At 46.7% G+C, this 288,358-nt stretch overlaps 1 protein-coding gene and 1 long non-coding RNA gene across 2 annotated transcripts; one reads left to right on the top strand and one right to left on the bottom strand.

Annotated features, from left to right (window-relative positions):
* Positions 1 to 119,160: 119,160 nt before the first annotated feature.
* LOC138522046 (uncharacterized) lies at positions 119,161 to 131,406 on the top strand. The gene is made up of 3 exons (XR_011283315.1): positions 119,161 to 119,227; positions 119,446 to 119,559; positions 130,992 to 131,406. It is a non-coding gene; the product is annotated as an uncharacterized lncRNA (long non-coding RNA).
* Positions 131,407 to 137,634: 6,228 nt separating this feature from the next.
* LOC138573587 (TIR domain-containing adapter molecule 1-like) lies at positions 137,635 to 240,985 on the bottom strand. Its single transcript, XM_069649350.1, has 2 exons — positions 240,906 to 240,985; positions 137,635 to 141,062 (listed from the first exon to the last, which is right to left on the bottom strand). The coding sequence occupies exon 2, from the start codon at positions 140,938 to 140,940 to the stop codon at positions 138,904 to 138,906; it is 2,037 nt and encodes a 678-aa protein (XP_069505451.1). The 5' UTR covers positions 140,941 to 141,062; positions 240,906 to 240,985; the 3' UTR covers positions 137,635 to 138,903.
* Between the last annotated feature and the right edge of the window lie 47,373 nt (positions 240,986 to 288,358).

The raw sequence follows: 288,358 nt of genomic DNA, 5'->3' as shown, positions 1-288,358 counted from the left end.
TGTGGAAAAGGGGGGATACCATGTCTCACTATGTTGAATCTGGGTGTTTGCATTGCTGCTGCGTTTAAAAACTAGACTCACCCTCCCACCCCCTTTAGGAAAGTTGAATCTGGGTGTTTGCATTGCTGCTGTGTTTAAAAACAAGGCCTTTTGCCCCCTTTTAGGGAAGTTGAGTCTGGGTGTTTGCATTGCTGCTGTATTTAAAAACTAGGACTTTTTGCCCCTTTTAGGAAAGTTTAATCTGGGTGTTTTGCATTGTGGTAACTGTGGTACAGTTATCTGTGTCCTTTTAGGCTCTCTCCAGGTGTGTTACGCTCACCTGGTATCCACGGGGACGCCACCCAGCCCTGGTTGGATGATTTGCACTCTCGAACCCTCTCCCGGTCCCTTGGTAAGGCCTCTGGTTAAAGATGGGTCTGCAATATAGGAGAGCTGGATTCAATACCAGATTGTCTTTATGTTTTCCCACCTCCCTTGGCCTCAACCCCTTCCTCCCCTTTGGGCTTTCTCCTCAACTTAATATTGTAAAAGGTGGATTCTCCGTCCTGCTCCTCGTGGCAGGGGCGCGTAGATGTGGGGGGCGAGCAGCAACCAAGTTACTTCACTGGTGCAAGCCCCCCTGTGGGAATCCAGGCCTGCTGCGACTCCATAGGTTTGCTGCTTTACAGTCTTTATATGCAGTTCTTATGTTCCTCTTAGTTCGAATAATAATGTATTGCTTCTTTCCTTTTAGGTATGGAAAGGTATTTTGGTGTTGTCATGCAGTTTGAAGATGAGCATGGGCCGGTAGGTGAAAGCGCGGTGTGCGCGATGCTGTCCAGTGAGTAATGCGCGATGCGTGGCGCTGTTTCGCCTTTTATATTGCTAACCTGTGTCTTTTCTCTCCTTGCAGGTTGCGATGTTCCGCGCCGAGCGCCGTAATGTTCCAGCAATGATACTGACCAGGAGATGACTAGCCAGGTAAGAATTGTGTGGCTTTCTTCATTCGGGAGGAAACGTGAGTAAACACTTACTAATGCTGTCTTTCTTTCTCCTCTTTCCAGGTTATGGTATTCCAGGATGCATGCGTTGCCGGATGATGGAGTTCGTACCTTCAGGTGAGTGGAACTGAAGTCAGCGATGGATTGAAGATAGGATACTGTTCCAGGTAAGTTTTGTAGTGTTCTTTCTCTCTCTGCAGGTCCTTGGTTTCAGGTAAACTGGCATCAAGAACTGGACACGGTGAGCGTTACGCTGCCCACAGCAAATAAAATTTGCGGTTTAAATAGTCTCAGCTAAAGTAGTCCAGGTAAAATCGTACCAGGCCTGACACACCCAAAGCAGTCCAGGTAAAGTAGTCCCAAGCCTGCCACACCCAAAAGACTAGACCGCATAGCTCAGTTCCTTGTAACTGAGCTATGTGTGTGCCTCCATGTTGGCTGAACCCCCCCAAGTTAAATAGTCCCAAGTAAATAGTCCCATTCTAATGTTGGTCTTCATGATGGTTATGAGCCTGGCGCCAAAGGCGCCAGTACTGACTCCAAGAGAGTCTTGGATGAGGTTTTAAGGCCTTTGACCTGGCCCTAACTGGAAGGCTGTCTTGCCAGTGAGGGCCAGGGGCAAGGGTCATGACAGGTGCCTCTATGTCCTGCTGAGTGTACCTGTCTGTTCCTTCTGTGCACCCCCTACTGTGTGAGACCCCCCTGTGCATCCCATTAGGCTCTTTCACACTCTCTAGTCCTCCCACCCCACAAGGAGGCTGTTGTACTGTTGTAAGTCACTTGTTTGCCCCTCCTGTGTTTCCCTATTGTGTCTTCCCTATTGTTGTGTCCTCCCCGTGCATCCTGCAATGGTTGCGCTGGGCTCTGCATCTCTCTTTCTTCTCTCGCGCCCTTCTCTTCCCACTTTCCTCCTTCACACCCTCTATAGTGCTCTCTGTTTCACCCATCTTCTCTAACTGCTACTCTATCTCCTATCCTATCCCTCTCACTAAGTCTGGAAGGAAGATGTTCAAGAGGGACACCCTGATTGTCAACTCCAGCCTCCCTATTGCTGATACCTACATCAGTGCTTCCCCCAGACAGACTCTCACTGACATCCTCTTTGTCATTCTCTCACTGGGCCTATGGACCCCTCATATGGTCTTGGATCTCTCTCCTATCTCCTCCTCTCCCATTAATGGAGGAACTCGGTGGGGGCGGGGGACCTCTTGGCCTTCCTCCATTCCTCGAAGACCATCATTTATGTCTACTTGAATGGCACTGTCTTGGTCCAGGGCCCTCTGCCCAATCTCCAACCTTTTGAAAGGTGTCTCCCGAGTCTTATCAACTTCCTTACTTCTCCCGCTACTCCTACGAGCACCTCTCTAGCCCCTCCACCACCTCCTTCCTCTGCCTCCTCTCTGGCACTTTACTTCTTCTCTCTGGCTGGCTTGCTACTACCTGCTATCAACTCTGCCCATTCCTGGGCACTGCTACCACTTCTGCCGGGTGGACCTCAAGTCTGTAACCCCTCCCCGGAAATCTTGCAAATGTGGCAACCTGCTCCATGTTGCCACTTTCAACTCTCGCTCTACTGTCAAATACTCCTCTGACATCTGCCACCTCCTCGAAGAGCATGACCTGGATGTCCTCGATCTCACTGAGACAAGGGTCATGGCCACCTCTGTCACAGAGGTCCTCCCTGACAAGACCCTCTCCGTGCCCAGAACCAACCGACCCAGAGAATAGTAGCTCTCCTCTTTCTGGAGTGGGTCCCTGCCTTTGTTATTCCTACACAGGCCTACTCCTCCTTTGAATGCCTGGTCTGCAGGCTCTTTATCTCGCCTGGCCGCTCTTCGACTGTGGTCACCATCTATAGGCTACCTTGCCAGGCTGCCCTCTTCCTTTTAGAGTGGGCTGACCTCTCCACATCTCTCCTTGCCTCTACCTCTCCACTTCTCCTCCTCGGAGACCTTCATGCTTCTCATCCCTCCACGGGGCTCTTTCACAACCTCTGCGACTCTCTCTCACTCTCCATTCTACCCTCTGGTCTGACTAAAATTGCTGGACATACCTTGGATGTTCTCATCTCCTCAGACATCCCTCTCGCTAACCCTCTCACTACCCCTGTGTCTTGGAGTGACAACTTTCTTCTTTCCTCTCACCTGACACTCTCTGTCTCCCAGGCAAAGCCCACCCCAGCACTACCACCTACCTTCTCGGTCATCCGGCCCATGAAGCATGTGTAAATTGATGCTTTTGCATCCACCTTCTCTGCTCATCCTACTGCTGTGGGCAACTCATACCCTAACACAGTCCTCTCTAATCTGCATCTTGCCATCTCTAACATTTGACGTCCTTGCCCCTACCATGAGAATCTGTCTGATGCCTACCTCCAAGTGCAACTCTTGGTATGACTCTGACCTCACCGCCCTGAAACGCAAGTGCAGGGTGGCTGAGAGGAAGTGGATGGCCTCGGGTGCAGCCTCTGACAAACAGGCTTGCTGCCTGCTCCAAAGGCAATACAGACTCTGTGTCCTGTCCACGAAGAGAGTCCACATCCAAGCCTGCGTTTCTGCGGCCTCTAACAGCACATCCGAACTTGTTAAAATCTGCAAGGAGTTGGCCAATCCTTCTGCAGTCTCCACCTCTCCTGATCCCTCCCAGGCCCTCTGTACGGCTCTGGCTTCTCAATTCCCTACTAAAACTCAGGACATCCTGTCCGCTCACTCCTCCTCCTCTCCCTCTACCACTCACGGGCCACCACCAGCCGCCTCTCCCTCTCCTCCTCTGTTCTCCTCTTTCTCTCTGATAACACGTGACGATGTCTCTAGGCAAGTCACATCTATGAAAGTGTCATCTAAACAGGTGATCCTCTGCTCCTCCAGAACCATCAAGGACCACATTGACACCCTGCCCCAGCCTTGGCCAATTTCTGCAATCACTCTTTCGCAACTGGTGCTTTCCCTTTCTCTCCTTTGTGCACCCCCTCCTTAAAAAGCCTTCTGCCGATTCTACCTGTCTGGCTAACTATCGCCTGATCTCTATAACTCTTTTCGTGGGCAACCTCCTGGAAAAGCTGGCCATCTCCCATCTTACTCTCCACACTGAAACTGTTGGCTGTCTCCATGACCACCACTGAGCAGACAGAGGTATGGAAACTGCTCTCCTGAACACCTATGAGGATCTGCTCTCCAATCTCGACACCAGCACCCCTTCTGTCCTCATCTTCTCTCCTCTTTGACCTTTCCTCTGCTTTCGACATAGTCAATCACCCCATCCAGATGAACCGACTCTGTGAGAACCTGGCATCACAGATCAGACCCTGGAGTGTCTGACCTCTTTCCTCTTGGACCGACCCTCCGAGGTCCGATCTGGATCCTTTCTCTCCCCCACCTCTCTCTCCACATGTGGTGTTCCCTAGGCCTCTAACCTCTCACCCTGGTTCTTCAATCTCTACGTGGCCCCTCTGGCCCACCTTATCTCCACCTTCTGCTCTAACTTTCAGTGTTATGCAGATGACACGCAGCTCACTTTCTAGCTCCCTACAGCCTCCTCTCCTCTCTCGCACATTCCAGATGGTCTATCTGCAATTCAGGATTGGTGCGCCTCCAACAATCTCTGCCTTAATGCCAGTAAAATGGAGATCCTTCTCATCGGGACCCCTGTTCTCGCTTTCCCTCTCTCACTCTTGCCACCTTCCATGGGCCCTCATCCTTCGCCTTCCCGTAAGGCAAAAAACCTTGGTGTCATCTTCGACTCCACTCTCCTCACATCACAGACCTTTCCAGAAAGGCCCACTACTAGCTGCACCTCCTCAGAGGTACTCTTCCTTTTCTTACTTTCCCCCAGACGCTCATTGTCTCCAGAGCCCTGGTTCTCTCCAGGTTGGACTACTGTAACAGCCTCTTTCTCAATTTACCTTCCTCTACACTCCACCCCCTGCAACTAATCCAGAACAGGACTGCAAGACTTATCCTTGTCCTCAAGCCCAAGGAACGTTTCTCTCCAGCCCTGAAATCTCTCCGCTGGCTCCCGGCGGCCTCAAGGATCAAGTTCAAGACCCTCTGCATCGTCACAAGGCTTTCTGAGGCCGGGTATCGCACTGCATTCAATACTCTCTTCCTAAATACCTTCCTACTCGAGGCCTTTGCTCTGATCCCTCCAACTCTCTGAGGGTCAGACGATTCTCCAGGCAGAGAGTAGGGGGTAGATCACTTTCCTCTGAAGGTGCCTCCCTCTGAAACGGCCTCCCCGCCCCTTTCAAACTTGAGTCAGACCACCTGAAGTTCCGGAAACAGGTCAAAACCTTCCGTTCACCTCTGCTTTCTCTTCCTCCCTCCCTTACTGGCCTACCTGTCCGTTGTGCCGACTGGTTGCTTGGTTACCCTCAGAGTCTCACTGGGTACCTGGCTCCTCTTGGCCTGTCTCCCCAGCACTACCTCTGGGCCTGTCATGCACTAGGGGCTCTAACTGTAATCCTCTACAGTCCCCCGCCTCCTTGCACTTACTCAGATGCATGCTGTCTGGCTGCACTTACTCAGACCAATGTTGCCCTGATTGCACTTTCCCTCCCCCCTTGCATTTCCACATCCCCTTCCCCTGCACTTTGCATTGCAGCACTTGACACAAGGCCTAGTAAGATTGTTTGTCTTGTCCTCCCTCCGTACCCTCCCTCTCTTGTCGCACCTAGAAACACATGTGTACAGGTGCGCTATAAAGGACTTATCGTATCATATCATCAGGTGCTTCTCTCACACTCCCCGAGGACCCCCTACCCAGGTGATCCTCCCTCACTTGTCCACTCCCAGGGTCAGGATCCAAAAGCGTTGGCCTTTCCCTGGCCACCTGAATACGGGATACCCGGGGACAAGGTTGTGAAACACCCTCTGGTTTTTCCAGTATGGAGAAAGAGAGTTTTTGCCCTAACCTTGAACCCCTGTGTAAAACAAAAAGGGATAAATCCCAGACTACCATGTTATACTGTCTTTAGAAAGACACTAATTGCCTGGAACTTGAACCTCTTCAGCAAGAGCAAGACAGTGATACTTGGAGCGTGGAAGAAGAGCAAAACCCTGATCCTTTCGAGGAGACTATCAGATTTAGTGATAGAAGATGAAATGGCTGTACGTCTTCCTCTCTAACTAAACATGGTTCCATTCATGAGGAGAAATATAGATCTTTACCTCCAGCTTGTAGAGATCTACTTCTAGAAGTTCATAGGAAAGTTCTTCTCATTTTAAAGATCTAGGTTTTTCTGAGAAAGAAGTATCTCATGAGTCAAGGTGTTTGCCATGTGTGTGGAAGTTGTGTGCCACATGTGTATGGATAAAGAACTTGTCATCCATATAGTGTCTTGAAAAATGAGTGGGGAAGAGGATCAACAAGCAATTTCTAAAGATAGTATGTCATCTGTAAACTTGTCTAAATACAGGAGGGGAGATCAATCAGATACCATGTTTTGTCCTGGAGAGAAAACCAATTACAGAATACCTGTAGTGCTTCAGGGTTAAACAATCTGTGCACAGTTAGACACTGGAAATAAAACCCCTGCTATACAGGCTAGTCTTCTTCCATCTAGTTGGAAAACTATGGGCTATAAAGAAATAAATTGTGTACATGTTCAAATAGAGAAACCGCATTGGGCATCAGCACCTGCCATCAGCTCACTGAAACCTTTGTTTTCAACAAATGTGCATGGCAGAAGGTCTACTGTCAGCATTATCGCCAAGGTATCATTGAACAGTTGTACTCGTGGATGGTTACAATTATATTTCTGACTTCTCTCAAATGACTCTCTGAGGCTAGGCTGGCACATACACATTGTACCTCTACATCTACTTTTTTGGGTGCTGCTGGTGGACCTGTCAGACACACTACTTTGCTGTGGGACTGCCACAACTCCCAGTTCTGTTTTCAACATGCAGGGCAGTGCCAGCATGCTGCTGAGTGTTCATTGGTACCTGGTGCTATGGCTGTATGCTTTTCCCACTCTTGTGCATGATGTTGCTTTATATGCCCTGGCAATGATGATGTGCCCAAAATTGTTCCTGCCTTCCCATGGGGTACAACCTTTCTGCACCAAATGCAGGTGGTAAAATGCTGCTCTTGACCCTGAGTAAACCGTAAGTATCTGGGCTCATGTATGTGTCTTGGCTGTTGAGCAGAGGCCGTAGAAGAAGGGACATGGTGCTCTGCAAGGCGCACAGGTTCAAAAGGTGGTACTGGTTGCTATGATGGTCTGGTAGGTGCTGTTCTTGATTGTTTTTCACAATTACCAACTCATGATTTCTAAGGTGTGTCAACAAGAGTGTAGACAGGATGATTGCTTCCTCCTGGTGGTATGTCTACAATCATAACCTGTGAGGGGTAGTGGTAGAATGGTAGAAGTGGGTGCCCTTTCTGGCTGTGTTTGTTCCTCCAACACTCCCTCTGGGCCACTGCTGGGGTTGGACTCAGTATTAGTGCTTATAGCCATGAAAAACTCTCACAGGCTTCTCTTATGAGAAGAGGCAGGGTAGTCAATATCCTGATCATCATCATCATCTTCATCATCATCCTCACCATCATTAAAAGCATGGGCCAAAGAGGTGGAAGGGGTGGAAGATGCATTCGGAGTGGTAGGCTGAGAAACGTCCTACTCATATTACATGGGCAATCGGGCATTGCTCTGCTACCCCTCGCCTCCTGCTGAGAGCTGCAAATCCAAACCTCCCTCAAAAAACATCTGCACCTTCTATCACAGATTTAGCAGCCGTCTGTTTAGCTGGCACCTGAACAGACCCCTGCTTGGACATATATGCGGGTCTGTTGCAACAAGGGAACATGGGATACATCCCCACTTGTAATAGACTCTAATCTTAGGGAACTGAGGATTCGGGTTGGAGGCACTAATGTAGCAGAAACAGCTAAACCAGAGATGACTTTGGAAAGACCAGTTGCCACTTTCACAGCTGGAGTTTGAATGCTTTCAGTATTTATTGTAGCAGTGGTGGATGTATAACTTGTGGGTATTGACTGTTGCTGTGCGACTCTACTACCTGTGAAGGCATCATGAAGCAAGACACAGACAACAGACTTAGAGCTCAAAATAAAATACCATATTAAATCAAATGTTAGGATGGTAGAAGGCCTAACTTGTCCTATGCTAAGGTGGAATTTCCCTACCTGAATGAAACTACGGAAAGTCTGAGTCAAAGAGTTCAGCTTTAAAGTCTGTTTGTGTCCAAAACCCATACTTGCCCTCGCAACTAAATGTAAACAATGTCTAGGGATGTCAATAATAAAACAAATCGTGTTTAACTCAAAATTCTGAGCTTCTTTCAGCTTCCAGCTCTCTTTCAGCTCCCCTTCCCCCAGTGTAAGATAGTTGCACAAAAGTCTCAAGATTACCTTTCTGAAGTTCAAGGCAATACAGTTCAAAACAATCCTCTGGGTTCCCTTCCCCAAGTTCCAAGCAACACAGTTGAAAAACAAAAGGTCTTGAGACTCCATTGTCAAGACCACATATGTAGCTCCTCATGTCTCAGGGTTCCCTTCCCCAAGGCTTTAACTTCACCAACACAATGTTCTTGGTTTTCAGCATTCAGGGCTCACTGGTCTAGGCGCAGTTGTCAGACCACACGGTCCACCCATCACAGGTTGCGCAACCGGGATCCCTGGACCGTTCAGCCCACACAGGTTCTTTGGTACTTGCTACTGTGCTGCAAGTCACGTTCACTTAGTTCCTCTTTATTGGCCTCTTCTTGGCTTTTATGTGCTGATTTACACTCCTCTGGCTTTTCTTTGTCAGCCTTGTGGCTCTCCCATCACGTGTCACACACCTCTTACCAGTCTTTGGACGTGCCGTACTGCATTCACTCTTAAAAGGTTCACTTTGTTTTTTTTGTTCATTCCCCACCTTGGTATGACGCTCTGTCACTCTTATGCCCTTTTCTATAATTCACTTTCACATGGCCACTTGGGCAATCCTCTGTTACTTACTTTGCCTATAAAGTTTTATTCCATTTTAATCCATTCAGTGTTTAATATGCTTAATTTCAAGGTATCAGTCAATTCGTTATTCAGTATGCAATCATGTTGCTTAATTTTAAGTTCCCATTGAATATGGTATTCAATAGGCATTTGTTCTGCTTACTTTTAGGTTTCCATTCAGTTCAGTATTCAATATGCATTTGTTTTGCTTGATTTTCAAGGACCGTTACTTATTTGTGGTCCACTAGGAGCTGTTTGTATTCGAGTGCCCTCCTCGGCACTCACCGGCTTCCTGGGTCTCCTCTTGGCGGCTCACGCTGCTTCCTCTCTGCTTCTGAAGCCAGGAAGTCCACCAATGCGAGCACCGCTCGCTTGCCGTGTGTTTCCCTTTGTATGCCGGCAACTTCACGGGCGCGGGTGGTGTCCTTTCTTCTTCGGGCTTTGTCGCAGCTCCTGCTGCCTGCTCTCTGTCACAGAGGCTCCCAGACCTGTAACAAGGAAATTGCCCACTTGATTTGGGTCCTGCAAGTCCTCTGGGATATCTGCCAGTGTCCTGGCTCCTTCTCCAGTCCCACCATGGCTGCCTCCTCTTAACAATTGTACAAGAGGGCGGAGCGACCTCTGACAGGATCAGAGCTCACCCTCGAGTACCTTAAGACGAGATAGCTGCACCCTGAGGAGAATGGGGTGCGGGATTCTCTTACTCCAACACCAATCAATAAGGACAACTCAATGGTTTGGCTAGGGGAAGTCTGTTTAATGACAAGTACAAAAATGGGGAAGCAATAGGAAATCAGCAGCGATGCGGTCGCCCGTCTCGCTTCAACTTCCGAATTCTTCATTCAGACAGCAGTAGTTATAGTAAATCGTTGTCATCATTGATGTGTAACACTCAACAGTTTGTCATGCAATTCTATTGGTTATAAAGAAAACTTAAGTATAGGTGCTATATCTCTCTATGGTAACATAGTGTGAGGATTGGATAACTCTTATCGGGTTGGCATCTACGCCCATCCCTCTACATCAATTATTTTTTTTATTTGATTTTTTTATTTTTTTATTGGCATTTGTTTAAAAGCATACATTTAAATTGAGAAATATAATGTGCTTGGTCATAGCATAATGTCTTTTATCTCTTGGCGATTAACATTCAAACAATAAAACAACAATTAACAGTCTGTCTCCGGACTGAGCTGCGTAATGTCTTTTTCACTCTTCATGGGCGGGGGGTTGACAGGGCTTGTAAGTTCCGACCCGGAGGGGTCCTATGGAGGGTGTGTTCAGTGTTTTGGTTGTGTAGTTGCGCGCTCTCATTGGGTGGAGTGAGTGGGTTCAGGGAGGTTTGTGGTCTGCTGAGAAGTGCATGTCCGTTATGAGTGCTTTCCATGATTTGAGCGTGTCGTTTATGTCTCCCTCTCCACTCATGGATCCTTCTTGCCAGGCTCTGGTTTCCGCTTCTGTCCATCTCTCCATCTCCCTTATCCAGATTTCGTATCTCGGGCCCCCAGGTGATTTCCATGCCATTGCAATGGTTCTCTTTGCAAGGATGCACGACATGTCCATTAGTTTTATAATGTGCTTAAACTTGCTTACTCTAGGGTGCGTCCAAAGTAGGTACTCTTTCGGTATCCATTCGTACCTGAGTATCCCGGCTTCCCTGCAGGTTTGCTTTATTTTGGCCCAGAAGCCCATCGTCTTGCGACAGGTCCAGAACATATGGATCATATCAGCGTTGTCGTCTCCACACCAGGGGCATATTGAGGTGGCTTGCTTGTTGAAGTTGGATACTCTCTGCGGGGTCATGTAGGTTCTATATAGGACATTTAGTTGTATTTGTTTGAACCAGACGTTCCTGGACACCTCTTTGGGGTAGAGTAGTGCCCTTCCCCACTCTTCTTCTGTCAATGTCACTTCAAGATATCTCCCCCACTTTTCTTTCAGTGTTGTACTGCGTGGGTTGGGCCTGTCTGCCAACAGGCTGTACAGTCAGGGTACCGGTTTCCAGCCATCGGCGAGATTGTGGATTTCCTGCAGCAGGGGGTCTGGTGTTGGTTCCTCGGGCCATGAGTTCCATTTCCTTATCGCAATGTGTTTGTTTCGTTGGTACCAGAGGAACTGGCCTTTCGGAAGCCCTTCCACTGTATGTAGTGATTCAAAGTCTCTGACGGTGCCCTCATTAAACATATCCCCCCAGGTGTAGATCCCTGCCCTTTCCCAGCTCCTCATTGTGGGTAGGTCGTTGAGGGTTTGGCATGCGTCAGTCAGTATAGGGTTATTGGGTGAGTATGGGTGATTTAGCTGTAGCATCGAGCTGGTTCTGGACCAAATTAGCCTGCCTAATTTTACAATCATGGGGATGCCCTGGGGATTGATCCATGGGTTCCATAGCACTTCCTGGGGAACAACGGGGACAGTAGCTGTCGCAGTAATTCAGTTTCGGTTGTTGGTTCGTCCGGCAGCCATCTCGTCACATGGCTGAGTTGTGCAGCAAGATAGTACTTCTGGAGGTCGGGGAGTTGTATCCCTCCTTCTTTATATGGCAACATGAGAATTGGTAGGGGTAGTTTGTGCCTGGTCGGGCCCATAAGAAGTCTTTGAGCAGTGACTCAAGTCTCTTGAAGAAGGGTGGTCGGATGTAGTGACAGATGTTTGTAAAGTAGTACAAGAATCTCGGGAGGATTATCATTTTTGTGATGGCTGCTCTGCCCATCATCGAGAGTGGGAGCTTGGACCAGAATTACATGGATTTTCGTAGCCCTCTCATTACAACCTCGGTATTGCATTCGTGGGTAAGCTCAGGTGTGTTTCATGTTGACGCCCAGGTAGCGGAACATTTCAGGTTGCCACTTGATTCTGACCTCGGGTAGGTCTGCTTCTCTGGACTCTCTGGCCAGTGGGAATGCGCAGGACTTCTGCTTGCTGAATCGTATCCCTGAATAGCGTGCATAGTTGTCTAGTACGTCTAGTGCAGCCTTAGCATTTGTTTGTGGGTCTTTTAAGTATAAAAGGACATCATCAGCGTACAGTGAAATGATGCTGTATTCGTTGCCCACCTTTATTCCTGCGTCAAAGAACTGTTTTCTGAAGGAGACAGCTATCGGTTCAAGCTCTAGGATGCATAACATCGGTGATAGTGGGCAACCCTGCGTGATGCCCCTCTGTATCGCCCAGGGTTTTGACACTATGGCCCCAGTCTTCACCCTAGCCACAGGTGCGCTGTATAGTACCTTGACCCATCTCACAAAGCTCTCGCCAAAGCCGAATTCCCTCAGGACTTCAATTAGCCATTCCCAAAATATGGAGTCGAAGGCCTTGATGGCGTGGAGCCAAAGTACTGCTAGGTCTTCGTCCCTTTCCAGAGTCTGCGCCATGACGTGCTGGAGCCTCCTTAGGTTGGCTGTGGTGTTGCGTCCCGGGACTAAACCATTTTGATCTCCGTGGATTAGGGTTCCCACCACCTTTGCGAGTCTCTTGGCCAGTATGGTGGTTAAGATCTTGATGTCATAATTTAACATCGCCAGTGGTCAGTAGGAATTGCATTCGTTTGCTGGCTTGTTTGGTTTGAGCATGGGGATTATGATCGTTTCCTTCATGCTGCAAGGTAAGGTTACTGTCTCGTATGCTTCTAGGAATACCTCATGTAGTATCGGGGTCAGGGTTGTTTCGTAAGTCTTATAGAACTCCGGCGGGAGTCCGTCGCTACCAGGGGATTTGCATGTGGCGAGTGATCTGATTGCTTCCGTCACGTCTTCTGTGGTGATTTCTTCCTCGAGTGCATCCCTTTGTTCGGTATTCAGTTTCGGGAATCCTATTTCTTCCAGTGTGGCCTTAATTTCCTCTCTGGGCACCTGTGTATAAAGGGCATTTAGTTTGCAGTAGAATTCCGCGAAAGTGTTATTGATCTCGTATTGCGTCTTGTTTGTTACTCCGTTTTCATCTACGATCTCGGTTGGTAGGTGTCTCGGATGTTCTTGCTTACACAGCCAGGCCAGTAGTCTTCCTGGTTTGTCTGCTTCCTTGTGTGCCCTGGCGGTATGTGTTGTGAAGTCAAATTTGGATAATCTTTCCCAGGCTGATTGGCAGCTGGTCCTGATTTCCTTCAGTTTCGCTTCATCCTCTGCAGTAATGCTGGTGTTGGCTTCCAGGTGTTTTATTTCCTCTTCCTTTTCCTCTAGCTCTCATCTCAGTTGTTTTCGGATCCCTCCAGCTCCTGCTATCATTTCTCCTCATGTCATCACTTTCATGGCTTCCCATAGTGTGCTCCAACTGCTCACTGTGACTTTGTTGATGTTTATGTATTCCTCCAGCTTGTTACCAAGATCTTCTATGAACGGTTGGTCCGTGAGTGCTGTGGTGGGCATTCGCCACATCGGGATCGGTGGTCTGGGTCCCCTGGGTTTCCATTGCATGAGCAGGGGGGAATGGTCAGATATCGATCTACCGAGGTAGAGTGCCGATTCTGTCAGGGGTAATTATTCCCTGTCTATGAACAGATAGTCTATTCTCGTATGTAATTTGTGGGGTGATGAGTAGTAAGAGTAGCATCGCTCCTCAGGGTGCAGCTCTCTCCAGACATCTACCAAGTTCAGGTGTTTAGTCGTGGTATTTAGGGATAGTGAGGCGGCATTGCTAGGTTGTTGCGGCGGGTCGGACCTGTCGGAAGCTCCGTCCCTGACACAATTGAAGTCCGCCCCCCAAATGAAGGTTCCTTCCCTGTGGTGTGCTATTTTGGCACACAATAGTTTGGGTGCGTGGGTATGCCATGGTGAGGAAAATAGGAGTTCACCAAGCATACTGTGATGTGCACGATTGTGCCCCACATTATTAAGTACCTGCCCTCTTTGTCAGCTTCCGAGCCCAGTAATTGGAATGGTGTGTTTGGGTTCACCCATGTGTATACTCCACGTGCATATTTGGAGTATGGCGCTCCTCTTCCTCCCCCAGTTTTCCGACATTTTGGCCATGGCTTCTTTGTTGAGGTGTGTTTCCTGAAGCATTGCAATCGAGACTTTCTTCCTTCGCAGGTAGGAGTGGTAGGAGTGGATCCGGTTCCTCTGTAGATATGACCCCATCCCCCTCACATTCCACGTCATCACCCTAAGTTGTGTTGCCAAATCGGGGTTTGGTGGTTTTGCTGTTCAGGCCCCTGTTGTAGCCTCGGGGCAGCCGACGCTTCCAAAGCATGGGCCCCTCCCTAGGTTCCCCGTTCTTGTTGGTTTTAGGTCTCAGGGTTATCATGCCCTCCGTCCCTCCTGTTATCTGTGGTTCGAAGACAGTGTAACTAACAGAACAAAGAACTTAACTAAAACTGGTGCACCCAGCAACTGCATTTCTTCTGCGGTGCTCAGGCGCTCTCGCGCTGCCTAGACCCATCCCGGGTTTCGGGCGCAAGTGGGGTCATACTGGCAACGGGCCTGTGCTTATCTGTTCGTGGGTTTGTGCTCTGTGCTCAGTTGGGAGGCCGAGCGAGGGCCATATCCGTCTTGCTGTCTTGATTGTTTATGGTGTTCTTGGCTTGTCATTGTGTTTCGTTAGTTGCAGATGTGCGGAGATAGTCATGGTCACGTATCTTCTGAGTTTCTCAATGCCCACCTTGGGATACTTGAGCGAGTGCGTCTCTTCCATCTGCCAGGTTATTGTGCTCCATCCACATGGTGGCAGCAGCTGGTGTTTCCAGGAATATCGCACGACCTTTAAAGATCACTTTCAGTCGCGATGGGTAAAGTAGCATATATTTTAGATTCAGTTGTCTGAGCCTAGCCTTGATTGGTACAAATGAATTTCTAGCTCTCTGTACTGTGGGAGTGTAATCGGGGTAAATGGTGATCTTGGAGTTATCACGTTCTATGATTTCTCCCTCTCTGGAGTGTTTCAGTATGGTTTTCCGGTCTTGGAAATTGAGGATTTTAGCGATTATAGGGCTGTGGGATGTGGGATGTGAGCCTGGCGGTGGTTTCTTTTGAAGGGATCTATGTGCCCTTTACACCGCAAATCCCTGTGTTAGTTTTTCTGCTCCAATTTCCTGTCCTGCTGTATCAGAGATTCTATGTAGGCCATTGGGTTCGAGCCTTCAGTTCCTTCTGGTACTCCAAGTATCATGACGTTACTGCATCTGGCACGCCCTTCTGCCTCTTCTGATCTTGCTTCCAGCGTGACCACCTTCCTTTCTAGTTCAACCATCCTGGCTTTTAGATCTGTGGTGTCATCCGTTGTTTCTTGGAGGGTTGTTTCTATATTAGTCACCCTCTCGGTAAGATTTCGGGCATCCTGGCGCATAAGCTGCATGTCAGCCTTCACTTCGTCAATTTTAGAGTCTATAAATGTGCCAAGTGCAGCAATGGCATCCAGTACTTGGGTGTCCTTGCCTTCCCCTTCCTTTGCTTGTGGGGTTTCTGCTGCAGAGTTTGGGGGTTGGGCTAGAGCCTGTGTTTTGCTTGTAATAAATGTGTCCATTGTTGTTGTCTTCCCCTTGCTCCTGGAGGAGGACATGGTGAAGTTTTCTCGGATCACTATGGGGTGCGGCTCAGTGGCCTTGGAATCTGAAGTATAGCCCGGATTTGGAACCAGGGCCTTAGTTCATATGGTGGATCAGCCTGTGTTGCACTTCCTGATTATTTGGTGGGGGTTTTGTGCGTGGTGGGGCAATAGGCCCGTGTCCTTCTAGCCCTGGTGGTGGGCCAGCCTCGTGTGCTGTGGTTTTTGCCCACCCGTGTCATTGTGCCCCACGCTGGTCGCTTCGAGTATGTGGGCTCAGTGTTTGGCGGTGGGGGGTTTGAGCCCAGCTTCTATTTCCTTTTGGTCGGCCAGCAGATGGTGTCTGCTCTCCTAGTTTTGTGGGCCTGTGTGTTATGCGGTCAGGTAGGCCCGGCTAGCGTGCTGCGTGGGTGGCCCCCTGTGGCCGTGGCTCACCTTGGGCTTGCACAAGGCGATTTACGCGGTTCCGGTGCAGAGTTGTTTGGGCCTTCGCTCTTCTCACCTCAGCGTTGGGGTAGCTCGCGTCTTGGCTCACCTCAAATGTATAGAGGGCCTCGGCTGTACTCGCCTATGGCTCCGGTGCAGTCCCGCGGGATATTTTCCACCTCTCCGCCTCGGCGTCGGAGTGACTCGTGCCCTCACTGGAGGGGCCCAGTGCTTGTCCTCTTCCCTCGGCTGGGCTTGGAGAGTGAGGGCTTGGTGTTTGGCGATAGCAGCTTGGGCTGGCTTCTATTTCCTTCGTTCAGATCTCGGGGGGTATCTGTTACCAGGGTTGTTGTGGGCTTGTACGTTATGGGGTCGAATTGCCCCGATTCGTCTGCTGTGTGGGTGGCACTTGCTGTCGTCGCTCGCCTTGAGCTTGCTGGGGCTCGCAGCTGCGATTTCCGCTGCTACGGTGCAGTGTCGCCGGGACTCTCTGTCATGATCTCTGCTTCCAAAAGGTCAGGGTTTTCCCAACTCCCTTGGAAGCAGATCCATAACCCAGGTTCCGAGTGCCAACCAGTCCCAATTGGGACCTTTTGGACCCAGTCCTGGCGCCAGTGGCACCAGGCTCATAAATATGCCCAGTCCCAGCGCTGGAAGCGCCGGGCTCATAATGCTTGGGTGGACTTACCTGCAGCAGACCATGCTGCTTACTTGCCTGCCAGTTGAGCCTCTGATCCTCTTCTGTTTGGAACTACTTTTCCTGTTGGGTGGGGCAGGAGCCACTCCCTAGGTTCAGAACACTGGAACTCTTCTGGAAAGCAGGAACTCTTTTCTTACCTAGGCGTGGCTGTGGAAGGAGACACCTAAGCACTACAGGAGGCTATTTAAACCACACCCGATGGATGAATCTTGCTTTGCGTTATTCTGCATCCTCTGCAGCAGAACGCTCATCGTGTCTTCTGCATCTGATCCTGGGCCTAAGGAAAAAGGCTTACCATCCTGAATCCAGTCTTCAGCAACACCTATAAAGACAAGAAAGAACAGGTTAGCATTACGGTCTTCAGTGACAGCTCTTCACTTACCTGGTCCATCGGCTGTCACCAACGCCTCGCGCTGCATTCCGACATCTGAAAGACAAAGGCTTACCTACTCTTCGTGCGCTCCAGAGGTCTTCACACTGCATTCCGGCATCTGAAAGACAAAAGCTTACCAACTCTTTGCACGCTCCGGAGGCCTTCGGCGCTGCATCCCGCATCTGAAAGACAAAACAAGGTGCGTTTAAAGACATTGGGGAACTTTAATACTCACGTGCCATTACTCCTTTCCACATCTAACCCAGTGGGTATTCCGGCACCCTGCAGCCGCTCCGAACTTGTACCTGCAAAATAAAAAGACAGTTAGAGCGCATCGTGAAGCAGGCAACAAGCGCTTACTTACGTGCTTCCAGGCGCTTCTATTCATCACACGGGCTCCATCTTCAACTCACTTCAGCCCGTCATCCACCATCGCCGGAACCCTGCAAAACAAGAGACATCATTACTAAAGACTTTAAAGACATTAGAATTACTCGAAACTTACCGTTCGTGCAGTAAACGACGGACAGCAGTCCTCTGAAGTCAAGAGGCCTCCTCCCCTTATCCAGTGAAGAAACTGGTTACAGCACCCTGCCCCGAGGCAGATGGAGAGCACGGCGTTCACTTACCTAAGGTGAGAGCGTTAACCTTCGGGGTTCTACAGGAGAAGAGAAAGGGAAGAAGAGAGAGACATTTAATAACCCAGTTCATTAATCCCATATTTTCTATCTGCAGACATCTTACCCTTCGAGTCAGACATACAGTGCACAGAGGTCCAGCCCAAAGAGCCAGCCGTGTGTTACACATCACCTTTGAAGATACGGTATACGCCCAGTCAAGACCGGCGCCTCTACGGGAATCAGGTGAGCGTTACAGAACGCAAAGCCTACCGCAAAACTCCCGTCCAGGCGCTATGGAAACCTCGGATACCGACCAGCTAGCCCAGTTACTTGGGGAACTAAGGGCAGAAGTGCATGCAGCCCGTCAGGAAACGAACGCTCTAAGAAGGGAACTGATTATTTCCAAGGAGCGAACAGATGATCTCGCTAGACAATTGCTACAGTCACAAGCCGGACAGACCCCGTTACCCGCATCTGGGGGAAATCTTCCTTCTACATCCTCTATGAATCCAGTGCAGATCAACCTACCTGGGAATGTACCTCTGGCTCCGCCCGAACGATTTTCTGGTGACCCAAAGAGGTTTGCAGTATTTATCCATCAGTGCCGGTTGCATTTCTTATGCCGGCCAGCAGCCTTTCCAACTGATCAAGCTAAAGTAGCTTTCGTGCTTTCGTACCTTAGTGGCAATGCGGCAGACTGGTCGATCCCTTTAGTAAATCAAGATGATCCGGTCCTCCATGATTTTCAAGCTTTTCAGCTCAGTTTGGAAAAACTGTTCGCAAGACATTCACAGGGGCAGGCCTTGGACAATGAGCTTCTTTCGTTGCGACAAGGTAATCAAGACCTTTTGGCTTATATTGCGTCTTTCAACAGACTGATAGTGGAAACTCAATGGCCTGAGGACAAAAGGATTACGCTGTTTTATAGAGGTCTACGTGGAGAGCTCAAAGATGTGTTAGCCCAAGTAGTGAATCCCCCACAAGATTGTTCGGACTATATAGACTTAGTCGTTCAAATAGATCACAGACTGCAGAACAGGAAGGCCGATCGTTCCAAGTTTGATGCTCGAGTATTTTCCAAACCGCCAACTCCTTCCAAAGGAGTAGACTCCGGGAAGCCCATGCAAATAGGGGGTCTGAAAGGTCCTCTAACACAAAAGGAGCGGGAAAGGAGAAAACAGTTGCAATTATGCCTCTATTGCGGAAACTCAGGGCACTTTCTTCGAGACTGTCCGGTGAAACCTGCCAAGAAGGCAGTAGAAGCTGCAGTTACCAAAGTTACAAACTCTGAGCAGGGAAACGACCTCGCCCGACAAGAATAGAGGTCCTCTTGCCGAGCTTGAAAACCAGTTCCGTGACCTCGCATTTCGTGATACCTATGGTCCTCATTAGCCCTGATAATCCGGATCGATTACATGCAATTGAAGCTTACGTCGACAGCGGTGCCATCGGCAATTATGTGGATCATGAAATGGTTTTGAGGATGAATCTAACTCTTTGTCCCAAGGCTGTAAAGGACGTCATTACTACGGTGGATGGTACGGAGATAGCCTCCGGGCCAGTAACGCATACCACTCAAGAAGTGACGCTAGTAAGTCAAGATGGACACCATGAGAAGATCGTGTTCGATGTGATCAAGGCCCCTCAGTTTCAGATTATTCTAGGAATACCTTGGTTAGAGAAACACAATCCTCTGATCGATTGGCGAGCAAGAACGGTCCAGTTTCCAGAATGTGTCTCTACTTGTCACCCTCCACCTGGTGTTGCACTGGCAGCAATTTCTTCAGAGACTCCCCAGTTACCTCCCGAATACCTAGAATACCAAGATGTTTTCCGGAAGGATCAGGCTAACTCTCTACCTCCTCATAGGTCTTATGACTGCCAGATAGACTTGATACCTGGATCTACTCCTCCTTGTAGTAGAATTTATGCCCTCACCGAGCCTGAGAACCTTCACCTTCGACAATACCTGGATCAATACCTGGCAAATGGGTTTATTCGTCCTTCCAAGTCCCCTGCTTCTTCAGCTTTGTTCTTCGTTCCAAAAAAGGAAGGAGACCTTAGAACTTGTATAGATTATCGCTCCCTGAACCAGATCACCGTTAAGAATAGATATCCATTACCTTTGATCCCTGAACTCCTGGACCAAGTCAGAAAAGCATGCATATATACAAAGCTGGATCTTAGAGGAGCTTACCACTTGGTACGAGTAAAAGAGGGCGATGAATGGAAGACGGCCTTCCGCACCAAGTATGGGCTATTTGAATATCAGGTCATGCCCTTCGGACTTTGCAATGCCCCGGCCGCCTTTCAATATTTTATGAACGATGTCCTCAGAGAGCTCATAGATGTGTGTGTTGTTGTTTACATTGACGACATCCTCGTTTATTCTTCATCGGAATCTGAACATCGGAAACACGTGAAAATGGTCCTCGAAAGATTGCGTCAACACAAACTTTTCGCTAAATTGGAAAAATGTGTTTTCAACGTGACTGAAGTTGAATTCTTGGGATTCATATTATCACCTGGCGGAGTGCGTATGGATTCAAAGAAGGTCGATGCAGTTCTCAAATGGCCATCACCATCCTCCGTAAAAGGTGTGCAAAGCATGTTAGGCTTCGCTAACTTTTACCGCAGGTTTATCCCCGAATTCTCTCGAATAGTCCAGCCCATCACTGCCTTGTTAAAGAAAAACAAACGTTTTGAATGGTCTACCGAGGCGGAACAAGCTTTCCAGGATTTGAAGATTAAATTTATCTCTGCACCAATCTTAAAACACCCTCGCCCCGAACTCCCCTACATCGTGGAAACTGATGCTTCAAGCCTTGCCATGGGGGCAGTTCTATCACAAAAGGACCCGATAACCAATCAGTTGCATCCCGTGGCATTTTGGTCCCGCAAATTCTCGCCTCCTGAAATCAATTACACGATTACTGACAAGGAACTTCTGGCTATCAAGTCTGCCTTTAAGGCTTGGCGGCATTATCTGCTGGGGGCCCGACACACCGTGACTGTGATTACGGATCACCGAAACCTGCAATATTTGAAAACCGCAAAAGCCGAATCCTCTAGACAACTCCGTTGGGCACTATTCTTTGCCGAGTTTGACTTCATAATTACCTATCGACCTGGTACAAAAAACGGTAAAGCTGATGCCCTTTCTCGGATGGGAGTGGAAGAACACTTGATCAACCCTAAACCTATACCAATCATTCCCGAACAAAGAATTCTGGGTGTAATCGCCACACAATCCATAGAGGAAGTTAAGGATAAAGCCAGGCAACTTGTAACTCCAGCAGACATACAGAATTGGCATCTGCAGGGAAAGGACTTTGCAGTAAAGGACAACTTATTGTATTTCCAAGAACGATTATACCTACCCAGCACAGATTTACAGAAAAAAGTAATCTCTTGTTATCACGATTCTTTAATGGAAGGACATCCCGGTATAGCCAAGACCTCAGAAAAGATCAAGCGCTACTTCTGGTGGCCGTCTTGGAAAAAAGATATCAGAGACTTTATAATGTCCTGTGGAGTATGCGCCAAAAACAAGAGTCAAAAGGAAAGACCAGCAGGCCTCTTACGCCCTATTGACATCCCACCTCGCCCTTGGCATACGCTTTCTATGGACTTCATCACCGATCTACCTCCATGCTCCGGCTACAATACGATTCTAGTAATCGTGGACTTATTCTCCAAGATGGCGCATTTCATTCCGCTCAAAGGCTTGCCAACAGCAGCAACTCTGGCCCGAGAGTTTCTCGAAAACATCGTCCGACTGCACGGTTTTCCTTCGGTTCTAATTTCGGATCGAGGCAGTCAATTTATTTCTCATTTTTGGCGAAGTTGCTGTCGGTCGGCTCAAATTGATGTGAGACTATCGACCAGTCACCACCCTCAGACCGACGGACAAACCGAGAGGACCAATCAAACTCAGGAACAGTATTTACGCTGCATGCTGCAACAAACTGAAAAAACTTGGAAAGACATCCTTTGGATAGCCGAATATGCCTACAATAACTCTGTCCATTCGGGAACTGGGAAAACCCTGTTTTTTCTTTTGTACGGCAGTCACCCTCGAACCTCGGAGTTGGATCCTCTCCAAGATCTTGAAACACCAGCAGTAGACTACCTGCATTCTACAATCACCCAAGACTTTAAGGAAGCTGTTTCTCACCTTCAAAGGGCTAAAGAACAATACAAGAAAGGAGCAGATCAACATCGGAAGGAAGCCCCTCAATATCAAGTAGGGGATCAAGTCTGGTTATCCACCAAATATCTACCTCTAAAAGGGCCACGCACATTCAACCCAAGATACCTTGGTCCCTATTCCATCACTACCATAGTAAACCCAGTAGCGGTCAAGTTGGACTTGCCCCCGCACATGAAGATACATCCGGTCTTCCACATCTCTCTATTAAAACCCGTGCAACCTCAAACCCGACTAACTAAATCTCCAAAACCTATCCTAGTTGATGGAGAACTCGAGTTTGAAGTCAAAAGCATTCTGGACTCCAAGATCTCCAAATCTAAACTATTTTACCTAATTGACTGGAAAGGCTACGGCCCCCAAGAGAGATCCTGGGAACCTGCTGAATATGTCCACGCTCCTCGCCTAATCAAAAGATTTCACCGAACATTTCCTGACAAGCCAACACCCCCGGAGAAGCCCGGTTTGGGAGGAGCCTTGAGGGGGGGTACTGTCATGATCTCTGCTTCCAAAAGGTCAGGGTTTTCCCAACTCCCTTGGAAGCAGATCCATAACCCAGGTTCCGAGTGCCAACCAGTCCCAATTGGGACCTTTTGGACCCCGTCCTGGCGCCAGTGGCACCAGGCTCATAAATATGCCCAGTCCCAGCGCTGGAAGCGCCGGGCTCATAATGCTTGGGTGGACTTACCTGCAACAGACCATGCTGCTTACTTGCCTGCCAGTTGAGCCTCTGATCCTCTTCTGTTTGGAACTACTTTTCCTGTTGGGTGGGGCAGGAGCCACTCCCTAGGTTCAGAACACTGGAACTCTTCTGGAAAGCAGGAACTATTTTCTTACCTAGGCGTGGCTGTGGAAGGAGACACCTAAGCACTACAGGAGGCTATTTAAACCACACCCGATGGATGAATCTTGCTTTGCGTTATTCTGCATCCTCTGCAGCAGAACGCTCATCGTGTCTTCTGCATCTGATCCTGGGCCTAAGGAAAAAGGCTTACCATCCTGAACCCAGTCTTCAGCAACACCTATAAAGACAAGAAAGAACAGGTTAGCATAACGGTCTTCAGTGACAGCGCTTCACTTACCTGGTCCATCGGCTGTCACCAACGCCTCGCGCTGCATTCCGGCATCTGAAAGACAAAGGCTTACCTACTCTTCGTGCGCTCCGGAGGTCTTCGCACTTCATTCCGGCATCTGAAAGACAAAAGCTTACCAACTCTTCGCATGCTCCGGAGGCCTTCGGCGCTGCATCCCGCATCTGAAAGACAAAACAAGGTGCGTTTAAAGACATTGGGGAACTTTAATACTCACGTGCCATTACTCCTTTCCACATCTAACCCAGTGGGTATTCCGGCACCCTGCAGCCGCTCCGAACTTGTACCTGCAAAATAAAAAGACAGTTAGAGCGCATCGTGAAGCAGGCAACAAGCGCTTACTTACGTGCTTCCAGGCGCTTCTATTCATCACACGGGCTCCATCTTCAACTCACTTCAGCCCGTCATCCGCCATCGCCGGAACCCTGAAAAACAAGAGACATCATTACTAAAGACTTTTAAAGACATTAGAATTACTCGAAACTTACCGTTCGTGCAGTAAACAACGGACAGCAGTCCTCTGAAGTCAAGAGGCCTGCTCCCCTTATCCAGTGAAGAAACTGGTTACAGCACCCTGCCCCGAGGCAGATGGAGAGCACGGCGTTCACTTACCTAAGGTGAGAGCGTTAACCTTCGGGGTTCTACAGGAGAAGAGAAAGGGAAGAAGAGAGAGACATTTAATAACCCAGTTCATTAATCCCATATTTTCTATCTGCAGACATCTTACCCTTCGAGTCAGACATACAGTGCACAGAGGTCCAGCCCAAAGAGCCAGCCGTGTGTTACACATCACCTTTGAAGATACGGTATACGCCCAGTCAAGACCGGCGCCTCTACGGGAATCAGGTGAGCGTTACACTCTCTCCCTTCTCAGCGCTGGGGTCGCTTGTGTCTTGGCTCACCTCGAGTCCGTTGGAGTTCTCGGTGGCGATGTCTTGTGGCTTCGGTGCGGTGTCGCGGGGTCCTCTTCCCGTCCCGCTTCGATGCTGGAGCCACACGTGCCTTCCCAGGGGTAGGTTCCCTGTGCTTCCTTTTCTTTCAGCTGGGCTTTCTGCTTATGGCTATCCAAGGCGGCTCACTCATGGTCCGCACTGTGGTGTAGCTCCGGCTGATGTTGTTATCATCCAGCGGTGTTTCTTCTCGCAGTCCTGTCTCCGATGCCCATTGCTTGGAGTACGGTCGGCGGCCAGTTCCTTGCTCGGAGATACGGGCTCTAGGACTCGGCTGCCATCTTGTGTATGTCCCCAGAGGAGGGGGGGACTGAATCGGACGGTGCTGCTCGCCTTCCCCAAGTCCGATTTTGTTGCAAATTATTACACCGTGTAGGACGGCGCTTCCTCTGCCCCTACAGTTGTTTTGTTGGATTCGTGGTGCCTTTTTGAACACCTTTACAGGATCTGGATATGGCGCCTCATCTGGAGCTCAGCGTCTCTGCCTCCTCACAGCATGAGCTCCAAGCCACGCCCCCGTTTCTACTAACTATAGGACCCTAGATTATTTAGTCCATTGTGATTGGGTCAGTTACACCCAAAAGCATAAATCTCCACTTTAATTAGCTGCAAGCACAATGTTCAAACAGATGCAGTGTGCCCCACGATTCACCCTGCCTCCCTTCCATCAATCAGTACTTTAGGGTTATGTGTCAATTAGTTGGCTGAGGTTGGCCTTGAAACTGTAGCTTCTTATCAGGAAAATTTATGGCATCCTCTGGTTTGAGTGACATCAGACGTTGGTACCTCTTCGCGCTTGGCTGGTCACGTGTTAGTACACTGTGAATCTGCTTCATTTTACCTCTATTTGCGTATTTGATTCTCTCTTTGGCCTTGCCACCTGCCTGGGCCTCTTTATCTCGACCTTCACGGGGCAGGCTGCTATGCTCTTAAGAAATCAGTAAGGATCTACGCACAGTGCCGGCAACAGGAGTCCGGACGCCACCTGCGGGCACCGTCGTTCGAGAAACCATTCACCTCTTGCGAGGCAGGATTTATCCCATGAACAAGCAACCAACAGACTCTAAACGTGACTATTATCAACTCCTACTAGCCCTGATTGAAAAAGGCGAGTCTGTCGCCGAAACACGTGTCTCAGAAAGGGCATTTCGAATACACTCTTATTCTTTGACAATCATTGAGCGTGGATCCTTACTGATTTCTGGCGCTGCTTTTTATGTGGAGAAGGTTTCTTTTTGAGCCTTGCGTATGTTTTACTTTCTACCGGAGCAGGGGGAATCACTCTGTTACTCCACTAGACAGCTGCCACTCACCGTCTAGCGCGGGACACTGAATGTTGATATTTCAATAGCCCTTTTCTTTCACATTGCTATGCTCTTAAGTTTAGTTTCTTTCGAAGTTGCCGCTCTCTTCCCTTCCTGGGGTTGACCTCGAATTCCCAGCATGAGCTGCTTCTTGCTAAGTTTCGATTCCGCTGTTTCTTCTAGCTTAGCTGGAGTATGAATCTTGGCCTGTTTGACCCCTACTATCCTGGGCTTCATTTCTGCTTTTTTGTAAAATGGAGCCGCACTTGTATAATGTACTTCATTGCGGTAGATATATATAGTTGGCGCTTGCCGCTCTATTCTTCTACTAAGCATAGCAAGCCGTACTTTTTTGTTAGCTTCTTGCGTTCCAAGCCTATTTACAGGCGTTAGCTAGTTGCATATTGTCATCCTGCTTTATGGTTACGTTTCTTTATATTTCAACATTGTTTCTTCTTCCAAGTCCATTACACCATTATTCTATACATTTCGTCCTTGCGTGTCGTCTTTTGATTGTCGTTTCGTTCATCTGTATGTCTGTCCGGGCCCTTGTGTCATCACCATTTGCCTTCAATGAAGGCCCTTTGGGTTTCTCCGGGGACAGTTTGTAAGTAGTCTTCATTTCGTGTCAGCTGCTGGTACGGTTGTCTCAGTGGGTACCGTGCTGCCCATGGTTGTTTGGTTATTGGCACTTCAACAGGTACGGCTCTTCTGATGGGCACTGGGCAGAGCCCTAGTGTTGCTCTCTGTTGGTTTATATGCTCCTCATATGTCACATATCTCGGTGAGTATGTCCCTGGTATTTCAAAATGGGTGGCTGGAGCGCAGGCCATATCTGGGACCTCCTCTACACTCCCCCCTCTGGTTGGTTCATCGACCACTTCTGCTTCCTCCTTTGGATTCGTCTTACTTGGTTCTTCTACATCCATTTCTTCGTCTTCAGGGTTAGTACATGATGGTGTGAAGGAGTGTCTCTTTGGGGTCCAAATTTGTATCACTCCTTTCAAACTTCCTGCTGTTTTTACATGTTCGTCTTTGTTCCAGGTCATCAGCTGGCATTGTCCATTTGGGCTGCAATAGACCCATTTTCCTTCATACTTCTTCGTTTTCTGGGATACACAAACTTTGTTCCTTCTGGCGCATATTCGCTGGCCTTCACAAAGTCTCTTATTTCTTCATCAGTCAGGTCTCTGGGCTTCCATCCTGGTTTGACATCGATCATGATCTTCATCCCTATGGCTTTCTTCGCAGTTTTCTGGCACTGTGAGATGATTATCTTGATAACACAAAATCATAATAGTATCTTCAGTAGCAGGGCTCCCAGGAACTTGAATATGTTGCCATCCATTGTGGAAGCCATGAGAATAGTGTTCCAAACCAGCTGTCATCATCAACTTTGTCAGTTTCATCGATCATCTGGTTCTGTAGGTTTGTCAGCATACTTATGGCTTCTGTTAAAGTTCCATTTTCTTCGTCATACGAAGGTATAAATGTGAAACATGATTCTCCGATTTTTTGCAAACACCTCCATCCATCGCTGTGATCATATCAAGTACATATCTGTTCTGTAGAGTCATCAATCGGATTGCTCTTAGTTCTTCTTTAATCGCGTTGAATCCTTTTATGGTGGTGTTGATGGTCTGTAATAATTCCCATCTGGTTATCTGCAACCATTTGGTATTTAGATCGTTGTGAACACTGATGAGGTGAGGCTGAAAAGCCTCTGCTCATACGGGATTGCATGGAATGCTTCTTCTGATTTGGCAGAAATGTAATTTTCTCTCTTAATTCGGGATAGCAGCTCTACAGATCTCCTTTTCCTCAGGTGGGCATCTGCTTTCGGGAAACTGTCAATATTTAGGTCACTTTTCGGGATCACTAGTGCAGGAACGTGGACGTTCACTATTGTGCATATGCCTCCCCAGTTTTTCAGCAGTCTTATGTATGCTTTGGATCCACACGCCCAGTAATGATCAATAATTACTGCGGTTCCGTGAGTCATTCCTGGAGCTTCAAAGATTCGTCCGCAGTTCTGATTTTCTCCCATCTTCCTCGTGCCATTGTTCCTGAAGCACAATTTTGGGCCTTCCAACGGCACTATCTGCAAGGGTCCTCCTCTGTCTTCGACCCATGTTTGTAATTTTGTGAGTTTTGGCCATAAAGGTTTGCACAGTTTTTGTGAGTTTTCTATTGCTTCCTTGCAGGCTCCAAGGACCATCCAAGCTCGGCAGATCACCACTCTTTCCCATCCGTTTGGTGAAACCACTGTCCCCCAAATCTGCATTTGGCCTCTGTTTTTCCAAATTTGAGCTTCTTCTGGAGGTTTTCCCTGGACGTTCAGTCTCGGGTTTATTTCCCATCTTATTCCTGTTCCTTTAACTTCAGGATTTTCATACCTGATCACGTGATTCCTAGTATGAGCTCTATTTCTCATCTTAATGTCCTGGACGTGGCCATCTTCATCGGGGTAATCCGTTTCAGTTGCCCATATCAATGAGGCATCCCGCCCCATAAACTGTCCTCTGGTGTTGCACATCGCTACGTGTGAAAGACAGTGTGCTGTCGGGACATCAATTTCTACTGCCACAAAGATCTTGGATTTCCCCATGCTGTACGGTAGGAGTGCACAAACGAAACATTCTCCTTCTGACTTTCGTCTTCCAACTTCTTTCATGTGCTGGTACCAAATGTTGTTTCCTAGATGTGCTGTACTATCCAGGTAGTCGTTCAGTTCATTGTTAACTTCATGTGGGCGTCTCTTGATTTTTAGTGTCTTTCTGTAGTTAGCTACAACTACATCTCTAAACGCGTCTGTGTGACTTTTCCTTGCTGGGGGTCTCTCGAGCATGCTGGTCGGTGGAGCAGGTTTCTTTATCTGCATCGATGTGGTAGGTGGGGGTTTTGCAATTCTCTTCTTCTCCTCTTGCATTTTTTTCCTGCCCTCTATAAGTGCCTTTATCAACTACCCGCCTGTCATCGGCCCAGTGTATGGCTGCATCGTGGGCCTGGTGCTTGTTCCCTGTGTTGGAACTTGTGTGCTTGTCAATACAGTCTCTGCGGTTTTATTTTTCAGTTCCTCCTGCCGTTTCTTGGCTCTATCTATAAACAGGAATAAATGATCTATCAACATTTGTGTCCTTGCAGTGAATTCTCCCTTAGCCGCTTCTGTCTTCTTGAGGGATTTTGCTATGTCTGCTTTAGTTGGCCTTTCACTTTATTCTTTTCAGTCTCTCTCATTATTTACTGGGACTGGTTGTTCGGTAGGCAGTCTTGTGCTCTCTGTTGCCTTCGCTTGAGGTTCTGTGGCCATTGACACTTGCCCTGGTTCGTGTGCATTCAGTGTGTGGGTGCGTGTAGTTGTCAAGGCTCTATTTTCATCCATTCCGTGCTAACCCTGTCTCCAGCTTTTCTCTTCATTCGTTACCACAAGTGTGTATGTATCACTGCTAATTACATTAATTTTGAGTTCGTTTGCCTTACCATCAGATTTCCTCGGGACTGGAATAACTATATAGGGTCTGGGTGCTTTTGTGGGACTCATGCGTACACCATCGGGTGGGTGCACTGAAATTGGAACGCTTCGTTCACCAATGAAAAATGCAGTTCTGATCATTAAAGATAGCAAAATAATGATAAACACAATGCATAGGTACATGATAGTGCAGTAGGTTAAACAGCAGCATTTCCTTCCAGAGAAGCGAGGGCACCCCTCTGCTTGTGGGAGGACCAGGTTACTGTTCTGGGCCCCCATCTCAATCATCTACTCATTGTCAATGTTAGTTTTTTTCCCCCAATTCTATATTGTTCTCGACCAGTTTGTGTCATAAAGTGCCTGGTGCTTCACAAGTGTCCCCCCTCTTGCGGGTGATGATTGTCTCTCGATACAGGATACAGTTCTCTTGCTATACTATGGAAAAATAGATTAGACTAATGCTTTGGTGAGTCACCTTTACTGTGCATGGTCGAAGTACGTAAGTTCCCAGTCCACCCCCCGAATCTGCTTCAGTTCTGAGGACATGCTGGACACTGTTAATGTGAAGAAATGGAAAAAATGTCAATCAAAACAAATAAAGGCGACGTTCTTGTCTCTGCTCCCTCGATCTGTCCCTCGGCGGAAATATGAAGTGCTTGCCTCGGCTTCCTCGATCTGTCCCTCGGCGGAAGGTTTCACTGGAATATCCTCATATAATCTCTCTGAAAGTTGGACAGCTCCACTTGTAGCATGATGACATGGAGGAGCGTTCCCATCTGTGCGACGTTAGCTGGGTCTCTGATGAATGTGAGGATGTCAACCTCGATAGGTCTCCCCACCATTTCTGGAAAGTCAGTGACTAGGCGAAAGAGGACGTAGTGCACCAGTCGGCTGTCCTCGGGTGACAGGGACATTTGTCATGCCCTGCTGGGTTCTGGATCACAGTCCTTGCACTTTCCTGATGCATGGGTTGCGACTAAGTAACTGAGTTTAGTCCACAGCTGGCTCAAATGTTCAGAGTTTACTGGATCTCGAATAAACGTGAGAGTGTCTGTGGTTCTCCCGACAATAGCTGGGCACTTCTCTATGATGCGAAAGAAAAACATATTGATGAGTTCATCTATAATCGCCTGCAGTGGAAGCATTTGCGTCCTTTTTCGCTGTACTCAGGCAGTACACTTAAGGCTTCTGTGATGACGGTAAGTAGCTGCCAGATTATCTTCTTGTTGGCAGGATCTTGGATAAAGTCTGAGACACTGGTGATCCTCCCTGCTAGTGATGGATATGATTCCAATACTAACTGGAAATAGGTGAGTACGTCCCTTGTGATGTCTCTACTGGGGGCACCATAAGTGCTGCCAAACAAAGTCTTGATATTTGATGATTCAGGATACGGTGTTTCACTCTTAAAGTCCTTGATCACAGTCTATTAGAGTCTTGTTTCTCAACAACGCTTAAGTGTGGTTTGATTTACAATTTCTTGTCAACAAAAGTGTTGTGGCTTAAATGCGCAGTTTTCTTCTTCACCCTGCAACTAGGATGCACAGAGTGTCCGTTTATGTCCTTATCCCCCTTTTGCTTAGAGGAAATGTCCAGTTTAAGCCACAACTTGCACAAGGGTTTTTTCTGTCTTGGCTTGCTGCTCATGCGCCCTTCTTCCTCGTCATGGACCTCGTCTGCACATGCTGTGGTTCTTCCCCGTTGTCTGTGGTTTCTTCACAGTGGGGTGCAGCTAGAGGGCTTTCTCCGATGTAGGGCTTAATGTCATTGAGAAACATCCATGCTCTCCTGCCCTGCAGTTTCACAGCTGAAGGTGTGCAATCCTCCACGATGAAAGGACCATTGAATCTCGGTTCGTCTCACTTTTTCCTCGTTTAGTTTGTTATGAGTACAGCATTTCCTGGGAAAATGAGTGGAACACGTAGACCTTGAACTGCGTCTGTTTCAGTGTCTCCTGCTGTGTTTTGTGCTGAGCTGCACCCTTTACGTCGTCGCTGCAGTTGGTCTGAAATTACAGTAAGGCTGGATGTCATGCAGTTCAAATATTTGTTCATTTTGGTTCCCAGGACCTCTTGGGTTGACTGGGCATCACATCTAGTTCTGTCTCCAGGGGTTGGGGGCGTATTCATTCTCCTTCCTGTGACTATCTTGTGCGGCGTAAGATGATGGTCGGAGCCTGGTTGGTTCCGAAGAGCATACAATGCCAGTGGAAGGCAGTGAGACCATCCCCTCTTTAGAGTAAGCTTCAACTTGGCTATCCTTTCCTTTAACAAGCCGTTTAGCCTCTCACAAACACCATTACCTTCCGGATGATACGCCGACGAGAACTTGTGCCTTATACCAAGCAACAAGCTAATCTGCTCAAAGACTGTATTTACAAAATTAGCCCCATTGTCTTATCTCATCACTTCACACCCCCCCCATCTAGGGAACACTTCCCTCACCAGGAATTTGGCCGCACAGGTAGAGTCTGGGTGTGTACATGGGTCTGCTTCTATACATCGAGAGAATGGACACACCACTACAATTAAGTATCTGTACCCGTTACACACTTGGATCATGTCGACATAGTCGATATGTAAGTGCTGAAAAGGCCCATTTGGCCGGGGGATGTCTCCTCTCACTACTTTTAATGTGTGCCCAGAGGTGAATTGCTGGCAGATTTGGCAGTTCACCATAAAGAATGCAACATGCTCTGCTAAATTCGGTATAAACCAGTCTTCCACGAGGGTTGCTGCTAGATTTTCTTTCGACATGTGTAATGGATAATGCAATTGCTCCAATGCTATTTTTAGTAGGGCTACAAGCATTACCGCCTTACTGGTGCTGATCTGCCTCCACAATCCATCAGAGGGGTTTAAAGAACATCCTTGACATTTCCATAGGTTCTTCTCGTCCTGTGGTGCCTCCCCTTGAAGTTCCATTAGTTGTGTCTACCCCAGATTACTGTAGGCTTCGGGTGTGGTTCGTGCCACCATCATTCTCTCATGGGTACATGCCACTTCCACTTCCATGATCGTCTCACTTTTAGAGGCCATACGCTTGGCTTCCGTGTCTGCTGTGGGGTTTCCGCGCGACATGAAATCTGTCCCTTTGGTGTGGGTGGCGAATTTCATGACTGCTGTGCCCACTGGGAGCTGTAGTGCCTTAATCAGCCTGTGCAATAAGGCTGCGTGCTGCACTGGCGTGCCGTCTGCTCGGAGGTAGCGCCTCCTTTTCCAGCGTGCTGTACTGTGTGCACCGTGGACGTCACATAGGCGGAGTCACTGTACACCGTAACTTCCTGGTCTGCGTGATTCTCAATGGCGAGTATCAATGCCAATAATTCTGTAGCCTGTGCTGAATAATGAGATGGTATTCGTGCACTGACGAGTACTCGAAATTCTCGGTTTGCTATATGTTTCATTACGCCAACGCCTGTGTATCTTTTTCCGTCTTCTTGGTTGATTCTCGAAGATCCGTCAATAAAAATGATCTCTCCTCCCGCCAGGGCATTTTCTTTTACCGTGGGGATTTCATCATAGAATTCTTCATAGTTTGCACAGTCATATATCGGCTCTCCTTCAGTGACTGGCTCAGCTATGAATGTAGCTGGGTTCACTGTTTTACATCGAACTATTTTGATCGATGGATTAGATATAATCACTTTATAGGCAGAAGCTCTTTGAGATGTTAACGTACCCTTTGGTTTCTCTAAAATGGAAAATAATGAGTGCTCGACGTATAACGTCATAGAACATCCCATCACAATGGTTGTCGCTTTATCTATGGCGAATGCTGTGGCAGCTAAGCTTTGTTCGCATGGGAAGTGGCCTCTCATTACTGGGTCCAGGTTCCCACTGTAATATGCCAGGGCCTTGTACCCTAACGAGGTTCTTTGAGCGAATACTGCCGTCATAACGCTGCCATCTGTGTGCAAGAACAGGTAGAATTCCTCTGCGTAATTAGTAATCCCGAGAACTGGAGCCATACAAATCGCTCTCTTGAGTTCTGCAAACCCCTTTTCCATTGGCTCAGTCCATTCAATCTTTTCTTTTGTTACCTGGGCCTTCTTTAAAGCCTGGAGCAAGGGTTAGGTACATGAGCTGTAATCGAAAACCCATGCCCTAACATAATTGCACAGGCCTAAAAAGCTCTGCATTTGCTTTATCGTGAGTGGCTTAGCCGTGTTCATGATGGCTTCAGTTCTTTCTGGGGTCACCTTCTTGCCTTTGTGTGAAATTAGCTGGCCTATTTACAGCACCTCCTGTTGACAGTATTGCATTTTTTCCTTGTCAACCTTATATCCTTTCTCAGCCAGTATAGCCAGTAGTTGAACAGAATCACACCTGCATTCTTCTTCTGTGGTGCTGCAGATCAAGATGTCGTCCACGTACTGCAAGACAACACTTTCTCATGCAATATTGCTTAGGTCCATCTGTAGGACTCTGTTGAAAATGGACGGGGACCCACAGTACCCTTGTGGCCAGCACGTGCTTTTTAGACGCATTTGTCTGAATGTAAATGACGTCAGATCTTGAGAATCACGGCGCAATAGGATTGAGAAAAAGGCATTTTTCAAGTCAATCACCGTGAAATATTTTGCCTCGATGGGTATGTTACATAGGATTGTAGACGGATTAGGGACTAGAGGGAAGTCGGCTTCAACAATATCATTTAATGCTCTTAAATCTTGGATTAAACGCCAATACCCTCCCTTTGATTTCTTGACAGGATAAATCACTGTATTACATGGTGACTCTGACGTCATTGAGATGCCCTGGTCCATCATGGCGGAAATTGTCTTTGCGATTCCTTCATCTGCCTCTCTGGACATGGGATGTTGTCAGGCTCTCGGTAAAATTGCTCCTGGTTTCAGTTTAATTTTCACTTCTCCCACCCCCTTCAGGTGGCCTACGTCATAGGGTCCTGTAGTCCATACTGAGACAGGCACCTGGGCCATGTCATCGTCAAAGTATTCCGGACGTATCAGCGCCAACATCATTCGCTGAGGCACTTCTCTTTTGATCATTTTTACCCAAAATATGAGACTCACTTCCACCTGTGTCTCTTCTGAGTCTGGTTGTTCTTCAAACAGATCGTCATCGGTGACGTCAGTCACTCAATACCCTTCTTCAATGGTGACAATCGCACACCATTGTCTGCCTTCATCATCGTAGCCTTCGACCAATGCTACTTTCCCTCGCACGGCTGCAGCATGTATCATTAAGGGAAATAGTTGTCCTTCCTATTCATGCATAGGTATTCTTGATCTAAATAGAAACTCATCAGGGGTTCTCATAGTTCTATCTGCGAGGCCTGGTAATCCTGCCATAAGCACACGCATGCCATATGCGAAAACTTCTGGCTCTAATGGTATAGCTCTCATGGCTATGTGTCCAAAGTATTCCCTATCATTTCGCACACGTTTGCATAATGTGCATTCCTGGAGTGGAGCATACTATGCCCTCCTCCGTGAACGAGATCGTCATGTTCAATTTTGTCATTAAGTCTCGACCCAAAATGTTTACTGGGGTCTGACGTGAATATAATAACGGTACATTCATTTCGCACTCTCCTACGGAGACTGGGAGTGCGTCCGTAAAGGGAACTCGACTGTGAGCTCCTGCAAAACTTGAAGTATCTATGGCCTCGCCAGACAAGGAAAACTTGCCTTCTCGTATGCATGAGCGTGTTGCACCCATGTCAACTAAAAAGGAATATTCTTTACCCCCTATGACGACATTCACCCTTGTTTCCCTATTAGGGTCTGGTGTCACTGATAGGATAGATCACATCAGGGTTCCCAGTGAGCTGTCCCAGTTCATATATAAGTTCTGTCCACTGTACACTTGTGGATTCTCTCCATTCCCGGGGTTGCCTCCCCTTCCGGAGTTTGTGCCCTGAGACATTTGCCCTTGTGGCAAATTCCCCAAGTTCGGGGGTTGAACCCCTTGTTGCGCACCCTGCTGCACGCCTGGCACTTGCTGCTGCACCGTGTGATTCTGTGAACCACCCTGTTGTGAGGTTGCAGGTGGATTCGCCGTGCCTGCTCCCATTCCTTGGCCATTTTGCCATGCGCCTTGACCTCTGCACATGCGCGCTAAATGTCCCGTCATTCCGCACAGCCAACATACTGGCGGTGGTCGGATTATTTGTCCATTTGAGATTGCTGGGCTGCCCGTTTGCACATTTTGAAAGCCTCCTTGATTGCCTTGGAACCCTCCTTGATTACTCTGCCATCCTCTTCCTCTAAATTCTCTTCCCCTTGGGTACTGTCCTACGTTACCTTGGTTATTCTGCTGTGGGTTAGCCACCTGTAGTAAGTTTTGTTCAGCTGGGCTAGTTAGCATGGCTCCTTCAAGAGCATAGTTTTATAATTTCTTTTGCACCAGCTTCGCTTCCTCACCCTTTCGTGTTGCCTCCTTTTTCCGATTCTTTTCTTGCAACAATCTACAGTAATGTGCGATAGTTAACTGTATTTCTGCCCAAGGTTTAGCCTCTACCCCTACTTTACCCCTACCAATTTCTTGAGCTGTTTCTGCACTGGTTCTAGCAACCCTTGGCACAATATGTGGTAAAACACTGGTATAGATTTCGTCCAAGATTCATGCGTTTCGAGCACACACGCGTCTTGGAAATTCTTGATATAAATCAACGGATCTTCTTCATTTTTCGAGTCATTATAGCTCCCATATCGGAAGTGTCCGGGTACAGCACTCATAGCGCTTTCCATACTGCTACTCTGCAATTATTAAATGGCGCTCCGTTGTGTGCAGTGTTAATCATGGTTACACCAGGGTACACATCGTCTGCTCTTTCACCAAGTATGGTGATCAGGAGACCTTTAATGTCCCCTATAGCTAACGTGACACCCCCTGTCATTTATTCTAACTCGTGTATCCACTTCCCGGCTCCAGCTTTGGAAGCTTGTTTTTCAGGTTCTCTCGATCCATGTGTGGCCATGGAATATATTGTGGTCTTGCTCCGCATTTTCTAATAGCAGAAATTGGAATGTGCAGCCTTCTTTCTCTTCCTCCATAGCACTCCTGTCTATCGCTGGGGTAACATTCTCACATTGCCATCTGCCTGGCAACGTCCACAACCTGTCTACATAGGCGGGTGCTGACACCCCCTCTGACCATGGGGTGTTCCTTCATGCTGGTCAGACTGCGTGGCAGACTCTGATGTCCTTGGTGCTGACTCGCTAGCGTCTGACCATCGTACCCCTTTGTCCCTTGGGAGCCGCTTTTCGTGCCGTCTCCCATCTTTATTTGTCTCGCACTCCGTTTCCTCTCCAGAGTCGGACGCTGATAGCTCCCAATTCACGCAACTCCTAGTGTCATCAGCGTTTTTACTGATTTCTAGTCTGTCCAGGGACAGTCTCCTGCTCCAAATACTTCGGTTGACATCCTCAGTGTCATACAGCTGAGTGCTCTCCAAGCGTTCGTCTTCCCTTTCCCTTTGGGACATTTGTTCTCGCCCCATTTCATCATATATTTTATCGATCATTTCCCTGATGCTTCTGGTGTCGAAGTCATCTTCAATATTTGCCCCAATCGTGCCTGGTACTGAGTCGTATGCAGGAAAGAATTATTCAATGTCTTCCCATTCTACAACAGGATTGGGTTTTTTAACTTCCCGCTCCAGATATTCGAGATCGCGTGCGCGCTGTCTACACTTATGTTTAATATCATCATCAAATTCTTTGTGCTTCCTCGCCTCTTCTCTGACCTTATCTTCTTCCCTTCTCCTTTAATTTCTACATTCATCTGCCCTTCGAACTTCCTCATCTTTTTGTCTCTTTATCCTTTTTTCCCGTACCCTTTGCTTTTCTTCCAACTTTAGCTGTCTCTGTCTGTACTGGTCATAGGCTGCTTTCTGTTTGCGATCGAGCTGCTTTTCTTGCTCCTCACGATATAGTTGTTCTCGCCTTAGCCTATCTTTCCTTCTTATCCTTTTGTCCCTTAACTCCTTTCCTTCTCCTTCTCCCTTCTCTGTGCTTCATCTGACCTTTCCTTAGGTCTCACATCATCACTTCTTTTTCCATCGAGTTTCAACAATATCTGTCCTCCCATCCATTTGTCTTTAGCGACTGCTATCTCATCAGTTCTTTTACCTCCTTTCCATTTCTTTCCCTCTCTCTCTTTATCGAGAGATGTACTTGTCTGTGCCTGGTCCTTCCTCTCATCATCGCGTCTCTCCTTGTCCCTCGGGACTGGGAGGTAAGATTCTTATCCTGATCCTTCCCCTGATTGTTATTACTACTGTACATAGGTGGCTCAGATGCAGGGTTGCTATACCCCGTGGCTGCCTTAAGCTCTCTTAATGGATAGAGTCCCTCAGGCTTACTTCCCTCGGTTTCTGTTTCAGGCGGGGTAGGTGGCGCGGTAGGCATCTCACCCCCCTCCGTGCATACGTTTAATATCCAGTCAGCAGGTGGCTCTTCTTCCTTCGACTGTTCGAACATTTTCCAAAGTTCTAGAACAGCAAGGCGTTTCTCTAGTTTTTTTCCTGTATATGTGGCATGCAAATAAGTCGTCATATTCTGTAAGACGGCTTTAGATAAAGACCCATTTTGTGGCCACGGCATAAACATCTTGTGGGCAGTACCCTTAACCCACTCAGTGCCGTATTTCTTAAGCTTGGGTGCATGTTTCGGGCAGTGGTTTACATAGGTGTGCTAATGGAGTAATGTCTTCCATGTTTAAATCTGTTTCTAACAATACTTTCATGCAAATTCAACACTCCCAACAATATGAGCGGGCACCAAATACTGCAAGCTCCAATCCAATCTTTTGTATCAACAATTTCCTCAAGAACATCAATTTATGTGCAATTCCCTCTTAACTATAGCATCGCGTAAAAAAAAACTCTACTTAATTTCAAACAACAAGGAGACAAATTTCCTTACATGTGACATACGACAGGACACGTACAACAGATATTTGACAGACTAGACAGACACCAGCTGGACACAAATATCTCTGCCTCTAATTTGACATGGAGTTCAAACGAACCCCTTTTACGACGTATTTAAAGGTGGTAGTAGTCTAGTCGTCCCCTATTATGTGGCTCTGAGTTCACGTTTCTTCTGACCGCTATATTAAAGCGCAGGAAATAAGGCGTATTCTCTCTTTATCTCAGGTGTCCGCCCTGGTATCCTCTCTCTTCTCAGGTGTCTGCCCTGGTAATCTCTGTTTTCTCGGGAGTCTGCCCCAGTAACCTCTGTTTTCTCAATTATTCTGGAGTTATCATCCCCTTATATATATATATATATATATATATAGTCTTCTCTACTTCTGATTGTTTTGTTTTCTCCACCTCCCTCCGTTATCTTTTCCCTTACTTGTTGTAATGCCTATGACATTTGCCAAAGCATTCAATTTTTTGTTTCACTCACCGCTCGCATCATTCCTCTCTGGATCCTCGGGATCACCGCCTCCGTTACTGCCTCCTTCAGTCTTTCGTCTGATCCAATGCCCGTAGGAATGGAAGGGTTTATGTTTTTAAAACGGTCCCTTCAGACCCACTGCAGTTTTAGATATATTTAAACTACCATTGTCCACGGGAAGCTTCACAGTCAACTCGGCCAAATGGCGAAGGACTTGTGATATTGCCGAAGACCTAGAGTTACTTAGTGTTGACGGTTAATAGGTGTCTTATTTTAATCAATAATCAATAATTGATGGTCAAAACCATCCTCTGCTACCAAGTGTATAAGAGGGCAGAGCGACCTCTGATGGGCCCATGGGATCAGGGCTCACCCTCGAGTACCTTAAGACGAGATAGCTGCACCCTGAGGTGGATGGGGTGCGGGATTCTCTTACTCCAACACCAATCCATAAGGACAACTCACTGGTTTGGCAAAGGGAAGTCCGTTTAATGACAAGTACAAAAACGGGGAAGCAATAGGAAATCAGCAGTGATGCGGTCGCCCGTCTTGCTTAAACTTTAGGCTTCTTCATTCAGACAGCAGTAGTTATAGTAAATTCTCGTCATCATTGACGTGTAACACTCAACAGTTTGTCATGCAATTCTATTGGTTAAAAAGAAAACTTAGGTATAGGTGCTATATCTGTATAAGGTAACAGAGTGTGAGGATTTGATAACTCTTATCGGGTGGGCATCTACGCCCATTTACAACCCCAGGCATAAATCTCCACTTTAATTAGCAGCATGCAGAATGTTCACCCAGTTGCAGTGTGCCCCACGATTCAACCTGCCTCCCTTCCATCAATCAGTACTTTAGGGCTATGTGTCAATTAGTTGGCTGAGGTTGGCCTCGAAAACTGTAGCTTCTTATCAGGAAAAGTTATGGCATCCTCTGGTTTTGGTGACATCAGAAGTTGGTACCTCTTCGCGCTTGGCTGGTCACGTGTTAGTACACCCTGAATCTGCTTCATTTTCCCTCTATTTGCGTATTTGATTCTCTCTTTGGCCTCGCCACCTGCCTGAGCCTCTTTATCTCAAACTTTACGGGGCAGGCTGCTATGCTCTTAAGTTTCGTTTCTTCAAAGTTGCCGCTCTCCTCCCTTCCTGGGGTTGACCTCGAATTCCCAGGCATGAGCTGCTTCTTGTTAAGTTTCGATTCCGCTACTTCTTCTAGCTTAGCAGGAGTATGAATCTTGGCCTGTTTGACCCCTACTATCCTGGGCTTAATTTCTGCTTTTTGTAAAATGGTGTCGCACTTGTATAATGTGCTTCATTGAGGTAGATATATATAGTTGGCTTTTGCCGCTCTATTCTTCTACTAAGCATAGCAAGCCATACTGTTTTCTTAGCTTCTTGCGTTCCAAGCCTATTTACAGGCGTTAGCTAGTTGCATATTTTCATCCTGTTTTATGGTTACGTTTCTTTATATTTCAAGATCGTTTCTTCTTCCAAGTCCATTACACCATTATTCTATAAATTTCGTCCTTGCGTGTCATCTTTTGATTGTCGTTTCGTTCATCTGTACGTCTGTCCGGGCCCTTGTGTCGTTACCATTCGCCTTCAATGAAGGCCCTTTGGGTTTCTTCGGGGACAGTTTGTAAGTAGTCTTCATTTCGTGTCAGCTGCTGGTACAGTTGTCTCAATGGGTACCGTGCTGCCCATGGTTGTCTGGTTATTGGCACTTCAACAGGTATGGCTCATCTGATGGGCACTGGGCAGAGCCCTAGTGCTGCTCTCTGTTGGTTTATTTGCTCCTCATACGTCACATATCTCGGTGAGTATGTCCCTGGTATTTCAAAATGGGTGGCTGGAGTGCTGGCCATATCTGGGACCGCCTCTACACAAAGGTGCCCTGCTGGTTGCTCCCATACAGGCCTCCCTGTTGCTCTCTGCTTTGCTCCACTTGCCTCCTTTTATACACCTGCAGCCCCTTGACAGGCTCCAGGTCTGGGTCCCTAATGAGACTTGCCTGACCATATTTAGAGGGACAGGACTGACCCCCAGAGCACTTTACAAGCATCTTATTTGTCCCAGTACTAGAGCGGTGAAATTATGTAGTGTTCACTACTCTTAGGCGCCTCTTCTTCATCCCAGTACTGTCAAGTGTCACATGTGGGGAAATGAGGGGGGCAGCTTTATAGTAACCCATAAACGTTGGGGGAGGGTTAGGTTGGTCCTCAACAAGAAAAGGTGGATACCATGTCTCTACTGTGGGTACCCCACTCCCAATCCCCAAGGACCCTCCACCCTGGTGATTTTCCCTCATTTCTCCACCCCCAAGGTCAGGATCCAAGAGCGATTGCCTTTCCCTGGCTACCTGAGCAGAGGATCCAAGGGGAGTAGGATTGAGAATACCCTCAGATTTCTACCATACCAAAGATGTGTGCATCCTCAGCAATTTCAGCAGGTACGGTTTCGGCAGTGAACAATGCAACATGTCCAGGGTGCCCTCCACTCCCCTTCACACGTTTGGCATTTAGCTCTTAATTGGTGGTGCTTTTTGCCTCAAACCCCACAGACACTGGCAAGCTCCTTTTACAAAAGGTGGTAGTGCTGTATGCCCACCCCCTGTTATCATCACCATCACCACCACTACTGCCCCAACAGATTTTCAGACACCCCCAAAATGTTTTCTTCCCCCAAAACAATTAAACTACTTGTTTTGTGTGTGAGTTTGCCCAACCTACTGCTCACAGTGCGCTTAAGCAGGTAGTGTGTTGCAACACGCAGCCAATCAACCTGCCACTAATTGCCCACTGCATCTAACAAATGTTCTGGTACAACTACATTTTATGTTATTTCCCCAGAGTTGTGCAAATAAATTCAATGCAACTGCATGTGTGTGAGTTGTGAGGAGTCAGACATTAGAGTCAGACACAAGTTTGCTCTTTTTCTGATTAAATACTTTTATTGAAAATAAAAAGGGCTTGAGAAAAGGCCTCTCTGACCCTGCTCTAGAGGAATTTCCCTACTTAAACAGAAAATAAGGCTCTGTCTGTGTCAGTGTGTCAAAAACAAAACTGTCCTGTGTCCAATGATCTATTCTGACCCTCACACTACCAACAACTCTAAGGTGAAAAAGGTAAGCGTGTTTAACCTTGAGTGGATTGGAAAAAGGGTTCATAAAGGAAGGATACATGACAACCAACATTTTCTTCAAGGATAAAATTCTTGGTTCCAGAGGGTAGCTCCCTTTCCAATGATTCTTTCTTCTTTACTGCTTGAGGTTTACATACTCTGGTGTTCTATGGGCCTCTTAGGGGCAACGGTCTTTGTTCCAGAGGGTTGTTCCCTTCCTCTGAATTCCTCTTTACTTCTTGGGTGTTTATTTGCCACAGTTCTTTGGACCTCTCTTGCCCAAGTACAACACTTGCACCACAGCTGCTTTACTTTACAATCTCTGGGCCTCTATTGCCCAAGTACAACAGTCGTACAACAGCTGTTTAACTTCACAATTTTGGTTTCTTTCAAGATGAGTTCTTTGGGCATCTCTTGGTGGTCAAGTGCAAAATGTGCATTCAAAACATAGTTAACACAATCCTTTTCAATTGCCTGGTGTATTCTCCCACCAGGACTTCTGTTTCACATATTTGAGGTTGCCTGGTGTACTCCCCTGCAGGACATCTGATTCACACACTTGAGGTTGCCTGTTGTACTCTCCTGCCAGGACATCTGTTTCACACAGTTGAAGTTGACTGGTACACTCTCCTGCCTGGACTTCTGATTCACTCCACACACTTGTGACTGCCTGGTATACCCCCCTGCCAGGACTTCTGTTTATTTGGGTGTATCGCCCCTCTCAAAGTTGTCTGTATATAGTATTTGATAATGCATCTTCCTGATGTATTATCTTCTTTCGGCTTTCTTCGTATTGACACTGTGTACATTTAAACATAAGAAAGGCATTTATTTGAGGCTCAAATACCCTACTCTTAATATGTCCATCTGTTTTCTCTTGTTGGAGTGGTCAGGAAGGGTCTGCATCATTACAAAGGGTTCATGTTGCATGCACCATATTGATGACTGTCGGTGCAGTGAACTGAGTGTGATGTAGCAATTTCATGTATCGAGTGGAGTTAATTGTGGATGAAATATGTTGCTTTTAGTGTTACTTTTTGTTCAGAACTGATATGTATTAGCGTGCATGCGCATACAAAGATAAAGTATTAAATCCACCAAATGTAAAAACATACATGCACATTAATATAAATACACAGGGAATTCATTAATCTCAATAGAAGTTGCCTTTTCACAATGAATCAAAACACGGTGGTTAGGGCCCTCTTGCAAAATGTACTTTGACTTCTAAATATCTTTTCAGACAGCAGTAAGCAGGTGAATGTGTAACGTCAACCTTCGCGGTCAGCAGCTGCAGAAATAGTCTTGAGTTTGTATGGTCTGATAAGTCTCATAGCTAGTAGATATAATCTCCTGCTGCTCGAGAGCATGACCAAAGGAGTTTCGTTAATTTATTTTGGTCAGTAGTAAAACGTGAGGTAAACTGGGGCCTAACGCTATTTAGGAGTTTCAATTGTGCGATAAAGTGGCTGTTTTGGAGATTGGAAAGTTTCAATGGAACAGTGACCTGGTAAATGAGATAGCCTTACGAACAAAGAGAAATCATTCACACAGCCTCCTCATATTGCAGGAAATATCCATGCGAGCCATGTGCAAATCAAGAGTTAGGGTTTAAACGGCTTAGGCCAGTTATTACTAGTGATGAATTATGTTTTCAATACCAATGTTTAACTATGTGTCGTCGTCATGACCTACTAAGGACGAATTATAAGAAGAGGTGTGTAATGAATATAATCTGAAGATAATTGTTGATATAAACCTGGCCAATGAAAACGTAGGAATTGGGAAAAGATATGATTTCTTTGAAGAAAGTTGTGTCCAATCATGTTTTGGGGACGGATTGCAATATGGTATTTGGGGAGTGTTTTAACTGTTGCAAAACTGTATAAAAGATGTGAACTGATGTGGTTTGTAGAGACTTGAGTAAGTTTGGTCCTGTAACACTGTCTAACTGCTCCCCAGAACATTGTACAATCAACTTGCTTCATATACAACCGTGTATTAATTTCTTAAGTGGCTAGCCTGTTTGGGTTCAGGTGATTGAAGGCCCATCTGCACATTTGGTGAGGCAGGGTTAGAGCCCAGGCATTCAGACACTTTGGGGATCTTCTGTCCACACATCTCAGCTGCGGCACCTCGTGACAGGGAACACTCTACTGTGCAAGGTGAAAAAGAGGTCTGCGGATGCCATTGGGTTAAAGGTCCGTCTGATCCCCAGAGACGTGGTCCCGTGACCTAGCTGTGCAGGACGACTTGATGAAGCACCACATTGGAGCACCCTGGGTTCATGCGAGTACACATTTGGGTGTATAAACAAAGGGGGAAATAGGGGGGAAAGGGGATGTTTCTTTGATTTAAGCAGTGTTTGGTAAGCGTAGATTTGGAGTGTGGGTGTGAAATGAGTTGAAGTTGCAGGGATTGGAAAAGTGGATGTTTTTGATAGAGTGGTTGAACTGGAGTGTGTTTAAGTCCCCTGTATATATTTTTTTACCTAGTTTGTTATTTTAGAGGTGTGAGGGGGTACCTTACCCCCACATGACCAGTGGGAGTCTTGTCTTGATACCTTTAGTTTGCTTGTCTGGTTGGCTGGAGACCCCACATGAAGGTGGGGTGGTATATTAGGGTAGGTCCAACCGTAGATACCTTTCTGAAGTTGGCCTTAACAATCTTTTTTATTTGACATGTGGGTGGAGCCCTTCACCTCGATTTTCTTGGGTAATTCAAAATAGTGAAGGGAAACTTCTTGTAGTCAGGGAAAGACGGTTTTGTAGTAGAGAAAATCATACTAGTAATAAAGAGAACAAGAGCAGCAGTGTTGTAGTGAAAAGCATTGCGCCCCTCCTACGCTTGAGTGGTGGGGATATCTCAGAGATATTGGCCGGTGGAGTGCTTTTTTTTATAAGATGCTAATTTCTGTGTATGAGGGATTGGAGTAAATAGTGAAGTGAGGTAATTGCGGTATAGACGAGCACGGTAAATGGGTATGAAGTACGACTAAGGAATTGGGTACGGGTAAAAAAGGAGTTCTTGGGTGAACATTTTTGTGCCACAGGTTTGGCTCGGTATCAGATTTGTTGTGCAACTATTTTTTGATAACTTGGATTGGAGTATGGAGACTCTGTTGAATCATTTGTACCATGTGATGCCCAGCTATAAGGCAAACATTTAAAAATATCATTGAGAATGGTTGCGGGAGAGTAAGGGGAAAATGATAAATTCTTGTTATTTTGAGCGGTCCTTTGATACAGGGATATTGGAGAACCTGCTGTCACGACTCGCTCCCTTCGCTCCCGTTCCCACCACTTGGGGGCATGATTTGGGGTTTATTCCCTACTGGACTTTTCCTTCGAACATTATGCTACAGTGCAGTGATGAAGTGGGAGCGCTAAATCCCTATTTTCCAGGCTACTTCCCTTCCGGATCCATTCCAGGTTTTTGGCAGCCAGCATGCTTCTTTAATCAAATGACTATGCTTCCCAGAATGCCTGGCCCACTGCTCCACCTCCACCCTTGCAGGACAAGGTTGGGTGGAGGATAGGTAACAGCTGTGGCTGCAGGTGCAGCAATCAGCACACCCGAGGCGTGTGCTCGTTTAGCAGCTTTAAAAGCCTCAGTCTTACTTCAGTCCAGTGCTGGTCATCGTTTGCAGTGTTCCTGTTTTTGACTAGTCCCTGGTTCCTGGTTCCTTGCCTTTGTACCTACTTCCTTGTTCCTGTTTTCTTGTTTCCTCCGCCCTGAATTTCGGATTCATGCGCTAATTGATTTCTGCTCCCTTGATTTCCCTTTTTGTCTTCCCCTGTTTGCAGGCAGCAATTCTCAGTGCTTTCCCCTTTTAGATGCAGCCCAGTTTGTCTGTGTTCTATATTTCTTTGACTCTGTCCTTTGCTGCTGTTACCCATTTGCCTTAGCCTTCCTCTTAGTTTAGTTTCCTGTCTTTTCCTTGGAGGGGTAGGGAGATGTTTGCATAGGTTATTTCGTTTTTTCCCTGCTCCTGATCCTTACTTTCTAGAGGATCCATTCCATGTTTTCCATTGCACTTCTGCATCCATTTCCCATTTGATCATTAGGTGTGGCGTGCGGTGGTAGCTAGCTCCTGTGTGAATGCTTATGTTTTCCCCACTAATTTGTAATCCCTATTCCAACTTAGGTATTTAGTTTTCTGCAGCGGATCACGCTCCGCTGCCTTCCAGTCTCCGCCCTTGCCCTGCGGGCTCTCCACATAGCAGTGGATCACGCTCCGCTGCCTTCCAGTCTCCGCCCTTGCCCTGCGGGCTCTCCACATAGCAGCGGATCACGCTCTGCTGCCTTCCAGTCTCCGCCCTTGCCCTGCCGGGCTCTCTACATTGCAGCGGATCTCGCTCTGCTGATTCCCAGCCTCAGCCCTTGTCCTCTGGGCTCCCTGCCCGGCAGCCTGCCTCATTCCGGCTGCCTTCAGCCCTTGTCCTCTGGACCTCCCTACTTCTCCCATTGCTGTTATAGCCTTTTCTGGGTCCCAGATTCATCAACAGGATTCGTGGGCTAGCTGACATTCAAGAGGTGTATCTCGTCCTCGTGAGTACAGTTCTTAAGTTCCCTTATGTAATACCATCAAGAGTGTTAGTACACAGATCCTGTCATTGCTGGCCCTCCACGTGGGTTTAGCGCTGTCAGTACCTGTAACAGCAATTGGGGGTAAGGTGCTTGCCGACTTTCCTCGCGGTCAGGTGCTTACCCCACATCCCTTTTCATATATTGGTTTTGATGTCACACTCTATTTGCACTCCTGGGTTCTAGCATACCTGAGTCGTTGTTCCTGGGTGCACATTTCCCTTGCCATATTCGCTGCCTTTGTACTCGCCTGACTAATCCTGACAGTATGACCAGCCTAAAATTCCCATTGAATATGGCAAGTTTAAGAAAGAAAGGCAGCAAGGCCTCTAACAAGTTTGTACAGAAAGCTTCCCCTACATTTACCTGTGACAATCAAATCACTAGTCCTGACTCCAATGAACTCCTTGTCACGAATGGGCATTTACGTGCAAAGTATTTTTCCCATAGGATGGCACATCCTACATGGCCTGCTCCTAGTTCTATCTTTGGTTTTGATCCCGATTCTATGTCAGCACAAGCCTTAGCCGCAGAAAACAACACACTGTTAGACTTGTTATACGAGAGTACCTCTGTTGTTGAACCCCATGATTCCAGTTGTGCTTCACCTCAGATAGAACAGTTTCATGATACCAACATAAAGAATGGAGGGGTTTCTTGCATAACTTCTGTTTTCTACCCTCAGTCTAACGCATACTCTGTTGCACAGGTACAGACTGTAGTCCCTAATGCCAAGAGGTCTAAAGTCAATAGTTTGTTTAAGGGAAACACAGACCAAGTTGGAAAGATAAACTATAAATCACAGAACCTGCAAGCAGTAGAGGACAATGTACAATCGATGCATATTCAGATTGCTAGTGCAGGATCCAGTCCTGATGCCACTATGCTTCCCCCTGTGCCTACTGATAGTGATGTACAGTTAATGCAGGGCATGCTAAGAGCTAAACTTGAGGAGTTAAGACAAAAACTCATTTCTGCACAAGAGGAAAATAAAACCTTACACTCTTTACTGAATACACCTCAGACTTTATCTGTTGATGTGGAGGAAGTGAACACTGTTCAGCCCCTGAGTGTAGAGACTTTGGTAAACCATGATATTTGTCGATATGTTAGATCTATTGGGAGTGAAGGTCTTTCGTCTAGCACAGCGCTTAATCTAGGCACAGGTTCTAACAATTGTTCTGCTGTTTATCAGGGATTGCAGTTAGCCGAAGAGTTACAAGCCACTCCTTTACCAAAAATACCCTGTGTAGCAGTTTTTCATAATTCTGAGCTAGCACACATACAAGCTTCTGATTTTCAAACACAATCCACAATGGTGGCCTACACAGATTCAGTCACTACAGTAGGCTTAGGCCCTGCTCTCGATACAGCTGCTGAGACTGAAGTAGATGTTCAAGCTGATGTGGAAAACGATGTTACCTCTGGCTTCACTCTTCCTTCTGCCAATTCTGATCAATACGAACAGTCAGAAACAGTACAGATTTCATCTTCTGATGGTCTCATTCCACAGTATACAGAACCAAAAGACCGGCAGGCGATTCCTGAACTGTTGATTGTAAATCTGCCTCTTTCAGAAGCTAAGACAGAGGAATGGACAATTGACGAAATCCTGATTAACAGAGACTTTACTATGGTAATTCCACTGGTTGATTTTGACTTCTACAAAGAAAAAGACTCTGTGTCACCCACTAAAGAAAAGGACTGCAAGGGTACAGCTCAGTCTTTGGTTACTGGTGCCAAGGAGTCTACTGCCCTAAAGGTGCCCTCCATTCCTGAACCACCAATGTGTCTGTCGACTTCTGAGACTTCTGTCTGTCCTCCTACAACCATTGACTCTTCTATGATCCAACCCACAGCCCTGCAGTCATCTTTGGCACACGTGTCTTCACCCAATGAACCGCTGCCATGTCTGCCATTTATTCAAGAGCCAGTCCCAAAGACCTGGACATGTTTGTATCCAGCAACCGAGATTGCTCCAGCTTGCATGCCTTCAGCCCCAAGGTTTCCTCTGGCCTGCCTGTCTTCAGCTACAGTGACTCATCCTGCAGATCATCCTTCGGCTATAGAGCCTCCGGTAGTCCATCATAAGTGCATGTCTTCAGTCCCGGAGTATATTGAGTATTTGCCTTCAGTTCATGAGACGCCTGTATCCTGCTTAGCCTCGCTGCCAATATCAGAGGTATACCTGTCTACGCCATCAGATCCTGTTGTATTTTCTTCTGCTCCAGCGATTCCTCCTGAATCCCAACCATTTACTGTCGATGAACGTCTAGCCTGCCTTTCTTTTGCTTCAGGAGGAGCACCAGAATGCCTGCCTTTTCCACAAGACGATTCTCCCAACTGCTTCACTTTAGCATCTGTGCCTCCTAAAGATGCAGCATCAGAGTTTGAGACTTTTGCCAGCTCCCGCTTCAGAGTCATCAAGCTGGACCAAGTGGTGAGTCAGAACCACTCACTTGGGTGTGCACAAGGGGTGGTGCAGACCGGCGTATTACCTACAGGACTTGTGCAACAGAATTCCGCCAAGAAGCACCAGTCGGGTGCTAGTAGCCAAAGGAAGGGAATGACTGCTGCAGTTCAAGATGTGTCTGTTATTGCTCCTTCTGCGAGTCTGCCTGAAATACCAAGTACTGCGTCTATCACTCCTATCAGGATGCCAAACATCCCTACTGTGGTATCCCACGTGAAACAAGGTGGCTACACGACTGTCACCAGGAGTACTAGCCTTGTACAACCCATTGGACTTTCAGGTCTCCAAGGCGTAGAACATGTGCAGTCAAACCTAAGTCACTTTCAACCAAAAGCCTTTTCCCAGATGGATGACAGAAGGAATTCTGAACCTCTACCTCAGCCACCACCTTCTTTAATGGCTGAGCATAAACCTTTCCTGAAGCCAGCATTTTCCTCACCTCCCGCATGTCCACTCTCAGCAGAAAGGCTAACAGAACTTCTACCATTGCCTAAGGCATGTTGCACCAGCCTGCCTCTCTCCTCAAAGACTTATAAGGGTCCACTCCCAGTGACTGAGCTTCCTGGACCTTCCAACTCTGCTTCGGGTCCTGCAAGTCCTTCATGCCTTTCTTCGAACCATGTGTCTCTTCCTCATCAGAAACCACCGTTTCCAGCAGTACCACCTCCAAAGACAAAGCACTCCTATCATGGAAGTCCATCTGCCTTTGTCCACAGACCACCATTTCCATCAGTGCCACCTCCAAAGAAAAAGCGCTTCCATCATGGAAAGAAGACGGCCGTAGGAGGGGGCATACTGTCACGACTCGCTCCCTTCGCTCCCGTTCCCACCACTTGGGGGCATGATTTGGGGTTTATTCCCTACTGGACTTTTCCTTCGAACATTATGCTACAGTGCAGTGATGAAGTGGGAGCGCTAAATCCCTATTTTCCAGGCTACTTCCCTTCCGGATCCATTCCAGGCTTTTGGCAGCCAGCATGCTTCTTTAACCAAATGACTATGCTTCCCAGAATGCCTGGCCCACTGCTCCACCTCCACCCTTGCAGGACAAGGTTGGGTGGAGGATAGGTAACAGCTGTGGCTGCAGGTGCAGCAATCAGCACACCCGAGGCGTGTGCTCGTTTAGCAGCTTTAAAAGCCTCAGTCTTACTTCAGTCCAGCGCTGGTCATCGTTTGCAGTGTTCCTGTTTTTGACTAGTCCCTGGTTCCTTGCCTTTGTACCTACTTCCTTGTTCCTGTTTTCTTGTTTCCTCCGCCCTGAATTTCGGATTCATGCGCTAATTGATTTCTGCTCCCTTGATTTCCCTTTTTGTCTTCCCCTGTTTGCAGGCAGCAATTCTCAGTGCTTTCCCCTTTTAGATGCAGCCCAGTTTGTCTGTGTTCTATATTTCTTTGACTCTGTCCTTTGCTGCTGTTACCCATTTTCCTTAGCCTTCCTCTTAGTTTAGTTTCCTGTCTTTTCCTTGGAGGGGTAGGGAGAAGTTTGCATAGGTTATTTCGTTTTTTCCCTGCTCCTGATCCTTACTTTCTAGAGGATCCATTCCATGTTTTCCATTGCACTTCTGCATCCATTTCCCATTTGATCATTAGGTGTGGTGTGCGGTGGTAGCTAGCTCCTGTGTGAATGCTTATGTTTTCCCCACTAATTTGTAATCCCTATTCCAACTTAGGTATTTAGTTTTCTGCAGCGGATCACGCTCCGCTGCCTTCCAGTCTCCGCCCTTGCCCTGCGGGCTCTCCACATAGCAGCGGATCACGCTCCGCTGCCTTCCAGTCTCCGCCCTTGCCCTGCGGGCTCTCCACATAGCAGCGGATCACGCTCTGCTGCCTTCCAGTCTCCGCCCTTGCCCTGCCGGGCTCTCTACATTGCAGCGGATCTCGCTCTGCTGATTCCCAGCCTCAGCCCTTGTCCTCTGGGCTCCCTGCCCGGCAGCCTGCCTCATTCCGGCTGCCTTCAGCCCTTGTCCTCTGGACCTCCCTACTTCTCCCATTGCTGTTATAGCCTTTTCTGGGTCCCAGATTCATCAACAGGATTCGTGGGCTAGCTGACATTCAAGAGGTGTATCTCGTCCTCGTGAGTACAGTTCTTAAGTTCCCTTATGTAATACCATCAAGAGTGTTAGTACACAGATCCTGTCATTGCTGGCCCTCCACGTGGGTTTAGCGCTGTCAGTACCTGTAACAGCAATTGGGGGTAAGGTGCTTGCCGACTTTCCTCGCGGTCAGGTGCTTACCCCACATCCCTTTTCATATATTGGTTTTGATGTCACACTCTATTTGCACTCCTGGGTTCTAGCATACCTGAGTCGTTGTTCCTGGGTGCACATTTCCCTTGCCATATTCGCTGCCTTTGTACTCGCCTGACTAATCCTGACACCTGCATACCTTTTTAACTACAAAGCACAAGGTCTTGAATCAGTTAAACATCTTGGAATTATGGAGGATATATGAAAAAGGCCGGAAGAGCCATAATGTTGAAATTGTTGGGGGAGGGCAGAAAAAGGAGGGTGCATGAATTTCTTCTGCACTGTCCCCATATGGGTGCTATCCTTTATCGTCTACAGAGGGGTACAAAGACCCTGATTTCGTACAACCATTTTCCCCAGAAGCTACTCCAGTGGTTGGAGGGAGACAGGTAACACCTTCATCAGTTACGATTCTAAGAATTGGGATTTAGAGGAAAGTGGAAGGATAACTCCTTCAATGGTTAGGGCTACAGAGAGGTTGATAGCTCTCCGACTGCAAGGTTAGCAGATAGATTAAGGCTGGAGGAGTGAGAAAGAGAGAGGTTGGTAGTCAGATGAGCAGAGGAAGGATTGAAAATAAGAGAGAAAGAAGATGTTAGGCCTCTTCCTGCTAGGATAGAGGATAGGCTGCAAGGGTATGGTGGAGGCGCAAGAACAGGAAAAAATGAAGGAAGCGCTAAGGCTAGCAGAGGAAGAGGTAGTGCTGCTACGGCGGCAAAGAGCTGAAGAGTGGGAGAAATTGAGAAGACAGGTAAGGAATGTAGAAGAATGACGGTGGAGACATGGGCAGGTTCTTGTTAGATTGGACAACTCGGTTATCAGTACGGTTGAGGTGGACATGGACAACAGGGATGCTGCCACAGGTACAGGAGCTGAGCAGGGACTACGGGAGACGGCACCCTATGGTAGTGCTGATTATGCTTCTGTGTATTTAGATGGGTCAGGGGATGTAGTAGCCAGAGTAGATAATGAAGAAGTAGAGGAATGGGATGTCGAACAAGGAGAGCAGGGTGTAGTCACCCTACTTCCCGCTCCAGTAGCAGCGATACAAAACACACCATGGAGCCATAGGAGATGCCAGGGTACTTGCATGGCTGTAGTAAGTAGTAGGGGAGAGACGGGAAAGCCTGAGGAAAAATGGGGGTATCTCAGTTTCCGTTGCTCCAGAAGGGTCTCGGAAGGGCGTATTATGTCCTGTGGTCATACATGGACCGGGGTAACTTGATGAAGACACTCCCTTCGCTCAGTGCAAGATTGGGGAAGTGGATTTATGCATTGCCGAAGCACACTGCCGGTGTCATTTTAGCCATAGAGGACATGAAGAGATTATTCACGGCCCTAATGGGGGAGCGATCAGACGAGCTTTGGAAGAGATTGGGGTATCCAGGAGTCCAGTTGGATACAAATACACATGATTAAGCAGCTTTTAATAATCTTAGGGCAGAGGTATGGCAGGCCTTTTGAATTATGTATCCTGATACGCTTGATATCAATTCAATTTTAGCTAAAACAATGAAATTGGATGATGATCCTGCCGCACACATCCAGTTAATTCAGGAGATGTGGATGGCAGAAATGGGAGAGGCATGGGAAAAGCATGTGGCCATTTTTTAACACATTCTGAAGAAGGGACGCCCTAAAGAAGTCCAGCATGATTTAGATAAAGTGGTAGGGATAGATGCCAAGAGTTGGCTGGAAATTCAGGCACACATTGTGCATTTATGCAAGAGAAGATAGGAAAAAGAGAGGGAGAATGTTGAGTAGGCTCAGAAAGCAGAGGCTAAGCTTGATCAAAAGAAATTGGCGAAGATTTGTTTAGAAAGGGCAGTAATCACGAATCCTATGGTGGGAGAGCAGGGGCAATCGGGAAAACAGGGACACAGTGAACCGGGTATGACACAGGGTTGGATGGACGGATATATCCCTGGTCCAAGGCCGATCAGAGGGTTTACGAGGGGAAGGGGAGGATTTCCACAGGGAAGTGGGTCATTTGGTGGGTTCGGTGGAATGGGTCCCTTGTTTAATGGGCCAACAGGAAATAATTATGTAGGATTTTATGGGATTCAATGTTGGTCGTGTGGAAGGTTGGGACACGTGTCAAGGGATTGTCGTGAATAGCCACAGTACTTTAACATGGGAGCTCAACCGATGCAACAATCGCAGCAGGTACGGGTTGAACAGAACCCAGTGACTGGAGCTGCACAGACCTTTGGGATCCCAACAATCATGCCAGCACTAGCATTGGTGCATACATGGGTCAAGAATCCAGTCACAGTGAAACAAATGAAGGAGTTTATGGGGCTCTGTAACTGTTGTAGATCATGGATCTTTTGATTACTCTAGTCATGTGAGGCCCTTACTGCACGGACTAAAGGAAGCACAGAAGGTGAAAGGTCTGATAGAGTGGTCTGAGGAAATGGGGACTTGCTTTTGGGAACCAAAGGCTGCGATCAGCAATGCTCCGGTCCTGGTGACCCCAAATTACAAGAAGCCATTCTTTCTATGTTCCCATTCAAATGGGCAGGTGATGACAGCGGTCCTGACCCAGCGAACATCGCTAGGCCACTGTTAGGCGGAAACCTGTGCAGTTCCCTCTGGGACCACTGCAAAAGATTTAGGACTACAGGTGTTTGGCAGTAAACCCACTTGGTAGCAGTCTGTACCACACAGATTCACTTGGTAGCTGTGGCTGAGTAGTCAGACTTCCCTCAAGACGAGTTAGGCAGTATGTGGAGTATACAGAATAGGGCAATTTACACAGCAGAACAAGCAAACACGGAACAAGGCTTCGGTGTAAAAATATATAGTTATTTATTTATAAAAACACATCTATGAAAACACACTGGCACTAATACGGTAAACACTTCAAGCACAATTACTATAAGAAAAATCAATCCCCCTAACAATAGTTCGACAAGTCTAGGTTCAACGGAACCACTTATTTGCAGACAGAGGTGAATGCTTTAACCTAGATGGCACTCTAGTATTCGTTAGGACGGGAGAGAAAAGGCAGGGTATGAAATCAACTCGGTACCAACACTTTTACGAACAAATGCAAGGCAAGTAAGGCAGGGTCTACTGTAGATCGCAAAGTTCAGAGGCCAGTCCCACTTGGAGAGAGGCAAGGCGATGTGTCCAAAAAAGTATCACAGTGGAAATGCACTTCGAGTCTTTGTCGCAAATTGTTATAGAAAGATTGGACCATTTCAGAACAGAGAGGTGAGAAAGTTTGGAGGCGAGGATTCAGACACCTCACACTAACCGACACAAGGGAAGCCAGGCGGACACGGTACCTTGTTTGTGGAGAGACAGCTCCGGAGGGGGCAGTTGTTCCTGGTGGTGGATGCACGTCGGGTCTTTGCCAAGAGAAGAGATGATCTCGTCGTCGAAGGAAAGTTGAAGATCGTTGCACCACCAGGGAAGAGACCAGCCGCGGAGTGCTCCGTCACAAGGCACCACCTTTTGGTCGCGGTACAGGGGTAGTGGCTATCCGGTTGCCGGGGTGCTCTGCACGGGCAATTCGACCACTACGTCCTGGAACGAAGAAAAAGCAAAGGGGACTGGTTGTTCCCACCAGTCAGGGGAAGAGACTCTCCGGCAGGGAGATCTCCTCTATCGTCGGGAAGTGGTGAGTCGGTTCAGCAGGGCTCCACCGGAGGTGTCGTCGTTGCAGGTCGGCTCAGCTTTACCCTCGTCGGATTCTTAGGTCCTGTGGCGACTTCTGAGGATCCAGTCCCAAAAGCCCTGCTTTTATGCAGAAAACCCCCATTCATTCAGCCTAGCTGTCACTCAAAACACGCTAAGTGGTGAGCGGGGTGGCTCACCACTTGGGCCAATCACACCAGAGTGCGACTTGAGTTGGCAAGGCAACTCAGTCCAGGGTGCCTAAACCCCCTCCCACACCCCCTGTGGTACCCAGACAGAATGGCACCACTTTGGAGGGCCTCTGTGTAGAGGCCCGCCAAAAGTGGAACAAAGGGCTCAACCTTTGGTTTAGGAGTCACAGAGACGAACACAGACACCATTTTAAAAACCGAGTTCTGGCAGAATATACCAACCGATAGATTTATTTAAGATAAATAAACCGGTGGTATGTTAGAGATTAACAAGAAAAAGTATTAACCTCCAACAATGGCAGGAATCCCATAGGGTTATATTCGGGGTCGAATATAACAAGTAGTTTCCACTGCCACCAGCCAAAACTCGACGAGGGGGGACAGTGCCCCCTCGAATAACAGACCCAGGAGTAATCGAATTACCCCTACTAGTACGTCCACAATAGGATGGTTTGTACTAGTTCTGTTAGTAAATTTAGGTCTAGTAAAGCCAATGGTGAATTTACATGCCCGGGGAGACAGTAGTCAGTCCCCGGGTATGGAGTCTATGGTGGGGGTCCGCTAGGATGCCCCAGGGCTACGGCACGGAGGGTGCGGTGTAACACACATAGAAAAACATATGAGACCCTATGGGGTAAAAGACCCCATAGCCCATAGAACACATTGACATTCAAAGGAATTACACACATTCATGTCCAAGAGTGGGAGAAAAAGTCTCACTCTTGGCAGGATGGAAAAAAACAAACTCCAGAAATCCAGCAAAGCTGCTGGGGGACTCACTAGGTTAGGAAATTCAGCCTAAACAGAGAATTCTCCCTAACACTCGCCCCCCCAGACTAAGGGACAGGAGGATTTAATCCACTCCTGGATGAATCTCATACCTTTAGTCGATGACATACATCCTAGAGAGACCATCAGCATTTTGTTGGTGACACCCTGCCCTGTGCTCAATGGTGAAATCAAACCCTTGCAGGCAGATCGACCATCTCAGTAGTTTTGGGTTTTCCCCTTTCATTTGCATTAACCATCTCAAGGGTTGGTGGTCAGTCTGAATGACAAAAGTAGAACCATACAAGTATGGCCTAAACTTCTTCAGAGCCCACACAATAGCAAAACACTCTCTTTCGATTGTTGCCCACCTTGTTTCAGGGTCCTTCAGCTTGCGGCTGATGAAGCAAACGGGGTGCTCCCTACCTTTCCCATCCAGTTGACTGAGTACGGCACTTATTCCTACATTTGAAGCATCTGTCTGTACAATGAAAGTTTGGCGGTAATCAGGAGCTCTGAGTACTGGGGCTTGGCAAAGAGCCTTTTTCAGGTTTTCAAAAGCCTGATTGCACTCCTCGTTCCATCTAACCTTTTTAGAAAATTTGGGCGAGGAGATGACATTCAGTGGAGAAGCTATGGTCCCATAGTTCTCGATGAAATTCCTGTAATACCCAGTGAGGCCTAGGAAGGCTCTCACCTGGGTCTGAGTAGTAGGTGTTGTCCAATTTTGCACAGCTTCAATCTTACTGAGCAAAGGCCTTATTTCTCCACCTCCTACCTCATGTCCAAGATAGACTACCTTACTCTGTCCAATTTGGCATTTACTCGCCTTTATGGTCAGATTGACTCGTCCAAGAGCCTGCAAAACATCTCTCAGGTGGGTTACATGCTCTTCCCAGGAATTGCTGAACACTGCTATGTCATCCAAGTATGCCATGCAGAAGTCCTCCATCCCATTCAGAACCTGGTTTACCATCCGTTGAAATGTAGCAGGTGCATTCTTCAATCCGAAAGGCATTACCTTAAACTGGTATAAGCCAACGGGGGTAGAAAATGCAGTTTTCTCCTTGGCATGGTCTGTCAAGGCTATTTGCCAATAGCCTGACGTCAAGTCAAATGTGCTGAGGAACTTGGCTGCGCCAAGTTTGTCCACCAACTCATCTGTTCTTGGCAAAGTCTGGGCATCAGTCTTGGTGACTGCATTAAGAGCTCTATAATCCACGCAGAATCTAAGTTCTTTAGATCCGGCCTTTGGTACTAACACAACTGGGCTAGACCATGCACTAGTAGAGGGCTCTATTACCCCGAGATCGAGCATCTTGCTGACCTCACCTTTGATGTGGGTTTGTACGTTTTCTGACATTCGGTATCCTCTGCTTTTGACTGACAGACAGTCACCAGTGAGTATGTCATGCTGGCCCCAAGGGGTCAAGCCTGGTGAAAGCGAGAACAGGGAGGCAAACTGATTCAACATAGTTTTGCACTCGTCTCGTTGCTCAGGTGTCAGATTTGAAGAGAGATTTACTCCTTCAATGTTTTCGTCTAAAGGTAAGCCTCTGAGGAGATCCGGAAGAGCTTCCGTCTCTTCTTCTTCCTCGGATGATACTAGAAGCAACGCTCCCACATCAGGTCGTGAGACATACGCTTTGAGTCAGTTGGTGTGGAAGACTGTCGGAGCCTCCTTGGGATTGCCCAAGTCCACCAGATAGTTGACCTCTCCGAGTTTACCCACAACTCTGAAGGGTCCCATCCATTTGTCTTGCAAGGCCCTCTGCCTTGTTGGGATCATAACAAGAACGAGCTGGTCTTGAGCGAACTCAACCATGTTAGCCTTTTGATCGTGCCAGTGCTTGACCAATGCTTGTCCAGCTTTCAAGTTATCGCTTGCTTCTGTCATCATGTGCGACATTCTCCTCCGGAGACCTATCACGTAGTCAGTCACTCTGACTGGCTTGGGGGAAGGAGCACTCTCCAACCCCTCCTTAATCAGGGCCAATGGACCTCTGACGGGATGACCATAGAGAAGCTCGAAGGGAGAATAACCTACTCCCTCCTGAGGGACTTCTCTATAAGCAAATAGAAGGCATGGCAGTAGAAGGTCCCACTTACGCTTAAGGGGTTTCTCTAAAGCACCTATCATGCTCTTCATGGTTCGGTTGAACCGTTCTACCAAACCATTTGTTTGTGGGTGGTAAGTTGTTGAGAACTTGTAAGTAACTCCACAGGTTTTCCACATGGCTTTCATGTAGTGGGACATAAAGTTTGACCCCCTGTCAGAGATTACTTCCTTAGGAAACCCGACCCTAGCAAAAATACCAAGCAGGGCCTTAGCCACAGCCGCAGTTGTAACAGTCCTCATAGGAATTGCCTCAGGATACCTAGTAGCATGGTCTACTACAACAAGTATATACCTGTTGCCTGAGGAGGTTGGAGGATCAAGGGGACCAACAATGTCAATCCCTACTCTCTCAAATGGGACTCCCACGACGGGGAGAGGCACTAAAGGTACCACATTCTTTTTTTTTTTTAATCAAAGATTTTATTGATTTTCAAATTTAAGCAACATTACATTCATCTCTCTACGCTCCAGGTAGGGGACATGGGAGGGAAAAAGTGGGGGGGGGGAGAGGAGGGGAGGAGGGATGGCAGGGGAGGAGCGCGGCAGACAAGAAAACAATAACATTAAAAATTCAGCTTCAGGGACCATGGTACAACATTACGTCGGAGTTGACATCGGATGTCCTCGTGACCTAGAGTGCACTTAGCAGGTTCAATATTTCCCCTTTAGTGGCCTCCCACAGTCTCATCGACTAAAGTACTTGCCCATGACTCTCAGTCATCTTCCTCCCACCTTTTCCATATTTTCTCTGCTTTTTTCGGGCAACCTCTTGCTTTGTACACACGGTGCTCCATTACGGCACATATGTCCACATCCGTAACCCATTGCTCGTAACTGGGTGTGCGTTCCGAGCCCCACAATTGTGCAATGTTCCGCCTCAGGATCGCCATCGCAGTGGACCATAGCAGCTTTTCATAGCGGGAGAGGTCAGATTCACCGGAGATCCCTAAAAGCAATTGCTTCGGGCACTTCTGTATCTGTTTAGCCAAGACTCTGGATAGTTTGTCACAGCATTTCTGCCAGAGCTGCTGGATATTACCACACTCCCATAGTATATGAAAAAAGGTACCTTCCTCTCGCTTGCAGCGCAGGCATCTTGCGTCCGAGGCCATGCCCCAGCGGAAGAGGGCCGCTCTCGGGTAGTAGGTGCGGTGCAGGATCTTCAGCTGGACCAATCGGAGCTTTGAGGAGATAGTTGTTTCTCGCGGGTACATCAGGGCCTCCACCCAATCCTCTGGCAGAAGCTGGCCTACATCGCGTTCCCACTTTGCTTTTAGACTGGAAAGTTCCGATGTCGCGAATGAGGTTATTACATTGTACATTGTGGAGGTAACCTTCCGCTCCACCCTGTCTAGGACTATGTTGCGTTCTAGAGGGGAGCTTTCCGGCAGGTCTTGTATGGTCTGTCGATGGGCCGTCCAAGCATGGCTCAGTTGCATATGGTGGAACCTTTCTGTGTCTGGCAGGGAGAATTTCTCTTGCAATGTCTCGAACGTCGCTAGATTGTCCTCATGCACGACATCTCCGACATTGGAGACACCGCGTTGGGCCACTCGAGCCATCTTGGCAGCTTTCGTACTTCAGGGAGGTTGCAGTTGTTCCACAACGGTTGGGCCATAGTTATTTTCCCTACCCAGCCCAAGTATCGAAGCGCTTCCTTCCAAACTCTCATTATGTGGGACGCCATGTCTGGTTTCGGTGGTCGGTCCAGGTCCCTGTCGAGGAGCTCTATTGGTTTCATCGTGGTGTTACAATGGAGGCCCCTGATGTGTGGTAGGCCCCTGTCGCCATGAAGCATATCATTCACCACTTCCATTTGGCCGGCCCAATAGTATGATTGCAGTCTGGGCAGCCCCCCCTTCCCAGATGGACCTCTGAAGAGTGGCAAGCGCGATTCTCGGGTGTCCTCCCTTCCAGAGCAATTTTCGGAGGATGCATTCAATTTTGTGGAAGTCCTGGTGGTGAATGTACAAAGGTGCGTTTTGCAGGATGTATAGGAACTTGGGAAGGGCAATCATTTTGAACAGCACCGCCCTTCCCAGCAGCATCAGCGGCAAGGAGATCCAGTGGCGAGTGTCATACGCAAATCTTGTTATCAAGGGAGAGAGGTTCAATGTTGTGTACTCCGTGAGTTGCATCGTGACACGTACACCCAAGTATTTGAACTGCTCCTTCTCGATCCGGTAGGGGCCTGGTGCTAGATCCTCCACCGGGGTGCCCCTTATAGGGAAAAGAATGGATTTGGACCAGTTCACGCGTAATCCGCAAAATACCTCATGTTGCCTCAGTAACTGCACAACCTTGGGACACGAGGCATTCGGGTCCTTCAAGTAGATGAGTAGGTCATCCGCGTAAAGAGATATTCTGTCTTCCCAGCTCTCGGCCCATCGGAAGCCCTCCCAGGTTTGAGTGTTTCGCAGCAGGATCGCCAGGGGTTCGATGGCAATGGCGAAGATCATGGCGAAGATCATGGCCGATAGAGGGCAGCCCTGCCTTGTACCTCTTCCGAGCCTGAAGGGTTCTGATCGCCAGCCGTTGACCCTGGTCCTAGCAACCGGTGCTTCATACAGCAGTCGCACCCAACTCATGAAGGTTTCACCAAAGCCCATGCGGCGCATTATGGTCCAGACGGCTTCCCATCTCACCGTGTCGAAGGCCTTTTCAAAGTCAATTGCTAACAGGGCTAGTGGCCCCTGTATGCTGTTGGCTCTTTCCAGCGCTGAAAATAGCCTGCGGAGGTTCATGCGAGTTGATCTTTGTGGCATGAAGCCGCATTGGTCCGGGTGTATCAGGGTGGGAATTACCTTTTGTAATCGGTCTGCTAATAGTTTTTCAAGTATTTTGGTCTCAGAGTTAATGTGTGAAATGGGCCTGTACGAACTGTATCTCTCTGGGGGCTTGTCTTGCTTGGGTATCACTACTATTGTTGCTTCTCGCAGATCTGGAGGGAGGATGCCCTTTTCTCGTGCATGGAGGTACATTTGCAGCAGTCGGGGCGCTACCACATTAGTGCCTACCTTACGCCATATCTCCACCGGGAAGCCATTTGGGCCAGGGGTCTTGCCGGACTGGAGACCGGAGATGGCACCTAAAATCTCCTCCTCTGTGATATCCCGCTCCAGCTGCTGCCATTGCGCCTCATTTAAGGCAGGGGTTTCGATGTGATCCATGACCGTAGCGTCCATCGGAGTTGTGGGTTCACTATATAACTCAACATAGTATTCCGCGAAGCCTTGGGTTATTTCCTGATCTGTTGCTCCTGTATTCAATCCTTTTGCTTCGAGTCTCTGGACATGGCTGCTTCCCCGCTCCTTCCTTTCCAGCCACGCCAGCATCTTGCCTGCCTTATCGCCTGTGTCATAGATCCTTGCTCTCATCGCAGTGTGTGCCTGTCTAGCATTATCCATCGGGATGCTTTGCAATCTTTTTTGTGCTAGTAGCAGTGCCCGGTTAGTGGCTGGCGTATTTTCATTTATGTGGCCTTCTTCTGCCTGTTTGACTTGAGTCTCTGCTTCAAGGGTCTTGCTCAAATGCTGCCTCTTTTGGGACGCTGTCCACGATATTAACTCGCCTCTTAGGACCGTTTTATAGGCTTCCCACAGCGTTTCAGGGTTTGTTCCTGCCTGTGTGTTCAGCTCGAAATAATTGTTAGTAGTTTCCTGCAGTTTATCAACCAGCTCAGGGTCTCCCAGATGATAGCTGTTCAGGCGCCAGCACGGCGGTGGGATCTTCCGGGATGTCGTGAGTAACATTTCAATCGGAGAGTGATCGGAGATGCCTCTAGGCAGTATGTTTATTTCCCGTGCTCTGTATAGGTCAGTTGCGGGGGTGAAGAAGTAATCCAATCTGGAGAGCGAAGCATGTGCCCCCATATGGAAGGAGTAAGCTCTAGTGTCTGGGTGGAGTTCTCTGCACACGTCGCAAAGGCCGAGTGCGTTGGCGAACGTGGCCAGCCTGGTGGGGATGTTGGGATTCCTGTTACGTATGTGTGATCTATCCAGGGTAACATTCATGACTTCATTAAAATCGCCACCTAGTATCATGCAGTTGGAGGTATCATTAGCGATTAGTGGGGTAATGTCGGTGAGTAGTGGCTCTAGGAGGGTTGGTGGTGCATAAATTGCTATTAGTGCCACGGATTGTCCCCACAACTCACCCGTCACATATATGTACCTGCCGCCTGTATCATGGGTCACCGTGTAAAGATGGAGGGGGAGATTTTTGTGCGCCAGGATCATGACGCCTCTTGAGCCCATCGTGAAGCCCGAGTGGAATGCTAGCTTGTAATTCGTACGTCTGAACAGGGTACATTCTGTGCCTGCAAGGTGTGTCTCAGATAGGAACACTATATCTGCCCCCCGTCTATTCAGGAATTGGCGCACCAGGCGACGCTTGATGGCATTGCCCAGGCCATTTACGTTCCAAGACATGAGCTTTAGTGTTCTGAGGGCGTCCGCCTTACTATTGTCGTCTGCCATGTGAGCATGTATTGGTATTGGCCCTCGTTGCCTCCGGTGGCGATATACGCCTGTTGGAGCCATGCCCATGGGGTCCTAACATCCATTCCAGCCACATGCCCCCATGAGTTCGATTGGTCCCTGTTGAAGCTGTCCTTAACAAACCCTTAACCCCCCACCCCATACTCCTCCCAACTAGAAGCATCGGTCGCCCAAACAACGAAACTATGGTGTCAACCGGACACTTAACATGCACTAAACTGAATATCAGGTGAAAGTGATCGTCCCCTGGATGGGTGGGGCCTAAAGGGAGGGCGTTACTTCTCTAAAGGTGGTCCCCACGGGGAGTTACCAGTGTGCACTCTCCTTCTACTGAAGGGCTCGGGGCTCCCCGCGGCCGCTACAGGTGGGTGTATGCAGCCTATTGTTACATATATGTGTGTGCTGTAGGTAGGATCTATTGTCTGCTTTGGGTATCATAGTGTGGCCATGGAGTATTGGCAGGCATTGTACGGGGGGGGGCCTTCCGGTAGGGGGAGGTTCATCCCCCCAGATCTTCCGGCAGATCCTGCGCTGGTCGTCGTCGGGGTTCTCGCTGTTGGTCTGGCAGAGGTCTGCGGTTTCTCCCCCTGTTTTCGCGGGGGGTCGACCAGTCTCCATCTATGTTCTGCTCAGCCCAGCGCCACGCTTCCCCGGGGTCACTGAAATGGACTGTTGTCCCTTTGTGGTAAATCTTGAGTTGTGTGGGGAAGAGCAGTCCGTACTTAACTCCCATCGTATGCAGTTGTCTTTTTAGGGGATCGAAGAGTTGTCTTGCTCTTTGGACTTCCCGTGTATAATCTGGGAAGAAGACGATTTTGGAGCCATTGAACGTGACAGTTCCTTTGGCACGTGCATGTTGCAGTAGGGCGTCGCGGTCTCTGTAGTTTAAGAATCTCGCTATTACAGTTCGTGGGGGGGCCCCAGGTGGTGGTCTGTTCGTGGGTACTCTGTGCGCCCTCTCTATGGAGAAAAACTTGGAGAAGGCGTCGGGCTCGTACAGGTCAGAGAGCCATTGTTCTAGAAATAGTTCCATGCAGGAGCCCTCTGCCTTTTCGGGTATACCGAGGATGCGCACATTGTTGCGTCTGGATCTACCCTCTCCCTCTTCCATTCTGTCCTCCAACACCTTCAGCTTGGCTGTCACATTATGGAGCTGTTGTTGCATGCTGTTCACCCTGTCCTCCGTGGTGGATATGCGCTGCTCCGCCTCTCCCGTGCGTGCCGTTATTTTTTGCAGGTCATGCCGGAGGATGGAAACTTCCATACTTATACCGTCCATTTTTTGCTCCATGGACGTGCGAGAGTCCGCTACGGCGGCCATGATGTCTTTCAGCGAGATACCCTGGTCCGCTTCCATCTCTTCCGATGATAGCAGGTGGTGTTCAGTGGGCTGGGGTGGGGGAATGGTGTACTGGTCCATTCTGCTCTGTGTAGGAAGCTTCCTCGGTTTATCCTTCCCCATAGTGCCACGTTGGGTATTTAGCGTTTCGTTGCGTTGGCCCCCCTGTAATGGATGTTGCACTACAAATTCACACGCGCGGGAGTTGCAGTTTAGACTTTGACATAACAGGCACCAGGTTCAGTCTGTCCCTCAAAGGCAGGCCAGTGTGTCCGGATGTGGGGGGAGGGCCTGCTGATAAGTGCGGTGTCCTGTCCCACTGAGGCCGCCACTAATTCTGCCCCATTTTGGGGCAGCTGGTGTTGGGCGCTATCTCATACAAAATGTCATTTGCGCTGCGTGGGCTGTTGTGTTTGGCTTGGTGCCACCCCTCTACGAGTGGCTCCCGTCCCCTTAACCTCCTCGGCGTGCCAGGTACTTTTTTTCCCCCCTCTGCTCTTGGGCCCAGGTCTCCAGGCGGCCTTCTTCCGTGCCCTGCAGCCACTCGCTGCCGGGCCGCGGTTCGCTCCTGTACCAGGGTGTCTCTTCCGCAGCAGGGATACAGGCTCCTGCTCCAGCCCGCGGGTCCGCGTGTGTGTCGCTGAGTAAGTGGCACCGGCGGGACCGGACAGGGGAGAGCCGCGTTGTCTGGAGCAGCTCCTCCTCGGCCCCCGCTTTTCTCTGGGCCGCCTCGCCAGCCGCCGTTGTTGTCAGGGGCAGCTCCTCCTCGGCCCGACCTCTCTCTGGGCCGCCTCGCCAGCCGCCGTTGTTGTCAGGGGTCAGGGCCCACGCGGGGGGGGGCTCAGCCTACCTCGACTTGGTCAGCCCTCCTGGCTTCCCAGCCGGCACCGTTCCGGACCTTTGCTCCCTCCGGGGTTCCCAGGAGGTAGGTGCAGGCGTAGGGAGATCCGGACTCTGCTCCCCCGTGGACTCCTTCGCAACGCCTCCGTCCGTGCCGGTACGCGAGATGCACCCACGCCAATCGGGACTCCGGGAGCCCAGCCGGGTTCGCACTCTCCCCCGGCCACGAATAGCAGGTCTGCCGCGGGCTGGATTCCTGGATTTCTCCTCAGCACAGCCTCATTTCATACGCTCAGCGCGTACAGTCAAGCCCGCCCGCGGCCATTTTAAAGACAGGCCGGGCTTCGCTCGCCAGTAAGTTTCACTCGGACGTCTGCAACAGATCGCACTGCGGTTTCCCCCGATCTTCGGTCCGAGAGTGCCCAAAGGTGTTCACTTGGGCATGGAGATGTTTCCAGCGTACATAGTGTGCAAAAAATAAGGCTTTTGACAGGATATTGTAGTGCGGCCGCGGGAGCCGAGCAGACACACGTCTACCTCATCCCGCGGTTAGCCACGCCCCCCGGTACCACATTCTTGGAGCCCACCTTACCAGAGGTCTGGCAGGTGTGGCAGCTCCTGTAGTGTTTTTCTACTTCGGCCCCCATCTTCGGCCAATAAAAGTAGAGTGAGAGCCTTTCCTTAGTCTTCTTGAAACTCAAGTGACCAGCCAAAGGAATCTCGTGGGCTAACTGCAAGAACTGTGGTCTGTTCTCTTGGGGTACTACAAGTCGTTTGTAGTCTCCAGGTGCAGACTCAGTCGGTTCACTGTAGAAGAGGCCATCTTCCCAGTGCAACCTGTATTTCCCAGGCTCTTGCCCTTCAGCCTGAGCTTCTGCCTGGTGGCAAAGATCTTCCAGAGTTGGACATTCTCTCTGTCCCTTACTGAAGTCTGCCCTGCTGGGTCCACCTTCTGCCAGTAAAGACTGCAGCTCAGGATGGTCAACATGATCCAGATCTCCAATGAGTTCCTGGCCTTCCATTAGCTCTTCGTCAGAGTCTAATTCTACCACACAGGGTTGTACCTCCCTCTCAGCCTCAGCTGGAGGTGGAGTTACGGGTGTAACTTTGGACAACCGCGGGGAAGTCCTTGTTGGCTGCACTGGACTGCTGGCGGCTGGTTTCGGGGTAGAAGTCTTAGGTTTCCCTTTCGCTTCTGATTTCTTCGAGACAGCGGCTGACAATTCCAGTGGAGCAGGAGTGATTTCTTTCTTCATCATCTCCTGGAGAGGACCGCGCATGGTCCTCTCTCTTGCAGGTCTGGTTAGCTCCTGTAACCGTTTACTAGGAGGTCTGGGGGTATGCGAAACAACTCCGAGAGTTTTCAAATCGTTACCCAACAGACCGCGTCCTGGTACCTTACTCTGTATGCTGACAGGGATCTTCACAGTCATGTCGTTACACTGGATGAGAACTGGTAATTGGGGAAGCATCTGCATAGGCCCTCCAGCTAACTTGGTGAGGCGTTTGGGTGCCTTAGCAACATCCTCAGCCTGAAAAAACGATTTATCCATCACAGTTATGCTGGCCCCAGTATCCCTTATGGCAGGAGTCTCCTAACCATTCACCTGGACACTGTCCTTATAATACTCTTTAGTATTATCGGGGATAGAATTATAGAGGTCTAAATTCTGTTGTTCCCACAACCCCAGAGACACTAAAGAAACGCTGGCTGAGACTCCAATGGGTTCATCAGCTAGCAGTAGAAAGTTTCCACTTGCCATTTGGACTTCCTCCTCTGGAGCGAAGGCTAAGGAGACAAGCTGGACCCCTGAAGGTTTACCCTTACATCTGGGATCTCCTTTCACGTGGTCCGTCGAGCCACAAACAAAGCATTTACCAAATGCTTTCTGGAATGGTGGCTTGTTCTGGCCTCCTTCCGGTTTGGCACCAGAAGACACACTATTCTGCTGCGGTTTTCCTTGTGGCTTACCCTTCTGGTTTTGTTTGGGTCCCTCTTTGGAATTTGAGTTATTTGAATTCTCTTTTGAGTCTTTCTTAGGCTGTTTTCCCTCATCCTTTTTCTGAGTTGCCCCAGAATCCTTATGAGTAGCCCTGTTGGCAACCCACAAGTCAGCAGCCTTAGCTAGCTTCCTGGAATCCAATTCCTTCGAATCAGCCAAGTGCTGTCTGAGCTCAGGAGAACAGGCATCATAAATAGACTCCAACATAAAAAGATTCCTCATACCCTCATAAGTGTTCGCTTTGTAACCCTTAATCCATCCCTCTAAGTTTTTCAACCCTTCACTCACCCAGGTAGCCCAAGGGGTACCATCATGCTTTTTGAGGGTTCTAAACCTCTTAAGATACTGGGAAGGGGTCTTCCCGAATCTAGCTATCAAAGCTAGTTTCACACTTTCGTAATCCTTCTTATCCGCCTCCCCCAACTCCATTACCACATTAGTCGCAACATGGGGGAGCCTAGAGAACAACCAGGGAAGTAGATCATTCCTGGTGAGGTCCTGGAGCCCATGATTGCACTCAAACAGTTTTAACCAATCCAAAACATCCTATCTCGGTTCATACATACCCACTAATTCCTTCGGCATCCGGGGTATTTTGGGACTGGAGCTTCTAGAGGAACCAGAGGAGAGAGAAGCATTTTCCACAGACAACTTTTTCATCTCTAACTCGTGATTAAGTTCTATTTCTCTGAGTCTTAACTCAGCTTGCTTCTGCTCAGCCTGGGCATTCATCCGTCTGAATTCGAGCTCTTGGTTTCTTTCAGATTGAGCCAAGAACCGTTTGTATTCTAATTCGAGCTTCATTTTTTCAAGTTCAAAATAAGCAGGGTTACATGTGGGACCTGATATGGGCCCCGTAGGTACAGTAGGTAAGGCAGACAGAGGCTCAGAGTGGCTAACTTCATTAGGTTCACTTTCCTCTTCTGACTCATTATCAAGACTTTGATTCAGATCAATACCATTACTGTTTTCTACATTCGCTGGAGAAGTTGGTTCCTCTGAACCAGTACCCAGACTTTGGTTTTCCAGCAATCTCGCTATCAGTTCCACTTTCTTGCCTTTTACAGAAAGATTTTCTTGTCTACAGAGGGCTCGTAAACCCTCAGTATTTTCACCTGACAAGGATTTTTGACTGTAAACTTCCATAGTAGACATGTTTTTGAAAGTTGCTTTTAGTGCTAAGCTTTGTGTTTAGTTATCCTACAGTGTTGAAAAGCACTCTAAACTGTATACTCGATACAAATCCCACCGCTGCCACCTGTGTTAGGCGGAGACCTGTGCAGTTCCCTCTGGGACCACTGCAAAAGATTTAGGACTACAGGTGTTTGGCAGTAAACCCACTTGGTAGCAGTCTGTACCACACAGATTCACTTGGTAGCTGTGGCTGAACAGTCAGACTTCCCTCAAGAAGAGTTAGGCACTATGTGGAGTATACAGAATAGGGCAATTTACACAGCAGAACAAGCAAACACGGAACAAGGCTTCGGTGTAAAGATATATAGTTATTTATTTATAAAAACACATCTATGAAAACACACTGGCACTAATACGGTAAACACTTCAAGCACAATTACTATAAGAAAAATCAATCCCCCTAACAATAGTTCGACAAGTCTAGGTTCAACGGCACCACTTATTTGCAGACAGAGGTGAATGCTTTAACCTAGATGGCACTCTAGTATTCGTTAGGACGGGAGAGAAAAGGCAGGGTATGAAATCAACTCGGTACCAACACTTTTACGAACAAATGCAAGGCAAGTAAGGCAGGGTCTACTGTAGATCGCAAAGTTCAGAGGCCAGGCCCACTCGGAGAGAGGCAAGGCGATGTGTCCAAAAAAGTATCACAGTGGAAATGCACTTCGAGTCTTTGTCGCAAATTGTTATAGAAAGATTGGACCAGTTCAGAACAGAGAGGTGAGAAAGTTTGGAGGCGACCCAATGGAGAGGCGAGGATTCAGACACCTCACACTAACCGACACAAGGGAAGCCAGGCGGACACGGTACCTTGTTTGTGGAGACCCAGCTCCGGCGGGGGCAGTTGTTCCTGGTGGTGGATGCACGTCGGGTCTTTGCCAAGAGAAGAGATGATCTCGTTGTCGAAGGAAAGTTGAAGATCGTTGCACCACCAGGGAAGAGACCAGCCGCGGAGTGCTCCGTCACAAGGCACCACCTTTTGGTTGCGGTACAGGGGTAGTGGCTATCCGGTTGCCAGGGTGCTCTGCACGGGCAATTCGACCACTACGTCCTGGAATGAAGAAAAAGCAATGGGGACTGGTTGTTCCCACCAGTCAGGGGAAGAGACTCTCCGGCGGGGAGATCTCCTCTGTCGTCGGGAAGTGGTGAGTCGGTTCAGCTTGTCGTTGCATGTCGGCTCAGCTTTACCCTCGTCGGATTCTTAGGTCCTGTGGCGACTTCTGAGGATCCAGTCCCAAAAGCCCTGCTTTTATGCAGAAAACCCCCATTCATTCAGCTTAGCTGTCAATCAAAACACGCTAAGTGGTGAGCGGGGTGGCTCACCACTTGGGCCAATCACACCAGAGTGCGACTTGAGTTGGCAAGGCAACTCAGTCCAGGGTGCCTAAACCCCCTCCCACACCCCCTGTGGTACCCAGACAGAATGGCACCACTTTGGAGGGCCTCTGTGTAGAGGCCCGCCAAAAGTGGAACAAAGGCCTCAACCTTTGGTTTAGGAGTCACAGAGACGAACACAGACACCATTTTAAAAACCGAGTTCTGGCAGAAAATACCAACCGATAGATTTATTTAAGATAAATAAACCGGTGGTATGTTAGAGATTAACGAGAAAAAGTATTAACCTCCAACAATGGGAAGAATCCCATAGGGTTATATTCTGGGTCGAATATAAGAAGTAGTTTTCACTGCCACCAGCCAAAACTCGACGAGGGGGGACGGGACAGTGCCCCCTCGAATAACAGACCCAGGAGTAATCGAATTACCCCTACTAGTACGTCCACAATAGGATGGTTTGTACTAGTTCTGTTAGTAAATTTAGGTCTAGTAAAGCCAATGGTGACTTTACATGCCCGGGGAGACAGTAGTCAGTCCCCTGGTATGGAGTATATGGTGGGGGTCCGCTAGGACGCCCCAGTGCTACGGCACGGAGGGTGCAGTGTAACACACATAGAAAAACATATGAGACCCTATGGGGTAAAAGACCCCATAGCCCATAGAACACATTGACATTCAAAGGAATTACACACATTCATGTCCAAGAGTGGGAGAAAAAGAGTCTCACTCTTGGCAGGATGGAAAAAAACAAACTCCAGAAATCCAGCAAAGCTGCTGGGGGACTCACTAGGTTAGGAAATTCAGCCTAAACAGAGAATTCTCCCTAACAGCCACAAACCTTTAGTGTATTACAGAAGATTCTACTTCCTTGCCAAAAGCTCTCTCTCATCTCTTCTTTAGCCTATCCAGTTCCCACCTGACACTCTCCCCTACTCTTCTTCGGCTAGAAACCTCAGAATCATCTATGACCTGTCTCATACCTTCTGGAACAGCAGCTCACCTCAATCTGCTAAATATTAGGAAAATCAGGCACCTCCTTCCTATCAACACCGCCAAGCATCTCTTAACCATACTTGTCTTCTGTAAACTGGACTACTGTGCCAGCATCCTCTCTGGTATCCCGAACTATGCTTTCTGTCCTCTCAACAAGATCATTAACTTTGCTTCCAGGGCTCTCTTTGAAATCCCTCACTTCACACCTACTTCCTCGTACCATCACCAGGCTGGATAGCTGATGATGCAAACCAACGCAATATTTAAGTTTTTTCCCCTGGTCCACAAATATATCCATGGTAAGGCACCACTGTATCTATCCTCTATCCAACTCGATAAGGCTTCTCAAAATCTCTGATCTGCCTCCTTGATGACCCTTGTGGCTCCTCGCCCTCCCGTTGCTTCTTGCTCCACTTGCATGGGAATCTCTTACCCCGGACATCCCAGAAAAACAGTCCGCACAGATTTGTTCAAAACCAAACTAAAAGCCTACCTCCTCGCCTCTGAGTTACCCCTGTTACCTAACTCTCATCTGCCTTCTAGCTATCATTTTCCCTTGCCTCTAACCTGCCTCTGTCTCTCACTTCCTCCACCTCCATTCTAACACTTCACCCATCATGGTCACGTGCCGAGCACAGCTGGCCGTACCCCCTACATGCACTAAAGAATGTCTAATGCTGGTTGTCCTTAATCTATGTATGTCCACTTATATATTATCCCCTGTGACTGTTCCATTAACTCCCCTCCACAATCTGGTCAGAATGTACCCCAAACTCACTCCATTGTAAGAAGCCCACTGCTTCCCGTCAAATCTGATTTCTTATCTATTGTACATTCTTTTGTTATCAAAAGAGCATTGTCCCTCCTGTATATAAACAATTGATGAAAATAAAACTCCTAGACAAAATGAGGCAGGAACAGTTCCCTTGTGAACAAGCTCTAGTGGCAGCAGCTTTTGCAATTCAAACGTCTTCGACCATTAGTATGGGTTGTCCGGTGACATTGTACGTGGAACATGCAGTCTTTGATATTCTAGAAAAATCTAAATCGACTTTGACGACTTAGAGAGTATCAGGATATGAGGTCATTTTTATCAAATGCATCAATTCCTCCGGTGCAATGTCATCTAGTAAATCCAGTGACATTTTTAGCAGAGCCAGTGCAGCCTGAGGATATTGTTCACGATTGTGCCCCATATGAGGGAGAAGAGTATGAGAGGGTGAATGTGAAATACGATGCCCTGGAGGGAGCTGAGTTGATTTTTGTTGATGGGTGTCGGGCAGGATTGTGGGCAGTATCCTTTAGAAGACTACATCAACTTTGACCTCCTGGCAATAGGAACCCAACCTTTGGTAAAAGTCTGTACTACACAGGTTGGTAGTGTGGCTGAGCAGCCAGGCTTATCTCAAGAGTGGTCAATGTGAGTAGTAGGGTTGTAACCCAGAGTTTCACAGTGGCAGTTATTCAAATAAACACTTACACCCAAGGTTTCTTGATTAAACAATTATTAATTTATTTAACAGTCAGTTCAATAAGCCTTCTTCAGAAGGGAGTAAAACGTGTAACAATTATAATACACTTCAAAACACACTCTGTTTCTCTAAATCAGGATGATACCCATTGGGAATGGCACACAGACATATCCAACACCCTCACATGACTTAAATAGCCAGGGCACTGTGGACATTGATTTATCACTGGTACATTTAGAGCAATACTGAGTTTGAAGTGCAAAAGATTAGATATTGGAATAAAACAGGTTAACATATAATTCATAAACTGGTAAGTACTTTTTAAACATTCCAATGCAAATTAAATTACCCCTTTCGTTGGGGAAAGGCAAAAGCACCAAGTCAGAGGTAGAAGAGTCTCTCAGGGAGCCAGGACAGTCAATGTTAGTTGAACAAATTCTAGAGGAGCTGAAGATCTTTTTAGCAGATAAGTAAAAGTATTGCACAACGTTTTAGAAAGGTTTGTAGAAATAAGATACACTTGAAGGGCCACAAGCTGGGAGGCTTGTGAGGGGCAAAGCTGCAAGCAACTCTGCAATGGCAACCAAGACAAGTCTCAACTGAGATCAAGTAAGGCTACACAACAAGAGGTAAGTCCTCTTAGGTTTACAGTACCTTTGGTTAAAAGAAACATTTTCAGCTGGCTTCTGTTCTTGTGTGTCTCTGCAGATCCTGTTGTTCCTGAGCCTCAGTCATGGGGACAAGCGGGAGGACTTCTGGGGACTCCTGCAACACAATGGGAAGGTTGGCGGCAGCAAAGGTCAAACTTCAATTCAGCGGCACTACACAGTTTCAGCTCCTTGTGTCTATAGCAAATAGCAACACCGCAGTTCTCGGATATCACTTCAGACTTTCCTTGCATCTGGGGTCCAGCACTCTGTTGAGGTTTCTCAGGCTTGGTCGGTCCTGCTTCAGGGAAGTCCGGAGTATCTTCCCAAAGCTCGGGTCTGACATAAAAGTGATGCACGCGATCTGGTGTTCCTCTCCCTGGCACTGCAGTTCAAGCAGCAGCAGCAGTGGAAGTACAGCCAGCTCAGAGAGGATGTCCAGACGAGTTCACTTTGGGGTTGATTGGTTCCACCAAACCAAGTGGAGAAGTCGTCCTTGCAGGGCTTCTCTAGTCGAGGCGAATTCGGAACTTCAGCACAGCAGCAGGGCTTCACCGGGCAAACCAACGATCCAGGAGTTGCAGCAGGCATCTCTTACAAGGTCTTCTTTGGATTCCTTTGTCCAGTGGTCGACTTTGCCTTCCAAGCCAAAAAGCCCCACCTTTTATGCAGGTTTCTCCCATTCATTCCAGCCTAGCTGTCAATTACACAGCAGGGTGGCTGTCCTCCAAGGACAGCCAGCCAGCCAATCACCTTTGGGTGCATTCCTATAACCAAGGGGATTAAGCACAGTGAGTTTCGTGGCACCTTCTTCACTTCCTGCCCTTGCCAGGCATGCTGGAGCCAAAGGCCGGCTTCACTTGTGAATCCCGCCAAAGGCAAAACGAACAACGGGACCAAACCTGGTTTGGCATGCAGAGTAAATCTCAAGAAGGACCTTCCCAACAAAGAATGGTGAAAAAAGAAGACCGGGCCATTTTGACGAAATGGGCACGTGGGGGTGCCTTAGTGCAGCTGTGAACGCAGCCTGCGGTAAAAACACACAATGGTAGTAAAAAGTAAACCACTGCCACCAGCCATTAATTGTAGAAAGTTTAACATAAAAAATGTTACATTAGAAACTAGACAAAGGGGATACTAAGTAACCCCTCCAGCACCCTATAGTAAGATAGTGTGTGCTGGGTCTAGAAAGTTACAAAATGTAAGTAAAGTCAATTTCACTTCACAGCTCGTTAAAACAGTAGTTTCACCAAGAGAAGGTATTCAAACCTTTGGGAAATCTAAGAGACTTCCCTGTGCCACTGCACTGAGGGTGCTGTGTGTGACAATGTAAAGATGATGTCTATGGATGGAGTTTGTCATACTCCAAAGTCAAAAGAAGCACAGAAAACACATACTGCCTCATCATGAGTTTGGCGGTAACCTTTAAATGCAGCGGTAATGCTATTACCGCCGCATTTAAGGGTCTGCCAAATCAAAGGTTTTGCCGGATTTACTCCCAGCTTCGAGCTGGGGGTTAAATCTACCGCCATTTTGCTGATTTTTAGTGCTATTACCGCGTGCTTATACCGCCAATGGTAGTAGCGCCGAAAATTCCCCATTGGGCCCAATGGGGAATTCCCGAATGAGCCCAATGGGGAATGGGGAATTACCGTTCCACCAAACCTGTGATCCGGCGCTAAAAGCGCCGGGGGGTTGGCGGTAACGCTAATAGCCCCGGCGGGATCCTAGTGGTATTACCGCTGTGATACCGCCCAACTCATGATGAGGCCCATAGAATTAAAAGTACAAATCCCAAAGTTCAGCAAAAGAGCTGGGGGTCTCTAAGGTGGGAGGAATTTAGCACTAAACTGAAAATTCTCCCTAACAATGGGTCTTCGCCAATCAACCAGGAGACGGGTGAGAGGAATACTGGTGCAGCTGTCGTGGGTCTTGTAGATGGAGAGTACCGGGTCAAATTGAAGAGATGGTTGCCTTCTCATTACTCTGCACAAGCGGCGGAACCGGTGGCACTTACAGAGGTGCTAGAAATGTGTAAAGGGATGGCAGTCGCTGTTTATTCTGACTCTGCGTACGTCACCTCCACCGTCCATTCTGGGTTATCAAGATGGCAGAGAAGAGGGTTTAGGAGGTCTGACGGGTCCACTGTCCAGCATGCCGCACTGCTATCTTACCTAATTAAAGTGTTAACCTTGCCAGAAAATATAGGTCTTGTAAAGTGTGCTGCCCATAGTAGCCGATACTAACAGCACTAATTCAATAGTGCTCAGAAATTATACTGTTGTTAGGAATCCACCTACCACAAGACTCCAATCACGCACACAAGGTCTCACGGGCTCTGCTGGTTTACATGGTAGTTCACAACCTATGAGTAAACACACGCTCATCTCACCCAGACCTCAGTTGGCCGCTAGGCAACTCGTTCTACATTGGAACCTTCGCCGGTTTACACCGAATCATGATTTGCACTACATTCCCCAGAGGTCTCAGCCTGCTGGACGTTATGGTCGTTCCTGGCGATTGTCATGGAAACTATGGCGTCCGTGACTGTTCGTCATTACGTTCAGACGCCTATCATGTCATGTGATTCTGCACTATTTAGCGTTAGGTTTCCATGGGTTCCGCGCTTCTGATTATGCGGAAGTGTGCGTTGTTTCCTGCAACAAACCTTTTGAACTTTCTGCCTGTTCGTGCTGCTTTGATCTAGGACTTCGTTTTTGGACCTGTTTCTGCACGCTCCTTGTCGGCCTTTGGTTGCCTGGATATTTTGGAACTTTGGAATTTTCGACCTTGGACCATGCCTTTGGATTTCCCTGCTACTTCCTTGACTGCTCCACGCTCTGGTCTCTGCTCTGCAGCATATCCGGTGTTTCCTATGGAACTCGGCGTCCTGGATTTGTTCGGCTTGTCCACCACAGCGTTCATTCAAGTTAAGTGCCTTATGTCCCAGAGTAGCAACAGCCTTTTCCGTTTTCCCCTCAGTCATAAACCTTGGACTAGAGACTGCCTTCTTGATGTGCGTCTGCTCGTCCTCGTTTCGTCGGGTTCTTCCATTGGAACTAGTGACTCTACAAAGGCGTCCTCGTTTCGTCGGGCACAGTTGGGCTGTTTGCCTCTTGGGTCAGGGCATTCTTTCTTCTGTTGGTTCACGCTGATAATTCATTGGACTCACGGTAAGGCACAAATCCACATTGCACATATTTCTCTGCAGTTTAGCACTTCCATTACTTATATTATTGTCCTTTTGTTTACTTGGTCATAGAATAAGGAGGATAGCTTTCCCTGCACCCCTACCATCTCCTGTCTTCATACCATTAGAGGTTGGTTCTGATACGTATAGTATTCTACGAATATATTACCTTGTGCTATTACTTAACCTGGGTGTTTTTCTTAGGTTCCTGGAGTTGCTGACGTCACCTTGTGGTCGATCCTCCTGGTGCCTTCTGGGATCCTCCTGGTTGTTCGTGGGTTTCCAGCTTTCAAGGAATGCTATAGACTGTCTGTTATTAGGCGGCCAGTAAGCAGCATTGTTGGAAAGAAATCTTCGGCTACACTATGTGGTCAAGTGCTTTCCGTGGATTTCTGACAACTGTGGAGAAGTAAGCAGTGTATTTTCCTTTCACAGATTCCCAGAAACCGTGTCCCAACAGGTACACTACCAGCCCCGTATGCCGCAGTCCCGGTGCTCCAGATAATAGAAATGCAAGGGAAAACCCCTAGAGAAGAAAAAGACTATGATTGATGGCAAGAATCAGGAACAATTGTAACGTAGGAGAAGATCAAACTACATTTCAGCAGCATAATCAAATGCTTTAGCGGATATTCCCGAGAGATACCAACTGTTTAGCCACACTGAAACCTTTCTTGCCTTCCTCCTGGCGCCCAAGCAGCGGCAAATGCCAAATGTCTCCAGGTGATCAGGTATGAGCGGTAACTCTTTGTGAACACTTCAGAGCTAGTGTTTAGTACCATTAAGGAGAGTTGCAGACACTAAGGCTAAAGACTTTGCAGAACCTTTATATACTCGACCTCCTGACAGCAACGGAGGGTGGAGTATGCCGGGAAAATCACATTTGTCCCTCCCAATGATACAGAAAACGGTACTTTCCTCAGAACTATTGCTGCCTTGCATAAACTGAAAGTGATCATGGAGACTGAGACTGGTATCATCAACGAGTCAAGGATCAACTCCCTGTTCTCTTGGGTACCTTCTTGGTTGAGTCTTGCTGTGAATATATTTTTGCCTATTTTTGTCTTTTTTCTCATTCCTTAATGTTTTTACCAAATACTTGTATGATGTTGCTCTGCCTGGGTACCGACAGCTGCCACTATGATGATCATAAGCCTGTCCAGGGCTAGGTTAACCACCACTTCATCTCACATGGGTACTCAAACTGAAGGTGTCTTGTGTCCTACACCGAATTGGCATGCTTGTATGCAGCAGCGGGTAGATTGCGGGAATGGTGGGGGGAAGAGTTGGGGTGTTCAGCGGAGGAGTATGCCCATATTGAGACTGGTGTGAAAGATGGTTGTATGGATGCTTCCCAAGAAGATGATTATGGTTTTTTAGTTAAAGTATTAACTAAAGGGAGGAATGTTGAGGTGGTCAGGAAGGGTCCACAGCATTATGAAGGGTTCATGTTGCAAGCAGCATATTGATGACTGGGGGTGCGTGCAAACTGAGCTGTAACGCTCACCTTGTATCCACAGGGACGCCTCCCGACAGGTCTGGGACGCTTCTGGGAACACTACACCTTCCCCAGGGGTTCGTTCAGCCAGGAATCAGTTCTAGAAGACAGGAAGTGGATTTAAGCGACTACTCCTTCCCTCGAGACCCACCTCCCGGTGTTCCCCTTGCGATTTCCCCTTGGGACTTCTCTCACCTTGACTTTCGTAATGTTGCCTTCTCCGTCCTGCCGTACTGGGCAGGGGCACATTGTAGTTGGCACTGCTCCGCCGAGTTACTTCACTGGCGTGGGCCTGGAGTCCAGACCGGCCGCGACTCCACTTTTCCGGTAAGTCTTTCGTGTTTAAAAGTAATGTCTGTATTGATTGATGCTCCAATAACCTTCTCTGCCTGTCTTGCAGGTGCCGATGGAACGAGCCGAAGCTGGAGGCAGAGTTCTCCATTGGTCCTTGTAGGGGCAGCCATGTTTGTCCATCGCCCATGGAAAACCACACTAGTCCTGTGAGCCCGATGCCAGTGGCGGCAGGAATCGCTCCAAGGGACCCTTTGGGTCTTGTTAACACACTGTGGTGAGGGGCAGAAGCCCCGAGTTCCTTGGCCCGCAGGCAGGGTCATGACATGAGCATGATGTTGCAATTTCATATGTATCGAGTGTAGTTAATTGTGGATGAGGTACGTTACTTTTAGTGTTATTTTTTATCAGAACTGATACGCATTAGCTTGCACGCACGTAGAAAGAAAAAGTATTAAATCCACCAAATGTAAAAACATACATGCACATTAATATAAATACATGGGGAATTCTTGAATCTCAATATAAGTGGCCTTTTCACAATGAATCAAAACACACTGTTTAGGGCTCTTTTGCAAAATGCACTTTGACTTCCAAATAGCTTTTCAGACGGCAAAAAGCAGGTGAATGAGTAACGTCAACCTTCGTGGCCACTCGTTATTGCTAGTAATTAGGTTTTTAATACCAATGTTTAACCATGTGTTGTCATCATGACCTACTACGGACGAATCATAAGAAGAGGTATGTTATAATTATAATCTGAAGATAATTATTGAGATAAACCTGGCCAATGAAAACATAGGAATTGGGAAAAGATGGGATTTCTTTGAAGAAGGTTGTGTCCAATAATGTTTTGGGGTGGATTGCAATAAAGTAATTTGGGAGAGTTTTAACTGTTGCAAAACTGTATAAAAGATGTGAACTGATATGCTTTGTTGAGACTTGGGTTAGTTTGGTCCTGCAACACCATCTAACTGCTCCATGGGACATTGTACAATAAACTGGCTTTATGTACAACCGTGAACTCACTTCTTAAGTGGTGAGCCTGGCGATTGAAGGCCCATCTGCACCCTCTTTCCCATTTAAGTAACTTTCAATTGTTCACACTCGTCATCACTTGCTCGCCGATACGCCCCAGTGTCCCCGTTGCTTTTCGGATGACTAACTGGTTCCTGTAGGCGTTGGTATCTTCATGCGTGGTTGGCTGGGTAAAGATTCCCGTCTGCTTCCCTCTCGCGGTCTACTTTCCTTCGCTCGCCGGTCCTCGGCGGCCTCCTGCCAACACGCCTGCTGTCTTCTCGGCTCTGGTAAGCAAAATGCTGTTCCCCTGTGCTCATGAATGCCCAGTAGTTCTTCTCCAGCTCCTGGCGTTCCCACAGCAATCCTCGGTTCAGCAGTTCCTTCTTTTCCTACTGGTTATCCACTGGACTCCACCACGCTTGTACTGGTTTCTCAGCTCCCTGCTTCTTGTGGAGAGGTGAAGCTCGCTCTCGCAAGTCACTACAGCAGCTGTCTTCCATTCCCTGGCACAGGTGAGCGCCAGCAAACTCTAGAGCGCTCATTAGGTTTGCAGTCTCTTTTGCCCCACATTACTTGATCCTTACTCTTTTTTTGTCCCCGTATTTTGTGAATTCTGGGAACAGAAGTCCACTGTGAATGATTGACCTTTGGAACTCCGATAAGCATTTTGAAAAGGTTTTGATGGCAAGTCAGTTCTGATTGATTGACAAGTGGAATTTAAAGAGGCAATTTCATCACATTGGCAAATTAGACCAATGTTGGGAGGTTGGTCAGTAGTTTTGGTAAAAGGGTTTTCCCTGCTCTTCACAGGAAAGGGAGTGGATACATAATAATAGGTCATAAGGGTTACAGATATGGGGCTGTTATTTTCAAGGGAAAATGGGGATACTATGTCTCATCTGGCATGTCATCCTTACTTCCTTGAAAGTAATCTCTCCCTCTCTGATCCTCACTCAAATATCCACCTTAAAGGTTTGGATCAGAGAACGTCTGCCTACCCTGGCCACATTAGGGGAGGTTCCCCCATGAAAGCATTGATGACATTGCCAGATTCTTCACAGAGTGCATTTTTAATCAAGCAGCTCCAGTGCATATATGCAAAGTAAATTGTTGAGGTGTCAGGCATAGAAAGTTAAATCTAGCCAAATAAATCCATTGCCAATCTGCTATTAATGCCCACCTACTGTAATAATTTGCACTGCACCTCCTTTTGTTTTATCTTTTCTCCCAAAGTTGTGTCAAATAAATCCAATTGAACTGCTTGTGTGTATGCGCATGTTTAATCAAGCAGCACCAGTACATGTATCAAAAGTAAATTGTTGTGTTTTCTGGCAGAGAAAGTAAAAATCTGTCAAAAGAATCCCAAAGGCCAGCCGGCCCTTCTTTGAAATGCTGATTGTTTTTAAGCACTGTTTGCAAAAATTAAAAAGAAAATAATATTCTGTTGAGTGTTGAGCACCGCCTAAAATCACCCAATCCTCATTTATTTTTATTGACATTTTAGTTCATCACAAACTTTTAGCAAAACAATTCCAATAGACAACCCAACAAACACACACTTATTCACAATTAAAAATATCCTAAGCAATAGCGTTTTCTAATTAATCACTCTTGTCCAATACATTATTTAAGAATTTGACTGCTAGTTAAGGTGGTCTTTTCCCCCCTCAACAAAAGAGACCACCTTTGTGCTTGTGCTTTCCAAAATGTGTTTGAAACACTTTGTTCTGGGTAAAGTTAGAGCAGTACAAAACAGAAAAATGTGATGTAAGTTTTCCAGTGACCCTTTTTCTTTACAAAACCTGCATGTTATGCCGCTAGGGTGTTTTGACGTTCTTACTGGTAGCACTTCCTTATTTTATGTACGTTGACTCTAATCCTCATAAATTGGGACCTATATGAAGGGTTTGGAAATGTCTTTAGTATTCTGGATTATTCCCCATGGCTCATATTTCATTGGATAGATTTTGGAACAATTTATATTTGTTCGCCTCGGCGTAGTTTAGGATCCAATCAGTCTCTCACAGTTTTCGCTTAACCTTGCCTGATTAACAGATCATCAACTGAAGCACTGAACTGATCCAACAGATCTCTATAAGCGGACCCCCACCTCGCTACAGAGCTCCCATTTCCACCTCCCATCTCTAGTTTTATTAAGGCCATGATTGGAGCAGAAGTCTCTAGAGCACATTTCCCAAAGAAGGCCAGGGTTTTCCAGTCAGCCATTGCTTTTAGTGAGGTAAGCCATAGCTCCCTTCTAATGACCTGGATAGGTACAGATCTTGGAAGGCTCAAGACCCTTCCAGAAGGTGCCTTCTAAGGTCGCCCAATGTTTCTTTGGAAGGAACAACAGAGCGTCTGAACAATAAGTCAAGGTGGCCACAACCTACTGACCTATAGAATTCTAGTATTGGGAGCATCAAGTATCGGCAGAATTATTTTTTTTTTAAACGGTTTTTATTATTTTTTAAAACAAACAAACAATACAAACCAAACTGGCAGCGTTTTTTGCAACAATCACATGAACATCAATTAATCAAGACCACTGCTCCCCCAATCCCTCCCCCATCAAGAGCTTGTTTGTCCTTCTCATTCCGTATCTGCTGCGTGTGGCAGGGTATCGCCTCTTTCCGAGGCTGCAGAGTCTGTTATTGTTCCAAACAGTCCTGCTATTAATACTCTCCATGCCATCAGGGTACCCACTTCTTCTTCCCCACATATGCCACATGCCTCCTGCCATACCGCCGTTTCAGCCTCCGCCCATTTCTGTAATTCCCGCCACCATACCTCCACCCGTGGCTTATGGCAGTGCTTCCATCCCATGGCAATCCTTCGTTTTGCGAGCACATATGCCAAGTCCTTCAATTTCCCAACATGTTTAAGTTTCCGTGGTCTGGGAAACCCTCCCAACAGCAGGCCCAAGCCGTGTCTATAATGAGCGTGACCCCTTTGTCCGCTAGTTTTTGCGCCACTTCTCCCCAGAAACTCTCAATCACTGGGCAAGACCAAAACATGGGGGTCATATCAGCATTTTCCTTATCGCATTTTGGGCACGCTTGGCCTCCCGCATTTACAAATTTCGATATTCTCATCGGGGTCATCTAAGCTCTTGTCGTTTTATACAACTGTATTTGTTGTAATCTGGCATTTCTTGACACCTTGTGGTATCCCATAGCACGCTCCCACATCCCATCTTCCATCTGTGCTCCCACCTCTGTTTCCCAATCCAACCTCAAATGAGTCAATTCCTTCCCAACCCGGGTCATCACAATCTCATACAATCTGGAGATCTCATGCCCCCCTTCTGATATGTCATATATTGTCCCCATAGTGGCGTCTGGTTCCTCCGCCAATACAGTCTCAGGCCAGATTTTACTAATATTCTGCACCAGCCTTAGGTACGTGACATACTGGCCTCTATGCAAGCCCGCCTCTTCCCCTAGTCCTTCAAAATCTCTAATGGCTCCCTCTTGCCAGACATCCCCCAATGTAACCAGCCCGACCGACTCCCAGTAGGTCCTGATTATCATCCTTAGTTGATTGTCTCCCCCTGCCAAAGCAATCAACGGCACCTGCGGGGAACACGGGTACGGGTCCTCCATCATTGGACATACTCTACGCCACATCTTCCACTCCATCAACATCATTCCCGGGCGCTCCTTCATTTCTGACCTAGGCAACCAAATAATTTCCTTCAGGTAGAACGGAGTGCAGTCCTGTCCAAACAGCCTAAATTCGGGAGTTACCTTGCCAGAGAGCCATTTGACCACATATTGCAATTGACCAGCCACATAATAGGCCTCAAAATTAGGCAGCTTAATACCCCCCTTTTCATGGAAATTCTGCAACTTCCATAGCGCCACTCTATTCCGAGTGCCATGCCATAGGAAGTCTCTGCACATACTATTCAGCTTGGCAAAAAACTTCTTAGGTATCATGTACGGGATATTGCTGCAAAAATGTAAGAGCCTGGGCAGAACCACCATTTTGAGCACCGCTCCCCGTCCCATCATCGCCAACGGCAACTTCTCCCAAAACTGGATGCTTGTACGGATTTTTCCCACAGCCACCTCAGTGTTATGCAAATGTTCCTCCTGTACTGTGTGATACACCTCTATGCCGAGGTAGCGGAAGGAACCAACCGCCCATGGTATCGGCAACACTGGCAACCGCTCCGGAAGGGTTCCTCTGTAGCTACCCAATGGGAATATGCTCGATTTTTGGGGGTTCACCGATGTGCCAGACAGTTCTGCATACCTCTCCATTACCTCCAGAATATACTGAAGATTTTCCTCCGGATATTTCAAATATAATAGCAAATCGTCAGCATACAGAGATATTAAGTGTTTCTCTCCCCCCACCTCAATGCCTATCATGTCTTATTGTCTGGTGCCTCTGCTAAGCTGCTACCTCTCGGATATCACCGCTCCTGTGCGTACCCTAGCCAGCGGCTCACTGTACAGCAACTTCGCCCACCTAACATACCCCGGCCCCATCCCGTATTCCTTCAGGGCCTCCAGCAACCACGACCACCTGACTGAGTAGAAAGCTTTGACTGCATCTAGGGACACAACCGCCATTTCAGCCTCGCTCTTGCTCCCCCATTCAATCACCCGGTGGAGTCGCCTATGGTTGTGGGTTATATTTCTGTGGGGGACATAATCTGTTTGGTCCGGGTGTATCAATTTACTAATAACTCTCCGCAATCTATTAGCCTGGACCGCCGTCAATATCTTGCCGTCCTGGTTCAGCATTGACAAGGGCCTATAGGAGCCGCAGCTATGCCCTGGTTTGTTGGGCTTAGGGAGCGGTATTATTATCGCTTCTCTAAGCGATTCCGGCAACCGGCCCACCTCAAACGATTCATTAAGCATTTCTAGCATGGGGTGAGTACCTCCTCTCTATATGCTTTATAGAATTTGCTAGGGAGTCAGTCCGCACCTGGGGTCTTACTGGTGGGCAGCTGCCTCACCACCTCCTCCAGTTCCTCCAAAGTAATCGGTGCATCCAGCTCCTCTCTTTCTTCGGCACTAATCTTAGGTAATCCCATATCTCTTAATGTTTCCCTTATCTCCTCTCGGCTGCCCCCCCCCTTGTCCTCATATAGTGCCATGTAATAATCTAAGAATGCCTCATTGACTCCTTCTTGGGTGTTCGCTACCTCTCCATCCTCTCTGGTTATCGTCCTAATCGGGGGCCTAGGGGTTTCCCTCTTGTATAGCCACGCCAAGAGACGGCCCGTTTTATCCCCACCTGCATGCTGTCTCTCAACATACTTCTTATAGTTGAGGTTGCAGAGCCTTTCCTAAAGTTCTGCACACCGCTGCTGTAGTTTAAGTACTGGCTCTGCATCTCCCCCTCCCCTATTGAGTTCCCGTTCCAGTTCATCCTCAGCTTCCCCTAACTCCGTTAGGACCCCACCCTGCAGGCCCTTTGATTTAGCAATGGCAGCACCCCGCAATACCACCTTAAAGGCTTCCCAGAGCGTGCCCGCCGAATCCACACTGCCAGCGTTCTCTTCGAAATAATGTGTGATCTCGTCCCTGATATCCTCTCTGAAGACCGGATCCTTGAGCGCCTCAGCCCGGAGACGCCACGTCGGTATCCGCGCTCTGGGGCGGCAGTACTGGCATCCCAGGACCAGAGGCGAGTGGTCCGACAGGCCCCTCGCTTTGTATTCTATTTGGGTGGTCTCTACCACCACATCTGGCATGGCAAAAAAATAATCAAGTCTTGTATGCAGCTGTTGCGGGGCTGAGTAATGCGAATACTGTTCGTCATTAGGATGTTTCAGCCTCCAAACATCTGCCAACCCAAAGTCGTCGAGCAGTGTCCGCAACGCCCTGGCCGCTGGGGTGGGCCTATCAATCTTATCATCAGATCTGTCTACCCTGGGGTTCAGCACACAATTAAAATCCCCTCCCCAAATAACCGCCCCACCAACGCACGCACCCAGGTTGGTACACAGTGTCCTAAAATATGCAGCTGTGTTTTGATTGAGGGCATACGTGTTTACAATGCACACCTCCCCATTCTCCACCAGTGCCTTCAATATGACCATCCTCCCCTCTGTATTCACCACCTCTTGTGTAAGTTGGAGTGGAACGTGCAGTGCCACCCAGACCAACACTCCCCTAGCGTAGGCAGAATACGGAGAGCCCACTACAATACCTCTCCACTTCTTCCCCACCAGCTCCAACTTTTCCCGAGTCAGATGCGTCTCCTGCAACAGTGCAATATCAATCTTCTGTCTTATCAAATACATCATGACCTTGTTCCTCTTTAAGTAACTATTGAGTCCCCTGACATTCCATGTTACGATCTTAAGATCCCCCATAGCTCATAAGTATCTTCCCCCTTCCTTGCAGCAAACCCCACCTGCCCACGTGATACAGATACAGCCCTCTGGCTTTTTCTTGTAGCCTCATGTACAAACTCAAACTCCCCATAACTATATACACCCCAAGCTCCCCACTTCCCTCCCCACCCTCTACCCATCCCTTCCCCAACACCACACTCCCCAACTGCTGCCCAGCTCCATCCATGGAACTCAGGCACCCCCACATCTAGCCCTGCAAGCACCAAACAATGCCCAGAGCTCAGTAGGGTGAAGTCGCCCTAATGGCCACTTAACTAAAGTTACTAAGTGGGGTAAAGAGATCCGCTCTGCAAGGCTCCCCTAAATACAGCAATAGTCACAGTGCTCATAATATATTGTGCAACAGTCTGACCTTCTCTGCTTAAGGCCGCTCAAATGACTATAATGAAGTCCCAGAGACCTATTCCGCGCCATCTTGTAGCACCCTCCTCGTGCACTACTTATCTCCTCCATCTCCTCTTCCCGTCCGAACGTCAGGCTCCTGGTTACATCCCTGTGCGTCGAGCCATCCCATGGCGTCCTCCGGAGTCTCGAAAAACAAAGTCTTGTGTTTGAGAAAAACCTTCAATTTCGCCGGGTACAGCAACATGTATTTGTAGCCCGCCTCTCTCAATCTCCGCTTTACCGTCCCAAAGTTCATGCGGCTACGCTGCACAGTCAGGGTATAGTCCGGGTAGGCCGTTATGGTTGCCGCTCCTCGTGTAATCGTTCCTCCCTTGCGGAAGTGTTCTAGTATCCTCTCCCGGTCCCGGTAATTAAGGATTTTGGGAATTACTGGCCTAGGTGGGTTTCTCGGCGGTGGCCTCCTTGTTAGAGCTCTAGGCGCACGTTCCACCGCGAATCCTTGAGATAAGGCTCCTCCGGGTATCTCCTGCAACAGCATAGATTCGATGAACTCCGTGGGATCGTGGCCCTCCGATCCTTCTGGCAGGCCCACGATGCGAATGTTATTCCGTCGGGTGCGTCCTTCCGCCTCCTCCGCTCTGTTCTCCAAGTTGCCCACTCTCTGCACCAGGGCATGCAATTCGGCCTTATGGGAGGCACAATCTGCGGTGTTCGGGCTCATCTCTTTCTCGAGGGTCTCAGTGCGCTCCGCCAGGGACCTGACGTCCTGCCGGAGTAAATTCACCTCCTCTTGCACCTCACCGACCTTAAGGTCCAATGCCGTTTTCAACTCAGTTACGGCCAGTTCAAGCTTAGCCTCCCAGGTTGCCTTCAAGTCCGCAATCGCAGCTAGGACCTTTTGGTTAGTACCCGTCGCAGGCATGCCGCCTGTGGGCGACTTATCCTTGCTCTTGGAACTTTCCGGACCAGGCGACCTCTTGGCGAAGTCGTCCCACGTGGGCTGCTTCGCCTTTGGTCTCACTGTTCTATTAGACATGGCCCAGGGACCCGCGTTCCGTGCAAGTTACAAATGCGCACACAGTTCGCTCCTATCGCCCGACCATCGTGCGGCCTGCTCCTTCCTTTGTTCCGGTCATTGATCGGCCATTTTGTTTCGTCTTCCGTCTCCGGCGCTCCTAATCTTTTTCGCACAAAACTCCACCACCGTTCCTCCCACGCCTTCCAAAAGTTCACCAAGCGCAGTCAGATCGTTCACACATCGACATGTGTGTTTTCAGCAGTCATAGGCACGTTGTAATGCACTATTTCGCCAGGATCATTTCAGGATCTCGGGAGCTCCTCCAGATCGCGTCCTCCTACATGGCCCTCGTAGCCACGCCCCCCAAGTATCGGCAGAATTTTGTTTTCAGCATTAACGTTTGATTAGCTAACATTACCGCTTTCCCTTTTAAAGCGGAGGCGTTATGAACTTCAACCTTACTCTTGCTGATACGTATCCCCAAATACTTGAAGGACTCTACCTGCTCTATTGCTGATGTTCCTAAGTACCATTTCAATAATCGTTTCTTCCTACATTGGGAGCTTTCAAGAGTTAAGATCTTTGTTTTTCCCGTGTTCATTTGCAGGCCATTTTCTGAGGCGTATTCTTCCAATCGTTTCAACTGCCTATGAAGCCCAATTGTAGTATTATCTAACAGGATTAGGTCATCGGCATAAAATAGCAGGCTCTATCCAAGTACTCTTCTATAGATTTAACTGTGCACTATCCAATAATGAATTGTTTCACAGACCACAAAGTAAACTGAAAGTAAAATGCTCCAGCTCCCATTTCAAACAGCAACAGCCACTTAAAGCTTCCTTTCCTTTTACATGTTCCTTCTGTCTGTTTCTTCCTATAAATATATTGAATGCACAAGCCCAAAAAGCCCTCCTTAGAAAAAAAGGGGCTGAATATTCCAGCACTCAAACAGGAACAGAAAACCACACAACTCTTCTCCCTCTATGAAACATTTCCAGCGACTGCTGAAGAGTTCCAACATATTCCCCGTATATAGCCGGGTGAATATGCCTGATCAAACTCATTTACGCAAATCTGTTAAAAGTTTGGGAAGTTCCGCGGATTCCAAATACTGTAAAAATTCTGTAGATTCATATGGTTAATTTGGCCTAGGCTTACCAATAAGCAGGCAATCTTATCACAGTATATGTTATTGTGTTTCTTTAAGATTTGAAAGTACTTTGTAAAGCTGAATGGACATTTTTAGGCTTGCATTACTTTCCCTTCTGAAACATGCTGTTTACATTCTAAATGGGGGTGGATACTACGATGATACTCTTTTTTTCTTCACACATTTCGATGCGGATTTATTTCTTTGTTAAGATGTTTTATTATCATTTGAGTGTTATTTAAATCATCTTTTATAAATCAGTATTCTTCAAAGACTAACATTTAAACATATTCCTACTAACTACTCATAAGACATTTTGTGATCTAGTATTTAAGTTGCAGATTGGTCTTAAAGCCCAGTCTCAAATCACAGTTTCATCACTTAAGTTAAGAGTTTAATCCTCTACAAATTATGTTATCTCAGTGTGCCTTATCGGAAGTAGTTTTAATGAAAACCACTTAAGTCTTGTTTTTGGACATAATAGATGGATATCTAATAATTAAACTGAACAAATGTGTGCATTTGATTTTAATTATTAACAAAACAGGAAAATGTGTGTTTACACAGATGGAAATAAATTAAAGATGCCGATAGTAAGTTGGAATTTCTGCATTCACGTTTTTCCAGATTCCTCCATAAGTATGTATTTGCCTTATAAATCTCATTCAGGGACCGAAAAACGTGTCATTTGTGGGCATTTGTCTCTGCCACCCAAACGCACCGAATTTGAATTTGCATTAAAACGAATTTGCATTTGAAGAATAGAGTGCCCATTCCTGTTCTTCATGGGTGAAAGACAGTGATTTTTCTTTGTTATGGGATATGTTTTATCCTCTGGTATTAATGTTAATGTTAAAGGTATTTGTACTGCGTACGTCACCAATGGAATTGGTCCCCAGGAGGATCTGCAAACAAGAAGGCGGGGGCAGGGGGGTAATCGGGTGAAAAGGGAGTAGGAAAGTGAGAAAAGTGATGTCCTGTAGGCAGCTTCAGTTCAGTTTTCACTGTGCGCTGAACTTGGGTGTCAATATCGGATCAATGTGAGTCCTCCTGTGCTGTTGGTGCGAGTTATGTGTTGTTTGTTTGTTGTTGCGGTGTGGTGAAGTGCCTGCAGTTTGCCGTGCGAGAGCGAGGTTGTGTGGATTTTTGGGTGAGGTAAGTATGCCGAAATGTGAGCTTTTAGGTTAGTGGGTTATATGTCTCTTAGTCCTTATAATGCTTGTTCTATGTATCTGGTTACCCTATGCAGTAGACATATTATTTCTCTTTTTCTTTCCTGTCCGTCTAATTGTTATGAGTGATGATGGCGTGGCAAGTTCCCAGCTGTGTTATTTCTGACCTTTGTGTACCAGAATGAGACGTGTGGTGGGGCAAGGGCAAAATCCGCAGGCAAGAGAAGTCCTAGGGTGTTTGATTTTCAAATGCAGTCAGGTCTGGGCAGGCTCACTCGGGCTTGCATTGTACCGAGGCCCATAAAGCGAGTGCCAGTGAGCTGCCTAGCGGATCACCTGTCATACATGGATTTCGGTTGTTTGACCAAAGTGTAAAGATTCACGGCAGAAATTACCATTGTCAATTTCGCTGTGAATCTGTTTTCACTTTGGCAAAACAACCCAAATAATGCCATACTTCAAACCCCCCAGTCCCTTCCCCACCTTTCTTCCAGGTCGGATCCAACGTTGCAGGGTCCCTTTGCCTGTCATTCTAACAATTTCTTTTGGTCAACTTGGGTAATACGGTCATACATAGCAGGGAAAACTGGTGGAAGCAAGCTATACATTAAACCAAGTTATCTATATTATCATATAACTGGCAACATGGCATAGTAAGTTGAGCAGCAGCTGCGGAGATGTGTGTGCTACCTGCATGTCGATGGTCTGAACACGTCTGTGTCAAACCAAACCCCCTGCCGGCACTGTCGGCTGTTTGCAGAATAAGCACTGGTGGGGGAGGGTGGGTAGATAGTTGATCAATGACTCCAGGCTGCCTTCCAAGCACAATATAATACAAGGTACCTCATTTGCATGACAAGTGAGACAAATATTGCCAAACTAACTACACTGTATATATAAATGTTGCATTGCCTTCTGAAGGGATCATATTGCTTTATGCACTTTGTCTTTGGTGACATGCATAGACATATTCTGCTGTACTCCCTTTGCTAATTCTGGTTGTTGTCTGAGGATGATGCAGAGCTGTTCTTGTCTAGTTTTACTTGCAAAGATTAGCCTGTTCTTCAGAAATGGTGGAAGGGGGAGTGTCCTTAATGTATATGTATGCATGAGAATGCAGGAGAAAGTGTCCCTCACTGTCTACCTTTTGAGTAAAACTGATTCTATCTTCACTGAGCTTTTTGTTTGAGCTGTGTCGGCCAGTATCTATTTCTGCTTTGTGGTCACCCAGTCTGTATTTGCTGCGCTGAGACTTTAATTTGGGTGGCCCGTCACTGAGGGGCATATCACCTCATTCTAGCCTGTTGTGCCGTCCTAGATCTGCTCTCTGGTGCATTGTGCATTGTTTCTTTAGGGTCAATTTCTCCTCCTGTCTTTGGTTTCTTATGCTGTGCGATGCAGCTGTCCAGAATAGCAGCTACTGGAAGCTTCCTGGGCCTTTAAGACTTGCCCCTAACCCCCACCATCCCACCCATAGTCCTCATTGGAACGGACATGGTTATGACCATGAATTAGGAGGACTGACAGGGGGAAGAGAAGATACCGTTCCAGGCACTCAGAGGAGTGTTTTATTCACAGAGGACCCATGTGATAAATATACTTACTTCCCTGATAACTTCCCTTTTCTGGGGTTTTAGTTAATTTCCCAGTTTTGGTGCTTACCTTGTACATGGCCAGTTTGGGCATCCTAGCCGTCCTCGCCGGGTCATGCTAGCAACCAGACTGGGAACATCCCCCACCTTTTTGGTGCCCGGGGTTTCCACAACTAGTGGTCTGAGGGACAGTTGCATTGACATGGCATGGACTATGTTAACACAACCTGGTAAGCCCCTTTCTCTGTTGTCCTCATCCCTGGAGTCTGTGTGGAATGTGGGATGGCTGAGCCAGGCTTTTAATGATCTTGTCCTCCCTGATTTGGGGTGGTGGACATTGTTCCCCTAGCAACTTCTTCTGGCTTCTCCACTCTTTTCCTGTTTACCAAATTTCCCCAGCTCTGGGAATTGTGGGCTACGAGCTCTTGGACGGGATGGACTTTGACATTTGGGTTACCTTCGACCTCCCCCCCTAGCGACTTGCTTAAAGCTCTTGTTCTTTATCTCTTGGGGTGGTATATTTAATCAAACTACTCCATTTGGAATGCAGGATTGCTGGTGTCACGTCATAAAGCCTTATCTACCCCTTCTGGCCTCAGATGGGGTGGGACTGACGAAGTGGCAGAGCCTCTTACTTAGGGCACTCCTGGTTTTCCTATTGCCTCCCAAACTGGCCCCTACAAATGCTTTGCTGCAGTAGCCATGGTGTCCCCCATCGAGTATTTTTTGAGAAAGCTGTTTGCCTGTCGGTTAATACTCTGCTTTTTCTCTGGGGGTTTAGGCCTGAATTTGGTATGCTACCCTGCAGCCTTTCTGATCATCCCCAGGTGCCGCTGGTCTCAGGTGATTGTCTTTGTTTCCTGTGCTCTTCCACTTTTCTTGTGACTGTTTCCTGTACAGATCTGCCTGACATACATGCATAGGTTGGTCCAACCTCTTGGTCCTCTGACAGCCTTCTTATATACCCCCTATCATTTATGTTGGGCACTCTGGCAAGGGAATTGATGCCCTACCTCCTGCCCTTCGCTCGGGGAGGTTGGTTACCATCTTACAGGCATATATTGTGAGTTTACTTCACAGAGATTGGGACTCAGGCCTGCTTGTCCAGGGCCCTGCAAGTCTCTGTTGGGCTCCCACTTGGACCACCCCCATTGTTACCAGGCACTGCTATGGACTGCATAACCCAGGCGCGTCAGGACAATGTTTCAGGTTTGGGGGTCACTAGCATTTCCCTTTCTTGAGCTCAGAGTAGATTAATTACATCTCCTTGTGGTCACAGTATTTGCTGCACCGTTTTTTTTTTAAGTCTCACCTTCTGACTTCATGAGTAAGTACATGAGTAAGTACTGGGTGGAGGAAGAGGGCCTCAGATGTAATGAAGATTATTAGTGAGTAGTCAGAGCATCATTCTTTTGGAAGCAGTGTCCTTGTTCTTCTTAAGCAATTCATAAAACGGTTGTTCCATTGCACCTGCCCTCTACCCCGACGCTACCCCTATTAATAAAGAGATGCTTGCTTGTGCTGTATGTCCCGTTGGTGAAGGTACTTGGTCATATTGTGTTGGCAGACATTAAAGCTCTGGGATATCCTTCACTGCGGGACAGCTCCTGAAGCTTGGCACAGGTGCAGTTCGGGGTGATTTCTACCATGAAGATTTCTAAGTATTTGTATACATATTCAGTCACTACCAGTATCTTTTGATCAGCGTCCACGAAGTCAAATGGGCCAATAAAATGTACCCATGTCATGTTTTCCACATGGTTCACATTGATTGAATGATCAGTCAAAATGATATGCCTAAGAAAGGTGGTGTGTAAAGTAAAGTCATCAGGGCAGTACGTCTGCAGTATTTACTCAATTGTTGGCGAAAATAAAACAAAATGGTGTTTCTCAGGGAAGTACAAAAAGTGCCCACACAGCAATAAAAAACACTCCGGTTTCGTTAAGAGCAGGTCCTGCTAACCTGAGTAAATGAGAAAAGCAGCACACTCCCAGATTCAGGTTGAAAAGGCATCTTAAAAAGGCAATACACTTGGAGGGACACATCACCTTAAAAGGGCAACACACTTGGGAAGGTCACAATCCACACTCCTCCTTTTTCATAACAAAAAATCAAATGTTGCTGAAACATAAATGATTCCCTCCCCCCATTACAGAACGACAATACGAATATCACTTGGGAACGACGGGTAGACAACTAGTAGGATATGCACTGCTACATACATAAGGACTTGTAGACAAAAAACACATTAACACACTAAACATACTGAGCGGGTGGCAGTCGTGGTTGGAGAAATGGTGTCAGTTCTACCACATTTTACTGACACAAACACTTTCTCACAGACAGTTAATTATGAGCGACAACGGACTAATACCCGCGTCGTATACCTGACATATCCCAAAACAAGGGCCAGGAAGAGTCAGGCAATTACAGATAACTACACACACCTGACTTCCATCAGACTTCTCCACACGGATAAAAGGTGGAACACGAAAGCACACTCTGAGGAAGGCCAAACACACGAGGAAGGAGCTATTCTGGGATGACAGTTTAAATCGAGGAGAAAGGTGGCGAGACCAGAGAGGATGACACAGAGGGATTTACCCTTGCCCTTTTTGAGAAAGGATTGCGACTTTCTAGAAGCCTCAAGGAAAATAAACATACAACCAGGAATTATAGCTGACGAGTGCTGTAGCGTGTGTGAAAGGTACACAGGGCCCTCCCGCATTGATAGCCAAGACAAGAAGAAGCGATTGCCACCGTGGAACTATCCTTGACTCCGACAGCAAAGCAACGCCAATGAGCTCAGCACAGCCGGTGAGTAGGGAGAGACTGATAACAGACCGGACTGTGTGACGCTCAAGGTTGCAACCAGAAACCTTGTATGAACAACAAACTTGTGTGCGATTGAACTGTGAAACCAAAATAGGTACCGGATACAGAGTGGTCTGCTGGCATGTTGGTGCTCACTGGAAGGTCTCTGTCTGGTACCACCCTCCCACTCCCTGAGAGTATAAAAGATTATTGAACGGTGAAATCGGCGTGGTCCTGCAGCGAGTTAAGTGGAAGCCTGTGCACATTCGAAAGTCTTTGATTTCCAGCAAACTGAAATTGGTCTGAGCCCGGCTGAGGGGGACTAATTGCCAAAAGGGGATCTGTACCGGGAAGAGGGGGGTCCAGGTGAACAGTAAAGCTCACCAGCAAAGATTTTGTTGTGGCAAATGTGAACCCGACTGAGGGATGCCTGCGAACTGAAATTGGTCTGATCCCGGTTGAGGGGGACTAATTGGTTAAAAGGGGATCTGAGCCCGGCTGAGGGGATCCAGCACAAAGAGTAAATCGCCTGGCTTGACTCTTTGGAAAAGGAACTTTTCTTCGTTGTTTATGATACATCAGGTCCTCTGAGGCAACAGACTTTTCACAAAGAGACTTGGGCGCAGAAGACCCTGATGTTGGTAAAGGAAACTGTGACCTCATGCCAAAGAAGCTCGAGTGACTCGCCTTGTCCTGTGTTGAAAACGTGGGCAAGGGAGGCCCACGGCTGAAGCATCTTGACTTATCATTTTGTGAGCGCTTCTTTCTTTTTGTGAACATTATCCCACACTATTTTGCAGCATAGCAGTAAGGATTGGCAATAGGTTTTTTCGTATAGGCCCTTTATTATCTGACTAGACTCCACTAGGACTATGTATTATTATTATTTGATGGTCGTAGCTTGTTCCCATCTTAGATTTAGGTTTAGATAGGAGTTTTCTACACCCCTGACAAGAGTTCAATAAACTCCCTTGAACTGTGATCACTTGTGTATGTCTTACTTTGATACCATGCTTTCTATACAGCATCTAGGCTGTGCCACACGACGTTGACAGGGCATGGGGTGACAGCATGTTACGCACCCCTCTTCTTGCTCACGCTCCCCCAGGCAGGAGTGTTGCGGCACAGGAGGACACACAAGCACTTGTGCAGAGCTGCAACCCTTCTCACTTGTTACACCTCTTTCTGGTGGCGGCTGCGAGGGCCGCAAGACGTTTTTTGGCCGGATACAGGTGACAGGGTGTCTGGGCTGCATCTTCCCCTCCCCCAGGTAGGGGCACTGCTGTTGATGGGGCAGTCATCCTGGCCAGTCCTCGCTCCCCTTCTTTCTGGCTGGATAATTGGGTAGTTGGTTTTGCAGTTCAGGGCTGGCAGGAATCGCACCCAGGGCTACATCGTCCTGGTCCAGGGATGGTGGGTCCAGAGGGCGACACTAGTGGCAGGGTGACAGGGCCACCTGCAGGGCAGGAGGAGCGACACAAGTGGCAGGGTGTCTGGGCCAGTTGCAAAGCAGGCAGCGCGACACAAGTGTCAGGGTGTCAGGGCTACTTACAGGGCAGGCAGTGTGACACAAGTGTCAGGCAGGGCAGGCAGTGCAAGACCAGTGGCAGGGTGTTGAGGCCACTTGCTACTTCGGTCTTTCCCCCAGGCCGGAGTGTGGGCAGGAAGCTGCCTGTAGCAGATGACGTACACCAGTGTGAGGGTGCTGGGGCTGCCTGCCCGTCAGCATGGCATGCAGCACCTGGTGAATTCCCCCCTCTCGGTGGTGGATGTTGGACAGGCAGCGAGACACTGCTAGCAGGGCCTCTAGGCTGTGCCATTCACTTCACTCTTTCTTGAGCTCTTACCATGGAGCTGGAATGCTGCACCTAGTTTCAGCATTGCAGTGCACTCTTCACACGATCTGTCAAGGTGGTACTCCTAATACTGAAGCGTGACACTTGTGCAAGCATAATGTATAGACTATGTGCCTTTCCAGTGCACCTGGTTGTTTGGATAACTGTCATTTAAAATATAAAATAAAACTGCCATTGCGAGCAGATGGAGTCCTGCACTGCATCGGCATCATTACAAGCATGCCGGTCCAGAAACAACGGTGCCGGTAAGCTTACCATGTAAAAACAAAGGACATATCGAGGCTGAGTACCACAAAGGAAACACACCAAACATGGGCTATAAAGATTCACAGATCTTTTATTCTGCGCAGTTTACAAAAAAACATAGATACAGATAGGTATCTGGCTCTCAACACCCCACAATGAGTACCAGCCCGTCAAAGAGAGGAGAGAGAGTGCTGGACATCTAGACATTCATACTTTTTATACACTTCTCAGAAATATTGCCCAGCCCCTCTACATGTTAAAAATCTGTGGTCTAGAGATTGTGCCTAGTTCACATACAGCTTATACAATAGTATGCATACAGATTATATGAGTTTGCATTTCCATCAAGTTAAAATGGCGATGTATATTCTTGGATCCCCCGTTAAGCCTTAGTCTATATCCCTTCACAATGTAGTTCGGCCTATGTCCACGCTTGAGATTTACTCCATATTGTCCCAACCTTTACACAGGGGTGAATCTCATGTGCGCTGACAATACTCAGATGGCAGTTCATACGGAGCACAAGGTCTCTTTACTCAGTCTAAACAGTCGGCTCTCGGACAACCTAAAAATTAACAAAACTCAAAGGTCGGGAGGCTTGGTTGCAAGTTGGAAACACAGTCCACCATTTTAGAACAGAGAATCATACGAACAGAAATCAAAATGGCAGATGACTCTAAAATGGCAGCGAGGTCGATCCAAAATCGGAACTTTGCAACACGGTTTTCTCCATAGAGCAACTAGGCTTATGCCAATATTAATCAAAAGGAGGCACTATATGATTTTCGTTTAACAAACCCTCCTTTTGGCCTAAGCCAAGTGCTAAACTTGAGATTAATTGTTTTACAAGTAACCCCACATTTCAATATCCACACATCCTGAATCACATTGATCAGATATATCACTTGCCATAAGATCTGCGGCAGAAATTTCCTTCATTACAAATTTGTTGGTCATTCTTCCCGGTGCATGTACTTTTGGTCTTAACGTTCCCATAGTCTGTGCACAACATCCCCCTAACATTGAACATATGGCAGGAAGACATTGTATACAGCAACAGCAAAACAACAGAATACCCAAAATTAACAACAAGACCGAGAGAAGCTACCATCCCCAAGATCGCAAGAAGTCCCAGAACCAAGTACTAAGATCCCAATTCCCCTCGAGAACGTGTACTTCAGAATTTAGGACATGCAGATTTTGTATTGCCTTAAAGATGGTCGGGGAGGAATCTGGTACGAATATGCAGCAAGGGGACCCCGCTAATTTGCATACTACACCACGCTCAGCCAAGATGACGTCTAATACCATCCGGTTTTGTAGCGCCACTAATCTGATTGCCTTTTGCTCTAGAGTCATGTTATAGAGTATGTCAGTGGTACGGTTGATGGTTTTCTCCAGTACTCTCGCTAGTCTCCTAATATCCTCAGAATTCATAATTTGCCCCCAAAATGGTACAAAAGATTTTGCAACATCACCCAGAATTTGTGGAGGAGTATCACCGCTCTCGTCCCGCCTTGGACGAGCCCTAGAGATTTCAGTGGTGCTAGCTATAAATACCCCTGGTAGCAGAATTCCTAAATTACAAGTTCCCTGCCAATCCCTAGGTAGCCATGGAAAAGCTTCATTACCGCAAACGGAGTAGACAGGTTCGCCTACATATAAAGGTCTGTCCTCACTGGTCAAGTTTACAACATTGGTACAACCCTCGAAATCACCCATTGACTGAGTACCATTCCTTTGTATGCAAAAAGAAACAGAGTTGAGGCTATGGTTAACAGTATAAGAAGGTGGCGTGGCATCCCTATTACCGATAGGAGCCATCTTAAAAGAACCCAGAGATTGAAAAGGTCGGGACAATCTATCAGAAGGCCTAAAAGAAGCAACATTAAGCTTGCTCCTATTTGCAAAGAGTGAGCATCCCAGAGGCGTTAGAACTCGCCTTTCAAATTCGTTCAAATTTGTCCCATCAAAATTCCCTGAGATACTATCATTCCACCGGCCAAAGAATAGTGCCCGTAGAGAAGCATAACATGCAGTAGTTAGAGGCAAAGGATGAATATACCAGCCCAACCCCTTTTCCCCATGTTGCGGTAAATGAGAGCAAATCCAGCAATCTGTCTTATTCAAAATGACATGGGTTGCGTTCATTATTAACAGTAATGTATTATTATGATAGCTCTGACTATGTTGAGAGTCTCTAGGAGATAGAGTGTGCAGGTGCACCAAAGGTGTAGATACAGTAGGAACATTCTGAGTAGGCAAGAATGTTTCAAGTCGGCGTACTTCTTCCATATACCAAAATCCTAAGGCAGCTAATACTTTGAAACTGGTTAACGCAATTACAAGAAAACAACATGTTTTAAAAGACCATGTATTTGATCGTCCATTGTCATTGTTGGCCACACAGTCACTTGCTTGTTCCGCACGAGTAGGAGCGATAACAGGCATTGTTCCTTTGAAGCGGTTCTCTTTTTGAAATGATTCCTGCGGAAACTCTGTAGTCCATTTGCTGGTGATCTCCTGATCACGTGTTTTCTTAGTCTTTGCCTATGCCCAGCCACCTACTTTCCTTCAGATGCAAAAGATGGGGTGAAGGACAAGCCCTATGGTTACTCCCCTGTGGGCACAGCCGAACCGTGCAGTAAGTCTAGCTCAGTGGACGCAGATTGTACCTTGTGACTCCTGGTACAGTGTGATCTGCGAACAGCGTGTCGTTGCTTCCTGATGGAAGTGATGAATTTGCAGCAGAACCGGACAAAGATGCAAAAGGATCTGTAGAGGAGTGCAGAGATGAAGCAGCAATTTCCCCAGGCCCCGCGGGGTCAGGGAGTGTCTCCAGAACACCCTCGATGTTGCTCAATGCTGATCGATCGTTAGAAAACAGGGCAAGTAAGTTTCTCCTTATCTTCTTCGTCGTGTGGCAAAGGGAAAGGTATCCTCTTGACATGCGACACATGGATCCAATGACACTTTCCTTCCACTCGTACAGCAGTCTGTGTGGCCAGGAAGACCTAAAAGGGCCCTCTCCACCTCTGTGCGACACAGGATGCTCTCTCAAATGCTTTGGTCAGCACCCAGTCACCAGGTTGGATGCTATGACCTGGCCCCTCATATTTGGCTGGGAGGACTTCTCGCACTTGTTGATGAATCAAATACAGATTTTTCGTTAACCGGACACAGTATTCAGAAAGAAGTACATGCTCTATATCCCTCAAAGCCCTGGGTTTAGGAAGATTCCAAATGTTAGCTGGCCTTTCCATAACCACCTCATACGGGGAGAGCCCAGTCCTAGTCTGTGGGGTTGTGCGCATAGAGAGTAACACTATCGGTAAGGCGTCCGGCCATTTCAAATTGGTGCCAGCACATGTCTTAGTGAGTATATTTAAAATTCCATTGTGCCGCTCTACCAATCCAGCACTCTGAGCATGTCTTGCCGAATGGATCCGTTTATCGATCTGTAATCCCGTGCATATTTGTAGGATCACAGCAGCGATAAAATGTGGACCATTATCCGACCAGATGACCCTAACAGGGGTTGCTGGGTTTGCTCCAGGTAACATGATGCCTGCTTCCGGGGTTGATGGACTTGGTCTGGATGCCTCGGCAAACCAAACCTAGGAAAATATTCCTTAAGCATGGTTTTCACCGTCGTCATTGCTGTGGCATCTTTTACAGGGAAAGCTTCAACCCATTTACTAAAAGCACAAATGACTACCAAGGAGTATTTGAGGTTATTGCAATGCTCCATTTCAATAAAATCAAAGTGAATTACCTCAAAAGGGACAGAAGGTGGACCAAAACTACCCCTTGTTGTTGATGTACCCTTCCCCACATTGTGTTGTAGACAGACCATGCAACTCTGGACAAAACACTCCGCAGTTTTTGGGAAGTTAACATTTACCCAAACAGTTTCTAACATTTTACAAATCTTCCTAGCACATATGTGGGTGGGAACATGAACCATTGAAACCATCATAGTGATGTACGCATTTGGCAACATCCATTTTCCCTCTAAGTTATCCACCCAACACCCATCATCATCCAACCTCGCCAAGCCCTCAGCCCATTGCTTAGTTTCCTCTAGAGTTGCATCAGCTTGAATATTCTTTATGGAATCAATTCCTTCATCTATAGTACAGACGTTTGTGGCTTCCTTGTAGTGTACATATCTGAATAGAGATCAGTAGCAGTCTGTTTGGCTATCTGGTCAGCAAAAGCGTTCCCTTTTCCTATATCATCTATGATTTTCTGATGTGCCGCGCATTTCATAATTGCTAGCTGAGTGGGAAGTACCCGTGTGAAAGTAGCTGAACTATCAAGGTGCCATATTGAATTTTTGTTCCATGTGAGATCAAGAAACCTCGTTCTGCCCAAAGTCTACTGAAGTTGTGAACCACCCCAAAAGCATACTGACTATCAGTGTATATATTTACTCTAAGCCCTTCGGAAAGTTCACAAGCTCGGGTCAATGCAATAATCTCTGCAGCCTGCGTGGAGTTATGCAAAATTCTTTTTGTTTCCACAATCGTGCTTAATGTAGAGATGGCATAAGCAGCAATGGATGTACCATCCGGAAGTTTGAAACAAGAGCCATCACAAAATAGCTCTCCTTGTGGATCGTTTAGAGGTGTATCTTTCAAATCTATACTGCCTTTAGTTTCTTGCTCTGTGGTATAAAGGCAGCCATGTGACATTTCGTAACTGCAAGCGATATCTTGCAGAAGGGGTAATAATAAAGCCAGATTCAATACACAACATCTTTGAATTTTGATATGCGGTGCAAACAAGATTAATTCATATCTCATTAATCGTGTGGAGGTAAGATGTTGTGTTTGCGTTCTGTTTAACAGAATGTCTACAAAGTGAGGTACCAACAAGGTTAAAGCATGGCCTCGGACCATTCCCTCGCTCTGTTTTACAGACGAAGCAGCAGCAGCGACAGCTCTCAGACATCTCGGCAAAGCGCATGCAACAGGATTAAGGATGGAGGAAAAGTAACCGCACGGCCTATTCTTCCCCCCATGTTCCTGCGTTAACACAGCCAAAGCACATCCATCACGTTCATGCACATACAACTCGAAGGCCTTTTCATAATTTGGTGTGCCCAAAACTAGTGCTGAACACAGTGCAGTCTTGAGCAAATCAAAAGCTTTCTGGTGTTCAAAGTTCCATGGCAATGGTAAAGAAATGCCCTTCTTTGTCAAAGCTAGCATTGGTTTGATCACTAGTGAGAAGTTTGGGATCCACTGCCTACAGTAAGAAGCCATTCCTATCAAGGCTCTGACTTCCTTCTGCGTATTTGGGACAGACATGCCAGAAATGATTTTAATTCGTTCAGGTGTCAATCTTCTTCCCTCCTTTTACAGGAGATAGCCTAAATAGGCGAACTATATTGAAACTTTTTCAGTGAAGCTTTATGTCCATGTTTTGATAGATGAATGAGCAATAACACAGCGCCTTCTTTACAAGCACTTTCTGAATATGCAGCCAAAAGAAGATCATCGACATATTGAAGCAATATACAAGTAGTAGGCAACTCAAATGTGTTGAGCTGTTCTTTCAAAGCCCTACTGTAAATGCTTGGACTTTCCGTGTACCCTTGTGGTGCACGGGTGAATGTAAACGAGCGTCCCACTAGGGTGAACGCGTACAGGTATCTGCTATCCTTGTGTATAGGAATGCTAATGGCATTCTTAAGATCTATGACACTAAAATGAGTAGCAGAAGCTGGTATCATTGTTGAAATCGTTGTCACATCAGGCACAATAGGAAATTGTGGAGTGACGATCTTATTGATAGCGCGTAAATCAATAATGAAATGGAAAGGAATTGCATTATCCCCTTTCTTATACACCGGTAAAATCGGACTATTGCACAAACTACCTGCAATTTCTTCAATTACCCCACAGTGTACAAAATCAGAAACTATACACTTCAAAATTGCCCACCAACAATCGAAATCTTATACTGAGGAATACGTGGCAACTTTACTCCAGGTTTCAAGACAATTTTAACAGGATCAATTTGTAAAATGCCAACATCATTGTCGTAAATTGCCCATACACATTCCGGAACGGCACTAAATTCCGGCGGCAAAGGTCTAGTCAGAAACTGACAGAAGATTGTTGTGGTGAAATTGTCAAACGCACTCCATCCGAAGAACAATGAATTACCGCATTTAATTCCTTCAACATATTCAACCCCAGCAAATTCTCACCACAGTTTGATGTCAAAGGAAACGGACAATGATACGTGAATAGACCCAGTGAAGTCGGTATTGGCAAAGAAACCAGACTAACCACTGGCGTACCAGAAAACCCTACAGAAACATTAGTTTCCCCTGACAGTGGAATGTCTGGAACCCGTGAATGGTCAATGGAACAATTCTGTGCTCCTGTGTCTATCAAAAATATTTCCCACCATCATCTCAACGTAGAGACCTTTCTGATTAACGGGAATAGGTATATGTTCCAAACCCTGCTTCGGGTAATCCTAGCGAAACAATATATCATCAAAGGGAATGTCTTCAGAGAGATATGCAGTAGAAGGATGATCAAAAATATTTCTATTATCCACACTCAGTGGCTGATTGTCTTGTGAAAAGGACTGAGAATTCTGAGAAAACTGGCTTCTACCAAGACCCCCTGTCCCAGGGCAGCCTCTGGATCCTCTACCCATAAAACCATATGTATTATTTGACCTCTGCTGGAGGTTCGGGCATTGTGCTCGCCAACGACCCTCTTGTCTGCAATAAGCACATTGGTGCACAGGACCCAATGGAACATTACCTTGTGGAACATACTGTCCCTGAAACTGTGTACTGCCCCCACTAGGTCCTCTAACAATCTGTTGTAACAACACCTTGGTTTTTAAGTCTCCCTTCTTTTTCTCAATCCTTTCCTTCTCATTATTGACTCGGTTTTCATAATACTGAGCCATATGCAACACTTCAGACTGAGACTTAGCTTGCCATGCACTCTCAGAAGTCATAATTTGCGACTGGATGTCGGGTAACAATCCACACACAAATTTGTCCACAAATAATCTTTTTCCAGACTATGTGCTTAAATCCTGTCCACTAAAATCTGAAAATACTTGTTCAAACCGATTAAAAAATTCGGTAGCACCCTTAGGCTTTCCTTGGATACAAGCAGTGAGCTTGTCCCAAACTATCCTTCTTTCAGGAATTAAGACTTTCAATTTTGTCACTATTCTATCAGGCAAAGTCAGTATTACCTGCGATGGTCTCTCACCAGCTGGTATATCTCTATCTTGTCTAGCCAAATTATCCCATGTGTCCCCTAACCCTGGTACATCGTCTACTGTCCTAATCTGTTTCCACAAATCAGCAGGTAGGAGCCCAGGAAATAACAAATCTATATCACCCAGAGTAAATACTGACGACTGCAAAACAGATTCTATCTCTTTATAAAACCCTGTCGGATTCTTTCTAATATCTGGGATGGATTGTCTGATGGTATTCACTTCCTGTCTTGAGAACAGGACGTGAACAAACTGCGATACATAATGTGCATCAATATCATAGGCGGCAACGCCTGTTGCAGCATTAGCCGGAACCTCGACTTTGGGGACAAATGTTGGAGAAACCTCTCTCATAGATAACTGATAAACAGGTGCCTCTGAACGCTTACTAAGTAACAAAGCTAAATCGAGTGCTAAAGCAGCTGGAGGGGTGTCAGATGAAAAGGCTCTCTTATAGATATTCAATAATTCTGCGAGACAACAAATCTTTCTCTGTATACATTCATCCTGTAGGTACTCTACCATTACCTGTATCACTTTCCTCTGCATTTCTGGCGTATACTGACTATACGTGTCATATACTTCTATGGGAGATATCGACATATCTAAAATCCATCTAAGTGCATCTTTCGTGCAAATTCGCGTTTCTTCACTCATCGACTTACTAAGAGGAAGGAACCGTTTCTGTACAAAAATAGCGCTCAAACTATCACCATCTATTTCTTCATTCCGTAACTTTTCTAACTCCTTTCTAAACTCAAATACCCTCTCGACGTGCTCATATACTTTCTCCGCAGTATCTCTTAAATATGCTAAAACATTTAGATCCCTCAACCCTCGTGGGATATCTGTATCATTCAGTCTGTTCCACATTACGGATAAATGGATTCCCATCCCTTCAATAAAAACAGTTTTCTCAGGAAAATTATCCAGATTAGAGAGTGTAGCAAAGATATCAGATTGTTCACCGTTCTCCATGCACTGTCTAGCCCATACATTCAGATCTCGCTTTCTTTCTTTAGAAACTGTATTGCGAGTTACAATCTTCGATTCCTCTCCCTTATCAACTACAAGCGGAGCAGAGCCACTTGGAAGAGAAAGAACAGACAAATCTTGTACGGTAGGTAATGAAGGTGCTATCACCGATGTACAAGACAAATCTACCGGACCCACGGCAGCAGGCAAATGTGGAGGTACAGGTAGAGGAGCGACAATAGGAAGTGGAGCAATAGCTAGTAGCGGAGGAGCAATAGGAGGAGTAATAAGGAGTGCAGAAATTACTGCAGGAGGAGGAACAACATGTTACGCTCACCTGGCTCCCACAGGGGTGTAGAGCGGAACTGGACAGCCACGGTCTCCACCAATGTGATGCGTAGTGCAGAGATGACTGACTGGACTGGCCCACCTAGCTTCGTCTGCTTGACCCGTAGAAGTAGTCTCCTAAAGACGGGGAAAGGGAATTAGCCACCCGTGGATTTGAATATTAACACCTCACTGCGTCCCCACTTATCACTTCTGACATTCCCTTTCACAAAGCTCACCTTATAGTTTTGTATGAGGAGCTCTCCATCCTGCGAAGAATGCAGGGGCGCGTTGATGGCCAGTTACTTCACTGGCTTGAGGATATTGGAAGAGTTCTGGACAAATCTTGGCTCCAAACCTCTGAGCGAAAGGCCGTAAGTATATAGTTCTAATGAGTTCAAAATGTCCGATTAATCACTCTTGTCCAATTCCTTGTTTCTTTTGCAGCTTAGACCCAAAAGATGATCGTCTTGTGGCAGCTGAAAGTGTTCAGGTAAGAGTCTGTGTTTTGTAACACTGTCCGGTAAATGATGCCAAGGTTTAACTCGCTGCTTTCTCTTTTCTTGCAGGTGCAGCGTAGGAAGATTTGGCGTGCTGGTGGATAATACCTCCTGCGGTAAAATCAGGTAAGCATATGGTGGCAAGAGATTGTCCTTGTTTGTTCCCTTGGCTCACCTTGTTGTTTTCTTGTCCCCCTTAGGCGCTGGAATGCGGCAACCAGGTGATGGAGACAGCACCGGATTGTAGAGATGCTGCGAGGAACGGTGAGTATGGCGCGGCGCTGCTGCTGGCGATGTGACGCGTTTAAAATTAAGTCTGTTTCTGGTTCGAAGATGCGGTGAATCCGAAATCAGGTAAGAAATCCAGTAAAGTTCTTGTTCTAACCTTTATTCTTCTTTCCCTTCTTTCTAGGCGCTCTGGACTCGAGGTGGGCGTGGCAGGATGCTGGATGCTGACTGCAGACACGGTGAGCGTTACGCTGCTGGATGCAGAATAACACGAAGCACGTGCTGCTCTTCAGGCGTGGTTTAAATAGCCTTCAAAGCAGTCCCAGGTAAGTATTCCTCCACAGCCACACCCGAGTAACAAAATAGTCCCTAAGATAAAATAGTCCCTTCAAGCCTCACATGGGCTTGGATGCTCGGATCCCTTGCAGCATGGTCTGCATCAGGTAAGTTTTAACATATGAGCCTGGCGCCTATGGCGCCAGGACTGATGTCCCATATGAGCCTGGTGCCATAGGTACCAGGACTGTACCCAGATAGCCCCTAACAGGGGTTGCTTGGTTTGCTACAGGTAACATGATGCCTGCTTCCGGGGTTGATGGACTTGGTCTGGATGCCTGGGGGTAGGCATCATGACACAACAGCAGGAAGAGGTAAAGCAGCAGGAATAGGTACATACGTAGGTGGCGCAGTGGCACCAGGCCTTCGTTCATTTAAAAGCTTATCGATTAGTTCATCTGATGCATGAAAATCTTTAGACGGTATATTTTCTGAATGCCAAGTTGAAAAGCCCTATCCATGTTTCTAACTGACTCTGACTGTTTCTGTTGATCGTACAATAACGCTTTCTCAGCGTTTGACATTTGTCGGCGTACATGTTTCTCTCTACTTTTAAGTTGCTGCATAGCTTCTTTTTTCCAATTTTGCAATACATCAAATGCTGCAGGTCTAGCTTTTTTCTTTAATAGTATAGATTCTAAATATTCTATACGAGAAATCTCAAAGCTACCATTGATTGGCCACTGAAGTTCGGAAGCATGCCTGGTTTGTCTGTGCCAAATATCGTTAAACACTATAATACCAATGCCGTACTTACAGTACATAATACATGCCGGCGACCCCTCCTGTGGTGCCGGATGACCAAATTCCAAAGATTGTCTGTCTCTGCGGAATAATTCCCTAAAACAGGCAGACAATGTCTCAGGCATGCATATCAGATTACTGGTGCTACCTGGTCAATAATTGTACTCGTGAGGACAATGCGCCAAATCAAATATCAGGATACTTAGGAATCGGGGCACGACTCACCTGATCAAAGAACTAAGGGAGGTCCGATCGGATTACTAAGGACAACAAAGGACCCTTATGGTTGGTGATTTCGGCAAAACTGCCCGCCTCGATATATGGACCCTCGTCAAGATGCCGTCTCGGATCGCGTGCTCACCGTCCGGGGATCGGGTCATGCAGTACTGTTGAGGTCCGATAGCCGTGTCAACTCTTCAACGTGATGGCATCGATCTTGAGGGTCCCTATTCGGGTGCCATCTGTAAAAGCAAAGGAAATATTGAGGCTGAGTCCCACAAAGGAAATACACCAAACACAGGCTATAAAGATTCACAGATCTTTTATTCTGCGCAGTTTACAAAGAAACATAGATACAGATAGCTATCTGGCTCTCAACACCGCACAATGAGTACCAGCCCGTCAAAGAGAGGAGAGAGAGTGCTGGACATCTAGATATTCATACTTTTTATACACTCTCAGAAATATTGCCCAGACCCTCTACATGTTAAAAATATGTGGTCTAGAGTTTGTGCCTAGTTAAGATAAAGCTTATACAATAATATGCATACGGATTACATGAGTTTGCATTTCCATCAAGTTACAGTGCTGATGTATATTCTTGGATCCAGCGGTAAGCCTTAGCCTATATCCCTTCAAAATGCAGTTCGGCCTGTGTCCACGCTTGAGATTTACTCCTTATTGTCCCAACCTTTACACAGGGGTGAATCTCATGTGCGCGGACAATACTCAGACGGCAGTTCATACGGAGCACAAGGTCTCTTTACTCAGTCTAAACAGTCGGCTCTCGGACAACCTAAACATTAACAGAACTCAAAGGTCGGGAGGCTTGGTTGCAAGTTGAAAACACAGTCCACCATTTTAGAACAGAGAATCATACGAACAGAAATGAAAATGGCGGATGACTCTAAAATGGCGGCGAAGTCGATCCAAAATCGGAACTTTGCAACGCGGTTTTCTCCATAGGGCAACTAGGCTTAGGCCAATATTAATCAAAAGGAGGCACTATATGATTTTCAATTAACAACCAGCACTGTTGTTTCTGGACAGTCACAATACATATCTGCTGGGTGGGTGCCTTCCCGCCTGGCAGGTCTGACCTGCTGGGCGGACCCGCACCAGCCTGCAGAGTTTCACGAAAGCACTGGCATCGTTATTACCGGTGCTGGTGTTTCCGTGGTTCCCACTCCCATAGAGTCCTCTGGGACTCTATGGGAATGGAGAACAACATTTTACTGGCGCCTGACTTCGCGGCCGCTGGGGTTGTAATCCCTGGTGTTACTAGCAAGTCAGGCGCTGGTAAATGTTTACGGTCCAGCAGCAACTGGCCGGTATCACCAGCACGGTTACCGCCAGACCCGTAATGAGGCCCCATGTCTTTCTCGTCTGGTGCCTGGACTGGAATCATGTCCCTCTTTACTGTGCACGAGCCAGCTGGTTCAAGTCATGCAGGGCCTGCATTGGGGCCATGGTGGCTTTGCCTTTGGTGGCTTTGCTTTTGAACAATCATTTTACTTCCCCACACAGCCATTTGGTCCGGGAACTGCAGGGGGCCATAAACTTTGTTCTCCCTGTGCCCACATAGAGCGCTTTATTTGGCCATTTGATCTGACATGGAGCACTTCACTATTCACTGCACCAGCACCCCGGAGACAGAGCGTTGGCACCACAGGGTGCACTTTAGCTCCTAAATTTGAGTTTTACTAATTTCACAGCCGGTCAGCACGTTATATGCTGGAGGGCTATCACTGCTATCCTTGCCTTCTGCTGTCATCGATCGAGTGCTATTTTGCTTCCCTGCCGAAGGGCCCGGGATTCTCTTTTGTTTCGCAGCTCTGACACTGCAGCTACTTGCACACCGCCCACGGCCCGGGAAATGTTGCTGTGTCTTCCTTTAACCTCTCCGACATTGGAGTATATTCCGGTGGGCGGCCCGGGCTGGTTCTACCTTCATTAGGCTGCTTTCACCACCAGCTGGGCCCGGGATTTCATTGGGAGCACATGCCGCTTCTGTGAAATCTCGCCCCACCGGGGCACTTCAAGGTGTTCATCACCTCACGGCCCGGCATATCACTTTATCCCACAATTGTACTGGGTGTCATGCAGGCCCCCTGTTCAGGCTCTGACCACTGAGCAAACAGATTTGCCTTCAAGGCACCTTCATGGAGCGCTTTACCTTTTCTCTTTTGCTCCAAGGACGTGTTCAGCAGTGTGTTAGGGAGAATTCTCATAAATGTGCCAATTCCTCCCACCTTAGAGCCCTCCAGCTCTTTTGCTACACTTTGGGATGTTATGTTATGTTATGTTAACAGTACTTATATAGCGCACCGTCACCAATGGAATTGATCCCCAGGCATTCTGGAGGATCTGTAAATGAGAAGGTGGGATGGGTTAATAAGGTGAAGAGGGAGTAGGATAGTGAGAGGAGTGGTGTACTGTTGGCAGCTTCAACTCGGTAGATACCGGGTGTTGAGCTTTGGTGCGAGTATTGGAGGGCGGGATAATGGAAATATACATAGCAAGAACACAAACATAATATCTTAGAACAAAAAGCATTTATTAAAATAGCTTTTTATTTTTCTAACAATTAGTGTCTATTTTTTTTTCTTGTGTGTGTGACTTATAAAAGCACATCATTGGCTTTTTGGATCCTTGGCTTCTCTGGTCCATCGTCCAATTGGTCCTCGATTTGTCCCTCTCCTCTGGTTCCCTTGCATACCTGCCAGTTAGCCCCATGTCCTTCGTGATACTGAGCCAGCCCAGGTCTTTGCTGCTAAATGCTAGGACTGGTATTTTGTTCTTTCCATTATAAGTATGAGCCTACAAGCACCACCATGCAAAGTGAAAATCCAGGACTGGCTCATGGCGTCACACATGACATGGGCCCCCCACTTGGCAGCAATGCCTTTGTCAGTTGCTCCTCTTTTCTGTTGCCCCTCTAGTCCTTGACTCCCTTGTGAGTCACTCTCCTCTGGTCAGTCACCCTTCTGCAGGGCTTTAAGTGGGCCGGGGCCTGCCGGGGCTGGGCCCCGGCAGGCTCCGAAATTTCGTTTTGAGGCGGGGCCCTGCCGGGGCCCACTAATCTCCCCGGGCAACCCCGGCCACTACACGAAAAAGCATTTTTTTCTACAGCCTGAAGCTCTCGCTCGTGTGCGAGAGCTTCAGGCTTCAGAAAAAAATGCCTTTCAGCTATAATGGTGGCGCCGCACCTGCGAGGCATCCCTTTAATCAAGGGATGCACGTGGGCCGGCGCCACCATTATGGAGAAACGTGAGGCAGCTGGAAGCAGAGGGCTTTCTTTCTAAATACTGAAGCTCCCGCGGATTCGCGAGAGTTTCAGTCTTTAGGAAAAAGGCCTCTGCTTCCAGTGGCCTCACCCTTTCAGCCTTAATGGTGACGCTGCCCCTCCCCAGCTGGCGAGGGGCAGCACCACCATTAAGGCTGAATCGGCGAGGCGCTGTCCCCTGCCAGGCAAGCCTATACAAAATAAATGCAGAGATCAGCACCCTCTCCCCCATAGGGGAGAGGGTGCTAATCTCTACAAAAGGCTGCCTGGCAGGGGTGCCAGTAGCCCATTGAGCCGGGGCTCGTCAAGGGGGCGTGGCCTAACGGCCCATCAAGACCCCATTGTTAGGCCACGCCCCCTCGATGGGCCCCGGCTCGATTTCTAGTGCCACTTAAGGCACTGCCCTTCTGGTCTTGAACAACCTGGTTGATCGCTCTCCTCTGGTCCTTGGTTCATATGGTCCATCGCTCCTTACATTTAGATGTAATCATAAAATACCCAAGTGGTTACCGAGGATAATTTTGGGCGAAAAAGAGAAAGAATAGCTATGCAGAATGTTTGCAAAGTGTCCACTTTTACTCCCCAAGTGAACAAGCCAGGGCTATGGCAGTACTGGCAAAAGGACTCAATCATCTAATTAACCCTAGAGTTGGCCCGTCAATGTACTGAGAAAGAAGGAAAATTAAAACTACAGGAAAAATAACAACAAATGAACAAAAACACACACAATAAGACAGAATCATACATATTCAGTAGAAAAAGAACTGTCAAATGCAATAGTCCTGTTTTTATAAGATGGCGTATGTACACTTGTGTGCCTGTACAGCCTAATATGACAGATATTGACTGCATCACAATAGCACAGTGAGGAGAGCGCTCACTTTGACATCTGTGCAGATCGAGCAGCGCTCAGATACCTTAGGGTTCGTAGCGCTATATAAATGCTAAATTATTATTATTTTATTGCCTTTGTACTGGCATCTTACACCAGCACACTGTCAAATACCCAGCCATAAATATTACACAATAAGGTACAGATATTATATGGCTCTTGTATGGTTGGATGTTTCCATCAAATGTCAAAGTGCAGCCCATGGTTACATAAGTAAGCACAGGTTCTACTGCCATATGCCCTGTTACAGCATCACAAGCTCAGGCTTTACCATTATGTTTCTGGTACTGGTTAACATGCTAGTGAAATCTTTATATCCCTGTGTGCTGTCATAATGTAGCTACATCCCTTATATGCCTTTGTAAAGCTGTCCCCTCCAGTCTCACCTTAGACTCCTCAGCTAGAAAGAGAACTGTCCTTTTTAGTTTAGGTTATTATAATCCAACCCTATTACATTAGAGTACAGATAGGAAGAAATGGCATACGAGGGACACAAAGCTTGTTTGTGTTGTTTGGCTAACAGGCCACCTATTGACCTCCCATTGACATGCAAACCCCTTCTCATGGGAACTCTTTGAGATCCAGTTAATCAAGCCTTAGTATCAAACTTTGCACTCAAAGTGCGTGCCAGGTTTGTTTTTTAAAGCAGTCTTCTGCGAGTTAATGACTTAATTTGCGCTATAAACGCTACAGGTGTCGTACACATGTCTTAACCAGGTCTGCCTTCAGCCACTCAATATATATAAGCACTGTGCATGTCCTTCAAGGAAGTCATTTGGCAAAGCCAGCAGTTTCTGGCTTGTGTATGTGTATTAAGCATTTGAAAGGCTAATAGATTGCCAGAATTAGATATAAACTTGTCCAGTAGTGCTTTTTCTGCAATTTCCTCAGTTCCCTTTCCTTTTCTTCCTTTAAAGGAAGACTGTCCTGCCTAGTGATTTGTAGCCTGCCATTGTCAATACATGATCAAATAGAAACTTAATACATCATTTTCAAAACAATCACTGCAAAAGGTGTTGTCGCCATATAACAAAAAACTCCACTTTGTCTAGAAAATGCAGCAGTTGCCCCAATGTGCTGTGTGCAATAGACTATGCAAGCAGTATTTTTTAAATGTACATTATATTTATCTAGCACTTATCTAGCACTTCTATATACTTAGCAGCAGGTGTCGGCGCTGCAGCGGTGAAGGGAAGAAGCACAACAGTAATCCACAGGAAAGTTAACTTCTAGAACATGACTGAAATAGGAGTTAACTTCCCCGTGGCTAAATTGTTGTGCTTCTTCACTTCACCTGTGGTGATGAACCCTGCTGCTATGTTTCATTACAAATTATATACTTAGCAGCAAGTACCGGTGCAGAAGCGGTAAGATAACTTCCCTGTGGCTTATTGTTGGCTTCTTTACTTTACTTCACTGGCACTGCAGCACCAACCCCTGCAGCTAAGTTAGGTAACTCCTATTTCAATCATAAATTTGAACATGATTGAAATATGAGTTAACTTCCCTGTGGCTTATTGTTGCTTCTTTGCTTCACTGCTGCGGCCAATGGAACTTTGCAGCAGCTATTGCGGAGCCCAATAAGAGGGGAACTTGAATAAAATGGGTGATTCAACATTGGAAAAGAAAAGGGAATGGTAAAGTATGGTGTAAGCAACGCATGGTATCAAAGAGTAAGACAGACACAAGTGATCACTGTTCAAGGTTGTTTATTTAACTTCCAATGAATTTCAAAAATGCCTATCTAACCCTAAATCTAAGGTTGGGAGCAAGCTACGACCATCAAATAATAATAATGCAGTCCTAGTGGTGTCTTGTCAATATAAAAGGGCCTAAACTAGTAACCCTATTGCCAATTCTTACTTCTAAATACAAATAGGGTACAAGGATTGTGGACTCGCAACACGGTACCTGTGCGCTATTTATCACTATAGGAGTCTGCAGTGAAAAGAAATCTCAGGGGCGGTGTGAGCAGCAGTCCAATCCCAGTCAACCTGGCCACACAGGTTGATACTAAATTAACAAATTGTGGGATGTTGTGCTGGATTTGTCTCATTTAATTTGTTCCATACTCGATTTACCGAGCGATATATTCGTCCCAGCCAATTGGCTTTTCATATTGATCAAGATATACATTCTTTAACGGGTACTTACCCATCATTCTCCAGTCTGGTTTCTCATATTCATTGCCATTTCTAAATACTTATGCCTTGAAGACGACGCAAGTGTCGAAACACGTGTCGGCTGTTCTTCATTCCAAACCATTAAAATACTGTACTTTGCGATGGGGAAGGCAGGATTCACAGGGGCCGGGAGGAAATAGTGGACTGCTTCGCCGACTATTACAGCAAACTTTATTCCAGGCAAGCAGGCGAATCACTGGAAGATATCTCAGCCTACTTGGCGGAGCACCCCCTCCCCAAGCTATCCGACGAAGACATGGGGGCCCTTGAGGGGGAGATTTCAGAGGAAGAGGTGGAGAGCGCCATTAAGAGACTGAAGGCAGGAAAGGCACCGGGTGGGGACGGCTACACGGCTGATTTCTATAAACAGACCTAATCGATCTTGGTGAAGCCCTTAGCCAAACTGTTCAATCAGATTAGGAGCCGAGACTCAATTCCACCGACGTTTCTGCAAGCCCTCATCACCGTCATACCCAAGTCCGGTAAAGACCAGACTGAATGTGGGTCCTATAGACCCATCTCACTCCTTAACCTAGATGCCAAGATTTTTACCAGAATCTTGGCCTCCAGACTTGAGATCTGCCTTCCACGCCTGATACACCCTGACCAAGTGGGATTCGTCCTCAACAGGCAGGGCTCTGATAACGTATGGAAGACACTCCATATACTTGACATAGTGGGTGTCCGTGACGAGGGGGCTCTCCTACTGGTTCTCGATGCGGAGAAAGCCTTCGACAGGGTTAGCTGGGCTTTCATGGGGGAGGTTTTCGCATCTCTGGGGATGGGTCCTAGATGGCTGGGGTGGATGGCCGCGCTTTACTCCTCCCCCTCGGCTAGAGTGGTGGCAAACGGGACAGAATCGAGAGAGTTCCCCCTCCAACGTGGTACAAGACAGGGATGTCCCCTGACCCCGCTAATTTACGCATTAGTAATGGAACCATGGGCAATCTCAGTCCGCAATGACGAGCCTATTAGGGGAGTACAGATGGGAGACATGCAATGCAAAATCTGCCTCTTTGCGGACAACGCCCTACTCTACGTCACCAGACCGTCCCAAACAGTCCCCCGGTTATTACAGGGTCTCACGCGCTATGGCGAGTTATCGGGTTATAAAGTCAATCTGGATAAGTCAGTGGCGTTTATGGGTGGGAACCTGTCAGATCCGGAGATGGCCTTTGTGAAAGGGCTCCCCTTTAGACGGACTGAAGAGGGATTCCGGTATTTGGGAGTACAGATTACGCGTGACCTTGAGGAACTGTACACAGCCAACTTCCCCCCCTCTGGTCCGCAATCAGAAGAGATGTAGAGAGGTGGGCGGGATCGGGGCTCTCCTGGATGGCGCGCCTTAACCTCATAAAAATGGTTCTCCTCCCAAAGTTTTTATTTCTCTTCCAAATGCTCCCGGTGATAATCCCCAAGACCTTCTTTATAGAAACAAAGCGAGTCCTGCTCAACTTCCTCTGGTCGGGCAAAAAGCATAGGATCTCCTACGAAGTGTTGACTAGGGCTAAGGAAGATGGGGGAGTGGGTTATCCTGACCTGGAAACGTACCACAGAGCTTCTCAGCTGAGGGTTTTGGTTGATCACTTCTCCCCAGATACGAAAAAACAATGGGTTGCCATGGATAACAGGCCCCTTGCCCCTGTCACAATAGAGGAATGGCTTTGGGTCCCGAGGAAGAATATCCCCAGAAGCGTCCTGAATCATCCAATCTTGAAGGTGCTGTGGTCCCTGTGGGGAGAGGGAGATTACTATCGGTGGCTCACGACGTGGCCATCCCCGTTGAGCTGCATTTGGGCCCCTCCCGTACTGGCCAAAATAGCAGAACCAGCGGCGTATCAGTCGTGGTTCGAGGCAGGCCTTAGCAGGACCGGCCATCTTTGGGTGAAGGGTTCTTTTCTGCCCTTAAGCGACCTCGAGGAGGCCCTGGGAATTGGTACCATGTCCCCCTTTTGCTACCTCCAGCTCAAGGGTGTCCTCACCGAGCCATCCTGGGGCAACACCCTCAGGAGGGATCTCACGGAGTTCGAAAAGCTTCTCCTATCTGCCAGGGGCTCTAAGGGGATAATATCTCGCCTTCACAAACTCTTCCTGTTCTCTGTCCCCAGGGATCCGATTGTTTTTTTTTGTTAATTCATGCTTACACATGCTATGTACTGTCGTACTACATGGATAAAACTTAATAAAATTTGATTTTCAAAAAAAAAAATACTGTACTTTGATTGTTGTCCCTTAGCCTAATGGTGTTTAGTGCAATTCCATCCCCCACATCCCACAAATTCTAAATACAAATAGTGTGGGAAACCATGTTATGCAAAATAAAAGTGTTCAAGAAATGATATGTCAGGATACTCCAGCCGTTGGCTTCCCTTCGCCACGTTTTCAGCATGAGACAAGGTGACACTGTCAAGCTTAGCACAGTCTCTGGCTTTTCTAGCACGAGGGTGCAGTTCAAATCTTCAACATCATGTTCCTTCCTCCATAGGGTTTCACATGTACATATTCTGAAGTGATTTTCTATTCACCCCAGATCCCCCCGCCGGGCTCCGACCCATTTCAACACAAAACCTTCTCGGCTGATTTTTGCTTCACCACTGGTCCACCTCAGTCGGCTACGACCCACTTCAACACAAAGCTTTCAATTGATCTCCCTCTGCCGGGCTCAGACCAACTTTATCAACTTTGCCACAAATGTTCTTTTCTGTCTCAGCATCTAAGACTTTCAATTGTGTGCACGGTTTTGCTTGACCCGTCATAGCACCACTTTGATTCATGATTCTCTACAACTCTTTCACTTTTCAGCTGGATAGCTTACAGAGACCTTCGATTGAGCAACCATGTGGTGCCGGACCACTCTGTAAAAGGTATCTTTGTTTCAAAGTTCAATCACTCATCAGCAGTTCAACTTTAGTTGCGTCTTTCATTACACATATTTAAACAATGTTTGTTCTAGTGCTCGCCATGCAATGTTCTGGTTTCCAACCTTGGCTTCAACACAGACCAGTCTTGTATCAGTCTCCCCAACTCACCGGCTGTGTTGACCTCACTGACGCTGCTTTGTTTTTGGAGCCAAGGAGAGTACCACGGCGGGTAATTCTCCCCGCCTTGATACTTGACCCAGGAGGGTCTCGGGTATCTCTGACATACAATGCAGGATTCTACAGCCTGTTTTCCTGATTTTACGCTTTCCAATCTTGAGGGCTCATGAAAGCAACGGTTCCTTGTCGAAAAGGTCAAGGGATCTTCCCTCCATGCAATACCCTTCTGTTTCATCATATGTCTCCTCTTGTTAAACTGCCATCTTGAAAATGCTGTTTCCTCGTGTGCTTTGCCTCGCTCTGAGCGTGCTCTCATGCTCTGCCTTTTATCCATGTAGGGAAGCTTAATGGAAGTCAAGTGTGTGTGATGATCAGTACCTGCCTGATCTTGCATGACCATTGTATTGGGACACATCAGGTATTTGGCTCGGGTGTTAGTCCGTTTTCTCTCATAGCCGACTGTCAGTGAGAAAGTGCTGGTGTTGTAAAGGGGGGTGGGTGGTTGGAGTTCCTAAATATCCTACTTGGTAGGATGGGGTAAATGTCTTATAAAGAGGGGGATACAGAGTCTCGCCATCTAGTGTTCCAATCACACTCTCCTTAGAGACCTCCCGCACCTGTCCATGGCCAGGAACTGGATCCCAAAGTGATAACTGTGTGCTGGCCACCTGGATGACAGATCCTCATAGACTAGTGGGTGAGACACCTTCTGGCTTCTCACAATGGGGAGTTGATAAGGGGAGTGGAAACCCACATTTACAAATACAATGTTCAGCAAAGGGGCTAATTTTCTCATTTTAGGGTGTTTGTAAAGACCTAAAAATCACCAAAGTCTCAAGCAACGCTGTGGACAGCCATCATTTCTGGGTGTTGTCACAACAGCCATTCGAATTAGATGATTGTAGTTTAGACTTTAGTATAGGAACATTTTTAAATAAACATCAGCACTAGATATTCGCCAGTGACAACAGCAATAAAAAACGTTTAGAACGTTTCTACATCTGAACTTCGGTGGCATACTACAGTGGACTGTAAAGGATCTACAAAAGTTGGTAAAACGGGAGGACTGTCTCTGAGGTGGGGTCTGAGAGCCCTAAAGCAGTCCAGCACACTGCATTACAATGCTGATGGCCTTGGGCAGGAAGAGATGGGGTGCATGTAGTCTCTGAGAATATTTCAAGGCTAAGCAGGGTCCTGTCTGTGGCATGTGGAAAGGTGCAAAACGCTGAGTCATACTCCTGTAGAATCTGCTTGTTGTGGTTGTTGTCCTCTTGAACTGAACAAGTGCAACCATACACGCTTAATATGGGTAATAAGCGGACAAAAACCACGACAAGCAACCTGCAAACACGATAAGTGACTTTGGGCAAAAAGAAGCCCAAAGTCGCTTATAATAAGCAGACATGTAGCGAAAGAAGATAATCAGCCATTCCCAGTGACAGAGCTGTTGGTCAGGGTCTATCCTTGTGGCCATGCTCTATTTTCATTTTCATGCTGTATTTATGGCTCTAAGCATCTGTGGTTGGGTGGGGCTACCCTGTTACCCTATAGGCTAGTCGGAGCCTGGTCCCTGCCTGCAGCAGAAAGTGGTTTACCATTTAACATTGTATGGAAGGCAAATTGCAGAACCGCTGGATTCCAGTCATGGTGGAATGTGCTTCTCTGCCAGCTGTAGTTTGGGAGTGAAGGTTGGGTAGAGTAGGCAAGCCCAGAGCTTTCGATGCCATGTACTGCAAGGCACACTTGTTCGCAAAGCAGGATTTATTTTTCCCATGTGAACTTCCGTCTGGCTGCTTGCAAGCTACTTTCATCGTCACACTATCATCTAAGGCTGCGCATTAAAGGGAGTTTTCTTTGGATCCCAACCACTTTTTGGGAAAGAAATTCGCCAAGGGCAAGGTTTAACCCTAAGGCGAGAAGCCTCTAAATTAAATCTTGTTAAAAAGGCACACGGAACTGACATGATATGATATACGTTGCACTGTGCTTAAACTTGCTGCATGTGGTTAGTAATGAGCACAGGATATGTGTGTGCCCTGTTACATGTGTAGAATGCATTTTAAAATGATGGAACCGGATTCCCGGTGGGATGTGGACCACAAGTAAGCTATGCAGTCCCCATATTTGAGTCCTTTGAACAGCGGTGTTGTACAGGGGTGCTATGAAACCTACATTTCGGGTGGGATAAGTGGTGATGGGAGGGGCCACTTCAGAAAATAGGCGGGGCAAACTTGGATGCTCCATCCCCACTGTGCTACCCCCACATTCCCCATGGTCTGGTGTGGGGACCAATTATCAAATAGTATATTTTAAAGCGCAATATGCAAATAGGTGATGGAAGTCTTTCTTGAAAGTGTCAGCTTTAAGATTTTACTGCGTTTGTTCAAGTACATTTTTCTGAACAAATACAGTAAAACTTTAACACTGTCAGTTTCGGGAAAGGCTTCCCTCACCTCGCTGCCTAACAAAATGCAAGTGCGCACATCCAAGGGTGCACGTAGGCTAAAATTTAGGCTGGGGCTAACCCTTCCAATGCTGGGAGAGGCGCTAACTTCAGAGATGGTGGAGGAGTGACACACATACTTGTGTAGGGGCATCTAACTTCATTACTCATTGTAATGAGACTATTCTAGTGCAGCTTCAATGTTACAGTCAGTTAACTCTCTCCTTTAAGTCTGAAAACACCCAATTTTTGCAGATCCTGAAGGTCCTAGAAAGTGTGAAAATGGCAGATGGTGTGCAATGAAAGACTCAATATCATAGCATAACAGGACATAGCAGAGTGTGAGGCAGTACTTTGGACGGCCCAAGAAACTTCAGTGGCTGGGAGCAACAGGGGGGAAAATGTAATGTTGGTTCTACCTGTTAGTGCGCTATACTAGAATCTCTGGTGCACTGACTGGATGGTGAGACTATGTCTGCCTGTCAAATCAAGTGTTACGAGACTGGCGCAGGACCAGTGCAGCAATAATGCAATTCTAGGTGAGAGTATTGGAGCCACTAGCAGAGGAGCACCAGCGTACACTAATTTGGCCCTACACTTATAAAAACTGTCCCATTGTAAGGGTGTAAAAATAATCACTTATAAGCACTCCAATTTTTGCAATTGAAGTCAGGGTGAGATTGCATTATTTGCCCACGATCACACACTTGTTTGCCCAAGATCACACACTTGCGCTAAACAATGAAGCAGGGATTTTAACCCACTCTGCAATTTGGGCATGGCCACCTTCCTCCACACTTTACTTGGAACAAATATTTATGTTTTGGGTGTCAAGATCTACAATAATACTGTCCAATAGAGTTTACTTGCAAAATCCACAAATTGCATAATAAAGCATCATGACAACATGTAACTACTTATAACAGCAGCGTGTTGGGCCAAAATAATATCAGTGTACCTTTATTTTCCACATTCTGAATGGAAAAATATAAGATACAAAAGGCAAAATATTAATGTACCAACTATTTTCAGCACTTTAAGACACACAATACAAGAGGTGTAAAAAACTCACTTAGATTTGGAGGTGTGTTGTTATGTGTGTTTTTTTAGAACATTCAACTAAAGACATCAAAACACATTTTCAATGGGTGCTTTATTGTGTTGCGCACTTTAACTGTTGCCTATTTACAGGGTGACTGGAAAGGCTACATTGCTGATGACAAAGGAAACAAGTGGTCAATTTCATGGCAGCCTGAGTGTCCGTGGGGTTCTGTGACTCGGGGAGGAAAACGTGTAATGCTTGATGAGCCGAGCATATAGTAGAATTGCCTGGAAGAAATAAAATGCGCCAAGAAGCATGTTCTTTGAACTGCTAAGGAGTTCAGAGGCACAGAAGCCCCGAGCCCGCATTGCTCTCCTGCCTTCCAATGATATTCTGCATCCCCCACAAATGAGGGGCGGAGCTACAAGGACATCACTGGCCAATCCCGGGAAGAGAGCTGTTCAGCGGCTATAAGGCTGTATTTCCATACTCTGGAAGTGAGCGTGGCTCCGGAGATTGCCGAACACCTCCCACATGCTACCATGGGGATGCAGGATAGCATACAACACCGGCCACGTCTGTGAACGAGAAATTAAAGACTCATCGGCAACGCTCAGGGGCCAGAAGGGCGTTTGAGACAATGGATGTAGGAAACACAGGGGTAATCTTTATAAATAAAATTGACACGCAGGCAGTAGTATGTACTTTCCAAAATACAAAAACAATAGGATTCAGAGTACAAATATCCTATGATATGTATGACAACCACTTCTCGGAGAAGTATATCTTGTATATAAGAGGAACGCTCGCCCGAAAAGTGGGCGTTGGTGGTATAGTGGTGAGCATAGCTGCCTTCCAAGCAGTTGACCCGGGTTCGATTCCCGGCCAACGCATTCCCATTTTGATTATATTTCTTCCTTAGTGTTTTAAGAGTGTTCTTTTATTTGATTGTATTTTATTTTTACTGTTAATTTTAATATTTGCCACTCTTGTTCAATCACGCGTTACAAAACATCACCAGGAAGAGTATATCTCTTTTATATATTTTAATGGTGTTACTAATTATTTCACTCAAAAAACGTGATAAGCACTACACTACGAAAACTTGCTTTGATATGGTGCAGTTGTTTACATTTCACGGATTGCAGTGCCCTACGTAGTGGTGTTACTAACAGCACATTATTTTCTGGTGAGAAGGAGTGTTAATATTCAATTATTCCTTGGCTTCGTTTTCATGACCAAGGTAACAAATAATATTTTCTTAGCATATGCTGTCAAAATATGGTGGGCATTGTGTCTAAGTACTGTCTCTGGGGGGTGGGGGAGCTGACACTTGTCAAAGCCCTGTGGGATGAGAGGTATTTGATTTACTGAATTACCTTTATTTATGAGGGCAGACATGTATGCCCTACACTCTGACTATTGCACTGTGGCACCTTTTTCCTGCCCCTTTGCTAGTACTGAAGAAAGATAACTGCATTTCAGCCACTTAGGTGCACATGGATGTGAGCCATCTTGGACTGTATGCAGACAATGGGTGCAACTGCAGGGGCCGGAAGCTTGCAGGAAGAGGAGGAGCCATCAGTGTTTAACAAGTGTGGGCTGAAGCTAACGTAGCTGAGCCCCTCCCAAGGGGAGCCCGCTGAGGGAAGTGGGTTTGTTATTGGCCACATATATCAGAGCCCTAACCAACCAGGGGGTGGAGTTGTGGGGGTAATATCCCATCATACTGTCGTGATTAGCAATAGATCCTATGGATGGACTAGACGAGAAAGGTTTGGTACGTAGGGAAATTCCTGGGACAGCCCCCTGTATGCCGGGAGAGAGTAGGAATGGCTATAGTTGATCCTGTGTAAATTCTGGGTGTGTTTTGATAAACAAGTTGTCCACGTGGGAGTCATACAGGGCTTGATGGGTTACTCTCGACCAAATGGACAGACAAGCTATTTTGTATGCGTAGAACTAAAGCATGCGTTTGTCTTCTTTTTCCTTTCATAGTGAGCCGCAGATAAACTAGTACATCTACCTTTTGTTCTCCGGCATGGTTTGGATTATTCGAATGATGAGTCTACCATCCATCCTAGTTCTTCCATCCGCGTTGGTGGTATAGTGGTGAGCATAGCTGCCTTCCAAGCAGTTGACCCGGGTTCGATTCCCGGCCAACGCATTATTGCCTTTTGAAAATATTTGATATTCATTCCCTTTTGAAAATATTTGATATTTATTAATAGTTATAACATTTTATATGTTAACTATTGCATATATTTGTTAACGTGAGCATTGTAACGCTTTTCTTTGGTTCTTCAGAAGTTTCCGTATGCCATACAATATTTCCCACCTGAACAAGGATGCCACATTGGGTGCTGCACTTTAGCACTAATAATTTTGTTATTTATTTAAAAATAGCCTTCTTTTGTAGTGTATCTCTGAGTGCTGGTGACATCACTGACCCTGGAATGCTGGGATGTCAGTGGGTGTAGAGTGCTATGTGTTATGTTCTGAACAGGGTTTCCAACAGTTCCGCAGACCAACGGTCAGACAGAAAGAACCAATGCATCGTTGGAGCAATATCTGCGCTGTTTTGTGAATGTCCAACAAGACGACTGGGTGTCATATCTACCTTTAGCTGAGTTCGCATAGAACAATGTCCGCCATAGTGCCACCACTCTCAGCCCCTTCTATTGCTCCTATGGGTTTCATTCCCGGTTCATTCCAGAGTTGAGTCTACACTCCTCAGCTATAGCATCGTTGATGCCATTCTGTTCAACATAACTGAAGCGCATCGGACAGCCACCAACAGCTTACTATCTAGTCAGCAACGGTATTGTCAACAAAAGAACCCTCAACGCTTACCATCCCCATCCTGGAATGCTGGTACTAAGGTATGGTTATCAACCAAATATCTTCCCCGATGGCTGCATCCGTCTAAACTCACTCCACGATACCTGGGTCCTTTCTTAATTGTGGATCGGATCAATCCAGTTTCTTACCGCCTACGACTGCCCAGGCAGATGAGACTCATACATCCTGTGTTTCATTCCTGTCAGTTGAAAGAGTATCAAGAAGATCCTTATAAACGTAAGACCCCTGCCTTGCCAATCACTGAAGATCAGGCCCCTGATGAATACGAAGTGGCTAGTATTATAAATACAAGAGAGGGCGCTTAGAATATTTGGTACATTGGAAGGGATACCCCCATTCGGAGGATTCTTGGGAACCTAATTGCCTATTTACATGCGCCTAGACTCCCCAAGCTGTACCACCGAGCTCACCCAGGAAAACCGGGGGGCTCTCCTTTAAGAGGGTGATCCGTGGTCCATGATTGGTCCATGTATGGTATGCCTATATGTGAGAAGATCTCCAACTGGGTCCTCTTCATTTTGGTGCGAAGGAGATTTTGGATAAGAGAAAGCTCCAAACACCCATACCATGTCGATCTCTGGAGTTCTCACTGAACGAAGGATAGGATCCAAGCATCCTGAAACTAAGAAACTGTCTCAAGGAACCGCTGGTGACACGCTGGAAGGTTTGGCACCCTGAGCCCGCTGTCGTCCCTCTGAAACCCTCTGCATCTGGTCGTCTTAGAAGGTCTGCGAAGACGCTTCAACCCATTAGAATAGTGGCACCAACTATTCTCGGCACCTTCATCAAAACCGGCAAGTAAGCCTTTTCGGAAGTGTCCCTGGGCCAACCGGTGGGCTGACAAGCTTGCACAGGACCTTTGCCCTGATACCGCTGCCGTTTCGAGCAGGCCCTTGAAACTTGGTACATCACAGGCTCTGTGTTCACGGCACTCTCACAATGAATTTTGTACACTTGGTGTTCCCAGGTCTGGAGTAAAGTGAATGCGCCCGATCCAGAGTATATGCGGTTACTGTGTCGCCCAGCCGTGGTGACAAATTTTACAAGTTCATTGCAGCTGTGCCCTGAAGCCTGCTACAGCAGAACTGGTCTGATCCATCCACCAGGAGCAGAGAAATCGCCACTGTTCCGTTTGGGAATCAACGCTGTATCTTCGTCGCTAAAAGCTGCAGAGTCGCGAACTTGCCGCATTTGAACCTGCAACTGAAGTGGACTCGACTGCCGAAGTTTGGTCCGGAGTGCACCGGGGGTCAGTGAGTAATTGCAACCCTTACCGGTGCATCCATCTATATTTACGCATGAGTGGCCCTTGAGGGCCCTTCTCTTTTCCACTGTTAGTGCAAACTAGCGAACTATTCCCCGAACTCTGGAACTTGCTCTGCCCTGTTGGGGAGAGCCTCCACGAATAGTGGGAACTTATTCTGCATCACCTCACCCACATTCCTGTGCTGCTACAGACCCTTCAAGAGACCCTGTTTTGCCCATCTGCATTATTGTGTGCGCCAGCATTGCAAGTACATATGAGCAATAGGCTCCACTCTCCTTAGGGATTGGACTGCCTTTCAGTTAGGATTGTGTTTGATGCAGGAGGGTCTAAAGACTATTTGCACAACCTGCTTCATTCCCTTTTTAGGTTGTGTACCCATTTCGTGTATTAGCCCTTTGGACCCCATTGGTTTTGTATATATGTATATTGATAGGATTGTGTTGCCTTAGAAGTGTAACTGTGATTTTATTTGTGTGTTGAAACTCAAAGGCCTTGTAATAAGTGTATTTGTATTTTTAATATATATACACCTGACTGGGAGTGATTTTTAAGTGTCCTTTACTCTGTGTGCTCATTGAGGTCTTTCAGTCACTCTCACCCCTCCTAGTCTTGACCGCTGCCAATGGTGCCTAGATTGGTCTAGCTTATCCAGAAGGTTACCCCGTTCCAAGAAACTAGGCTGGCCTTCTGAACCTCTGCCCACCAGGTCAGAGTTCAGAAATCCGTCTTAACAGTAGTTAGATAATAAACACCTGTCGAATCAAAGATAAATATAAATGATGATTGTGTTTAAAGACACACTTAAACACGTGTCTCATGTCAAGACATGACTTATGCATGTTATTTTTAAACATTTTTATATAGTATTTTTATTGGTTTATACAAAACCTTTAAAAAGAACAAGAAAACCAACCATGAAATAAAACACAGTAAAACTACAAAATAAACAATTTTGTGCAAGCGTAACACACAGAAAAACGAATCTCGATGTCAAATAGTAATTTCTAAAGTGTTAACTCAGTAAGTTCTTCATCAATGGTTTCCAAGAGAAAGGTCAGAGCGCACATTAGTTTTTTGTTGGCTTCAGTAAAACATTCCTCCACCATTCTTCCATTATTAGGTATGGTCTGAGAAAGCTTTGCACATAAGAATCAGATGTTTAATATTCTCTTCGTGGTGATCACAGAATCTACATTTGGGATCCAACTTCTTATATTTAGGCCATCTTATTATCACTTCCTTGGTCTTAAATTGGTTTAGCCCGAATTTCATGAGCAACATTCTTTTTCGCTTGTATGTCATGTTATGTTTATGTTGATTGACAGTTGTAAATCACACTTCTGCATTAGTGAGTACATCCGTCATCCACAATAAGCCAGTGGAAGTTGCAGCTTTAACCTCATATACATTGGCGTAACGGGGGACGTTGCAGCCCCTGCAGCCCCCTCTACCAAATATCCTTGGAGGGGGGCCCCCTAGACAAAAAACCCACAAAAACTCCCAATTTATTTACATTATTTTACTCACTCTGCCTTCATAAAGAAATTATTTATGTTACAGAGTACAGAGTACAGAGTAACAGAAAGTTTCTTTTTGAAGTCACTCTGCCTTTATAAAGAAATTATTTCCATTATGGTTCAGTACATAACGGAAATAATTTCTTTATGAAGTCGGAGTGACTTCAAAAAGAAACCATTTCTTTTTGAAGTAATAGGGCTCCCCTCAACCCCATGACGTGTGAGTGTATGGTGAAAGGGTGCACAATTAAATGTATGGGTGGCTGGGTGTGCGTGTTGAGTTTACAGTGAACGGGTGCACACTTAAATGTATGGATGGCTGCCTGGGTGTGCCTGTATATTTAAAGGGTGCACACTTAAATGTATAGGTGGCTGCCTGTGTGAGTGTATGGTGAAATGGTGCACACTTACTTAAATAGATGGCTGCCTGTGTGAGTGTATGGTGAAAGGGTGCACAATTACATTTATGGTTGGCTGGATGTGCATGTCGAGTGTATGGTGAAAGGGGGCACACTTAAATGTATAGGTGGCTTCCTGTGTGTGTGTATGGTGAAAGGGTGCACACCTAAATGTATGGGTGGCTGGGTGTTTCTGTGTGTGTGTGTATGGTGGGGGAGCCTGTGTTCAGGGGCACAACAAAACCTACATTTCGGGGGGGGCTAACCCTTCAAATGTTGGGAGAGGTGCTAACTTCACCTGCGGTGGGGAGGGGCCAACGTATTTGTGTGGGGCATCTAACTTCTTTATGCATTCTAATGAGACTATTCTAGTGCAGCTTAAATGTTACAAGCAGTTATCTCTCTCCTTTAAGTCTGAAATCACTCACTTATGGACTGCTGTGAGCTAAAAGATTATGCATTTGAATGCCGGTACTAACAGTGAAATGATTTACGCTAGTAATTGCTGGGTCTTTCTTAACAGCGAAACCCAGGTGCTGTTGAACATATGTGTCCGGTTCTGTCCGGCAACAGCTATGTAGGTCAGCCTGGTCGAGTCACCATATCCCAAAACTTTAAGGGGGGCGTTTCAGGGGAAGGCTGAAGCTCAGTCAACTCATGGCTGATATGTGCTTCACAGGGAAATTGGAGAATTTGACAATTTCGTCTGCCAAATAAAATTAGCCACTTTGGTCCTTTTCCTGGAATTACTACCAAACGCATGAGTCCAGAGCATTTATCCTAACCCATAATGGAGCCCTAGAGTGGTCTAGTTTGTAAGAATAAGTTCGTTTTGAAACCTGAAGACCTTACATTGGCTTCCCTATTTGCTCAGACGTGTTTGATGTTGTACCTATAAGTTAATCTCCTTGATTGTGATTATAATTACACTAAAAAACAATGTAATGAAACAAAACAATAGAAGAACAAAACTCAATAACATAAACATTGTAACTGAAACAATGCTGAGTCAAACATTTAACAGAAACAACAATGGCCCAGCGATTTAGCAAAGATAAAAGTATTAATGGCCATTGAGCAATTGTAGCAAGGATGGTGCAAGGGGCAGAGAAACTGGAGAGAATTCCAAAAACAGTAGGTCCGAGCTAAGTGCCAGGCTATTATGCAAGTCTATGCAAAAAGGACGAGCATACTCGTACTTGTTACTTAAGGGATCAAATAAGGGTATATCCAACTGAGCTTGGGCAGACTCTGGAAGGCAACTGCTACTGAGACTCGACAAGTTCCTGCACAGTCCAGATGGTTACAGAAGTGGCAGAAAGGAACAACCCTGTTACTAATAAGAGCTTCCTAAAAAGCTGGAGGGATACCGCTACGCCACACATGATTAATATAGCCTTCACATTTGAGCAAATGTTCTCTTTGTCTAAAGGACCCACCATTCTGTGCAAAAGGTTGCTTCAGTGGGATAAAGTCAAAAACGTAAATAAGTTGCAGTACATTTATCCTTCAGAGCTTCAAGGATAACATCCCTCGCTAATATCTAACAAAGCTAAGCTAGGTGAAACTCAGACGATTTAGATCTTATTTGCGTTTCAAATTTCTTCCCATGAGGGAGTACCTGCGGTGTTGGCTACACAGCCCTGTTGAAGATAAAGGCAGTAATCTAAGGTGGAGACAGCATATCTTAACGGAATGTCAGGAGCTACAAATATTTAATGTAAAGGCCTACTCCAATTTACTGTCTAACTTTGACCTGCTCAGCTGCAATCAGTTTTGGGGAGCAATTTATTCAGCAGACTCTTTGGTAGCTGCTGCAGCAGCTTTTTATATTTGGTGTGAATTTTTGGCCTTGCTTGCAAGATATTGAATTGGCATGTAAAGGTATTCTAGTGTCTCAATCGATTTTGTGTATATAAGAGTGTTTTGGAAAATACTGATGGTAATGGATCGATGCAGAAGTGGTAATCTGCCACTTCCTATTTTTTTATTATTGTATTCAATTCTATGTCAAGACCGGAGGCTCCCATTATGCTTCTCTATCTTTTATTCGACAATAAAGAAAAGAGCTCAGCAGCAAGATATTTGTGCACCAAAAGTGAGTGTGCCATGAGTAATGTGCAGAAAACAGGTGCACCAAATATATATAATAAACATAGCAATATAACAGTAATATAACAGTAATATCTTAACATAAAAGGTAAGAGTCTCTGAAGAAAACATTTCCCAGGGAGCTTGGCTCCAGTTCATTTTGAGGCCATCAACATGTGACCTAGTCCACCAATAGTAGTTGAGATCCCCTGCATAAACAGTCCTAAACATGATGACACTTCCTCTTTCTTTGCTGCTCACAGCAAGAGATAAGTACTTCATGTTTAGCACTGCTTACGTCATCATTTTATAATTTAAAAGATAACGTTAAAAAATGTCATAATATGTTTACTGCATAGTTATAGACTTTTACTTTCAATATTCTTTAAAAAAAAAAAATTAATAATAATAATTTGTAATTTTATGTTGGGCTCCGACGTCAGTCCTCTGACCTCGGAGACCGCTTCACACGATTCCTCTCGTCCAGCGGATTCGCCGACAGCTCGCGCCGGCCTTGCCGCAACTTTGTTGCGCTCCTGAGGTACTAGGGATCCGGCGCGGCCTAGTCGGACCACGCTGCACCACATGCAGGCCGCCAGGGGAGCTCTTGCTCTCCGGTTCCTTTCCTCTACATTCTGGCGCTCGAGCGTGCATGCCCGTTATAATATAACGGTTGTTGCAGCTCGAGCGACGGAACCTTCCCTCAGACAAGAGCGACCGTTTCTTTTCGCTGATTTTTCACCGCGCATATAGCAAAGAAATTATCTATTCAGCATTTAAGAACAATTACAAAGCTGAACTGAAATAACATTACTGGGCAGTAAGAGAAGGTGTTCGGAAGCCCAGAAAATAAATAAATAAATAAAAATGAGTAAGGTGCATTTATTTTATAATGGCAGAACAGTACTCGCCTCAATCAGATCAGGCTTGGTCTGAGGCTGAGGGAGATCACTGTTACATAGATGAAGTGGCAATGGCTAATAGTTTTCAGAAGGTTCTGGGATCCTCTGTGGAGACCAGTGTTAAGAAAGCTGTAACGGATATGCTCATTCCCATACAAAATCGCCTAGATACTATGGAGGAGCATTTAAGAGGGACCTCTTCTCCTGGGAGGAAGAGAACACAGAAAAGGAAGCACCTTACAGAAGGGGAATGTATACCGGCGCGCAAGAGTAAAAGCTCTACGACCCCCCCCCCCGAGCCAGCCATCTAATGCCACAGCTGCCGTAACGGACGCCTTGTCAAGGCTGGAACAAGCCTTCATGAATAGGAAGGTAACCCCTTCCCATCTACCCTCTTACCCGAGGAGGGAACCAGAGGAACAAGACCCTCAAGCCCGGAGGGACACGGACAGGGCTCGGAAGAAGAAGATCTTAACAAAAACGTCTACGACCCTGATCTTTCTCACTCCTCTTCAGATGAGGAATTTCATTTTGAGGATTCAAGACCCTCTGCATCAGGGATTGCGGCAGACCCCATCCCTAATGACACAATCGGGACCAAACCTTCTACTGAAGGTACATTTACCCCGGAAGACTTAATACACCCAGGTCCACCGACTGGGAACCATCTTCCAAGACATCGAATTACATCCACCTTAGGCTGCGCAAGCCGCTTGATAATGAAGTTCGCGCCAGACTACGTGCTGAATGTCCACGACCAGGCATTGCGGATAAAGTAGCTCTGACTCCGGAGCTCGATTCTAAAATGATTACCTTTTTGGGTAAAAACGTTAAAGACCCCAGGAAGGGTATTGATCGTGCCTGGAAAGCCTGCCAGGACAAAGTATTGGACATAGCAGGTCCTCTAGCAAAAATCTCCGATCTTGCGAATGCAGCCATCTCCTCATCGGACCCCATCGACCCAGTGATACTGTCCGGTTGGGTCCAGAGGGCTATTTGCCTCTTGGGCAACGCCAGTTGCGCCATTTCAACAGAGCGACGGAAAGTCATCCTATACAAGATAGATGCAAAATTAACCGAACTGGCAGACACAGAATCCGGCCCAACGGCCCAAGGCCAGCTTTTCGGAGACCCTTTCATGAAGGAGATGACAAAATTTGTCGGGACATTCACGGCGCTAGACAAAGCACAGGCTTCAATAAAAAGAGTATTTGCAACCAAGGTTTTCTCCAGGGCCGGACGAGGAAGAGGTCGCTCTTCCGGCCGTTACTTCTTCGACAAGAGACCTCAACAATCTCGAGGTCAGCATAATTCCTGGCAAGAATGCCCTGACACTTTCTTCCCCTCGAGAGGGCGTCACTGGAGAAGAGCAGCCAGATACCCAGCCCAGCAACAACCCACAGGTCAGTGTACTGATAACTGCGCCAGCGCCACTAACACCTATAGGAGGGAGGTTAAGGATGCTTGCAAATGCTTGGGATACCTTATCGGGAGATGCCTGGGTCAGGGACACAGCTCGGGGTCTACACCTAGAGTTTTTTACACAGCCAGTTCAGACATGTCGCCCCGCTCCCATAGTAATGTCTCTATCAGACCAAACCGCCTTAGACAGCGAAATACTCAGTCTCCATCAGAAGCACGCGATTCGCCCCTGCTCAAGTCAGGGAGGCTTCTTCAGTCCCATTTTTCTGGTACGCAGGAAGCAAAAAGTGCGCCCAGTCATAAACCTCAGAGCGCTCAACAAGTTCATCCTTTACCGCCATTTGAAAATGGAAGGTATACACATGCTCAGAGATCTTCTCAGACCGAACGACTGGCTTATGTGCCTAGACTTAAAAGACGCTTACCTCGCAGTACCGATTCATCAAACACATATCAGTTACCTCAGATTCTCCTGGAGAAACCAAGATTGGGAATTCACAAGTCTCCCATTCGGACTCTCTTTGGCGCCTTGGGTATTTACCAAACTCTTAAGACCTGTAGTAGCTCGATTAAGAGCGCAAGGTCATAATTTATCTAGACGACATTATTTTCATGGCCCAATCACAGGAGTTAGTTCAGAAACAAACCGAACTGGCAATAAACTTGCTGCACAGCCTAGGTTTTCTTATAAACTGGGAGAAGTCAGTTCTACTTCCATCCAGAAATATGGAATTTCTAGGATTCATAGTGGATACACAGAATTCGCAGCTTCGACTCCCATCAGCCAAGATTCACTCTACCAAAAGAGAAATACGCAGACTCTTACAGAAGAACATGTTCTCCCTTCGGGAATTAGCAAGAGTGATAGGGCTACTTTCATCTTCCATCCAAGCAATATTTCCTGGCCCTCTTCACTATCGGGAGCTGCAAAGATTAAAAGGCCAACACTTAAGGAGAAACCTTTCTTATTCTCAACTACTGACGCTGTCTCCTCAAGCATGGACAGAGCTCAACTGGTGGCTTTCTCACATTGAAGCCTGGAACGTCAGAGCCATCTTCGGCTCCGCTCCAGATATTATTATCGAGTTGGATGCCAGTCGCTCCATTTGGGGAGCGAGATGCGGTCCCATAGCCACGGGAGGGACTTGGTCCCCACAGGAGCTGGACCTTCATATCAATTGTCTAGAGCTTCTTGCAGGTTCCTTTGCAGTGCGCTCTTTTGCCAAAGACAAAGCGAGTTGCTGTATTTTGCTAAAGATGGACAACATCTCTGCAGTACGATACATCAACCATCTGGGCGGCACCAAGTCGAGACCCCTAGCAGAATTAGCCAAAGACTTCTGGCATTTCAGTCTGGATCACCAGATTTCAGTTACAGCGGATTACCTTCCCGGCCTCTCAAATGCGGTAGCGGACTGGTACTCACGCCACTCGACAGATTACAGCGATTGGAGAATCAACAGAGAGATTTTCCTCCGCCTTCAGGAGATTTGGGGTCCGATGTCCATAGACCTTTTTGCTTCCAGACTCAACTCCCAACTACCAGCCTTCTACAGCTGGAGGACGGACCCAGCAGCAGTTGCAACAGACGCATTCCTACAGTCATGGTCCCAGGGAATACTGTATGCCTTTCCCCCTTTCACTATGATAGCGAGGACCCTGGCGAAGGCCCGTCAGGAGCACGCAAATCTGATCCTTATAGCGCCGGTCTGGACATCTCAGACTTGGTATCCAGTTCTTTTGGAACTTTCTACAGATTCTCCAATCCTACTACCCCAGTTTCCGGATCTCCTATTAGATCCATCAGGTCAACGTCATCCTCTCCTCCTCAACAGATCTCTGACCTTAGCAGCCTGGAGGATTTCAGGTCAAGATGGAGAGTCCCAGGCATGTCTCACAAAGCGATCAACCTTATCGAAGAGAGCTGGGCTCCTAGTACCCGGAAGAGATACTCCAACTCTTGGTCCATCTGGAGCTCCTGGTGTCATGAGAAAGGATTACATCCAATTTCAGCACCAATAGAAGAGATTTTGAATTTTCTAGCATCCCTAGCCGAAAAAGGGCTCGCCTACAGGTCTGTGAACGCCTACCGTTCAGCAATTTCCGCAGGTCATGACCTTTTCCAAGGAGTACCAGCAGAAGAACACCACCTCCTCTGCAGGTTGCTCAAGGGTGTAAGGCTTACCGTCCCACCTCCAGCTCGCTATGACAAGCTTTGGGACGTTAATAAAGTATTGAACCTTTTTCTGGCATGGCCTAATAACAAAAAACTATCCCGTACAGCCCTATCTGGCAAACTCACTACTCTACTCTGCTTGGTCTCCTGCAGGAGAGTCTCCGACATCCGAGCTTTAGATCTAGCAGGCAGAACTTTTTCTCCTGATGGCATTGTCTTCCATATTCATAGAAGAACAAAGTGCAATTCCAGGGCGATTTCCTATCCCGCCTTTAGAGATCAACCGAAGCTCTGCTTGGTAAAATGCTTGAAAGTTTACGAAGTAAAGACGGCTCCACTCAGAACTTCCCCTAACGGCCAGCTACTGATCGCCCTGCGTAAACCGCACAAAGCAGTATCAGCACCAACCTTAGCACGTTGGGTCCGGTGGACGCTAGCTCGAGCAGGGATGGACACCAAGCATTTCGGAGCCCACTCAGTTAGAGGAGCCACGGCCTCTAAAGCATTTCAGGCAGGAGTTCGCCTAGACGATGATATGAGGATGGCAGACTGGGCTAGTGAATCAGTTTTCAAACAATTGTACCTAAAGCCAGTAGATCAGCCAGCATCTATTGTGGTAAGTAAGCTTTAAACAAGCATAATGGGAGCCTCCGGTCTTGACATAGAATAAAGAATTTCCATAATAACTTACTAGAAAGTCTAAATTCTATTAAAGACTCGGAGGCGAGCATTAGCCCACCCGGCGAGTAAATAACATGTTACCTGATGTTAAGTAAGATGTAATGAAAAGATTAATGTTCTGAAATTTACATGTACCCTATCGCAATAACTCCAAGATTTTCTCCCACCCTGATAAGGGATCTAGGGTTGTCATATACAAGAGACTAACATTTTCCTTTTTCTTGACAGCGTCTGCAGACAAGTCCGCCTGATCACGGCCCGACACAAGTTCTTCTTCTTCAAGTTAGCTACATTTATCTCCTACTATGGACAGCTAAGTTCGCAGCCCAGAAAGAGGAAGTGTCATCATGTTTAGGACTGTTTATGCAGGGGAACTGAACTACTATTGGTGGACTAGGTCACATGTTGATGGCCTCAAAATGAACTGGAGCCAAGCTCCCAGGGAAATGTAGTTTTCTTCAGAGACTCTTACCTTTTATGTTAAGATATTACTGTTATATTACTGTTATATTGCTATGTTTATTATATATATTTGGTGCACCTGTTTTCTGCACATTACTCATGGCACACTCACTTTTGGTGCACAAATATCTTGCTGCTGAGCTCTTTTCTTTATTGTCGAATAAAAGAAAGAGAAGCATAATGCTCGCCTCCGAGTCTTTAATAGAATTAAGACTTTCTAGTAAGTTATTATGGAAAATCTTTATTGTATTTAATGTTATTTTATCTGATTGTTTTGTAAATAGTTTTTCTTTGATGTGCTAAGGTTATGATTAGCCATGTGCACAGTAAAAAAGAAAAAGAAATACTTAAGTTATACACGCTTAAAAAGAGTGCAATCTAATTGAAATTGAATCCATGCCTCCAATGATAACCAATGCACTTGATGCGAAACCGGTGGGATTTGATCATAGGCTTGTGTGTTGCTAACGAAGGGTACCACGTGGTGGATTACTGCCTTCAAGTTAAGCAGGGTAGACTTGGACAAACCGATGAGTAGGGGTCGGCCTCATTGATATGTGAAAGGACAAGCAATTGCACATCTGGTCTAAACATATAGACAGGTAAAAAAGGGCAATTCTTCAAAGGCGAAAAGCAGGCATTGGGCTAGCAGAGTCTTCTTAATCACATGGGTCCTGAAAGAGGGCAGAGAATCTAAGAAAAAGCCAGAAGATAGACTGATTAATGAAGTTGGAGGGCAATCCCATTTCTGTTTAGAATGGTGAGCCAGGACTGTATGTTAGCAGTAGAGCTCATTGTCCTTCCAATGGGCACAAGAAAGAACCTTGCATTAGTATTACTAAAACTGAGGCTCGAGGTATCCATCCGCACCTCAATCAGCGGGGGTTACGACTAGGGTCTGATATTACCGAATCAATGTGTGAGAGATAGAGCCTATCTATGTAGAAGACCAGCTAGCTCCCTGAAGTGCAACGGGCAGTTGTATTGCCTCCTTGCAGATGATGAACCCAAAGCGGCAAACTCTCGGGGGAAGAAACCCCCCACAAAACAGATGACTGGATGAGGTGAATCACAGCTGTAGCTGGATGTGGTATGCGTGCAGCAGTTCTAAAGTGGCAAAGACGAGGCAGAAATCACGGAGGATGACTAATATCTCCAAACCAATGGTAACCAGATGAAGCACTTTATTGTAATGAAATCTTGGCCACAGATGACAGTGAGACTAGTGTAGGAACAGGAAACATCTTTACTTCAGTGCCAGTCTCATGTACAGTTTACAATGACACATAAAGAGACATCAGGTAAGTAACTTGGGGGCAACATCCACAGGCACCCTCTCTCAGTCAACCCATCTTCCAACTGACACATCCAGAAACATACAGAAGATAACATTCTCTCACACAACACCTCATGATATGATATATGTCTTTTATAACGTGCCTGTACACACGTGTTTCTAGGCGTGACAAGACAAGGAGGGGGAACCAGAAGGAGGGCAAAACAACAATCTTACTAGGCCTTGTGTCATTCAGATCGGACAAATGCGGGGAAGAGGGGTGGGAGAAGTGCTAGTGGGGGGAAGGGAGAAGTGCAGGTAACTCAATAAGTGCTGTCAGACGGTGGCTCATTAGTGCAGTGAGGAGGGACTGTAGGGTTGTAGATACAGACCTTTAAGTGATGGGGGGCCCTGAGGCAGTGCGAGGGCAACTGGACATGCAGGAGCCTGGGCCCGAGTTCAGTGGTTGGACAGGTGACCAATGCGTGGAGCAGTTAGGGACATCAGCCGGGGAGAGGAAGAGAGAAAGCGTAAGTGAAAAGGAAGTGCTTCCAAAACCGGAGGTGGTTCTGCTCAAGTTTGAGGGAGGCAGGGAGGCTGTTCTAGAGGGAGGCCCCAGTCGAGGAAAGAGATATGCCCCCCCACTCTCTGCTTGGAGAAGCATCTGACCCTCAGAGAGTTGGCGGTGGATGAGCGGAGAGCTCGGAAAGGAAGATGTTTAGGAAAATAAAGTTGGAGGTAGTGCAGTCCCAGGCCCCAGAAAACCTTGTGGCCGATGCAAAGGGTCTTGAACGTGATCCTTGCAGCCAGAGGGAGCCAGTGAAGAGATGGCAGAGCTGGAGAGATAACATCCCTGGGCTTGAGGTCAAGGACAATGCTTGCAGTCCTGTTCTGGATAAGTTGTAAGTGTCGAAGAGCAGAGACAGGCAGATTTAGAAAGAGGCTGTTGCAATAGTCCAGCCTACAGAGGACCAGGGCTCTGGAGACAGTGAGCTTCTGGGGGAAAGTGAGAAAAGGCAGAATACCTCTGAGGAGGTGCAGCTGAAAGTGTGACTTCTTTGAGATGTCAGAGATGTGAGGAGAGAAGGAGAGGGTGGAGTCGAAGATGAAACCAAGGTTCTTAGCCTCACAGGAAAGAGCAGGAAGAGGGTCCAGGGTGGGCAGCCAGAGAGAGAGGGGAAGGATGGAGCAGGTGTCCCAATGAGGAGGATCTCAGTCTTACTGGCATTAAGGCAGAGATCATTGGCGGCACACCATTCCAGAATTGCGGCCAGACAATCTGGTATGAGAGAAGCAGCAGAGGTGGCTGAGGGGAGCCTGAAGGAGAGCTGGGTGTCATCCGCATAACACTGAAAGTTAGAGCAGTATGTAGCGATGCAGTGGGCAAGAGGTGCTAGGTAATGGTTGAAGAGCCAGGGAGCAAGTTTAGACCCCTGGGGAACACCATAAGTAGAGAGCGAGATTGTTATGCTCACCTGGTCTCTGCGGGGGCGTTGGGGCATAGTTGGAGCCCTCCCCGGAGTTGACTCCCTCATGTCGCTTCTCTCCCCCAACTGCTGTCTTTCCGTGGGTCCGGAAGGCTGGACCTGTTCCTGTGATAAAATGAGAGGCAGTGAGGAAAGCGTGGTGGAGTCGTAGTTCCCCTCTGCCCTTTCGTGCCAAAATGTAGTGCGTAGAACTTTACCCATGCAAGCTCACCTGTTTGTACGTAAGGATGAGTTCTCCGTCCTGCTTTCCTTCAGCAGGGGCGCTGTGGATGGACCTAGTTGCGTCACTGATCCCAATTGTGGATTTCCAGACCGGCTGCGACCATTCCGTCTTGACGGTAAGTCTTTTATGATTATGATTGTTGTTCGTATCCTTGTAACAATACTGTCCAAAGGAATATTGTTCATAACGGTATATTGTTCTCTCTCCCTTGTAGTGATGAAGATGACCCAGGAGTGCGTGATGGAGAAAAGAGTCTGCCCGATGCCCCCACCACTGGTAAGTAGGCAGTTTCAGAAGTTGCACCAAGTTCGTGAGAAGTGCCGCTTTAGCGAGTTAAAGTCTATGTGACCGCTCACCTTGTGTCTCTTATTCTCTTTGCATGCGTGGAAGGTCGGCGATGGCCGGAGAGCGGTGTCCGACTCCTACTGGCTGCCGGAGATGAAGATCCGCGTGGAGGCTGCACCCAATGAAGACCCCGTGTTGTTGGAATTCAGAACAGGTAAGGTTTCTGGGCGGTACCAGCAGAGGATTCCGGAAGACAGGTAAAATGAAGGCAGCTACGGTGGAGTCGGGAGCAGATGACAGCGCTCCCAGCGATGGTGTGGCCTCAGGTAAGGCGTGCACAGTGACTGCAGAGTGTGAAGCGGATGGCGGTGTTTCCGGCGATGGTGTGGCTAATTCCAGGTAAGATGGTTGAGGTATCCGGTGACTGGAGATGCACGTGTTGAGCCAGGTAGGTGCTGGAGGTTCTGGAGACTGAAGGCGCACGTGCTGAATCAGGTAAGAGTCTTCTGAACGGCGGTAAGCGTTATGCTGCACTCAGCAAACTAACACGAAGCGCCAGTATACTGGTGGGGCCGGCTTATATAGCCTGGCCCCAGCAACTCCCCTTAGGCTCTGCCTTGTGGCCCCACCTTGCTCCTTCTTCGGTCTTCTGCACATGCCTTCCCTGTGATAATAGGGCCCCGCCCGGCCTTGCTGCATGTGCCTTCAGTGTTCTGTGTGCCATGCACACTTTGAAATGAGCTTGGTGCCAAAGGCGCCAAGACTGGGTCCATTGGGACCCTGCATGAAGTGAAACACTGGGCTCCTGCCCAGGGGTCATGACAGAGATAGAAGAGAGGAAAGACCACAGTTGGACCTGGGAGGGTCGGTCAGTGAGAAAGGAGGCCAACCAGGCTAGAGCCTGACCAGTGATACCCAGGTTGTCACGGAGGTGATTGAGCAGGATGGCATGGTTGACTGTGTCAAAAGAAGAGGATAGATCGAGGAGAACGAGGACAGAAGGAAGATTAGAATCAAGATTGGAGGAAAGTAGTTTCCATGGTTCTGGCAGCTGTGAAGACAGACTGGTGGTTGTGGAGACAACCAACAGATTTGGTATGCAGATTAAGCTGGGAGATGACCAGCTTTTCCAGGAGTTTGCCCATGAAAGGAGTGATTGAGATCGGACAACAGTTAGCCGGAGAGGAAGGATCGGCAGAGGGTTTCTTAAGAAGAGGGTGAACAAGGGCGTTCTTAAGGGGGGAAGGGAAGGGTCCAGTTGCAAAAGAGTGATTGAAGAAATCAGCCAAGGCTGGAGCAAGGGTATCAATGTGGTCCTTGATGGTTCTGGATGAGCAGGAGAGAACCTGCTTTGACGAGACATTCATAGATCAGAATTGTCTAGAAACATAGTATGGGGTGAACAGGACATTCATGTAATAGAAAATAGTTGGAAGCCTAATCTGCAAATTTAGTGCCTAGTCCCCCCTTCTCTCACGACTCGGTGCATCTGTCATTCTGGAACAACACTTGAGAAAATAAAACCAAATGAGCACCTCTGCTCTGGATGTCCTGCCTGCTCAGGAAACGGAATGGGAATGTCCACTACAACCAACCACCCATGAATATACCCCTGATCTGAAGATGTGTTTTGGCCAGTGTTCTTTTTGCCGAGTGACTCTTATACTTGCTAAAAAAAAAATGTATGTATGTAAATCACTTTGTTGAAAATAGACGATTGTTCGTAGGGAAGAGTAAGAACTCACTCACGCAACAAGGTGTTCACAAGGTCAATTTAAGACAATCGTATGCACTTCTTAGACGGAAGTTAGCTATTGGGTTGAGCATGCCAACGACATATGAATTGGATCTGAACAAAACCTGTGGGAGAAGATCATTAAATATTAATTTTGGGAAAAAATGTCTAATATTACTCAGTTAAGTGACACACATTTCAAATTATTATGGCATTCCATTGACTGGATTACTGATCAATAGTTCCTGGTTACGTATAATCAGCCATGACCATTTTGATATTGGTTATTGAGGGCAGATTAAGATTTCTTGCAACATTTTATCCATATTGTACAAGTAAATAAAACATGAGACAAATACTGAATGTGACACATGATTCAAAAGTTTAAAAAATGTTATTTGACGTGAAAACGTACTTATCTTCAGAAGGTAAATAAAATAAACCTTAAATGTGTTGTATAAATTAGACAAATTTGAATTATATTTTTCAGGAAGATTAATTATTGTGTCTTGGAGGCACAGTATATAAATTGTGTTTTTACATCTTTCAAGTGTTGTTTTGGTTTAGCAGAGGACCCTTGAAAAAACCTTACTGGGCAGTCATTATTTATAAGTAGATTACTAATAGTACTCATTCCCCTGCCATGTGCTGTGCTTATGTGATTGAACCCTCACATAGATGAATATTTCATTATTGTCTATAATGTTTACCTCCCTTCAATGTTACGCTTTTACGCAGTTACTCTGTCCTATAAAAAAACAAATACAACCAGAAATTCCAGGAATTCAGGAATGAATATTCAAAGTCTAGATGCAGCTCAGGCAGGAAGACGAAAGGTACACTTACACGGCAAAGCATTAAATCACAAATTTATTTCAGAATTTTCAAGCATACCCAGAATGTTAATTCTGTGCAAGGCACTGGTATTGATTTCTGAAATCCACCATTATAGCAGCTAAATACACAACAACCTCTTAGATTGGAACTCTAGACCTTCCATAGGAAGAGGAGCTCGAGTAAGGCGGATACTCCAGTCACGTTCTAGCATCAGATTCATCCCACAGCAGGGCTGAAACACTTGGCCTAGGCCCTTGGTCACTGCCTAAGTTAAAAAGGTGTCTGTATAATTGGTGAATGCACTAGACAGAAGGAGGCATAATTGGGATAGAAGAAGGAAGGAAACAGTTAAATCTGCTCTCCATCCCTTTTTGGCCATGTAGAGTAGCAGGACCAAATGACTGAGGCTTAAAAGTGCTATGGGAGGAAGTGAACCTTCAATGTGCTACAATGTAGAACGATTGTCTTCAAGTACTAAGCTTGGAGTTGCAGCTCATATCTCACAACAAACAAACATTCTTATGTAAAATTACTCAAAGAAAGCCTTGGCCATTTAATGCAAATGCTCAAAAAGATCAATCATGCACTTTAATTCATTGAAGGGCCAAAGGACATGCAAAGCAAACATAACTACAATCTTTGCAAAAAATCAACTATAAACATTAGGGCACTGCTGCTATGTATCTGTGTAAAGGATGGCACCTCATTGGCTACAGCACTGGGTGAAGTTGGCCAACAAAATGGCAGCCAAGTAAGCAACGTACATAAAGTCCTTACTAGTGATTACACATTACACAGTTGTCAATAACGCTTCTATGAACCAATACCTCTGAGCTTAAGTGCTGTATTGTGGGATGATATTAATCATTGAACATTTTGGAGCCCTGCATGTAACGGCCCAGTGTCACATTCATCATTACATGGACTTTCTCACAGAAAACGTGGGAGGCAGCCAGAATGTGCTGGATGACTGGCAGAGAATGGCCTAGAGACATTTGCTAGACATGATCTCAGATTTCTAAAAGAGCAAGACTCTAATTTCTTCTTGGGTTAATGTACACACGGACGAGTATGTAATCACATTCTCTCAAAATGTAACATGGTGCCCTACCCAGTTATTGGCTATCTTCTTGACCAGATCCATTTCATTGGCGTTTGCCTGTCAGTGCAGAACATAACACAATGATTGGCTTGGAGTCACTCTTTCTTCTTTTTTCATGAGGATCTTCCCCATATTAAGGTACTTTCTACAAGGAACAAAATGTTGAATATGTACACAGATCACATGATCTCATCATTTTGTTTCCTGGTATCCTTGCTTGCCATCGGATCACTTTTCAAAATGTTCTACCATGAAGTCGCAGTCTCCTGATTTAGCTAGCATTCCATCCTTTTGATGGCTCTCAGCTGTCGGCAAGCACCCTGCTATGTGGATCTCCGCTGGAGTCACAGACTCTCATCAACTCCATTTTCTTGCTTCATTTTCTTACTGTCTAACAGTCAGTGATAAATGACCACCTACTTTGGGTCTAAGTCAAGCACTTGTCACAGTCTTACTTGGTGATCCACCCTGTGAGTGGATCCCCTTCCACACGTAGGAGGCTGGAGTCACGCTCTCGGCATACCTTTGTTTGGTACAACCTGCTCCAACTTCATCACTCCTTTGGCTTCCTGCATGCTGTGACTTCGACATACTGAGTTGTCTCCTGATTGGTGTTTATGCTTTTATTGTATCACCATCTGCGTGTCTCTGCCAACAGCCATAGATTCTCTCCACAAGTTCATGTGCTTCAACCTGTTATTGAATTACCTTTTCACATGAGATCTGATAAAAGTCATACACATTGCTCATCCTCATTAGTGCTCTCTGCTTCCTCCTCTGCCCCCTCAACCCTCATTTGGTTTTGGTCACCAATCTGCACACGACTTGCATGCTGAATTTGGATCACTTGGTGTTGCCCTGCAGATGCATACTGTGTTCCTGGGGGGGCACCAGCTTGCTGTTGGTACACTATCTGAGCGGGACCGTAAGCACCATGTGGATAGAAAGGAGGCGGCACATTATATACTTGGCTAGGTGGAAAGGGACAGAATGGGAATGGTGGATAGTACCCTGGAGTGCCAGGTGTGCAGGGAAACTGCTGAAATGGAGGCACACCTGGAGGAAAAATGCCTGCTCCTCCATCCATAGAATGTGGCCACGGATAAGAGGGGTGAGGGGGAAAACAGTTTCGTTGCGACATCAGTTCCGAAAGGACCTCATGATTTCGTCTGGCCAGATCTTCGTTAACTTCAACATCCTCAATTCTTCTCTGCAATGCTCTGATTTGTTCTTCCTTTTGCCAGATTTGTTTCTGCCTTTTAATTTCCAGAGGTTTGAATGTTCTCTTCACAGTGTTAGTAAAATTGGGCAAGCTCTCATCCAGGGGATTCAGGGACTTCAACCACAAAGGCATGTTGTGTTTCTGCAGTCGATCCTCACGTGGAAGGAATGGAATGACTGTATTGTACTTAGGTTTATTCTCAATTGCGTTCATTAGAGCAGCATTGGCTTGCGCATTGGCCCAACCAGACTTCCAACGCTGGGATAGGAGCAAGACAGTGAATGCAGAATTAACAATTGCATCTTGCAGGCAGTTCAGAAGAGAACATCCAGGACGTAAAAACCCATCATGGAAGGTGGTCCCGTTAGCAATCCCTATACCTTCCAAGGTGTCTCGCACCAAAGAGGCAATTTCCTCATCTCCCTTGACATGTAAAATAACGAAACTGAAAAATGTGTTCTCACCACTGTCTGGCTCAGTTGATAGAGTATTTGCGTGCAAGGGCTCAGAGGCTGGTGGCTCCTTGACTTCCCTTTCTTTTGGAGAACTGGCGTCTTCTATTGGCGTGCTGGGAGTAGACGGTACTTTCTCTTTGTCCACCATGTCTTTAGGAAGAGATGCCCCTTCTACTGGCAGCCAGGTTGGGCATGTGTTCTCAAGTAAAGGAGCAGGTAATAATGATGATGTCTCCTGTGGATGTTTGGCACAGATATTGTGTGTCTCAGTTACTCCAATCACAAGTTGTATCGGAGAAGATATGTCTGTACATTCCACTGGATACTGCTCAGTGCTTGTTGCGGTAAGTACTGAATCAACAGAAGCAGATGCTGTCTTTTCAGTAGGGTGTATATTATGTACAACTAAAACATTGCTATCATCCATTTCGCCTAGCATCAGACCATGTCCTCCATCAGTAGGTTGTATGGGGTAGCTTGTAGTGTCCTCACACAGCTTGCTCAATGCTCTCTTTTGGTGGGTGTGGCACCCAGGCACAGTGAGAAATAAAGCAGTAGGAGATTGGCTAATTGCCAAATTACTATTTAAGGAATCCACGCTGTTCGAGTAGCGTGAAGACCCAGAAACTGGGGTTGCCTTCTTTTTACCACTGTTAATTGGAATTCCAGGGCTACTTACTCTTGGCAGTATTGGGGTGGGATGAGAGTCTGTTCTAGATATTAGTGTGTGTGGCTGATCAGTATCTGTCCACATATTTTCTTTTTGCAGGAGAGTGAGAACCTGATCAACAGTCTGCAGAAATTCAGGGTCATGTGGTTGGGCTAACAAGGTGTCTTTGCATTGCAATCCCTCATTTTCTATTTTTTTCACTAAATATTGGGCCACTTCGGTATTTGGAAAGTCCCTCAGCAACTCCAAAGCAGATGATGTTTGTCCTAAAACATTGAGAACAATGGCTTCCAGAATTGTGCCGCTGTTTGTGGCGGGCGCATGCTGCAGCTTGGAGCGGAGTTCAAGAAGCCTCTTTCGTGGGAAGGCTGATACGTTGTGAAAGACATCTTCTAAACTTGCCGGCAATCTTGAGAGCGCCATCACCTCATTAATGTATGTAATCTGCAAGTTCTAGGAGGAAGCACGAGCCGCAGATCTTCTTTTGGGCAGCAGTTCATTGGATGGATGAGAAAGGCGTGTCCACTATCCCGAGGACACGACAACTAAAAGAGACACAAATATTAACAGTTATTAATTAACCAAACATGTTTTATGCCAAAAATAATTTCCCATAAATTCATCTGCATCACTTAAAGTGCACCGACAAAGCCAATAATATTGTTTTTGTATAGGCACTGCCCACTTGCCAATTAGTTGCATCATATATTCACATCATTGGCCAGGTATTGTAAAGCTGTGGTGCACTACTAATGCACCGCAACCCTTATTTTACAACGGCTCAGTGTGCTTTGCGTGCCTAGGAGGGCATGTACTGCCCAACAGTTCATGCTGAGAGAATCCTTTTGCACCATACTGCTCTGCAAAAGCAAGGATACATCTAGCATGTATTGTTGGCAGTGACGTCGTGAGTTCATGTGCACGGCCCTCTACCATATACATGATAACAGCTGGCAATAGGTAAATCTGACACCGATTAGCCAAAATTAAAAAGGAAAATACTATCCTATAGGAGGGAAGAAGGCGTATAAGTCAATGGTGGTTCCTCTTAACTAGAAAGTGAGTTCTTCTTTCAACCAGACTATTCGGTGTGTGCCATTTCTGAAAGCTGCCAGTTTAATTTGTCACATAAGCTATCGTCATAACTGTCTGTCCCTCAAGAAGAACTCAACTTTCCCTTTGTTGGGTACAATCTGCTGTGCCATCTGTCTAAAAGGGATAGGAAGAAAGGTAAGACTCATCTAACAACCCCCTGTGAAGAAGGGGTGAGAGAATGTGATTCCTTGCTATGTAAAGTCAAAAGTGACAAATAAAAACAACTGTTACAGGAAATAACTGTTGCAGAACAATTGGATTTTCGAATAGACACACTGTCGGGAGTGAACAATCTCACGTGCAACAATTTGTAAAAAAAAATGCCTAATGCGAGTTCTGATATTACAGTCAACAGTGTGGATTTCTCCATTTATTGTTCCCTTGCTGGAGTGTGCAAGTCATCAGGAACTCGGGTGTAAAAAGCAGAGATTCAAGAAACTAAGCAGTTCTTCAGCCGCGTATCTTGCACCCTAAAGAATATCCCCTTTATGATGGTCGACTGCTTCAGTGACAAAGTGATTACTGTCGCCTTCGTCAGGACCGGGAACCTATCTGTGCTTTTGTGGGGGTCTTCTGGGCTTCTCTTTTGCTCCAGGGATCTCAAATTCACCTCATTATCTTCATACTTGGTAAGACATGTACGACGATAGCTTATGTGACTAATTAAGCTGTAATCTTCCCTATGTGTGTTACAAGGTACATGATCCGAGACAGTAGAAACCAATTCCTGCATGTTAAGATTTGAGTCCTGATTTTTAAACTACAACCTATGCTAATCTCTGTACCTCCCAAACTTCCCCAGCCCTGATAAATTATTTTATTAGAAGTTTCAAGAAAATACGTATTTCTATAGCAATATTCACCTGTTCTGGGGGCTGAACCGGGTGGTAATTTTTTTTTTTTTATTGACTTGCCTTAATTTTTTTATACAATTTTTGCAAGAGTGAACATCATGAGTTGGCTAAATAATGTAGAAAAGAAAGGTCATCCAAGCTGTTCCAATCACTTTAGGACGAGGTAAGGTGGCAAGAAAAAGGGAAAAGGAAGAGAAGAAGAAGAGAGAAGAGAAAAAGAGGGAGGAAGAGGAAGAAGGAAGAAGAGCCAAGTGAATGACCACAGCCTATGGTCATTTACGTAAGATCGGGCATCCATGAATCTTGGAGTCATTCTGTCACATTGGCTCTTCTCTGCATCAATTTGTGGCACCTTAGTCCGCTTTCTCCTATATGGGTTCAGATTGTTTGAGTAGGACCGGGGTTGTAATGGCCAGAGCCCAGGTTAATAATCATGATTGCAGGACCTACCTGTTACCACCGGGTACAGCCTCCATACCTGGGGATTATTTCTATTAGCACTCCAAAGCAAACCCTTGTGGTGTTGATATCAATTAAAAAAACAAAAAATGCATGCCACCATGAGCCTACAGCCTGTGGGAAGAGGAGGCGGGAAGAGGGTGGTTCAGGTGGAGGGTGGCAGGTCACAGGGCAGAGGCGGAAGGCAGTGGGCAATGGGTGGGCTGCAACTGACACGAGAGTGGGTGTTTCTGGCAGAAGGATTGTTCCAGACCTGGGCTTGGATTGTGAGATTCAGACCAGTTTTGGATCAACCTGATTGGCTGGTGCACTCACTGATGGGGCTAATTTTGCATACATGCCAACCTGCCCCATATTCAGAAGATACCCAGCAAGTTCTATTACTTTCTTTGCATTCTGAGTCTTATAGATTGGATTTTCCAATTTTAAATCCAGGACTAGAAGTCAGAAAAAACAGAACTGGATACGGTTGGAGTTTTTGCCCCTTTTAACTGGCTTCCAAAAGGTCTTTTTTGCACTTGTGCATAGGGTATTGATGTTCACAGTTTACAAAGTTGCATGACTGGATATATTCATCACCATGGTCCACCAGGCAGGGAAAATCATCTGAGTAGAAGTGTTCTGAAAGAGGATGATAATTTGCTGATCCTGCTTTTTTCTTTTTTTTTTTAAACTTTATTTATATTTTCTAATAAAACATATAACAGGATCAACAATAGGTAACAATTCTCAAAAGTTCTGACATTAGTATTTACAGAAAGTACAAACTATCAATTAGTTAAATGAGTAATTCCTAAAAGATTATAATTATCCAATGAGCATATTAACAAAAATTAAGCACCCCACATAAAACAGACACACCGCACAACTAGCATGCCTTAAATTTGTCATAACCTGCATGAACACGCAGCTATCAGATGTCATTCACTAAACCCACTTTTATACACCATACAAATCATTAAAGGGCGACCAGATATCCAAATAAATGTCTTCCTGATTTCCTCCTATAATACATATACTTTTCAAAATCTGATAACAACTGCATATCATTCACCCATTCTTCCACCTGCGGCTTTTTCCTAGTTTTCCACAATCGCAAAATTGGTTTCACTGCCACTATTAAAGCCTTATTAATCCAACACCTATACCTTCTAGCAGTCATACATCTTCCTCTATCTGATAAAAGAATTGTTGCCAAGGGTGTCCTCGGAAAGCTTACAGACAATACTGTATCCAACCGATCTAGCACATCCCCCCAGAAACTCATTGATCTTGAACAATTCCACATCATGTGAACCATAATCCCTCTCACTTACCCATAACCCCAGCATACCTCATTATCTAGGAGAACAAATTCATGCATACATACAGGTGTCCAATACAGACCACCCAGAATTTTATGATGAACTAGATGTAAGTTCGAATCCAATTTACTCCTATAACCTGCCTGTAGTATCTTCCTTCATTTGTCTTCCGAAATTGAGCACTGCAACTCATTTTCCCATTTTTCTTTCAGTCTATCCCATGACTTAACATTAATATCTTCTGGAGGAATAAGGTTCACGTAAGTAGATACTGCGCGTGGAAATGACTTCAGTACTTTACATAAAACAGGTTCAGTGTCCAGTGAACCCGACAACATTCCTGTTACACTCACCTGGTATCCACAGGGACGCCACCGAGCCGGGTTACTCACTGGTATGCTTCTCAGCTTTGCCCTGATGTGGTCTGCGGGGAAGGTTCTGCCTTGTGGTAGAATTAGGCATGCTCTCCGTCCTGCCTTCTTTGCAGGGGCGCGTTGTCTTTCATGGGTGAGTTCTGTCCAGTTACTTCACTGACGCCGGCCCGTTTGATATTGTTCAGGTAGGTCTTATTGCTGTTCTTTAGTTTTGTTGCTATCCTGCATGGCTTTCTTTGTTTAAAATCTCTCCTTTTTTCTCCCTTGGGTATGCAGAGCTTCAGCGCGGCGAACTGGCTTGGTTGAGCCCCGCTGGTAAATGATGGCGCATTAAGAGCGCTATGATGCGGTAAGTAAGCGCTATGCGCAGAGCTGCGAAGTCTTGCCTTTGCTAACCTGTGTTTCCTTCCTTGTAGGTCGCGGTATTCTTCAGCGCAAGTGGAATGTCCAGAGGCGACCAGTCAGGTAAGCCTTTTGAGCAGTTCTGAATTTGTAAATGTCTCTACTGATTTCTTTAATGTTGCCTCTATCTTCCTTTTTCAGGTTGTTCTGTCCGGGAGGCGTGCAGATTTGAGGAAGCTGTTCTCAGTAGCTGCGAGTGTTTAAAGATGAAGACTGCAGGTAAGATGCTGCTGCTAATGATGTTCCTTTTGTCTCTCTCGTGAAATACAAAGTAAATTAACAGGGGGGTCCTGGGAGTCCCTCTGCCAGACATTAGTCCTGGTTACGAGAGACTTACCCAGAGTCTTTAGTTCACTATCTTTCACAGAGAAGAAATATCCCAAACATATCAGTTTTTGTCCTGCCCTGAAGCAGTCCAGCACCGAAATGCTAGGCAATTCTCCTCTGAACAAGAGTACCAACAGCATCCCCAGACACGTGTTTCGGTCTGGTTGGACCTCATCAGTAGGGAGGAGCTGTGCCTCTCTAAGAATAGTGAGCAAGGGGTCCACGTCTGGATTCCCCTAGTAACTTACTATTCTTAGAGAGGCACAGCTACACCCTACTGATGAGGTTCAACCAGACCGAAACACGTGTCTGGGGTTGCTGTTGGTACTCTTGTTCAGAGGAGAATTTCCTAGCATTTCGGTGCTGGACTGCCCCAGGGCAGGACAAAGACTGATATGTTTGGGATATTTCTTCTCTGTGAGAGATAGTGAGCTAAAGACTCTGGGTAAGGCTCTTGTAACCAGGACTCATGTCTGGCAGAGAGTCTCCCAGGACACCCCTTGTTATCTGCATATTTCAAGTAACTTTGGTTCTTACCCTAAGTTACTAGGGGAATCCAGACGTGGACCCCTTGCTCACTATTCTTAGAAAGGCACAGCTGCACCCTACTGATGAGGTTCAACCAGACCGAAACACGTGTCTGGGGTTGCTGTTGGTACTCTTGTTCAGAGGAGAATTGCCTAGCATTTCGGTGCTGGACTGCCCCAGGGCAGGACAAAGACTGATATGTTTGGGATATTTCTTCTCTGTGAAAGATAGTGAGCTAAAGACTCTGGGTAAGACTCTTGTAACCAGGACTCATGTCTGGCAGAGAGTTTCCCAGGACACCCCTTGTTATCTGCACCCTCGTGAAATACAAAGTGCCATACTTGCCAATTAGGGCTTCAGATGACAGCATTAGCAGCTGGAAGCCAATAGTTTATTCAAAGTATGTGCTAAATGCTGAAAGTAATGCGGACAGTAATGTGTGGTAGAGCCTCTATTACGCTTTAGTGAGCTACAAGGAATATGCAGGCCTAGTAGGGGTGGCAGGTCACATTGTGCTTTGTGCATAGACAGACAGGGCAGAGGCCCCAGTTCTGTAACTAATAGAGACATTATTGGAGGGGTTGGAGCATTATAGCACCTATTTAGCGCTTAGATCTTTGAAGCGCTATGGGCACTAAGCTATGAGGTCAGGCCTGGTAGAGCTTGCTCACATGGGGTTAATTCATCTCGGGTTCTGTTAGAATATTCTGCCTTTTCTGTAGCTCTGCATGGCTATGTAAACAAATCCTCGTTCCCTGAGAAGGCACTGATAAGACATTCCTGAGCTTTCGCAGATGGGCTCCAAGTTGGGAGGGGCAGTGAAGGGAATTCACTGAGCTGGGTCTTTCCATGGGCAAACCTATATTTTGCACAGGGAAGGTTCTGGCAATGTGCGTCATGTTGATTGACGGCACGAGAGCACAAAAGGTGCACTCACCCAGAACTGGGTGGGAGATCAATCTGTGGACTTGGTTCAAGCAAGAGCGAGTGTCCGGAACCTGATGCTCTATCGGCACCCTGCAGCGCTGTCATCTGAGCGAGGCTGGCAACAGCTAGCTTATGAGGGCCAGGGTCTCCTAGCGCTGATTAAGGGACGTAAGACTGTGTTTCTCTATGTTTCTCTAAGTTCTATGTTTCTCTATATTTTGTGTTGCTCTAAGTTTTGTGATTGCTCTAATGAGCTTTGTAATCTTCTCTAACTTGAATTCCAAAGTGCTGCTAAATTTACTGTTTATGCTTTTTGTCTAATAAATGCTAAACATTTTGAAGGTGTCATTTTTCACTAGCATGAGTTCATTGCTCAGCACAATAGAACCTGTATTTTGGGCTGAATTGGGTCATTTTTGCTCTCAAGTGCTGGTCCCGACGAATATTTTCTCCTTTTCAAGACAATTGGTGGCAAGCTTTGGTGGGATCGTGCAGAGCAGTGCCTTGCTGTGAAATAACAATTGTGTGAGAGAACACAGTGCAGGGTGAGGAGCAGGCTGTCACATTTCCTTGGTCGTCTCACTGCAGCTCTGAGACATCAAAAAGACAGCACTTATGTGTCGGCCTGCCGCAGCCAATAGCTTGTGTGGTTAAGATTTTCCCCTTCAGTAAATCAGTTGTGGCTGACCTACTGCTTGGGAATGATGCCAGGGAGCAGAAGGTGATGAGCAAGCGGGTAACGGCTATGTTCAAAGCGCTCCGATGACAGGCGAAGAAAGATTTATGTTCAATTAGGAAAGAATTTTTTCATGCGGTTTCCCTTGACAAAGTTGTAATTTGGATTGTAAAGTGAGACAAAAGTTCTCGTCCTATTTTGGCATGAGGGCAGAAAAAAAAGTTGCAAGTATTTGACATGCAAATTGTGAATAGTGATTTAACCATTGCGATTCAGCCCCAGTGTGCTAGCGAGTGGGGGGCTGTAAATAAGGAGGCGAAGGTTCGCCTTTTTAAAATTTATGCTTTTGAAGTGTTGACATTCCTGAAGATAACGTGGGAATGAGCTGAGTTTAGGAGAAAGAGTAACATCTGTGTGGAAAGATTTGAAGAGGTTTGTTTTTGGCAACTGTAAATTCCATGTGCTGGTGGTGCATTCTGTTTAAAGGAACACACTAAATTGCCTGCATTGCATTTTAGTGTGCCGTGTTTACAATGGGTGAAAGACTCACAAGGGTGAAAAGTGAGCGAATGGCATTGGCATTTGAAAATGGTTGCAACTGATTTGAAATTGCAGAATCAGTTTGCAATGGTTTGGGGGAAAAGACAATTTATATTTTCTAAATTGTCCCTAGAGTATGTGAATGTTCCCACGATATGCCATGGATTTGCTGCTAAAGACAAAGTAATGTTGCTATTAAGTGATGCATGTTTTGGAAATTATAGTGACATGTTGACTATGACACATGGTGATAATGTTTTTGACAAATTAACAGCCCACAAGCAGAACAGAGTGTGGGTTATTCCTGCAGGAATCGTGCATTTGGCGCTGTAAAGGAAATAATTGGTTTTGGTTTGGCAATGGTACAACAGAATGAAAAATCTGTGTGTGATAAGACAGCACAAAGATTCAGTGGGTTGTGGGTTCTTTTGAAAGATCGCACATTGCATTGGAGTGAGTTTGTGAAGCCAAACTACAAAGTCACCAGAAAGAAACATGATTTTACATGGGACCTAGAGCAACAGTCTGTCTTTCAGCAGGCTAAGGACGCTTTGCAGAATTACATCACACTGGGCCCCATGACTAAAATTGATCCTTTTGAACGGGAAATTGTTGTCTACAATGATGTTGCTGTGTGGAGCTTGTTGCAAAAGCTAATGATAAAAAAGTGCCTCTTTTGAAAATGAGAGTTCGTGTTGGCTTGCTGTGCAGTGCTTGTGGCTTGAAGATAACTGGCACAGACATTCCTGTTATGGGCTGGCTGAAATGGCTGTGGGAGGAAGGCAGAAAAGCAGAATGCTGTGCTCCTGTTCAGTAAAATGGTGTTTACAGAAGCTGGCAGATATGGGAGCTTTTCTGAGTTGCTGAAGCAGCGCTGAAAACAGTTAATCTGGATGAACTGTCTGAAACGAGTGCCTTCCATTGAAGCCGCCCCATCTTATGAGTTATAGGACAAGCTTGCCGCATTCGTATGGTGCTGCCATGTGCACAGGAATGATAAACAATGGCCGACATTCCTGCATTCCATCCCCCGTGAGAGACACTGTCAGTGTGAGCAAAGAAAGAGGTAGGGGTGCAAAGCCAGAATGCTGAAACTGAACTGAAGGCAATAATTGCCGTGAGTGAGAAGATAAAAAAGAGCGCAATCTACCTTACACATGCCAATGTACGCATGCTTTCCGACACTGGCATGCAATAACAGAGCTGATCAGAAGCAAGGAAATTGCCCAGTATCAACACTGGAAGAAAAAGAAATGCTGCATGCAAATGGCAGGCTGGGCGCATCACGCATCTGAACATTTGGGGAAACTGTGCACCTGTGAATGGGCTAGGAAAAGACAGCTGCCCATTACAAGAGACATTGCCGTGCAAGCTGCATCCCAGTGCCTCATGTGATGTGAAGTGAAGTAAAGCGCTGTGCACTGGAGAAGAAACCTCTAGGCGCTTTAAGAAGTGAAAATACACAGCCAGCTAAATGCAAGCTACATTGCCAGGGCTGAAGTAACTGACAAAGACATTATGGCGTTCCAGATGGAAGCAAAACTGACAATGGTAGCCGTTTTGCAAGAGACAACATGCAGAGCAGGCTTTGGAGTATAACATGAACACTGCACAATAGCCATGATCCAGAAGCCTCACGGCTTAGTGCAAGAATGAATGTTGTGTTGAAGCAACTAAAGGAACTGATTCAGACTATTGCTCTCAAGGGGTGGCCCAAGAAATCAGCAGACACCCTTTGGGAAAATGTCAAGTGGAAAACCAGAGGCTTTATAGACACTGGCTGTAACGAAGCTGCTTCTGCAACTACAGGCGGTATTGGACTGCAGGACTTTACCTTTGAAATATGGAGTGATGGCAGCAGGGCAACTAAATCAAGATCATGAAACACTGGAGGCAAGTTGGCACCTGGCATTCGTGATCGCTTTGGTGACAAAGAAAAGCATTAATCCATTGAGAAGTGCGACCTGGGTACTTATTATATTGCTTTTGTAAAATCACAGATCAGTCTGAAGTACCATTGACCAACTATGTTTGCATTGCATGAATGAGTTTGTGATTAGGCAGTTACACCCTGTATGGTTGAGTGCAAATAAGCCCCCAGTAACACGCAGAAGGGTGACAAATAATTACAGTAGCAATGATAAAGTGTGTAGTTACCTGATGAGTCTTCTGAAGGCGGGGTGGTGGTAAGGGAAGGGGTGGATAACGCTGATATTGTAGTTTTGATGACATCCTAACATGGATAACACTGATATTGTACTTTTGATGAAATCCTAACATTTCTGTTTGTATTTTGCCCAGGCAAAAAAACCAAGACAGTAGCGTGCCATGATTGGGGTAGATGTGTGCAATTGCCGGGTGACACTGATCAGTCAAGCAGAAGCATTCTCAGAGAAAGCGAGTCACTGCGGGGTGATATGTGAACTTTCAACCTGTCCTGCACCGCACTCAATGCTGCTAACGTGCGTGACGCGTTGTCATGATGCCTACCCCCGGAGCACCAGGCCAGGCCCAGCACCCCCGGGAGCAGGCATCACGCCCCCGGGTAAAAGCCCAGTGGCCCTTAATAGGGGCTCTTTGGACTCTGTCCTGGCGCCGTTGGCGCCAGGCTCATGTTGGACATCAGTCCTGGCGCCATGGGCGCCAGGCTCATAAGGGGAAGTGTTTGGTGCACTTACCTGAAGCAGACCATGCTGCACACTCATCTGATGCAGACCATGCTGCATGAAGAACCAAGCCAAATGAGGCTTAGGAGGGACTATTTTTCTGAAGGAACTATTTTGTTACTTGGGTGGGGCTGTGGAAGAATACTCACCTGGAACTTCTACCAAAGCTACTTAAGCCACGCCCGGACAGCCACAGGTGCTTTGCGTTGTTCTGCATCCCAGCAGCTGAACGCTTACCGTGTATGCTCCTGCACCTGGACTCCAGCCACGCCCGCCTCGAACCTGGAACACCTGTAAGGGAATAAGAGAAGAGAAAGGTGAAAACCAAAAACTTATTCAACCTTCTTACCTGCATCCGGAATCTTCACGCCAGCATTCCTGAAGGAAGACTTCCATTCAAAAGCACTGCGTTGCTCGCTGCAGCTCCGTGCTTCACTCACCTGTTCCCGAGACGCCGCCCGGCTCCATTGCGGCTCTCAGCACTGGTCGCCACATCTCTGCACCTAGGGGAGAGAAGAAGAGACAAAAGGTGAGCAAGGGAACACAAGAGGAAAGCCGAATTTTCAGCCATATTACTTACCGGCTTTTCTTGGTGAAACATTCCACATCTCGGGGCGGTGCCGCATCTTTAGCAGGTACGGCACCCCGGGCCCTTATGGGGAAAGGACAAAAGACATTACAGGGGAATTATAAAGACATTTATAGGAGTCGCCCTCATCACTAACTCACCTGATTATACCACCGGCAATTTAACCCCTCAACGCATCGCCTTTGTTCTGCACCTGAAATAAAGGACAGAAAAAACAACATAAAAGGAGGCTCACACTTGAACTTTTGCATCTTCATACTTACGGCGTAATGCTCAGAAAAGTCAAGTGGATGTGCCAGCGCCATTCTGAAAACCAGTGAAGTAACTGGACGAACGCGCGCCCCTGCACCAGAAGCAGGATGGAGAGTTCATACTTTCAAACCATAAGGTGAGCTTAAACCGGGGGTTTTGGAGGAAGTCAGAGAAGAACGAAGGGGGAAAGGGGGGAGCAAGCACACTATTCAGCAGACAGTTAATCCCCTTTCTCATCTGCAGAAGGATATTCCTACGGGCCAGACAAGCAAGATTTGGGGGTCCTGTTCAATCGGTGGTCCGAATTCTGCGCATCACGCTTGAAGAGGCCACAGCAACCCAGACCAGACCAGCGCCTCCGTGGGAGCCAGGTGAGCGTTACAGAACGCGAAGCCTTCCTACAAATTCCCACCCAGGCGCTATGGAAACTTCCGAGACTGACCAGTTGGGCCAACTACTGGGGGAATTACGGGCCGAAGTACACGCCGCTCGTCAAGAGACTAATGCTCTCAGGAGGGAAGTGATTGTAACAAAGGAAAGAGCTGATGACCTGGCTAGACAGCTTTTGCAAGGTCAACCTGGACAAACTCCTTTACCCGGTTCCGGAGGGAACCCCGCTCCTGTGCTTTCCAGTAACCCGCTGCAGATTAATCTACCTGGAAACATGCCGCTGGCCCCACCCGAACGCTTTGCTGGGGACCCCAAACGATTCACCGTATTCATGAATCAGTGTCGTTTGCATTTCCTGTGCAGACCTGGGGCCTTCCCTAATGACCAGACTGTGAGAGAACGGATCTCAACGACCGGTGGGGGGTGTCTGTACTTCCGCTCCCTATATGGTGGAGGAGAGGCACAGGAGACCCCAGCCAAGATTCTCTATTCGGTAGCAATGGTCGAGCAATCAAGGCCTAGCTTCTCAGGAGGTGATGCAGGCTGGTTCTTAAGTACAGTGTATCCCCAAGCCCCCACAAAGGAATATCCACACTCTGTATTGGTTAGAACACAGTCTTTATATAATCAATAGTTAAGGTTATGTACATTCATCATGATAACTCACTTTGTACTCCGGCAAAATCTACAATGACAAATATTTACAATCCTAAAGTGGTACCACCCTAGATCTTATTGAAGTGCATGAACAATACTGTACAATGTCACACAGACCAGTAGAGTGAAACCAGCAATAGAGAGAGGAGAGAAAATAAGATGGTTCAGCAATAGGCAGAATACAGACCCCTACCACTAGGCACAGTTCTGTGTGGGGATCCCCCCACCTGGGCAACCTGTAAGAAAAGATATAGCTCAAGCCCAGTCCATATATTGCTCTGCAAGTCTTATTTTTCCCTATAATGTTTTCACCCCCCCAATGTACCTGGTGGAGTCGAGTTCCTCGAAAAGTCGTCGACAAGCGTCGAGGGACTCGCTGTTCGGCGACGGGGAATCGACGGCCCTCCTTGAATGCCTTCCCTTTCAAGCGGGAGGCACGGGGCGTCGAACGTCCGTCGACAAACGAGGTGGAACGATGTCGAAGAGGCGGCAGCTTCGTCCGAGCGGTGCTCGTCGGCGTCGGGGCGTCGGCGTCCTGCAAGGCGGAGGTGTGCGGGGCACCTCGATGACAATAGTTCTGGACCGCAAAGATTGTAGAGACGGGAGCCCAGCAAGGGCGTCGAGTCGTCCGAGTCTTTGAGGTCGTCGGGTGGCGGGAAACCCACCGGCAGGTTTCTCCTCGGCGCGTTGGTCGTCCTCGACTTTCTCCGGCAGGATAAGCGGTCGACGATGCGGTCGAGAGAGTCCTTCGACTGAATGTTCTTAGGCAATGGAGCGGACGGCTCCGATCGTCGGCGGCACGGCGTCAAGTGGTTCCCACGGCTGGGCAACACAACTTCGACGGGCCTCCAGCGGTTCCACAAACCTGCGAACCCTGATCGACGGCAATGGACTTCGACGGCGTCGATGTCCGGGTGCTTCACTTCGATCTCCTCGGCGGTCCCGTCTCGGGTCGACAGCCTTTCGAGGATCTGTCTTCCAGGGCGCTTCGGCGAAGATGGAGCGGTGCTCGATGGTCCCTCGGAGCACGGGAAGAGGGCGCCTTACCAGGTCCTCTCTCGGGTCAGCCCTCGACGAATTCGACAGCCTTCGGATCGGTCGAAGCAAATGCCACAGCAAGTCTTCTTCTTCCAGCTGGACGTCGAGGATCAGCAGTTCCAGTTACTCTTGAGTGGAGACTCAGCTTCTGAACGCTTCTGAACTGAACACACTTCCAGTGGTGAGAGGTCCCCAGATATACTATCCTCACTCTCATCCACGCTGCTGGCACACACTTCAGCAGCCAATCATACTGCAGGGCATTCATGCAGTCAGTCAGCCAATCAGGCACACAGGGCATTCAGGCCACACTCCTCCCTTCCAGACACTCACAACAAGGAATGTGGATTGGGACAAGTACCCAGCCATTCAACACTACACACTGCATTCAGGCCAGTTTCGGGCAGGGCTGTCTCAGTCTTTGTCTCACATGCCAGAAACCAGACAACCACAACAAGAAGTGCATATTGGTCACACACTCCATTCACCCAGGTCCCACCCACAGGAGGTACCCACAACATACAGACACTGGGAAGGCTCCAGCCAGTCTAGCTGGGCCTTCACCACAATACCATACATGGAACTTCCACCCAACAGCCAGTCAGGGGGAAGGGACAGAGTCAGGGCTTCCCAGGACTTTGGGAAAAACAAGACAACAGGCAATAGAAAGCAAGAGGCCACAGGGGCCATCTTGTTTTCTATCAGGAATCAACTGATCCCAATGGCAGGGCCTGGGTATCCCAAAATGGAGGACACCCAGAGCACCTGTCAAGTTCAGCATGGAGCTGCCACCAGCCCATACCCTGCTCTGTGGGCCACCCACAGGTGCCCAAAAACATACACTAGGGGCACAGGGTTGTACCCCCTACCCATGGGTGCCATAAGGGTATCCCATGGGTCTGTTCACCAAACCAAAAGAGAGCTGCACTGCCAGGAGTCCCAAATGGACTCCTGGGCAGAAAACATGACAGAACACACGATAAAAACAGTAATAGGACAAGGATTCAGAGGCCCTGTCCCTCAGATGCATTTCCAGCATCACACAGACCAAGGTAGCCTTTGTATTGTCATATCTCAGCGGCAGTGCTGCCGATTGGTCAGTTCCACTGGTAACTCAAGATGACCCGATTCTTCGTGATTTTCAAGGATTTCAAGCAAGCATGGAAAGGTTATTTGCTCGTCACTCCCAGGGGCAGGCTCTAGATGACGAACTTCTATCTCTGCGACAGGGCAATCAAGACCTCCTTTCCTACATTGCAACCTTTAATAGACTAATTGTGGAAACTGGGTGGCCAGAGGATAAAAGAATCACGTTATTTTATCGAGGTCTACGCAGAGAACTTAAAGATGTCCTGGCCCAAGTTGTAAATCCGCCCCAAGATTGCTCAGAATATATAGACTTAGTGGTCCAATTGGATCACAGACTGCAAAACAGAAAAGCAGATCGGTCCAAATTTGAGACCCGGGTGTTAGTCAAGACCCACGCTAACCTCTAGGGGGCTGAAGCCTCTGAGCCAATGCAAATCGGAGGAGTTAAAGGACCTTTAACGCAAAAGGAACGTGAAAGAAGACGGCAGATGCACTTATGTCTTTATTGTGGATCCTCTGGACACTTTCTACGAGATTGCCCGGCAAGGCTGCCCAGGCAGGTTGTAGGAGCCGCTGATAAAATCCATGAAACCTCTGTATCGGGAAACAACCCCGCCCGACAAGCGTAGGGGTCCGCTTGCCAAGCTTGAAAATGAACTCTCAGACCTCGCATTTCACTGTGCCAATGGTCCTCGTAGATCCGGAACAGCCTAAGCGGTTGCATGCAATAAAGGCATACATCGATAGTGGGGCTATAGGAAACTATGTGGATCGTGAATTGGTCTCCAGGATTAACCTTCCCCTGCGTCCTAAAACCAGCAAAGATTTCATCACCACAGTTGATGGAATCGAAATTGCCTCGGGACCGGTAACACATTCCACAGCTGAGGTGACACTTTTAGGTCCGGACGGCCATCGGGAGGCAGTTGTGTTTGATGTAATCAAGGCTCCACAGTTTCAGGTTATTCTCGGAATCCCTTGGTTAGAGACACATAATCCTCGAATTGATTGGCGAGCGAAGAGAATAACCTTTCCGGAGTGTGCACGAACCTGCTACCCAGAAAATCTGAAGATCAGTCTAGCATCAGTAACCTCTATCTCCATGCAACTACCTCCGGAATACCAAGACTTTCAGGACGTCTTCCAAAAGGAACAGGCCAACACGTTACCTCCTCACAGATCGTACGATTGCCAAATCGATCTGGTGCCCGGTGCACAACCCCCTTGTAGCAGGATGTATGCCCTTACTGAGCCGGAGAATCTGCATTTGAGACAATATTTAGATCAATACCTAGCCAATGGTTTCATTCGCCCGTCAAAGTCTCCGGCATCCTCGGCTTCGTTCTTCGTGCCAAAAAAAGAAGGTGACCTTAGATCTTGTATCGATTACCGCGCATTGAACCAGATAACTGTTAAAATCGTTACCCTCTGCCTTTGATCCCTGAACTCCTTGACCAGGTGAAGGACGCTTGCATATACACCAAGTTAGATCTCCGGGGGGTTTATCATCTGGTACGAGTAAAAGAAAGCGACGAATGGAAAACGGCCTTCCGTACAAAATATGGACTATTCGAATACCAGGTGATGCCTTTCGGGTTGTGCAACGCGCCTGCTGCCTTCCAATTCTTCATAAACGATGTCCTTCGGGAACTCATCGATGTCTGTGTTGTCGTGTATATCGATGACATTCTGGTGTACTCCTCTTCGGAATCTGATCACAGAAAACATGTCAGGCCGTCCTTGAGAAATTGCGCCAGCACAAACTGTTTGCAAAGCTTGAAAAATGCGTTTTCCATACCACCGAGGTTGAGTTTCTTGGATTCATCCTGACACCTAAAGGGGTCCGAATGGACTCACGGAAAGTGGATGCCATCCTCAAATGGCCATCACCTAGTTCGGTGAAAGGTGTCCAAAGCATGCTTGGTTTTGCCAATTTTTATCGCAGGTTTATCCCGGAATTTTCACGGGTGGTGCAACCCATCACTGCACTCTTGCGGAAGAATAAATGTTTTGAATGGACCGAGGAAGCTGAACAGGCCTTTCAGGAATTAAAAGCTAAATTTACGTCTGCACCTATTTTGAAACACCTGCGTCCTGATCACCCATATATAGTCGAAACCGACGCATCCAGCTTAGCCATGGGAGCTGTCCTGTCTCAGAGAGACCCCGAAACCAACCAACTGCACCCCATAGCATTTTGGTCCAGAAAGTTCTCGCCGCCGGAGATAAATTATGCAATCACCGATAAGGAATTATTAGCCATTAAGTCCGCCTTTAAGGCTTGGCGGCATTATCTTCTTGGCGCCAGGCATACCATCACCATGATCACTGATCACCGAAATTTACAATATTTAAAAACTGCCAAGGCTCAGTCTTCACGACAGCTCCGATGGGCTTTATTCTTTGCTGAGTTCGATTTTGTAATCACCTACCGTCCCGGCTGTAAGAATGGCAAAGCGGACACGCTATCTCGAATTGGAATGGGAGAAATGGATACAAACTCAGAACCTGTGCCGATAATTCCCGAACAAAGAATCTTGGGGATAACCACTTTACAAACCCTTGAAGACATTCAAGCACGGGTAAAACTATTCCTGGACTCTTCAGCCTTGCAGGATGGATCAAAAGGGGGTCTGCCTTTTCAATCAACGATGGCTTACCTTACTTCCAAGGACGTTTATTTTTGCCAGAAAAGGAATTGCAAGAACTGGTTATTTCCCGTCATCACGATACTCTGATGGAAGGACATCCTGGCATTGCCAAAACAGAGGAAACAATTAAACGACAATTCTGGTGGCCGTCCTGGCGAAAGGATATTAAATCTTTCGTGATGTCCTGTGGAGTTTGCGCCCAAAACAAAGGTCAAAAAACAAAACCTGCCGGTCTTCTTCAAACCTTAAACATTCCACCAGCACCTTGGCACACCTTGTCACTAGATTTTATCACAGATCTGCCCTCTTGTAATGGATACAATACTATTCTGGTTGTGGTGGATTTATTTTCCAAGATGGCCCATTTTATTCCGTTGAAAGGATTACCTTCAGCTTTTGTTCTTGCCAAGGAATTCCTCGAAAATATCATCCGTCTGCATGGATTCCCGTCCATACTAATCTCTGATCGGGGAAGCCAGTTTATTTCTTATTTTTGAAAAAAGTGTTGTCAACTGGCACAAATCGACATAAGACTCTCAATCAGCCACCACCCACAGACCGATGGTCAGACGGTGAGAATGAACCAGACCCTTGAACAATATCTACGAGGTATGTTGCACCAATCGGAGGGTAATTGGAAGGATATTTTATGGGTGGCTGAATATGCATACAATAACTCGATACACTCTGGAACTGGTCAGAGCCCCTTTTATAGCCTATATGGACATCGCCCTCGTACTTCAGACTTGGACTCACCTTTGAGCCTCGAAATGCCCGCAGTGGACCATTTGCATTCTACGATTACTCAAGCCTTCAAGGATGCTACAGCACACTTACAACATGCGAAAGGGAAATATAAAAAGAATGCGGATCTGCATCGAAAGGAGGCGCCTCCATACCAAATAGGGGATCAAGTATGGTTGGCTACCAAACACTTATCGCTCAAGGGACCTCAGACTTTTAATCCAAGGTATTTAGGCCCTTACTCGATCAAAGCTATAATTAACCCAGTGGCAGTCAAGCTAGATCTACCAGCTAACATACGGATTCACCCCGTTTTTCATGTGTCGCTTTTGAAACCAGTGCAACCAGGAACCAGATTAATAAAGCCACCAGAACCAATCCAGGTAGATGGGGAGCCTGAATTCGAGGTGAAGAACATTTTGGACTCTAAGATCTCAAAATCAAAACTTTTCTATCTAATTGATTGGAAGGGGTACGGGCCTCAGGAAAGATCTTGGGAACGCAGCGACCACGTACATGCACCTCGGCTAGTAAAAAGGTTCCATCGGAATTTCCCGAACAAACCGAAACCTCCTGGGAAAATGACCTTGGGAGGGGCCTGGGGGGGGGAGTGCTGTCATGATGCCTACCCCCGGAGCACCAGGCCAGGCCCAGCACCCCCTTAATAGGGGCTCTTTGGACTCTGTCCTGGTGCCGTTGGCGCCAGGCTCATGTTGGACATCAGTCCTGGCGCCATAGGCGCCAGGCTCATAAGGGGAAGTGTTTGGTGCACTTACCTGAAGAAGGCCATGCTGCACACTCACCTGATGCAGACCATGCTGCATGAAGAACCAAGCCAAATGAGGCTTAGGAGGGACTATTTTTCTGAAGGAACTATTTTGTTACTTGGGTGGGGCTGTGGAAGAATACTCACCTGGAACTTCTACCAAAGCTATTTAAGCCACGCCCGGACAGCCACAGGTGCTTCGCGTTGTTCTGCATCCCAGCAGCTGAACGCTTACCGTGTCTGCTCCTGCACCTGGACTCCAGCCACGCCCGCCTCGAACCTGGAACACCTGTAAGGGAATAAGAGAAGAGAAAGGTGAAAACCAAAAACTTATTCAACCTTCTTACCTGCATCCGGAATCTTCACGCCAGCATTCCTGAAGGAAGACTTCCATTCAAAAGCACCGCGTTATCGCTGCAGCGCCGCGCTTCACTCACCTGTTCCCGAGACGCCGCCTGGCTCCATCGCGGCTCTCAGTACCGGTCGCCACATCTCTGCACCTAGGGGAGAGAAGAAGAGACAAAAGGTGAGCAAGGGAACACAAGAGGAAAGCCGAATTTTCAGCCATATTACTTACCGGCTTTTCTTGGTGAACCATTCCACATCTCGGGTCGGCGCCGCATCTTTGGCAGGTACCGCACCCCGGCCCCTATGGGCAAAGGACAAAAGACATTACAGGGGAATTATGAAGACATTTAGAGGAGTCGCCCTCATCACTAACTCACCTGATTATACCACCGGCAATTTAACCCCTCAACGCATCGCCTTTGTTCTGCACCTGAAATAAAGGACAGAAAAAACAACATAAAAGGAGGCTCACACTTGAACTTTTGCATCTTCATACTTACGGCGTATCGCTCAGAAAAGTCAAGTGGATGTGCCAGGTGAGCTTAAACCGGGGGTTTTGGAGGAAGTCAGAGAAGAACGAAGGGGGAAAGGGGGGAGCAAGCACACTATTCAGCAGACAGTTAATCCCCTTTCTCATCTGCAGAAGGATATTCCTACGGGCCAGACAAGCAAGATTTGGGGGTCCTGTTCAATCGATGGTTCGAATTCTGCGCATCACGCTTGAAGAGCCCACAGCAACCCAGACCAGACCAGCGCCTCCGTGGGAGCCAGGTGAGCGTTACACACGTGAGGACATTTGTTCTGCAACCTGCGAGAAGTGCCCAACAAAGTAATAACCTTTCCAGAACTGTCACGGTGTGGACATGGCATATTTTCAGGCATTTGATGCTGCACATTCTCATGATTCCGTTGATGGTTTTAAATAACCTGTTTGATTTGTTATGCCTTTTTTTTGTTTAAAGGACTGTGGACAAAGCAACCGTAATAGGTTGCGGACTGACATCATGCACCACAAACAGCTGTGTGACACAGCACTTGAATGCTAACACATTGAAAAATGGTTTTTGAATGCATTTTGAGATGAATCTGTGCAAAAACGAAACGTTTTGCTCTTCCAACTGAATTGCTTTAACCAGAGTTTTTTTATTGAGAATTACTAGAGTGAATGTAGCCGAGAGAATGATTTATGAATTGTTGGGGCAGCAGGGTTATGCAAGCAGGAGCGTAATATATTTTGAGATAAAATGAGTGCGCACACAAAGTTAGCTGTGCATAGGTTAAGGTTCTTAATTTGATTAAATGCTGCCGAGTATATGAGCTCTGATTAGAGATTATAACATTTGAAACACGAGGATACTTAAGGCGGGTAAATGAAACCATGACTGACTTCATACTTGATTTTATGACACAGTGTGTGAACACGGTCTTTGTTAAAACCAACAAGTTTCATGTTTCCTGGGGACGGCTGTCTCCAGGACACTGATGCAAAGAGTCACCTTTTGATTGTAGACATTTAGAGTAATTAATTAGAAAAGTGCTACAAATGAGTATCCACATGGAACTGCTAACGTACTGGCCTGGCACATTGTCAGGCATCTTTTGTCACTGACTCATATGACTGGTGCTTATGAAATCTTAGGCCCAAATGTTTCAGTGAATGGATCCAACAATTTGTTTGATGTTTCATGTTCTTTCTGACCAAAGAACTGCAGCAAGTGTTCTCGCCAAGATTTTATGGACTGTAACTTGACTAAATGCATTTCATACAATTCCGCTATGCAACAGCCACTGCCAGATGGTAGAATGGTGTTTGTATCAAAAACGAATATTGTATATGGTAGGCATCCCACTTGGAGAAGGGTATTCTCTAAGTCACACAAGGTAGAAACTGTGAACATGCTAGATTTTCCAGTAGTAAGACAACACTTAAATTGCAAACACGTAATGCACGTGTACATCATGACAGAAGTACACTTAGACATAGATTTGATCATGAGGCAATGTTTCCTTATTACTACCAAGCTGCAACAAATGGAGTCAATTTCTATGGCCCATCACTAAATTGCGCGTAGCTAGGGGGCTAGATTCATTAATTGCGGGAGCAGCGGGGGTGGGAACGGGAGCTTTAAACGCTTTTGACATAGAACCAGTGAGCAATAAGCTAGCCACTATGGGTTCTGATGCCAGCACTGCTATAAAACTTCTGGCCCAGTGGGGCCCATTGATAAGCCCTACCCAGCGCAACACTGCTACAAGTATTGGCCACCACTGGAGATGGCAGAATTTTAGCTATGAAGACGTTTTTTCTGCCATAGGGCAGGTCAACAAGACTGCTAAAGACACATGATGCATTTTATGGCAAACATTATTAAAGGGCTGGTCCCGATGAAGATTTTCCCCTTTTCAAGACAGTCTCCTTGCAGGTTCTGCTTCTCCGAGGTTCGAGGGAATAGCTGGACACAGTGAGCGTCACGTTGCAAGCTGCAAAGTAACGCAAAGCGTGTTGTCTTGCTCGGGTGTGGTTTAAATAGCCCCAACAAAATAGTCCAGGTTAAGTAGTCCCTAGGCTACCACACCCAAAACACTAGACCGCATAGCTTGGTTCTTAGGAACCAAGCTATGTGGATGCCTCCACCTTGCCTGACAATACAATAAAGTATTTCCCAAGCACATTGTTGTTCATGGTGTTTGAGCCTGGCGGCATAGGCGCCAGGACTGGCCCCATGAGGGCTTTTGAATCAGGCTCTAGAGGCCCGAGTCCTGACTCCACCTGGCCAATGCGTTTGCCAGAGAGGGTTTTGGGCGAGGGTCGTGACAGCTCCTAGCCTTTGACAGAGAAGTATTTTCACTTTGTTATACCTAGCAAACTCCCTCATTCCCAAACCAAACTTCCTCTGCAACTCTAAAAAGGGAACCATCTGTTTGTCCTGTATAATGTCCTCTATCCTTAAAATACCTTTAACAATCCAACTACTCCAATATACTCCAATATAGAGTTTTGTTTGACAGGTGAAGATTAGGATTACCCCAAATTGAAGCCTTGGAATGCAGATAAATATTCTGATCATTATCTATCAACCAAGAAACTAGAGCCATACGTGTTGCATGTATAGTTTGCAATCTAACTCGTCTTGCATTTTCAGACCATTTCATTAAAGGTTTGCAGTCAAGTTGAAGGTGGCACAGCCACTTGATCAAAATTGCATCAACATTTGATGCAAGTACTTAGACTAACAAGCTGCTTAAACAGAAATGTAGTGGAGCAAGTTAATTTTGATCAAGTGGTGGTGCTACCTTCAACTATACTTCAAACGTTTGATATAGTTTGGAGTCTAGTTTGGAATTTAATATAGTTTAGTGTCTAGAAATCCAACTTTAAACCTGGCTTTACCTATACATCCATCGGTTCCATGTCATTGCATCGCGGGATGTTTTTTCACAGGGTTTTTTACCACGATATTTATTTTAAGAAAAAACCCATCAAATTTTTAAAAAAATGTTTTGTGGGGTTTCCCCCCAACCTCCCTCATTTTCTTTCATTTGTATTTGTTCCCAAACACCCACACCCCATATATATGATTTACTAACCCCCCTAAAAAATTCAATTGGTTTTTTCAAAAGAAAATTCACAGTAAAAAACCCTGTGACAAAACATTCCATGATGAAAGGACATCGTACCACATCCCTCATCCTTGTTCTAGTCCTAATACCACAACTCAGGACAGGAACTCCATCCAAGCTGAAACTGAAAACTGTGCAACATTGGACATTAACTGCCTAATTTCCTTAGTAGCCTTCTATTTGTTTTTTCTGTCTCCAGGAGAGACAGGGCCTCGGATGTGGGGTTCCTGGCAGGATCGGGAGTGTTGTGAATGCTCTGTAATCCTCACACTGCCTGGTGACAAGGAGAGGCACACAGAGGAACAACTGACGCCTTCCTGCACCCTGCTAGACGAGGTTCTCAGGTAGAGATAGAGATTATGGAAGTCACAAAGCTTACCATGATCTTGGATGTCAGAATGTGGTTATTGCATGCAAGACCATTGGTAGCATGCAGTTTATGTTATGTTAAGTTGATTTATATCGGGGCGGTGTTGTGCGCCGTGGAAAATGGATGCCTGAATCAGGAGCTCCGTAGCCTACAAACCCTGCCAGAATAATCCTGCAGATACCCTCCACGCCTAACAGCATCTGATGCAGATATACGGACCGGAGAGTCCCGAGAACATCCTCGGCAACTTCCAGCCCGAATCGTGCCCTGAATCTGCTGTAATCAGCACCTAGATCCTATGCCTACGAGCACCAACGGCTGCCGAAGTGCGCGCCAAATCTCTTGTGCCCGTGAACAACATCCACAGGCGCCGCTCACTTCAACTGCCCCGGAGCCCCTCAAATCCTCTTAGGCGGGCTGCTGCTTCCGGGGGAGAGACACAGGACCACTCAAAAAAACAACTGCCGCTGCATGGGAGCCCATAATCCCCCGTCACGGGTTGCAGTGGGCACCGGCAATCTGTGCGCTCGGACCACGCACATACTGGCCCGCTCCCCGACAACTGCCCGACTCCCTTGTCCGACTCCCTTGCAGAGGACCACGAGAAGAGTCCCCCCGGAGCCGCAATCCATCTGGCCCAGCACGCACAGAGAACTGCAAGGTACGTGGGGAGGGGACAAGCGGGAGCGCATATGAGCGGATTCACACGCCAACAGTGAATCCGTAGACCTACCCACATCAAGCCCCTCCTGGGAACGGCATGTGCTCCCTCCACCCCCACAGCACAAATAACTCACCTGAGGGGCACCACCTACCCACTGCAACAACGTGTGGGCCGGCGCCGGGGGAAGATTTTGAGCCCCCCTCCTCACCAATACAACAAGTGCCGCACTACTCAGAAGCAGAGCACCCAGCCATCCTGGACCAGAGAATAACAGCGGGCAGCCACGACAGCCATAGTGGGACATATTCACACCAGACTCCTGGGACCACCTGCATCACCGGCTTCCCCCAGCTAAAGCATCCCCCACTCAAGTCCCTGCCTGTATCCTCTGAACGACAGAAGAGTGCAAACACGCACTCATTACATCCTTCAGCGCTCACTCCCCCCTCATAGGTGCTCGACCCCAACGCACCTAAACTACTGGCACCTAAACAACAAGATACATCCAACGTTTGATGTTCCACAATGACGGGGATAGCAAAAAGTACGTAAAAATGCCCGATGGACGTATTCGCTAACTCCACAAATTCAGAACAAGCGATAACCCAACCACTTTCCCCACAGAGCCCCATGGCAGAAACTCCTGAACAATGCATGGCCCCCTACATGTTGGCAATGGAAAAGGGGTTTGCCGGCATCAATAATAAACTCAACGATATAGGGGACAACATACCATCCATAAGAGACGACATACGAAAGGTAAACACCAGACTCACTGAGGCAGAGGAGAGGGTGAGCACCCTAGAAGACACAGCCACCTCACAAGGCAAAGCTATTGATGACATACACAAAGACATCAGAACCCTACGTGCCAAGTATAAGGATCTCGAATCCGATCACGCTGCAACAACATACGCGTGGTCGGGATCGCAGAAGCCAAACTCAACATCCCAATGGAGCAATTCCTCGAAGGAGTCCTTCACAAACTATTCCCAGACACCCAATTCTCAAGCCAATTTCTTATCGAAAGAGCCCACAGAGCACTGGCCCCTCCTCCAAAACCTGGGGCTCCAGCCCAAACTATCATAGCACGTTTGCTAAACTATCGAGACCGGGACCTAATCCTAAAACTGGCGAGAGAAAAGGCCCCCCTGATATACGACTCCAATCGAATTCACATGTATCCAGACTTTTCAACAGGGGTACAATCAGCTAGACGCTCATTCGACCAAGTGAAAAGATTACTCAGGGAAAGGAAGATTGTCTACGCTATGCTGTTTCCCGCTAACTTCGAATTCAACACTCTGGCAGGACCCAGTTTTTTGAAACACCGGAAGACGCTCTAGCATACATCGAAAGGAATATCCCCCCTGCCACAGAGGATACATGAAGGAACAAGGCACAAATAATATTCTGTCGCTCAGTCAAGATCCCTTATTCAGACCTAGCACTGACAAGACACCGTAGAGGCCCCCAACACCCTTAGAGGCTACTACCTCAGGTGTGGAAACAAACCACACCGCCTCCATTGTTGCAAAATTGCAGTTGACAAGTTGGGATACACCGCCCGATTGGGGGGATGGTGAGGGAGGGGGGAGAACACACAAAGGGTCTGTTGCCTGTAAAAGAGAAGACCCACCACGACAAAAGGCCAGTTGCCTTACTCCAGAAATGAAGAAACCACAAAAAGGAAAAAAAACAAATTGGGGAAAAGTCATAGTTAATGGTTACAGTTGTTATAATAAAATTTTAAAAAACCTGGCAACAGCACAACGCGATGAAGAACATCAAAACAACGAAGAGGCAATGGTCCGGAGGAGGTTTTCCTAAATGGCATCACAACACATAAAAAAAAGTACTAGACTCCTCTCCTGGAACGTCAGGGGACTACTCAACCCGATCAAGGCCAGAAAAATCCTATCCTATGCCAATAGACACAAAATCGACATCCTACTATTACAAGAGACTCATACTACTGAACAAATCTCCGCCTCGTTTGGCCACCCCTGGGGCTCACAGGTTTTCACCACAAACTACTCATCACAGTCGAGAGGAGTACTGACGCTGGTCCATCGCTGGTGACTAAATCCGAAGTGGACACAGAAGGCAGATACGTAATACTATGGGGCATGTTACAAGGACAAGACACGATCATAATCAACACATATGGACCAAATATTGACACACCAGAATTCTATCAACAGATTATCACATTGATAACACCAACGGCGGAGGCGAGAGTAATATGGGCAGGAGAATTTAACAACATTCTAGACCCTCACTCGACAGAACATCCACCGCTCTACGGACAGAAACAAAAGCAGCACCCACCATTAAACAAGCCATGACCTTACTACCACTTGCCGATGCATGGAGAGAACTACGCCCCCTCATCAGAGACTACACATTTCACTCATTTGTCCATGGGTCGAGCTTTAGAATCGATTATTGGCTCAGCTCCACCTGCTGCATCCTGGACTTGAGTGAATGCACTATACTGCCCCGGACCCTCTCGGATCATTCCCCCGTGGTGCTGGAAATCCAGATAGGGACACCAGAACCAGACCACCATCTATGAAGAATGCCACCGGATCTCCTCCGAGATGACTCACTTCTGGAACCACTTCGAACTGAGGTAACTGAATTCTTTGAATGTAACCAAGAGTCGGTGAGCTCTCACAACACGATCTGGGAAACCTTCAAAGTGTGGCTTAGAGGATATATGATATCCAAAGTCCATGGTACACCTTGAGGAATTCGTAACCAGTTATCTACCGTCGATGATCACATCAAAATGGCTGAAGAAGCGTACACAAAGTCACCAGGACCAAGAACCATGACCTCGCTGCATAATACCCTGGCTGAATTTACGCTGGCGGAACAAGAGGTCTGGTATGTGGCTGTTAGGGAGAATTCTCTGTTTAGGCTGAATTTCCTAACCTAGTGAGTCCCCCAGCAGCTTTGCTGGATTTCTGGGGTTTATTTTTTTCTCCTGCCAAGAGTGAGACTCTTTTACCCTCACTCTTGGACATGATTTGAGTGTATCTCTTTGATTCTATATCTGTTTAATGGGCTTCCGTAGGGCTTCATGTGTTTTTGTGATGTGTGTTACACAGCACCCTCAGTGCAGTAACACAGGGGTGTCATAGTGACCCCCCAGTATAGACTCCATACCCTGGGACTGACTACTGTCTCCCAGGGCATGTAAAGTCACCATTGACTTTACTAGTCTCAGGTTCTGAACAGAACCAGTACAAACCATCATATTGTGGACGTACTAGCCGGGGCAATTCCATTGCCCCGGGGTCTGTTAGTCGAGGGGGCACGTCTCCGTCCCACCTGATCGAGTTTTGGCTGGTGGCAGTGGATACTACTTTTTATATTCGACCAAGAATATATCCCTATGGGATTTCCCATTGTTCGAGGCTACCACCTTTAATTATTTAATTCCTATAGCCTCGAACATACCGCCGGTTTATTTATTTAATATTGATTCTCCGGTTGGTATTTTTTGCCAGAACTCGGTTCTAAAATGGCGTTTGTGTTCGCTTCTGTGACTCCAACCCAAGTTGAGACCTTTGTTCCACTTTTTGGTGGGCTTCTCCACAGAAGCCCTCCAAAGTGGTGCCACTCTGTCTGGGGTACTTAGGAGGGGTGGAGGGGGATTTAGGCACCCTGGACTGAGTTGCCTAGGCAACTCAAGTCGCACTCCGTCCTGATTGGCCCAAGTGGTGAGCCGGCCGGCTCACCACTTAGCATGTTTGAGTGACAGCTAGGCTGAGTGAATGGGGGTTTTCTGCATAAAAGCAGGGCTTTGGGGACTGGAACTTTAGAAGTCGCCACAGGACCTAAGAATCCGACGAGGGAGAAGCTGAGCCGACCTGCTACGACAACACCACCGGTGGAGCCCTGCTGAACCGTCTCACCACTTTTCCCAACGACATAGGAGATCTCCAGCCCGGAGAGTCTTCTTCCTTCGACTGGTGGGGATAACCCGTCTGCTTCCTTTTTCGCTTCCTGGAACATCTTGTGGCCGCCTTGCCTGTGCCAAGCACCCTGGCAACCGGGATACCACGTTTTACCACTACCGCAAATCAAAGGGTAGTACCTTTAACCGGAAAACTCTGCGGCTGGTTTCTTCCCTGGCAGTGCAACGACCTTCATCTTTCCTCCACGTCGAGATCTTCTCTTCCTCTGGACGACGCCGCGACTTGCACCCGCTGCCAGAAACAACTGCCCCCGCTGGAGGATCCTTTCCACATAAGGTACCGTGTTCCGCCTGGCTTCCCTTGCAACCGACTGTACGGGGTAGATTTAGCCCCCGGCTTTCGACCCTGGGTTAGCCTGGGACACCCTGGCTAAACTTTTCTGAGCCTAACTAAAACCTTTCCGAACTCCCTTCAAGACTTTTTAAGCCTGTTTTCATTGTGTGATCTTGGGTGCATTTGTGCCCTGCTCTCTCCAAGAGTGGGCCCGGCCTATGGAATTAGGCTCACAAGTCACTTTTGACTTTCCTGCCTTGCTTAAGAGTTCCTAAGTATTAGTGTGGTGTATTTTCCTACATTCTGCCTTTTTACCTCCCTTTTTCGTTAACTTATTGGAGTGCCATCTATAGTTAAGCGCTCACCTCTGTTTGGAAATAAGTGGTGTTAACTAAGGCGTGTCTGATAAGGAATAAGGAGTGTATATATAATAATAGTAATTGTGTTTAGAGTGATTTACAATAATAGTGCTGGAGTGTTTCAATAAGTGTGTTTTTAAATAAATAATTATTTACCTTGTTACCAAAGCTCTGGTCAGTGTTTGCTTGTGCTATTGTATCTGAGTGCCTACTGTGTATACTTTGCATACTGCCTAACTCTTCTTGAGGGAAGTCTGACTGCTCAGCCACAGCTACCAGGTAAATCTGGGTGGTACAGACTGCTACCAAGTGGGTTTACTGCCAACACCTGTAGTCTTAAATCTTTTGCAGTGGTCCCCATGGGAACTGCACAGGTTTCTGCCTAACAGTGGCACAACCGATCAAAGCCAGAAAATATGGAGAGAGTAACAAATCAGGCAAGATGCTGGAAAATCTAATCAAGTCTGAGCAGGGCCACAGACAAATCACCAGCATCACGTATGAACAGGGCATTACACACGTCCTTTCAGCTCCTGGCGCTTACCCTAGAGGAGAGAACTGCCTTAGACCTTCCACTGACCCTAGAAGACTTGAAACAAGCAATCAAAGACCTCAGGGCAGGCAGGGCACCAGGATCGGATGGGCTACCGGCAGACCTTTAGAAACTCCTCATAGAATCACTCGCCCCACGCCTCTTGGAAGTATGGAAAGAATCCCTGGAGACGGGAACACTGCCGCCATCAATGAGAGAAGCCATCATCACGGTCTTATTGAAACCACACAAACCCCCTCGCTTTCCCTCCTCTTATAGACCTCTATCCCTCATCAACGTGGACACCAAAATATCCGCAAAAGCCATAGCCAATAAACTGAACCCGTATATGCCCAAACTAGTGCATCCGGACCAATCGGGCTTTATACCGGGCCGCTCCACCACCCTAAGCCTCAGACGCTTCTTCTCCATCACCTTCCAGTTGGATCATCAAGTCAAAACTGTGGCGATCACCTTAGACGAAGAAAAAGCGTTTGACTCCATTTAATGGAAGTTCATGTACGCAATACTTGAAAAAATGAGGTTCGGCCTAGGTTTCCTCCAACTCATAAGACTGCTTTGCAGCAACCCTGTGGCCAGAGTACGTACTAACAAGACATTATCAACTAACTTCAAGCTACAAAGAGGCACCAGACAAGGCTGCCCACTCTCCCCTTTAATCTTCGCACTGACAATAGAAGGAATGGCGGCATGCCTACGACATAGACATTCCTGGAGAGGTATTTGTATCATGGGATCCCTGCAGTTTATTTCTCTCTACGCAGATGACACAATGTTGTACATTAGAGATTCAGATGTACATTTACCACCTGTGCTGCGAGACATAGCAGAATTAAAAAAATACTCAGGATACAAAATCAACCAGGCCTAATCAGAAATAATACCTCTGACCAGCTCCACGACCCAAACCACAGTTATGAACGGCCTCCGCTGGTCCCCAACCACAACTCGATACCTGGGCATCATAATGGCACTAGACAACAAAACCCTGTACAGCAATAACTATGCTCCATACTTGACGCAACTGGAAGGCAAACTCAATGCATGGGCTAGACTGCACGGTACGGACGAATATCCCGTTTGAAAATGTTAGTGGTACCTAAACTATTATACCTATTCAGTGGTATTCCGATCTGGCCAGGTGGGAAATTCTTCAGTACATTGCAAAAGATGTCTTCCCGATTTGTATGGGGAGGACGGCCGGCTAGAATCAGCTGGCCCAAACTATGCGAAAGCTATGATACTGGTGGAATGGCGGCCCCAGATTTTCTCTTATACTTCTACGCTGCACAAGCACACTTCGCTAAATACTGGAACAACACTGCAGAACAATTCGCACATATACATGCTGAAAAGTTTGTGGCATCTCCTCTGAACCTTAAAAGCATGATATTCTCCAAGATAGCTGAGGAAAAGATTCTAGCAGACCGCTATCATCTACAGTCCAGGCATGGACACAGATCCTCAAAAGAGTGGGATGCGACATTCCATATTGGCCACACCTGCCCCTATGGCATTACCCTGATCTTGAACCCACCATGGATCGAACGATACAAATGAAATGGGATCCGGAAAAGCAAACCAGGATTGGGGACCTATTCCCAGAGGACCGATTTCTTACAGCTGCAGAGATCCAAAATAGGGCAGGACCGGACTAACCACAATACTACACCACCAGTGCCTTAAGGCAGCCTGCAAGAAGAAATGGCTGTCCTTCCCGACAGCACCTCCAGTGAAAAAATTCCTATATGACACCCTGACAGAGGAGGGCTTCACAGGCAGCATATCGACACTATATAGAACAACACAGAGCAACACCCCATCCAAAAACAAAATGAAAACTAAATGGGAAAGAGATCTAAACATTGAGATCGACGAGCAACACTGGACGAACTATTGCAGATATACTAAATCCATCTCCGTGTGTGCCAACCTCAGACTTATCCAGTTCAAAATCTTAAACCACTTACATATTACCCCTAGCCAAATCTCAAAATTGAATCCCACTAAGCAAAAGACATGTCCCAAGTGTAATGCAACAAACGCAAACGCGATACACATGTACTGGGAGGGTATCCATTTATAATGTGGAAAAAAAATGGTTGAATGCAAAAATGTCGAAAAAAATAATGCCGAAAAAAAATTTGAATGTGTTTTTTTTTATTTGTATGTATTTTTTGGTTTAGCTAGTAAAAATAAACAGGGGGCTGGGGGGAACCCCCCCATTAAATTTTTTTTTTTAAAAAAAAATTCCATTTTTTTTCTGCATTATTTTTGTCGACATTTTTGCATTCGACATATTCACTATAAACCTACTGGGAGTGCCCACCAATCAGGCAATACTGGGAAGAAATAGCAGAAACCATGAACGAGATACTAAACACAAGCATCCCGGCTACGCCACTAAAATACCTACTGGGGGACATCGGGAAGGCATCTGTCAAAACCCGCAGACTATTTGCAGTGGGAGGAGCAGTGGGCAAAAGGAACATCCTTAGGAAATGGAAATCCAAGACTCCACCCACACACGAAGCTTGGCTCCGAGACCTGGTAAACACACAAGAATGTGAAGAGACATATGTAAGAGGTATACAAACTACCTCCAGACCGAAGGACATGTGGGGCCCCCTCAGGACATGCCTACTGAATGCAGAAGAGATATAAGAGAACTGAAGCAACCACATCAAAGACTACTTAGCCCCCAATTCCCTTCCTCCCTCCAGCCCTCCCCTCCATGCCCCGTACCTAATTGATCAGAACCGGCCAATGTCCCTTTTATACATAACAGACTTATTTCTACAATGATATTGTGATGCCATCTATGTTGTAACATGCTATGCCAGTATTACATACATTTTTTTTTTAAAAAAAAGTTGATTTATGTCACACACCTTTAGCATTAGCATGGTCTCTAGGCACTCCAGTGCTTCTGTAATAAAGAGGGTGGGGTAGGTTAGCGAGGGAAGGGGGATAGGATAAAGGTTGTGCTCTTCTGTTGATGTTTGCAGAACCAGGAGAAACTGGTGTTTGTTTGTTCGGCTTTCTGAGTGTGCTTTGATTGTATGTACTAGCTTGTTGTAACCTGAGGAGTAACACGCCCAGTGTCTGGGATGTTTGTTGTGGCGGGCATGTGGGGTTTGTGTGTCGTGTGGCTTTGCTTTTGGCATGTGTGATACTTAGGCAGTGTGCAGTGTGTGCGTTGCATGGGTGGTGTGGGTGGCACTTTTGGGCAGCACAGTGGCAGGATAAGAGGGCAGTCGTACCATATTCAGCTTCACTTCATTGGCTATGATCAAAATTGGACCTAGATTATATACCTTGGCTGTCCTAAATGCTGCACCTAGAATCAGTACATTGGCTTCGATCAGTAATGTATTTCGTTTCAATACATTGGCTGTCCTCAGTAATGCACCTAGAATCAATACATTGGCTTTTCTTAAAATTGCACATAGATTCAATACATTCGCTAAGCTCAATGATGAGAATCAATACATTGGCTACGCTCAATAGTGCCCCTAAATTCAATACATTGGCTATGCTCAGGGATGCACCTAGAATCAATACATTGGCTACACTCAGTAATGCACATAGATTCTATACATTGGCTGTCCTCAATAATGTACCTAGAATCAAAACATTGACTTTGAAGTACCTGTATGGATTGAGCAGTGCTTGGATCTGAAGTCTACTCTGCCATCTTCTCAATGAGGAGCTGCTTACTTGTTCACTGGACTCTGCATCGACTATGGCAGCTCCTCTCCTCTGCTCGCCTGCTGTGCCTAGTCACACTTCCATAATTCGCATTGTGGGCAGGGATGGTGCGTCTGGCGTCCTCTCTCCCTTGCTGGACGTGTTTCCTGTGGATGTGTCGGCGTAGTTTAGCTCTGCAGGCTTCGTGGAAGCTGTATCCTGATTGGTTCTTTCCATGACGCTCCTCTAAGGGGCTGCTTTTCTCGCATTGCTGCTGTTGTCCATGGATATTGAGCAGAGCATGTCTAATCATGTATATAGTCGTGTGAGCCTCCCTTTCTGCATGACTCTTTCCACTGTGAGTTCTAGTGGATTTGCCTGCCTAGAACCTGCTTTCTTGACATGGCAGTCGGTGATCTAGTGCTGAATGTGCATATATATCTGAATCTCTTCTCCTCCCCAGGCAGAAGGTCTCTTTGCATTCTGCAACTGTTTGATAGTTTAGAGTTTACCTTCCTCCTAAAGTCAATATTAAAAGATTTATAGCATTTTCATGCAGCCTTAAAGGTATTAGTGTCTTGGGAGGAATGGCGAATTATACCCCTCTCTGGGGGTTTCCTCCACCCTTAGGGGGAATCAACTCCTGAGGGATCCTGCTTACCCAGGTCCCCTAGGCGGTGACAAGTGTAGCGGGCTAACTTCCCTGGTCCCAAAGCGGTTGGATCCTCTTTGGGGAGAGGAGATGATCTCCTTGGATTCATCATAGCCCTTTATGCACAAAGTACCAGTCTAGCCTTTCAAATGCCTAGTTGGTATCAAGTGCTAACAACCCCTTAGGGATCCCCATGACTTGTCTCCGCTCCACCAGGTCTGCAACTCTTCTAATATTGTCTAGTGCACACCAGTCCATTATGAATCGCGTTTGGTCCATATTCACCAAGAAAGGTAGGACCGGGGAAGACGGTTGGAGAGGATTTGAGAGCATATAGTAGCATTGATGCTCAATAGGCTAATGGGGTGATATGAGACACAGTCATTTGTCTCCTTCCCTGGTTTCAGAAGAAATGATGTAACAGATTCGCCCATTGTTGGAGTTATGTTAGCTGCTGTCTGGAAGGTATTAAAGAGCTTCTCTAGTTGAACTACAAGTTATGCTTTAAATGTTTTTATAAAACAGGGCCATGGAGCCTTACGACCCAAGGGCTTTATTGATTCAGAGGTCCTTGATTCCAATATTAATCTCCCCTGCTGTAATAACCTATACCAAGCCTAGGAGAGTCTGTTCTTCCAATTTGTACATGGCCACTGAGTCTAAGTATGTTTGTTGTTCCTCTGATTCTAGGTTGCCTCTTCCCAGAATGGTCTCAAAATATTCAGTTAAAATCCCTGTTTTGTCTTGAGTTTTACCAATTCATAGGCAAACATACAATTGGCTTTCTTTCTGCAGATGTAATAAATTTGCTTAATATTAAGTAAGGGCTGGGATGTCCTATCGGCGAGGTGGGCTTCCAATTTAGTTCTGGCCAGACGGAATTCCTTCAATGCTATTAAAGAAATCTTCTTGTTCTTATGCTCTTTCTCTTTGGCCTCCACTTCCCTTTCTAGGCCTTTATCATGTCAGCCAGAGTCCAAATGAGTCCTTCGTCTTGCTCCTTTCAAAGTCGTTGGATGATCCGCTAAGAGAGGGGCTCAGCCCTCTTTTAAAGCCAAATGAGCCCCTGTGATTGGTACATTAATGAACCAATACATGTTCATTACCAACAATGTTCTGTTATGTGTGAGGTCATAACTAGAGTGCTTTGCAACAGAAAAGGTAAGGGGTGACAAAATCTACAACTAAGTCCCACCCATCTTCCTGTCTGTTGTGGATAAAAGTGTCTCTCTGGTTAATTGAGCTCTCTGTGGCTCCTGATCAAAGGGCAGGTCTCCCTTGAGGTTTGTGGCGAGAACAATCTTTCTGTCTCCATCAAATCACATACTTCTTCCCTCTGAAAGAGGGTCCCCCAGCAGTGGTTGCCTACTGTAAACAGTTGTCCCAGACATGCAACTCACTGCCCTTCATAAAAAGGGGTGGGATCTAGCTTCATGATGACACATTGCATATCAAAGAGGTGTTGGTTTCCTGTTCCCTTTTGTCAGTTCTGCAATCAGGCCTCTTGCAGGCTTGTTTCAATTAACTCTCATCAGTATTCACTGCCACCAACAGAATTTTGACAATAGACAGGGCGGATCTATGGCGCCTTTGATATTTAATTAGGCTGGAAATGGCAGGAGGAAGGTGTTGCATTCCCCCTTCCTGAGATGCTTTGATGTACCCGTGGCTGTCACATTCCAGCTGAACATGACTATGTGTTTGTTGTGCGGCGAGCATAGGAAAATGTGTACAGTTTAGCCCCACTCATTTTTCAAGGTTGATCTCCCATCATTACATTTTTAACAAAATATCAAAAAAGCTCAGACGAGTGCACACTCGTTGTGCGATTGGTCAAATTCCTCACATGCCCCCCAGCCTCAAGATGTGAACCACCACCCTACTGAGGGTCTGGTTAGTCATCAAGGTGAAAGTACCGGCTGAGACCATTGGCATTTCCATGGCATGTGCTGGATGTCCATATCTAATCCCTGTAGGGATATGGACCAAAACAAAAGCTTAGGGTTCTCCCCATGCATGGCCATTACCCATCGCAGAGGCCGGTGGTCTGTCTGGATCGTAAAGTGAGACCCAAAGATGTAGGGTTTTTGCTTCTTTACGGCCCACACGACTGCGTACACCTCTTTTTCTACGACAGCCCAGTTCCTATCCCTTTTTGTCAATCGCCAGCTAATGTAGGTAACAGGTTGCTCTACCCCTTCAGAGTTCAGCTGCGCTAACACTGCTCCAATCCCAAAATCACAGGCATCTGTCTGGATAATGAACTCTTGACCATAGCACTTTCAGAACTGGGCCTTTGCACAATTCGTCCTTTAAATCCTGAGAGGAGCTTTGACAGGCGGGGGTCCAAGTTAGCTTCTTCAGAATTTTCTTGGAGGTTACATCATTGAGGGGCATGGCAATGGTCCCATACCCTCTGATGAACGACCGGTAGGACCCAGTGAGACCTAGAAAGGCTCTCACCTGCGTCTGTGTGGTGGGGATGTTCCAATCCTTCACAGCCTGTACCTTTGGTCCGAGAGAAGGTTTCTTTCCCCCACCGACCAGGTGGCCTAGGTAAGTCACTGTGCCCTGCACTATCTGGCACTTTGTGGCCTTGATAGTCAGACCTGCATTATGCAGTGCCTGAAGCACGTGTTTCAGGTGGGATAAGTGATCCTCCCAGGTGTGCCTGAACACACCAATGTCATCTAAATAGGCGACACTGCAGTTTTCCAGACCAGACAAAACCTGGTTAACCATCTGCTCAAAAGTGCCAAGGGCATTCTTTAATCGTAGGGCATCACAGTGAACTGATAATGTCCTTCTGGGTTTGAGAATGCTGACGTCTCTCTCACTCCATCTGTCAAGTCGACTTGCCAATACCCCCCTGTGAGGTTAAAGCTACTCATGTACTTGGCAGCGCTGAGCTTGTCAATTAGTTCATCTGCCCGAGGAATTGGGTGAGCAACTGTCTTTGTGATAGAATTGAGCTCCCTGAAGTCCACACAAAAGTGAACTTCAGTCTTCCCACCACTGGTCCTTTTAGGAACCATTACCACTGGGCTAGCCCAGGGGTTGTGGGATGGCTCTATCACTCCTAGGGACTGCATCTTGGAAACTTCCTCCTTGGTGGAACAGCCAGTAAATCCTACTCTTCACCAGTTTACTGTCTCCAGTGTCCACATCATGGGTGCACCAATCTGCGCAACCTGGAATCAGAGAAAACCGGCGACAGTCTGTCAGTTGCTGTTCTGACAAGTCTGTTGCAAGGTTGACACCTTTAACTGACCCATCTGTGGCTTCAGTGTGCAGGAGATCTGGGAGGGGATCAGTCTTCCATCAGTCACTAATGCCATGAACAAGTCATCCCGGCTATAATGGGGTTTTAGCCGGTTGACGTGAAAGACCCTGCACATCTGTTTAGGTCCTTTCACGTCAATGAGGTAATTAACCTCACTGATTTTTTCCAGCACACAGTAAGGCCCAGTCCACTTGTCCTGAAGGGCACTGGGTTGGACAGGCTCCATAATACACACCCACTGGCCTGGAGAATTTTATTTATTTATTTATTTATTTATTTATTTATTTATTTGTAACGCGCCGAAGCTCGCAAGCATCAGGGCGCGACAAGGACACAAGGACGAAGAAGAACGGGACAAGACATAGAGAGCATAGAGAGGGAGGAAGCAGAACGATGGCAACTAGAAGCGGTGTGGAGGTTGTCTAATTATATGAAGAGAAAGGTCTTCAATTGTTTCCTAAAGCGTTGGAGGTTGTTTTCCAATCTGAGGCTGCAAGGCAGTTTGTTCCAGTGGAAAGTCGCCAGGTTCGGAAAAGCTCGGCCGAGACCAGTGGCTTTACCTGGAGGGCTGGGATTGATCAATCCTTGTTTTGCAGATCTCAAGCTACGGCTCGGCTCATACCAGCTGAATTTATTCTTAAGGTATGCAGGTGCCGTGCCATATAGGCATCGGTGGGTTAGGATCAGTGATTTAAACTTGATCCGTTCCTTTACAGCCAACCAATGAAGATCTTTTCTGTCCTTGGTGATGTGTTCACGTTTGGATTTATTAGTGATGGACCTAACAGCATTATTCTGGATAATCTGACATTGTTTCAGGCAGTTGTTGCTGGCGCCGAGCATCAACGCGTTCCCATAATCTAAGCGGGACAGTATGGTGGCTCTCCCTATCGTGGTGCTGTTCTTGGTATTGAGAAAAGGTCTTATCTGACATAGAAGCCTTTGGTAGTATTGACAATTTCGCTTTAAATAAGCGGTTTGGGCTTCTGCACCTAAGGAGGATTGTAAGTAAATACCTAGTGTTTTAACCTTATTAGATACCTTAATGGTAGAATCTTTTATGGTGAATGTGGAGTAATCCGAACCAAGATTGTTTAAGGCTTTAGCGCTTCCGAAGGTCATGAGTTCCGTTTTGGAGCTATTAAGACACATCCAGTGTGCAATCATCCAGTTTTCGATGATGTCGTAAATAGCCGATAGCTTCTCGTTATCTGCGTGATGGTCTCCGCTCAGCTCTAGAATGAGCTGTGTATCGTCAGCGAAGTTGGTGAAAAAAATTCCGAGCTGAGATAAAAGAGTACAAAGGCAGCGGATATATAAGTTGAAGAGCAAGGGTGAGAAACTGGCTCCCTGGGGGACGCCGCAATCTACAGGTTTGGGTGAGGTGGAATGACCTGCCCAATTGATTTTTGAGTTCCTGTCTTCTAAAAATGAAGACACCCAATCTATTGCATCATGGGAGCAGTTACCAGCTGCGCCTAGGGCCTCTCGGAGCTTTCCGTGATCTAACAAATCGAATGCCGCCGAGAGGTCCAAGAGGATTAACAGCCCTGTTTTACCTCTGTCCAGGATGCTCAACATTTCTGTCTGTAAGTCCAGCAATGCTGACTCAGTGCTGTGGGCACTTCTAAAGCCCGATTGTTGGGGGTGTAGCAAGCTGTGATGATCTACATAATCTTGTAGTTGCCTGGTCGCTATTTTGTCAAGGACCTTCAGAAGAAAGTTGCAATTAGTAATGGGTCTAAGGTTGGCAGGGTCTTGTTGATCTAATCCTGGTTTCTTGACTAGGGGGGTGACTGTGACTGTTTTGATTTCTGTCGGTACCTTCCGGTCCCTGAAGGAAGCATTTGTCATACGGCAGAGAAAAGGGGAGAAGATTTCAGTATTATCAAGAATCAGTTTGGGAGGTATGATGTTTTTGGCGCAGGTAGTGCAATTTATGGAAGAGAGGGTGTCGTTCATGTCTTCAATAGAAACTGGCAAGAATGTGAATTTAGGAATGTCTAGAGCCGGATGTGTCATCTTAGGTTGCACGGGTGGCGGATCTGATATTTTGCGATTTATAATGGAATCTCTAGCCTTTTTAGAATAGAATGTCACTGTGGCCTTCTGGTCATCTCAGTGCTTCATCAGCTCCTGAATGGACTTTAGGTTCTTTGTCGACTGTTCCATGTACTTTGCCATTCTAGAATGAAGGCTGAGTACATAGTCCACCACATCTTGTGTAGGGGATGAGGGTTTGCTTTCTCATCCCTCTTTCACTAGACTCAGTGGACTTCTTACAGGGTGTCCAAACTGTAGCTCAAAGAGGCTAAACCCTACTCCATTCTGTGGCACCTCGCTGTAGGCGAACAGAAGGCATGGCAGGAGAATATCCCATTTTTCCTGAGGTGCTCTTCCAAGCCAACGATCATGCCTTTCAGGGTCTTGTTGAGATGCCCAACAAGCCCATTTGTTTGTGGATGGAAGGATATAGAGAACCCAGAGGTGACTCCACACCGTTCCCACATGGCCTTCATATACACTGATATGAAATTTGATCCCCTGTCAGAAATGACTTCCATGGGGAATCCAACATGGGAGAATATCCCACTCATCAAAGGGGGGTCTGATCTGATGCTCCTCAGAGGGACAGCCTCTGGGTATCCTGTGGCATGGTCTACCACCACTAAGATGTATCTGTTCCCTGAGCTGATTTGAGGATCCAAAGGACCCACAATATCCATGCCTATTTTCTCAAAAGCCGCCCAACCACACGTAGTGGAATTAAGGAGGCCTTGGTGGCACCACCTGACTTCCCAGAAGCTTAACCAATCAGGCAGGACCGGACACATTTCTTAAACTTTACGCCAAACTTCGGCCAGTAAAAGTGCGCAGACAACCGGTCTGATGTTTTAGTCACTCTCAAGTGACCCGCTAAAGGAATTTGGTGAGCCAAATCCAAAAGGAACTTTTGGTGGCATTGGGGAATCACCAACCTCCTGGTGCCCTCACCCTCAGAGTCTTTTGGCTCACTGTACTGGAGTCCATCCTCCGAGTACACTTTGAACAGGCCAGGGGCCTCACCCTTATCCTGCTCCTCTGCCTGCTTCCACAGACCCGCCACAGTGGCACACTCTTTCTGGGCTGTGAAGAAGTCAGTGTGATCTGGGGCCTCAACAGATGCATACTCATCCAGCTTTGGCAGGCCCTTCAGATCTGCGCCCACCTGGTCCTCCACCTCATGTTCCTGCGCTGTGCCAGGCAACTCAAGTCACTGAGTCCCCTGCTACCAAAGTAGGGTCCTCAGTGGCTACTGGCCCCTCTCCTGCAGGAGATGGTGACTCAGCAGTCTGTAAAGTGGACTAGGGGCTACCGGCCATGCCGGTCCTTCCAACAAGCCCTCTGGAAGCACTCCAGGATCTAAGACTCTCAGAGTGTTCAATCTGGCGATCTCTTTGGCCCTCGATCGAGTAGCCGCTCCGACTATCTAGGGATCAGGAAGATCATTACCAAACAGACATGGGACAGGGATGGAGTCTTTCACTGCTGTACAGGAGGTCCCAAATAAAGCCTGCACTCCAATCGCCCATTTTGAAGTACCAGGAACGTTCACACCAAAATATGTGACGTATGATAAGCAAATAAACCATCAGAGAGCTGCAGTAGGGCTCTGCCCAGTACCCATCAGAAGAGCAACACCTATTGAAGTACCAATACCCAGACAACCATGGACAGTAAGTTATCCATTGAGAAAACCCTACCAACAAATGAGACGAAATGAAGATTGCTTAAGTACCGTCCCGGAAGAAACCAAAAAGGCCTTAATGGAAGACGAATGGTGATGTCACGAGAGCCCGGACAGACTCACAGATAGAAGAAATGACAACCAAAAAATAATACACAGAGACGAAACACCATGAATAAAGATTTTGTGAACCCAAAGGAGGAGAACGATGTTGAAACACAAAGAAGCTTAAGCTGTAAGCAAGATGAAGATATTCAACTAGCTAACGCCTGTACATTAGCTTGGAACCGCAAGAAAGCTATGAAAACATAGTGCGGCTTGCTATGCTAAGTAGAAGAATAGTGCGGCAAGCGCCACTGTACCTAATCTACCTCAAAACGAAGCACATTCTAAGCAAAAGGAGAAAAGACGGCTGAATCGAAACTCAGCAGATGCAACTCATGCCAGGAGAGCCAATGTCATATCAATAGAAGGAACGAACAGTAGCTACACATAATTGAAACTTAAGAGCAGAATATCCTGTCTTTGAAAGGTTGAGATAAGGAGGCGTAGGCAGGTGGCAAGCCGAATAAGAATTAAATGCACAAATTGAGAGAAACTAGACAAATTAATGGTGTGGGTAGCACGTGACCAGCTGAACGAGAAGCAGCACGGGTTCACACCTATGCTTGGCATCCGCCCAGACAGAGATATGAGAACTTTTCCAGACAGAAGATGCAGTTTCGAAGCCAACCACAGTAAAATAATTGACACATAGTTGTTGAAGCGATGATTGATTGTAACCTTAATTGGAGGAAGGCCGGGTAGTTGAGGGGGCACCCTGCACCTGGCTGGCCGTTCTGCGTGCTGCTAAGTAAAGTGGAAATGTATGCATGGAGTTGGTGCCAACCCAATCACAATGGACCAAATAATCTAGGGTTCTATAGTTAGCAGAACTAATGGGACGTCATACTTTTAGTGACGTCTACAGTAGTCATTTTTGAAGGAAGGGCTTAGATGCCCACCTGACAGTGTTTGCCCGATCCCCTCACTCCGTTACCATATACAGATATAGTACCTATATTAAAGTTACCTTTTCCTAGCCAATGGATTTGCATGTTAACTTTTGAGTGTTACACGTCAATTATGACGCGTTTTGAGTATAAAAGTTATGATTTGTATGAAGCGAGACAGACTATCGCATCACTGCTGATTGCCATGACTCCCCGTTTTTTGTACTTGTCATTAAACAGACTACCTTTGCCAAACCATTGAGTTGTCCTTATTGATTGGTGTTGGAGTAATAAATCTGCACCCCCATCCATCTCAAGGTGCAGCTATCTCATCTTAAAGTACTTCGGAGCAAACCTCGGCTCTATGGGCCGGCATGGGGTCTCCTAAGTACACTTGGTAGCAGAGGATGGTTATCCATTATCGATTATTGATTTGAATAAGACACCCATTGACCGTCGACATAAAGTAACTGTAGGTCTTCGGGCAAAATCACAAGTCCTTTGCCATTTGGCTGAGTAGACCGTGAAGCTCCCCGTTGACAGTGGTAGTGTAAAAGAGACTGCAGACAGGGCCTGAAGGAATCCGTGTTCCCCACGCATCCCTTCCCATTCCTACGGGCAGCAGAACGGGCGAAAAACCGAAGAAGGTTGTAACGAAGGCGGTGATCCTGAGGGTCCAGAGAGGAAACATGCAAATGGTGAGTGAAAAAGACTAATGTTCTGGCAAAAGTGCATGCTTTAGAACAAGTAATGGGAAAAGGTAACGGAGGGAGGTGGGAAAAAACTAAATATAGTTAGAAGTAGAGAAGACTGTGTATATATATATATATATATATATATATATGGGGATAATGACTCAGGAATAATTAAATAAATAAAGGTTACCGGGGAGGACACCTGAGAAGAGAGAGGTTACCGGGGCAGACACCCGAGAAGTGAGAGGATTCAACCTATTCCTATGCTTTTAATTCAAGCGGCTAGAAGAAACGTGTACCCAAAATCCCAGATACGGATGAATGATTAGACTACCACAACGGTTAAAGACGTCGTGAAAGGGTTATGTTTAGACTCATTGAAGGGGTAATGATTAGAGGCAGAGATAACTGAACAGCTGTCTAGTCTGTCAAGCGTCTGTCTTACATGTTTTTTGTTGTGACGTCATATGTAAATAAAAGAAATTCTTAGAGAAATGTCACATATACTGGAGAGCAGGCAGGGGCAAGTTGGGTTAGAGCCTGGCAGACTAAACATGCCTTGCAGGCATCCAACACTCCCTTTCCACCCTCTCACAATCAGGTACACATCACAGTTGGCCACGGCCCCATGGGGGTATCTGATTGGTTCAGCCACACTTCCTATATACCCAAGATGGTCTCTGGCAGCCTTCCTGTGCATACAGTAGCACGTTCTAGCCTCTGGGCGTGGTTGGCTTTATAAGCCACGCCCAAAGACAGACCCGTGCTTTGTGTTGCATCTGTGGCTTCGAGCAACACGCTCACCGCGATCCTCGACCTGCACCTACCTTGGCTTCCTCTGCACACACGTTCCTGAACTCAGCACCTGGGAGAAAAAGAAAACACAAGAAAGTCAGTACCTGTAAGCGTTCGCGCTGAAAACCAACTTCTTCTTGCAAGCATGCACGCAATCTGCAGCATCACTTACCCAATCTTCTTGGAAACTTCAAAGCAGCATTCAGAGTTCTTGCGCACGTCTTCTTTCAGCTGACTCTTCTGAAAACAACCTGTGGAGAAAGAACAGGATTAGAATTAGTATCTGCAATTTCCTTCCGCGCGCAGGACTCGCCGCATTGTAAGAATTCGCAGCGAACACACAGAATAACCAGAATTTACCTACAAAGGCACCAGATCCAGGAAAGCAACTGTAATCCGAACTTACCTGCAAACAGCACCAGTGAAGCAACTGGAATCCGAACTTATCTGCTATATCATCACTGGGTGAAGGAACACAGTGAGTGGCAGAACAGAGACTTACCCAGGGTCTAACGAAGTACCGATCCAAGGGTCCCAGAGACACACCGCCCCTGCCTAGTTCAGGATGGAGAGTTTGCCTTATCAATCCTAAAGGTGAGCCATACTCCTACACTTCACCATCACAGTACACACAAGGGGAGGAGGGAGAAATAGTGTTTGGGGTCCAAATTCAGGTAGACTAAGCATCTCACCTCTCTCTCTTGACAGATACCTGTAGTACCACTCTACTAACCCCGGGAAAGTGGGGAAGGGGTCTGGAAGGCTTCATCGCTCCCGCAGAGACCCAGGTGAGTGTGGCAGAAAACCGTTTTAAAATGTACGCGATTTAATAGCTAAGATAAAATCGCATATGAATTGATGTTTTTTCAATAAATCAGAAGGTATAAAATTTTGTAAAAAATTTGGATTGGAGCTTGCAGTGTTTGGTGCCCGCTCATATTGTTGGAACTGTTTAAGGCACACGAAAATATTGACCAGTGTTATATAAAAGGAGAGGGAATAGATTAAAGCATGGAGGACATAACTCCATTGACATATTTATGCAGTTGCCACAGCACCCACCCAAACTGAAGAAATATAGTACAGAGTGGGTTAAAGGGACTGCCCACAAGATGTTTATGCCATGGTGAAAAGGTGGGTCTTTATCTAAAGCCGTCTTGCACCATATGACGATATATTTGCATGCCCCATACACAGGCAAAAATCTAGAAAAATGCCTCGCTGTTCTGGAGCTTTGGAAAATGTATGGACAGGGAAAGGAGAAAGAGCCGCCAACAGATTGGATACTTAATGTATGCACAGAGTGGGGTGAGACACCTGCCGCAACCGAAACGAAAGTTGAAGAAAGTAAGGACGAGGATTATACCCACTGAGAGAACTCAAGGCAGCCACGGGGTATAGCAACCCCGCATATGAGTCACCTACACACAGTAGTGATGAAAATCAAGGGAAAGATAAGGATAATAATATTGCCTCCACAATCCCACGGGGAAAAAGGGAGACGTGATGACGAAAGAAGAGATCAGGCACAGACAAGTGCATCTCTCGACAAGGAGAGAGAAGGGAAGAGATGGAAGGGAAACAAAGATAGAACTGATGAGATAGCGTTCGCAAAAGACTAATGGATGGGAGGGCAAATTTTATTAAAACTTGATGGCAAAGTCATTGATGACGCAAAACCACGGGAACGGATAGAGGATGTACAGGGAAAGGGAAAAGAAAAGGAGTTAAGAGACGAAAGAATAAGAAAGAAAGACAGACGAAGGGGAGAACAGCTATATCGTGAAAAACAAGAGAGACAGCTCAATCGCAACCCAAGAGCAGCCAATGAACAAGACAGACAGAAACAACAGAGGTTAGAGGAAGAACAACAAATACGCAAGAAAAGAATAAAGAGACGAAGAGATGAGGAAATTCAAAGGGCAGATGAATGTAGAAATGAAAAGAGAAAGGAAGAAGATAGGGTCAGAGAAGAGGCGAGGAAACTGTCATGGCCACTGGGCAGGAGCCCAGTAATTCACTTCATGCAGGGTCCCAATGGACCCAGTCTTGGCACCTATGGCACCAAGCTCATTTCAAAGTGTGCATGGCACACAAAACACCCAAGGCACGTGCAGCAAGGCCGGGCGGGGCCCTGTTATCACAGGGAAGGCACATGCAGAAGACAGAGGGAGGAGCTAGGTGGGGCCACAAGGCAGGGCCTAAGTGGAGTGGCTGGGGCCAAGCTATATAAGCTGACCCCACCCGCATACTGGCGCTTCGCGTTAGTTTGCTGAGAGCAGCCTAACACTTACCGCCGTTCAGAGGACTCTTACCTGATTCAGTATGTGCGCCTTCAGTCTCCGGAACCCTATAACACCTACCTGGTTCAACACATGCATCTCCAGTCTCCGGATACCTCAACCATCTTACCTGAATTCTGCCACACCATCTCCGGAAGGACTGCCATCTGCTTCCACTCTACAGTTGCTGCGCACACACGCCTTACCTGAATTCGCACCATCGTCAGAAGCTTCGGCATCCGCTTCTCTTATCTGAGGCCACACCATTGCTGGAAGCGCTGCCATCTGCTCCCGACTCTGCCGTAGCCGCATACACCTTACCTGCCTTCCAGAATCCTCCGCAGGTACCGCCCAGCATCCTTACCTGCTCCGAATTTCACCAACACATAGCCTTCATCGGGCGCAGCCTCCACGCGGATCTTCATCTCCGGCAACCTGAAGGAGTCGGACACCGGCCGCCAGCCATCGCCGCTCTGCAGCGCCTGCAAGAGAATAAGAGACACAAGGTGAGCAATCACAGACTTTAACTCGCTAAAGCAGCACTAGTCACGAACTTGCTGCAGTTCCTAAAAATGACCTACTTACCAGTGGTGGGACCATCCGGAGCAGACTCTTTTCTCCATCACGCGCTCCTGGGTCATCTTCATTATCTGCAGGGGAGAGAGAACAATATACCATCACAAACAATCTAACTTGAGACAGTATTGTTACAAGAATACGGACGACAACCATCATTATAAGCCAATCTGGACCTCCACAACTTGGACCAGTGACACAACTGGGTCCATCTGCAGCGCCCCTGCTGAAGAAAGCAGGACGGACAGCTCATCTTTACATACAAACAGGAACAAGCCCAGCCTTCAGGATCCCTGGCAAGGCAGCAGTTGGGGAAGAGAAGTGACCAGAGGGAGCTAGACCCAGGGAGGGCTCCAACCGTGCCCCAACATCCCCGCAAAGACCAGGTGAGCGTAGCAGAAACGCAAAGAATTCGTTGACGATATAGAACCTAAGCGAAGATAGAGAGCATGCGATCTTGAATATCTGGGGAGAGAGGTTACAAAACCTGATCCAGTAGTAGACTGGGAAGATATAGAAGAATTATTTCCTGCGTATGATGCAGGAATATTACCCCTGCAATAGACAGAAGAACAATGAGAGAAGAGAGAGAGGGCTATGCATCCCAATTTCTGTTGCTGGAGAAGGGGGGAGTAAGACCGCAATATATTCCATGGCCACACATGGATCGAGAACATTTGAAAAACAAGCTGCCAATGCTGACATCGGGAGCCGGAAAGTGGATACATGAGTTAGAAAAAATGACAGGAGGAAACACGTTAGCTATAGGGGACATTAAGGGTCCCCTAATCACCATACTTGGTGAGAGAGCTGACGATGTGTGGGCACGAGCAGGCTACCCTGGCGTAACCACAATACTGCGCACGACGGAGCTCCATTTAACAATTGTAGAGCCGCAGTATGGAAAGCGCTACGAGTGCTGTACCCAGATATTTCCAATATGGGAGCTATAATGACGCAAAAAATGAAGTAGTCTGAAGATCCGTTAACTTACATACAGAATTTTCAAGACGCATGGGTGCTCGAGACTCATGAATCTTGGACAAAATCTATACCTGTGTTTTACCATATATTGTGCAAAGAGCTGCCCAAACTGGTGCAGAAACAACTCAAGAAATTGGTGAGAATTGAAGCCAAGCCTTGGGCAGAAATACAGTTGACCATTGCACATTATTGTAGACTGCTGCAAGAATAGAATTGCAAAAAGGAAGCCGCTCGAAAGGGTGAGGAAGCAAAATTGGTACAAAAGAAATTGTCAAAATATGCTCTTGAGGGAGCCATGATAATTAGCACAGCTGAATCAAGCATGCAGAAGGTGGCTAGTCCACAGCAGAATAATCAGGGCAATAAAGGGTTTTATACCAGGAGAAGAGGATTAAGGGGAAGAGGATGGCAGAGCAATCAGGGAGGTTTCCAAAATAATCAAGGAGGCTTTCAAAATATGCAAAATGGTAACCAAGACATGTCAAATGGGCAAATGATCCAACCACCGCCAGTATGTTGGTTGTGTGGGATGACAGGGCATTTGGCGCGCACATGCAGAAATCAAGGCATGATGCAGAACGGCCAAGGGACAGGAGCAGTCATGACAAACCCACCTGCAGTTTTACAACAGGGTGTTGCACAGAATCACACAGTGCATCAACAAGCGCCAGGAATGCAACAAGGTGTGCAACCTCAGAGCATGGGAAATTTTCCACAAGGACAATCCCAACAGGCTCCGTTGCAATTACCACAGACGATGAGCACGGGGCAGACTCCAAACCCTGGAATAGGAAGTAACAATGGGAATGGGGGAAATTCACAAGCGCACAGTGGGCGAAATTTGTATATAAACTAGGACAGCTCACTGGGTACCCTAACGTGTTCTATCCTATCAGTGACACCAGACCCTCACAGGGAACCTAGGGTGGATGTCATTATAGGGGATAAAGAATATTCCTTCTTAGTTGACATGGGTGCAACACGCTCGTGCATACGTGAAGGCAAGTTTTCCTTCGCCGGCGAGGCCATAGATACTCAGAGTTGTACAGGAGCTACCAGTCGTGTTCCCTTCACAAATGCACTTCCAGTCTCCATAGGTGAATGTGAAATTTATGTACCTTTATTATATTCTCGGCAGACCCCAGTAAACATTTTGGGTTGAGATTTAATGACAAAATTAAACATGACAATCTCGTTCACGGAGGAGGGCATAGTATGTTCCACTCCAGGAATGCACTACTCAAATGTATGCAAAATGATTAGAGCATATGCAGGACATATAGCCATAAGGGCCATACCATTAGAGCCAGAAATCTTCACATATTGTATGCGTGTGCTTATGGCAGGATTGCCAGGCCTTGCAGACAAAATCATTAGAACCCCTAATGAGTTCTTATTCAGACCCAGAATACCGATGCATGAGGAGAAGGCACAAGTATTTCCCTTGATGATACACACGGCTGCAGTGCGAGGGAGAGTGGCCTTGATTGATGGTTATGATGACGAGGGCCGACAATGGTGCACAGTAATTGCCATTGAAGAAGGCTATCGATTGACTGACGTCACCGATAACGATCTGTTTGAAGATCAACCAGATATGGGAGACACAATGGTGGAAGTGAGTCTCACCTTTTGGGTTAAAGTGATTAAAAGAGAAGTACCTCAAAGAATGATATTGGCACTAAATCGTCCTGAATATTTTGATGACAATATGGCCAAGGTGCCTGTCTCAGTATGGACAACAGGACCGTATGACGTAGGCCTCTTGAAGGGGGTTGGAGAAGTGAAGATTAAACTGAAACCAGGAGCAATCCTCCCAAGAGCACGGCAATATCCCATGTCCAGAGAGGCAGATGAGGGGATTTGTAAGACAATTTCGGCTATGATAGAGCAAGGCATCTTAGTGACGTCAGAGTCGTCATGCAATACGGCCAGTGTACCCTGTGAAAAAAAGTAAAGGGGGGTCTTGGCGTTTAATCCAGGATTTACGCCCAATAAATGATATTGTCGAGGCCGAGTTCCCTCTAGTCCCTAACCCGTCTACAATTCTATGTAACATACCCGTTGAGGCAAAATATTTCACGTGATGGACTTGAAAAATGCATTTTTCTCAATCCCGTTGCACCGTGACTCACAAGATCTGACATCATTCACGTTCAGACAAATGCATCTGAAAAGCACAAGGCTGCCACAGGGGTACTGTGAGTCTCCTTCTATTTTTAACAGAGTACTGCAGATGGACTTGAGCAATATTGCACTAGAAAGTGTCGTCCTGCAATACATGGATGACATCTTAATTTGTAGCACAACAGAAGAACAATGCAGGCACAATTCTGTTCAGCTTTTGACTATACTGGCTGAGAAAGGATATAAGGTTGACAAAGAAAAGTTACAATATTGTCAACAAGAAGTGCTGTACGTAGGCCAGCTGATCCCAAACGAGGGAAAGAAAGTGACCCCAGAAAGGGCTGAAGCCATATTTAACACGGCTAAGCCACACACGATAAGGCAGATGCAGAGCTTTTTAGGTCTATGCAACTATGTCAGGGCATGGGTCTTCGACTACAGCTCTTACACCAAGCCTTTACTTCAGGCCATAAAGAGGCCCAAGTGATGAAAGAAAAGATTGAATGGTCTGAGACCATGGAGAAAGGGTTTGCTGAACTCAAAAGAGCTATTTGTACAACTCCCGTTCTTGGGACTCCCAATTATGCAGAGGAATTCTACCTGTTTTCGCACACAAATGGCAGTGTTATGAAAGCAGTACTCACCCAGAGAACCACGTTGGGGTACAAGCCCCTGGCATATTACAGTGGGAATTTGGAACCAGTAATGAGAGGTCATTTCCTGTGTGAACAAAGTTTAGCTGCTGCAGAGTTCGCTATAGAGACGGCTACTACCATTGTAATGAGATGCTCAATGACGTTGTACATCGAGCACACACTATTTGCCATTCTAGAGAAACCAAAGGGCACATTGACATTTCAGAGAGCTTCTGCTTATGAAGTGATCATATAAAATCCATCGATTAAAATAGTCCGATGTAAAATAGTAAACCCAGCTATGTTCATAGCAGAGCCAGTCACAGAAGGAGAGCCCATACATGACTGTGCAATTTATGAAGAATTCTATGATGAAATCCCCAGGGTAAAAGAAAATGCCTTATGATATGATGATAGGTTATTTATAACGCACTTAATATCCAGAGGTTTCTAAGCGCAGACCCAGGGATCGAATCTGTGTTGCTCCATGTCGTCTTGCTTCCAAGGCAAGCACGTTGCCGCTGAGCTATCCTCCCGAGACCTTGGCAGAAGGAGAGATCGTCTTTATTGACGGGTCTTCAATGATCGACCAAAGTGATGGGCAAAGATACACAGGCGTTGCTGTGATGAAGCACACAACAAATGGAGAGTTTCGAGTGCTTCTTAGTGCAAGAATACCATCTCATTATTCAGCACAGGCTGCAGAATTATTGGCGTTAATACTCGCCATTGAGAATCACGCAGACCAGGAAGTAACGGTGTACAGTGACTCCGCCTATGTGATGTCGACAGTGCACGCAGGTTTAGCGTGCTGGAAAAGGAGGGGCTACCTCCAAGCAGACGGCTCACCAGTGCAGCACACAGCCTTACTAGACAGGCTGATCAAGGCACTACAGCTCCCAGTGGGCATAGCGGTCGTGAAATGCGCCGCCGACATGAAAGGGACAGATTTTATCTCACGCAGAAATCAAGCAGCAGTCACGGAAGCCAAGCATATGGCATCCAAACGTGAGACAATCATGGCAGTGGAAGTTATCCATGCCAACGAGCGAATGATGGTTACACGAACTGCACCTGAAAGTTACAGTAATTTGGGGCAAACACAGCTAATGAAACTCCAAGCGGAGCCACCACAGGAAGAGAAGAACCTGTGGTAACGTCGAGGGTGTTCTTTAAACCCCTTTGGCAGCTTGTGGTGACAGGACAGCACTGGTAAACCAGTAATGCCTGTAGCCCTATTAAAAATAGTGCTGGAGCAGTACATTACCCAGCGCATATGACAAAAATAGAATCTTGCAGCAACGCTTGCAGAAGACTGGTTCATACCGAATTTAGCTGAGCACGTTGCATTCTTTATGGTAAACTGTATAATCTGCCAGCAATTCACGGCTGACGTGGGTCCCTTGCTCGCTGTGCCACAAGGAACCAGTCTGCACCTCACTGAGGAGGTCCAACAAGGCCGAAACATGTCTGGGGTTGCTTGGTTTTCTGTGCAGAAGGGATCTGGCCTAGCAGTTCGGGCTGGGCTGCTACCTTCGGTGGCGGCAGCTGCTGACTGATTTGCACATGGCTGGTCCCCTTTTGCAATGGCGCAGACGGGCTAAAAAACGGTGGTGTGTAAGGTTGCCCAGAGCAATTGCCAGTGGTTTAAATTCATTCGAAACCTTCCACCCATCACTTTTGTGGTCAACAATTCACAGCTGGGCACACATTAAAGGCAATGAGAGGAATCATCCCAAGGCCAAATGGGCCTCTTCAGCACTTGCATGTCGACTACGTCCACATGATTCAAGTATGTAACGGGTACAGATATTCAATTGTTGTGGTGTGTCTATTCTCTAGATGGATTGAGGCAGGTCCATGTACACACCCAGACTTTACCTGTGCGGCCAAATTCTTAGTGAGAGAAGTGTTCCCCAGGTGGGGGGTGTGCGAGATCATGAGATCAGATAATGGCCCTCACTTTGTCAATGCAGTGTCCGAACAGATTAGCTTGCTGCTTAGTATAAAGCACAAGTTCTCATCGGCGTATCATCCACAAGGTAATGGGTTCTGTGAGAAGCTCAACGGCTTGTTAAACAAAAGGATAGCCAAGTTGAAGCTTACTCTAAAGAAGGGATGGTTGCACTGCCTTCCACTGGCACTGTATGCACTTCGGAACCAACCCGGGTCCAACCATCATCTTATCCCACATGAGATAGCCACAGGAAGAAGAATGAGAACTCCTCTGACACCCTGAGATAGAGCTAGATGTGATGCCCAGTCAACAGGAGAGGTTTTAGGGTCTGAAAATGCAAAACTATCTGAACTGCATGACATCTTGCTTTACTTTAATTTCAGGCCAGCTGCAACGACGATGAAAAGGGTGCAGAGCAGCACAGAACACAGAAGGAGACACTACAACAGACCAAGTTCAAGGTCTACGTGTTCCACCCGTCTTCCCTGGAGACGCCGTCCTTGTGAAGAATCATACAAGGAACAGGTGGGACGAGCCAAGGTTCAACGGTCCTTTTACAGTAGAGGACTGCACTCCGTGCGCAGTGAAACTACAAGGCAGGAGAGCTTGGATTTTTCTCTGCGATATTAAACCCTACATCTGAGAAGGCCCCCTGCCTGCACCCCAACAAGAGGAATCGACGAGCGATGGGGAAGAACCACAGCACGTGCAGACCAGATCCATGACACGGAAGAAGGAAGCATGACCAGCCAGACAAAGAACTTTTTGCAAGTTGTGGCTTAAATTGGACACTTCCTCTAAGCAAAAAAGGGGATAAGGAGATAAAAAACAGACACTCCGTGCTTCCTAGTTGCAGGGTGAAGAAGAACATTGCACATACAAGGCACAACGCAGTCTATTAACTGCTGAACTTTGGACTGAGGCGTACTTAAGCCTTGATGGGAAAAGAATATGCCACATTTTGACCGAGGACACTTACATTGGAAGCAAATACAGTATCCTGACTCGTTCCACACCGAGACCCTATTCGGAATCTCTTATGGTGTCCCGCAGTAGGGACATCGCCAAGGATGTGGTCACCTATTTTGATCTAGTGCTAAGATCATACCCGTCATTGGTAGGGATGCTCACCAGTGTCACAGACTTTCTTCAAGATCCTGAAAACGAAAAGACAATAAGACAACTGCTCACTGTCATTGCCCAACAAATTATCCTACTCCCTGAGTACAGTGAGGAGAAACCAAATGTCCCAAACACAGGTGGAAATCAATGAGCTTATCAACACATTGTTCTTTCGTATAATCGAAGACTATCCAACTCTTGTCGGAAGAACAACAGACACACTTACGTTTCTTCGAGATCCAGCAAATACAGAACACCTAAGCCATCTTCTAAATAAAATCGTAATTCTAGTCACACTCCATGCGACCGGACATGCAGACATTGTTTACATTAAGGAAAAGAACACATAATCCCAAATTCCAGCAAAAACAGGACAGATGTCCTTGTCACCAGAAGACAGCAGGTTGGCACACAATGTCCTCTATCGCTGTCATGGGTATCAGTCAGGTAGTTGGGGCAAGCTGGGTGGAGGCTTGGCAGGCCTGGCATAGGCACACAAAGAACCCATAACAAATCCCTCTTTTCATTCCTTCCTAGTGTTTGTAGTAACTTCCTGGTTACCACTTTCTGTTGCCAAACAGGAAGTGCATGATAACTCATGAGCTCTCTAGTGTTTGGGTGTGGCTGGCTATATAAGCCACACCCAAGATTCTTCCAGTGCTTCGTGTTGCTTACTGTGAGCTGTATCAGCAACACACTTGGCGTGTTCTGGATGAGCCAGCTTCTGCTTACCTGCTCCGGATCATCCTGTTTCTGCTTACCCGCTCCGGATCATCCTGCTTCTGCTTACCCGCTCCGGATCATTCAGCTTCAGTTTACCTGGTTCTTACTCCACGCCGCAGCTATCTCCAGTCAAGAGAGGACTTCTACACCGGCACCTGTAAGAACAAAGAAGAACAGCGTTAACACGCGCACATCAGTAACACTGCGCATACTCACAGAATCTTCCCGCAACGCTGGAATCCAGGTAAGTTGTACGAGCGCAAAAACCCCTGTAAAATAAAGAAGAGACATTATTCATTGCGCTCGCTCCAATAACGCAGATACTTATTTCCCTGCGCTCTCTCTCTCTACGCGGTGCATACTTACCAAAAGCTTCCGTGCAAACTTACCTAACCACCAAGTCTCCAGTAGCGCTGAACCCGGACTCGAGGCGCTAATACCACATCATTTCTCCTGCAAGGGAAAGGGACATGACCAGGGGCGCTCGAACTGAAGGCGCTGTGCAAACCTACCAGCAGCTAGCTTCTACACGCAGCGCTACTCACCCACAAAAATACTGGCAAACAAAGACAATACGGAACATTTTGGACACTCAAAATTCCCCGCGCAACGTGCACTTGTGGAAGGACTTTCTAGCTAGTGAAGAAACTGGTGCCTAGAACTCTTGGCCTTGCTGTGAAGGCATAAAACAGCGTTTGGCATCTGAACTCAGCCTACAGACATTGGCACCAATCACAAGAGTGAATCGCGCCCCTGCAAATGCAGGATGGAGTGCACACCCTACTAAAGATCAAGGTAAGCCCATAGGGGGACATCACAGCACACAGTAAAGAGAAGGGAAGGGCCCAGGGGAATCAGGTGAATTCAGGTCCGAGTGTGCACCTTGTATTTGACAGGTATTCCTCCGGGTGAAACAGGGGAAGTGAAGACTCTGGGTCAAGGGAGGCACGTCCATCGCTCCTGCAGAGACACAGGTGAGTGTGATATTCACCTAGTCACTGACTTTCCAGACCTAGTGGGGAGACCAATCAATGTTGACGTCCTCACATTTATCAGCGATCCAGCTAATATTGTACAGATGGGAATTGTGCTCCAAGTGGAACTCTCTAACCATCAGCGGAGCTTTGTGAGGAGATTCTAAAAAGCCTTTCACCGAGGGACAGATCAAGGGAGCAGTGTCAAGAACTATACTTGTTATATTTGTTGTTATTTTTCCCTATTTCTCCATACTGATCAATGTACACTATGTCCTCAGGACTGAAACAAATCCGAGGAGTGGATTGGGAGTTTACCTATTTTGAACATGCACAGTAAAGGGACTCACTACAGTGTTATTTTATTTTGATTTTTCCCATAGTCTAGCAAAGGAACTGTATCCTGACATAAAAGACAATTTGTCATTCGCGAGAGGGGGGGACACTTGTGGTACACCTGACACTCTTAAACTCAGAACGCGGAAGACGATATTGGTTAAGGGACTAATAACATTGACATTTGGCGAATGATCGAGATGGGGGTCCAGAGCAGCAATTTGGTCCTCCCACAAGATGAGAGGCACCCCCGCTTCTCTGGAAGAAAATGCTGCCGCCTGACCTACAGGGGCATAATGTACCTTTGCATCATATTCATTATTGTTTTACTGTCATTAACCCACCTAATGATGCACGCATAAAACTCACAAAAGCACCCAGACCTTACATAGTCATTCCAGTCCCTAGAAGATCTGATGGTGGAGTGAATGAACCTGAAATGGATGTGATTAGCAATGACACACACACACTTGTGGTCATGAACAAACAAAAAAGCCGGAGACAGGGTCGACACAGAATGAGTGAAGTAAACTACATGCACGCAAACACTGAATGCACACGAAACAAGCTTAGTGTCAATTACTGCAGAACCACAAACCAAAACAGTAGAAAAGAAGAGACTGCCTGCCATAAGAAACTTCACAGAAGATGTTATGAGAAAACAAGTAGAGTTAAGAGAAAAACCAACAGAAGCAGTCATATCAGAAACTCTTAAGAAAACAAGGGCCACCTCAGAGAAACTCTATGCATGGACACAACTGAAAGTAGACTAATTATTTCTGCACATAGCCAGAGCAAGGAAACTGCAAGAGGAACTGAAGAACAAAACTGCAGAAACTGTATTGCCAAGCATATATGTTCCAACGCCAGGGACAAGTACCAGTTCTACAATACAACCATACACTGGACCAGTGTCAGGCAGCTTGGCATGGGCATTTGTAACCAGCAGGAGAAGGATGTATGAGGAGATGGAAAGAGCTGCCAGACTCTTGTCCACTCAAATGGTGCAGATGAGGAAGCTTGCACCATGGACCGGGATACCTGAAAATCCCCCAGCAAGCAAGAGCCATACAGATGCATTCAGAGGTGTAGTAATAGCAAACTACAGGAAAACACTAAGAATCAAGAGAAGCATGCATGGAGATGACAACGAATTCAACGACTACCTGGACAGCACAGCACATCTGGGAAACAACATTTGCTACCAGCACATGAAGGAAGTTGGAAGACGGAATTCAGAAGGGGAATGCTTTGTTTGTGCACTCCTGACAAACAGCATGGGGAAGTCCAAGATCTTCGTAGCTGTAGAAATTGATGTCCCGACAGCACACTGTCTCTCACACATAGCAATGTGCAAGACCAGAGGCCAGTTCATGGGAAGTGATGCCTCGTTAATATGGGCAACTGAAACAGCCCATCCCGATGAAGAAGATTATGTACAAGACATCAAGACACGAAATAGAGCTCATACGAGGAATCATGTGATCAGGAACGAGAAGCCTGAAGTTAAAGGAGCAGGAATAAGATGGGAAGTGAACCCGAGACTAAATGTCCAATGGAAAACTCCAGAAGAAGCTAAAAATTGGAAAAACAGAGGCCAGATGCAGATCTTGGGAACAATGCTCTCACCAAACGGATGGGAGAAAGGAGTAGTAATCCTCAGAGCATGGATGGTCCTCGCAGCCTGCAAGGAAGCAATTGAAAATTCACAAAGACTGGCCAAAGCTTGCAAAACTACTGACATGGGTCAAAGACAGAGGAGTACCCTTACAGATAGTACCACTGGAAAGCCCGAAATTGTGCTTCAGGAATAATGGCATAAGAAAGATGGGAGAGAATCAGAACTGCGGACACATTTTCGATGCTCCAGGAATGGTACATGGAACTGCAGTAATTATGGATCATTATTGGGCATGTGGATCCAAAGCATACATCAGACTGCCAAGAGACTGGGGAGGCATATGCACGATAGTGAACGTCCACGTTCCAGCATTGGTGATCCTGAAAAGTGACCTAAATATTGACAGTTTCCCGAAAGCAGATGCTCACCTGAGAAAGAAGAGATCTGTGGAACTGATAACTCGAATGAAGAGAGAAAATTACTTCTTTGCTAAATCCAAGTTGGAGTAAATACTAAATGGTTGCAGATAACCAGATGGGAGTTACTGCAGACCATCAACACGACCATAAAAGGATTCAATACAATCAAGGAAGAGTTAAGAGCCATCCGACTGATGACTCTCCAGAACAGATATGTCCTTGACATGATCACAGCTATGGATGGAGGAGTTTGTGCAAAAATTGGGGAATCATGTTGCACATTTATACCTTCTCACGACAAAGAAAATTGAACTTTAACAGAAGCCATAGGTATGCTGACGAAGCTACAGAACCAGATGATCGACGAAACTGAGGAAGTTGATGATGACAGCTGGTTTGGATCACTATTCTTTTGGGTCCCACAATGGATGGCAGACATATTCAAGTTTCTGTGAGCCCTACCAGTGATGATATTACTAGGATTTTGTGTTATCAAGATAATAATCTCGCAATGCCAGAAAACTGCGAAGAAAGCCATTGGGATGAAGATCATGATTGATGTCAAGCCAGGATGGAAGCCCAAAAACCTGACTGATGAAGAAATAAGAGACTTTGTGAAGGCCAGCATTCACGGACCAGAAGGAACAAAGTTTCTCTATCCCAGGAAGCACAGAAACTATGTGGGAAGATGGGTTTACTGTAGCCCAAATGGACAATGTCAACTAATGACATGGAATAAAGACGAACATGTAAGGACGGCAGGAAGCCTGAAAGGAGTAATAAAGATATGGACTCCAAAGAGACACTTCTTCAAACCATCATGTATAGACCCAGAAGATGAAGAAGGAATGAACCCAGGCGATGGAGTTAAGATAAATATAGAAGAATCAAGTGAATTGCCTCCAAAAAAGGAGGTGAAAGTGGTTGATGAATCGCCCAGAGTGGGGAGTGTAGAGGAGGTCCCAAATAAAGCCTGCACTCCAATCACACCGTTTGAAGTACCAGGAACGTCCACACCAAAATATGTGACTTATGATGAGCAAATAAAACAGCAAAGAGCCGCAGTAGGGCTCTGCTCAGTACCCATCAGAAGTGCAACACCTATTGAAGTACGAATACCCAGACAACCATGGACAGTAAGGTATCCACTGAGAAAACCCTACTAACAAATTAGACGAAATGAAGATTTCTCTTAAGTAACGTCCCGGATGAAACCAAAAAGGCCTTAATGGAAGATGAATGGTGACGTCACGAGAGCCCGGACAGACTCACAGATAGAAGAAATGACAACCAAAAATTAACACACAGAGACGAAACACCATGAATAAAGATATTGTGAACCCAAAGGAAGAGAACGATGTTGAAACACAAAGAAGCTTAAGCTGTAAGTAGGATGAAGATATTCAACCAGATAACGCCTGTACATATGCTTGGAACCGCAAGAAAGCTAAGAAAACAGTGCGGCTTGCTATGCTAAGTAGAAGAATAGCACAGAAAGCGCCATTGTACATAATCTACCTCAAAACGAAGCACAATGCTATAAGTGCGATTTCACTTTGCACGAAAAGCAGAATCAACTCAGGTTACTAGAGACCAAACAAGACAAGATTCACATTCTAAGCAAAAGGAGAAAAGACGGCTGAATCGAAACTCAGCAGATGCAACTCATGCCCGGAGAGCCATGGTCATACCAATAGAAGGAACGAACAGTAGCTACACATAATTGAGACTTAAGAACAGAATATCCTGTCTATGAAAGGTCGAGATAAAGAGGCGTAGGCAGGTGGCAAGCCCAATATGAATTAAATGCACAAATTGAGACAACATAGACAAATTCACGGTATGGGTAGTACGTGACCAGCCGAACGAGAAGGAGCACAGGTTCACACCTACGCTTGGCATCCGTCCAGACAGATATATCTGAACTTTTCCAGTCAGAGGATGCAGTTTCGTGGCCAACAACAGTAAAATAGTTGACACATAGTTGCTAAAGCGATGATTGATTGTAACCTTAATTAGAGGAAGGCTGGGTAGCTGAGGGGGCACCTGGCTTACCGTTCTGCTAAGTAAAGTGGAAATGTATGCATGGGGTTGGTGCCAACCCAATCACAATGGACCAAATAATCTAGGGTCCTGTAGTTAGTAGAACCAATGGGACGTCCTACTTTTAGTGACGTCTACAGTAGTCATTTTGAAGGAAGGGCTTGGATGCCCACCTGACAGTGTTTACCCAATCCCCTCACTCCGTTACCATATACACATATAGTACCTATATTAAAGTTACCTTTTCCTAGCCAATGGAATTGCATGTTAACTTTTGAGTGTTTCACGTCAATTATGATGCGTTTTGAGTATAAAAGTTATGATTTGTATGAAGTTCGTTGGAGTTGAAGCGAGACAGACTATCGCATCACTGCTGATTGCCATGACTCCCCGTTTTTTGTACTTGTCATTAAACGGACTCCCTTTGCCAAACCATTGAGTTGTCCTTATTGATTGGTGTTGGAGTAATAAATCTGCACTGCCATCCATCTCAAGGTGCAGCTATCTCGTCTTAAAGTACTTCAGAGCAAACCTCGGCTCTATGGGCCAGCCGGGGGACTCCTGAGTACACCGCTACACAGCGATGGGTCGTTTCACCTCGCTAGCTGAACACTACTATCGCCAAGGGGCACTTACTCTTTCCATCAAACCCACTTACACTACAATCAGGCCCATGAGTATACTGGCCTGGCTGTACCCACTACTGGGTGACAGCAGTAACGCTAGCCGCCGTATCTCAGACTACAGGAGTTTTGAGTCCATTGATATACACATGTTCTAGATAGAGTTGAGCATTATTGGGGACTGGCATCTCTTCTGGAGACACAGTACCGTTTCTACTCAGTGTAACAAATCCACATTCGCCCACTCCCTGGCCTACTTGGAAGTCCTCTTCTAAGTGGCTCACACTAATGATGGCCACTTCCACGAGTCCAACATTCACTATGGCTTGCTTGGGTATGCCCTTGCAAGCAGGATCCCCGAAAAGCCAGCTCAATTCCTTCAAACCAGTCAAAAATATTCTCCCCCACTTCATAAGCCTGCACTAAGTCTTTGGGGATGTGCCTCTGGGGCTTATCCCAGCAACTCGGGTTTGAACCACTACTGCTGCTTTTGCTAGAGGTGGATCTGTTGACCTCTTTCTCTTCAAGCACCAGCTTGCGCAGCTCTATGTTGACCATGTCCCACTGTTTCTGTTCCTCTAGCGCTAGTCTCCTCTCCTTGAGCAGGAGCTTTCTAGATGCTATCTCATTAACAGTCAGAACAATTACTGGGCCACTTAGAGACTGTGATGAGGCCTGGGACCTGCCGGATGCCGCAGTAGCCCCTGTCCTCGCTAACACTCTCGAGTGTTGAGAAACCACACTTGCCCCCCTGGAAGGATGATTGGCAAGAAACACTGCTCATGCGGTCCTCCTCATCATTTTCCCCGACTGGAAGGTCTTGTTCATTCGGGTATACAGGGCATAGCCTGTCCCCTGGGGTCTTCTCCCCAACTGCCCTCGCTTCTACCCAAGCTTGCAAGCTGGTCAGCAACTCAGGTTTTTTAATCTTAGTGCTGTGGGGAAGCCCCTTTGCTTGACATAAGATGCGCAGGACATCCATGGTCATGCCTTTTACAGTCTCAATGTCAAGATCCATGACTATTACTAATTCTAGCAGTGACTAAACGTTGCTTGCAACAGTACTTTTATCGTTGGGTGACTAAGCTGTGCGCAAGACTCCAACTGATCCGACCACTTGCCACCAATGTAACAAATCTACTTCCAGAGCACCAGTGGTCCAGGGATGAATATCGGTTTCTAAACCATCAATCAGCCCCATACCTCTAGTACACCAGATGGGATAAAAAACAGATAGGAAACACAAGTAAATTATAAACCTCCTTGTCCGATTTTGGTAACTTGGACGGAACGGCAGGCTTGAACATATGGCCCTTTGGGTAGCATGTCATGCAGTGGATGGGAGGCAGAGTAACTCTTACACCAAATAACATAACCAACTCAGGAAGATGGCAAAGTATTTCTGTTTTAATATCAATGATCTAAAACAGGGAGTTACAACAGACATCAACTGACGTTGCACAAGCTCTCCAACAGTTTGCATAAAAACACATCTTCATACTAAAAATTTGCCATAGGTGACATCATACTACGTGGCAAATAAAAAACTATGACGGGTTGTGATAGGATAAAGAGGAACATCGAAGTATACTTTCTTTAAGGGGTTGGGTTGTGATTGGATATCTACTCTCAGGTGGACAACTTATGCCCTCCTCTAGTGCAAGTCATCTTCATCATTATTAAGTACACAGTATCTCATTGGCTCTCAGACTATAAGGCCCTTTATTATATGGTCCGCTACAATTGGTTGGCATGCTTGTGCCAGTCTGCAACATTCGGCTCATTTTGTAGCATGTAAGCTCATACCCAGGTGCTAGGAGGTGATCATGAATTTGCCTCCCCGCCTAATTAGCCCAACGTCTCTCATCACCCATGCCTTCTGCCATGAAGATTGTCTTTGAACTTGGCCTTGCAGAGTATCCGTGCCTCTGGGAATATAAGGGAGTGTGAGCATGCGCTATCATAGTCCTGGAAGGCCATGCCCAACTCTATTTCCATCCTTGACTCACATGACAGGAGACCACGATATGGTCAATTTTGCATAATTAAATGTCTTAACTGAATAAAACTTGCCATGCATGGTGTTCTTTCTTTGCACCTTAACAAGGAGTGATTCATCTCCTCATGTTTGCTGCCTTGAGAATAGATAACCGGCCTTGGCTTGCTTCAACTTTGATACCAGGCCAAACAGCTTCACCATTCAAGTCCGCGATCTCAGCTAATTCTTTGTTGCAACACAACTCTCGATCATTCTTTCTCCGCGAGTCTGAGCTTACTAATTCATGACACCGATGTCTAGCTTCTATACAATGGCGGCTCCACCTGCAGTCTATTCACTATGTATTTCCAGCTTCTAAGGTCACTTAGTCTTCTTTCGTTGCTGCATCTTTACAATTACTAAATGGCTTGTATTTTCTACAGTGCTGTTCACATGTACAATCTTCTTTTTGCATATGAAAGTGTGCTTGATTTTTTACTTTGTCACTAGTTTCTAGAAAGTCCATATGTCTTCTTCTTCTATCAACCTTCTCAGGGCGTCACGTTCATCTCTTGTGACGTCACTAGCTCCTCTTTTGCTCTTTCTCATATTCCTTCGGCCAGTTCCTCAGGTTAGGAGAACCCATCTCTTAGGGCATACATCTGGTATGGTTTTCTCAGTGGATACATTTTCTCGAATATTCGCTGTGGTATGGTCACAACTGCTGGTTTCAAGTTTGGCACAATCTCAGGCTCCCAACATACTGGAAGGAGGGGGCGGGACTCCCTGTAGAGGCATTCAGCTGCTCCTCTACAGGCTTATCTCTGCAAGTTCGTGGATCGTTGGTTAGTTTCAACAAAGTGAAAATACAATTATTACCCAATGGTAAAAGTGACTGTCCAGTCAAGGTTGTATAAAAATAGCTCCTTTATTATTATTACAACAGACAGTTCTAGCACACTGCAAAATACACCCCACCATGTAAAGGAATTCAGAGGACTGACAGCTTCACGAAGGAAAGGGATGCAGTCTTGATACTGACAGGAGGATAGTCGGTAAAGCAATCAGTCTTAACTGTTCAAGGTTATTTGATTTCATCACCAAGGGAGCAAAGAGTCGTAAATGCCATGAGGGGCCTTCGGAGAAGCACCCGGGGGACAGAACCACAATGTACTTGGTGCTTGAGATTATCTTGATGCTCGACAGCATCAAGTCTGTTCCAGGATGCCTCGCAGCTCCTGCGACAGAGTTCAAGATGGGAGATAGCTGTGGGTATCAGGCAGCAGGCAATTCGGCAAGCGAGGCTGGATGGACGGCTGCTGGCTGGCCTACACGGCGGCTCAGGGTAAAGAATCATTGTCTCTGTGCTGGTTGGTGGATCTGGAACACTGGTCGAGCGGGGTACGTGTATTTTGGGGGTTCGTGGGAGGTTTCACACGCGATTGGCCCTTTGCGAGTGGGGTACGTGTATTTCAGGGGTGCGCAGGAAGTTTCATACGCGATTGGCCCTGTGTGAGCAGGGTACGTGTATTTCGAGGGTGTGCGGGAAGTTTTACACACGATTGGCCCTGTGCGAGCGGGGTACGTGTATTACTGGGGTTTGCGGGAAGTTTCACACGCGATTGGCCCTGTGCGAGCGGGGTATGTGTATTTCGGGGTGCGTGGGAAGTTTCACACACGATTGGCCCTGTGTGAGCGGGGTACGTGAATTTCATGGGTGCGTGGGACGTTTCACACACGATTGGCCCTGTGCGAGCGGAGTATGTGTATTTCGGGGGTGCGCGGGAAGTTTCACACGTGATTGGCCCTGTGCGATCGGGGTACGTGTATTACTGGGGTGCACGGGAAGTTTCACACGCGATTGGCCCTGTGCGAGCGGGGTACGTGTATTTCTGGGGTGCGCGGGAAGTTTCACACGTGATTGGCCCTGTGCGAGCGGGATACGTGTATTTCGGGGGTGCGTGGGAAGTTTCACACGTGATTGCCCCTGTACGAGCAGGGTACGTGTATTACTGGGGTTCGTGGGAAGTTTCACATGCGATTGGCCCTGTGCGAGCGGGGTACGTGTATTTCGAGGTGCGCACGAAGTTTCACACGCGATTGGCCCTGTACAAGCGGGGTACGTGTATTTCGGGGATGCGCGGGAAGTTTCACACGTGATTGGCCCTGTGCGAGCGGGGTACGTGTATTACTGGGGTTCGCGGGAAGTTTCAAACGCGATTGGCCCTGTGCGAGCGGGGTACGTGTATTACTGGGGTTCGCGGGAAGTTTCACACGCGATTGGCCCTGTGCGAGCGGCGTACGTGTATTACTGGGGTTCGCAGGGAGTTTCACAAGCGATTGGCCCTGTGCGTGCAGGGTACGTGTATTTCAGGGGCAGTTTCACACGTGATTTCGCTGTCAGAGCGGGGTACGTGTATCCAGGGGGTGCGCGGGGAGTCCCACATGTGAATTGGCAGTGTGGGTCCTCCCAGGTGTGCCCTCTACCCTCTCCACAGCCCCTGCAGGCAGCCCACACCACAGGGGACTACTCAGCACCCCTGGTCATGTCCCGCACACAGCCCATCCACCATGGGCATGCCCCCCAGCCAGCCCACATGTCACCTTGCACTAGTGATCACCAACTCATGTCCCCCAGCACCCCCACCCCCCACCAGTGAGCCTCAGGCCCTGACTCATGTCCCCCAGCACCCACGCCCACCCAGCAGTGAGCCTCAGGCCCCGACTCATGTCCCACAGCACCCCCACCCACCCAGCAGTGAGGGGCACCTGCCAGCAGGCCCCGACTCATGTCCCCCAGCACCCCCACCCCCCAGCAGTGAGGGGCACCTGCCAGCAGGCCCTGACTCATGTCCCCCAGCTCCCCCACCCACCCAGCAGTGAGCCTCAGGCAACGACTCATGTCCCCCAGCATCCCCACCCACCCAGCATTGACGGGCACCTGCCAGCAGGCCCCGACTCATGTCCCCCAGCACCCCCACCCACCCAGCAGTGAGCCTCAGGCCCCGACACATGTCCCCCAGCACCCCCACCCCCCAGCAGTGAGAGGCACCTGTCAGCAAGCCCCGACTCATGTCCCCCAGCCCCCCACCCACCCAGCAGTGAGCCTCAGTCCCCGACACATGTCCCCCAGCAGCCCCACCCACCCAGCAGTGAGGGGCAGCTGCCAGCAGGCCCCGACACATGTCCCCCAGCACCCCCACCCCCAGCAGTGAGGGGCAGCTGCCAGCAGGCCCCGACTCATGTCCCCCAGCACCCCCACCCCCCAGCAGTGAGGGGCACCTGCCAGCAGGCCCCGACTCATGTCCCCCATCCCCCCCACCCACCCAGCAGTGAGCCTCAGGCCCCGACTCATGTCCCCCAGCACCCTCACCCACCCAGCATTGACGGGCACCTGCCAACAGGTCCCAACTCATGTCCCCCAGCCCCCCACCCACCCAGCAGTGAGCCTCAGGCCCCGACACATGTCCCCCAGCACCCCCACCCACCCAGCAGTGAGGGGCAGCTGCCAGCAGGCCCCGACTCATGTCCCCAGCACCCCCACCCCCCAGCAGTGAGGGGAACCTGCCAGCAGGCCCCGACTCATGTCCCCCAGCACCCCCACCCCCCAGCAGTGAGGGGCAGCTGCCAGCAGGCCCCGACTCATGTCCCCCAGCACTCCCACCCCCCAGCAGCGAGGGGCACCTGCCAGCAGGCCCCGACTCATGTCCCCCAGCACCCCCACCCACCCAGCATTGACGGGCACCTGCCAGCAGGCCCCGAATCATGTCCCCCCCACATGACATAAAGATGCACAATCATGGCCCACATCTCCATCAAAATACCACAGCACGCCACCCCAGTCTTGAGACACAATGATTTCCCAATCCACCCCACACTGACATGCCTAGCTCAAGACACAAACCAAAAGTCAACTATGTACATCAACACATGTCCGTCACACACACACACACACTGGTTGGCATTGATTGTGTAAACCCACATTTTCACATGCATGAACTCAAAGAGCGAATTACACACATGGAAGTAAAATATCAAAATGTATTCTGGACAAAAATAAAGCAATGAAATGAAAGCCTAAAAAAATTGGAAACATGACATGAAAAGCATGTCCAAAAGATGAGTACATGACAAGTATAACTAATCCAAAGAAATCCAAAAGAAAAATAGTACAAACTCTCCCACCACCAAAGCAAATCCAAAGGAAACGTAAAAAGTTAAATCCATTAATCCATGGTGAAATTCAAAGAAAAAGTTCCAATAAATCCATTGTCCAACTATGTACAATCAATTGTCAAGGGTCCATGAGCCCAACGAAAGAACAGAAACCTATGAAAAAACTACCTAACACTAAAAACTATATACAACGGCGGCGGGCTAGTCCGACGGCTCACTTTCCGATTTCCCGGACCAGGGCATCATCAAACTCCTGCTCAATGTCCTGGAGGCGGTCCTCTTCCATGGCCCCGAGGGTTCGCAGGGACGATGCCATGTTGGACTCCAACTCCCTGCGAATAGCCTTGAGGCACTTCACCCGCCTCAGTGGCCTCTGCATGGAGTTCTCCACCCTGACCATTGTGAGCCGTGCCTCTTCTGCCCGCCGCCGCTCCGTATCTATATGCTGGCCCAACCGCAGCCACACGGAAGATACACCCATTCCAGGGTCCTCCTGCCCTCTGGCCGATACCTGCCCCTCTGATGTCGATGGCCCCGAGCCATCATTGCTCCCACCTAGAGCCTGCTGCTGCTGTCCATGTGCCGTGTCTGATGATGCCTGCACATCCTCCATCAGCTGGTCTCCAGTTGTTGTGGTGTCCACCCCTGCTGGACCGCCGACTCCCGACTGTGGCAGGGATGGGATCTCTACCAAGCTGGCTTGTTGGTCAGTCCAGGTCCACAGGGGGCCCTGGTGGAATCTGGGCCGGAAGACGGCATGGAGAACGACTGGCGCATAGTCTCCACAGAGGAGGAGAGGTCCGCCAGAGTGCGCGACACATGTAGGAACCCACCAACCAGGGCCCCTCCCAACAGTGCCATGTCGCGACGCTGCTCTTCGTGATGGTGTGCGTGCTCCACCCTGGAAGCATGCACGTCATCACGAATGTCACGCATGCGCAACGCGACACCAATCAGGACGGATCCCATACGTTCATGGGACCCCTCGTTCGCAGGTAGTGGAGAAGCAGATGACGTGGCACTCCCCCCTACCTGCGGACGGGCCTGGGACGGGGCATCCCTGCTGGTGCATGGTGGTGCAGTCACAGGGTCAAGGACAGCGACATGCACAGGCCCCTCCGCGGTGACCTGTGCTGCCTCCTGACCCTGGCCCTGGACTGCACCACTTGCACCAGTGCTACTATCCCCACCAGGCCCCATGTGTGGCTCAGTAGCGGGCTCCTCCTCCTCTGTGGAGACCACCAACCTGGACGTCTCCACACCGTCTTCCGCCATTGCAAGCCCCTGTGAGGGCTCACCCGGCCCTTCCGCTACAGCCGTAGTGGCAGACGCGGCACCAGTCCCCTCGCTCCCGGATGATGGCAATTCCTGGGAGAGTGGCTGGGCCTTGCGTCGCCGCCCGGTGGAGGCATCCCTGCCGCTTGGCTCCACAGCGCTGTCTCCGCCCTCTTCGTCACTTGACGCTGCATAGAGGGAGACATAGAACACAAGCATCAGGGTACAGAACAATATTCCCCTAGACAGGAAGCAATAACACATGAGTGGCACTGTCAAATGTCATTTCCATCCTGTCCCTCCACAATACATGGGTGAATGCACGCAACACACATGCAGAAACAGGCACGGCGCCTGCAATCAACATCAGCATCCATGTACAAGGGCCTCTTTTAACCACAATGTTGCCATCAAACTCACATGCATCATGGCTCACACTGATCCCATGCACACACATCACCGGATGGTCATGCATCATGGCTTGTACACCACAGACACAGTGGATAGACACAGTGGATACAACGGTGACCGCACTGCATGAGTGAATCTACACATCTTAACAGACATGTGTCATGCAGCCATGGTGTTTCAAAGTCACACACACACTTCTCAGACACACACACACATGTGCACCATACATGTACATGAGAGCAGCACCCATCCCTCACCCCCCTCCATGTCCAAGAACAGAGACTGGCATGCATTCATGTGTGCATTCCGCATACAGCTTCCCCATGTTGCAATGGAACACATGCACCATCCATGTGATTCACACATTACTGGTCTCACATGTATGACCATGATGTCCCTGCACACACACATCCATACATGGCCTATGTGACACATATAGGCAAGTATCAGACTACCAGCACACTGCAACATGCCCTGTCTCACAAAGCAATGCTTGGCCACTTACCGCTCAACTCCAGACGGGTCTGCCTCCGAAGGATCTGGGCATGGAGCGCTGGGCCTATGCATTCCAGGACCCTAATCTGGATGTTGCTCATGCTGACCCGGCACCCCTCTGCAACCTCTGCCTTTGCGAGGTGCCGGACCTTGTAGAGGGTCCTGGACCTGAAGTCCTTCCAGCGCTTCCGGACGTGCTTGATGTCGCGGGTTGCCACCCCCTCTGCGTTGATGGCAAACACTGCGTCCCCCCAGATCCTCTCCCGTCCTTCCTTGTTGGCGCGTGATTTTCCGAAGAGGGCATCATAATGCCCCAGGACATGCGCCACCAGGACACCAACTTCCTTCTCACTGAAGCTGGTGGCCCTCTGCCTCTCTGGCTGGGGGTCACCAGTGGTCTCAGATGGTGTTTGCCCCGACATGGCGACCCCCGAGGCAGGCGTGGATGGGCACCTGGGTCCTGGGGCTGGGCTGTGGAGCGATGGTATCCCAGTCGGGAGTCTTCTGTTGCAGCAGGGGATGGCATAGCAACTGGACCCCTGCAGATGGCTGACGTGCAGGCACCAAATAGCGGGGAACTTGAGCAGCAGGCAGGGAGCGTGCTCGGGGCTCTTGGAGGCAGGAAATGGCCTTTTGGGCAGGAGCGTGGTCTTCCGTGTGTTTTCACCTGGCCAGCTTTATACGGAGTGATTTGGCACGTGAAAAAAGTGCACGTCAGCATGAAATCCGAGGAAAGGCCCCTAGCGCATAAGCGCGTAAGTGACGTTACGCGCGCGGGCGTTCCCCACAACATGGGTGCATTGTGAATCAGCACGTGAGAAAACTGCACGTCACTGTGCTATTGGAGGAAAGGGCCGTAGCGCGTAAGCGCGTAAGTGACGTTGCACGTGTGGGCTGGCTTAAAAGGTACAAGTATCACGCTATTTTCTTGTACGCGCTTTTTGTGGAGAGCGAGCGGGTGATTCTTGTACTTCTTGTCAGTTCACACGCAATTACTTCACAACGTTTCCAGTTCGTACTCCCTGTTTCCTCAGACTGCGTTCTTTTCTTCTTTTGGCAGAGGTGTTGCCAACACGCACACGTGTGTCTTTTTCACGTTCTTTTTCAAGGCAGACGGTGAGTGGCGCACGTATCTTCCAACTGTGGTTGCCCCCGTGTGTCGCGTACCCCTTCAGAGGTCATTGTAGGCTCTGTGTAACACGCATACGCTTATTTTTGTGTTTCTGGGTGCCACAGCGTAGTGCGTGTTCATTTTTCCACGTGCGTGGTCTACCGGGGGTTGCGTGCACGCGTACTTTTGTTTTTGGGGTGCCTGTGTGTTGCGTGACCCATCATCTTCCCCCAGGGGTCACATACAGCCTTGCTAGCGCACTAGGGTACGACTTCCATCTAGTACCCTACCCCTTTCACCCCAATTGCCCAGGACAATTGTTTACTGCAACTCCCATACGCACAACAACATCAATGCCATGGTTGGGAGGCGACCAAGCAGTAAGGGAGGCAAAGGTGGCCGACCTCCAAAAGGTGGGTGTGGTGGGCACGGTAGGGGACGTGGCCAGTATTTGCAGGGTGACCCTAGAGCCCCGTGTGTGGAGGGACAATCGGGGCCACCTATGCCCCCCCAAAGGATGTGGGAAACATAGCTGACAGCATCCCAGCTCAGCCCTTGTTGGACCAGCCCATTTTGTCACCTGAACCGGCACAGGATGACTCCCAGGCTGACTTCCAGGTCAGCAAGTCTAATCCACATGTGGCGGTGAAAGTTGCTGTCACCAGGCCACGTGGATCTGGTGCAGCAATGTCATCTGCTGCCCCAAGAAGGCAGGGTGGGGAGGCTGCAGGGGCAGCTGCAGCTCAATCCACCCAAGCTCCGAGTCTCCCAGCCGGGACAGAGTCGGTCCAGGTACATCACACCGACGTTGGACCTGTCAACATCACCCTGCAGCCAATGCCTGCACCAAGACCTATGGTCATTATGCCTTTACAGGCTTCTAGTACGCAGTACACCTGAGCTTCTGCCCCTACTGACCAGAGCGTAGTAAGCCACTCAGGATCCGCACCACCTTACAAGAAGAAGAAGAAGGGTGCTCTTGCACTACAGGCTGAGACCCAAGACACGGCTACACACTCCGGCACGTCAAGGAAGCCTAGCTTCAATGACGCCGAACTTGATGCACTTGTGGCCTATGTGTCGGCACATAGCCGCGAAATGTTGGTGACTGCAGGCTGTAAGACTACGACTGCTCACCATAGGGCCCACTGGCAGACCATCGTGGACCACATTAGTGCCCTTGGATTTATGAGGCGCACAGCTGATGATTGCTACAAGCGGTGGAATGACCTTAAACGCAGAGCAAAGAACTTGCTGGCTTCCAATCATGCCTCTACTCTGGTGACTGGCGGTGGGTCTCCACCAGAGGACGACCAACTCACTGAATATGAGTCTTTTGCTGGAACCTTCGTCACAGAGGAACAGATCCAAGGCGTGGGAGACCTACCAGATTATGAGGCATTGTCCGGTGAGTGGCCATGCAAGTTTGTGTAATCCATGTGTATGTTTCTTGGGTGATGTGTAATGATTGAATGCCAGGTGAGGGTGTGTACTCCTGAGTGGTATGGGTCACCCATGTGCTTCCTCCATTCACCGGCCTTGGGTTTGGGTATGACAGTATCCCTTCTGACCACATTAGCCAATTAGCGCCACATTACTGCAGTTGCCCATGAACTGTCATCTTGCAACAACATTGTTCTGATTTTTCAGTGTTCATTCAGCCTGATTGTTTCAATCCTCCCATTTTTGCAACACATTTTTCTGCCCTAATGCCACATATGTGACATGCTTCTGGCATAGATTACAACCCACATTGGCCCACATGTATTACCTTGTTATGGGAATGATTTGACCATTCAGGCTGATTGAGTAAGGGCCTGCTCACATTAATTTGTGGGGCCTGTTTGTTGTTTCCTGTCATGTTGAAGTGACCAACCATTGATGTATCCATCTGCCTGCCATCACTGTTTAATTGCACACTGGATGTGTTGCACTGTGTGGCACATGCGTATTTTGTCACACTATTTTGCATTTTTCATCTCTTCATGTCCATCTCACATGGATGGGTGACAGTACTCATTCACTGACATATGGTTGTACTTGTCAAATGTACCATGGCTATGCCACGTGCCATCTTTGTGCTGGCATGTGTCACGTATGTGGATTGCCCATGCCACTCACAGGCTAATCTGTGATGCCAGTGCTAGCACGTGTTGATTTTCCATCTTGGAGTCCTCAGTGTCTGCTTTTTGCCTCCCCTTCCAACTCATTGGCAGTGCATGCATGCCAGGGTTATAGTCGTGTGGGACATGTGTTGTTCATGTACTGGATCTCTGCCTTGTCAGGCCTATGTGTGTGCTATGATGCTCATGCCTGTTTCCATTTGTTGTCTTTCATGTTTCTGCAGGTGATGACGCACTTGATGCTGTTGAGGTGGAGGTGATGGTGCAGACCAGGAGGAATCTATCATGATGCCTACCCCCAGGGAACCAGACCAGGTCCAGCAACCACGGAAGCAGGCATCAAGTTGTTTTAAGCAAGCCCAAAAGCCCCTGTTAGGGGCTGTTTGGGTGCGGTCCTGGCACCTATGGTGCCAGGCTCATATGGAGAGTCAATCCTGGCGCCTATTGAGCCAGGCTCATAGAGTAAACTTACCTGATGCAGACCATGCTCCAAGCTTACCTGGTGCAGGCCATGCTGCAGAGCTCCAAGCCAAATGAGGCTTGGAAGGGACTATTTTACCTAGGGACTATTTTTTTACTCAGGTGGGGCTGGGGAAGAATACTCACCTGGACTACTTTGGAGGCTATTTAAACCACGCCCAAAGAGCAGCACACGCTTCGCGTTATTCTGCATCCAGCAGCGTAACGCTCACCGTGTCTGCAAGCCTGCATCCAGTCTTCTGCCACGCCCGCATCTCCTAGAAAAAGGGAGGAACAGAAGGAGAAAGGTTAGAATAAGAGCAAACCTTCGATCCTAACCTGGATTCCGGATGCACTGCACCTTCGAACTGGAAGAAAGAAGCATTTACGCGTGCCGCCTCGCCTGCTGCAGCGCCGCGCTGAACTCACCGGCCCTCGCAGCATCCTCACGATCCACCGCATCCATCTGCGCGTTCCGCCGCATTCTGGCACCTAAGGGGAACACAAGAACAGCAAAGGTGAGCCACAGAAATAAACAGAGGCAATAGTAACTACCCCCATAGACTTACCCGATTACCGCCGGGGGTACTATTCCTCTTCATGGGTCGGCGCTGTCTCCATTGCATCCTCGCCGCACCCCGCCCCTTAAGGGGAACAAAAGGACGACAAGATGAGACAACGGGACAATAAGGGGAACTCTTCTCACCACAATAGACTTACCTAATGTTACCACCGGAGCATAATTCCTCGAACTTCATATTTTCTCGCCACACCTGAATAAGGGAACAGGCAGCTTACATTCTGGCCTTATTTTATTGAACTGTGTAGGATAAGCCAAATCCTTACCTGAACTTCGTCAGCTACCACGAGGAACTCTTCGCTGGGGTCAAGCTGCAAACTGCAAGGAATCGGACAAGAGTGAAAGTCAGACATGTGAACTCTTACGAACTACATATTTTTTGGAGTCATTATTGTTCTGGAACTCACCGATTCCTTCGAGCCTGTGAAGCAACTGGTTATCAACGCGCCCCTGCACGCAATGCAGGATGGAGAGCTCATCTTTTCAAAACATCAGGTGAGACTATAGGAGGGGACATCAAAGGTGATCTGTGGGGAGAACAGCGGGGGTGGGGGGAATTTACACTCGACTCCACGGGTGGTTAATTCCCTTTCTCCATTTGAAGAAGGATATTCCTACGGGCCAAGCAAACGAAGCTAGGTGGGCCAGTCCAGTCCGTCATCTCGGCCCTACGCTTCATGTTGGTGAAGACCGCAGCTGTCCAGTTCAGATCGACGCCTCTGTGGGAGCCAGGTGAGCGTAACAGAATCTCAGCCATGACCGGGCACCAGTGGATGACGTGGTGTGGTAGTGGGTGAAAACCCTATCCTCCCGCAGACCATAATGTCCACGGGTGTCTCTGGGTGCACCTCCCCAGACCTCTATGATTCAGGTGCTGAATCGGACAGTGGAACTTATGTGCTGTCGCAGGTGAGTGTTTCTGGCAGGGATGCTGTTCTGTCCAAGCCACCTGCTCCGGGGGTAGGCCCCTCTATGGGGATGTCAGTGTTGGTAACTCCGCCTTTGATGGTTACGGATGCAGGGTCACACTCCACTACATCTGATCCTGTTCCTGGGCCAGCAGATCAGAGGGGGAATGCAGTCCTGCAGCCTGAGGCAGTCCCAGCACAGCAAGGTGCAGATCGCCTTGCCCCAAACAGGTGTGGTGCCCGCCGACGCGGTGGCCGTACGCCACCAGGCAATACTGTATGGGAAAATTCCATTTACAGTATAGCAGCACAACAGGGAGCATTGGTTGAAATTATGGCTCAGGCAATGGAGAGGGAGTCCACTTCCATTCTCCCCCCTGAAAGGCAGATGGAGCAACAACAGCAGGCAACAGACTCCATTTGCCAATCACACAGGGAAGACATGTTGGCGTCCAACAGGGACCGACGGGCGGCACTGGAGACTCTGCGCGAACCCATATCTGTAGAGACACAGGGCCACAGGGAAGCCCTGAGGTTAGAACTCCATTTCCTCAGGGAGAGTCTGGGTGAACTTGAGACTTCCCGAAATGTTAGGTCAGAACAGCAGCTGAGCAGCTCACACGTTCGCTCTCAGCTGAGCTGCAGGCAACTCGTGAGGAGATCCGGGCATCACGCGAGGCCATGCGGGCATAAATGCAGGCAACCCGTGAGGTGTTGCATGGGGATCTCCGTACTATCATCCTCCAGAACCAGACCTTCCACACCCGCATGCTTGCTGCCATGGAGGACCATACCAGGGCTTTGCGTGGGCTGCCTCCCATAGCACCGCCACCTCCTGATGTAGCAGCAGAGGGTGAAGAGAGTGACAGCAGTTCTCCCACATTGGCGTAGCCGTGCAGGCCATGAGTCCATGGAGTTATTTTTTTTTCCGCAACATCCACGCAGGTGGTTGTTGGTGTGCACCCTGTCCTCGAACCTCCTGGGGCCCCCCCCGCCCCCCTGGTCCACGCATGGTCATTTTCTATTTTTGTATTTTTTTTTTTACATTGTGTTGCCTTGTGTGGCTCCCGTGGGCATCCACTGCGTATTCCAGCTGGGCACATGCAGGCTTGTTCTGTCTTTGGGTTAGATGCTTGGGTTCATGACACACACACCCCTCCTGCTTCCCCTTTCCATGGGCTTGCAAAGGGTGTGACCAAGTGACAGTGACTTACACAGTGACATTGGGCTCCCATGAGCTGTGTGGGCAGTCTGTAGTCAAAACTGTGTGGACATCCCTAGTGGGGAATGTTGTTGTATTGAACACTGCATGGTGTATTGATATGTGCTTGTGCATCCATGTCTTCCTCCTTATTCACAGGTACCTTCTTCATATCTTCACAAGGCCGTCTCCTTTGCAGATGCAGTTCATGTTGTATGCAGTACACTGACACATTTGCCTGACAGCAACACTCTGCAGTTGGAAGGGCCGCCACCCTTTTTTGCCAACTTACTCAAGCGCCCTATAACACTGGGCAGCTTTCAATTTAAGATGATCCATATGGCAAGTGGCAGATAAATTTCAATCATGTGTAATGCCAAGATACTGTACTCGTGGACCACCCCCAGCAGAATGCCGTCCAGTTTCCACCCCGTTTTTTTGATTTTAGTATGAAGGGGGCTGAAGACCATAACCTTTATCTTATTGATGTTAATAGCCAGGAAGTTGCTGTCCGAGTATGTCCTCAAGCACTCCAAGTAGGCCTGTGGTCCATGAGCACTATATCATCAGCATACCCCATCCATAATAATAGGGAGGTGCCCAGTTTAGGTGCAATTGAAATGGGATTGTTCAACGACAGCACCATATCCGCTAGGTACAAACTAAAAAAGAAGCAGAGCCAGGTTGCATCCCTGTTTTAATCCCTGGCAAGTGGCGATCCAACATGAAGTGCTCCCAGTTTGATCTAGCCGAATTTCGACCCGTTTCCCCTCGTGAAGGACAAGCATCATTGAGAGCAGGCCAGCAGGAATGTTCCAGTATGACAGTTTTTTTCCATAGTCGGCACGTATTCACAGTATCAAAAAGCGACGCTAAAGTCGACGAATGCCACATTGACTATGCTTCTCCGAATACCTCATGCCTGTTGTCTTACTGATGTTAATGCGATGTAGTAGTACTTTATCCCCTTTGAAAACCAGTTTGATTTAAGGGGATAAGATTTTCAACTTCTGCCTACTTCCATAGCTCACCTAGTAATAGGCGGGAAAAGACCTTGGATGAGGCATCTAGCATTGAAAGCAGGCGGTAGTTACTTGGGTCCTCATGGCCATCCTTCTTCCAAATCGGCACAATCATACTATCGTGCCATGATGCTGGAATGGTCTGGCATTCTTCAATCCAATGGAACAGCCAATTGAGCTCAACAGCACAGTGGGTAGCATCCTTCTTGATCAACGTGCTACAGATTCTATCTGGGCCTGGCTCTCTCTAAGAGTTACTGCCTGTAATCAGCTCCAAAATATCCGGGGGGGTGGGTGGAGGGAGGGTCCTTTATAGCAACTCCACTTAGCCGGTTTAACAGGTGGCATAAGCAGGGGAATCCCTCTGTTTCCTAAGGTTTTAGTAAGGAAAGCGGCCCATAGCAGTTCAGGGACAACAATGATGTTGCGTTGTACTGGACTATGTCCCTAAACTGTCCTCCGAAATTTCCCTGCATCCTTGTCTAACGCCAGCCCAACCAAAGATCGCCGGTAGGCACACTCTAGGTGGTATCTATGGCCCTTCAGCCATTTTTGATATTTACTCTTAGCTAGTTTAGTACTGTAAGCAAGAGCGGCTTGGTTAAGAGGTGATCTTGAGAGTTCACTCAGGGTAGCCCGCAGCACCCTTCTTTTTTCACAATATACACATCATACAAATGGTAATGCGTAGCTCGTGTTGTCTGACGAGCTCTAGAGTTTCTCTTAGCGAAGGTCCCTGCAAAGATCAATGCAACCATATAGCTGAATTCATTGATAGCAGCTTAAGGGGAGTTTGGCATTTTTTTGGCGGCTCGTTCTTGGCTATGCTTTACAAAGACTCCTAGGGCAGCTTATATGTTAGTAGAGACCTTGTTGAGGCGCTGATTATTCCAAGTGATGCAATTTTGTGCTGCGTTAATAACCAGTTCCCCTGGAAGAATTGGCAACAAGGACGGGGGCAATACATTCAGGCTAAGGACCAAGGGAAAACGATCACTCGCAAGCCTATGCATAACCACAATATCAGCAATCGAAGTAGCTATATTAGCCAAAAAGGCATAGTCTAAAATGTTACAGGACTTTGGCCAATCCGGGTATACTGCAGTGGGGAATCTAATGGAAACAAGCAATTGGTCATTGTGAATCCAAAGGGATATGATACACTTGCCCACTCTAGTCCCCGTTTGCAATGTTTTTCAAGAAGATCTCCCTCCTCTAGCATCAGGGATGAGGTGCGCTCCTGTAATAATGACACAAACTCCTTAGGGATTTTCGAGTAAAAATCTCCACATATGCTACAGAAGAGGCTTCCTATTTGGCTAACCATCAATGCTTCCACTTCCACCAAGACAGTTCTACGTACATGCCTATATGGTGGGTCGTAGATGTTGACGACAATAAAAACGATATTGTTGCCATTGAGTGTTACCGGGCCAGATACCTTTCTGGCCAGAATGTTCAGAGAGTTTGTAACTAGCTCTTCAATAGTCATTGGTTCCTTAACATCCAGCAATAGCCCTCCCTTGGGGGACCCCGGTCGCCCTGGATTGCTAGTCTGTAAGGAAAATGCCAGTCGTCCACAACAATTGGGTCAGTATGCCAGGTCTCCTGTAAGGCCACCAGGAGGTATTGGTTGATGTTTTCCAACAGTCCGTCTCCCTCAAAAGGGATAGGAGTTACCCCTGGTGTTCCAGCAGATCAGCTCAGTACATTTCTCCACTTTAACACCCAATAGCAGTTACAGCTAAACTGAAATCAGTTTCTACTCAATTGGCTGTCAAGCAGCATGGCTGCAACCCTTCAAAACATGTTGCACTTTGCTAGCGGCTGGGGTCACAGTTCCACTACTTTTTTTGGTACACTTCTACCACTGGTGTGATGCCCCTTTGCAGCGGTAACCACACAATCTACTGGTTTGTCCCAGGCCGGCATGCTCCCACAGCTGGAGCCACCATCTTCGATGGTTCCATGTAATAATGTCCCCACAAAAATATCGCCATGCAAAAATATCGCTGAAAAATGGCCGTTTTTTGTGGGGACATTATTGCATGGAACATGCGGGGGAAACCCCCGCAAGCCCCAAACCCTTTTTTTTTTCTTTTTTCTTTTTGGCTGCCCCTATCCCCATATATATGGTCACCCATATAATATCGCCACAACCTTTTCCCGGCGATATTATGTACGGTGACCATATATATGGGGATAATATTACCTGATACCTCTTCGATGAGGGGCTGCTGGCTGCATCTGCCCACACCGGGCCTCAATCCATGCTTCAGGCAGTTGCCTATTTGAACCAGTGAACCTCATGGACCTGGAGCTCAGTGGTGCCTGTGTCTCTCTCAGCCCCCCTCCCTCTGAGCTCTGAAAGGTAAATGAAGGACTGAGACAACAGGCTACAGCGGAGCGAGCCAATGACTTGTCTCACATGGTGCTCCACCTAGACCCCCGCGCCCACCAACACCTCCTGGCTGTCTTGAAACGTTCCTTTTGAATCGGTTCCCATCCAATAGGCCTTAGACCTTATTTAAACAATTCCCACTAAGATAACAAACATATAAAGGTGTTGAAGAAGTGCCACATGTGTTTCCTGTTGTAAGAAAATATAACACAAGTTTTGCCAAGCCAATAGGTCTACGTTTTGTATACTCAAAAGCTTTTCTGTGAAGCATGAACATATGTTTGGTGCACTATTTTGCAAGACTGTGGAAGAGTGGTACTATGCTCATTACAAAAATGACATTTGTCTAGTGATGAAAAGGAGTGCATTAGATTTGTCTAGCAAAGTACCCTTAGTTTCACCAGTATTTTCTATTGCAGTTCTTTGTTTCCAGCCTGATGATGGTGCGTCCTCCGTTATCCGGAGAGGGCAAACTTTATTGGCACGGGCAAAGGTGGCTAATGACCACAGGCCAAGGCCAGTGGCCCAATGACCCATCTGGGGTAAGCGTCCACTGGACTTTGCAGAGGGTAATACCTTTTGGAAAAGTGTGAAGGTTGGAAACGTACCCACCTGAACACATCTTGGGGGAATGGGAAGGATGGGTAATGAGTCTCTGCCTTCTCAACCCAAGTTTAGGCTTATCATGTTGTTGACGCTGTTCAGTTTTTGGTAGCACGTGCTGTCCACATACAGCATGTTTCGCAAGGCTCATACAATTTTGAGAGCTAAGGGAACGACAAGAGAACAATTTTCCCTGCATCACATGACTTGGCCAAGTGTGGAAACGAGGGGACAAGGATTTGCAAAAGTGCATGCAATTGACAGATTGTGTCCCGTGACATATATGTTGCCCTCCTCAACAGGCATCAGGGCAACCAGAATGCCCAGGCCATGACACCTATGCATGGGAATATGTAAACTGTAGGCCAGGGAGCAAATATCGACAAACATGTTTGGCAAGTAGTGGGGGCTAATATCGTTCACTAGCTTTGTGTGCCTCAGCAATCAACATGAAACGTATTGATGCAGCTAAACAACTCCGAAACATTTGAGAAGCTACATGTGTTACCAAGCAGGGTGGGTGAACATCCACCAGAGACGAACTTGGGTAAAGCTTCCATGACCATTGTCACAATCTGCAGTACGATTTATTTATTTATTTTTGCATTTGTTGTAGTGCGCTGAACCCGTGGGTATCTAGGCGCTAGTTACATTGTGAGGCAAAAAATAAAATACAGAGTACAGCAAATGCAAGAAACAAACTAGAAAACATGTCGGGCGGGGGGGGTGTCGTGGTGTCTTAAACGTCTTGGTTTGAGGAGCAGGGTGGAGGATGGAGAGACAGGTATCTGATACAGCTGTAAAGAAATGGACACAGAAACTGGCAGAGTATTTCCGTCTCAGAAATATGGACCCAAACACAGATTTGTCAGGGTTTTTATATGGTTTTACACAATGAGCATAATATATAAGACAGGGGTATACATTCAGTCAGTTACATTTGACCAATATACTTCCTAACCGATCATCAGACTACCCATGTTACAAAATCTCCACCTGTGTCAGATGGCTCCATCATACGTAACAAGCCACGGTCTGTGACAGACCCTTTGTGACCCTATTCTGGTTCTCATGCAACCGATATAGCTTTAAAGCATAAACATAGAACGTGATGGATCTTAATAGTTGACCTGATAAAAACCTATGAAATTCAGTAAAAAACGTGCTTGAACGGACATTATTTTTGAGGTCCAAAAAAAATCCACCAACAATTTGGCAGTTATGGTTTCTAGAGGAACCATAACTGAGCCGCCGCCACTGTAAAGCAACCATAACTGAGCCACTGCTTTGGCCAGTTGCCACCCTGCCTGGGACATGGCTTTGGGCCATGCCCCAAGCCCAGCTTAGCCAGTCAAGCTACCTAGTGCATTGGTCACTTAACCCCCATGCTAGGCCCAGTGGAAGCTTACCCATATGGGTCATTGGGCCACTGGCGTTGTCTTGTGGTCAGTAGCCACCTTTGCCCGGGCCAATGAAGTTTGACATCTCCAGATACCAGAAGCCACACCATCACCAGGCTGTAAACTAAGAACTGCAAGAGAAAAAAACAGGAAATTGTCCTTTTCATGCAACATACCGTGCCTCTGGAACAAGTTCCCAATGCACTTCAGGAACAATCTGAAGACCCTACTCTACATAGAACATGTTGCTAATCATTTCGCTCAACCCTAAATCACCCTATCTGGAACTTCACCCTCTCCCAATTACCCGATCCATCCCAGCCCACCTGCTGCCCAAGCACCCTAAATGATAACTCTATGGTGCACCACTATGTGAAGCGCTCTGTTACTGGTTGTGCTTTATAAATCCCATGAATACAGCGGTGAATCGAGGGAGTTCGTACCTTCTCCCCAAGGGAGAGCCCCAGCCTGTGAGGCTAGGGAGTTGAACTTTCTCTGCAAAACCCTCCTAAGGGCAGAGGCAAGTGGGACCTCACCGGGAGAGACTTCCCCTTTAGGGACAAGGTCTCCTATTTCTCTGAGGAACTCCCTAGAGAACCTGCCAATATCATCTCGTCAAACATATCCTGTAAAGAGTTACATGAAGGAAGTGTCAATATGTGCTATTGCTAAGAGGAAACTGCGAGTGTTCCTTTAACTGAGATAGCCTCATTGACTGGGACAAAGAAGATGACCTATGGAGAAGAGAAGTCATGGAGAACAGAGAGAAAGGACTGTGGATTTGTGCCAGGGAAATCCCATGGCTACGTAGGATATGAAAGGGGAGGAGTCTGGGGAGGACAGAGAGAGTCTGCAAGTTAAGAATTGGCTCGCTCGCCAGCTGCGTTGTCAACTCAGGAGAGAGCAGGAATCAGAGAGAGAGAGACGATTAGCATCTTGCAAGGACGAGCAGGAAAGAAGTACCATTGGATGCACAGCGTCCTACATGCTGGGAGACAAATGAGAGAAGAGTGGTGGCGTGACCACAAGCAACCTGTGATGGACCTATGGTCCCATTAACAAAGCTGATACCACTCAAGCGCACCGGAATAACCCGGTAACGGGGAAACAAGAGTGCCTTCAGTTACAGTGGCACGTAAGAAATGATGTGCAGGAAATCAACTGCCAACCTCACAAAGCCGACAGATGACCAGGAGGAGACAGAGAACCCGGTGACATTATCCATAAGAGCCAAATGTACCACAGAAGAGGGGAAACCCGGGAGGAGGACAGGGAACCATTATTGGAACGCTCATACTAGTCCCAGTGTGGAGAAAAGGACTATATCATTAAAAGCCAGTGAAGTGAAGGCAAACCATTGTTGGAATGCTCATACTCGTCCCAGTGTGGAGAAACGAAATATAAAATTAAAAGCTGGTAAAGTTGAGGAGAAGCATTATCGGAAAGCTCATACTCACCCAAGTGTGAAGGAAGATACTATAACATTAAAAGCAAGGGAATCTAATGAGCATTATTACTGGAAGACTCATAACCGTCCCAGTGAAAGAGAGAATATCAAGTTAATGGCCAGAAGAAACAAGTGTTGGGATCTCCATTCTCAGGTCAATCAGGAAAGATTAAGAAAAGAAGAGAGACCACGAAACAAAGAAAATATTCAGGGAGAAATTCAGAAATATTGGATAACCCTACCAGGGAAAAAGAGAGACAGTATCATTAGTAGGAAAAGTCAAAAGGAAAATAATAAAAGATTGGAAATTCATAAACCAAGCGAAGGGAGAGAAAAAAAAACAAAATTATTGAAAGTACTGTGTGAATTGATAAAAGTAGTCACCAGAGACTATTTGAAGATAACATATTCAATTGAAGTTCACAAGCAGCAAACACATCCGGGGAAGGCCGTCACTCTCCTGTCCTTAGTTATTAGGATAGTGGTAGGGTCAGATAGGGTTAGTTTTGGACAGTGGGTGGATTCATTTAAGATTTTTCACTGACGACTGACAAGCACTGTAGCTAGTTTTGTTAGGAATGGACGCCTCATAATATAGGCAAAAGGTAGGCATTTCTTATTTTGTTTAATCCAGAATCCAGTTAAATGAATCAGCAGAGTCTGTGTCCTTCTTCCGACGCACCACAATGCGTACCCCAGGCCCACCATGCAACCCAAGGTGGCCACTTGTCCTGGCCTGCGGTCAGCTTCAGGGGCCACTTTGCTCCATTTTGGGTCTATAGGTCTATCTGTCTCTGGCCATGGCTATTGGCTACTTTGTCAAGACTCATAGCTACTGGTAACAGATAAGACATTTTGTTTGCTTTTTTGGGGCACAGTTGACACCTCTGTGGCCCCCTCATGCTCCTTTGGGTCGTAGGCACCTCTAGAAAGCCACAAGTTGCCCTTGTTTTAGTTCCAGGTATGCACGTACACGATAAATTACCAAGTTCTGCAATGGCAGTTATTTGAAAACTTTTGCTATCCCGCAATCAGACTGCCTATTTTTTCAAACAGCCAATCTGGCTGCCCCCAAGTCTGTAACCTGGAAGAGTAATAGACGGACCCGAACCCAACATAGCCAAGAGGATGGTAAATATGGTATATATGAACCCGGATAACTGACTGATTTGTTCAGACTTTAATAAGTAAATAAATCGTTTTGAAGATTTACGACACATTTGTGAAAACACACTTTCTGGACCAGTACAGCCGTTCAGGTTGCAGGCGTAACCAAAGAATCATACATGCAAACATACCCCATTCCATTTGGGAGATGCAAGTATAGTCTTGGTTTTAACTTTGCATCCTGGGACACGTAGTTCCGGATTTCCCCGTTATAAACCGAGGTCTACAAGTCCAAGAATACAAAGTTAAGATCAGAACAGGACTAGCATCACCCGAATGGAATGGGGCATGTTGACATGCATAAAGAATTCTTTGATGGAGAATGAAGGGGAAAACATTCGGTTTATCCTTAGTCTGCGCTTTTGTTCCCCCTATAAAAACACAAACATCTCCCCCTCGATAAAACCGCACAAGCATTTCCCAAATATGTCAGTCAGGTCTTTTTTTTAAAGAATGTTTTGCACAGATTCATGGAACACTGCCAAAGTTATAATCCACCTTGTGATATTGTCACTTTAAGGCTGATCCCCACATCTCGTGGGGAGGTACAAGTAGCAACGGGAAGGGGAGGGGCGGGGCGGGCGGCGGGAAGTACAGTTCACATGTTACGAGTTGAGAATGAAGACATGGCTTAATCTCCTCCTGTCTCCGCCTCGTGACTTGCAGTATGCATGCCTGAGGCCATGTGGGTAAGCGTCTAGAGAGGTCCTCTGGACATGACATTGGCGACAAAGAGGTCCAAAGAACCCGCGTGCAATAAACCCTCCTCGTGACCGTGCTAGTTGCAGACGGAGAAGCACTCGCACGCGGCGCAAGAAACGCCCGAAGCAGCAGCGGCCAATGTGGAGCGGTCCCGACGCGTCAGTGCCGACAAAGGAATTAACAAGGCCTGCTCAACTCCCACTTTGAATAGGGCGTGCGAGAGCGGTCTATGCACACTGAAGTGCACAGACGTGAAGCCCACATGCGGAGGCAAAGGAGAGGCCAACGGAGAGGGAAACCAGGCCCTGGCATCAGCCCAGCCCAGATTTTTACAAAACTACGGCATCACAAGCGCACATGTGCGCATAAAAAGGTATTTACCAAATGGTTAAAGGATAGTTCCGGGACTTTTTTTTTTTATTGTCCCTACGGTTCGCCCATGTGTTTTTAAGCATAACTCGGTAGATCGTAGAAAACTTTCCTATGGACCTTACCCGACTTTTCGTCCATTAACGCACTCAAAATCAGCTGCCATTTTCTGATAATCCTATCATTTCCCCCCATCGCCCTGGCTCACCTGCTTTTGCGGCACTAAATCAAATCCCCCGCCCCTGAGCCTGACATCAGCAGACGCGTACCGCCCATTTCCCAACGCCAAAGCACGTTTCGTGTCAACAATCGCTGCGCCTCAGCTAATGAAGTGTCGCCATGGAATTGGCAGGACGCCTCTTTCCTCAATCAGTATAAACACACCGTTTCACAACACACAGCAGCAGATTTTCGATTCCATTACTCTCTCTGTGTTACTTTGGTTATTCTGTGACTCGTTTCTGTGCTCTGGTCAGCTACCTTCGCCGCTTCTAGGCCTTGTGAACACCTGTACCATCTCTGTAAATTATTTTACTTTCTTTACCACACAATGGCTACAATAATGCCGTATATGTACGAGCCCGAGTACACCGAGCAAGAACTACTGGAAAGGCAAGCACGCGAAAACGATGGGGATTCGGACGGCAGTTGGGAGGACCAGTCAACGGATGAAGAGCCTGGACCATGTCGCATGGACGGCGTCTCCACCTGGTGCACGTGCAATCGGTGCGAGCTAATGCCAACTGAGGAGGAGAACTGCTGCTGCCGTGAAAATTCCGGGTGCTTGGCCTACATTTCGGAAGGCGAGCCAAGTCCGCAATGCATCACCGAGCTGCCAGAGTTCAGGGAAGCCTGCCTCTCACGGACCGTGTTGAGGATGATGATGGTGCTTATGCACGAACTTCGCGGCACTGTTCGTCCGCGTAATCCGAGTAACGAGTAAGTATACTCTGGTTTTGATGTCAGTGATGCCACTACTATGTCATGGTCGTCTCCCACATATAAAATTACATCTACATATCATTCAAATGCATGTAAATTGGTTCCATATTGTGCATTTTCTAGATAGAATTTTTTTCAAAGCAGAATGACATTTTTTTACCTGAATCGACAGTGATAAGAAAGTTTTGTCATTTTAATACAGTTTGCATCTTTCGTTTTCACAGGTGGTACAGGCTGGTGGCCTATCGTTGCTTCACTTGGTGGCTTCACGGGAGGCTCGGACACCGCGTTCGGAGAGTAATACCTGCCTGTGCGGTACTTGCCATTAGACAACATTTCCCCAGCGACAGTGGACAATACCGCAGATTTTCCCTGGATGTGCTGCAACCGCAACTTTACAATGTGTAATGTTTATTATTTATGTTCAATTGAAATTAAGATCTAAAATAAAACCCAACATATATTTTAACAATGGTTGTTTTGATTTTTTAAATGAATCTAGTGTGTCTCCATTGAATAGTCTTCCTGTGCCTTGTCTTGTCACACCACATGTCTCCGGCCAGCATCCTCCCTCACGCTGGCCGCCCACCTTCAATCCACATAACCGTTGAACCCATATGCAGCAGACATACATATGTTATTTTGCGGGTTGGCATCAAGCCTCCCGGCCTTGCCTCCTCCCCCAAAAATACTTACCACACCACTTTGTTCAAGCGTTGGCAATAAAAGGAAGGCCGTTGGATTTTATTGACACAAAACATGGTTATAGGTAAATAATCAATATGGTTGATCATAATAAATCATCCTTTTGGGCACCAGGTACAGAGATGACCCCCTCTGGCCCGTGCCGCCTTGCCACCACAGGCCAGCCTGCTGCTGACTAATTGCCTAGGCATCCAGGGTCTCCAGGGTGAACTGCACCCATATATTCTCTAGATAGAATTTTTTTCAAAGCAGAATGACATTTTTTTACCTGAATCGACAGTGATAAGAAAGTTTTGTCATTTTAATACAGTTTGCATCTTTCGTTTTCACAGGTGGTACAGGCTGGTGGCCTATCGTTGCTTCACTTGGTGGCTTCACGGGAGGCTCGGACACCGCGTTCGGAGAGTAATACCTGCCTGTGCGGTACTTGCCATTAGACAACATTTCCCCAGCGACAGTGGACAATACCGCAGATTTTCCCTGGATGTGCTGCAACCGCAACTTTACAATGTGTAATGTTTATTATTTATGTTCAATTGAAATTAAGATCTAAAATAAAACCCAACATATATTTTAACAATGGTTGTTTTGATTTTTTAAATGAATCTAGTGTGTCTCCATTGAATAGTCTTCCTGTGCCTTGTCTTGTCACACCACATGTCTCCGGCCAGCATCCTCCCTCACGCTGGCCGCCCACCTTCAATCCACATAACCGTTGAACCCATATGCAGCAGACATACATATGTTATTTTGCGGGTTGGCATCAAGCCTCCCGGCCTTGCCTCCTCACGCAAAAATACTTACCACACCACTTTGTTCAAGCGTTGGCAATAAAAGGAAGGCCGTTGGATTTTATTGACACAAAACATGGTTATAGGTAAATAATCAATATGGTTGATCATAATAAATCATCCTTTTGGGCACCAGGTACAGAGATGACCCCCTCTGGCCCGTGCCGCCTTGCCACCACAGGCCAGCCTGCTGCTGACTAATTGCCTAGGCATCCAGGGTCTCCAGGGTGAACTGCACCCATATATTCTCCTGGGAGGGTGAGGTATTTATAAACTCACCCCCCTGCCTTCCATGTACTAGATCCTGCAGCCTGCCTCTTACATGCAGTTAGATGGCCTCTCCGTGGTGAGGCCCTGCGGCAAACGAGTCTTGTCTGCACGACCACCGCACTAATCCACACCCCCCCGCCCTATCAAAGGCAGTTCGCACCGGGGTACTTGTGCTGCCAAGTGGAGCTGTCAGGGAGCGATAAAGGCCAAGAGGTGCCAAAGACCATGTACACTTCAAAGTGGTCTATAGAGCATGGGTTGTTGTTCCCATGTCTACCTCCAGACCCCGTGTCTCCTGCCAAGCATCCCCCCTCACGCTGGGCGGCCCCCTGCAAACCGCATAATGCCACGACATATACACGTCATTCATTCACAAACACACCCCTGTTTCGAATTATTTATAACCCACTTCATATTTCTAATGTGAACTTCTTTGCGCTTTGCTAGTCAACCCGTGAAGGTGCTGGTTATCTGCTCTTCGTCTCTGTGAACTTCCGTGACCACTTCGAGGAAACTCGTCAGTTTGCAACCTGTGAACTGCTCCCTGTTCTACGACAAGAAACTACTCTGATCCCTGCATCTAACTGTTTGTTCGTCAAGGTAAGGCCATGTACCATAATCATTTTGCGTCCAATTTCTTTTCGTTCAAGACAGTACATGCAAGGAACTACTCACATGTTCTGAGTTTACATTGGTATTCATAGATAATTGTTGATCTTTACTTTTCAGAACTTTCCACAATGCCTGCCTGTTCCATTGGCGGTTGCCCTTCGAAGACCCATAATAAATCTGAAGGTACTATAATGCACGTTTTCCCTAAGACAATAGATCAGATAAGAGAATGGGTCCGATATTGCGGATATCCACCGTCTGAGCTTGAAAGTAGAGTCCTAGAAGTCTTTGCGGACAAGAGGGGTGATCGATACCGCATCTGCAGCAGGCACTTTAGCTCAGACATGTACTCCACATCATTGCTAATAAAGAAGAACACACCGCGAGCGAGGCGAAAATTGCTCTCAACCGCTATTCCCACTCTATTCGTCCACATCCCTCCACTGGTGAGTCAAGTTTACGTATTTATCTCTCGGCCTTGCGGCAGTGTGTAGCATTAGCTAACAATAATTTCCCCATTTATGTATCCACTCAATATGAAGGCGGAAGATTCTCCATCCGTGTCGTTATTGCAGTCATCAGCCACTTCAAGCGCCTATCGGGTAATCTTACTTAGCTATTCTGCCACTGACTTGTTTTAGGCATGTAAATCAATAGTTTTAATTTATCGTGTAATTATTTTACCTAATGGTACACCCTTGTACTCGTCCTCTAGTCTTTGTTTTCAGTTATAATTATTGTTATCCAAAATAATGCAAGTACTGTCTTTCAGGGAGATGCTGAGGAGTCCAACGTATTGACGACAACCGTTGATGTCACTCAGATGCTCGAGGTACGTTTCCTGACAGTTCCATCGATGGAGATCATCAGATCTTGCATTCTTGTAGCGTGATTGTTACACACAATGTTTCTTTTGTTTTTAGCCATTGATATGTCCTTCTGTCGTCGCCCTCCTATGTGTCTTCTTTTTTCAATATTGTGTTCATTACTAATGAAAGTCCTATGTTTCAGGGAGTCGATGGAGCATTAGTCCAAGAAGAAGGGGGAGCATGCAGTTACGGGTCGGCGCAACAGCTTGCAGAAGTGTGCACCGCAGTTACATCGTCCCTTGATGTTCTTATGCATTTCGAGGTATGGATACTGACAGTTCGATCAAGCGAAATCATATGACGCGATTACATCCGCTATACTTCCTTCTTTATTAACGCAAGTACTATGTTTCAGGGAGATGACGGAGCTTCTTCTACAAGAACATCACCCCTAGTAGTTGATGCAGATCTCTGGGTGGTGACACTTCCAATGATCGAGCAAATCGAATCATATTTACATATCCATTATTTATTTTAGACAACTGATCATTTGTGCAGGTCTATTTAGATGAGCCGTTGACGCCTGCACAAAGTTTATGTTCTTTTTAACAAAATAGAAAACCATACTAATGCAATTACTGTGTTTCAGGGAGTTACTGAAGCATCATCTTCAATAATATCATCAATGGAAGTCTATGAGGAGCCCGAGGTATGGATCTTGACAGTTCCATCTAACTAGATCAACAATGCGTGAATAATTGTCGTTTGAATGTTCTACACAAAACGTTCATTCGTGTTTTGCTATTGAGATGTACGTGGGTATTGGTCCCCAAGTACATTTTGTGTTTTCGATATTATTATACATACTAATGAAAGTTCTATGTTTCAGGGAGTCGATGGAGCGTCAGTGCGTGATGGATGTGCTTATCATGAAAATATAGTCGTTGCAGCGCAAGAGGAAGTGGAGACATGCACACACGAGTCGGAGCAACAGCGTCCTGATGTTGAAGTTCGAGGCAAGAAAGTTTCAAGGAAAAGAAAACAAAAGAAGGTTAGTGTCCTGGTCACTATATTATGTTGTTTTTCACTGTTAATAGTTCAATACTGTAAGTTGTGTTTAAACTGAACATCCCTTTTCCAATCTGTCCTCTAGTTGCGAGTGGGTGTACGAACTAGATCTACACAGACAGTGAAGCGAACGAGAGATGTTGCTTGTCAAACCTTTTGGCAGGGACTTGAGACTGGAGATGCATCGTGCCAATGGGAAGAATATGAAGTGATTGACAACGGAGCTATACCACCACCAGCCATTGATAGTGAATGTCCTCCTGGTAGTTCGGATGCAGTCGGAGATCAATTCACAGAATCCACACCCGCAAAAGCTAAGACCGCGAGAAAGTTGAAGAAATTGTTTTATTCACCCATCGCCGGAGAAGGAACAGATGTTGGATTGGAAGAGAATGAAGTGGACGACAATGAAACACCATCAATATCACTGAACATAGCGGAAGACGATATCAGAGATTCTACCTTTCATGTGAGTGACATGTCCTCAACGTTACAGGCCGAACCAGCTGGGATGCAGAGTGACAGTATAAGGAAAGAGGCCAAATTCATTGTATTCGATAGTTGTTTGATTGATATTATTATTCGGATGAAATGTGGGCATTCGGTTGGTGGGGAAGTATGTGGGGAGCCATTGATTAATGTGACTCGTGCAATTCGAGGCACTAACCTTAAAATACATGCCAAATGTACAAAATATCATCCTTTCTCATGGTCTGCACAACCCATGCTGGGGCAACTGCCAGCAGGCAATCTACTTTGTGCAGCGGCTGCACTTTTTAGTGGTTCAAGTTTTAAAAAGTTAGAGTCTTTATTTCAGTTTGTGGGAATCCATTTCATTGCGAAAACTCAGTTCTACAAATACCAAACCGATTATCTATTTCCAGCCATTAGCGAAGCTTGGAGAATGGAAAAAATGTCTGTTGATAGTACATTCGCGGGCAAACGGTTCAGGCTAGCCGGTGATGGACAGTGCGACAGCCCAGGATTTTCAGCCAAGTACTGCACCTACCACTTTCAGGACATGGAAAGTAAGAAAATTGTGAGTTCGGTGGTCGTGCAGGTGTCACAAAGTACATCCTCAGTGGCCATGGAGAAAGTTGGCTTTGTAGCATCATTGCAAGAACTACAATCGCGGGGAATGGTGATCGACCTGATAGCCACGGACAGACACTTTTCAATTGCCAAGACAATGAGAGAAGAGTACAAAAATATAAATCACCAATTTGACGTTTGGCATCTTGCAAAAACAATCAATAAAAAAATGTCGGCTGCAGGTAAAAAAAAAGATATGCAAGGTATTTCACAGTGGTCCAAGTCAATCAGCAACCATCTTTGGTGGAGCTCAAAAACATGTGGAGGGTCGTTGGAAATTCTACTGGAAAAATGGCGGTCAGTAATGCTACACTGTACCAACGTTCACCGTTGGAACACAAACCAACATTTCCACAATTGTGAACATGGCCATTTGTCCACAGAGGAGGCACGGAAGAAGAAGTGGTTGATTCCTTCATCACCCACTCACAAAGCCATTGAAAAGATTGTATTTGATAAAACTATAACAAGAGATTTGAGGGGACTCACGGAATTCTGCCACACAGGAGATTTGGAGGTGTTCCACAATATGTGCCTAAAGTACAGGCCAAAACGATTGCATTTTGGCATGGAGGGCATGATAAATCGGACTCTTGTAGCGGTCTTGGCACATAACCATAATGTTGGCCGTCAACAAAGTAGGACGACCGGAACTTTAGGGACGCTTCGCTACAATAAGGCCTTCACTAAAAGAATTAAACAATGGGTGATCAAACCAGTGTTTGAGGATATGCAATATGAGTTTATTGAGAGACTTATTATTTATTTATTGTGTTGCAGTTCTAATTATTAAACTTTACACAAGTATAAATAGGAATATATCAATATTTAAAAAATAGACAAAGAAGAAAAGAGAAAAGAAAAATACAAAACATTCTTATAAGAATATGCACAGTCAGCATATCACTCAACATTAATAATCTCATAAAATCAGATTTCTAACAGAACATAAAAAGTTAAGAGTAAGCAGCGGGGATTTTGTATACACTTAAGTCCCAATGCTTCAATTCACAATGGTCTCCACTTGGCTAAAATAGCTCTTATTAGATATGCTACAACTTTATACCCAATCTAGCTTCCACACTCAGCCAGATGGTGTATAATGCTGTCAATAATCGCATACTGTTAGAATTTACACAGTGGTGCCAGAATAGGTCTTCTTTGATGTAATTAATATCATGGGCATACTGTCCTAGCAGGATAGAGATTGTTATATTCATTTCAGGGCAGTCAGTTAGGAGATGTTTTGCCGTTTCCTGCTGATCTTTATTTTTACATAATCGACATGTACGCAGTTCAGCGGCTATCTTATCTTTGCGCCCAGTATTCGTGAACGTTGGTAATTGCTCTAATCTAAGTAATAGGATAAATCGTCTAAGCCTAACAGATGGACAGATGTTCAAATAACTCTGGGGTTTCTTAAATTCATAGAGTCTATATTGGACGAATTTATAGATTTTTAAATTCCTTAGATGTTCGAAATTTTCCAGCCAATCCCAGAGATCAATACGCTTCTTGAGGGCCCTGAAAGCTTCTTCTGTATAGGGTCCTTCTCGAATTTGCCAGCCTATTTCAGCATAAAATCTGGTCATCTGATGTATTGTAGCACAAGACGATTTTTCCCTGGCCATTTCTTGGTAGACAGCTGTTAGAAGCCCGTTCCCTACATCTCGGGTCATCCTTAGATAGATCATGGCCCGCTTCTTCAGTACAGTTGCTTTTAGTGAGATCAGGCCAAATTCCAGTCTGATAATGGCCATCGGTATACAGGGGGGTAGGCCTAAAACCGCACGCCAAAATTTACCTTCAATTACCTGAAGCCAATTTAGATCTATGTCAAGAAGTGCTTCCAGCCCATAGGTAATGGCAGGAGAAAAGGCTTGTAGATATAGTTGGCGTGTTCCCCAGAGGGTGAAACCACCCTGCTGGGCCGTAAACTTATGGAATAGAGCAGTCAATTGTGCCGCTCTAATGTTGCGAGATTGTTTACATAACGTATAATCTCCAAAGGTTTCGAAATCAATCCCCAGATATCGATAGTGGGGGACATATGAAATATTTTCCAGGCCTACTATTAATTGTACCCGTGATGTCTTCTTTTTAGTATAGCGCATAAGCTTGGTTTTTCCTAGGTTAATGCTGAGCCCATTGGCTTCTGCATACTCCCACAATGCAACCGCTGATCTGCGGATCCCACTGATGGTATAATCAAGGATAACCAAATCATCTGCATATGCCAATACGGGACAGGGAGAATTACCTATTTTAGGTGGGCAGTTGTTCGCTACAGCTATTGCCATCGGTATATCATAGACATATAGATTATAAATAAGGGGAGCAGTGACACAGCCTTGTTTTACTCCCCTATTTTGGGATACATTCTTAGTCGTGTGACCTTCTTGATCGAGTCTCAATCTAACGAAATTATTTTGATGGAGGAGTCTAAGATAGTATACTAGTCCTTCCGGGCATCCCATTACCTGCAATTTCTTCCATAGCCGGCTTCTAGGAATTGAATCAAAAGCCGCTGTAAAGTCTATATATAAGGCATATAATGGTGTTGCCCCCGGTTTAAGAGCTCTCGATCTAAGAATGTCCATGACTTATTGTTGACGTCCTAGATAGGCACATACATGGAGTTGTGAACGAACCTGTGCAGGGGACAACTGCATTGCCACCCAACATTGCCTCTGTTCCATGTCCACCTAAAGAAGAGCTCAATGAGAAATACACATCACGGTTTAAATGATTGTAATTTGATTGTCTGTTCTCTCGAGTCTCCTCATGTCGCAGGCCCATTGAATATGTGTATCTATGTAATGTGTAAATAAAAGTGATTGCTCAGTGTACATGCAATGTGTCTCTCCACCCTTGCCCCTCCCTTCACCGTGCAGTAGTGCGAACCACCCGGGTGTCACCTGTGACTTTGCTCTCGAGTCTCCTCATGTCGCAGGCCCATTGAATATGTGTAGCTATGTATTGTGTTAATAAAAGTGATTGCTCAGTGAACATGCAATGTGTCTATCCAACCTTGTTCATTTGCGCATTAAATTAAACCAAACAGTAATATAAATCATTTTTCAAGAAATATAGAATGTCTCCGTATTTATGGTTCTCTGGGGCTGCAAAGCACGCAGACAAAATGCAAAGATGGAGTGTAAATTTCAAGTCCTGTGAGATGGCCTCACACTGAATGTAGCTAGCTAGGAGTGTGTGCTCGTTCAAAGTGAAGGTCAGCTGCTTTGATTTTTTGCTCGGGTGCCGGAATGGCCCACGACTCAGTATAAGGTTCTATTGTTATTTGACCTTGACAGGCCGGGACCATCCCAAAAGACTTCTTTTTGGGGGTGTGGTGCAATAACGTAAGAAACGATAATGAATAAAATTTCAGAAACGATAGCCATTTAATATTCGTTCATTAGAAGAAATAACGTCGGCATAGAAGGAGTGGTATTTCGGGGCTGCCCTACGCACAGAAACAATGGAAAATGCAAATATAATGTAAGTAACTCTTTAGATGAGTTTATACCGCAAATTAAACTTGTTCGTTCTATGTGGCATATTGTTTTGTACCGCGCACTATCTTGAGGAGAACCATCTCCTTTTACGGAAGCACCTCAAAACCTTCCTCTTTGCTTCTGCTTTCTCTCTCCCTCTCCCCTGCTACAACTGGTCCACTGTCTGCGACCTCGGTCCTGGGCCCTTCCACTCTCCACCTGCACTGCCTCCCTGTCAACCCCTGCACTGGGGGACTGTCTCAGTATCCTACAGCCCCCCCTTGACGTATAATACCCAGTTGCACTGTCCTAGCTATGAAATAATTTCCCGACCGAATATATAAAATGAATAATTTTAATAAAGATCTGATGGTGAGACTAATTTCATTTTTTATGTTTTTCAAACAGGTACATCGTTCATTATTGCATGTGTCACGAGAACCGGCGGATGGGTTTTTCAACCACCAGTTGCTTCTCCGCGTGAACAACGTTACCACCCTGACCATTTTATGGGACGATCGCCAAGTACAAGTATGCCCTTACGCGGTACTAACGGCTAGATGCAACATACAGACCGTTGTGGTGGCCTAGTGCCTCGTTGTTGGAACAGCCATGCGATTATCAGTGCGACCGAAGAGCTTATTTTATCGTAAACCAACACCCTGTGTACTGCACACGAACATCGCTTGCCTCAAGACGAACTATTTTGGATCGAGAGCAAAGAAAAATGCAAATCGCTGAATATTCTCTAAACATTTGATGTCCAATAAATGTACTTTACCAAATGTACAATCTTGCCGTTTGCTTTTAAACCACAGTTTCATATTCCGAATTGTGGCGCTGTATTGTGAGATGATCTAAGACCCTGTGTACAGCAAAGGAACATCGCGTGCCTCAAAACACACTTTTTGGAACGTGAGCAAATAAAAATGCAAATCGCTGAATATTCTCAAAACATTTGATGTCAAATAAATGTACTTTACCAAATGTACAATCTTGCGGTTTAATTTAGAAGTACAGTTTCATATTCCCAATTGTGGCGCGCTGTGTTGTGTGAGCTCATCTGTGTTGATTTCCGGGTTCTGTGTGGAGTCGCGTAGAAGACGCCTGGGCGCGTTTGCCTACGCAGCTCAGTCACGTCACGGATAGAGGCGGGGAATATGAATGTTTTGATAAAGTCTGTTTCAGGGGCGGGGGATTTGATTTAGTGCCGCAAAAGCAGGTGAGCCAGGGAGATGGGGGGAAATGATAGGATTATCAGAAAATGGCGGCTGATTTCGAGTGCGTTAATGGACGAAAAGTCGGGTAAGGTCCATAGGAAAGTTTTCTACGATCTACCGAGTTATGCTTAAAAACACATGGCCGAACCGTAGGGACAATAAAAAAAAGTCCCGGAACTATCCTATAACTGCGCGCATCCCCGCCCATTAAGAGCGCGGAAGGAATTGAAGGCTAGTACGCACAGCATAAGTGAACTAGGCGAAAAGCGCCGCAGGCGCACATTCACAAAAGTATCTGACCACGTGGCCAGCAACACACATCCAGCACAAAATAGCACAAAAAGGGAACAAAGGCCATTTTCCACCACGAAAAGGAGATCAAGCGGCCAAATCAAACCCAACCGTACCCAGAAACAGTGCAAATCACTCATGCTACGCAAGGGGACCACGAACACTCGAGTAAAATAAAGAGAGGGAAAGGGAAGAAAACAGATCTTCAAACCATCTCAGAGAAACAAGCAACTACTGAGCACCATGTCTGGGGATGATACGCTCACAGATCCTCTCACTCCGGCCCGACACTACCGTCCCAGATTCAAGATGGCCTCATTACTCAATTGCCCACACACTTCAACCTCACTGAATCCAGCAGCCTGGGACCACGCTGGAAAAGATGGGTCAGAGATTTTGAGGTATGCATTAAGACAATTGGTCCTGTGGATGAAGAAAAAAAGCACAGCCTCCTCACAGTGTCCATTGGCCCAAATGTCAGGGACATAGGGGAGGAACTCCCCAATGACTCAACAGACACCTGAACAAACCTCAAATCCGCACTAACGGACTATTTCACCCCTCACACAAATGTGGATTATGAGAGGCATATTACTCCACACGACGAAACAGATTAAAGACAAATCCATGGACAAATCTGTCATGCTACTGAGATTAAAAATGAAATACTGTAACTTCAATAACTACTCCGATGAAGACGCCCTACGGTCTCAAATCATCGCTGGCTGCGAATGTGCAGACTTTCGAAACGACTGCTGCAAAAATCTTGCTCACTAGAAGAAATACTACGCCTTGCATGTTCAGATGCAGCCCTGGCATCCCAAATTGAAAGTCTAGGCGACATAAAAATTACCCATGGCAAATGTGACAGCATCAATAAACTGGACTTTACGACCAAAGGCAATGGTCAGTCGTTCTGTTATGCAGCTATTCCTGCACGAAGGTCCGTGCCCCGCAATGGGTCAACAGTGTTCAGCCTGCGGGGGAGAAAATCACTTTAAAGTGGTGTGTTGTATATACCGGAGTCAAATGAAAGGGGAAGGAGCAGGAGGGAGACCACCCTCAGGTAAAGAGCGGCAAGCACAGAGTGCGGCCAGATAGTCGAACCACCCATATGAGCCACCTCAACGGCGGGCAAGAGAAGAAAGAGGAGACACAAGACCTCAAGAGAGGAAGTCAGGAGATTGGCGGGATAACAAGCCAACGTCATCAAGATCAAGGATAAGGCCCAGGAGGCATGTACGCTACCTGGTTGAGAAATACAAAATTGAGAACCGGCTACCCCTCTCTCTGTACTACCAGGTCAGGCGAGGTGATCTACAGAGTCGTGGTGGACAGAGCTTTCACTTACCAATGCACAAGGCAAAGAGCAGAAGAGAACAGAACCATCTCATTCAAAAACTAACAAACAATCACAACATGACATCTTCTATATTAATTTATTCAGTATAAAGACCAATTTCGAAATTTGTTAAAAAAGAAGAACCGAGAGAACATCAACAATGCAGACATAAATATGGTGCATCACCAATTTCTTCTCGCTTACTTATTAAAAAACACAATATATTTCATATGGGGTTTGTCATCTTAGTGGAAACCACTCTATCTATTTAAGAAGTTTGCAGATACAAGACTATGTACTTTAGGTAGTCTATTGTCATGTGTCAACCTGGTTGAACACTCCCAGACAGCAGATCAAGTGCATCCTCAGAAGAGGACATCAGAAGGAAGGAAAAACATAGCGATGAGCCCAAGAAAAGGGGCTATCTATATGCACTTGGGAATCCAACAGCGAAAGAACACAGTCCAATCCTCCTAATTCAAGTGAACAACTTGGCAGCCAAATTCCCAGTGGTCACTGGAGCGACCGTAAATGTGATACGCGAGGAAGTATACGACAGTCTACCACAGGCTCCCCGCCTTCGACCAGTAGAAGTCCACATTTACCTGTATGGGTCCAAAACACCCCTACCGTGCAAGGGATACTTTATGGAGGTGTGCTCATACAAAGGGCAAACAAAAGGACCCTGATGCATGTACTGAAGGCAGCCACCAAAAAGCAGTTGCTTCCTGAGCTACAAAGCCGCTATTGACATGGGCCTCATCCACGTGTTATACAGGCTCATGGCCCACAAATATGTTGACCCAGCTGGCAAGATCGAGCAACTATTCCTGGCACTGTTCAAGGGCCTGGGGAAACAGAGAAAGGCAAATTGAACTTCCCATTGATCCTCAAGTACCACCTGTAGCACAACACTATCGGGGTAACCCCATAAATATACAGAAGCAAGTGAAAGAGGAAATCCACAAACTTCTTGAAGCAGATATTATCGAGCCTGCCGAAGGACCCACATCCTCTATCCCGGATTTTCCCAGTACCAAAAAAAGATTCCACCGACATCCGCATATGCGTTGACCAAATGAGGCCATCCTAAGGGAACGCCACCAAGCACCACGCATCACCGACATAGGTCACTTATTAAATGGCGCCACTGTGTTCTCCAAGTTGGACCTCAACAAAGGGTACCACCAGTTGGAATTGAACAAAAACTCCAGCTACATCACCACATTTGTCACACATTTAGGCTTATTTAGATACAGAATCCTCTGTTTCGGAGTCTCATCCGCAGCAGAAATATTTCAATCCAAAATCCACAATGTCATAAAACACATACCAAATTGCTTGATTTACAGCAATGATATCTTAGTATTCGGACAAGATCAGGAGCAGCATGACAACACGCTAACTCGAGTCTGCATGGCCCTCGAGGAGGCTCATCTCACCTTGACCAAAGAGATGTGTGAATTCAGAAAGCAAAACACAGATTCTTTGGACACCTCTTTTCATCGTGTGGTCTGACACCAGACCCTGAAAAGGTCACTGCACTCACAGACGCAGAACCACCAAAAAACATATCGGTCGTTCGCTCTATTCTGGGGTGGGCCAGCTATTGCACTCGTTACATAAAAGACTTTGCATCGGTTAGCGAACTCCTAAGAGCACTAACAAAGCAAGACACAGAGTTTGCGTGGAGCGGTGAATGCCAACAGGCATTCTAAACAATAAAACAACGCGTATCGGATGCAAAGAACATGGAATATTTCAACTCCAAAAGAGAGACAGAATTCATAGTAGATGCCAGCATGGTAGGACTTGGCGCCATCCTAATGCAATTGGATTCCAAGGAAACCATACAAGACATATTGTTTCATACGCCAGCAAGAGACTATCAAAAATGGAACAGGCTTATTCGCAGGCGGAAAAGGAGGGCCTGGCGGTGGCCTGGGCCTGTGAACACTTCCACCTCTTTCTTTAAGTTAAACCATTCACAGTGGTCACCGACCACCAGGCCCTGTAATTCATATACGGAAACCTGCAAGGAAAAATGCTGCCGAGGATTGCACGATGGGCACTCAGATTACAGGACTACAGCTTTCAAATAACACATCGACCAGTGAAAGGTCACAACCCGGCCGATTTTCTGTCACATCATCCCTGCAAAGAGTCACAGCCCGCCACCTCCATTGCAGATCAATATATACATTACATCATGCAGGAAAATATGCCAAAAGTACTCGACCCTCACCAAATAGCACAGGAGACGGAAAATGATCAAGGTCTGTAGGTGATACTCAGCTGCCTTGAAAAGGGACACTGGAAACAAGCTAAACAGGCGGGGGAGAGCACCTGTGAGGAAGCAAAGCAGGACATTGGCTGCCTGTTAGCCGTCAAGGAGGAACTCACCAAAACGGAGTGAGGGTTACTGCTCAAAGGAACCAAAATAGTGATCCCTTGCACACTACGCCCGAAAGTACTAGAACTATCACATGAAGGTCACAGAGGAATAGTATTCACGAAGAGAATGCTCAGGCAAAAGGTATGGTTCACTCACTTAGACTCCCAAGTCGAAAGTCTACTCAAACAATGCCCCACATCTGCCGTACTGAATCCCCACACTCTACCAGAACCCCTGCGCATGACAGATCTCCCAGAAAATGCCTGGGACGAAATCGCAGTGGATTTCTTTGGACCACTGGAAGGGGGTGAACACATTCTAGTAGCAGTGGACGAATACTCGCGGTTCCCAGACTTACAGCTGGTACTGTCCACATCAGCAATCCACACCATACCTGCCCTTGAGAGGATTTTCGCCACATATGGCATCCCCAAAGTTCTAAAATCTGACAATGCACCTCCTTACACTGGACAAGACGTCAAAGTATTTGCGGAATACATGGGTTTCATGCATCGCAGAATTACATCGTTATGGCCACAGGCCAATGGTACAGTTGAAAGTTTCATGTGCAACGTAAAAAGGAATATACAAACTGCCCGGCTGACTGGGGAACCGGTCGAGAAGGTATTGTGCCAACTGCTGCCAGAATACCGCACAGCAAGACGGGAAAGCTGCCATCAGAGATAATGTTTGGTAGAAACATAAGAACGAGACTACCACATACAACCAGTTTAGAGGAGAGTTATCCAGGAGATGCTGAAATGAGAATGCAGGATACCAGACAAACTGTGAACATGAAAAAAGAAGCTGATGAAAGTAGAAGAGCCAGAGACAATGACCTGGAGCCAGGAGATGTAGTCATAGTGCGACAACCTCAGAGCAGAAAGAACATGGCTGTGTTTGATGAAGAACCCCTGATGACCCGTGTGAAAGGCTCCCTTGTGTCAGCTGAAGGTGAACATCGAAGAATTACCCGAAACTCCTCTCATTTCAGAAAAATACCAGGTGTCATCCTTTTGAGAACACGCCTATCAGACCCTCTGTCCCAAAGGTGGGACCCATCAGATGAAGGTGACGGCGAAGACTCTTGTGAAGTGAGAGTCAGGACATGTCCTGAGGTTCATGATGACAGCTCCAACCAGAGAATGATTGTGCGACCTCAGAGACAGAGAGCTCGAATTCGACCTCAAAGACTGATTGAAGAAATGGACTAGGGTACATCATTGTGTTTAGTACGGGGGGAGGGGGGCACGGTGGTGATATTGTCACTTTAAGGCTGATCCTCACATCACGTGGTAAGGGGCCAGTAGCAACGAGAAGGGGAGGGGCGGGCGGCGGGAAGTTCAGTTCACATGTTACAAGTTGAGAATAAAGATGTGCTTTAATCTCTTGTCTCCGCCTTGTGATTTGCAGTATGCATGCCTGAGGCCATGTGGGTAAGCGTCCAGAGAGGTCCTCTGGACATGACACACCTAAAAAGAGGTTTCTCTATGGGGAGTCCAACTTAACCATAAAAAGTACTTTCATGGAATTTAAAATTGTAATAAATAAGACTGTACAGAGTACCTTTGGTGTGTCTCCAAACATATACCAGAAAACGAGGCTTTGCATTGCAGCCCTCTATCACAGTTTCCTAAACGAAAATGTTCAGTTTATCATAGGACACCACAATCTCCCTCAGCATTTTTCCAGCATGCCCACTTCCACTTGGCAGATGCTTGTCTATAGTCCTGCTTTTTTGTTTTGGCTATTAGGCGGTGCTAAAGAGCCACCTATAAGGCGAAACTATTGCGTTAGAGTACAGCTAGGGAGACATGGCATACGAGGAGGGACACAAAGCTTGTAGGTGTTGCTTGGCTATTGATCCACCAATTGACTGTCCATGGCCATGCTAATCTCTATAGGCATTATCACCCACTTTCTGCCACTCTCCGGCCAAAACACATCCTCCTGGGATCTCTTTGAGCTAACATTATCAAATCTTACCATCAAACGGTGCTCGAAGTGCATACTAGTGTTTTTTCAAAGCAGTCTTCTGCGAGGTAATGACTTAATTGGAGCAGAAAACGCACTACTGGTGTAGTAAAACTGTCTTAACCAGGTCTGCCATCAGGCACTCGATTTATAAGCACTATAAATGTCCTTCACGTTAAAAACGACCACTGGCAAAGCCAACATTTCTGCCTTTTGTATAAGTATTAGGCATTTGCCAGGACCTGATATTATATGTCTATGTACTTTCAGCATTTGGCAGCTGCTACCATTGACTGTGAGTTAATACCACTACAGCAATGCCTGGCAAAAACATTTAGCATGCCTTCACAAACGCCAAAACTGTTGACATTGCTATTGCTTGTTTTCTTTGCATTGTTTTAGTTGTAGGTCTGGCTTAACAATGGGGAAAGCAGAACTGGGGAAAGCAGAACTACAATACCCAGACCGCAAAGCAAAATCAGGACTACATAAGGAACCACAGAATGAAATGTGACACATACATTCTACAATTTAACCCATTCACGTAGGGACTCCACAGGTAGAGAAAGAGTATAGAATCCTCTAGGTTCTCGGTCTTTAATTTCTCAGGCTGGACGGATCTGAGACTTTACTGTCCCTCTCACGTTACCACTGTAGATGTGTCCTGTGGAGTCACAGTGGAGCCGTTATTATCAAACATATAGTAACACGAGTCACAAGTTGCGTCTGCCAGATAGGATGGTGATAATGCCATAGTGGGACGTGTTAAATCGAGGCCCCATAAGACTTACCTGTCACTGTCAACCCTTCACATGTCAGTCGCAACCGAACCAGTTTTCATTTCCTGCTTTTCTGCCACCGCCTACTGAATGACGTCACGAGTTCGTGTGCCCAACCAAAAGCTAATAGTTGTCGGGAGATGTATTGCAACTTCTGTGAAAAATAGCAATGCATGAGCATGCTGCCAACTTGTGAACTACAACTCCCTTAAACAGTCACGCACTGGTGTTCTGGGAGATGGCATAGTCACTGAGCCGGACGTACTTTCGGTTTAGTTAGGCATTTCGTGTTTTGTTTGTTTTGAGTGTTGTTGCTAGGAAAGGACCGCCACACCTCTGCTATCAGACAGACCCCATTTTAACCCCCTTACTTTTGCTGTCTGCTTTTGTAGCTTTTTGGGTTGACATTTTGTAGCCTCTTAGGGTTGAAGCTAGTGCTAAACTCTTGCACACAAGCCAACAAAATAACAGAATAATATCCGCATGAGCAAACGAAGACACCGCCTTTGAGGCCACTTTTGACATACCCTCCAGCATAGGGCACCAAAAATTACTCATCTTTTTTTTAAGGTGTGGCCATATTTTTCCCAGAAAAGTTCATACCAGGGAACCTGTAGCTACAAAACTAGTAAGCGGCAAGCACTCAAATAAGATGTATGGTACCATACATGGCAACTTCTCTAAACCAAAAGAGGGTAACGTTTTGGTTTTGGACAGCGTAGAAGAGTCTTTCTTGTTGTATCTGTTGCTGCGCCCGCAAAGCATTAATTGTCGCTTGTTCTGACTTTAGTGCAAGACCGAGCTGAACGTACTAATGCACTAATATGGGCAGTCGGGTACAGCTCTCCCCCCACTTGGCAAGATACATGACCTGCCGTGTAGACCCCACCCCTAAATAACTGAGGCCAGACCAGTTTTCCTCCTTTGTGGCATAAAAAATGCTGCAGGTTATTTTAACATCTCTCGCTATCACAACAAACCACACCAGGCGCGCAACGTCATTGAGCTGACCGGCTGAAGCCCCGCCCCTTGCCCCCAAATGTTATCTGAGTGGCGAGGCTTCTGTGCCCTTTAACAGTTTAAAGCGTCAGGAACAGGCTTCTGGGTGATTGAAGCCCGCGCCCCCCACCCTCAAATGTTAGCTGAGGCGGGGCTTGCATTCCCTTTCACACGCCAGGGCTTGCAGCCGAGGTCAGAGGCAAGCAGCACATTCCAAACGTAATACGACAAGGGGCCATCTGCAGAAAAACTAAATAAATCCTCATAAATTGCAGACCAGAAGAGCTTGATTTCATGGTACTCGATCACGTGATGCGGCCGAGCTAGACAATGGTTATTCACCCGCAGTGGGAAGACAAACAGTTCTCAGCACCACAGACAGGAAGTGAAACATGAACAAGTTAACGTTGCAACGTGGAAAGCACTCTCACAGGTAAAAGTGGTACTGCTAACAGATACATTGGCAACACATAGTCATTCCCAACACCTTGAAGAGGTGTACAGAGTGCTGAGAACAGAACTGGGTGCCAGGCCTGTGGAGACCAATTACAGCCAATCAGGGGACAGAAATCCAGGGGTGAATGGTAGAGGGCAAGTGCCAATGGTAATCCTGCACCCCTGCAATAATGTACTAGATATTATCATGGGGAAGGGGCAGGTGCACAACCTGACATGAGAGGGCGAATTAACTTAGATCCATAGGGGCAACCTATACTGTATACCACTTTGATCGCCCAACCAGAAAGTGGGATGGATTTTTCCGGGAAAGAGCTCATGTTGTGACGACACTCTGCAAGAAATAGGACACAGGTTTTGGAGCAGTGACTCTGTAGATTTTTTAATGTCCTGTATGATCCGTGTCGGTTTTTGTAATAAACCAAAGTCTAACTTTCCCTTGGCTGAGTCCTCTATTTGTTCTGAGGGAAGGGTTGTTAGGCCCTGGGAGCTGAATGGGTAAGCTCGTAGTAACCCCCAAACCACTGGCATACCAGACCTCACCAACAGATAAATGCAGTTTTCTTATAGTTTAATAAAATATTCTCTGGAAAGGTCAACATTGTGCCCGCGTCCTTCTGCCCCACCACAGAGAGTAAAGAATGGGTGGAATAGTGATAGAGTAAAGATATATTGGTAGTGGGAGTTAGTAGTAGTTGGGAGTAGGGATAGTAGTAGTTGTAACAGCCGTGAAAAATAAGACTAGAGGGACAACAAATTGTAGAGTTATAGTGTAAATAACGGAGTAGGAATAATAGTAGAGGGAGAATAGTAAGAGCAACAGGGAGTGGGAGAATAGAAGAGGTGGTAGGAGCAGAGAGAAAGAGAGAGATTATAACAGAAGAATAGCAAGAGGCAAGGAAGTAGAGTGAGGAGAAGGCGGGAAGAGAAGATAACCACGGAGGTAGACGTAGCGGGGAAGTTTGAGATATGAGCGATAGAAGAACAGGAGTAAGAAGAAAAGTAAGATCACAAAGGTTGCAGGTGGAAATGGGGAGTGAGAGATCAGAGGGATTGGAACATGGTGGGAGGACAATGTGACACCCAGTATAGAGGAGGGCACGTGAAAATGTGTGCGCAAGGAGATCAGGTGGCACGGAGCAAAATAAGGCAACATCCCTAGCTCCCCAGAACTCTAAGCAGGATATGCCAGGGCAAGACTGAAAGGCCCCTAGGGAGGCAGTCAGCCATGAAGTTAGGGAAACCTCTCACAGCCTTAGTCAGAACATCAGACAGATAGGGTCCACCTTTGGAAAGCAATGAACATCCAATTTAAGGACGCCTGGGTTAGGGAGGTGGGTAGAAGGCCGGGGAAGCAATAGTGAGAAAGGGACGGCCCTAGAGCCAAACATCCCCTAAGAACCCGGTAGACCCTAAAGACCACTTCTTTTTTTAAAACATGTTTTATTGGCATTTGCATAGATACAGACATACATTTCCCATTTGTTCTGTAGTGTTATATGATAACTGACAAACCAAGGACCGAACGTCAGTCCTAACTCTTCCCCCTTCCCTCCTTCCCCCTCTCCTGCCGTCGGAATGCAGATAGTGTTCTGTTGCGGTACAAGTCTCTAGAGTTCTGGATTAGTTAAACATGTCCAATATACACATTTTATGGGGGCACCATTGGAGCATATAGTCGCTCTGTAGATGTTCCAATGCGGGACCCCAGGTTGAGTGGAACTTTTGGGCTTCTCTCTGAATGTTGTATGTGATTCTTTCCATGGCGATATGGGACCAGGTTCGTCTTAGCCAGTCCAATCCTGTCGGCGGAGATTGCTGTTTCCATTTTTGTGCTATTTCTAGCCAGGCCGCTGTTAAGAGTCCCATGAAGTTCTTTTTTTGGGGGATCGTCATAGTCCTGTCTTTATGGTTCCACAAACCACACATCCATACTTCTTCCTGCAGGTTTTTGGCCCCGGCGAACATGGCTTGCATATGGGTTTTTATATCCGTCCATTATTGTGATAGCTTCGGGCAATCTCACCAGATGTGTCTCCAGTTCCCTGCTGTGGGGCAGCCCCTCCAGCATTTATCTTGTGTGGACGGATACATTTTATGAAGTTTTTCGGGGGTGTAGTGCCATTGGACCATAATTTTAATCCACGCTTCTCGCACCTGGATGGCCCTAGACCATTTTGGGATGATGTTTCATAAGTAGTCCCAATGTTCTTTTGGAATCGCTTTCCCCAGCATGATCTCCCATTTTTTCATATATACCCATTTGACGTTTTCTGTCGGCGTGTTGAGAAATCTGTATATTGTTGATAAGAATTTTTTATATCCGGAGTTTGTCAGGATGTACTTTTCGAATGGCGTCAAGTCTCTGCTCACTGCCAGTTTTATCCGGGGGGTGGAAAGCCAGTGACATAGCTGATCGTATTTGTATTTGTCCTTCGACGACAACCCCAATAGGGAACTGCAGTCCGAGAACGTCCTCAATTGCTGCCCAACGAACATGTCCCCAACTTTTGTGCAATTTGCGTCCTCCCACTTGTGATAGGACCCCTTCTCCATGCCTGGTTGGAATTCCGGGTTATCTAGTATCGGCATAAAGGGGGCCAGATCAATTGTCAATATTTCGTTTTGGGTTAAATTATTCCATATATCTAGTGGAGTACTCATCACCTCGCTAATGCGTACGTTCTGGTGTCTATCCTCCGGTTTCATCCATAGTAGTTTGCAAAGTCGGTTTCTGGCCACCGCTCTATCTTGTGCCTCCCAAATCTTTTGAGAGGTATCGGGGATCCATTCTTTGAGGACCCATAGCTGGGCCGCCTCGTAGTATCGTCTGAAGTGTGGCAACGCCATTCCCCCCCGTTCTCTTGGCGCTGTTAGATACTGTCTCGATAGTCTGGAGGTTTTCGCTTGCCAAATGTATCTCGATGTTGCCTTTGTGAGGGCTTTAAAAAATGAGGGGGGAACTCGGATCGGGAGTGCCTGGAAGGTGTATATCAGTCTTGGTAGGACTGTCATCTTGATTGCCGTCATTCTTCCCCACCACGAAGTTGAAAGTGGATTCCATTTTGCCAGATCTCCTTTGATCTTTTCTAGGAGGCCGGGGAGATTTTCTGCATAGAGATTGGCGATTTTGTTTGTGAGGGTGACTCCCAGGTATCTGATCCCTTTCTCCGATGTTTTCAGTTGTAGCTCCGCCGCCAGACTTCTGATTTCTTCATAGCTCCCTGCTAAGGTTAAGATTTCCGATTTATGTCTGTTGATTTTCTATCCGGATATGGAGCCATAGTTCTCTATTTCCCTCATCAGACAAGGGAGGGATTCCTTCGGGTTCGAAAGAGCTAGGAGCATATCATCTGCATATGCCATTGCTTTGTGTGTAATGCCTCCCATGTCGATTCCCTGTATTTCTGGGACTTCTCTGATCCTCTGCAAGAGTGGTTCCAGAAAGATGGCGTAGAGAAGCGGGGAAAGCGGGCACCCCTGTTTGGTGCCTCTTCGGATTTTGAATGACTCTGTGAGTTCCCCATTCACCGCTATCCGAGCCTATGGATTGTTGTAGTTTGCTCGAATCATTTTTATGAATTCCTTTCCCAATCCCATTTTCCCTAGGATGTGAAATAACATGGACCATTCCACTCGGTTGAACGCTTTTTCTGCGTCGAGTGCCAGGAGAATGGCCTCTGCTTTGGTGTGTCCGATCTTTTCTATCAAATGGGTGATCCAACGGACGTTGTCGTGGGTTTGTGGATAAAACCGGACTGGTCCTGGTGAATTAGCTTGGGGAGTACCGCCGCTAGTCGTTTTGCCAGGATTTTGGTATATAATTTAGCGTCCAAATTAATTAATGGGGCGGTAAGAGCTTGGGGTTTCCGGATTTTTCCCCGGCTTGTGGAAGACTAGGATCTTTGTCTCATTCATGGAGGGGGTGATGTCCGTGTCTTCTTTGAAGATATTAAATAATTCTGTTAGGTACGGGGTCAGTTCGCTTGTGTATGTTCTATAGAATTGTGCTGTAAATCCGTCCGGGCCCGGTGCTTTATTTTTGGGTAGTGCCCTTATCGCCTCCTCCACTTCTTTTTCTGTAATAGGCTCGTCCAGACTCTGCTTCTCCTCTTGCGTCACCGTCTGCAGTGTCACATTTCCCAGGTATGACAACTGGTCCGCCTCTCTTGGATTATCTGTGGCATACAGCTTTTGGTAATATTGTTGGAAGATCTTTCCCATTTCCGTTGTTAATGTATATCTTTGTCCTTGTTCGTCTGACAGAGCTTTTATCGATTGGGCTTGTTGTTTACCCCGCAGTTGTCTGGCTAATAATTTGTCTGCCTTGTTCGATTTCGTATAATACCATTGCCTCAGGTGTAGGAGATGTCTTTCAGCTCGTTTGGTGTGTAGAGTCTCCAATTGGCCCTGGACGTGTCTATATGCTCTTTTTACTTTTAAGGAGTTATTATGTGCCATTTCCGTTCTTAGTTCCATGCTCTTTGCCTCTAGTTCCGCCTCCCATTTATTTATCAGTTTGTTTCTTTGTGCCGTGAGCGCTATAATATGACCACGTATCACCGCTTTATATGCCTCCCACAGGGTTGATTTGGAGATTTCCTGTGAATCATTCTCGTTAAAGTATTCAATGGTTCTTTCTCTGACGGCCTCTCGCATAGCTGGGTCTTGTGTTATTTCCCTCGGCAGTGTCCATCTCTATAGGCATGCTTGTTTGCACATGTTGGGGAGGGTGATCCACAGGGGGGCATGATCCGATAGGGAAATGTTGCTCACCTCTGTCTCCCGAATTTTCCCCAGTAGGCTCGAGGACGTCCAGATGTAATCTATCCTGGCACTAGTCCTGTGCACATGTGAGAAGTGGGTATACCCTGGTGTTGAGCCTCTAAGTCTCTTCTAGCGCCAGTTTTGACATTGCCCTTTGGAGAGCTTTGGAGGGTGTGCCCTGTCCCATGCATCTTGGAGTTGAGCTATCTGTGTTTGGGTCCTATGCTAAATTGAAATCTCCTGTCAGGACGATCTCTGCCTTCGCAAAAGATTCCAGTTTGTCTATGATATCCCTGATGAAGCCATCTTGCCCCACGTTGGGAGCGTATATTGTTGCAATTGTTAATGGGAGATCTTCAATTCGTATATTTGCGAAGAGGTATCTACCATTTGAGTCCGATAGCGTTTCCTGAATTTGTACGTTTAAGGCGTTGGCAAAAGCTATCAGTACTCCTTTTCTCTTTTCTAAGGTGTTTGCTTGGAGGATGTGCGTGTATTCTTTGATTCGGGTTCTTTTTTTGTCTATTTTCCGAATATGGGTCTCCTGTAGTGTCAGAATGTCGCATCTCTCTTTTTGTAGATAATGTTCCACCTTTTTCCGTTTGACCGGGGAGTTTAGTCCCTGTATGTTATACGTAGGTATTTTTAAGCCCATTTTTGTACAAGTTCTCCAGTCTTGCATGACCCGTCGAGGTCTTTAGGCGTGTGTTTTCTGCTTTCCGACGTAACTCTTCTCCCCCCCCCCCAACTTCCCTTTCCACAAGTGCCTCAACTTCCCCCGTCCCACCATAACAACCCTGAGGAGGGCTCTGGGCCCTATGATCGCTGCGGCGAATTGCCACTCGTGCCATGCCCTCTGTACTCAGGTACTCTAGACGTGGGGAGTCCTAAACCCCACTTGTGATTCTCGTCGTGTTTCTGTGCTTCCCGGAACTGGCCGACCTTATTGGTCGCCGCGGTCCGGCATGACCTAACTTGATCTCTGTGATTGTCTCGGTGATTCTAAATGGTGGATCCCTGGTTCGGCGGGGGAGATGGATCTTTGTGTTCCCGGTCCCTGTTGGGTCGTCGCCCTTTGGGTGCAATAGTTTGCCAGCCTTTTAAGAATTTTCGCCCTCTCATGGAGTCTCTCGGTCATGCGCTCCCTTCCGTGTCATCTTGCAAGTTCATGATTCTTCTGCCTTCTTTGCACGTTGTTATTCGCTGTTGTGCGCCTTCCCATGTGAACAGGAGTCCAAACGGGAAGGTCCATTTGTAGCGGATTTGTCTCGTGGTGAGTTCTTTAGTGATTGGGGCCATTTCTCTACGTCGTTGAAGAGTTGACTGGGCCAAGTCTTGAAATAGTTCGACATTGACTCCATTCATTTTTATCTGGTCCATTGTCCTTGCTTTCCTCAGGATTTGCTCCTTCTGTGTATATGAGGCCATAGCTACTAACACATCTCTTGGGCGACTTCCTGGCTCCCCCTCCCGTCGCGGACCCACCCTATGAACCCTGTCCACTAGGATCGCTGTCTCCTCTTCTTCACCAATAATGTCTCTGAATACTTGCTGTACTGCGGATTTTAAATCTTTACCCCCCACCGATTCCACCATGTTCTTGATACGAATATTTGATCTCCGTGACCTGTTTTCCAAGTCTTCGCATTGTATCTCCAGATTGTGTGAGAGTCTGGCCAGGTGCTCCTGTGTTTCTGCGTATTGTTGAGTTTCTTCATCCAGGTTCTGGAGTGTTCTCTCAAGGACATCCATTCTCTCTTCCAATTTGCCTACGTCTACTTTCAGCTCCTGCACTGTTTGTTTCAGCACGCTCTTCATGGACTCAAATTGTGTGTGCATTGAGGACATAAATTGGTCCTGAAATTCTTTGAACCAGTCTCTCATGTCTTCCTTGGTTGCCATATCCAGTCCAACTTTTTCCGCGCTTATGGACCTAATTTTGTCCTCCGGGGTGGGCGCTTTCCCTTTGCTTTGTACTTCCGCCCCCCAAAGCTGAGCCAGATTCTGGTCCTGTTTCCCTTTCGGCGTTATTGCGTGGGATTTCCTGCTCCTGGACCTTGACATGTGTGCGCGCTATTACTCCTTGCCCGTGTCCGGGTGTTTGCTGCGTATTCGCAAGCAGTAGGGTGGAATCGGTAGGTCAGGTTGGGGCTATTATTGAGTCTCTTCCGCTTGCCCACTGTGTGTTGAGCTTAGTTGTGGGTCCGTTGGGGGCTGTCGCCTCTTCCCCAGACTTCTGGACTTTCCTACTAGTCTGGTTTACCAAGAGAATGTCTTCATTCTCCTGGTATCAGTTACGAGCGGGGGGAATTGTCTTCTTTTTCTTCAACTTCACTCTTAATATCCAAGCTTTTGGAGGGGTCCACGACCCTTACTAATCTCCTTTTTTTGTCTGCCTATCTTGGTACCCTTCCCTGCCAAGAACTGCCACGAGAAGGAGTACATGTTTTGCACTCTTATTTTGGGTTCCACACCCCAGCTTCTACTTTTCTTTGCTCTGGCCGACCTATCTCACTCTCCTGCCAAGTACTGCCATGAGAAACATAACTCACAGTTTGGGTAGGGTGTCAAACCCGCCCTTGGTTGTCAGTGGGCTTCTTTACACCCCTGTCGTGAGGGACTCTCCCTCTCAGATTCTCTTTCTCTTGGTGAGGGAATCTAGCCCTCCTTTGGTTATCATTTGGCTCCTCTCCACCACTGTTGTGAAGGATTCTCCCTCCCTGGGTCTCTTTAATATGCTTGGGGTCTTTGCTCCTTCTCTGGTGGTCAGCAGGATTTATTCTGCCACAGTGACGAGGACGAGGGGATTGGTATGCCTCCTGCACCTGCAGTGCCACTCAAATGTAGTGCTTGCCCAAAGGCTGTGGGACAACTGCTTGCACCCTCTTATTGAGCGCCCCAGCATCCCCTGCCGATCTCCTGTGACACTTCCTACCCTGTCTGGGGTCTCAGCACATCACCAGGGCTTCCTGGGCCAGCGTCTTGTTTCCTCTGCAGCTCCTTGACAGCGTTCCCATTTGCTGTACACATTCCGTACTCATTTTCAACAGCGGCAAGCAAATATCTGCTCCTACAAACCCTCCAGCCATAAGACGCAGCTGACCACTAGCGCCCTTGGAGCGCTCTCCCTCTGGATCGGTGACATGGATTTGAATCTCTCGTTCGCTGATCAGCACACCTGCAACCTTGTGTGGCTGCCCGTGACCGTCTTCCTGTGTTTAGTCCATTGTCGACCTTTATACAATGTTGCCATCTGTCCCCAGGCTCACTAGTCCTTTGTTTCTTTACCGGGTCCTATCTTCATTACTCTGTGGGGTCCACTTGTCCCAGCATTTAGATTACATGGGCTACTGTGTTTCTTCTTCGTCCCAATACTTTCAAGGATATCAAGATATTCAACCTTACCACAGTACATAGGTCTACTTCTATGAAGAAGGTAGAAGAGGAAAGAGGAGCTGGAGTATGTGGGGGTGAGATGTGTTTATAAGGGTTGTAGCCTAGATGGTCGTCCTTATACCAACCCCAGGGGGACTATATCGGGTAGTGGTCTCACCTCCCTGGCCTCATGTGAAGGTGCTCCCCCTCAGGGTGAAGTGACGAAACCTAGTGCTTCATCCCACAAAGCTCTCCTATGCTAGCAAGAAGAAAGTGCACAATTAAGTGCAGTTCATTCCTACACATCAGGAGCCTGAGCCTTACACATCATTGTGCCAGCAGGCTTGCACGATGAGTGATGGCAGGCCAACGCATTGGGCTTAGACCTAGCATCAAAAGTCCAGGGAAGGGAATAGTTTTGTGTGAGGGCCATCCATGAGCAGAGTAGAGGGGGAGAACTTCGTTGATTAGCAACTATTTTTGGTTCCCCACACCCAGAAGCCTCGATCCATCCGTCTAGACCCACAGCACCACCCCTCCACATGAACTCGCCCTCCACACACACACATGACCCATCCTTCCCTTCAGACCCACATCCAACCAACCTTCCCTCTAGGCTCACATACCCCAACCTTCCATTCTCACCTAGATGCCCCCATGGCTCCCTCCAGACCTTCATGCCCCATCCTGCCATTCACACCCAGATGCCCCACCCTTCCCTCCAGACCAATGCATAGGTGCTCCAGCCCTCCCTCCAGACCCCACCCTCCCAACCCCTCCCCCCACATGCAGATGAATACAGCCCTATATGCCCAATCACTCTATTCACATCCAGATGCTGCCACCTTTCCTCCAGACCTACATGCCACCATGCTTCCATGAACAGATACCCTTCTCCCTTGATTCATTTGCAAATGCCCCATCCCTCACTCCAGAGAGGTGCTCCAGGTTCACGTGCCCCATCCTTCCAGCTATTTATGCCCCCATCTCCCCATTCACACCCAGATGCCCCATCCTTTGATTCACATGCAGATGCCCAATCCCTCTCTCCAGACATACATGCCCCATCCCTCCATTCACGCAGATGCCCCCAGTCCTACATGCTCCCGTCTACACCCAGATGCCCAATCCCTCATTCACACACAGATGCCCAATCCCACATTCAGACTCGCAAGCTGCAATTTTCCCCACCTTGTCCATCCATACTGTAGGGAAGGCATTGTATCACAAGTATGACACTGACACAGTAGGTACAATGTGTAAAACCTTTATTGAAGTTTCTGGGGTTGGAAAACTCCTACTCTGTGCTATAACTAAAATGGGAGTAGTCTCGACCATCAAATAATAAACAAAACAGTGCTAGAAGAGTCCGTCAAACGAAAATGGCCTATGGTAACAAAACCTAATGCCCTGCCTATATCTTGTACAAAATAGTGTATAAAGGGGAAATGTATGCAAAGGAAAATCAGTGTTCAAATTAATAAAAGGTAGCTAAAACAGCTCTCCTCCCATGTGAGACCACACAGAGTAAGGCAATCCTCGTAGGCAGGATGACACACTCTGGCTCGGATTTTCAGCATACTAAACAGTTCCAAAACGTGGGCTGAGGCCCACCTGGCCTTTCACGTTAAAGTCTCTTGTCCAAACCTCCAAATGATATTTCAACACAAAGTTCACATAGGTCCCCCTCTGTTGGGCTCAGACCTCTTCAAACACAGTTCACATGAGTCCCCATCTGTTGGTTTCAGACCTTTTAAACACAAAGTTCAAATAGGTCCCCCTCTGTTGGACTCAAACCTCTTTAGACAAAGTTCAGCAAAACTTACAAAGGGGCTCACTTCCCCAAGTTTATCACACTTCAGGTCTCCCTCAGCCAGGCTCAGACCACTTTCGGGTGTCAAAGACTTTCGAATGTGCGTGGCTTTCTTTACAGATCTCTGCAGGTCCACTTCGACTAAAAGTTCAAGATTTCAACTTCCACTCTCCCCTTCTCTAGGAGGTTATTCTGTTTACTTGGCTTTTTCACTTCATTTGCTTTATCTGTACAAACAATGCACCTTTCACATAGACTTTCGAGTGGGCTACTTCCCTTTGCCGGACCACTCCGTTACTCAGTATCGACGGCGCGACAGCTGTCTTCTACTTCAAAGTTCCTTAACAGGTCTGTCTTTCCTTGCGTCTCCACCAGACGCATGCAGCCTTTACTTGTCATATAATGTTGCCACTTCAAACTTTCTTTAACACAAACCAGTCTCCCAGGTCTCTTGCAAACTCATCGGCTGTGTGTGTTTCTTTCTTAGTTTTACAATTTCCACTTCATGAGTTAAGGTTAGTAACACAGGCTTTGCCTTGCCTCCCCCACTCTGCCATTCACCCGGGAGGGTCGCTGGAGTCCTTGAAACACAATGCATCCTTCACTTGAGGATCATGGCCTTCCCCACATGGCTTTCGCGGCCTGTCAGAGGCAACAACCTCCATTATGGAACTCTTGGGATTTTTGACCCGCTGCTCTCGCCCTTTGGTCCGTCGCTCTGCTCCAGTAGGTTTGCCTTTGCCTGGGAAGTCCTGCTCGTAATCGTGTTCCGCCTTGCTCAGAGTGTGTCAGTGCCAGGTGATAGTCGTGCCCTGGCCACCTGAGAGATGTATCCCTGGGGACTAGCAGGTGAGACCCCCCTCTGGTTTCTCATATACCCTTCCCCTATGCGATGTAGCCGCATCTGTTTCACAGGGAAACCAGGAAAGGAAATCGATGTTGCCCTGTTCTTTACCTCTTCGGTGTTCCTCAGTGAAACAGAAGGGTTTCCAGTCTAAGAACCATTGCATGACTCAAGTGTTAGAGTACTTTCGTTGACTTTTCCATACTAAAGGTGAGTGTTCATTGACAAGTGTGAACTTTCTCCCTAAAAGGTGGAACCTTAGATGGGCAATTGCCCATTTGATGGAAAGGGCCTTTAAATCCAATGCAGAGTAGCTCTTCTCATGAGAGAAGAGTTTACCACTAGTGAATAGGATGGGGTATTCTAATCCATTGCATACGTATGATAAAACTCCTCGGAATCCTGTGAGAGAGTCATCCATATATAACACAAATTCTTTGGAAAAGTCTACTACTTTTAGGATCGGGTTCTGACACAAGGTTTGTAACATGCATCATCCTGATCATTCCAATGAATCTTCTGGGATTAAGCATTTCTCAGCTTCTCTGTTAATCTAGCTGTTCTATCTGAAAATTTCAGGATAATGCTACGGTAATAACCAATTAATCCTAGGAATGCCCTAAGGTCTCTCTTGGTCTTGGATGTGAGGGCATCTAGGACAGCTTTCACTTTTTCTTGCTGGGCCTGGACACTGACATTCCCTACAAAGAAGCCTAGGTATTTCACGGCCGATTGAGCCAGCTTACATTTGAATGTATTTGCAGTTAAGGCGGCCTCTCAGAGAGTTCTCATAATAGTAGAAAGATGAAAAAGATGGTTTTCCCAAGTTTTACTATAAATGACTATGTTGTCAATATAGGCCCCACAGAAATCGGAGTAGGGCTGTAGTACCTGTCCATAAGTCGTTGGAACGTGACTGGTCCCCCATGCAGTCTGAAAGAGAGGACATTGTATTGGAATAGTCCCATTGGTGTCGAGAAAGCTCTCTTTTCCTTATCAGGTCCAATTACTGGGACCTGCCAATATCCCTTGGTTAAATCTAGGTTTGACAGGAAGATGACATTTCCAAGTTTATCTATTAACTCATCGATGCATGGCATAGGATAGGCATTGAATGCAGAGATTGTGTTCACCTGCCTGACGTCTATGCAAAACTTCCAAGAATGATCGGGTTTTGTTACCAGCAAAATAGGGGAGGGCCATGGACTCAATGAGGGTTCGAATGTTGGACTTCAGAATTGTTTTAACTTCCTCAATGACTATTTGTTTTCGTGCTTCTGGTAGTCTATTTGGTTTCAAATAGACCACGTTTCCCTTTGCAGTTCTGCTATAATGATAAGTACCATGTATTCTACCTGTCTTCTCGCATACTACATTGGGGAATGCCATAATAAGATGGTTCAAATTTTCTTGTTTCTGTATAGATAGTTCTTGGGGAATAAGTTCAGAGTTGTCTATCTCCTCGGGTACCAAGGACGACAATATAGAGGAGAAGCGGCGGAAGGATTTTCTTTCCACTCCTTTAGGAGATTTATGTGGTAGAGGTGGGTCTTTTGCTTTCTATCAGTTTGGGCTATTTTACAGGTTCCTGTTTGCTCTAGCAACTCATAGGGCCCATGCCATTTTGAGACGAGTTTATTTTCAGAGGTAGGTAAAAGGACTAATACCTTCTGTCCTACTGAAAAAGATCTTAAATTCACCTTCTTGTCATAGGTGGACTTCCTTTGGGCTTCAGCTTTCTCCATGTGAGTGTGGACTAGACTCCAGACGAGTTTCATGTGCTCCTGCAATCAGGTAGCTGTCTTTGAGAGGGGAATAGGTGCCTCTTCTCTCTCTTCCTAGGTCTCCCAAAGCATGTCTAGGACATCTCTTGGTTCTCTACCATAGAGTAACTCAAAAGGGGAGAATCCAATGGATGCCTGAGGGGTCTTTCTTATTGCAAATAGGGCCCATGGGATCATGCAATCCCAGTCTTTCCCATCCTCATTTACCAATTTTCTCAAAATAATTTAAAGGGTTTTATTAAATCCCTCTACCAATCCATCCATTTGGGGTTGGTAAACAGAGATTTTAAGGTGGTAATGTATAGTAATTCCTTGACTTCACATATAAGCTTACTCATGAAATTGGATCCATGATCTGTCAGAATTTCATTGGGGAAACCAACCCTAGAAAAGAATGGTAGTAGGTGTTTTAAAATTTGCTGGGTTGTGTTGTTACGCATGGGAAAAGCTTCTGGGTACCGGGTAGTGTAATCAACGATTACGGGTACATATTTATTACCTAGTCTAGTAGTTTCCAGCGGTCCAATAATATCTATCCCAATTCGGGAGAAAGGGACTTCTATTATCGGTAACGGGTTTAGAGGGGCAGGTAAGGGAATATGTGAGCTGGTTTCTTGGCATATTTCACGTGTCTGAATGAAGTTCTTTATGTCAGCATTGTGAATAACCTGAAGGTGTCTCTCCCGCTAGTCCCTGGGGATCTGTCACCAGGTGGCGAGGACACGGCCATCGCTATTGGATCCAGTTCCTGGGGGTGGACCAGTGGGGGAGGATCACCTGGATGAGGGGTCTTCGGAGAGTGGAAGTGGGACACTGAGGGTTGAGACGCTGTATCCCCTTTCTTGTAACACTGTTCCCCTTTCCTACCTTGTAGAATATTTAGAAGTACTACCCCCCCTTTTCCAACACGATCACTCTCTTACACAGTGACAGACAACAAACTAAGATCAGAGCCATTTTCCTGACATGTCCCAACACACGGGTCAGGCAGAGTCAGGCATTTGACAATAACCAGGCACACCTGACGGCCCTTTATCTTCCCCACAGGGATAAAAGGCGGAGCACAAAAAACACCCTTTGAGCAAGGCCGAACGCACGAGGAGACAGCTACACCAAACCGTCAGTTCAAGAGGAGGAGAAATGCGGTGAGACCTGGAGGGACAACGAAGGGGGAAGTGCCCTTGCTCTTTTCAACTCAGACCTGTCAAGCCGCCTAAAGGGAAATCATAAGACCGGGAGTTACAGATGGCGTGCGCAGCAGTAGATGTCAATGGTGCACTAGAGCCTCCCGCATAGATGAAGCAGGCGGGGAGGCAAGCTGGCTACCGTGGTACTATTCTTGACTTCAGAGATCAGAGAAGCCAATGGGTTCAGCACAGCCGGTGAGTTGGAGGAAGCTGATAGCACACCGAACTGTGTTGAGCCCAAGGGGTTGCAAGTAGCAACATTTTGAATGCAAGAAAGAACGTATGTGTATGTTTGAACTGTTAAGAAAGCCCAAATACGGGCCAGCTGCAGAGTGGTCAGGTGCCGTATGAGTGCTCATTTGAAGGACTCTCGCTCGCCCCTTTTGTTTTGTTTGTTGAAAACTACGAAGACCAGAAGGCCCCAAGAAAGGGAGGCGTGAAGCGTCAGAGTGGTCCTACAAGGGTCACGTCAAATCCCTTGTACAATTGAAAGTCTCTGATCCATTGCCAGGAGAAAGCTAGGGGAAAGGAACCACGCTTTCTGACAAGATTGTGAACTGTATTAAAGAGAGTCTGCAGTGAACCCGACAGAGGGAGGCCCAAGTTGCAAGGAGGATCTGAGCCCGGCAGAGGGAGATCCTAGGGGTGAAGAGCAATCGCCCAAAGTGCAAGGCTACCAAAGAAGAATCTTTATTTGTTTATCATTGTGAATTAGCAGGCTTTCCAAGGCAAGAGACTTTTTCATGAAAGAGACTTAGCCTCTGAAGGTTTTTGATATCGTTGAACTGGAACTGTGAACCTCATGCTGAGGAGTCCCACCTTTTCCCGTGCTTAAAACGTGGGGAAGGGAGACTCAGCCATACCATCCTGACTTATCATTTTGTGAACACTTCTTTCTTTTCTGGTGAACATTATCCCATACTCTTTTTGTAACTTAGTAGTAAGGATTGGCAATAGTTTTTTTTTAGCATAGGTCCTTTTTTCTTTTTTACATGACACCTCTAGGACTGCCTTAATATTATTTGATGGTCATAGCTTACTCCCATCTTAGATTTAGGTTTAGATTAGGCGTTTATCTCACCCATCCTAAGATTCAATAAACACCTTTGAACTTTGATCACTTGTGTCTGTCTTTACTGTGGCCACAATGAGTTCCTTACACCATGGATACTTGGCCAGTAGAATTTCCCACTGATGTGAGCTTGGGTTTTGGACTGACCTAAATGTCCCCCTGTCAAATGAGAGTGTCAATCTCTGGCACGATATTGCGATGAGTTTTGGGTATTACTGAGTTTTACTTAGGCCTTCATGGGTGGTTTACCTTCTATAAAGCAATCCCTGTTTCAGAAAGAAGAAGGGACTCAATTTTTCTTGTCCTTCTCCCTCAGGACTCACTTGTAAGAAAGCCTCTGCGAGTGCTGGATCATTTTGCTGGGTGAAGGCTAGATCGGGAATGATGGTAGGTTCATCTTTCCTTTTTGCCTTAGGGACACGTGTCTCAACGGCCTCTCCAAAGCCTAAGCTACCTCTCTCAGTTTCCTATGGTTCACTTTTTTCCTTAAAATGGGGAAAAAGATCCTCTCATGTATTCCCTGTGCAATTTTGTCCGCACGGTGTATTTCAAACAGGGTTTCACCATAGTTCTGTAAGACAACCTTCATGTCTCACCGGAAGGCTGGATCTATAATGCTTGCTAGGACTTCTAGGCCAAAAATCCAGGCCAGATTTTGGGGCCAATCTTATATAACAACCCATAGGGGGTATTAGGACTAAGTCTGTGGGAATCATCCCTCTTTTCCCAGGAGGAATAGAGGCTTCTCGGCTGCTACAAATATCAAAGCCTATGGATTCTTTTGTGGCAGTAGAGGGGTTTGAGGCTCTGTGACTATGTTTCTGAAATTTTAGAGTCCCCCAATTTGTCTCAATTGAGTCGCAACCCACTCCTGACACCATATGTAGGGTAGGCACGGTATCACAAGCATGACAATGACACAATAGGTACAATTTGTAAAACCTTTATTGAAGTTTTGGTGGTTGGAAAACTCTTACTCTGCCCTATAACTAAGATGAGAGTAGTGTCACGAACTGGCAGAAAACCTTGTGGTCGACTTGGCGACGTGCCCCTCGTTTGGCGGGTGCTATTTATTCCCCCAAGATGGCACCCGCAATCACATGCAGTTACTCTTGCAGCGGTCTAGCATTCAGACCACTTTCAGCAACAATGCCGGTTCTTCCTGTTTCGTTGCATATCAGCGGCTGCAGCATTCGGCTTGGCGCGTCTCAACGCAGAACTGGTTCTCATCCCTGCTCAACGCTCCTGGAATATTTTCCTTCTCCCCTTCATTTCCTGGTTCATTACTTGCTAATTTCCCCCCTAGCACTCCTGTCCTTTCCCTTCCTTATAATATGATACACTATTTTATTTGTATCGCGCTCATACACAAGTGTTTCAGAGGTCGACAAGGCAAGGGAGGGGAGCAAGGGAGGGCAAAACAACAATCTTACTAGGGCCAGTGACACTGAGAATACGCAAGTGCAGAGGAGAGGGTGGGAGTGGAAAGTGCTGAGCAAGGGATAAAACAACAACAACTGGTAGTGCAGCCAGCAAGGTGGCAAGTGCAATGTTAAAGCGCAGGCAGGGGGTGATTGATAAGTGCAAGTAAGGGGATTGTAGGGTTACAGACACAGACCCAAGTGCAAAGGTTGCCACAAGGCAGTGCGGGTGTGTGGCTGAGTGGGCAGGGACCTGGGACTGAAAATCAGAGCATAACCGGTGCCCGATGCCAAAGCAGACAGATCAGCAGGGGAGAGGAAGAGCGTAGGCAGAAGCAAAGAGGAGGGTCTTGAGGTACTTCTGGAACCAGAGATGGTTCTCCTCAAGTTCCAGAGAGGCAGGGAGGCTGTTCCAGAGGGAAGCCCCAGCAGAGGAAAGAGATCTAACCCCAACTCGTTGCTTGAAGAAGTGACAGACCCTGAGGGAGTTAGGGGTGGAGGAGTGCAGAGCTCGAAGGTATTTACGGAGGTAGAGTTGAAGGTATTGTGGACCCAGGCCCCAGAACGCCTTGCGGACAATGCAAACGGTCTTGAATTTAATCCTTGCAGCCACTGGGAACCAATTAAGAGATTTCAGGGCTGGAGAGATACAATCCCAGGGCTTGAGGCCAAGGACAAGTCTTGCAGTCCTGTTCTGGATGAGTTGCAGAGGCGGAGAGTAGAAGCAGGCAGATTTAGAAAGAGTCTGTTGCAGTAGTATAGCCTATAGAGAACCAGAGCTCTAGAGACAGCGAGCTTCTGGGGGAAGGAGAGGAAAGGAAGACTACCTCTGAGGAGTTGCAGTTGTTAGTTTGACTTCTTAGAGACATCAGAGATATGAGGAGAAAAGAAGATTGTGGAGTCAAAGATGACCCTGAGATTCTTAGCCTCACAGGAGAGAGCAGGAAGAGGGCCAAGGGAAGCCGGCCAGAGAGTGACAGGAGAGGAGGGTGCAGGTGTGACAATGAGGAGAATCTCCGTCTTACTGGCATTAAGTCAGAGATCATTGGCAGCACACCATTCCTGGATAGCAGACAGACAGTCCGAGATGAGATAAGGAGAAGCGGTGGCAGAGGGAAGTCTGAAAATGAGCTGAGTGACATCCGCATAGCACTGAAAGGTGGAGCAGAGAGCAACAATGCGGTGGGCAAGGCGTGCTAGGTATTGGTTGAAAAGACAGGGAGAGATATTAGACCCCTGGTGAACACCACAGATAGAGAGTGAGATAGAGGAAAGGAAGGACCCAAGTTGGACATGGGAGGGTCGATAAGAGAGGAAAGAGGTTAGCCAGGCCAAGGCCTGATCGGTGATACCCAGGTTATCATGGAGACGGTTGAGCAGGATGGCAAGACGTGGCTCCCGTGCTCTTCTAACCTGGCGCATCCATCTCTCTGTTTGCATTTTATTGGCTCTCTACCTTGATGCGGTTCTATCCAGTTCATCTTGGACTCCCATGTGTGGTTTTCCTCTTTGCTACAACTGCATCAAATCAGAATCTTCCAAAGGTTTTTCCCTTACCTTTTCGGGTGACAGCTTTTTTCTTCTCCTGTGACACACATTTGGCTTCATCCTACGGGCGTCACCCTGCCTCGGCTCACGCTATTCATGCACCGTGGCATCAGGAGAGTCTCTCCCCTATCTTCACGACACATGCTCACAGAAGAGGAAGGATACGAAATCTCTTGATAGGAAGGCCTCCAAAGTGAAGGCACAGGTGAGTGCATGTCCGATTTCAGAGAGTTTGAGACGCTGATCGGGATCAGCTGCAAGACATGCTACGAGGCCTGCAAGAGTTGAACACAGAGATACAGTCTCTAAAGGCAGATAATGCCATGCTTCGCCAGCTGGTGTTAACTTGTGATGTCATGGCACAGGAGAACCCATCTCTGGGAACTGTTCTTGAAAAATATGCTGGATCACCAAAGAAACTGCATCTTTTTTGGACCCATGCCTAGTATATTTCACCTTTAAACCAATCCTACTCATCGGACAGAGCGAAGGTTGGATTTATAATCTCCCACTTGACTGGCAAGGCCCTTTCTTGGGCGACACCTTTAGTCTCATCAGGCGATGCACGACTGGATGATTATGCCGCCTTTTTGGAGGCCTTCAAGGCGATGTTCGATAGACCTGACGTGGTATTTACTGCTCAAGAAAGGCTACTGGACTTTCACCAAGGAATCAGGACATGCTAACATATGTCTCAAGATTCAAGCAATTGACCAAAGAAACCGATTGGTCTGCAAATTCCTGTTTTACAATATTTCAATGCAGACTTAATGAAGACATCAAAGACAAGCTGCCCAGGATTGCCAGACTGCATTATCTACAAGTACTATACGACCATGCTATGCAGATCGATTATCGTCTTCAGGAGAGAAAGTCTGAGAAGAGAAAACTCTGCTTACCTACCTCCAGGTCTTTATTTCCTTCTCCTCCATCTACAGGTCCTGTTTTGGCATCTTCCTCAAAACCAGAGTCCATGCAATTAGGTTCCCTGCTGGGTCCCTTAAGCCGAGAAGAAAGGCCTTGGAGGATCGAACTGGGCTTATGCCTTTGCTGTGCATCACCGAATCATGCCGTGAGGAATTGTCCATTCGTCCCTTCCAGAAGGGCGGGAAACGCCAGCTCCCGGTCCCTACTGGAGCCAGGACTCGGGAGGCTGACAAGAGCTCCTTAACTACCTTTACTGTGGAAAGGACTCAATGCATTTCTTTAACAATCCTTCAGGTGCAGGTTCTGCTCCAAGAAAAAGATTGCATTACTGTTCTGGACTTGGTGAATTCGGGGGCAATGGGACTGTTTCTGGATGACTCTTGGGCTAAACTAAATCAAATACCTCGGGACCCAAAGGCATCTCATCAGGAGTTGAAGGCAGAGACGGAAGACCTCTATCGTCCCGGCTGATTACTGAACAGTCATGGCCCGTAATGATGCAAATAAATAACCATCATGAGTTTCTTCAATTTGACATCATGAAGGCGGCCCATTATCCTCTAGTCTTAGGGATGCCATGGTTACAAAGACACAACCCATTCATAAACTGGACAGCCCAAATGCTCTTCGTGGGCTCAGAATATTGTGTTTCACACTGCCTGCAGAACTCCACGGAAGTGATTGTCAAGACTACAACCATCCCTGAGTCCAGTACTTCCCTGGCTCCTTCTCATGTAAAAATTGTACTGTTGGAATACCAGAATGTTTCTGACGTGTTCTCTGACTCATTGGAAAAATCTCTTCCTCCTCATCACCCTGAGGACTGTGCCATGGATACTCCTCCTGAAGCCATAATTCCATTTGGGAGAATGTTTATCCTGTCCTCCCCTGAGAATTTGCCCTAAAGGAATACCTGGGCATCATTTAAAAAAATTGCCCTATAAGACCTTCCAAGTCTCCCGCTGGGGCCTCCTTTTTTTGTCCCAAAGAAAGATCCTCTGAATTACAACCCTGCCTGGATTATCGTGCACTTAACGAAGTCACCAAGAAGGACATATATACTTTAACATTGATTCCAGATATTTTCGAAGCACTCAGGGGTGATGTTCTTTTCTCCAAGTTAGGCTTCCTTGGAGCTTACCATCTTCTAAGGATAGGAGCGTGCGATGAGTGGAAGATGGCCTTTCGGAAACCATTCAGTCATTATGAATACCTAGTAATGCCCTTTGGACTCATGAACGCGCCAGCTATATTCCAGCGATTCATGGATTGTATCTTTTCTGATATTTTGTTCCATTGCATCATCATCTATCTGGATGACACACTTGTCTTCTCATGGAAAGCCGAAGATCACCAGGAACATGTCAGAAATGTATTAGCTAGACTACGAGATAACCACCTGTTGGCTAAACCTGATAAATTCCAGTCCATTGTACCTCAATACAGTACCTGGGCTTTGTGATAAGCCAGTCAAGCGTAACTATGGACGCAAGAAAGGTCTCTGGCATAACCACCTGGCCTCCTTAAGCAGGTTCAATCCTTACTCGGGCTAGCAAACATCTATCGAAAGTTTATCCCAAATGTTTCTAACATCGTTCTACCCATAACCAGCCATTTGACAAAAGGGATTCCATTTCTATCGTCAAGTGATCAGGAACAAGCCTTTACTCGACTAAAAAGGATGTTTACCAAAGCACCTGTTCTTTGCTAACCAGACACCATCAAGCCCTTCATCGTCGAGACTGATGCATCTGATGCAGCCATAGGAGCATTGTTGAAGAAAACTCAAGATAACGGAGAAGAACATCCAGTGGCGTATCTCTCTCACACTCTCTCTGACTGTGAAAGGAACTACTCCGTTTGGAGAAGAGTTATTGGCGGTGAGACAAGCCTTTCCTGATTGGCATCATTTATTGCTCAGAACCCCACATCCAGAGCAGGTCAGGACTGATGACAGGGATCTGCAGGTTTTGAAGTCCTTAGAATGTCGAAAAAGCTGACAGGCTTGCTGGGCATATTTTATTTCTCAGTATCTTTTCACTTTGATGTATCTGCCTGGGTCACAAAACACACTGGCTGATGCCTTATCTAGGCATCCAGATTACATCAATATGACTCCTGGAACCCTTCCAACATGAAGGTTTTCATGTGTCATGCTGAAAGTTTCCTGGATCAAGTACGGCGAGAAACCACAGGCTCTCATGAATGGCAAACTCTCTTGCATTCTAGCCCCTGGGGCCTTTACAAAAAGAACAGATATCTTTTCAAGAATGACTTGCTGTTCTTGCCGTCTACGGGAGCTCGAACAATCTCTCTGAATCTCTACCATGATCATCCATCCGCAGGATATCGTCAGATAACTGAAACGCTTCGGAACTTGCAGAGGGACTTCTGGTGGCCAAAAATGTCAAGTTCCCTGAACTCGTGTACCCAACACAAGCCATTTAAGATGAGGTAGCAATACTTTGAGATGGATGGAGATGCAGAATATACTCAAACATCAATAATCAAACTGACTCAGGAAGTTGGCAAAGTATGTATGTTTTAATATCAATTATCTACAACAGGGAGTTACAACGAGCATCAACGAACTTGCTCAATCTTCTCACTTTTCTCAAGCTTTTCATAAAAAAAGTAGCTTATATACTAAAAACTCATCACTGACGTTAACCTACATTGCAATCTACAAAAACCTACTTGGAAAGGTGATAGGCTTACAGGCAACATCTAGGTATAAGTTCCATACTGGTCAGGGAAGGTGATTGGGTATCTATCATCAGGTGGGGCAAGTAAGCCCTCCCTTAGTGCAGGTCACTACGAACATCATCAAATACATGACGTGCCATTTGTTATATGAACTATAGGGCTCCCTATTACATGGCCCTCTATAATTGGTTGGCACCCTGTACTCCTCTGTAATATTCCACATACACAAGCAGAATGCAGGCTAACATCCAGGTGCTGGCAGGCTGGTCATAAACATAGCTCCCCACCAATTAGCCTGTCATCTATCATCACTCTTGCAGTCTGCTAGTCAATTAAGGCTTTGAACTTGGCCTTCGAAATGTTCTCTGAGCTTGAGAATATGAGGGAGTATAGGCATACTTTGTCTCCTTGGTTTCGATATACAGCTTGTCCCAGTGTCTATTTTCACCCATCCACGTGACTGCAGATCATGTTTTAGAATCTTTCTGTATTTAAAATACTATTAAATGATGAACCTCTGACGTCTTCAATGTTCTCGCTCCTCACCTAAGACAGGAGTTTTGTTCTTATCACACATTCTGTAACTACTATGTGAACATTCAGACTCATGGTGGCCTTGACTTCTTGGTATTGGGCCAACCAAGCCTTTCTTCAGTCCACCTCCATGGTTAGGTTTTCGATTTCTAACTGTGACACACTGAAAACCTTTCTTTTCACTGGAGCCAGCTCTGCTAAAGTGTGTTGTGGAATCATCCATAGTTCATACGCTTCCTATGAATATACGTTGGCGCATCACCGCAATCTATTCACTACATAGCCAGTCTTTAAGAATATTTTGTTTACTTGCGTCACTGCTTCTGTACAATTGTACAATGACCTAATATCTTCTTCATTATTTCTGTAGCATGAGCATCTTCATCTCGAATCTGAAATGTCGCTCATCTTTAACACTTCCTCCTTTGCTTCTATAGAATGCTTATACTCTTCAATCTCTTCTTATGTGTATGTCATCTCTGCTCTGTATGACATCACAATCTGCTTTCTCGCTTGCTTTTCCCACTATACTTTTCCCACTATACTTCCTCCGGGTATATTTGAATGACCATCATATTGTCGTGAATGCATGTAGGGATTTCTGAATGGGAACCTTACTTCCAAGATTCTTTTTGGTATAGGTATTCTCACTGGTACTGCACGTGTCTCACACTCTGGCTCCCAACATATAGGCAGCATGGTGGAGGAACTTTGGGTGGGGTAGTTGGCTCCACCTCTACACTCCCCCCTCTGGGCGATTCATCGACCACTCTCTCATCAACCTTCACATCTAGACATCCTCGTCTGAAGAAATGCTTCTTTGAGACCCATATCTTTATGACTCCTTTCAGGCATCCTGCTGATTTCACATGCTCCTCAGTACTCCAGGACATAAGCATGCATTGTCCACTTGGACTGCAGTAGATCCCTTTCCCCACATACATCTTGTGGTTCTTTGGGTACAGGAACTTTGTTCCTTCAGGTGCTTGAATGCTGGCTTTCACATAGTCTCTGGTTTCTTCATCCGTCAGCTCTTTAGTTTTCCATCCTGATTCAACATCATTCATGATCTTCATTCCTACAGCTTTCTTTGCAGTCCTCTTGCATTATGCAATCGTTAACCTGATCACACAAAATCCGAGCAACACCATCACTATCAGGGCTCCAAGGAACTTGAACATATCTGCCATCCATTGTGGAACCCATGAGAATAACGTTTAACTTCGTCAGCATCGGTATGGTCTCTGTCAAGGTGCCATTTTCGTCATCATGAGGAGGTATGAATGTGCAACATGATTCTCCAATTTCAGCACAAACACCTCCATCCATAGCTGTGATCATGTCCAGGACATATCTGTTCTGAAGAGTCATCAGTCGTATGGCTCTCAGCTCTTCCTTGATAGCATTGAATCACTTTATGGTAGTGTTGATCATCTGCAACATTTCCCATCTGGTTATTTGTACCCATTTAGTATTTACATCCCTCTGGATGCTGGGCATGAAGATTATCGTGAATATCGACAAAGTCTTACTAAACAATCTGTTTTCATATGGGATGGAGTCAAAGGCTTCTATTGACTTGGCTGAGAAATAGTTCTTTCTCTTAATTCGATTCAGGAGTAAGGCAGATCTCTTCTTCCTCAGGTAAGCATCTGGGTTTGGAAACGCACCGATGTTCAGGTCACTTTTAGGAATTACCAATGCTGGAACATGGACGTTCACTATAAAACATAGTGCTCCCCAATCGTTGGGCAGCTTCATATAAACTCTGGATCCACAGGCCCAGTAGTGACCCATTATCACTGCTGTTCCAATGCTCATTCCTGGCACGTCAAAGATTCAACCGCAATTCTGGTTTTCTCTAGGTTTTCTTGTACCTTTGTTTATGAAACACAACTTTGTACTATTCAAAGTCACTATCTGCAAGGGCCCTCCTTTATCTTTGACCCATGTCAGTAGTTTAGCAAGTCTAGGACATAAAGGTTTGCATCCTTTTTCCATCATGTCCACCATTGGCTTGTTGTAACTAATTATTACCCAGGCTCTGCATATCCCTACTCCTTCTTCCCATCTATCTGGAGAAAGTACTGATCCCAAAATCTGCATTTAGCCTCTCTCCCTCCATCTTTGAATTTCTTCTGTAGATTTTCCTGGACTCTCAAGTCTTCTGTTTACTTCCATCTGATTGCAGCTCCTTTAACTCCAGGCTGGTCATATCTTATCACATGATTCCTGGTGAACGTACTTGTTCTTGTCTTTTTATCTTGAACATAATCCTCTTTGTCTGGATCTGTCCAATCTGTTGCCCATACTAAAGAGGCTGTTCGACCCATGAATTGACCTCTTCCTCGGCAGAGTGCAACGTGCGATAGACAGTGTGCTGTCTGGACATCTATTTCAATAGCTATGAATATCTTAGACTTCCCCATACTATAAGGCAGGAGTGCACATACATAGCATTCCTCCGGATAGTTTGTTTGCCCACTTCATTCATGTGTTGATGCCACGTTGTTCCCCAAATGTGCTGTGCTGTCTAGATAATCATTCAAGTCATGGTCATCCTCCCTTGTACTTCTCTTAGGTCTCCTTCTTGCCTCATGAGCTCTTATAATCATCTCGTGAAGTATGTCTGCATAGTTCCTTCTTACTGGGGAAATCATAGGGACACTTGTCAGTGAAATCGGTGTCTTTACATGTGCTACTGGTGCAGGAACAGTCACATAAGGTATCTTACTTTTGGCATAATACGAAGGTAACCAAGAATCATGAAAAACTTGCAAAACTGACCTCCCCCCAAAGGGAAGCTCAGACCCATCTGTCACAGAACTAGGTGCTTTCATATGCACCGCTGGAGTAGGGACAATCACATAAGGCCTTGGCTGCCTTATGAATGCCATATCTGTACCTTCCTGCTGCATAGGACGATATACATGAACTACTGCCTTAGTTGGATCCACATAATAGACAGTGCGGATTGTGAGGGAGAGAAGAATGACAATGAACTTAATGCATGTATATATTATGTACCAGTATGTCCATCTTATACAGTGATAGCTTCTTGCACGTCATGGTGCTCTCTCGTTGTTTGCCACATAGTGCTTATGATTACTTTTAAGGAAGGAAAAACCAAATTTTAATCAGGCAATCTCATAAAATATTCAGGCAACTTCTGGATCTGCTCCACGAGCTCCACAAGCTGTTGACTGACTGATTGCAGGACAATTAACTGGATTCCGGATGAATACAAACGAGTTATCTTTTCGCCAAACCAAATGAGGATGAGCTTCCAGCAAATAGTAAAGGACCAAGGCCAGTATATTATGAATGTCATCACTCGACAGACCCATCCATGCATTCAAAGAGATGTGTCAGACAATAAACAGATCTGCCTGCGAATTTCATGCATCAGCCAATTTATTGTAGGTCGATTTCTGGGATCTCTAAGGAACACACGAGTGTTGGTTTGTATCCAACAAGATAAAGATGCTCTTTAACCAAGAAATAAAATACCATTCCGAGCAGTTTATGAGTGTCCTTGTTAGACAGGACCATCTGTACTTTCCGTACTATAATCTGGTAACTGGAGGATTTGCTCATTTATAGCTGTGAGCAGTCTCCTCACGATTGGCCATTTTTAGGATCTTGCAAAAACACATGAACGTCAACAGTTCTCTCAACCAGCGCTGTATATGCACGAAGAATGAAGAGGAAAAACAGCAAAAAATTATCCGATAAGTGTTGCCTTCGGACATCACCATGGGTGCCTCCAAAGAGAAACTCAGTGAGGCAGGAATCGAGTAACTGCTCCCTTTTCCAGTCGTCAAAAAAGAATTTGAAATTTGGCATTTTTTCTTCACCCTTCAAGACTTCAAAAAGTCTCAGTCCAATGTTAACAAGTTCCTGTGGCTCAAGAACAATAGCTTTTTCCCTCTTTGCTTAGCAGCTACAAAGAGTGTCTCGAACAAACCATGGTCCAATGTATTCTTTATCTGTCTACTGGACAGTCTCTGCATCCATCTTCCTCGTCATCGATCTAGTCTGCACATGCTGAACTTCTTCTCTGTGGCTTGCTTCAGAATGGGGTGGGGGTGCGGTGGTCTCTCTGGTGTAGATCTTTACATATCCCAGATGCAACCAAGCACGTCTTCCCAGCACCTTCACTGCCAATGGAGTCACGTCCTCCACTACGAAAGGACCGTTAAACCAGGGCTGATGCCATTTGTGGACAATGTTTCTGATCAGAATTTGATCTCCGGGAAACAATTTTGACAATAGTAGTTTTTTTGGTCCGGTTGCTGTATGGTCTTAATCTGTGTTCTGAGACCTGCACCCCGTCCGCTTGACTTGATCTGAAACGGCAGCGATACTTGGAGTCATATATGTTAAGTAGGCACGTAGCACATCTCCTAACAATTCTGCTGTTTTCTGGGCATCACTTCTAGTCCTCACTGGAGGAGTGAGAGGTGTTCACATGGGGTGTGAGGTGATGGTCAGAGCCTGGTTGCTTCCTTAATGCATAAAATGCAAGAGGCAGGCAATGCATCCATCCTTTTTTCAACGTTAACTTTAGCTTGGCTATCCTTTCCTTGGGCAGACCGTTGAGTCTCTCACAATACCCGTTCACTTGCGGGTGATAAGCTGAGGAAAACGTACGCTTTATACTGAGCAATACGTTTGGCAATAATAGTTCTTTTGGTCCGGTTGCTGTATGGTTTAATCTGTGTTCTGAGACCTGCACCCCGTCTGCTTGACTTGATCTGAAATGACAGAGATACTTGGAGTCATAAATGTTAAGTAGGCACGTAACTCATCTCCTAACAATTCTGCTGTTGTCTGAGCATCACTTCTAGTCCTCAACAGAGGAGTGAGAGGTGTTCTCATTTGCCTACCTGTTACTAGTTCATGGAGCGTGAGGTGATGGTCAGAGCCTGGTTGCTTCCTCAATGCATATAATGCAAGAACCAGGCAACGCAGCCATCCTTTTTCCAGCGTTAACTTTAGCTTGGCTATCCTTTCCTTGGGCAGACCATTGAGTCTCTCATATATTCAGTTCACTTGCGGGTGATAAGCTGAGGAAAACGTATGCTGTATACTGAGCAATAGGTTAATTCGTTCAAACACTGTCATCTCAATACCTCACATATTCCCCATCTAGGAAATACTTCTCAGACTAAAACTTTGCAGCGCAAGTGGCGTCTGGATGTGGGCATGGACCGGCCTCGATCCACCTAGAGAAGGGGCACATCACCACTATTAGACTTCTATAACCATTACAACTCTGCAGCATATCAACATAATCAATATGTAAATGATGAAATGGACCATTTGGTTGAGGGATAACACCTCTGACTGTTCGCAGCGTGTGCCCAGCAGTAAACCTTTGACATGCGATGCAATTTACTACATAGAATGCAACATGTTCTAACAAATTCGGTATGAACCAGTCCTCCACAATCCCTGCTGCAAGGCATTCCCTAGTGACATGCACAGGGTAATGTAGCTGTTCCAACGCCACCCCTAATAAGGCTACAGGCATCACCGGTTTAATAGTGCTTTCCTGGTGCCACAAGGCCTCAGAAGGGGATAAAGAACACCCCCTCCGTGTCCACAGATCTTTCTCATCTTGTGGTGCTCAACCTTGAACTTGCATTAATTGTGTCTATGATAGATTTTTTTGTATTTGTTTTTATTTGTAGCGTGCTCCCTCAGGCATCAGGGCGCAACTTAGACAGGTTACATAGCAAACATACATATATTCAAACTGTAGGTACAATGCAAAGTATTCAGAACATACAGCTATATACATAAATTACAGAATAAAGATTCGCGCGGGCACATTGCAGACACATAAGCAGTCAAAGTTTCAGGAATGATTGAAGAGCCAGGCTTTTGTTTTGGCCTTGAAGGCACTGAAGCATTCTTCCGATCCAATGGTGAGGGGGAGAGCATTCCAAAGCTTGGAAGCCAGGACGGGGAAACTTGATCCATCCGCTTTTTGTAGTTTGAACCTGGGGATAGTTGAACAGTGGGTCTGGGCGATTCTTTGAGGGCGGGTAGGCACGTGGAGGGATAGCCGGTTGCAGAGATACGGGGGGGCTTGGTTGGCTAGGCATTTGTGGGTAAGACCTAAAGCTTTCAGTGAGATTCTCTGTTTGACAGGTAGCCAGTGTAGATTGGATCTGGATTCCGAAATGTGGTGGTTTCTTGGGATATTTAGAGCCGCTCTAATGGCGTTGTTCTGAGAGATTTGCAATTTGTGCAGATTCTCTTGGCTAGTTCCTAGATAGAGGGCACTAGCATAGTCAATTTTGGCCATGATGAGGGTTCTGGCCAGTGTGACCGTGTTTGGCGTGGTCAGAAATGGCCTGCAGGCTGCAATGAGTTTGCAGGTGTATGCAGAGGCTGATCTAACTCCATTCGTTTGTCGGGATAGGGATAAGGTGGCGTCAAGGTAAACGCCTAAGGTTTTCGTGTCTTTCGAGACTTGGATGGTGTTGCCATCGATGATGAACGATTGGTAAGATGGTTCAAGTTTACTAAGACGTTGCGTAGTGCCCAGGGTGAGGAGCTCAGTCTTGTCATCGTTGAGGCATAGTTGGTGTTGTGCCATCCAAGCTTGGATGACTAAATAGACATCATTCAGGGCCTTGGTGTCAGCCAAGTAGTCTCCAGTGATGGGAATGAGTATCTGGGTGTCGTCCGCGTAATTCGCATAGGAGACACCCAGATAGTCAAGTACATCGAAGAGCGGTTTTGTAAAGACATTATAGAGAGTTGGCGACACGCAGGAGCCCTGGGGGACGCTACAATTAATAGGAGAGAGATCAGCAGCTGCAGATTGAGAAAAGACCCGCATAGATCTATTACTCAGAAAAGATTTGATCCAAGCTGTAGCTGACGGGGAGAAATGGGCGGCAGAGTGCAGATGCTTGCATAAGATTTAGTGATTGACCAGATTGAATGCCGCAGAGAGGTCGAGTAGGAGTAGCAGGGCCAGTTTGCTGTTGTCCTTTAGAACTTCAATTTGAGTTTTTAAGTCTAGTAAAGCTGTCTCAGTTCCGTGTCTGGGGCGGAAGCCAGATTGTCTGAGACCTAGGAGATTATTGGCTTCCAAGTACTCTTGGATTTGCAGGTATGCTGCGCGGTCAAGGATTTTTAGCAAGAACGGGACAGTAGTAATGGGTCGGTAGTTGGTGGGTATGCTCGGGTCCAGGGAGTGTTTTTTGAGCAGGGGGATCACCCAATGCTTCCTTGAGGTTGTCAGGGACAGTTCCTGTTTTAAAGGAGGCGTTAATGAAGGATGTGATGAATGGGGCCAAATCATGTGCCGAATCCTTAATGATTGTGGCAGGACAGGGATCACCCTCGCAGTTGGATGGTTTGAGCCTCAGGATAATATTTTCCACCTCTGGGATGGTGAGTGGAGCGAAGGCAAACCGTTTGAGATTGGGTAAGTCAGGGGAAAGGGCCCCAGCTGGAATGGGAGAGCGAATGTCCAATTTCAGGCTGTCTTGCTTACCTGTAATTTTAGATTGGAGCGTGGTGATTTTGTTCAGTAATGCTGCCTGAATGTCAGAACACCATTTGCTATCTTTGTAACAGGTGTCGGGGGGGAGGGGTAACGGGAGTTTCAAGCTCTTTTAGGATATTAAAGAGTTCCTTGGAATTGAAGTTTGCTTGCAAGATGCGATTATTGAGCGACTCTTTTTTTGCCTCTATAATGGCTGCTTTGTAAGTAAGCGAAGCCAAGAAGAAATCGTCTTTGTGCGTGTCAGATGGGTGACTTTTCCAACGATTTTCAGCACAACGTTTGGTTTTAAGGAGTACTCTTAGCTGTGGTGTGAACCAGGAGTTAAGGTGTGTCCGTGGTTTGGCCTTCCTCAGTTTGATAGGGGCGATGACGTCTATAGCTGTGAGCATGCTGGAGTTGTAAATGTCAGCTAGAATGGTGGGGTCATTGCTGGAGTCAATGGCAGTTTTAATCGACGGGAGTAGCAGAGGGAGGAGTTTCTCCTTGGTTATGTCCTTTTTGTTTCTGGTTGGGAGGGCAGGTGCTATCAAGGTCGGGATGCGAGGGGAAGCTTCAATATTAAAAGTGATAATGTGGTGGTCCGTCTATAGGCATGGGGTGTTAGCCAAGACATTAATATTGCAGTTAGAGCTGGATAGCCAGTCAAGGGTCCTACCTTTGGAGTGTGTGGACTCTTGGATGTGCAGGGTGAAGCCAGAGCTAGAGAGGGCGTTTTCCAGGTCTAATGCAAAGGGGTCTTTGGGGTCGCCAAGTCCTAGGTTGAAGTCTTCAAGGATAATGGTTTGCGAGTTGGTTTTTGCGTTGTCAAGGAGGAGGGTAGAGATTTCTCCGACGAAGGAGGTTGCGGGGCCTGGGGGCCTGTAAATTAGGTGAAGGGTGGCTGTTTGATTAGGAGTTAGTGAGAGTTTGACTGATAGTAGTTCAGCGGACTCGAGTTTAGTGTTTGTCAATATTCTTAGGTCGAGAGTAGTTTTGTGGATGATGGCTAGGCCACCACCTCTGGTGTGTGAGGCAGAGGTGCGGTCACATCTCATGATGCCGAAGCCGGGTGTTATGGCAAGGGATAAGGAGGGACCAGATGCCGCATGAAGCCAAGTTTCAGCTACGGCAATGAAGTCGAGATCAGAAGATATTATAAGGTCTGCAATATCTAGCGCGTGTGCTGGGAGGGATCTGGCGTTGATGAGGGCGCCCTTGATAATTGGCAGTTTCACCTCCGTAGAGGGGGATTTGCTATTGGTGGGTGCAGTAGATGAGCACGGTGGAGTGTGTTGTGTTTGTTTGGGGAAATTACTACGGGTAGTGCGTATGCGGAATCTGGTGCCTAATCTTTTGTTTCTGAGAGATAAGGTGCACGGTTGATTCAGAGTAGGTTTACTAGCGAAGAGTTTCAGCCAGAGGGCTGGGTCATTAAAGTATGGGTTAATGTCAGTGTTGAGGTGCTGAGGGGCTATGGTAGGAGTCATAGGTTCCATTGTGGGGGTTGCCAAGCGCAGGGTTTGGGGGACAAGGCTAGGGCAAAATAAGGTGGCTGATGGCTGGGGGTGTGTTGGCCGTATGAATGGCTGGGTTATAATTGCTGCTTCAACAGGCAGGATGTGGTACAGTATGAAGAGTGCCCTAAGGAGCATGGTGGGTAGGCACCTAGGAGGAGGTGCGTCGTGGCAGTAGGCAAATTTGATTATACTAAGGCGGAGCAAAATCAACAGTAGGCAGGTTTGAGTTTAACTAGGCAATGCAAGTCAGCAGTAGGCTGAGATGCACAGGGCAGGGTAGCACCTAGATTTGACACAGCACAGTTAGGCTAAAAAGCACAGAGCAGGGCACCAACTAGAATTGTAATGTCACAGTAGGCTTAAAGACACAGGGCAGAGTATTATTGAAGTTTTCATTTACAATCATCATCACCACCATTCTTTCATTCACATCAGGCGTACCAAAGCTCATTATGTCGGGTGAATATGCAACTCTTTTTGCTTCTTCGTCTGCGGCTTGGTTTCCATGTGAAATAAAGTCTACTCTCTTAGTGTGTGCTGCGCACTTCACTTTCGCGATGGCTACGGGGAGTTGTAGTGCTTTAATAAGTCTGTCCAATAAGGTGGCATGCTGCACTGGAGTGCCGTCCGCTTGGAGGCAGCCCCTCCTTTTCCAACGTGCTAGCCCTGCATGTACGGTTGATATCACATAGGTGGAGTCACTGTACACCGTTACTTCATGTTCTGCGTGGTTCTCAAGCACAACAATCCGCACCACTAATTCTGCAGCTTGTGCTGAAAAATTAGATGGCAGTCAAGCTGTCACGTGCTTCGTGCGCTCTCCATCCTGGCGCTTGTGGAATAGATGGTGACATATCCGCCATTAGCTTGTTCCATTTCTTCCTTTCACTCCCTTGTTTGACGGTCTAGTTGTTTCTTTCCTGTTGTTTTGTTTCCCCCTCTTAAGCCCTGCCTCTTCCTCCACTTGGCGCGTTGCAACCCTTTGCTTTTTCGCTCCGGGTGCCTGCGCTTTTCCTCTTGTGCCTTTCGCCTCGGCGTCCTGATGTTTTCCTCTCGGGTTTCGTCCCATTTCCTCCCTCTTCCTCTCGCCACTTTCTGTTTTTCTGCTTCCCGTCAACGTCTTTTCTCGACGGTGTCGGTTTTCTTACCTTCCTTTGCCGTTGTCTTGCTCCTCCTATCAATAACCCGGTATCCTAGCTGGGCCCTTGCTTTTCTCCTTTTCCCCTCTCTCCTTGTATTTTTCCTTTCAGCTTACCTGTTTCCTTTCCTTCTTACCTGTCCCCTCTCCCTCTATCCTGGTACGTCCAGGCAACTTTGTTCTGGCCTTTACTATTTATAAAACTTCCAGCCATTCATGCGAATCCTTCACGGAAATCCCCTTCAGCCTTCAAGACATCTGCTACAGTGCAGCTGAAGAAAGTTCCGGACTCTCAATTTTGCCACGACCCTTCGAGCCACCTTTCTTCTCGGACTCTCTATCTGGAACTTACCTGCAATCCGCCTGATCCGTCTACAAGAGAGGTTTTTTTTTAGCAGTTGCTTTTTTCCTCTCGTTGGCCCCTCCGTTGGGGGGAGTCCCCTGTATCCCTGTCCAATTAGGGTGCCAGGGTGGCTTCCATCCGGGAACGGCCTTATCTCTTCTCACGCAAAAAAACACAGAAGAAGAAAGAACCAAGAAGGAAGCCGCCATCTGAAAAGTCAGGTGAGGAGGAGTGGAAATTGGGAGAGGCTGGGAGGTCTAGAGTTGACACAAGCACTTGTCATTACTTCAAATTTCCCAATAGCCATGTGCCTTACTATAGCGGTACCTGAATATCTGTTTGATCAATTTTTGAAGACCCATCAATAAAAAGAATCTCCCCATCTGCCAAAGCATTTTCTTTCACCCTCAGGATTTCATCATAGAATTCCTCATAATTCGAGCAATCATGTGAATGCTCATGTTCTCCCAGTGGTTCAGCTACAAACATGGCAGGATTCACTGTTTTACGTCTGACTAATTTAATCACTGGATTCTATATCACAACCTCATAAGTAGAAGCTCTTTGAGATGTCAGTGTACCTTTGGGCTTCTACAAAACCACAAATAATGCATGCCCGACAAACAACGTCATGGAACACCCCATTACTATGTTGCCAGACTTCTCAATAGCGAACGCGGCGGCTGCCAAAGTTTGTTCATAAGGGAAGTGCCCCCTCATTAATGGGTTCAAAATCCCACTGTAATATGCTAAAGGCTTGTACCCCAACGTAGTTCTCTGCGTGAGTACTGCCATCATGACTGTTCCATTTGGTGCGAAAATAAAAAGAATTCCTCTGAATAATTAGGAATCCCTAAAACTGGAGCTGTGCTCATCGCCTTTTTTAACTTGTCAAACCATTCCTCCATGTCCTCAGTCGATACAATCTTTTCTTGATTTGCTTGAGCCTTTTTCAGGACCTGCAACAATGGCCTTGTGTATGAACTGTAATCAAATACCCATGCTCTTACATAATTGCACAGTCCCAGAAATTGCTGCATGTACATTATCGTGTGTGGTTTTGCCGTTTTCAAAATTGCCTCAGCCCTTTCAGGTGGGATTTTTTTTCCTTCATGCAAAATTAACTTGCCTATGTATAACACCTCTTCTTGGCAATACTGCAATTTTTCCTTGTCCACCTTATATCCTTTCTCTGCTAAAATAATCATTAGCTGAACTGAGTAACATCTACACTCTTCCACTGACATGCTGTAGATCAAAATATCATCTACGTATTGCAACACAACACTTGGCAAATCAATATTGCTTAAGTCCATCTGCAGGACTCTATTAAAAATCGATGTAGACTCACATTACCCTTGAGGTAATCCTGTGCTTTTTAACTTAGTCTGACGAAACGTAAATTATGTCAGATCTTGAGAATCTTTATGCAGTGGGATTGAGAAAAATGCATTTTTCAAGTCAATCACAGTTAAATATCGTGCCTCAACAGGGATACTACATAAGATCGTCACTTGGTTGGAAACTAGAGAAAACTCGGCCTCTACAAGCTGTTTAACTGGGAGCATGTCATGAATTAAATGACACAACCCCCCCTTTGATTTCTTGACAGGATACACTGCGGTATTGCCTGGTGACTCTGAAATCACTAAAATGCCTTGATACATCATGGTGGATATCTTCTTAAAAATAGCCTTGTCTGCCTCTCGAGACATGGGATACTGTCGTGCTCGAGGTAAAATTGCTCCTGGCTTCAGTCTAATCTTAACCTCTCCAACCCCCTTTAATAGGCCCAAGTCATAGGGGCCTGTACTCCATAATGAAACTGGCACTTTCGCCATGTCTTCATCAAAAAATGCTGGACGCTGTCGCGCTATCATCATTCTCTGTGGAACCTTGCATTCTTCTGCCCTAACCCAATATGTAATGCTCATCTCGAACACTACTTTGTCATCAGATGGGTCAACTTTAAATATGTCCTCATCAGTGACGTCAGTTAATCTGTAACCCTCTCCAATAGCAATCACTGTGCTCCATAATCTGCCGTTATCATCAAATCCTATGAGCATGGCCAAGACTCCTCTGGGTTAACGGAGCAAGGAGTATAGGCCGAAGGGAAGAACCTCCGGAGAGCCGGTGAAGGAACGTGGAAAGGCACCTGAGTGGGAGACGGCAGAAGCAGTACACGTAGTACTGTACTTGTAGTTTTCCGCACAAGATTGGCATTACTTGGGTACTTCCTCGATTGACTCTTGAAGTGTCTAGGATTGAAGCTGGACCTTTCCTGATTGCTTTAGCTGTAACCCCGAATATCTTAATACAGTTAAGCGACTGCAGCTCAATTTTGTGATTACTTTGCTCCTGAAGAAGGGGTTATTCCCCCGAAACGCGTAGAGCATCTGATCATCTGAGTTCACTACCACGAAATTCATCATTTGAAAATTTGGATTGTATATTATTATTTCAGTTGCTAATTTGTATATATTCTTCTCATGATCAATGGCTTATTTCTATGTATTGAATGCCTTTATTCCTTTATGTTGATTTGAAGTGATTTTTACAGTACTTAGAATTGTTTGCTTTGATTAAAGTTTGACTTATTAGAAGATTACACTCTTGTTTCATTATTATTGACTGATAGTGTATCAGTATCAATGGTGTGCAGGGGACGGGAGTGTCTCTAGATGTAGACATTTTTCTTTGTTTCAAGACTCCTCGTACTACAGCTGCTTGCAGCTCTAAGGGAAAATTCTGTCCCCCCTCTTTGTCCATGGGAATCTCAGGCCTAAAGAGGAATTCATCAGGTACTCTCATGGTCTTACCTACCAAACCAGGCAGCCATGTTAACAAAATGCATACCCCATAATGAAATACTTCTGGTTCTAATGGTACCCCTCGTATGGCGATTTGTCCTGTAATTTCCATAATGAATTCGTTCATATTTAAATAATGTATTCCTGGCATTGAACACACTAGGCCTTCATCAGTAAAAGAAATCGTCATATTTAACTTCATCATTAAATCTCGACCCAGTATATTAACTGGTGTCTGTTTGAATGGAACAGACATATCGCATTCTCCTATAGAGACTGGCAATTTTTCAGTAAAAGTAACTCTACTTGTAGCTCCTGTGAAACCTTGACCATTCACAGCATTACCTGACACTAAAAAATATCCCTCATGTATACATAAGCGAGTTGCACCCGTGTCTACTAAAAAAGAAAAGGACTTGTCTCCTATTGTGACATCAACCCCCGGTTCCTCTTGAGGATTTGGCGTTACTGATAATACTGAACACATCAAGTCACCCAGTGTGTTGCCCTATTGTGGGTACATACTTATTCCTGTGCCCGTGAAAGGATTCCCAACTTCGATAGTGACACCCCCTACCCCGCATTGTTTGCACTCTGCTGTATCTGCATGGGTGCATGCTGTGACTGGCCTTGTGGCAGATTCAATGGTGCTTGCTGTGGTTGCAAAGCCTGTTGCATTTTCGGCGCTTGTGCTTGATACACTGTTTGATCTTGGGAAAACCCGTCCCTATTCTGTGAGCTATATGCAGGCGGAAAAGTGGTCCCCCCTCTTGAGAACTGCCCATTCTGTATGTACCCTTGGCTCCCACATGTTCATGCTATATGCCCTGTCGTTCCGCACGTCCAACATACAGGAGAGAGTCTCCTAATTTTCCCTCCCTGCATGCCTTGATTATTGTTCTGCATAGATTGAAACCCACCTGGCTATTCTGAAAATGCCCTTGATTATTCTGAAAACCTCCTCTTCCTCCAAAGTTTCCCCTACATCGTGGTACAAATCCATTCCCTCCTTGAACGAACTGCATACCTGTTGCTTGCTGTGATCCTGGCCCTTTTCCACTAGTTAACTTTGCCCCTTCTATAGAATTCTTTGATTGTTTTTTCTGTACTAGTTTAGCCTCCTCAAGCTTCCTACCGTCTTTTTTCTTTTGATTTTTCCCCTGCAACAATCGGCAATGATGCACTATGGTCAGCTGTATTTCTGGCCATGGGTTCGCCTCCATACCCACCAGCTTCTTGAGCTGTCTCTGCACCTTATCTGGTAGCCCTTGACATAATATATGATAAAATACAGGTATAGATTTTGCCCACGGCTCGCGCGTTTCCAGGTTCCATTGCTCTTGGAAATTCTGAATGTAAATAAGTTGATCTTCCCCTTCCTGCATCTTACGTGCCATTATAGTTCCCATAGCCGACATATCAGAATATTTTACTCAAAGCGCTTTCCAGACTGCTGCTCTACAATTATTAAACAGTGCTCTGTCATGAGCTGTGCTCTGGGCAGTGACACCTGCGTATCCTGCTCTCGACCAAATGTTATCAGCTCTCTCCCCAAGTACAGCTGCTCCATGACCCTTAATGTTTTGTATAGCCAGCGTATTTCCTCCTGTCATTTTCTCTTATTCATAAATCCATTTTCTGGCACCCGATGTCAGACTCGGGAGCTTACACCTTAAATTATCTTTATCCACCTGGGGCCAATGAATATACTGCAGTCTGACCTCTCCCTTTTCTAACAACGGGAATGGTGATATCCCAAAATCGCACTCGTCCCACATCATCTGCCTGTCCATAGCAGGGACATTGGTTCTGCACTTTCTTCTTCCCAGTAATGACCTTAACCTGCTCAAATAAGGTGGTGAGTTGCCCCCTCACACTATGGGATCGCGCTTTAGGTCGAGCTAGCCGCGCCAGTGGTTGTAGCATCCTTGGTTTAGGTAGGTCTAAATCTGTCCATCTCACTTCCCTGTCTGTTGGAGAACATCCCTCCGGACCACAAGCACTAGCTCCCTCCTCCCCACAGAAGGTTTCTCTGTGTTCGTCTGACATATCTTGTCCCCAAATGGTATGGCTATCCCCTTTCTCATCTCTGTTCAGAGTTAATTTGTCCAAAGACAAAGATCTATGCTCAAGGCTAAACAAACCTCCCTCTTTGCCTTGCGACTGTGCACCTTCAAATCAATTGTTTTTTCCTTTACCTTTTGATTCACTTTTGGTCCTTATTTCATGATAAACCTTATTGACTTTCTCTCCAATGCCTCTTATATCAGAATTATCCTCTAGATCTGCTCTAGATGGACCTGGCATTGGTTCATGTGTCGGGAAGAATTCTTCTATGTCCTCCCATGCTACTACTGAATTAGGCTCCATTAATTCTTTCTCTGTGCGATGAATGTTGCATGCCCTCTGCCTTCTCTTTAGTTCCATTTCCTCATCAAACTCTCTATGTTTCTATGCTTCCTTTTTAACCCTTATTTCTTCCTGTCTTTTCACTTCTCTTCTCTAATTTGCCCTACGCACTTCTTCATCCCTGCGTCTTTGCATTGTTTTATCCCTTAATTTCTGTTCTTCCTCTTCTTCTCTTTTCTTTTCTAGCTTATCTCGTTCTTTGATTGCTCTTTGCCTGTTATCATACTTCCTTTGCTCCTCTGCTCTTTCCTGTTTTTTCAACTGTTCATCTTGATACAGCTGTTCCCTCCTTTGTCTATTCTTTCTTTTGGCCTCACCCTTTTTCAATCGTTTCTCACTTTCTCTGTCTTTTTTGTCCTGTTCATCCCGATCTTTCTCTTGCCTTATGTACTCCGGAGACCTCTGGCCGGGCCATAGAGCCGAGATTTGCTCCGAAAGTACTTTAAGACGAGATAGCTGTACCCTTGAGATGGATGGGGGTGCAGATTTATTACTCCAACACCAATCAATAAGGACAACTCAATGGTTTGGCAATGGGAGTCCGTTTAATGAGAAGTACAAAAAACGGGGAGTCATGGAAATCAGCAGTGATGCGATCGTCCTTCTCGCTCCAACTCCAATGAACTTCATAAAAATCATAGAATTTATACTGAAAACTCGTCGTCATTGACGTGTAAGACTCAAAAGTTAACATGCAATTCTATTGGTTAGGAAAAGGTAACTTTAATATAGGTACTATATCTGTATATGGTAACAGGGTGAGGGGATTGGGTAAACCCTGTCAGGTGGGTGTCTAAACCCTTCCTTCAAAGATCACTACTGTAGATGACACTAAAAGTATGACGTCCCTTTGGTTCTACTAACTATAGGACCCTAGATCATTTGGTCCATTGTGATTGGGTTAGCACCAACCCCATGCATACATTTCCACTATGCTTAGAAGCACGCAGAATGGTCAGCCAGGTGCAGGGTGCCCCTCCATTACCCAGCCTTTCTCCAATTAAGGTTACAATCAATCATCTCCAAACAAATATGTGTCAATTATGTTACTGTTGTTGCCCTTGAAACTACATCTTCTGTCTGGGAAGTTCCGATATCTCTTCCTGGGCGGATGCCAAGCGTAGGTGTGAACTCATGCTTCTCCTCGCTCGGATGGTCACGTGATGCAGACACCATGAATTTGCCTAGTTTCTCTGAATTTGTGCATTTGATTCTTATTCGGCTTGCCACCTGCCTAAGCTTCCTTATCTTGACCTTTCAGAGACAAGATATTCTGTTCTTAAGTTTCAATTATATGTAGCTACTATTTGTTCCTTCTATTGGTATGACCTTGGCTCTCCTGGCACGAGTTGCATCTGCCGAGTTTCGATTCATCCGTCTCTTCTCATTTTGTTACAATTTGAATCTCTGCTCATTCGGCCTTTAGTAACCTGGGTTGATTCTGCTTCGTTGCAAAGTGGAATTACACTTATAATACTGTGCTTCATTTTGAGGTAGATTATGTATAATGGCGTTTGCCGCACCATTCTTCTACTTAGAATTTGCAAGCCGCATCGTTTTCTTAGCTTTCTTGCTGTTCCAAGCGTATGTACAAGTATTAGCTGGTTGAATATCGTCATCCTGTTTACAGTTTAAGCTTCTTTGTATTTCAACATTGTTCTCCCCTTTTAGGTTCACGAGATCCTTATTCATGGCGTTTCATCTCTGGGTGTTATTCTCGGGTTGTCATTTCTTCTACTTGTACGTCAGTCCAGGTCCTCGTGACGTCACCATTCATCTTCCATTAAGACCTTTTTGGTTTCTTCCGGGACTGTACTTGGGCAATCTTCATTTCGTCTCATTTGCTGGTAAGGTTTCCTTAATGGATACCTCACTGTCCATGGTTTTCTTGGTATCGGTACTTCAATAGGTGTTGCTCTTCTGATAGGTACTGGGCAGAGCCCTACTGTGGCTCTCTGCTGATTTATCTGCTTATCATACGTCACATATTTTGGTGTGAACTTTCCTGGAACTTCAAGATTGGCGACTGGAGTGCAGGTTTTATTTGGGACCTCCGCTACACTCCACCCTCTGGACGATTCATCGACCACTATCACCTCCGTCTTTGGATTCAACTTACTCGATTCTTCTGTATTAATCTTTACTCCATCGCCTGGGTTCATTCCTTCTTCATCTTCGGGGTAGATACATGATGGTTTGAAGAAGTGTTTCTTTGGAGTCCATATTTTTATTACTCCTTCCAAGCTTCCTGCTGTTCTTACATGTTCATCTTTATTCCAAGTCATCAATTGACATTGTCCATTTGGGCTGCAATAAACCTCTTCCCACATAATTTCTGTGCTTTCTGGGATAGAGAAACTTTGTTCCTTCTGGTGCGTGAATGCTGGTCTTCACAAAGTCAGGTCTTTGGGCTTCCATCCTGGCTGGACATGTCTTGGACATATCTGTTCTGGAGAGTCATCAGTCGGATGGCTCTTAGCTCTTCCTTGATTGCATTGAATCCTTTTATGGTCGTCTGCAGTAACTCCCATCTGGTTATCTGCAACCATTTAGTATTAACTCCAACTTGGATTCTTGGCATAAAAACCGTTGTGAACACTGATGAGGTGAGGCTGAACAGCCTGTGTTCATATAGGATTGCATGAGAAGCTTCTTCTGATTTAGCAGAGAAGTAATTCTCTCTCTTCATCCGAGTTATCATTTCCACTGCTCTCTACTTCCTCAGGTTAGCATCTGCTTTCGGGAAACAGTCAATATTCAGGTCACTTTTCGTGATCACCAGTACTGGAACGTGGACATTCACTTTTGTGCATATACCTCCCCAGTCTCGTGGCAGTCTAATTTATGCCTTGGATGCGCATGCTCAATAATGATCCATAATTACTGCAGTTCCATGCACCATTCCTGGAGCATCAAAAACTCGTCCACAGTTCTGATTCTCTCTTATCTTTCTTGTGCCATTATTCCTGAAGCAGAATTTTGGGCTTTCTATTGGCACTATCTGCAAGGGTCCTCCTCTGTCTTTGACCCATGTCAATAGTTGCAAGTTTCAGCCATAATGGCTTGCAGCCATTCTGCACGATGTCAACAGTTTCTTTGTAGAGTCCAGTGATCAACCAGGCTCTGCAAATCACCACTCCTTTTTCCCACCCATCTGGTGAAAGCACTGTTCCCCAAATCTGCATTTGGGCTCTATTCTTCCACTTGCGAACTTCCTCTGGAGTTTTTCCTTGGACATTTAGTCTCGGTTTCACTTCCCATCTTATTCCTGCTACTTTAACTCCAGGCTTCTCGTACCTGATCACATGGTTCCTAGTATGAGCTCTGTTTCTTGTCTTAATGTCTTGAAAATAATCATCTTCGTCGGGATAGGCTGTTTCAGTTGCCCATATTAATGAGGCATCACTACCCATGAACTGGCCTCTGGTCTTGCACATTGCTACGCGTGACAGGCAGTGTGCTGTCTGGACATCGATTTCTACAGCTACGAAGATCTTGTATTTACCCATTCTGTATGGTAGGAGTGCACAAACAAAGCATTCCCCATCTGAATTTCGTCTTCCAACTTCTTTCATATGCTGGTTCCAAATGTTGTTTCCCAAATGTGCTGTGCTGTCCAGGTAATTGTTTCATTCATTGTTATCTCCATGCATGCTTCTCTTGATTCTTAGTGTTCTTCTGTAGTTTGCTATATCAAAATCCCTAAATGCATCTGTATGGCTCTTTCTTGTTGGAGGATTCTCAGGTATCCTGGTCCACGGTGCAGGCTTCCTCATCTGTGCCATTTGAGTGGGCAAACATCTGGCAGCTCTTTCCCTCTCTTAATGCATCCTTCTTCTGCTGGTTAGAAATGCCCATTCCAACCATCCTGACGCTGGTCCGGTGTATGGTTGTGTTGTAGAACTTGTACTTGCCCCTTGTGTTTGAACATATATGTTTGTTACTACTGTCTCTGGGGTTTTATTCTTCAATTCCTCTAGTCTTTTCCTTTCTCTGGCTAATGATGGTCATACTGTGTCTATCATCAGTTGTGCTTGTGAGATCTTCTTTGAGTTTGCCTTTGTCTCCCTCAGTGTTGTCTCAGGAGTGTTTATCATTATCATTTCTGTTGGTTTCTTTTCCGATTCCTCTTGTCTTTTTGCAATGTCTGTCGTGGAGTTTGTTGTGGCAAGCAATCTCTTCTTCTCTACTGTCTCGGCTTGTGGTTTTGCAGCCATTGACACTAGGCCTGTTTTGTGAGCATTCAGTGTTTGCATGCGTGTAGCTGCCAGTAACCGTTCTTCATTCATTCCTTCCCAACCCTGTCTCTGGCTTTTCTGTTTGTTTGTTACCACAAGTGTGGGTGTATCATTGCTAATCATATCCATTTCAAGTTCATTCACTCCACCATCCGATCTTTGGGGACTGGAATGACTATGTAAGGTCTGGGTGTTTTTGTGGGTTTCATGTGTGCATCATTAGGTGGGTGCACTGGAATTGGAACGCTTTGTGCACCAATAAAAAATGCAGTTCCTTTGCTAGACTATGGGAAAAATCTAATCAACTAACACCTCAGTAAGTCTTTTACTGTGCGTGTTCAAAGTAAGTAAGCTCCCAATCCACTCCTCGGATTTGTTTCACTCCTGAGGACATATTGTATGCTGGTCAGTATAAGAAATAGGGACAAAATAACAACAAATACAATAAGTGAAGTTCTTGAGACTACTTCTTTGATCTGTCCCTCAGTGGAAGGCTTTTAGAATCTCCTCAGATAGTTCTGTTGATGGTTCGAGAGCTCTATCTGTAGCATTCCCATCTGTGCAACATTTGCTGGATCTCTGATGAATGTGAGGAAATCAACATCGATCTGTATCGCCACTAGCTCTTTAAAGTCAGTGACTAGGCGAAAAAGGACATTGTGAGCTAGCCTGCTGCTGATTCTTTCAGGATTGTATGCTTTCTCTAATGTAAACAATGTCTGCATTGTCCGGTCGCGTGGAGTGCGACTAAGATCACTATTTTATTTAGGAGATGGCTTAGGTGCTCTGTATTTGCTAGATCTCGAAGAAACGTGAGTGTATCTGTTGTTCTCCCGACAAGAGTTGGACAATCTTCGATTATTCGAAAGAACAATGTGTTAATAAGCTCATTTATTTCCGTCTGTGTTTGAGACATTTGGTCCCTTCACACTGTACTCAGGAAGTAAGACAAATTGTTCGGCAATAACAGTAAGAAATCTCTTTATTGTGTTTTCGTTTTCAGGATCTTGAAGAAAGTCAGTGACATTGGTGAGCCTTCCCACCAATGAAGGGTACGATCTCAGCACTAGATCAAAATAGGTGACCACATCCTTGGTGATGTTGCTACTGCGGGACACCATAAGTGATTCTGAATAGGGTCTCGGTGTAGAATGAGTCAGGATACTGTAGTTGCTTCCAATGTAAGTGTCCTCGGTCAAAATTTGCCATATTCTTTTCTCATCAAGGCGTAAGTATGCCTCAGTTCAAAGTTCAAAGTCATCAGACTGTGTTGTGGCTTATGTGTGCAATTTCCTTTTTCACCCTGCAACTAGGATGCAGAGTGTCCATTTTTTATGTCCTTATCCCCTTTTTTGCTCAGAGGAAATGTCCAAATTTAAGCCACAACTTGCACAAAAGTTCTTTATCTTCTGCTGGTCATGCGTCCTTCTTCCTCGTCATGGATCTTTTCGGAACATGCTGTGGTTCTTCCTCATCGCTCATCGATTCCTCTCATTGGGGTGCAGGCAGGGGGCCTTCTCCGATGTAGGGTTTTATATCGCAGAGAAAAATCCACGCTCTTCTGCCTTGTAGTTTTACTGCGGATGGAGTGCAGTCCTCTACCGTGAAGGGACTGTTAAACCTTGGCTCGTCCCACTTTTTCCTTGTATGATTCCTCACAAGGACGGTATCTCCAGGGAAAATGGATGGAACACAAAGTCCTTGAGCTGTGTCTGTAGTAGTATCCCGTTCTGTGTTCCGTGCTGCCCTGCACCCTTTTTATCGTCGCTGCAGCTGGTCTGAAATTACAGTAAGGCAACATGTCATGCAGTTCAGATAGTTTCGGGGTGTCGAGGGAGTTTTCATTCTTCTTCCTGGGGCTATCTCGTGTGGCACAAGATGATGGTCAGAACCAGGTTGGTTCTGAAGTGCATACAGTGCGAAAGGAAGGCAGTGCAACCATCCCTTTCTTAGAGTCAGCTTCAACTTGGCTATCCTTTTCATAAGCCGGTCAAGTGGCACAGCGAGTAGAGCGCTCGCTTTGACATCAGTGCAGAGCCTGCTAACGCAAGTTCGAATCCCGGCAGCGCCAAACTCAGCTTTTCATCCTTCCGAGGTCGATAAATGAGCACCACACACCGTGGGTAATAATAAGCAGCGCTCAGATACCTGAGGGTTCGTAGCGCTATATAAATGCTGAATTATTATTATTATTTTATTATTAACAAGCCATTGAGCTTCTCACAGATCCCATTACCTTGCGGATGATACGCCAACGAGAACTTGTGCTTTATACCAAGCAGCAAGCTAATCTGTTTGAATGTTGCATTAACAAAGTGAGGGCCATTATCTGATCTCATGACCTTGCATACACCTCACCGGGGGAATACCTCTCTCACAAAAAATGTGGCCGCACAGGTAGAGTCTGGGTGTGTTCATGGACCTGCCTCAGTCCATCTAGAGAATGGACACACCACAACAATTAAGTATCTGTACCCGTTACATGTTGACGTAATCAACATGCAATTGCTGAAAAGGCCCATTTGGCCTTGGGATGACTCCTCTCATTACTTTTAATGTGTGCCCAGCCGTGAATTGCTGGCAGATTATACAGTTCACTATAAAGAATGCAATGTGCACAGCTAAATTCGGTATGAACCAGTCTTCAGCGAGCGTTGTTGCTAGGTTCTCTTTTGTCATATGCGCCGGATAATGTAACTGCTCTAGCACTATCTTTAATAGGGCTACAGGCATTACTGGTTTACCAGTGCTGTCTTGTTGCCACAAGCTGTCAGAGGGGTTTAAAGAACACCCTCGAAGTTTCCAAAGGTTCTTTTCTTCCTGTGGTGCCTCCCCTTGGAGTTCCATTTGCTGTGTTTGCCCCAAATTACTGCAACCTTCAGGTGCAGTTCTTGTAACCATCATTTGCTCGTTGGCATGGATAACTTCCACTTCCATTATCGTTTTACTTTTGGATGCCATACGCTTGGCTTCCATGTCTACTGCTTGATTTCCGCGTGAGATCAAATCTGTCCCCTTCGTGTGGGCGGCGGATTTCACGACTGCTATGCCCACTGGGAGCTGTAGTGCCTTGATCAGCATGTCCAATAAGGCTGCGTGCTGCAGTGGCGTGCCATCCGCTCGGAGGTAGCCCCTCCTTTTCCAACGCGCTGAGCCAGCGTGCACTGTTGACGTCACATAGGCAGAGTCACTGTACACTGTTACTTCCTGGTCTGTGCGATTCTCAGTGGCGAGTATCAATGCAAATAATTCTGTAGCCTGTGCTGAATAATGAGATGGTATTCGTGCACTAATAAGTACTCGAAATTCTCCATTTGCTGTGTGCTTCATCACAGCAACGCCAGTATATCTTTGACCGTCATTATGATCGATTCTTGAAGACCCATCAATGAGGACGATCTCTCCTTCTGCCAAGGCATTTTCTTTCACCCTGGGGATTTCATCATAGAATTCTTCATAGTTCGCACAGTCATGTATTGGCTCTGCTTCAGTGACTGGCTCGGCTATGAACATAGCTGGGTTCACTATCTTACATCGGACTTCCTTAATTGATCGATTTTATATGACCACTTCATAAACTGAAGCTCTCTGAGATGTCAATGTGCCCTTCGGTTTCTCTAGAATGGCAAATAGTGAGTGCTCGACCTACAATGTCATGGAGCACCCCATCACAATGGATGTAGCCTTCTCTATGGCGAACGCTGCGGCAGCTAAACTTTGTTCGCAAGGAAAAGGACCTCTCATTACTGGGTCCAATTTCCCACTGTAGTTTGCCAGGGGCTTGTACCCCAACGTGGTTCTCTGTGTGAGTACTGCCGTCATAACGCTGCCATTCCTGTGTGAGAACAGGTAAAATTCCTCTGCATAATTGGGGATTTCTAGAACTGGTGCTGTGCAAATAGCTCTTTTGAGTTCAGCAAACCCGTTTTCCATGGTCTCAGACGAGTCAATCTTTCGTCACTTGGGCCTTCTTTAGGGCCTGAAGTAAAGGTTTAGTGAAAGAGCTATAGTCGAAGGCCCATGCCCTAACGTAGTTGCATAGGCCTAGAAAGCTCTGCATCTGT

The sequence above is a fragment of the Ambystoma mexicanum genome, chromosome 1p, assembly GCF_040938575.1.
Source record: "Ambystoma mexicanum isolate Mex_15411 chromosome 1p, UKY_AmexF1_1, whole genome shotgun sequence".
NCBI lineage: Eukaryota > Metazoa > Chordata > Amphibia > Caudata > Ambystomatidae > Ambystoma > Ambystoma mexicanum.
The sequence above is the reverse complement of the archived record's forward strand: the minus strand, read 5'-3'. Positions and strand labels throughout refer to the sequence as shown.

Coding starts and splice junctions, on each gene's coding strand:
- LOC138573587 (XM_069649350.1), bottom strand. CDS start 140,940: ATGGCGCTCTCAAGATTGCCGGCAAGTTTAGAAGATGTCTTTCACAAC.